The sequence below is a fragment of the Lynx canadensis genome, chromosome A2 (genome assembly GCF_007474595.2).
Source record: "Lynx canadensis isolate LIC74 chromosome A2, mLynCan4.pri.v2, whole genome shotgun sequence".
Taxonomy (NCBI): domain Eukaryota; kingdom Metazoa; phylum Chordata; class Mammalia; order Carnivora; family Felidae; genus Lynx; species Lynx canadensis.
In genome coordinates this window covers 11,761,174-12,042,390 of record NC_044304.2, presented here as the reverse complement: position 1 = coordinate 12,042,390, position 281,217 = coordinate 11,761,174, and the positions used below count along the sequence as shown (strand labels likewise).

The window sequence follows — 281,217 nt, the reverse complement described above, 5'->3', positions numbered from 1 at the left end:
TTCCACATCTTCCAAGTGGGGCTTAGGAGGGCATGGGGGAGGGGGGCGGTCTGGAGACTGTATGTGCCCGCTGTGTAGACAGAGCACTCACCCGCGGCGGCTCCCGCCATTGACGGTGGCTCATCGCGTGCAGGGGAGAGGTGAGACTTTCCAACCTTCTTTCTCTACCACCTTCCATTTCAACTCCACCTGTAAGACCAGGACCACGGCTTTGCGGAACCCCTCTGCCCACCCAAAGTCAGGAATCAAGTCTTCCCAGGCGGAGCAGGGGTTCCCCAGCGCGCCTGGCTGGCGGGCCTCTGAGCGCCTGCATTGGTTGTGGATGGAAGGTGTTGCCAAAGAGGGCCGAGGTCCGTGTCATCAGCGCCCTTTCACGCATGCACGAGGTGCTCAATAAATGCCCACTCGATCTTTTCAAATGAAGGTAAAACTTGTCCACAGCTGAGGGCGCCAATCTAGCATAGGCTCAGTGGATTTTGCTGATGTGACTGTCACCCAGATCAAGACTTGGGAACATCAGCGCCCCTGAAGGATCCCTCCGCTACTGAGGGGAACCGCACCCCAGACCTCTGTCGGCAGAGACGAGTTTTGCCCGCTGCCGACCCCACTGATGTGGAATCGCAGTTACACCCTGTTTCGAGTCTGGGTTCCGCGTCATGCCCGCTGGGGTCCCCCACGTTCTGCAGGCAACAGGTGCTTCTTTTTTGCCGGTGTGTAGTATTCCATTAAATCAATACAGCCCAGTTCCTTTCTCAATGACGCTTGGGTTGTTTTCCCTTTGGTGGGGGGGGGAGGGCATTATGAAAATGGGAGCACATTTCTTTTTGTGCGGACATATGGGTTTGTTTCTTCAGGCGTGGGATTGCTGGGTCACAGCCTTAGTAGACCCTGAGACACGGTTGAGACATTCCCTCTACATCTGATCTGGGGGACAGTTGTCCTCACTTTTCAAATTTCTCAGGTCCTGATCCCAAAGATCACCCTGGGGTGGAGGAGGGAGTGGTCGTCGTCGTCATCGTCTTCTTCTTCTTCTTCTTTTTTTTTTTTTAGTGTTTATTTATTTTTAAGAGAGCACACTCGTGATCGGGGGGAGGGGCAGAGAGAACAGGGGACACAGGATCCGAAGCGGGCTCTGCGCTGTCAGCACAGAGCCCGACGCGGGGCTCGAACTCATGAACCGTGCGATCACGGCCTGAGCCGACGTGGGACGCTCAGCCGGCTGAGCCCCCGCCAGGCGCCCCGGGAGCAGGTGCTCTTTAAGGAAAATACTGAAAAGGCTGATGGCGTGTCGGGCAGGCCGCGTGTTAGGTTCCAGCGCTGCCTGCTTCGTCTGGGTGCTGCTTTCCCGGGAGGAGCCGCCTCCCTTCTCTGCGCCTTGGTTGAGTTTGCTCTTGTGCAAACTAGCAAGGATGTCTGGGGCCGGGCGGAACCCCCAGGGAGGTTTAAGGGGACGCTGAGAAAAAGGGGCTAAAAAATCCCGGCTCCCCTCGGGCGTCCACCAGATGGGCCCGGGTCTCCGCAGCCCGCGGCCGGTGGCGATGGATGGAGTCGCTTCCACAGAGGATCCGTGGTGGTTGACGAGAACTCGGCCTTGCCAACGTTATTTCAAACATGCACTTGGCCTCCCAGCGGCCGTCCGCATTCCCCTTATCACTTTCGTGGAGGAGTCAGGGATCCCCGCCAGAGCCCCACTTTCCCTTCTCGGGTCTTCTGCTGCCAGGACGGCCTCCGCCCTCCGAGCCTCGGCAGCCGGAGGAGGCCGCTGGAGCTGTTTCCAGGGGCCGGTTGCATAAACCCGTGTTACGTAAGTCCCGAGTGGAATTTTGGAAAACTCCCTATTTTTTTTCCCCCCTGTCCAGAAGATTTTCCAGTGTCACCCAAACACCCAGCTGCGGTGGGGTTCGTGGGGGGGGGCGGGAGGGGGGAGCGGTTGTTTACATGTCTTGGTCAGAACAGTGTGTTTGAAAGCCAGGGTGAGATTTGTGTGAGTGCTTTCGATTGTGGAAAAACAAATGTGATTTGAGAAAAAAAAAAAAAAAAAAAGGAAGAGGAGAAAAAAATGTGATTTGAGAAAAAAAAAAAAAACCAAACAAAACAGAAAACCCACTGCTCATGGAGCTGGAACTTTGAGGCACAGCCCCGGCTGTATGATTTCTGACCACCTGAGGATGAAGGTTCTGGAATATTCTAGGAAGCTTCCTGCGCTCCCGGCAGGCCCACGGCGGCTCGTACCCCTCACCCTCCACCCCACGTCACTGGGGCCACTCTGGACCTGGCGGGAGAAGACAAACCGCTTTTTCTTTTCACGGGGCCATAGGCCTGCGTCCCCAGGCACTTAAAAATAGCCACACGTTTATTGCAGACCTGAGTCTAACAATCAGGTTTTTCTTAAGATGTAAAGCCTTTTCCACCAAAAGGGCAGTTTTTGAAAATACGTGTAGTAAGAGGGAGTTTGCCTTCCCCCCCCCCCGCCCCCCAGGAGTTCTGGAGTTTACCATGGCCAGACCAGTGTGAGCGGGGGGGGGGGGGGACGTGGGGGGGGCAGAGACGAATAACATGGATTGAAGATCTACTAGGTGCCAGGGCCCCCGTGGAGCCTCCTCGGTCCCTGGGACCCGCTTCACATTGAAGCAGGGGGGAATAGCACTGCTCACCCTCAGCGGAGCCAGGAGTTGGACTCACTTTGAAGGCTCTGTTCCTGACGCGGTCTCGTACGAGCCTCGGAGGGCCCTCGGACCTCCTCCCAAAAGCGAAGGCAGGTCGCTGGCACGTTTGTCCACCCTAATGTGTCTGCAGCCACCTTCACACGGGGGCTCAGGTCATCAAGAAGGTACAAAACCACTGTCCGAGAAAGGGGTTTTTTAAGAGAGCCACGGCCTGGAGCTTGGTCGGTTTGCTTCGGGCTCCCGAGCCTCAGTTTTGTTAGCGGGGGAATGGGTACGTGCCTGATGCGTGCTCCTGCGTCCCTCCCAACCTTCTGCCATATGCTGGTGCATCGGTGGCTGAGAAGGCTTTCGACACCTCCCTGGTCTGCCATATGACTTCGCGGGGCCCGAGGCACATTTGCTTCTGGGTTAGGTCTCTGCCTGGCTGTGACGAGCAACTGTCACAGAACGACCAGGTTTTGCCAGATTTAGCAAATAAAACCTAGGATGTTCAGTTACATTTGGACTTCAGTTACACTGCATTTTCTAGCATAAATATGTCCCCAATACGGCATCCCCTCTCCATTAAAAAAGAAAAAGTTAAAATCATTTCATGGATTTTCGTAGGCCTTCCCTATTTCATTTTTCTCTCCTGAGGTAAGAAAAATAGAAGTGTTTTTTAAAAATATTTATTTACTTATTATTTTTTTTTTATTTTATTTTTGGGACAGAGAGAGACAGAGCATGAACGGGGAAGGGGCAGAGAGAGAGGGAGACACAGAATCGGAAACAGGCTCCAGGCTCCGAGCCATCAGCCCAGAGCCCGACGCGGGGCTCGAACTCCCGGACCGCGAGATCGTGACCTGGCTGAAGTCGGACGCTTAACCGACTGCGCCACCCAGGCGCCCCTTTATTTACTTATTTTTGAGAGAGAGAGAGAGAGAACACAAGCAAGGGGGCGGGGCAGAGAGAGAGGGGGACACAGAATCCGAAGCAGGCTCCAGGCTCCGAGCTGTCAGCACAGAGCCCGACACAGGGCTCGAACCCACGAACTGTGAGATCGTGACCTGAGCCGAAGTCAGATGCCCAACCGACTGAGCCACCCAGACGCCCCAAAACAGAAGTCTTTTCTCTGCCCTAGGAGTTCTTTTTCCTCTTTTTCCTTATTTAAAAGACACTAAGACATTTCTGTGGACTCAGTGTACCAGGGCTCTGGGTCTCTTCTCTCTGATGCGTCAGTCGGGCCCTGGACAAGGCGGCCTTCCCTCATAGCCATGTCCTGGGCTGGACAGTGACAGGAGAGGTTTCTCTACGTGGCGGTGACCAACGTCTCCCAGGCTTCGTGCCTGTGCAGGGCCCGGGCCCGGGTTCTGGGAAAGATCGAGGGGAAAAGTTGCCTGTCGAGGCCGACCTGCCCCTCACAGAGATGCTTCCGGCCCTGGCGGGCTGCGTTTGAATACGAGGAAGCGTGAATCAGACCTCGGTGCCCCGGGAGGCAGGCCTCGGTGAAGTGTCTTTTCACGGGGCTACCCTGTACGCTCACCCTTTGCTCACTGGCCTTCCGGCGGCCTGGGGTTGGGGACAAATTTAGATCGTTTGTCATCTGACCGAAACAGACCTTCAAAGATTTCCCAGGGTCTCAACAAAGTCTTTGTCACCAGACCTCTCTCCAGGAACCCGCGGAGAACTGGAGACGTCTCAGATGTAAGTTCAGGTCCCAGTGGGGGTGCCCTGACTTGAGCCAGGAGGATTGGATGCTTGGGGCCCAAAATGCCCCCGGAGTTGCCTCCGATTTCTGCTTGGCTGTGATTCCGGGGATTTCTCTCTGGCTGTGAGAAGCAATTGTCACGAAGGCCGGCCACCAGACTTAGCAGACGAGATACAGGATGCCCGGTGGAATTCGGGTTTCAGATAAACAACATTTTTTTAAGTGCAAGTATATCCCAAATTTTGCGTGGAATGGGATATACTAAAAGATGATCTATTGTTTATCTGCGTCCTGGGTTTTATCTGGGAACCTCACACTGAGGCGATGACAGAAAACTTGGGGAGAGTAGGGGGACGGCAGAGCGGCCACTTTGCTTGAGGTCCCTGCTGGGCTTTTCCTGTGTCACCTCCTTAAATTGTCATTGTGGTCGATGCACCGATGAGGGAGCCCCGGGCTGAGAGAATTTGGCAAGTGTGAGGGCCTTTCCGGGCAGGCAGCTGCGAGGGTTCCACGCACAGCAGGTGGGTCCACAGGGGCACGGAGAATTCTGGCTTAATTCTGGCAGGGTCAAAAGGGGGGAGGATTCCTCGAAAGGGTAAAATGGAGAGTTATCATATGACACGGGTAGTCCACTCCTGGGGATCTTCCCCCGAGAAATGAAAACACGACACAGGTTCACAGCAACTCTGCTCACCATCGCCAAAAGGTGGAAACAACCCAAATGTCCGACAGCGGACGCGGGGATAAACACCATGTGGCCCACCCACCCGGTGGAATATTACTCAGTCGTAAAAAGGAATGGACCTCTGACATGCACTACGATGTGGATGAGTCTTGAAAATGTCGTGCTGAGTGAAAGCCAGACACGAGGCCACATAGTGTATGATCCCTTTTGTAAGAAATGTCCAGAGAGAGAGAGAGAGAGAGAGAGACAGAGTTGGGGCGGGGGGAGGGGCGGTGAGTGCTCATGGGGACGAGGTGTCCTCTGGGGTGATGGCAGTGTTCTGGAACTCGATCGAGGTGATGGTTACGTGACATTGTGAATGTCCTAAACGCCACTAGATTGCACACATGGTTAAAATGGAAGGGGCGCGTGGGTGGCTCAGTCAGTTAGGCGGCCGATGTCCGCTCAGGTCATGATCTCGAGGTCCGTGAGTTCGAGCCCCGCATCGGGCTCTGTGCTGATGGCTCAGAGCCTGAAGCCGCTTCGGATTCTGTGTCTCCCTTTCTCTCTGCCCCTCCCCCGCTCATGCTCTGTCTCTGTCTCTGAAAAATAAAGATTTAAAAAATAATAATAAAAAAATAAAATGGTTAACACGGTAAATGTCACGTTATGTATATTTTTCCACCGTTTAACAAAATCGGGCAGGGCACGTCTGGGAGCAAACCTTTTGTTACACAAGTGGGAGCTGAGGCCATGAGGTCAGGGAGCTTGCCCAGGGACTCAGCGTGGCCAGCTGGGATTCCAATGCCAGCCTGTGTGACCCCTGAGCCCAGGGGGTCCCTTCAGGGACATACCATCTATAGGCCAAAGGTTCTCAGGTCACAGCTGGGGGGTGGGCCCATGGGAGAGCCCCCAGGGGGCCAGCCCCTGCCTGGAGTGGGGGTACTGGGGAAGGATCGGGGTTAGGGCTGCTCCTCCGATGGCACTGCCCCCTCCGAGGCAGCCTCATGGGCTGTGACTCCCCACCCCCCGGCCGGGGGCCTGCCCGCCCCCCGCCAGACCCAGCATGCAGGACTAAGTGTTGATCACAAAAGAGCTTGAACCTCAATAATCAGGAGATACTTTAGTCAAGAGCCTAGCTCCTGGAGCCAGGCAAACACCCTTATTGGGCGGTGGGAGGGACTTCACCTCTCTGAGCCTCAGTTTCCCCTCTGGGCTTGCCCCCAACGTGGAGAAGCATTAGCAGGAGGGTCTGCTGCGCGAGGGTGGTTCCAAGTGGAGCCCAACCCTTCAGGAGCTCACCATCCCCCAGGACTTCTCGGTAAGAACGGGAATTCTCTTCCCAGAGGGGCCTGGGTATCCATTTGTTTAATTAAGAAAGTTGAACCACAGAGAGAAGTCAGCTTGCTCTGCTGATAAGTGGCACCCGGGGACGAGCACACACGGGGCGCTCTGGGGAGGTGATATGGGAACGATTGGTCCACCCGTCCGTCCGTGATGTTTCCTCCGATTAAAGAAAACGTGGTGGCAGAGCTGGTCGTCTCTGTTTTCGGAGGAGAGAGTGGTTCCCTGCTCAGGCAGAGCTGAGCAGAAATGTCCCGCGTCCCACGGACGGGGTGGTCAGAGTGAGCGAGAGCAGGGGAGAGCCCGAGAGCGAGAGAGTGAGAGGGCGAGAGAGAAAGATGGAAAGAAGGCGAGAGAGCCAGAGATGGAGAGAGAGCTAGAGAGAGACAGGCAGAGGCAGAGACACGGAGACAGACGGAGCGAGACCCCCCAATGGATGGATGGAATTTGGCCCTGGTGCTACTTTGGAATTGAAGCCCCTGGCGGGATGCCCCCATTGACAGATGAAGAAACTGAGGCCGGGAGTGGCGACCGGGCGCCTCCATTCACGGTGGCCCAGGCCGGAGGGCAGTGCCCCACGTGGAGCTCCCCGGCTGGCCCGCCACATCCCTCGGCCTGGCAGACGCCCCCCCCCCCCGCCCCCCTTCACCGCGCGCTCCCGGCCCATAACAAGTCCCCTTTGGCCAGTTAAAAATAGATGATGGAGGAAAACAGTAAGTCCTGAAAGGGGCCTCAGAGTGCCGGCCAGAGTCGGCACTAATTGTGGCAACACTCAGGGTACAAAGGCGCCGTTCAGGGGGACTGGCAGGTCTGGATCGGATTTCTGGAGAGCAAGCGTTTCTTTCATTTCCCCGAGCCCCGGCGGGGATCTGCACTAACGGCAGAGGAAAACATCCCCCTGGAACAGGATCTCTTTGGTGGGGGGGTGGCGGGGAAGGGGGGGGGGCCCAGCGCTCTGCTGAACAGCAGCACGTAAGGGAGTCCCCAGCGCACCCTGCACCCCCCACCCCCCCCGTGGGGAAGGAGTCGGGGAGCCTTGTCTCCCGCTCAAGCTGCACGAAAGCATTTGTGCAGAGCTGGCCTTCCTCCCTCCCTGAAATGTTTGGGGAAATTTACCAGTGATGCTCTCCAGACCTGGAGTTTTCCTTGCGGGAAGGGTTTCCACCACACCATCCATTTCTTTCATAGTATGGCTCTCCCGGTGATGATCTAGTTCTTGGGTGAGCTTCGGGAATTTGTACCTTTCAAGGAATTTGTGTCATCTGAGCCACTGAGTTGATTGGCATCGAATTGTTTATAATGTGCCCTTGTGATCCTCTAAAAAAACATTTTTTTTAATGTTTATTTCTTTTTGCGAGAGAGTGGGCACGTGAGCAGGGGAGGGGCAGAGGTGGGGGGGGGGGGGCGGGGGACAGAGGATCCGAAGCGGCCTCCACGCTAACAGCAGAGATGCTGATGCAGGGCTCGGACTCGTGAACCGTGAGATCATGACCTGAGCTGAAGTCGGACGCTCGACCGACTGAGCCACCCAGGCGCCCCGATTGTGATCGTTTTAATATGTGTAAGATCTGTCATGGGTCACTTCTTTCCTTCCTGATATTGGTCATTTGTGTCTTTTTTTTTTTAAGAGGCTTTATTTTATTTTATTTATTTAATAAGTGGGGGAGAGGGGCAGAGGGAGAGAGAGAAAGAGAAAGAGAATCTTGAGCCCCGACGAGGGGCTCGATCCCACGACCCTGGGATCGCCACCTGCGCTGAAATCAAGAGCTGGGCACGCAACTGACTGAGCCACCCGGGGGCTCCCATTTGTGGCTTATTTTTCTCATCGATGTGGCTCAGCCCAGAACGAGGACCCCCAAGCCCTGGCGTTGGGTTTGTCCTAAAGTTAAGGTAGCAGCGGGTTCCTAATCTCTTCACCGTTCTGATGGCAATGACAGCCCCTGCTGAGAAGGTGACCTTGCCCGGCTCAGAACATGGAAAATCTGCCCACTATGGGCAATGATCGTCTACCTCCCCAATGTGCCCTCCTGACTCTCGAAAGTTTAACTTGTAAGGATGGAACAGAGAAAGCACGAGCCTTCAAGGTAGGAAGAACTTGGTTCAAATCTCTGTGACTTTTCATCAGGGCTGGTATAGGGTGAGGCAGGCAAGGCATCATTTCCGGAGGTGTTATCTCCGCAGGCTCCGAAAAAAACTCCGGGGACAACCGGGCCCTGCAGTGTTGTGTCACCGTGCCAACACATGACGCCTATCCTCGAATTATGGGGGTGGGGGGGGCGGGGTAAGGGGGTGGTGGGGCGATACTAGAACGGATGTGCAGGTTAAATGAGATAATATATGGCTGATGATAAGTCACAGTGACGGCTCGGCCTCCTATAAAACACGCACCAGGGCTCTTCTGCGTGTTTAGCGTTGGCAACAACGTGGGAACTACTGTTAGTCCCATTTCGCAGATGAGGAGATGGGGATCCAGAGTTGAATGGCGGAGCCAGGATTCAAACCCTGGCCGTCGGGGCCCCCCCCAGCCTGTGTGAGCCGTGGACGTCACTGCCACACTCCGCCAGAATCACAGCTCAGCGGAGTTCCTGTCCCCTGATAGCGCCTGGGGGGTTGCATTCTCTGCTAGAAGAAAAGCGATTAAAACAGGAACACCCACGGTGTCCCGGACTCTGCCTAAGTTCTGGAAGCCAGCAGCGTCGGGACTCTGAGCTTGGCTGAGGTTTCCCCCAGCCCCAGGCTCGGGACGGGGGTTTGGCCCGCCTCGGGCCCCAAACCACCTGCTCGGCCCTGCGTCCAGCCGGCCTGCGCGCGAGTGAGGGAGAGAGGGGACCCTCCACTGTCTTTATATACCGGGGTTATTTTTAACCCGGCCTTCCAGAACATTACGGAGCTTCCTCTCTCCGACGCGCAGGAAGCCCTACTTGGCTGTGTTTCCTGCTAACACGCGGCCCCGAGATTGCTGAGAACAACAGGCCCAAGACTGCTCGGCTCCGGGGAAAAAACCTGGCCCCCTTTCAAAGCCCTGACAGAAAAGCCTTCAGAACCCTGCACACCCGCCAGCCCGAGCACGGCCCCCAGAGGGCTGGCAAATTGGCCAAGACTGTGCACAGGACTCCCAGGCTGGGGCCCCCCGACTCCATCGTCCTTCCCCCGCAAAAAAAAAAAAAAAAAAAAAAAAAAAAAAGGCATGTGCCCACCTGTACCCACCCCCCGCCCCCAGCTGGGTAGACAAATGCTTGCATTGGTGGATTTTTCTAGGCTTCTGTTGTTTTTTTTTTTTTTATTTTTATCCAAGTATTTTTATTGAGGTGAAATTCACATAACATAAAATTAGCCATTTTAAAGTGGAAACTTCAGTGGCATTTGGTAGGTTCACTGTGTTGTGCAACCACCACCTCTATCCTGTTCCAGAACATTTTCATGACTCTGGAAGGAAGCCCCGTCCCCGTGAGCTGTCACCGCCCCCCCACCTCCCCCCCCCCCGCCACCCGATCCGTCCTGCTCCCCCAGCCCCTGGCAGCCTCTGTGGATTGGTCTGTTCTCGATGTGTCCCACAAATGGGATAGTGCAGTAGGTGGCTTTTCGTGTCTCTCTTCTGTCTCTGCAAACGACTTTGTCGAGAGCCCCCCACCAGGAAGCACCAGTCAGGGCTCCACTCCTTTGTATGGTGAATAATATTCCACTGCACGGGTCCATCCCTTCTCCGTCTTCTCCATTCATCTGCTGATGGAGGAGGGACTTCGTGATTCAACATCACTTTAAGGCTGGGATTTGGAAGACCTTGTTTTTGTCAATGTCGCGTCATTTTCACCTTGGAAACGAGTCCCTCGGAGGCAGACTAATTCATGCTTGCTTGGGGGCACTTTGGCAGAAGGCACGGAGCAAAGGTGCCCTGAGACAGAGGCACCTCGACACCCATGTGCAGGCTTGACGTGCTCTTCTTCCCACGGTCTCCCGTGCGCCGTGACGGTTTCTGTCCGGGAGGGAGCGGGATGCGGGCGGGAACCCAGACGGGGTTCAAATCCGCCCTCCGTCATTTACCAGCCGTGGGGCACTGGGCAGAGACTTTGGTTTCGTTCCTTGTTTTGGTTGGCTTTGTTTGTTTTGGTTTTTAGGGTTTTTTTTTTATGCTTTTTAATTTATTTTGAGAGAGCGAGCAAGCACGTGCAAGCTGGGGAAAGACGGAGGGAGAGGGAGACTCTGAGCTCACTGCAGAGCCCAAAACCGGGCTCGATCTCACTACCTCGAGATCACAACCTGAGCTGGTATCCAGAGTTGGGCACTCAACCGACTGAGCCACCCGGGCGCACCTATTCTCTAAAGTCTATGGGGCGTGTGAATGGCGCAGTCGCTTAAAGTGTCCAAATTTGATTCAGGTCACCATCTCACGGTTCGTGGCTTCGAGCTCCACATCAGGCCCTGTGCTGACAGCTCAGAGCCTGGAGCCTCCTTCGGGTTCTGGGTCTCCCTCGCTCTCTGCCCCTCCCCCACTCACACCCTGTCTCTCAAAAAATAAATAAACATTAAAAATCTAGATAACCCACCCCTTGTGCTCTGACAGCCGCCAGTATCCAGAGGAACTTGGGGCACAGGAGGACCCTTCCTTATGCAGATGGAGAAACTGAGGCTTGGAGAGTCCACGTGACTTGCCCAAAGTCTATGGGTGCAAGACGAGTGGGTATGAGGCCCCCACCCCAGTCCCCACTGGAAGGGAGCTTCTCTCCCGGGGGGCGGGGGGACCCTCATAAGCAGCCCCTCCCTCTGTGCCTCCGGGCCTCTCTGCTCGGGCTGCTGAGAAGCCCTCAGAGAAGCTTCTGCCCCCTTGTTCCCTCTCTTTTGACGTCACCTCCTGGGGTCACCTGTTCCACTGTTTCCTTCTTTGTGGTTTTGTCTCAGATGGGACTTTGTCACCCCCGTCTGAAGACATTTCCCTGAGTCAGGTGATTCTGCGGCAATGTCTGGAGACGTTTTTGGTTGTTACAACTGAGGGTTGGCGGGGAGCTACTCGCATCGAGGGGGCAGAGACCAGGGATGCCACTCAGCACCTTGCGGTGCACAGGACGGTCCCCACCGCAGACGATGATGGAGCCCCCGGTGTCGGCAGTGACGGGGCGAGAAACCCTGCCCTAGCATGAGAGAGACCCTGTCTGCTGTCTGTTTCCATCTGTCTCTCTGTCCATCTATCATCTAGCATCCATGTACCCATCACAGAGAATGATCTGACCCCAAACATCAGCAATTCTGAGAAACGCCAGCCTGAATGCTCAGATGTCTGTGACAGAAGGAACAGCGGTCCTTCGTGGGCCCGGTCCTGCTTGCCTCCTACCCTGTGTGATCCTCCTGCAGCCCTGTGAGGGGGGACCCAGTGAGGAAACTGGGACCCAGGGGCCTCATGTGAGAAGTGGAGCTCAGACTTCATTCTGTGGGCAGTAGGGAGCCATGAGAGGTGTGAGAGAAGAGGAGGAAGCTGGTTGGGTCTGTGTGTTGGGGAGATGCCTCTAGGGCCTGGATCTGGACTTGAATGAGGCTGGGAGCCCAGAGAGAACCCCCATGGGAGAGCTGGAGGACCCCTGAGGGCCGGGGGCAGGGAAGAGGGGTAACCCAAGTGGGGTTGAGGAGAGGTATGGGAGAGAAAAAGGAGAGGGTCTCTCTGTAAAGGCAGCTGTGGGATGTGGCTGCAGAACGGAGGAAGGGGCCTGAGGACTGGCCTCACAGGACTCCTCCCGGGTCGGGATGGGAGGAAGGATGGCCATCTTCCAGCGGCTAACCTTTGCCTCTCCCACTTGTCACTGGATACACGTTCGTCAACACCTTCTCTAGGACAGGTACTGTTCAGTGGGGACACGGGGCTATTTTAAGTGAGGACCTGGCATGGGCGGGGGGTCCCAGACTGGGGGGACACAGAACTGGACACAGACACTCCCAGGCCTGTGGCGTCAGAGCTGGAAGGACCCCAGTGCTGGAGGTGCCCAGAGGGGAGGCAGGGGCTGTGTCTGGGGGCGGGGAGCGTGGCCACACCGCACAGTTAAATGATGTTCCGGTCCAGCCACACACGGGGGAAGGGCATCCCAGGCGGAGGGCACAGCACAGGCAAAGGCCCGGCATTGAGAACTTAGAAAATTTGGGAAATAGGAGGTATTCAGTGTGTCAGAGGGAAATCCAGGGAGGTGAGGCTGGGTTATAAAAGATCATAACGCGAGTTGGAAGAGATGCCTCGGGCAGTAGTGGGGATCAGATCCTCTCCCCGCCAGCTCCCGGCCCCAGAACCCCACAGACGGCATCAGCCTTGGGGCCTCATCTCAACAGGGACAAGGGGCCCTTGGCTCGGGGCTAGTTTAAAAGGTGCATCTAAAGGCGCCTGGGTGGCTCAGCCGGTTAAGCGTCCGACTTGATTTTGGCTCAGGTCGTGATCTCACGGTTGTGAGATCGAGTCCCGCGTCGGGCTCTGCGCTGACAGCTCAGAGTCTGTTTGAGATTCTCTCTCTCCTTCTGTCTCTGCCCCTCCCCACCCTCTTTCTCAAAATAGATAAATAAGCGTTTAAAAAAAATAAAAGGCACGCCTAAATTCTTATCCCATGTAGCTTCCAAGCCTACAGCCATTTCTGGTCCCCCGGGTTGGGGCCTGCCGCCCGGGACACCTCACCCTCTCGTAGCTAGCTCTGCCCGTCCACCTGCCCCCCTGCTTCCCCCGGCACTGAGCTCGGCCACCTGGCTTCACACTTCCCTGTGCCGGGCCCTGAGCCTTCGCCGGAGGCTACTGAAGCCCTCCAGCAAACCCTCGGGCTTTGGCTGCGTGCGGCCGGGGCCCCTGGAAAGACTCAACTCCATCGGGCCCACGCCTGAGGGGCCCTGAGTCTGGGAAGAAAAAACGCAACATGGACACCCAGCTGGGGAAGTCCGTGCAGGGCCAGGGGAGGGGAAACAGCAGCCCCCAAAATGCACTCTAACACGTGGAGCTGAGAAGGGGAGAGAGACGGGCGGTCAGTCCCTGCGGGGGAACAGCATGTGCGAAGACTGGGGCCCGCTCACGCAGGACCGGGCGGCTGTGCCTGGGGACTGAGAGCCTGGATGTGACTTGAAGGTGAAGGGGGGCGGCCCTTGGAAGGGTTGAGGCTGGGGAGTGGCTGAGCCACTCTCCAGCGGGGAGAGCCCAAGGGTCTGGCTGCTTTCCATGGGTCAGCTCCTGGGGCCCAGGGGACCGGCCAGCATCTTTTGGCTTCTCACTTCCATGGCCCCCTGGCCGTGTCTTATCAAAATGCACAGATTTTATTGCCAGCAGCCCCCCCACTCCATTTTTGTCCATGCCCCCTCACTCATCATCCCTTCTCTATCCCAGGAGCCTGGCACTCAGCCTGTTGGCATCTCCCTAGACCCCAGGCTCACTGAGGCCAGGGCACCTGTTGCCCTTCCCGGAACAGGTGCGCCCTCACCCGGTGTTGCCTTGTGGGTAAGTTTCCCTTGGCCCCTCTGTGTGGGCCGGCCCAGGGGTCTGCAAACTCTGGCCTGGGGGCCAAATCTGGCTTGCCGCCTGTCTGTGTACAGCCTGCGGGCTGAGAATGTTTGTTTCCTTTTTCTATTTTAACGGTGGTAAAATACACAGAACGAAATTTACCCTTGTAACAAGTTTTTCGGGGGAAGTGCCAAACTGGAATTCGGTCCCCATCGGACACCAACTCCGCGTCCCCTCCCCCAGCCCCTGGCGCCCACTGACTTACTTCCTGTCTCTATGAATCTGACTCCTCTGGGGACCTCATATTAGTGAGATCATAGAGCATTTTCTTTTTGTGACTGGCTTATTCACTCAGCATAATCTCCTCAATGTGCATCCACATTGTATCATGTGTCAGAATTTCCTTCCTTTTTGTGGCCGAATATAAGATCACACTGCATGGATGGAGCGCATTTGGCTCATTCCTTCACCCATCGACAGGCATTTGGGTTGTTTCTACCTTTGGCTATTGTGTTTTTTCTTTTTATAACAGCTTTATTGAGGAGCGATCCACATACTGTACAATTTCACCCACTTAGATTGTCCGGTTGGATGATTGTTGGGTCTATTCACAGAGCTCTACATCCAACACGCAACTGATTTCAGATCATTTTCATCACCCCCAAAAGGAGCCCCGCACCCCTCGGCTGTCACCCCCTGATAAGAATGGTGTTTACATTTTTTTTAAAGCTTATTTATTTATTTTGAGAGATAAAAGGCAGGAGGGGCAGAGAGAGAAGAGAGAGAGGCTCCCAAGCAGGCTCCCGCTGTCAGCGCAGAGCCCGATGCGGGGCTCGAACTCACGAACCGTGAGATCATGACCTGAGCCGAACACGAGAGTCGGATGCTTAACTGAATGAGCCACCCAGGTACCCCAGTTTTTTCATAGTTGAAAAATATTAAGAGGAATAGTCTTTTGGGACATGCGACGTATAATTTCTCCTCGTATCCCCAGCCGATCCTCTGTCTCGGCCTCTGTATCCCTCCGTGCCGAGGCCAGCCTCCTGCTTCCTCCCCTGCCAGATCATTTTGCCCCAGAGTGTGAACATCAACCGTGGCCGGTGCCAGGTGGGGCTTGCAAATATCCCTCAGGGGGCACGTTAGGACCTCAGCTCAGATGTCCCCCTCCGATGGTTCCCTTAGTCCAGGAATTCTCAACCTCAGCGCTGCTGACATCTGGGACTGGATCATTCTCTGGGTGCCAAACAGCATTCTTGGTCACCCCCCACCAGATGCCAGTGATCTGCACCCGCCCCCCTTCCAGGGGGAGGCGGGGGGGGGGGGTGACGGTATCCCCCTGGGAGTAAAACTGCCCCTGGGTGAGATTTGCTAGAACACTTCATTTTTCTAAAAGCAGTTTAACGTCCAATTTTATGAATATATCATTGCATATATTTCGTATATATATTGTTTCCCTGCCTCAGCTGCTTCCAGTGTTTCACCATTGTTAGGAATAATGTGAGACACATACCTGCGTGTAACACTGAATCACATTTTATTTTTTATTTTTTTAAAGTTAATTTATTTTTGAGAGAGAGAGAGAGAGAGAGAAACAGAGCGCGAGTCGGGAGAGGGGCAGAGGGAGACACAGAATCCGAAGCAGGTTCCAGGCTCCGAGCTGTCAACACAGAGCCCGACGCGGGGCTCGAACCCACGAACCGTGAGATCATGACCTGAGCTGAAGTCGGACGCTTAACCGACTGAGCCACCCAGGCACCCCCCAAATCATATTTTAAATCACAACGCCACCTACATGGCAGTCATCCGGATGCATGAGAGAGACAATATTTTTCTCCAGTAGGTTCTTGCCCCCCACCACCGCTGACATTTGGGGCTGGATCTCAAATGGCGGGGCCGTCCTGTACCCTGTAGGGGGCTGAGCAGTGTCCCTGGTCTCCACCACCATGTGCCAGGAGCACCCCCTGCCAGTGGTGATAACCCAAGACGCCTTGAGGCATCAGCCAGTATCCCCTGGAGGCAGAAGGGGAGACACCCACGGGCTGACTCTGGGATGGACTTTTTCCGCCCAGCGTCCCTCCTGCGAGGTGTGAGGTGCTCACCCCTTTAGCAGACGGGTAAACTGAGATTGCATGAGGGAAGCTAGTCATCTCTCTTCCCGCTCCCTTCCCACCAGGCTTTCTCTGCGCAGAAGGAATTACAGCCCTCAGAACCCAAAATAGCTCCTCTCTCTCCCTCCAAGGCCACCAAACACACTGGCCTGCGGTTGGTTCAGACTGCAAATCTGGGAAAGCGCCATGAGTATCTGATGGGGAGAGTCAACATGAGCCCCTGGATGGGGGAGGGGAGTGGCAGTGAACCCCTGGGCTGTCCCGCTGGATGAGCTCAGAAGGAGGTTCCTATAGACCTTTTGGCAAGAGCCTGGGATCCTGGGATCGCACTGGGTGCAGCCACTTGTAAGCATAGCTGACAGGTCTCCTTCTCCAGGGAGCCCTCCAAGAATGCATCCCACCCGTCCTCACCTGGCCCCCTTTGTGAACCTCCTCAGGGCTAGGGACGAGCTTGAGCCGTGCCTGGGTTCCGTTGGCTCCTTTTCAGCTGGCCAGACAAGACACCAGGGTGAGGAAGTCCCAAGGTGGGTAAGGAGGCTCACGTCAAACGGGGCTTTGCAACTTCTCTGCATGTGCAGCGAAGAGAAGGGATTTAAGGCTGTTGTCTCCGGCTCTGCCAGAATGTTCCCGTGCCCTGGGGAGTCTTTAAGACCGATGATTCCACCACCCGACCCAAGCGAGCACAAGTAACATCACCGGGCACGGGGCAAGCCAACCCCAGGGGCCACGCATGTGTCACTTCTGTGGGACCCACCCTGAGATGCACAGTCCGGACCCGGTTACAAGGAACCAACAGGCCAACCCCCCCCCGGCGGGGGGGCTGTTCTTGGAAACAACTGCCTCGACTCTCCAAAAATACGAGTGTCGCGAAAGACACGGGAAGGCTGGGACACCGCTCCCGAGGAAGGGAGACAGGAGAACGAAGGCAGCAGGTGAGTCTGGATGGGACCCTGAATGAGAAAAGAAAAGTTGCCATCCTGGTCTGTTTGGACAGCGGTAACAGAGTACGGGAGACAGGGTGGCTTGTGAACCAAAACTTACTTCTCACAGTTCAAGATCGAGGTGCTGGTAGACTTGGTGTTTGGTGGGAACCCTCTCCTTGGTTCACAGATGCCACCCCCTGCCGTGTCCTCACATGCCAGACGGGACAAGGGAGCGCTCTGGGGTCCCTCTGATAAGCGCCCCGATTCCCTTCATGGGGCTCCAATCCTCAGGACCCGATCACCCCCAAAGGCCCCACCTCTTCATACTATCTCACTGGGGCTGGGGTTGCAACATGTGAATTTTAGGGGGACACACACGTTCAAACCCTGGCAGGTATTACCGGGGAGGTTAGGGTTATGTGACAACCGTAGATGAGTCATTTTTCTTTTTTTTTTTTTTAATTTTTTTTTTTAACGTTTATTTATTTTTGAGGCAGAGAGAGACAGAGCATGAGCAGGGGAGGAGCAGAGAGAGAGGGAGACACAGAATCCGAAGCAGGCTCCAGGCTCCGAGTTGTCAGCACAGAGCCCGACGCGGGGCTCGAACTCACGGACTGTGAGATCATGACCTGAGCCAAAGTCGGATGCTTAACCGACTGAGCCACCCAGGTGCCCCAGATGAGTCATTTTTCAATGTGAAACTTGGGGAGCGTGACATTTGTCTGGGGGTTGTGTGGGAGAATCTCGTGGTTCTCAGGAGTCATGGAGAGTGATGTCTGCAGGGCACCTTCAAATGGCCCAAAAATGGTATTATATCGGGGCGCCTGGGCGGCTCCGTCAGGTTCGCGTCCGACTCTTGATCTCGGCTCAGGTCATGATCTCACAGTTTGTGGGTTCGAGTCCTGCGTCGGGCTCTGCGGTGACATCGTGGAGCCTGCTCGGGAATCTCTCTCTCTTCTTCTCTCTCTGACCCTCCCCTGCGCTCTCTCTCTCTTTCTCTCATTCTCAAAATAAATAAACATTTTTTAAAAGAATTAAAAATGGTATTATATTATATTATTATATTATATTATATTATATTATATTAGACTGAATATTCCTATCCTTGCACCCAAACTCATACGTTGAAGTCCTACCATCTCCCAGCACCTCAGAATGTGACTGTCTAGAGACTGGGCCTTGAATGAGGTGACTAAGGTAAAATCAGGCCGTAGAGTAGGCCCTCGTCTGATCTGACTGGTGTCCTTAGAAGAGAAAGGGGACACAGACACAGAAAGAGGACATCGGGGACGGGTGTGCCCTCAGAGGAAAGATGTGCAGAGCCCAGCAAGAGGGTGGCCGTCTGCCCACCAAGGAGACAGGACTCAGGAGAAACCAATCCTGCCAACGCCTTGACCTTCGACTTCCAGCCTGCAGAGAGGACACCTGGTCGGTAGGGGGGTGGTATTTTGCTGTGGTGGCCTGGCAGACGAATACGAATGTATGTTAATATATAAGCTATGTGAATACACCATTTCTATCCCTGGCATGTATATTTATTTATTTTTTTTATTTTTTTTTTAATTTTTTTTTCAACGTTTATTTGTTTTTGGGACAGAGAGAGACAGAGCATGAACGGGGGAGGGGCAGAGAGAGAGGGAGACACAGAATCGGAAACAGGCTCCAGGCTCCGAGCCATCAGCCCAGAGCCCGACGCGGGGCTCGAACTCACGGACCGCGAGATCGTGACCTGGCTGAAGTTGGACGCTTAACCGACTGCGCCACCCATGCGCCCCCCTGGCATGTATATTTATATAAAAATTGATATATTTATATTAATTGTGCGTTAATTGCATTTATAGTCATTGTATGTCCATGTTCATGGAAACATTGATATATTGATATTAACTGTCTATTAATTGTAATTGTATTGGGAGAGAGAGAGAGAGAGGTAACTTGTTAAGTCTGTGGGTCTGGATGCAGGATAGACAGATGTTCGTCGTATCATTCTGGAACCGTTTCTGTAGGTTGCACATTTTTTCAGAATAAAATGTTGCAGAACGGAGCCTTGGTTCCCCCTCGCACCCACAGCCCGGTTAAGCCGGATCTCTGGGTATGAGGTGGGCACTAGAACTTCTGAAAGCAGCACCCCAGCTTCAGAACGGGGGTTTGAGCTGACTGGAGGCATCCGTGGCTGAGGCGGGGGGGCCAGGGCGGACAGACCCCCTGTGGGGGGGAGGCAGGGGGAGGGTGTGGGGTGCAGGCCTGGGGCGGAGGGTCCCGGGACTGCCCCTTCTCCTCTGCCCCACTGGCCCCCTCACCCACCTCGGCAAAAGCTCAGGTGCATTTGGCCGGTCTCTGGAGCAGCCCTGATCTAAGAGCCGCGTTTGCGCCAGTTTGCGGGAATGGGCGGCGACAGGTCTGGTGGCCAAAAGCCGAGGTGCTGCATACGCCAGAGGAGAGGAACCCGCACCTCCCGCCGACACGTCTCCAAGCTGGCCAGCACCCATCTCCCCCCCCATCTTTGGACATTTCGTATAAATGCGACTATATAACACGAGGCCTTTTGTGTCTGGCTTCTTTTTTCTTAATGTTTGTTTATTTAAAAAAAAAAAATTTTTTTTAATGTTTATTTTTGAGACAGAGAGAGACAGAGCATGAACGGGGGAGGGTCAGAGAGAGAGGGAGACACAGAATCTGAAGCAGGCTCCAGGCTCTGAGCTGTTAGCACAGAGCCCGACGCGGGGCTCGAACTCACGGACCGTGAGATCATGACCTGAGCCGAAGTCGGACGCTTAACCGACTGAGCCACCCAGGCACCCCAATGTTTGTTTATTTTTCAGAGAGAGAGAGAGAGAGAGAGAGAATGAGCATGGAGGGGCAGAGAGAGAGAGAGGGAGAGAAGAGAATCCCAAGCAGGCTCTGCGGGGTCAGCACAGAGCCCAGCACGGGACCCGAACCCACAAACTGCGAGATCACGACCTGAGCGGAGATCAAGAGTCAGATGCCTAACCCAGCTGGAGCCACCCAGGCGCCCCTGGCTTCTTTTGATAATAGTAACAGTGTTGAGGTTCCCTTGGGTTGTAGCAGGCTTCCATCCCCCGCCCCCCCGCCCCCGTACGGCTGATCAAATACGTTATTTTCTAAAATCAGGGCTTCGCTTATAGAAATGCAAAAATGCTATATTTGGCGAACATCAAACAATGTTTGGTTTTATGTGTTTTTTTTTTTTATCCCCTCCACAAATAGCTCAAAATTGACTCAAGCTGCCAAACATCACACACGCCCGACGCGTAAGCCGCAAGCCCGTGGGTCTCCTGGGGAAGGGGTCCCCTGCGGGAATAACATTTTAATTAAAAAGTCTTACAATGACAGGCTCCAAATGTAAACTCCCAGGCAGCGGAGGCCCCGGCCTGGCAGGGCGCGGGCCATGCCTTGCATTCCAGGCTGGCCTCCTTGGAGCCCCGGCAGCCACAGAAGTCCCCGAGCCGAGCCAGGAATAGTTCTGCCTTTTATTTGGAAAGAGAATTACAGGGCGCATGGCCCAGCCCCGAGCTTGCCGCTTCGCAGCCGTATTTTTGAACACGCCCGTAACTGCACACTTGCTTTCGATCGTCCGCGCCAGGCTAAACGCTGCCAGCTGCCCAGACACTCAGCGCGCGGCTCTAAACACAGGTTCTTTGTCATTCCTGTCCTAAGATCCGTCCGGCTATTTCTGGGCAAAAACAGATTTAAAATCTCACTGACTTAGGAGTCCACGGCAGCTACCAAGGCCGCCCTCTCCCCTCCGCTCCCTGTTAAGTGGATCTCAGGCCTGCCTTGTCCATGGGGATTTTCTTAGCTGGAGGGGTTGTCTCTGCTTCCTCTGATTCTACCTCCTCCCCACGCCCCACCAAATCCCGAGGAGTCCGGGGCTCTGGGGTTGACAGACCCACCGGCCGGGACGCGAGGGTGATTCCTGGAAGGAGAACTGGGTGTTGCCACCGGGAGAAGCAGGATGCCTGGCGGGGGAAAGAACAGGATCACGTGGTCACAGTGGTGGAGCGAAGATTTGAACTCGGGTCCTAGGCAGGTGAAAGTTGCAATGATGGAACAGTACTGAGCCCTTGCTGAGGGGAAGTCTAAAACGGTACAGTCACTGAAGCTTGGCATTTCCTCAAAAATGTAAACATAGAATTACCATACGACCCAGCAATTAGACTCCCAGGAATATACGCTCCAAAATCAAAAACAGGTGTTCGAATAAAACTTGCACACGCACGTTCCCAGCAGCACTGATCACAAGCGCCAAACGGTGAAAAAGACCCAAATGTCCATCAAACGATGACGTGAGAAAAAACGTGGTCTGTCTACACCGTGGATCATTACTCAGCCATAAAAAGTCACGGGGCCCCCACACACGCTCCACCGTAGACGAACCTCAAAAACATCAGGCTGAGCTAAAGAAGCCAGACCCAAAGGGCCACCTGTTGTGGGGTCACGTCTGTACAAAACGTCCAGAACAGGCAAATCCTTAGACATAGAAAGTAGACGAGCGGTTGCCGGGGGCCGGGGGAGGGGAAATGGGGACGGGGTCTCCTTTGGGGTGATGAAACAGTTCTGGAATTAGGCAGAGGTGACGGTGGCATGACCTTGTGAATGTGCTAAAGGCCACTCCGTTGTTTACTTTAAAATAGTAGGTTTTATGTTACGTGAATTTCACCACAATAATAAAAAATAACAAGGCTCAGCCCTGCCCTTGGGTTCAAGGAAAGGAAGTGTCCAGGAGCAGGTGGGGGAGATAACGGCATGTCAGTAGCACCTGTGAGAAAAACTTCAGGGTTCCGTTGGGTTGATATGACTCAGCAGGGGGCGGGGGGGGGGGGGAGGGCGCTGGGATGCCGTGAGGCTCTGCCACATCAACAGAGGTATATGGTCCAGATAGAGGGAGGTGGGTTCTCTGGCCAAGGAGTTGGGCTCAAAAGCTGGGGAGGTGGGGCAAGGACACAGCAGGGGTCTGAGGATGGGCTCAGGAGGGCTGAGAAAATTTGAAAGCCGATCCCTTTAAAGGAGAAATCGTGCCCCGTGCACTTTCAAGGTGGGCGGACTGCATTCAAATCCCAGTTCTGCCACTTAGCAGCTGTGTGACCTTGGGCAAGCCATTTAACCTCCGAGTCTCGGGTTCCTCATCTGTAAAATGGGGATGCCAGTGGTACCTGTTTCACAGCTGGGAGAATTCAGCGCCTCGGGCATACACCACGCGGGCACGAATACCGTCTCAGGGAGGGAGCGAGTCCTGAGGCACCCAGATAATAAGCAGTAACTGAGGACAGTGGAGCTGTGACCGTAAGAGAGATCACGGCAAGACTGTGGGCTGAATGGGGGCGGGGACTCTTTTCTTGGCCGATGCCACCCGCCCCGTGCCCTGTGTGAATGTGTGGTGGCTGAATGGATACCCGGACGGGAATAAGCAGGAGTGATGTCACAGAGGAAGACGTTTGGGGCTGGGTTTTGATGGATGAGTAGGAGTTTTCTGTGTTGCTGGTGGAGCAGGCGAGAGGGCCATTCCAGGCACAGGGAACTGCATGTGGAAAGGCGTGGAGACGCGAGGTAGTGTGGCAGAGCAGTGAACAGCGAGCTGGTCTCGAGGGAGCCCGGGTCTCCGCCTCGGAGACCACTAGGCGCACAGTAGGTGGTCAGACGGCTTGTGAGGATCTGCCGGCCTTTGCCGGAAGGAGGCCGCCCACACTTGCTCTTTGCTTCCGAGTGGCCCCCAGGAATTAACAACATGTTCGAATCCAAAGAAGATATACAAATGGCCCAAGAGCACATCAGGGAAATGCAAATCAAAACCACCACGAGATACCAATTCACACCCATTAGAATAGCTGCTACCAAAACCCCAGAAAATAACAAGTGTGGGGGAGGATGTGGAGGCATTTGAACCCCGGCGCCCTGTTGGTGGAAATGTCAAAATGGCGCAGCCCCTGTGGGAAACAATATGGCTGTCCCTAAAAAGATTAAACATAGAATTAGCGTGTGGTCCAGCAACCCCACTTCTGGGTATATCTCTGAAAGAATTGAGAGCAGGGTCTCAAAGAGGCACTTGTACACCATGGCCACGGAGGCGTTATTCACGGTAGTCGAACAAAAGACGGAATGAACCCACCCGTCCAAGGACAGGTACACAAAGCGTGGCATCCGTATGATGGAATCACATTTGGTCTTTGTGTGTGTGTGTTTTTAACGTTTATTTATTATTGAGAGACAGACAGGGACAGAGCATGAGCAGGGGAGGGGCAGAGAGAGAGGGAGACCCAGAATCCGAAGCAGGCTCCAGGCTCTGAGCTGTCGGCACAGAGCCCGATGCGGGGCTCGAGCTCATGGACCGTGAGATCATGACCTGAGCCGAAGTCGGATGCTTAACCGACTGAGCCACCCAGGCTCCCCAGAATCATATTCGGTCTTAAAAAGGAAAGAAACTTTTTAAAAAATGTTTATTTATTTTTGAGAGGTGGGGGACAGCGTGTGAGCAGGGGAGGGGCAGAGAGAGAGGGAGACACAGAATCCGAAGCAGGCTCCAGACTCTGAGCCGTCAGCAGAGAGCCCGATGCGGGGCTCGAACTCACGGACCGCGAGATCATGACTGGGGCCGAAGCTGGACACTTAACCGAGGGAGGCACCCAGGCGCTCCAAAAAGGAAAGACATTCTGCCCCACGGTACAACACGGATGAACCTTGATGACATCAAATTGAGTGAAGTCAGCCAGCCTTAAAAGGACAAAGACAGCATGATTCCACTTATATGAGGCCCCTGGAGTGATCACCTTCACAGAGACAGGAAGTAGGATGTGGGGCGCCAGGGGCTGGGGGAGGGGGTGGGGAGTTCATGTTTAATGGGGACAGAGGCTGTTTTGCAAGATGAACCGGTTCTGGAGACAGAAGGTGGTGACACCAGCCACCCACCTATGGGAATGTGCTTCATGTCACCGGGCTGTGTGCTTAAAAATGGTTACGATGGAGTATTTTGTTACAAAAACTACCACCAGCTTTTTTTAAAAAACGTCCGCACGTTCCGAAGTGTGTCTGTATGGGGGTGGGAAGGGTTCCCGGCCCATCCATGTGTCTCTCTTGGGGAATCAGACCCTGCGGGTTCTGTTTTGGTCTAAGGAACTGTACATCTGCCCCTTTATTCCACGGGCGGATGCTGAGGCCTTCGGGCACCCGTAAAACTAAACTAAACGTATAAAACTAAAACGTGCTGACATTTGTCGAGTGCCTACCGGTGCCCAGCCCGTTCTCCCAGGAGGCCAGCCCTCCACGCGTGTTATAGAAGATCAAACAGGCTCAGAGAGGTGAAGCGACCCGCTCAAGGTCACACAGCAGGATATGGCTGCCGAGCTGGAACTAGAAGCCCTAACCCGCCCGACCCCAAACTTGAAGTCATGGGAGGCTGAGGCTCCCGCCCCGTACGTGTTTCAGGGGGGCTGTCCTCGTGACGGTTTAAAACCACGGGCAGCGTAGCATCTTCGATCTGACCAACGCACCACGGTCGGGGGAAACCGGGCGAAGGGCATTTGGAACCCTGTCATCGCTCAGCCGGTCTGGAAATGCAAAAATGTATTAACTCCCTGGAACGTGGTGGGGAAGGCGGAGAAAATGCTGGTGAAAATTGACGGCTAACTGGGGGTGTCCAGATGGGATCCTGGAACACCAGAGGGAGACCTGAAGAAATCCGAAGAAGGCCTGGAGTTTGGCGAACAGCGTTGTCCCCACGTGAATTCGTCTGCTTTGAAAGACACATGAGAAGTTGGTGCTCGGGGTGGCGGGGGGTTGGGAGGAAGTGGAGGGAAGGGGAGACCAGAACTCTCTGCACGGTCATTGCAACTTTTCCAAAATCATAATCTGGGGGATCTAAAAATGGTTTTCTTTTAAAACTTCCTTTTTATGAAATCGCTGCAGTTTGGGCCCAGACAGGGATGCGTCTGTTGGGGGGGCCTCTGCCTCCGGCCAGAGAGGACACAAGCCTTTTGTCAGCCTCGAGGGTCAGTGACGTTGGTCAAGACTGCCTCGGTTCACCGGGACTTGGGCCTGGGATCACCCTGGGGCCGAGTGGATTGGAGAGAGGAACGTGAGACAGATGAGATGGGGTCTGACCCCCTCAGAGACATGAGGGACAGTCGCCCAACCCCTTCCTCTCCTTTCCCCCCTCATTCAGGCCATTGGAACATTCTCGGCCTCCATAATGTCTCCTGACCCTGCTCCTTCCCTCCACTGTCGCCCTGCTCCAGCCTCCCTTGTAGAAGTTCCCAGACACCCTTCTGGCCAACCCACCCTCCCCTTGTCTCCTTCCCCCACTCTGTTCCAGCCACACAGGCCTCCCTGCCTCAGGGCCTTTGCACTGGCTGTTCCCTCTGCTCAGAACACCCTACCCCCAGGAAGCCACATGGCTCCTCTCCCCACCTCCTTGGGGTCTGTGGTCCAGCGTGACCCAGTAGGCAGCCGTCCCCATTCACCTGGAATAAAACAGCCCCCCTCACTGCTTCCTTCCCATGCTTCCTGCCTGTCTCCCCGCCAGGAGCACAGGAGATGCAGGTTATAGCTTTACTGCGATATGGTGCACGCGTAATAAACTGCACTTATATAGACTGTGCAAAGGATGTGTTTTCAGACAACCGGAGACCCACGATGGAATTCGTGGCCAGGTCATCCCTGCACATTTCCTGGGTCCCCTGTGACCCCTGCCCGCCCTGCCCCCAACACCCGCCTTCATCCCAGGCATCCACGGTCTGCTTTCTGTCTCCCTCCGTCTACGCTTTCTGGAATCTCACATAGATGGGATCACCCAGGAGGTGAGACCCTGTCTTCTTCCTCTTGGCATCGTACTCCTGGGCTCCCTCCGTGCTGTTGTGTGTCACAGCACTTCCTCCTCGCGGCTGACGCCTGTTCCGTGCGTGGGTGGACAGTGTGTTCCTCCCTCCACCAGTTGATGGACATAGGTGTTCTCCCCCGTCTCCGAGATTACGACTAAAGGCGCTACGAACATTCCAAAGACGTATCTTTTCATTTCTCTTGAGTAAATACCTGCGTGAAGAATGACTGGGTCAAATGGAACGTGTGTTGTTTAATCTTTTTTTTTTTTAATTTTTTAATGTTTATTTTTGAGAGAGAGAGAGAGAGAGAGAGAGAGACGGAGAGAGAGCGTGAGCGGGGGAGGGGGAGGGGCAGAGAGAGAGGGAGACACAGAATCTGAAACTGGCTCCAGGCTCTGAGCTGTCAGCACAGAGCCCGACGCGGGGCTCAAACTTGTGAACCATGAGATCATGATCTGAGCCACCCAGGGACCCCTAATTCTTTCTTTTTTTTTTTTTTAATGGAGGTGAAATTTGAGTGACAGAAACTTAACCGTCTTCAAGCGAACGTTTCAGGGCACTGAGTTCATCCACGTTGTTATGCAACCATCTCGCCCGTCTTGTGCCAGAACATTTCCATCACCCACAACGGTTCAGGGCTTCAAGCTGCCAGGCTGTTTTCCAAAGTGGTTGCACCCTCTCACATTCCCTCAGCAAGCTTTGAGAAAAGTTCTAGCTCCCCACCTCGCACTCTGTCTCTCTCTCTCTCTCAAAATAAATAAACACGGAAAAAAAGAGAAATATTTGTGAAATACGCGAGCGAATGAACGACCATGATCATTCCTGGGGCAGCCCAGGGCCTGGACTAAATCCAGTGAGGGTGAAGGGGGAGACGACCCCCTGAAGCATGGACACCCTGGGGCATCTGGGTCACAGTGGAGCTCCACGTGCTGGAGCTGGTCGGCAACACGTGTCCCGTTCACACAGGGGGAAACTGAGGCTCAGAGAGCACCTGGAGGCTGTAGCGTTAGCGAGGACCCTCCAAGGACCCCAGGGACGAGGACAGAAGGCCTGGCCTGCAGAAAAGCCAGGTAAGAGAGGTTGGCGTGGTGACAGGGACTGGGCTCAGATCCCAGCTCTGCCGCTGTCACTGTGTGGACCCAGGCAGGCCAGCCACCGTCCTGAGCTCCCTCTCCTCCTTCCGTGAAGGATTTATATACATGTATGTTTTAAATGTTTATTTATTTTTTGAGAGGGAGGGGCAGAGAGAGCAGGGGAGAGAGGATCTGAACTGGGCTCTGAGCTGTCAGCACAGAGCCCGATGTGGGGCTCGAACCCACGAAATGTGAGATCGTGACCTGAGCCGAAGTCGGATGCTCAACCGACAGCCACCCAGGCACCCCCACGACGGATTTACATTGAGGGTCTTGTGCGTGTGGGGGTCTCAGCGGTGACCTGAACACTCAGGCCCATCAAGCCAGATTCTAGGAGGTGAGACCAAGGAGGAGGGACAAGTCAGGTACCAACTGGGGTTTATTTATGTCTTTCTGGTTTTTTTAACCAGCAAATCTCCACCATCCCTCACTTCCACATATATAATATATAAATATATATTGCATGTTTACCTATATAAATATGTATAGGTCAATATGTATTTATGATATTTATATATTTGTAGTTTAAATACATGGGGCGCCTGGGTGGCTCCGTCGGTTAAGCATCCAACTTCAGCTCAGGTCATGATCTCGCGGTCTGTGAGTTTGAGCCCCGCGTCGGGCTCTGTGCTGACAGCTCAGAGCCTGAAGCCTGCTTCGGATTCTGTGTCTCCTTCTCTCTCTGCCCCTCCCCTGCTCACGCTCCGTCTCTCTCAAAAATAGGTAAACATTAAAAAAAATAGAAAATATATATTTGTAGTCAAATACAGATTTACATACTATGCGTCAATACTTTTATATAATTGCAGATATTATATACGAAGATACGCAGTCACTCCTCATTATTTGCAGATTCTGTTTTTGCGAATTCTCCCGCTCACTAGAATTTATTTGTGACCCCCTACATGGGTTCATGGACACACGCGGAGTGGCAAAAATTTGACTTGCTGACACGCACGTTCCCAGCTGAGGCGGACCTGGCGTGGCCTCCTCGTTCTATAGCTCTTGCGTTTTTCGTTGGTGACTTTGCTGTTTGAAAGGCCCCCACGTGTAGCTGTCAGGGGTCTGAAGTGTGAGGACGCGAGCTGCGCGGAGGAAATACGGTCAATGAACTTCATTCCGGCACGAGTCGTAGCGCTGTTGGCCGTGGGTTGTTAACGAATCAGCAGCACTGTATTCAACCAAGTGTCTTTTTTTTTTTAATGTTTATTTATTTATTTGGGGTGGGGGGAGAAGGACAGAGAGAGAGAGCAGGAGAGAGAGGCTCCCAAGCAGCCTCCCGCAGGCAGTGCAGAGCCCGAGGCAGGGCTCGATCTCACGATCGTGAGATCGTGACCCGAGCCCGGATCAAGAGTCGGACGCTTAACCCACTGAGCCACCCGCCGCAACAAGGCGCCTGTGAACAGAAACACACATAAAACAAGGTTGTCTGTGGTCCGGTTGATGAACACGTTGTGCCCAGAGGCTTGTAGGAAACTAACCCTGTATTTCCCGTGGGGTGGATGGTCCAGTATTCACGAATTCAGTGTTTCTGGTGAATAATGAGGATTGTGTGCACGTGTGCGTGTGCATATGTGATATACAGATACGAATGGTATCGTGTAAATGCATGTGAATCTAGTATATGCAAACATATGTGAATATATGATGCATGTGAATCATATACAGTATACACATATACTATATACAAATATATACCAACATTTTAGATTTATATTTGTATAATTAAGAACAAATATATATATATGTTTCTTTTTGCAATTGGTTTGTTTGAGTCCTTTTCGAACCCAGTGTAGCACTGAGTTGAAATATCTCTTACGTCTCTTTAACAGAAAGCTTCTCCTCTCTCCTTCTTTATTTCTCCTTGCTCTTTGTTTATGAGGGTCCCTTGTCCCTTGTCCTGCAGCTCCCTGCAGTCTGGATCCTGCCACTGGTGTCCCTGGCCCCGTGTTGGCCACCTCCCTGTGACACTCAGCTGTGTGCTCCCGTGGGCCTGGCCTCTGACGATCTCCGCCCGGAACCAGAACTTCGTCAGGAACTGCATCTGGGGCTGGACGGCCATCCCTCCAAAGCCTGGTTTCCCTCTGGGATTGGAATGGGGACAGTGAGGCAAGATCCCACCCGTGTTGGGTCAGCCCTGTCTTTATTTAGGATGGCCGTGCTCTGTTCGTGGTGGCTGTTTTCGCACCCGTTTTGATTTTCGAAAATGTTGCATCATGTGTTCCTTATCTTGAAGACAGAGTTTTCTGAAGCACCCCGGGCCCCCACTTCCCCTCTCTGGGCCCCTGAGTCTGTTCCTCATCTGCACAGGGGAATAGTGATGGCATCTCTTCTCGCTGCAGGGCTTGGGGAAGGCCGAGAGGAACCCACAGGCAAGAGTGTGTTTGACCCCCGCCCCCCTCAGGATGAGGTGGCTCTGGGGAGGGAAGTGGTTCAAGGGAGGATATTGAGAAAGAAAAGGGTCAATGGGGTCACTGGGGCATTGGTTGGGGGGCAGGGACAGAGGACTTGGGCACATCCCCGCCGCCCCTGGCCCCACTGCTGGGTCTGTAGCATGAAGCGACAGCCCCGTTCTTCTGCCTCCCTCTCTGCCTGCAGGCATCAGCCTTCCCCAAATGGGTGTCCTTGGTTCTCTGAGTTTCCTGAGCACCTACCATGTGTCAGGTTCCCCCCTCCCGCCCCCCTCCCCAGCACCCCGGGGACACAGCAGTAAACAAGATAGACCCAGTCCTGCTTCACGGAGCTGACGTTCCGGGGGGAGGGGGGTCTGATGATCCTCTTACAAGTCCTGGTAGAGACAGGGAATTGGGTAAACAGAAGCACTGAGAGAGGGGGGAGAGGTGGCCCTGTTAGTCCCTGGGGGGGACCTCTCCAGAGGCCCTCTCTGAGGAGGTGACGTTTGAGCTGAGACTTGAAGGAGGGGAGAATTGTGTGAGAATTGAGGAGATTGGCATTCTGGGCAGAAGTAACAGCACGTGCAAAGGTCCTGGAGTGGGACACGACTGGGCTCCCGAGGAGCCATGGGACTGCAGATTATGTGAGGCGGGTGGTGGGGGGACGTAGGGTGGGGAGGGGAGCAGGTGTTTGCCAGAAACTTCAGAGACCCAGGAGATCAGTTTGGAGGAAAACGTGCTAAACTCGCTTCCAGGCATCATTTCTCGGTGTCTTGCCTTTCTGGGGCCCGTTGGCCATACTGTGTCTCTGACACACCCTCCCCCGCCAGAAAAGGGCCAGCCTCCCTCTGAAGAGAGATCATCTCACAGATCATCATAATAGCGGTAATGATATCGCAAATGCACAAGCTGTGACCAGAGGCAGGATTTGAACCCAGGTTTTGTTTGCCAGCTCAGCCCTCACGCATGACTGTCCTCCAGGGCCCCGTCCCCAGCCCAGGCTCCCACGTTCCCTCGGCCCAGACAGAAGGGCATACCTGCACGCCTCCCCACCTTGGGGCAGTGCGTTGGGAAACAGATTTGTGTCCGTTGGCCTTGGAGCCAGCTAGAAATGCTTGGGGGTGGGGCAAGGGGGCCCCCAGGTTTCAGGCGGGGGTGTAGAAACCGTGGGAGAGCCCCAGGAACCCCCAACCCGGCTCCGGATAGGCACGGATATCCCGGAGGCCTTCTCAGAGATAGCGTCCAAACGGAGGCCTGTTCCCAAGCGGCCATATGGGGCAGGGACTTGCTAAGGGCCGTGTCCCAGGCCCCTGACTGGGGCTGTGCTTGGGCCCTGAGAGACCCCACGATTTTACATCCCTCCTTCTCCTTGCCGGTGATCTCTCTGGTCAGGCCCTGGCTCAGGAGAACGGTCCCTGGACAGCCAGGAACCGAGCTCCCGGTGATCGTGCACAGAGGCCCGGAGTGAAGGGTCTTTTTCCCCTTATGTTCCTTCTGGTTTGGGGACCACCCGTAGGCAGGCGGTGGTGGGCAATGCAGCTCCGGGCCACTGCGGGTCTCGGTGGGGGGTCCCCAGGGTCCTGCTACTCATAGTTGGCCTCTTGGAGGTGGGAGGTAGGACGATCCAACCTGACCCTTCTCCGAGCAGAGAGTTTCTTTGAGCTTTAAGGCTTACTCTGAAAACTCGCCTGAAGTTTTTACTCGACTCTCCGACATTTTCTTGCCAACTTGGCTGTGAAGTCACACGCCATGTTCCCCTTGAATTTGTGCACACAGTTTCGGTAGACTGGCTTCCTTAATCACGTGAAGAATAGACCCGGAGCCCCTGCTGGGTGTCAGGGACTGTGGGAGTCCTTTGCTTTACGGGATTCTCAGGCCGCTGGGAGACGAGTGGAAGATATCAGTAGGTAGACACAAAATAGAATTTCAGGTCCTGAGGGGCCCAGGAGAGGAATGAAGTAAGGTGAGGGGGAGAGAGGGTGCATCTGTGCATGAGGGTGGGGGGAGTCGGGGAGGGGAGAGAGGCCAGGGAGAACTGCGCACCCGGCAGGGGGCACAGCCAGTGCAAAGGCCCTGTGGCCGCATCCATTCTGGGTGGTTGGCGATCTTAGCCCCGTTGCTTAGGAGTAGGAACCGAGCAGCTCGGCTATCCTGGAGGACCCCCGGGGGGTCAGCGGCAATGCCGGCCCTGACTCTGGACCCCTCTTTCTAGAAAGAGGGTCTGAAACGGATACTCCCTCCCGATGTGTAGGGTCCTCCATAGGCAGCTCACCAGGAAGCAGGACAAGGGAATGCGGGTGGGTGAGGGAGGGCCAGGCCTTGCCAGGAGTGGAGGGGTGGTGGGGGGGAAGCCAGGTGCCTGTCGAGCAGACAGACAGACAGGCAGGCGGCAGCCCGTGGAGGAAGTGGCTTAGCAGGTAGACAGGTAGCAAATGTGCACGGAAACCCCAGGCTGGCCCAGTCTCGTGGGCGGGCAGGGGGCCCGGTGCCTGATGCCACATCTGAGGGGCAGCTCCTGGCACCTGTCCCGCCAGGAGGGGGAGGCGCCGCTGGGTCGGTTGGAGTTCCCGGCGGAGGCTCACCCGGTTCCGACTTGGGTGACGGGGAGGTTACTACCTCCCTCCTTCAGCACCTCTCCCTGAAACACCTCCTACCAGGAGGCTCAGGTTTGGAGCTCTGCCAGGAGGTGAGAGAGGCCTCCCGCGCTTTCCAGCTCTAAAGCGGAAGGGCCTCCTCTGTTTTCAGTTTTCTGAGATATAACGGCACGTAGCATCATTCACCCACTTAAAGCCTGAAGGCCACGGTTTTCGGTGTATCTGCAGGGCTGTGCCACCACCACCACGGGTCCGCTTCCGAGCATCTCAGGAAGCAGCCCCATGACTCTTAGCTCTCAGCCTCCCAATCCCCCCGCGCCCCCAGCCCTGGGCGCCCACGGCTCTACCTTCCATCCCCACGGGGTTCCCATTTCTCGATAGTACTGACGGGCCGGCCCCCTTCGGCTCATCCCTGCCTGGGCCTTGTCCCTTAATGCGCATCCCGAGACCTTGCACTTTTTCCTCACGGCACCCAGGCCGGGCCGGTGCTCCCACCATCCCCATTTCACAGATGGGAACCCCGAGGCTCAGAGTGCAAGCTGAGGTCCCTTTACGTGGCCAGGGCAGGACGGGGGATCCGACCCTCACCCTTGGTCCCCCCGCCTCGCCCTCCCCGGTTTAAACTGCAAAATCCCCACCGCCCCTGAGATGAGAGCCCCAGCTCTCTTGGAGGTCCTCACCTCCAAGACTTTGACCGTGGGGGTCCCTCTGCCCCCAGTGTCCTCCCCACCTTCTGTCACGAACCCTCACTCACTCCCCCCGAGACCCTTTCCAGTGTCCCTTCCTCCAGGAAGCCCCCCAGCGCAACCCTGCCTTCCCTCTCCCCAGCTCTGACCCCTTGGCTGTGAGACCAGGAGGCATCCGGCCGAAAATCTTAAACATAAGTCCCGTAAACAAGTCTTTGGGGACGTTAAAGGCTCTAATCGGGCCAGGATCACGATGAGGAGGCCTGATAACCTGGCTGTTTTGTGCCACCTACCCTATGATGACATGGGCCCGCTCTTCTGAGAAGCACACATACTTCGAGGCCCCAAAACCACCCTCACCCCTGCCGCTGATAGCAGATAACAGCCCCTGAGCTGTGGTTTTCACAGAGATCAAACTTGTGGTGCCAGATCGACCGAACAGAGCGAGATCAAAACGGTGTCTGGGCCCAGCCACGGTCAGGAATGGAAGGGCACGCGTGGGGTGCTCGGGGACACCGGGGTGAGGCAGGGCCCCCAGCCCTCGACGGTAGCGTTGGGTTGGTATCATGCATATGGGGGCTTTTTCCATCCACTCCACTGATGGGGTAACTGGTGCCCTGTTGGTCCTCATGCCCCATTTCCTGGGTCCGGCTTGGTCATTTGGGTCTCAAATGCCCTTTGCTTTAGAGATGGGGTTCAGGAGTAGTGGAATGAGCCCCCATCAGGCCTGAGACTGTCCGTGGGAAATGTGTGAGGCTGAGTGCTAACAGCTCAGTTTCCTCTGTCCCGCATGGTGGCCTCTTTTCTGTTACAAAGTCAAGTTTCTGTGAAAGGGCAGCACATGGGGGCCAGTTAAGTCTTCCTGGCTTCAGGCTTGAGGTTGGCAGTTGTTGGCTAAGGGCTCAGGTCCTGGAGAGGCCATCTGAGCTCAGTGCTGCCGGGGACAGCCTTGGTTCCTGAATGCACCCATGCTATTCCACACAGTTTCACACTGTTCCAGCTTCCTCAGGAAAGCTTGAATTCTCTGCACCCCGAGGCCTCCCAGGGCAGGTATGAAGGGTCTGAAGCTCCAAAGGCAGGGCTGGGCCTGCATAACAGCTGTACTGTCCCGGACCCTGTCCTGGGTATGTCCACAGGCATGTTTGGGATAAGATCCAAACTCCTTGCCGAGACCCACAAGGTGCTGTGGTCTGGGCCTGGCTACTCCGGAGAAGACTCCATCTTCTTCCACTCCCAACACTCCAGCCTCCCTCTTGTTCCACGAGCACACTAGGCACAGCCCTGCCTCAGGGCCTTTGCACTGGCTGTTCCCGCTGCTGAGAATGCTGTTCCATTGGCTCATTCCCTCACCTCCTGCAGGTCTGAGCTCCGACAAAGGAGGCCCTTCTGGCTAAAATGGCCCTTCTGGCTTTAGCCTTCCTGGCTCAAGTAACCCTCCGAGTTCCACCCACCTCCTTATCCTGATTCATTTTTCTGTAGCATTTTTCCATTTTACCTGATGTAATTTGCATGTTTGTACATCTACTGTTTCTCTCCCCAATATCAGGGATCCTGTCTGTCTTGCTCTGTCCCCAAGCTGGGCCACTGCAGCTGCAGAGGAAATAGTTGTGAACGGATGCATAAAGTCCAGCAGAGGTGTGGGGAGGGGAGGCAGCCGATGGGGTTGGGGGAGGCCAGCCGGGGGTCGCCGGAATCTCGTATTCTGACATTTTGTTTTTCTGCTCCCCCAGTGGGATTTTGGGTGTTGCTGTGTGTTCGTGTCCAGCTCACTCTTTAAAGTTTTTATTTTGGAATAATTCCAGGCTTCCAGAAAGGTCACACGGGCAGTACAGGGGGAGCACTGAGTGCTCCCTTCAACTTTCCCCGTCGGTGTCCCACATAAATCACGGTACCTTTGCCAAACCGAAGCAACGGATACTGGGGCATTTATGCTGCCAGTGAATGAAATGTCAGACTTTATTTGAACGTCACCAGCTTCTCTGCTGGTGTTCTTTTTCTGTTCCAAGATCCCGCATTGCATTCCATTGCTCAGCTGTTTTTAAAATACGGATTTCAGGGGCACCTGGGTGGCTCAACCGGTTAAGCGTCTGACTTCGGCTCAGGTCATGATCTCATGGCTTGTGAGTTCGAGCCCCGCATCGGGCTCTGCGCTGACAGCTCAGAGCCTGGAGCCTGCTTCGGATTCTGTGTCTCCCTCTCTCTCTGCCCCTCCCATGCTCATGCTCTTTCTCTGTCTCTCAATAATAAATAAACGTTAAAAAAAATTAAAAAAAAAAAAGGATTGATGGGGCGCCTGGGTGGCTGAGTCAGTTAAGCGTCCACCTTAAGCTCAGGTCACGATCTCACGGTTTGTAGGCTCGAGCTCTGCATCGGGCTTTCTGCTGTCAACGCAGAGCCCGCTTTGGATCCTCTGTCCCCCTCTCTCTCTGCCCCTCCCCCACATGCTCACGCATGCTCTCTCTCTTTCCCCCAAAAATAAACATTAATTTTTTTTTAGTGTTTATTTATTTTTGAGAGAGAGAGAGAGACAGACCGTGAGAAGGGTAAGGGCAGAGAGAGAGGGAGACACAGAATCCGAAGCAGGCTCCAGGCTCCAAGCTGTCAGCACAGAGCCCGACCCGGGGCTCGAACTCACAAACCGTGAGATCATGACCTGAGCCAAAGTCAGACGCTTAACCCACTGAGCCACCTGGCCGCCCCACACATTAATTGAAAAAAAAAAAAAAAAGGATGGATGGATGGATGGATAAACAACATGTGGTCTAGCTGCACAAGGGAATATTACTCAGCCATAAAAAGGAACAAAGGGCCGGTTCAAGCTACAATGTGGATGAACCTTGAAAACGTGGTGTTGAGCGAAAGAAGCCAGACACAAAAGGTCACAGGTTGTCTGATCTCATTGATATGAAAAGTCCAGAACAGGCAAATCCGTAGAGACAAGAGGTGGCTGCCAGGGGCTGGGGGAGGGGGAGAGGGGTGGGGAGAGACTGCTTTTGGGGACGGGGTCTTGGTTCAGGCTGGGTGTCCACCAGCCTTCCCCCCCACTACGCCCTGGTGGCCGCCTCCCAGGCTAAGGTTAGGTAAAGGGGGAAGTGGGGCCTTTCGAGGTCGCTGGGCCCCTGGATTTGCATTGGCCACTTTTACATAAAAATCTTTCCAAGCTGTGCCCAGCGGGCCCTGAAGCCGGCTGTGGGGTCAGGCTGTGCATGGGGGTCAGGCTTGCTAGAGGTTTCTGCAACACTGGGCCCAACCCGCTGGTTCCTGTTTTGGGGGAATGTTATCACCACTGGCTTCTTAGAAAGAGCCCGAGGCGGGGGAGCCTGCCAGCCCCCCGATGTCCTCATAGTTGGCTCTGCCCTCTTTTTCCCCGGAGTGGTCATCCCAAGGTCGGCGGGGATGGGAGGTGGGCCCGGAGGGGGGATGCCAGTGGCCATTTATGGAGCACTTCCTGTGTCCCTAGCTCTCTGCGTGCCATGGGTTATCCCCTGGGGCCCCCTAGAAGATGTGTCACCCCAGACTCGTCGTTTAGCTGAGGACACTGGGACCCCTGGAAGGGTGGTGGCCGGACTTTTGAGGCCAGGCTGGGCTCAGCCGCCGTGATGCTGAGCCCAGGCCGATAAAGCCTCCCCCCACCTTGAGATAAGACAGGACGCTGACCTACCACCATTTATTTAGGCAACAAATATTTACTGAGCACCTCCGGGTGCCAGGGTCCAGGCCGGGAGCCGGAAATTCGATGGGGAACCAGCCAAGGAGGTCTCACCCTCCTGATGATTGATGCCAGGGGACAGGCGGAGCCAAAGGAGCAAGGTGACTCCAGACAGCAGAGTGGGGGGGATGGCGGCGGGGTCCCAGAGCCGCAGTGAGGGGCCAGGTGGAGAGGGAGGCAGGGCTTGGTGGCAAGCGGGCCCCTGCTCTGCACGAGGAGGGTATCCCCTGACACAACGTCTCTGCCTCAAGGTTCTCTTTTCTGCTTCGGTTTAACCCCCCTAGGCCTGAATTTGCATCACTGGGACGTTTCTTTTTAAAACTCCCACCTCCCACCCTCTCTGCAGAATCTCTCTGGGTGCAGGTTAAGAGAGGCCACCACACGGGCCAAGCGGTTCCTCCTCAGCTTCAGGCTTCTCAGAAAAGCCGCCCCTGAGGTGCCCGGCTGTGAGATGCCCCGTGGGCTGGCCAGGCGCCCTCTGGCCCGCGAACTCACTGCCTGTTGAGCGCCCCCTGCAGGGGGGGAGATGGCCTCCCGGGCTCCCATTTCACAGAGGAGGACACTGAGGCCAGTGAGCTCAGATTGGGACTCAAACCCACGGTGCCTGGCTGCTCTCTGGGCACTTTCTACCCTCCAGCCGCATGGCGACAGGGGACCAGAAAGAAAGGGCCCCTGGGAGAGCCCGGGCAGGCTCCCGGACAAGTGGCCAAGCTGTTGGGCCTCAGTTTCCCCCTATGGCAAAGGGGCTGAGCACCCCTCACTTGCTCCTGTTTGTGGCCCTGATGGCCTTTACATGCGTCCACCCCATCAGCCTCCACTTAAATCTCTTGGTGGCATTGCCCTGGCCGCACAGTAATGTCCCCATGCTTGGCTGTGGCTTTTGAGGCTCTACATGGCCAGCCCTTGCCCTCCACCTGGGCCACGTGCGCCCTTACCGGGTCCCTAAGCACATCAGGCTGCCTCAGGACCCCAGGTCTTTGCACCTGCTATGACTGTCGCCTGGGATACCCTTCCCGCGTCCACCCATGCCGCACACCAATCTCCGGATTGCCTCCTCGCCAACCGGTCCCAGCCTGTCGCCAAACTGCCTTCTTCCCTTCCCTTCTCTTTAGCCGTTTTATCCAAAAGTGACATATGGACATAAAAGTGCCTAACCCCACTGGTACAGCTCGATCAATTTTCACAGCACAACACAACCCTGTAACCACCACCAAGTTCAAGAAACAGAACATTCCCAGCCTCACCCTCTCCCGACAAAGCTCCCTTTTGAACTGATGATTCGTGATTCCGTGAGGGGCCCTCCGCCTCTGACGTCGCGGCTCAATGAGCTGCTGGATTTATGGGTCGCATTAATAGAGGACGGACGCCAGAATGAGGGAGGTGATTTCCTTCCTCATTCTGGGCTGGTCAGAGCAGGCAGGAAGCTGCCCCTGCCAGTTTGAAAGGGGGTAGGCACGTGGCGGAGGGGTTCAGGGAAGACCATCAGCCACCGTGGTGCGCGTGTGTGTGCGTGTGTGTGTGCACTTCTGAGTGATGCCCGGGGAGAGGGGGTGTTTAATCTAGACAAGGACAGACCCAGGTCCCTGTCACCTGCTCCAGGTGGCTCCATGGCAGAGCAGGGTGGGGTCCGGGTCCACTCTGAGGGAGCCACCGACTCTCAGCAGACAGTCTCTGGGCTCCAGCGCAGGCTGCTTTGAACGGTAGTGAGCATCCTGTCAGGGGAGAGATGCGAGCCCAGTGCCCCCTTGGCCACGAGCTGAGCAGGAGCTCAGAGCCCAGGCTGACCAGGACAGGGTCGCTTTCCCTCCTGCTCCCCCACCAGGCCCCCCATCAGGAAGGCAGGCATGGAGCACTTAGAGGGCGTGGGGCCGCACCCGAGACCTTCCTGGGGGGCAGATGGAAACCCAGAACCGGACCGCGGCTTGCCCAGGTCCTCTGGCCAAAAGCAGCTTTCCAAGCGCAGGCCTGGCGTGGAGCTCGGGCTTTGGGTGGAGTTCAGGTCAGGTTATATCTGGCACGGCAGTTCCCTCTCGCTGGCTGCAGCTGCCCGGGGCGGGGACGGCTGGCCATGCTCCGCCACTCGCACTGGCTGCTGGCCCGCAGGTGCTGGGCCGGCCATTTACATAGCCACGCTTGGTCTCCCCCGCCTGGCTCGCTGGCCCGCCCCCCACCTCTCCCCAGGAAAAGGCTCAAGGTCTGAGAGCAGGAGCTGACTCTGAGCCCCACTGAGCTCTCTGAGTATTTTTATTTCACTTCTGCGTTTCACTTTTACTGTCCTGGGTGAAATGTGCGTGTCAGTCAGCCCCCCAGCCGTAGCAACTGGGCCTGGGATGGCCCCGTTCTGTGCCAGCCGGGGGTGGGGGTGGGAAGCAGCAGGTAGACGCGGGTTTGGATCCCAACCCTGCCACCGGTTGGCCTGGCAGCTGCACGTGCCCCACCTGAGCCTCCTGGGAGGTGCCCGGGGCGCAGGAGGAGACCCTAGGCCTGCACCCTGGTGCGGCCCTGCCTCCGGCCTGCTGTGTGGCCGCAGGCAAGTCTCTTCCCCTCTCTGGGCCTCATTTCTCTCCTCTGTAAAATGAAGTTAGCTGCAGCCACATCGTCCTCATGTTGTCTCTCTGATCTAGCGCTCTGCAGGGTCTGGATGGGTGCTTGTCCAGGGGCTTTTTTTGGGCCGGAGAAAGTGAGGGGAGGCCTGGGGGCGGGGAGGGGCGGGACCGGTTGTATGTCCTTGAATTTGAGAAGCTTGCGCTTGTGTAAGGATCTCAGTGTCAGGCCAGCTTACAATGCAGATTCTTGGGCCCTGCCAGGTCGGTGTCAGCAGGTGCCGAAGCAGGCCCAGAAGCGTCTGTGTGTCTTGGGACAGGACCCAGGGAAGGCGGTGAAGAGGGGAAACTGAGGCACGGAGAGGCGAAAGCGCTTGCCCAGGGTCGCTCGGCAAGCAAGTGGCTGCAGCAGGGTGGAACGGGGGGCTTTTAGGCCCGGGACGGTGGCATCTGTCCCGGCTGCTCTGGGCTCCAGGTGCCTGTGTCCCAGCAGCCGCACAAGTGACAGGGGCTGCCGAGGAACGTGAAGCCTCAGGCTTCCCCCCCGGGAACAGCCTGGAGCTGAGTCGGGGTTTATATAGTGGCTCCCAAAATATCTGGCTGCGGATAGGCCGAGGCCCGCGAGGGTGCGGCTGGCCAATGCCGTGGCTTCCTGTCCTGCCAAGATGTTTCCTGCCGATAGCTGGGCCCAGTGGCCTTATCTCTGACCCCAGGGCCACTGGGAGGACAGCCCCCCCAACACACACACAGGGGACAGGCTGTTCTGGCCCAAACAGGGGCTGCAGGGACCCAGGAGGAGGTCAGAGCAAGCAGCCCCTGGCAGGTGGTGAGTTACTCAGCCAAAACGCAAGCTTTGGGAAGGAGCACTGGACTTGGAGTCCAACTGCTCCGGAATTGAATCTGGGCCTAAAGGGCTGCGTGACCCTGGGGAGTTGGGCCCCTGTCAAAATTACTCTCATCCATCAAGTGGGGGTGGTGGTGTCTCCAGTTTCTTTTAACACTTCCACCCTGGGCCCCCCAGCCTAGCCCCTCAAGGATCCCCGGGTCTGAAGAAGACAGAGCTCGGCCCAGTGCCCCCCCCAGCCTCGCCACATCAAGGCTCGGCTGGAGGGAACCGGGTGTCCATCTGGGTTGACTCCCTGGAGGAGGTGGGGGAGGGGCGTCACAGCCGGGGTTTAAAGGATGTGTAGGAGCTCACAGGACAGAACTCGTGGAAGGGATGGCCAGGCTGAGGGAACAGTGCAAATGAGCAAATGCTTGCAAAGGGCCATGCTCCCCGTTTCACAGAGACTGAGATTCAGAGAGGAAATGATGCTGGGTTTCTGAAACCCCACTCTTTCTGCTCAAGACCTGAGCTCCTCGGCGGGGAGGAACACGTCCCCTCTCAGGGGGGACCCTGGGACCTCAGGAATTGTTTAGATTTCAAAATTGGTTTTATTGTGGCTTACAGTGGCCCACGTTAATAACTCAACATGCTTAACTTGGTGTGTGACACATTTTCTTGCCCGTCTCTGTCCTGCTGATTCACTGCCCCCACACTGCTTTATAAACCGATTTCCCGAAATTAAACGGTACTCTCTTCATTCACACTGATTCACCTCTGTCCCATCAGCAACGCTGTGGTGCTGGAAAGGTCCCCGAGGTCCTGATGGCAGGGGCTGGGGGTCTGACCGGAGCCACAGGGAGGCGAGGGGCTTTGCCCAGGTGCCGGCTGGGGTCCGTGAGCGGGTCTCTGGCCCTGCCTCTGTCTTGCCGTGTGGCTTCAGGGAGGTTATCCATACCCTTGCTGCCTCCAGAGAGGCCAAGGTGCCCCAAGGTGCCAGCACCCCAAGACCGTTCACCCCAGAAGACCCAGCCCCCACTCGCTCACCCCATCCTTCCCTCACTGGCTCCGGTTTGGGGCTTTTGTGCACAACGCAGGAAGGGTCAGCGGGGAAAAGAGGTGAGGGGGACTTTCGTTTGGGTCTCCTCTTTAATGTTTTTCAAGAGACGTGAGCAAAATGTCGACCTTTGTTCCATAAATCAGCGCTGCCTCCGTGGGCCCGAGCCGCTTGGTCTCCTGGTCGGAAGACGCAAAAACGTGTGTCCGAAGGACTGAAATACACAGCAGCCGAAACGTGGAAAGAGCCCAAGTGTCCACTGAATGGATACACAAAACGCGGTCCATCTGTACAATAGAATAGTACTCAGACAGAAAAAAGGACAAAGCCCTGACACGGGCTACGGCGTGCATGAACCTCGAAAACATCGTGGAGCTAAAAGAAACCAGAGGCAAAAGGCCACAGAGAGCGTGGTCCCGTTTATATGAAACGTCCAGAAGAGGCAAATCCTTGGACCAAGCCGACTGGTGGTGGCCAGGGGGCTGGGATGGGTGGGGGGGTGGGGTGATGGGGAGTGACTGCCTAACGGGCACAGCGTTTCCTTTTAGGATGATGGAAATGTTCCAGAACTAGATGTCAGTGGTGGCTGCACAACTTCGTGAAGGCACAAAATGCCGCTGCATTGTGTGCTTTAAAATGGCTCATTTCAGGGGGGTCCTGGGTGGCTCAGGTCACGATCTCGCCTTTGTGAGTTCCAGGCCCACATCGGGCTCTCTGCTGTCAGCACAGAGCCCGCTTCGGACCCTCTGTCTCCCTCTCTCTGCCCTCCCCCGTTCATGCTCTCTCTCTCTTTCAAAAATAAACAGTAAAAATAAGACAGGGGCGCCTGGGTGGCTCAGTTGGGTAAGCATCTGACTTCGGCACAGGTCATGATCTCGTGGTTCATGAGTCTGAGCCCCACGTCGGGCTCTGCGCGAACAGCTCGGAGGCTGGAGCCTGCTTTGGATTCTGTATCTCCCTCTCTCTCTCTCTGCCCCTCCCCTGCTCTCTCTCTCAAAAATAAATAAAACATTAAAATAAAAGAAAAATGGTTCATTTCATGCCTGCTGGGGCTCCTCCTGCAACGTCCCCCAAGTCCTCTCACAGAGGCTTCCCTGAGAGGCAAGGGCAGTGGTGAACCCATTTCCCAAATAATGGACTGAGGCTCAAATGCCCATGTCGCGCTCAGGTCCGGCTGGTTCCAGCACCACTGGCTTGGTGCCCTCCCGGCCCCCTGCCCTGGGTCTGGAACCCGCGGCTCCTCCCTTCCCAAGCGGTGGTGCGGTGGGGACTGCAGTGTAACCACATGGCTACACACACACACACACACACACCCTCACGTGGCCAGGCTCCTGCTGGGATGCATTGCCAGGTGCAACCTGTTTCTCTTGGAAGGGAGCAGAGTCAGGAGCGGCACGGGAAGTTCTCTCAGCGTCTGAACGCAGGCCGCGCGGGGGCCGGGCTGTGCAGGAACTGCCAAGGGCCTGGGGTGTCCAGGGCTTTGACCTGGAGAGGGAGCTCCCCGGCTGTGGGTCTGGGGGGTGGGGGGTGGGGGGGTGCTGGTCCCACTCCCGGCCGAGTGACCCTGGGCCTGTCTTCTGCTCTCTGACCTCAGGTTTCTGGGCTGTGAAATGGGCTGTGAAATGGGCCGTAGCTCTGAGGCATGAATGAAACGACCGAGGGGCTCAGCAGAGGGGAACCCCACCTTCCAGACCGAGGTGGGGACGGAGAGGGCTGTTTGCATCGTCGATGGGAAACACTGGTTTGAAAGCAAATAACCAACAGCAGGGCACTTCCTCAAAAATTAAAAATAGGATTGCAGCCGGTGGATGGGTGAACAAGATGTGGCACACACGTGCGATGGGACATGACGCAGCCTTCAAGAGGACGGGCGTTCTGACAGAGGGCGCCACGTGGAGGGATCCGGGGGCCGCGACCGGACAGATGCTGTGCGATGTCACGTGTTGGACGTCCCCGGAGTCATCGGAGTCACAGAGACCGCCGATGGTGGGCGCCAGGGGCGGGGGAGGGGACCGGGGGGGGGGGCTAGTGTTTAACAGGTACAGAGGTTCGGCTTGGGAGGATGAGCAGGTTCTAGAGATGGACGGTGGTGACGGCTGCACGACCACGTGCGTGCGCTTCGTGCCGCCGAACTGTGCGCTTAAAGATGGTGAATCGCATGTTGTGTGATTTGCCACAATTAGAAACAAACAAACCAACCAACAAAAAGGCAAACAGCCTGACGATCCTTCCCTGTTGGAGCTGCCGTGAGCTCAGCTGCGCTAAAGGATTTCCCCCAAGCCCCTGGCAAGCTCCAGCTCGACCTGCAGGACCTACTACTGATGCCTCTTCCTCCAGGCAGCCCTCGCTGATCTCCCGGGTAGGTCCCAGCTCTACCGCTGTTCCCCACCCCACCCCCCGCCCCGCCACCCAGCCCTTCATCTGGCCAACCCCTAAGCCCCTGGAGCTGGAGTGTCCAGGAGCGAGCCTAGGCTGGGGTGAGGGGTTGGGGAGTGGGGAGCCCCGCTTTGAGGGTGGGAGAGTAGACAGCAGCAAGGGAAGGGACGCTTAGGAGACCAAGACCCCCTCGCTCAAGAGGCACTGTTGACTCACCTGCCTGCACCTGCCGTGTGGCCCGAGGAGACCCCAGTGTGGGGACAGAGCGGGATATGCATTCAGGCCGCCAGGACCGGGCGGGGGCTGCAGGACCCAGAGGGCCACGTGACCGACAGCGACTCTTGAACCTGGCCCGGTCCCGAGTGGGGAGGAAGGGGCCCTGCGGGGAGAAGCGGGCAAGGCAGGAAAGATTGTCCTTTCAAAGGCCAGTTGTGAAAGCGAGCGTGTGTCTGTGCGTTGTGTTCGTGTCTGTTATGTTTGTGTCTGTGTGTCGTGGGCCTGTGCCGTACGTGCGCGTGTTTCTGTCCCCTTGTGTCCACGTGCGTATGTGGCAATTTTGAGGAACTGAATCCCCTGGTCGGATGTGTTTGCCACCCAGAGGGTGTGGGAGGCGCCTCCCTGCCCTACAGCCCCACTGTCCCCAGGCCTTCTGGGCTCTCGGCCACACCCCAACCCTGACCTCTTCTCTCTCTCACCCCCCGCCCCGGGCCCCCCAACTTCCCTCCTGCCTGAGCTCTCCTCTCCCATCAGCTGTCAGGGGAAGATGTGGAAACCTGAAACCCTCTGCGGCTCCCACCGCTGGCTCCAAGTCTCTCTGTCCCCTGTCCCAAGTCGCCGGCTCCACGGAGAGTTCTCTGAAACATCTTCTGGCCCCGTGCCAGGGCCGGGGCCTCCTTGTCCCCACCCAGCCCCCCATGTGCCACGAGCACAGAGATATCTGTCCCCCACACCCCACTGTCCCCCAGAGGAGGGGTTTTTCTGGCTATTTGCCTCCTTGCATTGAGAACAAGGCCTGGTACAGAGCAGGTGCTCAATAAATAGCTGAATGAATGGGGGTGGGGGAGGGGCTGGAGAGGGCAGAGGAGCGAACAGGGTGAGGCCTCTGCTGTGGGTCTGGGCCTGGTGGGGGGGACACATTCTGGGGAGTTGGTGAAACCCCATGAGCCGGGCACCTCATGGTCTAAGAAGCATCCCTTTGATGCGCTGGACTCAAGGGCAAGTGTCATCCGTGGGGTGGGGACCGCCAGGGGCTGGGCTCATCCAGTGCAGTGGCTTAGGCTGGGTGAGGTGTGGGGGGGGGGGGGAGGCGAGAAGCAGGCGGTGGGTGCAGAGGTGAGACTTAGGAGGCGGAGCGAGCAGGAACATCACCGCGGTCTTTCCTGGGATGCCGGACGACCTCAAGACCACCTGGCTTCAGGATCCGTCTGAGCGGTGGAGACAGAACCGTGGGGGCGGGAAACACCGGGGGAGAAGGTAGCCCAGAAGCCAAGGGCGGAGGGGGCAGCTCAACAAAGGGGGTGTGGCCAGCACCCCACTCGATCCGCCCCCCCCCCCGCCCCCCGGAGCCTGACTGTGGGTGGGCGGTCCAGACTGAAGTGGGGTTAGAACACGAGGGAACCACAGCACCCCCAGCCGGGCTGCAATGAAAACGTCCGGTAACACTAAGCGCTGGTGAGGATACGGAGCCCACGGAGGCAGAGTGCTCGAACCACCGCGGAAGGCTGTTAGTCCGTGTCTACCGAAGCCGAACCTAAATCTCCCCTCCCCTCGAACCCAGACATCCTACCCGCGGGTGTTTACCCACAAGAGAAGAAACACGCAGCAGCCACAAGACGCGCCAGGAGCAGGTTTTTCCTAATAGCTCTGGACTCCATCCCAGCGCGCGTCAGCCGGGGAGCCGGGCCGACAAGCTGCATCGGCCACACCGCGGAATAGTATGCAGCCGGGAAGAGGGGAGGACGTGGGTGACCCTTAAAGGAGCCGAGCAGAGGTAGATCCCCGGGGTTCTGTTTGCCTGAATTCGAGAACGGGTAGATGAAGCAAGGGCGCCAGCGAGAGCCCCGTGGTCCCCTCTGGGCGGCCGCATGAGGGAGCCTGCGGGGCAGGCCGGGGGCAGGGGAGCGGAGGGAGGGGTGTTATGTGTGCACCTGAACACACGGAGGTAAACGTGCATCAGGCTTCACACAAGATCTGCGTGTTTGGCACGTTTTGCCGCTTCGTTTTATCACGATCCAAAAGTGAATATACACGGGGCGCCTGGGCGGCTCAGTGGGTTAAGGGTCGGACTTCGGCTCAGGTCATGATCTCCCGGTTCCTGAGTTCGAGCCCCGCGTCGGGCTCTGTGCTGACGGCTCGGAGCCTGGGGCCTGCTTCGGCTTCCGTGTCCCCCGCCTCTGTCTGCCCCGCCCCGCTCACGTTCTGTCTCTCTCTCTCAACAATAAATAAACATTAAAAAAATTAAAAAAGAAAGCGTGTGGTGATGTGGATGCGAAGCCGCGTGTAGGGCTGGGGTCACTGTGAGGAGGGGCCGGCGCTCACACGGGGCGGAGCAGGGGCTGATGGGAGAGGCCGTTTGGCGCAGAGGAAAGGGCTCATCCAAAAGAACTTGCCAGAAATTTCCAGGCACAGTATGCCCAGTTTGGCCAGGTGCCATGGCCTTGTAGCCTTATAACAACAACAAACAGTGAAATCCCTCAAAAAATGAAACGTGAATTACCGTATTTATGGCCAGCAATTCCCCTCCCCAGTATAGACCCCAAAGAACCGAAGGCGGGGACTCAGACAGATACTTGCAACCCGTGTTCACAGCCACGCCAGTCACAGTCGCCAAAAGGTGGAAGGAACCCAAGTGCCCCTCAGTGGATGAGCTCGTAACACACGGTAGGACATTAGTCATAACGAGGAGTGAAACGAAACGTGCCACAGTGAGGATGAACATTTTGCACAGCGAAAGGAGTGAGTCACAAAGACACAAACACCATATAATTCCATTGACATGAGGTGTCCAGGAGAGGTAAATGGGCAGAGGCAGAAGGCAGATTGGCAGTTGCCAGGGGCCGGACGAGGGGGCGGGGAGCGGCTGCTCGTGGGGACAGGTTTCCTCTTGGGGTGATAGAACGTTCTGGAATTAGAGGGAGGTGGTGGTTGCATAATACTGTGAATGCCCTAAATGCCACAGATTTGCTCACTTGAAAATGGTTAACTCTATGTCATGTGAACTTCACCTCAGTTGAAAAGTGATGACGATTTGGTGGCCCCGTGCTCTTCGCGCCTTCTGGAAGGATCGTGGCCCCTAGAGAGGGCAACTGAATAGTTCCCGCTTGGTTGACAACAACCTAAAACTTCCTTCTTCACGAGACTTTTTCTGCTAATGAAATGGCCTGCAGCAGCCCCGACACAGACGTGGAACCAGGCCCAGAGAGGGTAAGGGGCCTGCTCAAGGTCACACAGTAAGGGAAGCTGGTCTGTGGGGCTCAGTTTTGGCCTGGGGACCCTGGGAAAGCCTGCGTGAGACACAGACCCAGTTCCCTGTTTGTTGAATAAGGAGCTGGAAGGGGTGGGTGAGGGGCACCCAGTCGGCCCTCCTCCAAGGCCCCTGTCCCCCACCCCCCAGAGGGCAGCCAGCACAGGCTGGGTGGGCACCACTGGGCATAGGGCACCTGCCTAGTCCTGGCCTGTCTTTGGGCCTCAGTTTCCCCTGTGTACAGTGGGGGCTGCAGGGCTGGGGCAGGCACTGGGCCACCTGCACCTCGGGTTCCCTGAGGTGGAGAGGGTCAGCTTGACCCCAGGCTGGCCCTGAGTTGATTCTTCTGGCCAGGACAGAACGGCCACTGAGGATCACAGGCACCACCCTGAGATCAGGGCCCCCAGTCACCTCCACCCCCATCTGCTGCTTCCCTAGCTTCTTCCACCGTGTCTGAGAAGGCACCACAGGGCCATCAGGGGGCATTCAGGACCTGTCACCTTTGTGACCTTTCCAAGCCTCAGTGTCCACATCTGTCACAGTCAGGCTGCAGTGAGGACCCCCAGGAGGAACAGCAGGGCTCCAGGGCACCCCTGTGTTCAGAGAGGGCCTGTCCTGCCCACCTTTCCAGGTGGCCCAAGTCCTGGGTTGATTTCTGACCTGTAGGTGCCCCCTTGTGGCGATGACTGGCAGAACCTGGGGTGCATCCACAGGTCCCCGTGCCAGCCCCACACTGCCCCGGAGCCTGGGGACGCAGCAGTGACTAACCAGACAGGGAACCCTGCCCTTGAGGGCCTTGTAAGGCAGATGGGGGACATAGGAAAATGTGGAACAAGGGACAGTTGCACGTAGGGACAAGCTGGAGTGGCAGCGGGGAGGTGACATTCGAGTTGAGCTGCAGCCAAGAGAAGGGTGCCCCAGGAGAGAGACACTGCAGGTACAAAGGCTCCGAGGGGAGACAAGCTTGGGGCAAAGAGGTGGGGGTGGCAGGAGCGGAGGGAAGGAGGGTGTGAGTGGAAGCCGTGGAGTTTTACTCTTGAGGGCACTGGGGAGCCATGGTGGGATTTTGAGCAGGGGAGAAACAGGATCTGAACTGCAACCTTTATTAAGAGCCATCCTAGGCCACCACAAAAACACCGATGATACCCATGTATTGAACAAGTCTCCATGCATGTACCACTGACCGGAAGAAATGAACCTGACAGATGCAGTTGAACCCGTGGTCTCTGGCTGTCCCTCTCCACCCCGCAGCGTACCGTGGTCAAGAATTTGGAGTTAGTCCTTCATTCATATGGTTTATACTTTATTACGTACTATGTTGGCCATAAACAATATGATTTGTGTGACTATAAACTCTGTATTAGTGGGACCACATCCTCCTGCGATCTGCTCATTTCGTGAATATTGTTTGCATTTGTAAACTATTAATAGTTTTATTTTTTAAGCTCTGAAGAACTGAGGTGTAACATGCCCACATGAAGTGTGTAAAGTGCACACGTGTTAAGTGTATGGCTCGGTGCATGTTACCTACACGCACACGAGCGTGTGCAACACGCAGATCAAAATGTAGGACCTTCCCATCATTCCAGAAGGTTCCCTCCAGTCCACAGCCTCCTGCCCCCGGCCGTAGGCGTCGCTCATGCCCGTGCTCCCTTCCGTGGTGGCGTGACGCTGGCTCTTGTGCCTTTTCATCGCTGTGTCCCATCCTGTTGAGTGGGGCAGCCACCGTTTGAATTTCCAGTTTGGGGCTATCGTGAGTCAGGCCGCTGTGAACACTCCATTGGTGAACTTTTGTGGACTCACGGGCTCACTTGTCTTGGGTCACTTGCCCAGGCATGGAACCATGCGGTCGCAGGCTGGGCGAATGTTCAGCTCTGGGAGGGGGGCGGGGAAGCCACTGAGCCCAGCTGTGGGATGTGGCCGGTCAGCACACCCAGCCCTGGCCGTTCACGGAGTGAGCAGAATATCCGCCTGGATGGACACAGTTGCTCGGCCCTCCTTCCCCTGGCTCCATGTGGGTTGTGTCCCGCTGTTCGCTCTAACAGGGCAGCTGGTCGTGAGTGGGCGCCTTCTCGAACACGTCTCTGTTTGTCCAGGGGCCTGTGATGGAACTCGGGCCAGCGTGGCAGGACAGCAAGGACATTATGACTTTCACGAGCCCCTAAGTGAGTTTCAGCATCTCCCAGTCGCACCTGTGAAATCCGGGGGACTTTGGGGTCCCCGTTCCTGGCCCTTCCTGCTTGTCCGCGAAAGCCTCCTTTCTGATGCTTGGCGGGAAATGGGATCATTTGGAGTGGGGAAGCTTCTCCCTTTTACTTCTGAGCTCGTTTCCGTTAGGGATGTCGGCCGTGTCTTAACATTTCTTTCTGGAACAAACGGATATGGTTTGGTGATGGGACAAGTTACACGGGTTGGGCGGCCCTCTGTGGAAGCCATCCTTGTCCCTGGAGTAGACCCTGCCTAGTCACCGCATATGATACTATCACGCGCTGCTCTATCCTGGTTGCTGACATTTTGTCGAGCGCTTTTGCTTTGTTGTGCGTTAAGTTTCGGCCCCGGTTTCTTTTCTCCCATCCTGAACTTGGTTTTGGCATTCAAGTGCTGGCTGCCTAAAAGAATGACGTGGGGGCTTTCCATCTTTTTTTGATTGTCTGGAATTGTTAACTGACATTAAAGTCATCTGGTTTTTCATGCATTAAATTTGGGGGGATTATAACATCATACTGTAAAGCACATAAAACACAAACATACAGTTCAACAAAATTATGGAGCAAACACCCACGTCACCACCGCCCGCTCAAGAAATGGAGTGTGGCCAGCGTCCCAGAGCCCCTGTGATTGCCTCTCTGTCCCCCGAGGTAGACCCACTTTGACTTCCTCTTCTCCTTCTCTAGATTTGCCCCTTGCGGTGGAAGGATCCCTGAAGAATATAGTTCAGCTGAGCTTGTTTTTGAAATTCATTCTAAAGCACTTACTCTGTAGGTGTTATTTTGTGTCTTTTTTTTTTTTTTAAGGTTTATTTTGAGAAAGAGAGAGCATGAGCGGGGCGGGGGGGAGGGATGGAGAGGCCCCACACTATCAGCTCAGAGCCCAACGAGAGGCTCAATCCCATGATCATGACCTTAACCAACCCTATTTTGCGTCTTAATTACTCTTAATGAAGTAGGTCTTAATGCCCAAACAGGCCATCCTATTTTATTCTCCTTCAAGATTCCTTATTATTCTTGGCTCTTTGACCTTCCATGGAAATTTTACAACTCACTTGTCAAGTTCCACATGCACCTGACTGGGATTTTGATTGTGAATGCATTTAACCTATAAATAGTTTTCAAGAGTCTATTGGTTTCCTAGTGCTGCTGTAACAAATGATCACAAACATAAAACAATACAGATTTATGAACAAGTCCTAGGGTCCAGAGCCTGAGATGGTCTCACCGGGCTAAATAAAGCCAAGGTGTCGGCAGGGCTGTGCTCCAGCTGGGGACTCCGGCGAGAATTCGTCTCACCCTCTCCCAGCTTCTGGAGGCCGCGTCCAGCCCGCATCCCTGGCTGATGACCCTTCGTCTACACACCGGGTCCCTCACACACCACCACTTTCTGCTTCTCCCTTTTCTATCCCCTTCTTCCACTGTTAAGGACCGTTGTGATTACATTGGACCCACCAGGTCGTTCAGGGTAACCTCCCCATTATGGTCAGCTGATCAGCAACCTTAATCCCATCTGCAATCTGAATCCCCCTTGTCATGCAATTTAACATACTCAGAAGTTCTGGGGGTTGGATTGTGCACATCTTGCGGGGGGTGGGGGGGGAGGGCATTTTCTGCCTACCAGAAGGAATATTGGCATCCTTGGTACTGAGACGTCCATTCAATGCCCATGGAGCACCTCTCTTTCCATTAGGCTTTCCCTAAACACCTCCATAAGGTTCCCCTAGGGGCCTTGTGTGTTTTTTGTTTGATTTAATCCCAGGCACTTCATTTTGGGTACTATTGTCAATAGTTTGTAGTTGGCTTAAGGGTTATTCTTTCTGATCATGAATGAATGCTTAATTTTATTAAACCCTTTGCCCATACCTGTTGAAGTGATCATATGTTTTCCTCCCTGACTTAAAAAAAAATTTTTTTTAACTAGGCTCCACGCTGGGTGCTCCAATGCAGGGCTCGAACTCATCAACTCTGGGATCAAGACCTGAGCTGACATCAAAAGATGTGCCACCCAGGCGCCCCAACTCCCTTATCTTTTTAAGGCAGTGGATCGGAGCAATGCGTTTTCCAGCATTAAATTTTGCATACCTAAGATTCAACCTTAGACACAAGGTTACATCCTTTTTATACGCCACCACTTCCCTCTGATTTTTCAAGAGAACGTGCGTGCTTGCATGTGGGTGTACGTGTGTGCATGGGCAAGTGGGGGGCGGCAAAAGGAGAGGGAGAATCTCTAGCAGGCTCTGTGCTCAGCGTGGGTTATAGGGCTTGATCCGCAACCCTGGGATCATGACTGGAGCTGGTATGAAAAGTTGGATGCTTAACTGACTGAGCCACCCAGACGCCCCCCTCCCTCAATTTTATTTAGGATTTTCACATCTATGGTCACCAGTGAGGCTAGTCTAGAATTTTCCTGTTTCATATTGTTTTGAGGAAATGCTGGTCTCATAAAACGAGTCAAGAAATGTTTTCTTCTGAGTTTGTTAAATTCCCTTTTCTCTCCCCTTGAGTGTTTGGTAGGACTTTTCCAAGAACGCCATCTGGGTCCGGAGTTCTGACTAGTTCTGTTTCCTTGCTAGCTTATAGGACTATTCAGACTTTCCCCCTCTTTTTGAGTCAGTTTTTTACCCTCTAGGAACTTGTCCAAGTTAGTTGACATTTTCAAGTGTGCTGGCACCAAGCTGCTCACAGCATCCTCCCCCCCCCCCCACCCGCCGTGGGGTTTTCGCGTGGCTTAGACAGGAGAGCCCCCCCTCCAGGAGGCTGAAGCCCCTGCAGGCGCATGGCCTGGGCAGCAGAAGGCGGCCTGCCTGCCTCAGGAGGCACCTCTCCTGCTGTAATCTCTCCATGTTTGAAAAGCTCTCTCTCCACGTTTGATGTCTTTCGAGGGATAGCGATTTGGGCCTTCTTTTCATCTTGATCAAATTTCCCAGCAGCTTCTGAATTCCATTCATCTATTAAAATAAGCAACTTGTGGTTCTGCTTTTTATCGAATGTTTGCTTTCTATTCCCCTCCTATTATTTCCTTCTTCCTGTGTTCTTAGGCTTATTTTCTTGTTCTTTTCCTGACTCAAGATGCATGCTTAGCCCAGCACTTTCCATCTTTCTTCTACATATACTATACCTAGTATTACACAGGCACATGCTCACAGTGGGAGGGCTTGCACATAACCTTGTCCCAAGCATTGCTGGGAACAGAGGCCCCACTCTACCCTGCAGATGACCTGTGACCCCCAGGGGCTCGAGAGGCTGCGGCTTGGCCTCCAGCAAGGGCAGTGATGGAAAATGCTCTGGACCCAGGGTCTTCTGGAAGGAGGCCATCGGGGCTTGCTGCGGATGTGGGTGTGGGCAGTGAGGGGCAAGGCATCAAGGGCACTTCTAAGGGCTCTGGTCTGAGCCCCACCAGCCCTCAAAGGGGGAGCTGGGCGATCTGGGGGAGGGATAGGGGTGCACAGCCCTTGCAGGCAACAGGGGGTGAGCCGGGCAAGGCCCAGCGGGGCAGCAGGGGGAGATGCAGGTGCCTGCCGCGGGAAGACAGGGCACTTCCTGCCCATGCGCCCACCACAATCCCCTCTGAGGACCGGGCATCAGTTTTCAAACTCCAGTGCACATATGAACCACAGGTGGAAACTGTTGAGAGGTCTCCTGGGCCTCGATCCCAGAGACTCTGCCTCGGCAGGTTGGTGGGGGGGGGGGGGGGTCTGTGAACGTGCATTTCTAGTGAGCTCAGAGAGGACCTTGATGTGAGTCCAGCACCTGCCCCTGGCCACCCAGGAGTCCGCAGCACGCTGCACCTGAGGGAAGGCAGGCAGTGTGTTTAAGTAATGGAATTTAATGTAATCGTGTGACACGGACACAGACAGGGTGGTGGTGCGGTGGGTGACCCAGCACAGACGGGGATGGCCCGTGCCCCCCGCCCTATGGGGCCGGCGGTCCCCCGGGGGACAAACACTGATGTGGCTGGGTGATGGCCTTGCACGGCACGGCTCACCCTGGGAAGGCACCTCCGCTGAAGCCGGGGGTCTAGGCCAGGAGCCCCGAGGAGCAGTCAGAAGCTGCAGCCACAGACCCGAGTGCCAGGTTCCGGCCGGACGTGGGAGGGCCACCCGGTGCTGGCGCTGCTGGGGGGGGGGGGGGGCGAGCCCGCCCGCGCTAAGTGCTGCCCAAGAGCGCTTCAGGACAAGGGGCGGGGGGTGCACACAGTGAGGTTCACGTAAACAACGATGGACGAACAAGACAAACTCTGGGGACACTTATAAACCTACGACGTTCAGCAGAACGGCAATAAAACAGCGGCCCTGCCGGCCCGGCCACATGCCGCGTGCGGCCAGCAGTCCGGCGGGCATTTCCCAATCTTTCTGGCGCCTGGGAGCTAAACAGCACAGAAGGCTGCATTTGATCTCTGGAGGGAAAGATTTCATTTCCTTCCCCTCAAACTGACTCAGGGGGCAGAGAGACAAGACTTCTCGAAGATGAGCCTCTTCTAGGAGAAGGGACCTCAGGGACGAGAGTGGCAACGGCAGAGCAGGTGTGCCTGGAGGAGGTGGGGCCCGGGAGGAGCCGGGAGGAGCCGGGAGGGTGGCCGGCAGCCAGGGGGGCGCCCCTCCTCCATCCCGCAGGCTCGGCAGGTGCTTCCTCCGGGTGCTTCCACCTGGAGCGCCAGCGCCGGCCGTGGGGCCCGTCACTGGGTCCGGAGCTGGTAATCTAGAAGCAGGGAAGGAGACGTTGGTTTTCTGCTCCGCACCTGGGGGCGGGGCCGCCCCCCTCCCCCACCACAACCCTGGGGCTGCTCTGTGTGCACCACCTGGGGCACAGGGGGGCGGCCACCAGGAAGCCTGTCTGCACCGCCCGTGGCGGGCTGCACGCACCTCCATTCTGAGTGATGTACCGGACCCACGGCAGAGCCTGGTAGCCGCTCTTCTCAATGATCTTCAGGTAGCGCACCTAGGGCACGGGCAGCAGGGCCTGAGTACGTGCGTGCTGCCCCTCGCCCCCACCCCGTCACTCCCTCGGGGCCAGGGAGGGGAGGGGAGGCTATGAGGAGGAGCAGGCAAGCACAGGCAGAGGTGTGGGGGGGGGGGAGGGGCATCTGTCTGGAGTGTGTGGACACCACGGGAGGGAGCGGTCACTGCCAGAAGGTGCGGGGAAGAGCCAGGCTGTGCCCTCTCAGACACGGCCCTCCAGCAGACTCCTGGAGAGGAGGCCCAGAGTTCACCTCCCCTCGCGGATTTGGAAAACAGGCCCTGTGGTGGCAGGTGCGCGAACACCGGAGGCTCAAACTCTAGTTCTGGGGGCGGAACGACTCTCTAATCTCAGGGCTGAAGTGCAGGGTGAGGTCTGTGTGGACAGGGGTGGGACCAGGCTGCCGAGGAGGGCGGCAGAGCCGGGGCAGCACGTCGGCGCCCTGGGAAGGCAGACCAGCACCGTTGTCCACGCTGGCTGCAGCAACCCGAGCTGGGATGGAGGCCTGGGCCTGTCCACGTGTGCTCTGGGGCCCTGCGGCCCTGGCCGCATGTACCTGGATGCCAGAGGTAGTGAAGTAGGGGATTTCAAACTTGACGCTGATCGGGGGCTTGCCCTCCTTGTCCTCCGCCTCCACGCTCGGAAGGCCAAAGTGGGCCCGCATCAGGTACTCCTTGCCACCCTGGGGGAGCAGACGAGGGAGAGACGGTCAGGCCAAGGCCCTGGCCCAGCTCAGCCAACAGCTGCTCCTGTAGGGCGCCAAGTTGCTGGCCCGGCCACGGAGCCCCTTCCTGCGTGGCCGCGGTCTCCCAGAGTCTCGGCTCCTCAGACACACTTACACTTAGCCCAGGCCTCTCGGACCGCCCTGCCAGCTGAGCCGGCCCGATCGCAGGCATGCTGCAGAAAATCGCCGAATTGTTAGGATCAAGAGAGTGGCACAGACTCTCAGGGAATGAAGACTAGTTGCTTCAAGGATGCCTAGACTGACAGGCCTCAGGCAGGGAAAGGAGGCAGGAGGTGTGGACCACCTGCTGAGGCCAGAGCCCGAGGGAACAGCCCCACCTGCCCCATGTCTGGGCGGCACGTGGAAGCAGAGGGGGAAGGTCAAGGTGAGGCATGGTGAACAGAGGGAGATGACAAAAGTGAAAGATGGAGGTTGGGGGCTGACTGATGGGTTGGACTCGGGTCCTGCTCCCAGAGATGGCCCCTGAATGACCGGAAGCCCAGGCCCGGACGGGAGTGAGGCATCTCAGCCCGGCCATCCAAGCGCCCGGGGTGTCGCACCTAGAGGAGTAGGGAGCAAAGAGAGCGCGGCCCTTATCGCGCCCAGGACACCAGGTGACCCCCACGGCTCTGGCGGGAGCGGCTGCTGAGCAGGGCTGCTTCTGGCCGGAGCAGGCAGGGGTGGTCCTGGAGCTTCTCGGGCAGAGCAGAGCGGAGCCCCGGCTCCCGGCCTGCGCTCGTGCTCCCCTCATGCTCCCCTCCTTGGGGCGGAGCCAGCGGCCAGTGTGTTCACCACCGCCAGGGCCAGGGCCACAGCAGGGACTCTGCCTGAGCCAGTGACATGTGCTGAGTAAAGACCATGGGACAATGAGGGGAGAATAATGCGGTCCCGCAGACAAAGCAGGCAGCTGAGGAACTAAAGCCGCTTCATCATCAGCCTGTGTATGAAACAGTAACCGGACCCCAAATCTGAGCCTTATAAAGACAAAAGGGTAAACGAAAGCACGAGGACAGGCCGAGGGGCAGCGGCGCGTCGGCTCGCCCGCCCCGTGTCCGTCACGTCGATGTCAGCGGGTGCAAGTCCCCCGAGAGCGAGAGAGACCTACAGGCCGGCTCACAGGCCAAAACACAACTCTGTGCCGCAAAAGCAGAGAAAGGCCACACGCGCAGGAAGACCCGGCGAAGGCGCACCAGCCAGAGGCAGACAAACGGCAGGGGAGAACGCAGGGCAGCAGTCACAGGTGCAAGGAGGACAGGCCATGGTCCCGGAGGCTGCGGTCCCGCGGTCCACAGGGAAGACACCATAGCTGCGAGTATCCACGCCACCAACTCACGCGGCAGCAGCTTGTGAAGCAGGCGCCACATGCGGCACAGAGGGAGCCGGAGGAAGGCCGAGCTGACGGGCAGACGCTACCTCGGCGTCACGCAGACCTCGTGGGCTCTCTCCCCGCCAGCAGAAGCCCTGCCTTCCTCCCAAGTGCACGCAGGGGATCTGCAAACTCTGACCTTCCATCGCATACAACAAACACTTCAAGAAATCCCAGAAACGGAAACGACAAGAATAACAGTCTGGCCTCAGTGCTCCAAATCTGTAGTGAGGAGAAAAGAAAACAGAAGGCCCTTCCCCGAGGAAATTTAAAAAGAACAACCCACTCTGTTTGATTACAGAATTTCTAGATGATCACATCAAATAGGACATGTCAGAATCTAAGCGTTATATAGCTAAGGCAGGGCTCGTAAGAATATTTATGGCTTAAATACTTGTGGCGATATACATTTTAAAACAAAATCATCAAATGAAACTATCCAACTTGAAAACTCAGAACAAGGATGGAGCCTGGGTGGCTCAGTTGCTTAAGCATCCAACTTCGGCTCCGGTCAAGATCTTGCAGTTGGTGGGTTCGAGCCCCGTGTCAGGCTCTGTGCTGACAGCTCGGAGCCTGGAGCCTGCTTGGATTCTGTGCCTCCCTCTCTCTCTCTGCCCCTCCCTGCTCATGCTCTGTCTCTCTCTCTCTAGAAGTTAATTAACATTAAAAATTTTTTTTAAAAAAGAAAGAAAACTTAGAACAAGGAAAGGATGAAGAAATTTAAACCGAAGACTTATAAAAGACTGGAAAACATTACAACAAAATTAAAAATCAAATCTGGGGGAAAAAAAAGAAAAGAGAGAAGCCACTAGGTAGCTTTATCAAGGAAGACAGAAGGCCCAAATAGACAAAATAAAAAATAACAAGGTAGGGGCGCCTGGGTGGCTCGGTCGGTTAAGCGTCCGACTTCGGCTCAGGTCATGATCTCACGGTCCGTGGGTTCGAGCCCCGCGTCGGGCTCTGTGCTGATAGCTCAGAGCCTGGAGCCTGTTTCAGATTCTGTGTCTCCCTCTCTCTCTGCTCCTCCCCTGTTCATGCTCTGTCTCTCTCTGTCTCAAAAATAAATAAATGTTAAAAAAAAATTAAAAAAAAAAACAATAACAAGGTAGAAGTAACCATCATAATGGGAAAAAAAAAAGAAAAAGAAAAAGAAAGACCACTTTCTCCAACTTGGCAGACAACTTAAAAACCTGCTTAGGTTGGCTGGCTTTTTGAAGGGAAACAATTTACCCAAACAGCCTGTAACAGAAATGGAAACTCTGAATGGCCCAATTTCCACAGAAGAGAGAAAGTAGTCGAGATCTGGAAGGTCACACAGCCAAATTCTATCAACCTCAAGACCAGACGACATCCAGGCTCCTCAAACTGCCCTGCGGCATGGAAATGGGGCATGGGGTAATTACGAAACAGGCAGAACAGAGAGCGCCCCCAAAAAAAGTCAGCCTCGGTTACGAACATCAGCGTGCAAAAGTTATGCACAGTGTTAACGCAGTTCAACGGTGCTTTAAAAAGGAAATATGCCTCGATCGGGTGGAGCTTACCGGAAGGCAGCCATGTTTCGAGATCCACCCGTTAACAGATCTGAACTGAGACACCAAAGGGGCGCCTGGATGAATTTGTTACCCATTTGTGCCGAAAACACAGGAAAGTAAGGGCTGGATCGAGTCCACGGCCCCACGTGGTGTCAGACTTGGGGGGAGGACGCCCAGCGCCTCCAGCTGGGGCCCAGACCAGAGGTCACTCTCCACCTCCACTTACGGGCCCTGGAGACAGCAGCCAAAGCAAGGAGACGCCGGAGCCATCAAATGCCCAACAACAGCAGAGAAGGGAAAACCATATCTGGTTGTAAATGATACGAAGGAGTATCTGAAGATGCACAGGAATTGAAAGAAAAACTACCATAAACCAAAAATACAGGAGGGAACTAGGGCGTAAAACTACCATACAAACATCAGCCACCTGCTGGAAGACACAATGGAAGAGAAGACCCCACTCACCAACACACTGACTTAAAAATCATCCTCACAAGAGGGGCGCCTGGGTGGCTCAGTCGGTGAAGCATCTGACTTTAGCTCAGGTCATGATCTCACGGCTTGTGAGTTCAAGCCCCACGTTGGGCTCTGTGCTGACAGCTCAGAGCCCGGAGCCTGCTTTGGGTTCTGTGTCTCCCTCTCTCTCTGCCCCTCCCCCTCTTGCACCGTCTCTCTTAAAAATAAACAAACAGGGGCGCCTGGGTGGCGCAGTCGGTTAAGCGTCCGACTTCAGCCAGGTCATGATCTCGCGGTCCGTGAGTTCGAGCCCCGCGTCGGGCTCTGGGCTGATGGCTCAGAGCCTGGAGCCTGTTTCCCATTCTGTGTCTCCCTCTCTCTCTGCCCCTCCCCCGTTCATGCTCTGTTTCTCTCTGTCCCAAAAATAAATAAACGTTGAAAAAAAAAAATTAAAAATAAACAAACATAAAACAAAAAATTTTTTAAAGCATCTTTATGAGAAATGTGTCAACTGGTCGTGAGCCCTGGAGGCTCCTGAGGGCAGGGGATGTTCTGTGGCTTTTATCTAGTTCCAGACACATGGATGTTTCCCCCCGAGGAAGTTCACTGACTCATTCACATTCCATTTGTGTACTTTTCTGCATGTTGTATTTCAATAAATGCACTTTTTTACACCTAGGGAAAGGCTATGTGAAGTATATAAGGTAAACATCCAAACATCCCCAAAAGCACAAAGGTGAGACTGACACAAAGGTCAGTCTCATAAAAGGACACAGGACAAAGTCCTCATAAAGGACAAAGCCTCATAGAAGTGTTCTGACTTTGGTATTTAGTACAAACAAACAGGTTCCAAAATTCATTAAGGAAAACTAAACAAGCAAGAATCACCAGGAAACAGACAAGAGATGGATATGGGGGGTTGGGGGGGGGGGGGGGGGGCCTGGCCTCATCAGATGTTAAAACATAGACTAAAGCCCTGAGTTAAAATGTGGCCTCGCTGCATGGACAGATAGACAACAGGACATTCAGAAAGAGACCTTATGCCATATGAAAATTTGATATTTGATAAACATGGCATTTCAAAACCACTGGGGGAAGGTAAGACTTTTTAGTAAATGATGTTAGAAAACTGGATAGCCATTTGGAAGAAGACAAAACTGGACCTATACCTCATCCCATTTACCAGACCTAGCTCTGAAAGGACGTAAAAGCCAAGGTTACAAAAAATGCCACTATACAGGTTCTAGAAGCAAATATGGGTGAATTCCTTTATATCTGGGAAAGGTGAGGCCTTTCAAAGTATGACTTACAGTCCAGACACCACAAAAAGAAAAGACTGAGAAATGTGACTACATTAAACAACAGTCATAAAGCAAAGAAGCAATTTTGAAAAAGTCACACAGCGGCTTCATTTTCTTGGTTTTGGCTCAGGTCATGATCCCACGGTTCGTGGGACTGAGCCCCCCCGGTGGGCTCCGTGCTGACTGCACAGCCTGCTTGGGATTCTCTCGCCCTCTCTGTGCCCCTCTGTCTCTCACAAACTAAATAAAAATTTTTTCAAAAAAGAAAACAGGTCACACAGCAAAAACCACCAGAAACAAAGCCAAAAGAGAACATCAAACTAGGGAAAACCTCCTGCAACTCGTATCAGAGAAAAAGCTTTGCTTAATCTTGCCCATATAAAAAGAGCTCTCAGAAACGAAGAAAATGACCAAACCTGACAGAGAAATGAAGGGGACAGCTGCCGTAATTTCCAGAGAAAGAAATGCAAACGGCCCCCAGGCCTAAGGAAAGGAGTCTCGTCTCGTTCATGACGAGAAAACGGCAACGGGCCGTAATCAGCACAGCACGGGGGTGCACACCCCCCTTCCCGGCTCTCCGGCTGCCACTGCTACAAACCCAGACTCAAGTGCTCAAAACCCTGACCACAAGCCAGGCATCTACGCCAGCACGAAGTGCTCTACGTTCCCGGAGCTCGTGCTGGAGTCCGAAACCCACGCTGCTCAGGCCTCGAGGCAGTCTGTTCCCCTCAAGGGAAGCGGAGTTCTGACCCGGAGTGCCAGAGGGAGGGCAGGAGGGAGGGAGAGAGGCAGGGGTGCTGCCCTGACGCTGGAGACGGTGCTGTTCGGACAAGCTGCCCGTGCCTGCTCCGGCTTTCCCTCCTCGCTTGGCCCACCCCTCGGCTCTCTGTCCGCGGGGATCCTGGCCCCGTGCCCCGCTTTGAGGCCGCTGCGTGCTGGGATGGGCACAGGGGGCAGGCGGGGCGTGGGAGGAAGTCGAGGGGCACCCCACTGAGAAGGGTGCTCACCGGGAAGGACTTGATGGACCACACGATCTCACTGTTCTCGGGGACCCACTTCACACTCCCCACTGTCGTCTTGAACTTGGGGGAGTCGGCGTCGTTGGGCACGGGGATGTGGATCTCCACGTTGTTGGCCGTTGACCGCCGCTTGAACTGGCTCTTGGCCTGGAGACGAGGCCGATGCAGCCAAGGTTGCAGAAGGCACAGGTGAGAAGGCCCGGCCCCGACCCGGCCTGCCCCAGCAAGGGCCCCACCCCCCTGGCCTGGCCCGGCCCCGGGGACCCCCATCAAGCTGACCCCGGTTCTCCAGGCTCAGCTCGTACCCTCCTGCCACCTGAGACCCTCCCTATAGCCTCCAGTCCCCTTGGCCTTCAGGGCTCCCCATTCTCCCCTCTGGGTCAGTGAGGCAGCACGGACCTCAGCCACAGGCCTGATCTCCCCGGACAGGGGTCATAGAGCCCCACGGTGTCCCTGCCCTGGTTAGGCCTGGTTAGGCCTGGATAGCCAGCCCTGAGCCGGCGAGGCTATCCACAGCCCCCTCTCTCACTGCCCTCGTCCCCAGGTTGGCGTTGTGTGCCGGGTGTGCACGCACCTTGATCATGTACTCGATGCGGCTGTGGGAATGCTTTTCGATCACGGACTCGATCCATATCAAGGGCTTGACCTGTTGGGGAAAGCGAACACAGCACTCACACCTTTCCCCCAGAGGGGACACTGAGGCCCGAGGCAAGGGACCATCTGCCAGGCGTGAGCCCAGCAAGACACTGCCCGGGGCTGCCGGACGAGTCCCAGCCAGGCCAGATGGACACGCACACAGAGGGGCCTCTGAAAATGCAGAACACGTCACCGGGGCTGCCTGCAGTGGGGGCAGTAGGGCCAAAGGGCTCCGGTCCCTCAAAAGGTTCAGAGCCCCGAGCTGTCAAACACCGGCTCTGCAGAGCCGGGCAGCCCGTAGGGAGCTGTTCGTGCCCTGGGTGTCAGCTCGGGGACAGGGACCGTTCCCACCCAGCAGGGAGGGGGCGGGAGCCTGTCTGGAGCCTCCCGCGGGCCGCCCTGGAGGAAAGCCTGCCCCGGTGGAGGGCGGGCGCACGCACGTGGGTGTTGAGGCGGTAGGACATGAGCTCGAACTCGCCATCTGGGGGGATGAAGGAGATGGTGCGGTCGTTCTCGAAGCGTGAGAGTCGCACACACTGGTGGAACTTCACATCCTCCAGCTCCACGGACTTGCTCTTGCCACCTGCGGGGAGGCGGGGTGAGGGCGGGACAGACCCTAGCCCCTCCGGGTCACTCCCTCGGCAACACTGTCAATCCCGGGGGCTCACCCCTGGCAGAGCAGAGCTGCCCCTCAAATCCGCGAGAGCGTCTGGGTCACGAATGCCAAGGGGCCCGGGTTCCTGGACGACCGCCCCCGTCCCTCCGCAGCCCCTTGGAAGCCCCGTCACATCCTGACCCCGGGCTCGGGCTGAGGGCAGGGCTGGCTGGCCTGGGTCACTCTGGCCCCCAGCAGCCAGTCCGTGGCTTAGCTGGCGCTCCTGCCCAGGGCGAGTCTGCTGAATGTATAACAGACCCGGCTGGAGACGCGGGGCGACGGCTCAGGGCTCCCGGTGTGCCCCGGCCGCATCGTCATCCCTTGTGTTCTGGGTTCCTGTCTTGGTTTTCCATCCCACAGAGGAGCTGTGCAGGTGGGGCCCAGCCAGGGACAGGAGCTGCCCTGACGGGCTGACACCCGAGGGGGCCTCACTGCTGATGTGATGGTGTGGCCACCCCTGCCACCGCTCCCATGGCTGGGGGTCCTGTGGTGGGCCAGGAGCCAGGTGTCCCATTTGTCAACACAGAGACTCGGCACGCTGGGTCCCTGAGATCACTCTGGCCCCCGCCCCACCACAGGGGGTGCTACATGCAGGCCATGTGGCAAGAGCCAGAGCCACTGTGTGTAGCCTTCAAACAGCCCAGACCCAGCACTCCAGGTGGGGGCAGGAGCTGGCACAGGACAGGAGAGAACAAGGCAAGGCCTGACCTTGAGCCCGCAGCTCCCTTCAAGATGGTGTAGGGCAGGGTCGTGGACCTGCGTGACCCTTCCCACACTTGACGTCTGAGGTGCTCGCCCGTGCACTCTGGCCCACAGGGTGACGAGGGGACTTGACTTTGGGATCTCTGCTCTTCTATGTTTTCTACGTCCAGTTATGGATTTACTAGTTTTCACAGTTGTCTTGTAAACAACCTGAACATGTTTCTAAAGCAAGTACTTGGGGTACACGCGTTGGCCCACGCAGCTGGGTATTCCCTCAGCTCAGCTGTGAGCTCAGCGCAGGCCCGCTCTGGCCACAGGGACGCAGTGGGGGTGGCAGGGGGTACTCACGGCCCGTGTTGTCGAAGAGAACCTTGTCGTTGAGGCCCAGGCGCAGCTCGGGCATGCCTGAGAGGAAGACCCGCATCTTGATGGAGCCCACAATCTCACTGCGCAGCACGTTGCCATTGGCACTGACCTGGGAGGCGGCGAGGCGGGCGTGAAGGGAGGCCCCCACTCACCAGCTTCATACCCTCCCGCCACCCAATTCTCGATGCCCTTCTCCCCATCCCGGCCTCCCTCCAGCCTCTGTGCCAGGGTCACAGAGGCCGACCCGTGGGCTCTGCCCTCTAGGCCTCAGGCCACAGCTGAGTGAGGACCCTACCAGTGCCTGCTCAACCACTAGGCTGGCCTTCCTCCAGGCAGGCCACACTTGCTTTTCTAGAGATCTCTGTTTCTCCAAGTGGGGCCTCAGGAGGCCACCTGCCCCATATCCGCTACTTCCTAAAGATGGAGCTTCCCGGGTCCTGACACCTCGCTGCTCCCCAGGGCTGCCCTGAGGTCCCATGACCATGGATCCACAGCACCAGATAAAGTCAGAGGAGTAACGGCTGAGCCCTTCCCCGTGCACTCCAACAGTCTGCATGGCGGAGTTATGCTTCGGGCAACCCTGTAGCTCACGAGCAGACCAGGAAGCATCTGAGATAGTGATTAGAAAGTCACAACAGGCCAGCAGGCAAACCCTGAGGCTGTCCTGAGGGAGCCAGGCTGCTGGAACACCTCTTCTCAGGCCCATTTTAGATACAGAACAGAGGCCACACAATGGCTGGCGGAGGCGCTGGGGCCACAGCTATGACGACCACCCCACATCACCACGTCCACACCCACAGGCAAGAACAAGGGCTGCAGATGCACAGGCCTTGGGGCCACGAGGGCCGCTCCTCAGAGGTGCCAGCCACACCCACGTGCCGGAAGGCCCCAGTTGCCTATTTCTAAAGAGAAGGAGGAAAATCTGTCCAGCCTTTAACTCAAGCATCTGGAAAGCACCACAGGCAAACATGAGAGCCCTTCCCCTCTGAAGGAGGTGGAAAACCGAGGCACCAAGGAAACGACAACCCGGGAAAGGCACAAAACAGGACAGAAGGCCCTGCAACGTCTGGTTCTGTCACCTCACTGCTCACTATACTCTGGTCACACTGGCCTCTCACTGTCCCCACTGCACACAGCGGCCACCTCTTCCTCCTCCGCCTCTTGTCAGCTCTGGCTGTCCACCTCTGTCCCCACTCTGGTGAGGGGGTGCGTCAGGCCACTCACTGCTGGGTCCAGCACGAAGACAGTGCCTGGGGGCAGAAGGTCCTCAGCAGGTACGTGCAAACGTAGGCCCTCGCTGGTGGGATGGGCTCTGGGCACCCCCCATGCTCCCAACTGTGACTGCCCCTAGATGTGGAGGGCCGTCCCCCCGCGTGGGGAGTAGGGACTACACAGCCCTCTGGAACTGAACAGGTGAGGTCACCAATGCTGGGAAGGCGGGCTCAGGAAGGGGAGAAGAACTGTGCAGGCCCAAGGCTCATCTCAGCCCTGCAGGCAGCAACCAGGATGGGTGGGTGCAGAAGGGATGTCTGCTGAGCTGCTCAAGTACACCGTTACACCCAGGTCACCGGAAACTGGACGCCGGTGTGGACTCAGCAGCCGGCTCTGCGATCAGACTCAGGAAGACGGTGTTCTAGCGCATCTGGGACACCTGCACCTGCCTCGTGCTGCCCCGTGTACGGAAGAACAGGGTCCTTCAGGCACAGCCACATGCTGGGTGCACTGTGGTCAGGACACCTATTGAACTGCCAGTGTTTTCATATAACCTATTTACAGGCTGTTCCCCCGGATCTGCTTTCATAGGCCAGCACACTCTAGTGCCAGATGGACCATGTTCTGGGCTCAATAAACAATTCAGACAAAGTCAGGAGGGGCATGTGGTTACTGAGGCCACTGTCTTGCTCCAAGACTTAAAAAGTAAAAAGGCAAATATGTTTATGCGCAGTCCACTGGGAGAATCTTTTTGGGGAAGCACCGTCAACAATCCCACACCGGAGGACCCACCGCTCCGGGAGGCCCGCCCAGGTAAGGATGCTGCCCCAAACACACATCTGAGGACGGACAAGCTGGCTCATTTCTGCACTGCCTGCGGCAGCTGGAAAGGGCACACCCTAGTGAGCCGCGTGATGGGACTGGTCTGATCAGTCATGATAATCTCCAAAGTGAACACAAGCAGGCTGCGGGTAACATGGGGTCGGCTTGTATGCCCTTCCCTGCCACTGGCTACAAGGACGACACACGGGCAGGGTCCATGGGCAATCATCAAAGACTGAAAGGCACAGTGGGTGGATCTGGGAAGAGCCACTGAAAGCGCGGCACCCAGGCCCCGTGGGAAAGTGCAGAGGAAACCTGGAAGTGGAAGTGAGCCCTGGGGATGCTGACTGAGCTGGCGGAAGCCTGTAGCTCTGGCTTCAGGGCCAGAAGGGGAACTCCTGCTGCTTAGAGGGCATTTGGAAATCCCCCGATTCCCCCCTTGTCTGTTCTCTCACCTCCAGGCCCCAGGCAACCTAGCTGTTGTTCCCAGAGGGTGGGGCAAGCCCAGGATTCAGGCCCACTGCAGGCAGGCAGGCAGGCCAGAGTGGGGATCTAGAGCCCCCAGTTGGTCACAGAACCCAAAAGGGAAGTCCTAAACAGCTGACAAATACCAGAAAGAGAGTAGAGAGTGAGGAGTCCAGGAAAGCAAACCCATGAAGTTATTTGTGTCTCCAGAGCACTCTAGAACTGGGCATGAGTAGCTAGGATCCTAATTAGCATGCCAAAGACTCTGAGAAACAAACCACCCAGTCCCAGACAGACCACCAGGCAGTGCATACTCCGGACAAACTCAAATAGCAAATGGCAGGAAGGCTTTGAAAACTGAACTGATACTTACGGCCCACAAATTGGGGGCTGCAACTTGTGGCCTGAACCTAACCAGGCCAACTGTCAGCTCGAACACAAATACGGACATTTTCTGTATAATCTAAATAAGACCTAGAATCTTATAATGTAACATTCAAAAAGGTCCAAGATACAATCTAAAAATACTCAGCATACAAAGAGCCAAGAAAATTTAACTCACACGGAAAATACAATCAACAGATGCCAATGCTGATGCAAATGTTGGAATTATCTGACAAAAGACTTTAAACAGTTATGTAAAAATTACAAACACCCTTGCAACAAATGTTAAAATAGAAAGTCTCAGTAAAGAAGCAGACTATAGGAAGAAGAATCAAATGGAAATTTTAGAACTAAGAGATGCAGTAACTGAAATACAAAACTTGCTGGATGGGCTCAACAAAAGGATGGAGATAAAACAGGAAAGGGTCAGTGAACTTGAAGACAGATCAGAAGGAAGCATCCAATCTAAACAACAAAGAGAAAAAAAAAAGATGGGATAAAAGAAACAGCACCTCAGGGGCCCTTGGGACACTGACTAAAGGTCTGATATTCATGTCACTGGGCAAACATATTTGAGAACATAATGGCTGCAAACATCCCAATTTTGGTAGGAGACATAACCAAAAGATGAACAAATCCCAAACAGTAGAAACCTAAAGATATCCATACCCAGACACAGCAAATCTATCTGCTGAAAACTAAAGACAAAGAAAAAATCTGGAAAGCATCCAGAGAAAAGCAATGTGTTACCTACAGGGAAATATGGATTCGAGTGACCGTGGATTTCTCACCAGGAAGCATGGAACCTGGAGGGAATGTCACAACATTTTCAAGGAGCCAAAGGACAACTGTCAACCCAGAACCTGTATCCAGTTGAAATATCCTTCAGAATGAAGCAGAAACGAAGACATTCTCAGATGGAGGAAAAGCAAAGTAGACCTGTTCTGAAAGAACAGCTAAGAGTAGCTTTTTAGGCAGAAGGGAAATGATACCGGAAGGAAACCTGGGAAAAGTCAGGAAATCGAGGGAGAGCCACAGAAGTGCCAAATGTCTGAGTTAAATGGGTTATTGTCTTGACTGCTTTAAAGCATGTTTGAGAACTGAGAGCAACAAATCTTACCACTGTCGGAGGTGGTTTCCAATGCATCTAGATTAATGTATAAAACAGCTCTAGCATTGAGGGGTAGGAAACTTTCTGGATTCCAAGTGAAGTGGTGAAATATTGATTCTAAGCAGGTAAGTATGCATTTTATAGCAACCACTAGATACAACTATATAAAGAGATATGGTAACAACCACCATAAAGAAATGAAATGGAATATTAAAAACATTCAAACAGACCATGGAAGGATAGGAAGAAAAAAAAAAAAACACAAAGGAATGAAAAACAGAGGCAACAAAAAGAAAACAATAAAATGGCAGACATTTTAATCTAACAAATTAACAGTTACAGTAAGTATAAATGCTCTAAACATATCAATTAAAAGACAAAGACTGCCAGAATGGATGTTAAAAAATGACCCAGTTTGAGCACTGGATGATGTATGGAAGTACTGAATCACTACACTGTATACTTGAAACTGACATTACCGTGTATATTAACTAGAATTTAAATAACTTAAAAAAAATAAAATAAAAGGATGGGGTACCTAGCTGGCTCAGTTAGTGGAGTGTGTGACTCTTGATCTTGGAGTTATGAGTTCAAGCCCCATGTTGGATGTAGAGATTACTTAAAAATAAAATCTTCAAAAAAATAAAAGGATTTAAAAAAAGAAGTAAAAGGATAGAAAAACACATAGTGTGTAAACACTGATGGAATAATCTCTGAAGTGACAATATTAATAGCAAAATAGACTTCAGAGCAAAAAAATTACCAGGGATAAAGAGGGACCTTATATAATGATAAAAGAAAGGGTCATTTCACCAAGGAAACATATGAATCCTAAATGTGCCTGTGCCTAACAGCATAGCTTCAAAATATGCTAAGACATAATCTGCAATTAACAGCTGGGGCTTTTAACGCTATCAATAATAGGTAGAACTAGTAGACAGAAAATGAGTAAGAAAAGCTAGAAGAAATAAATGTCACCAACCAACAGGATTTAATTGGCAATTACAGAACAGTCCACCCAACAAAAGCAAAATATGTATTTTTTTCAAGTGTACCTGGAACGTTTGGCAAGATAGATCACATTCTGGGTCACTAAAACAAACCTTAAATTTTAAAGAATGGGCATTATAAAAAGTATATTTATATATTTTAAAGTTTATTTATTTTGAGAGAGAGAATCCCAAGCAGGCTTCACATGGTCAGTATGGAGACCGATGTAAGGCTGGAACTCACGAACCATGAGATCATGATCTGAGCCGAAACCAAGAGTCAGACGCTTAACTGACTAAGTCACCTAGGCACCGCATAGAAAGTATATTCTTTTTTTTTTTTTTTTTTTTTTTTCAACGTTTATTTATTTTTGGGACAGAGAGAGACAGAGCATGAACGGGGGAGGGGCAGAGAGAGAGGGAGACACAGAATCGGAAACAGGCTCCAGGCTCTGAGCCATCAGCCCAGAGCCTGACGCGGGGCTCGAACTCCCGGACCGCGAGATCGTGACCTGGCTGAAGTCGGACGCTTAACCGACTGCGCCACCCAGGCGCCCCGAAAGTATATTCTTAAACAATAATGTAATTAAATTAAAAACAAAAAAACAATGACAATAAGGTAACAGAAAAATAAGTAAACATTTAAAAATTAACACACTTTCATTAAATAATCCATGAGTCAGGGTGCCTGGGTGGCTCAGTCAGTTAGGAGTTTGACTTCAGCTCAGGTCATGATCTCGCAGTTGGTGGGTTCAAGTCTCATGTCGGGCTCTGTGCTGACAGCTCAGAGCCTGAAGTCTGCTTCGGATTCTGTGTCTCCCTCTCTCTCTGCCCCTCCCCTGCTCATGCCCTCTCTCTCTCTCTCTCTCTCTCAAAAATAAACATTAAAATAAATAAATAAATAAATAAATAATCCATGAGTCAAAACTGAAGTCTCAAGGGAAATTTGAAAATATTTTGAAGATGAAAATCTAACATACCAATTATGGGTCGTAGCTAAAGCACTGCTTAGACATGTACGACATTAAATCTTTATATTAGAAAAGAAAGATTCCAAATCAGCATCTTCGCTTCCAACTTAAGAAACTAGAAAAAGAAGAGCAAAACAAACTCAAATCACAGAGAAAGAAAAACTAGAGCCAAGAACAGAAATCAATGAAATTGAAAATGGAAAATCAATGAAATCAAAAGCCAATTCTTGGTAAAAGCCAATTCATCACCAATAAAATAGATGAAACTCTCACAAGACTGACAAAGAAAAAAAATATGACATAAGTGACTGATATCAGGAATGAAAGAGGGGACATCAGCACCGACCCTGCAGACATTAAAAAGACAGTAAGGGAATACTACAGAGAACACTATACGCATAAACTCAATGACTCTGATGAAGTAGATCAGCTTCTTAAAAACAACAAACTGCCAAAACTCACCCAAGATGAAACAGAAGACCCGAAGAATCCTATAACTACTACAGGATTGAAATTTATAGTTAAAAATATTCTGGAACAGAAATCTCTAGGCTCAGATAGTTTCACAAGTGACTTCTACCAAGTAAATCTAAAATATACAATTTATGATACTTTCAAAAATATGAAATACTTAAGTATAACTCTAACATAACATATACATGGTAAAAATTACCAAACGTTTATGAATGAAATCAAAGATGACCTAACTAGGGGTGCCTGGGTGGCTCAGTCGGTTAAGTGTCCAATTTCGGCTCAGGTCATGATCTCACAGTTCATGAGTTTGAGGCCCACGTCGGGCTCTGTGCTGACAGCTCAGAGCCTAGAGCCTGTTTCAGATTCTGTGCCTCCCTCTCTCTCTGCCCCTTCCCCATTCAAGCTCTGTCTCTGTCTCTCAAAAATAAATAAATGTTAAAAAAAAAATAAAAAAGATGACCTAACTAGAGAGACATACAGCATTTGTGGGTTGTGAGACTTAATATACTAATGATACCAATTCTCTTCCACACTGATTATTTATTTAAAAAATTTTTTTAATGTTTATTTGTGGAAAAGAGGAGAGAGACAGTGCGAGCAGGGAGGGGCAGAGAGAGAGAGATACAGAATCGAAGCAGGCTCAGACTCCGAGCTGTCAACACAGGGCCTGAATCAGGGGTTGAACTCACGGACTGCGAGATCATGACCTGAGCTGAAGTCGGATGCTTAACCAACTGAGCCACTCAGGCACTCCCCACGCTGATTATTTAATAGTTATTTAATAAAATCCCAATCAAAATCCAGCAGGATTTTTTTTGTAGACACAGACAAGCTGATGCTAACATTTTAAACTTTTTAAAAATATATGTATTTATTTTGAGAGAGACAGAGCGTGCATGCGTACAAGCAGGAGAGGGGCAGAGAGAGAGGGAGAGAGAGAATCCCAAGCAGGCTCCAAGCCGTCAGTGCAGAGCCCCATGTGGGGCTCAATCCCACAACCATGAGATCATGACCTGGGCTAAAATTGAAAGTCAGACACTCAACTGACTGAGCCACCCAGATGCCTCCTGATGCTAATATTTTATGCAAAGGAACTAAATAGCTAAAACAATTTTGAAAAAAGAAAAACGCTGGAAGGATCTCATTACCTGCTTTTCAGACTTAATAAAGTTACAGTTGTCAAAGACAGTGCAGTGTTGGTGAATGAATAGATACTACAGATGAATGCAGACTCACACAAATACGGCCAGCTGATTTTTGACAAAAACACAGCGGCAGTTTAACGGAGAAAGGGGTAGTTTTTCAAAAAATGATGTTGGAACAATTGCAGAACACTGTTCTACATCCACACAATGGACACAAACCTCATAGCTTATATAAAACGTAACTCAAAGTTGGTCATGGACCTAAATGTAAAGCCAGAAAACTTTTAGAAGACAATTTAGGAGAAAACCTACATGACCCTGGGTTTGGCAGCGCGGCACCAAAAGCACACGCACAAAAAGATCGGTAATTAGATTTTCTCAAAATTAAAAACTTTTGTCCTGTGAAAGACACTGTACCAAAAGAATGAAAAGACAAGTGACGGCCTGGGAGAAAATACCTGCAAATCACGTATCTCACAAGAGACTTCTATCCAGGATACATAAAGAACTTTCAAAATGCAACAATCAGAAAAGAAACAACCCAATTTAAAAATGCTCAAAAGACATGAAAAGACACTTGTCCAAAGATGAAATACAGATGACAAAGCAGCACACAGAGATGCATTTAACATCATCAGCCATCGGGAAATTGCAAATTATACCTACAATAAGCTAGCACAATACATCTATTAAGATGCAGAAAATCAAAACAGTGCTCGAGGATATGGAACCACCAGAACTCTCATCCACCGCTGGTGAAAAGGCAAAAATGGAGCAGCCACTCTGGAAGACGGTCTGGCGGTTTCTTATAAAGTTAAATGTACGCTTAGCATGTGACTCAGCGATCCCACTCTGGGTATTCGCCCTCGAGAAAGAAAAACTTCCGTTTACACATAAACCTGCACACGAAATGTTTATAGCAACTCCACTCACAATAGCCCAACATTGGAAACAACCCAAAAGTCTTTCAAGAGGTGAATGGATAAACACAGTGTGGTTCCGAAAATAAAATAAATACAAATGGATATAAGAAGAAACAGGCGGGGCGCACCTGGGTGGCTCAGTTGGTTAAACGTCTGACATCGGCTCAGGTCATGATCCCGCGGTTTGTGAGTTCGAGCCCCGCGTCGGGCTCTGTGCTCACAGCTTGGAGCCTGGAGCCTGCTTTGGATTCTGTGTCTCCCCCTCTCTCTGCCCCTCCCCTGCTCACGCTCTGTGTCTCTCTGTCTCTCAATGATAAATAAACGTTAAAAAAAAGAAGAAGAAGAAGAAACAAGCTCTTGATAAACACAGCAACTTGGATAAGTCTCAAAGACATTATGCTTAGTGGAAGAAGCCAGACTGAAAAGGTCACATACTCTGGGATTCCACGCATATGACAACCTCAACAAGACAACACTAGAGGAGTCCCCCTTATCTGCAGGAAAGACGGTCCAAGACCCCCAGTGGATGCCTGGGAACCCTCATCACGTGCTATGTTTTCTCCTAAACGTATATACCTGTAATACAGGTTAATACGTAAGTTACACACAGTAAGAGAAGAGCAACAAAGATCAAATGGGACAGTTATAACCACAAACTGTAATACAAGGTACGTGACTGCGCTCGCTCGTGCTCTCTCTCTAATACCTGTACCCGCCATTCTTGTGACAGGTGAGACGAAAAACGCCTATGGGAGGAGATGAAGGTGAACAACACGGGCACTGGGATGTGGCGCTCTGATGCCAGTCAGGAGCAGGACCCCCGGGCCCAGGCCGCGCAGGCTGGCAGAGAGGCGGCATGGAGCATGGGGCCTACTGGCTAGCGACGCGCGACGCGACTGGAGCAGCGGCTGCCAGGGGGTGGAGAGGCGGCAGGAGAGAGGTTTTAGAGGTGACACGTATCCTGATTATGGCAAAGGGGAACAAGAATCTCTATGTGGGCTAAAACTAATAGAAAAAAAGGTCAATTTGACTTAGTGAGAACTTAAAAAATAAAACCAAAGGAAAAAGCAAACACGCACAAACAGAAAAGAAACCTAAGAAAACCAGCTGCAGGAGAGCCGCGACTGCTCTCGGTGCGACGGGAGGACCGTGTGCATTTGTGAATTTACAGCGTGAGGCCCAAAAGGACAGTGGATCGTGAGTGAGGCGGTCTTTCTGAATACGGATCCCTGCGCTTTCCAACCTCCCCCCTGCTTTATACAGCAACGCCCACAAGGCCCCTGCGTGGACCCCCAACAAGAACAGAAGCTAAGGAAGCCTGAACGAGCGCCAGCTGCACCGCGGCCTGACTGCTGCGGATCTGCCGTCACCCAGAAAGTAACGGCTTCCCAGGGCTCTGCTGCTGTTCAAAGTCTGCTTGTTCTCACGTCAATCGTGCAGAAGACAACATTTTTCCACCAGAGGAAAAGAAAGGAGAGGAAGCCCTACCAAGAGGTTGACGGACTCGATGACGTCCAAGAACACCTCGTTCTTCCGGTACTTGATGCCCTCAGACCGCCAGGACACTGCGTTGGTGACGGTGGCTGGGGGCCTTGGGGCCCCCGTCTCCAGCTTGTGGCCTTCCTGGGTGATGTACCTGTGGGACCAGGCCCAGAGTTGAGGAGCTCAGGCACGGACATTCCGAAAACAGCCCCTCCTGGTGGCAGGCTCCAGTTTCACCTGGGCCGTTTAACACAAGAATGTCAGGATTTCCAAAAAGCCCCAAAAAACTCAAGTGACCATGAGCACAGAGCGCTCACTTAGGCCGGAGTGGGGGAGGGGCAAGGAGCCGGCACGGGCGGGACCACAGGGAGTGTGCGCCAGGTGCCACGGCCACGTGCAGAGGGGACTGAGTCCCTGGAGGGGAGCTGGCGACCCCGACCCCCCCCCCCCCCCCGGGGAACAACGCACGAGATGCAGACGTGGGCCAGTTCTCTGAGTAACCCTTGCCCCGTGTAAATGGGGAGCGGCACCTCTGACGGAGAATGGAGAAAAGGGGAGCCGCTCCCACGGGGCTGGGTTCACAGAAAGTGCTCGATCCGTGTGCCCCGGTGTGAAGGCCAGGATGGCGAAGAAGGACGCGTTTCTCTCTCAGCCTCAGTTACGTGAGTGGAAACAAAGGCGGTCACTCCCTGATAACCAGGCATCCAGTGCACCGCCCTGAACAATGCTCACGTTGTACAGGGACGCGGAGCGGCCAAGAATCCAAAACCGCCCAACAGAAACCACAAAGGCAAGGAGACAGGGTGGCGGCACAGGGCACGAAGGCACGCTCGCTTCCCCCAGCCCCAAGCCTGGGTCCCCACCGCACCCACTCACTCCTGCAGGATCTTGCTGTCGGTGGTCTGGGGGTAGCCGAAGTCCATGAGCTCATCCAGCAGCTCGTAGATGATGACAAAGTTGTCACGGATGCTCTCCTCCTCCAGCTCCTTGAAGTACTCTGAAAACACCTGGGCGGGGGCGGCGGGGGGCTGAGACGCGGGAGGGGGACCGCCCGCACAAACCCACTTGTCCTTCATGCCCCAGGGCCCAGAACCAACAGCCCTCTTGCCCACAAGCTGCATCTACCCACGTTCCAGGCTTGGCGACATGCCACAGACACGACCTCAGACTCAGGGGCCGCGGCAGGACAGCGATGGCTGCCCGTGAGGCAAGTCGCGGGCTGCAGGCAGTGCGGGCGTCCTCCGGGGGCCTGGTCAGAAGCCCTGCATCTCCACTCCCGAGGGTCCCTCTCTCCTCTCCTCCCTGACAGTCACCCCCAGTCTGGCTAGGGCCCCATCTGAGCTTCTCTTCAATCCCTGCTGTGAACAGTCACCCTTTGCCTCTGAGCTACAAGTGACTCAGATGAGGGGCAAGAGCCACTGGAGACAGAACCAGTGGCTCCTCCGGACTCTTCCAAGCCCCCTGGGCCACGGACACATGTCCCCCAGTTCAACAGAAAATTAAGTCGACCGAACAAGGGAAGGGAGAAAAGTTTCGTTAGCACCCGCACCGAAGGAAAGTCACAGGAAATGCCAGACACGGCAGGAAGGAGAACGTTCTTCCCACCCTCTCGGACCTCCGGTGCCCCTCTTTACTCCTGCGACAGGGCCACCGCCCTGGCACAAAAGCCCACTCCTCAGCCTGCACTCAGGGCTTCCCAGGGGGACACATACTCTCCCGCCCCCATGTCTCCACGGCCCAGACAAGTCCCCCCGTGTTCAGCACCAGTGACTCCTGAGCTAGCTGCACGTGGTACCACCTGAGGGCTCACCGCAGGCCTCCCGGGTCCGATCCTCCACTTCCCTCAACCCCACGGCTCCTGCCCCAGCCCGGTCCCTCCATTTCTGCTCTGGAAGCCTGCAGCAACCTCCTCGCTGGCCTCCTTGTTGCCTTCAAGTTTTCCTCCACTTAGCAGCCACGGAGCCGATCTCAACTCCAATCAGGTCTCATCAGTCCCCCGCTTAAAGTCGCCCGCCATCTCTCGTCAGGAACAAAATCAAAACTCACTAAGTCCTGTTTGCCCCCAAACCTGCAGCCCAGCCCCACCCACACCTTGCTGATCACAGCCCCCCACGGGCCCCAGGCACACTGGCCAGCCCGATGCTCCCGACCGGACCACACGCACTGTGGCCCCAGGGCCTCTGCCTGTGCTGCTCTCGCACCTCCCCACCTCTGCGCAGAACTGGCTGCTCTGCCCTCCTCCCGGCTAGCCTACCTCCCTAAACTCGGCCTCTCAGCGGGCCACCCTCCACCCTCCCACAGCCAGCTGTGGGGCGTACCTGTCCCTCCTGAGGCCTGGGCGCACCGACCTGCCCTGAGCTCCACCTCCTGCTCACTTTCCTCCCCTCGTCAGGGCAGAGGGACACTAAGGCCATGGAGTCCCACACGCAGGGCAGCGGGAGCTCCCCTTCCCATTCCCTGGGGTTCCAGCCCCGGAACTCCCCAGGAGTGCCCCCGCCCTCGAGCACACATCAAAGCCAGGGCGACCCTCCCCGGGTCAACTCACCTGCACCACCTTATAAAGGAAGGAGAACACCAGCGACACACATGCGTTCTTCTTGGAGGTAGCAACCACTGCATGGCGGCCACGGTTAAGGAGAGTTCAGAGGCCCAGACTGCTGCCTCACAGACCCCGACTCACCCCGCGTCTCGGAAGGACCCCCACCCCCACCCCCACCCCCGGCTCAGAACCTCCCTCCACCCCGCCCCCAGCCATTCACCAGGCCTTCAGTGGGCTACTGGGTCGGAGCCAGGCCTGGGACAGGCGGTCGCCAGACGTGGTCCCAAACCCCAGGAAGCGCTCGATGACAGAGAGGCAGCAGGGGGCACCGAGAGCCCGCCCCAGCTGCTGGGGCGGGGTGGGGGCTGCCCCGAGGAGGTGATATCTGCGCTGAGAGCTCTAGCCCAGGGTGGGCAGGCAGCGTGCGGCTCATTCCGGGAGCAGAAGGCAGGACTGCGATGATTGGTCCTTCCCCAGAAGCCAACGGCTCGTGTGACCCCCAGCAGGCTCCAGAGGAGGCAGCCAGGGCCGACGCTGGGTCTGGCCCTTCCTGCAAGCCTTGGCCCCTAAAGCAAACCTTTTTAACGGAGCCCCATTTTCTCACTTGCTGGATGGGCGCCCGGCAGCAGAGTCGCTGAGGCAACGTGTGCGAAGTGCGTGGCACAGACGCCCCTCCGACGTCATCACGGGGCAGCATGTCCTGGACACTCCCTGCTCTTTCCCTCAAGGGCCTCGAGCCCCCCGGGGAGGCCGGTTCCTCCCCCGCAGGCACAGGGGCTGCGCCCTGGCCGTGGCCGTTCATGACACGCCTGGCCTGCCCGGCCCCAGGGCTGAGCTGGGAGCTGCAGGTGACAGGGACAGCAGGGGCCACGTCCACCTCACTTCCTGCCAGGAGCCGGGACCCACGTATCAGGTGCTGGGCCTCCAGCCCAGGTCGCATGCCTTCGGGTGCTAAGGAGGACCAGTGGGCACCGCAAGGCTGGGCCGGCCGGAGACCGTCACCGGACAGCAGAACTAGCGACAGGCCGGGGAGGCCGGGGGCGCTGGGGGCGCCGGGCAGCGGCACCCGGAGGGGTGAGCCACCGCTGTCTCCTCCCCGCTGCCCACACGTGGAGCCAGGGCCCAACTGGAAACTGGTCTGACGGCTCCCACTGGGCTCACACCCCCGCCCCACCCCCCACCCCCCGCACCTGGGCACCCCCCCGCCCAGACCCGGGCGCCTTCACCGTCGTCCAGCTTCCGGGTTCCAAGCCACCTGCGGTACTCTGAGTACTCTGCGAGCAGCCCCCCGGGCCTTCCAGAGAGGTGAGGGAGAAACAGAGGCGGGGCAGGAGCTGGACCTCAGGGACCCAGACAGGATGGTAGCAGGTCCTGCACCTCCACTGCAGTCTGACCGGGGCTTTCTGGCCCCCTCCCCCTCCCCACTCCCACTCCGGCTTCCCTGCAGCCTGGCCTCTGCTCAGCGGCCAGAAACCTTCAGAAAATGCAAATCTGATTTTGTGTCACCCCACCCCCCACCCCCTAAAACCCCCAGAAGGCTTCCCATCACATCTACGGTGACGTCCCTCGAGACCCCACAGCGTTGCTGACCACTTGGGCCTGCTCCCACCACATACCCCTTCCCGGTGTTCTCGCCACCCCTCCTGCAGCTTCCAGAATGAGCTCGTTCCTTCTGCAGAGCCTCTGCCCAGGTCTATCGCTCCTGGCGTCTGCCCACTGCTCTGGATGGTGGACACCTGGCCTTCCTGCAGGGCTCCTCTGGGTGTCACCTCCTCAGGGAAGCCTTCCTGGGTCCCCAGACTAGATGAGGTCCCCTGCCACACCCTCTCCTCGCCCAGCTCCCGTCACACTTGCCACCGTGTTCTCCGCTCATCTCTTCAGGCTGCAGGGAGCTCCGGGAGGGTGCGCCCGACGGCCCTTGCTGTGCCCGAGCCAGCCCCGGGCCAGGTGCCGGCCACTCTCGGTTGCCTGCGGGCCCACACACGCGCACACGCACACACCCACGCAGGAGGCCCCCGGGAGCTCCCCCGCAAAGGGATACGATACAGATTGTTGTGCTTGATCCACATGAAGCGGACTCCCCCGTGGGCCAGGATGGGCGACAGCATCCCTTCCTCCTCCTTCTCCATCAGGATGGGCATGAAGTGCTCCACCTCGGACATATCCACGTCGCCACGGTAGTTCCGGCAGATGAGCACCTAGGCGGGGGTGGGAGGTGAGGCTGCTTCCATCTGGAGGCCCACAGCCAGATGCGTGCGGTGGGGCGTGAGACGCACCAACCTCCCTTGCCGCAAGGACCCCACTCACACCCCTGGCCATCAGAGACTCCAGGCCGTGCTGACCTCTATCCCCCAGGGAATACCTCAAGGAGCGCATTTCCCAGAGTGAACTCCCCAGGGGCCAACTGGGTTCCTCGTGGGGGAAAGCAATACGAGGTCGCAGTCCAGAACTCAGTCAACTGGGAGATGCCAGGTGAAAACAACATCCTGTAGGTTCTCACTGCAGACCTTCTCAGAGCCTTTCCTACGCTAATGCACTCTGCTCTTCTGCCTGTGTCAGGGTACCCAATCAGGGGACACTGCTGAGTGTTCACATCCACTAAAAGCCACCTGTGGCCAAGACTCGCACACAAACGTTCGCTGCGGCTTTATTTTAAATAGACCCAGAGACTGGGGGCGCCTGGGTGGCTCGGTCAGTTGAGTGTCCAGCTCTTGATTTTGGCTCAAGTCATAATCTTATGGTTAGTGAGTTCGAGCCCCTCGTTGGGCTCTGTGCTGACAACGCTGAGCCTGCTTGGGATCTTCTCCGTCTCCCTCTCTCTCTGCCCCTTCCCAGCTCATGCACACGCACGCTCTCTCTCTCTCCAAATAATTAAATAAACTTTATAAATAGATAAACAGATCGATCGACAGATCCAGACTAGAGTGAGCACCAATGTCCTTCAACAGGCGACCAGAAACAAGAACTGTGTCCATCCTGGAACGCAACTCAGCCACAAGAAGGAAAGACCACTGACTCGAGCCACAGCATGAGGGTCTATCAAGACCCCTGGGCCAGGTGAGCCACCAGACAACAGACAGCAAGTCCCATATCCTGTCCCACATAAAACCCACTTACATAAAACCCTCACCGACGGTGACAGAAAACCGGTGGCTTTCTGGGAACGGGCTGGACACAAGGGGCGTGAGGAAGCTTTAGGGGGTGACAGGGTGTGTGCTTCTGGCTTCCTGGGTATATACAATGACCGAACGCACCACGCTGTGCGCTGGAATAAACGCAGCTGGGTACACGTCCATCACGCCTCCCTGAAGGAACAAGGAGGCAGCCTGAAGCTCCGCCAGGCTGAGCAAGGCTCCATCTGGAGACGCCGCCTACAGCTGCCACCGCTCTCGTGAGCTCACGTGGGCAGCAGCTGCAGGGCCCGGCTACGTGCGTGCGGAGATCGGCCTTGCTGAGCTGACCAAGCTGGGAGCTGCCTGCGTCACAACCTGGGCTTTTGTAAAATCCGTGGTCGTCATTGTTTCAAGCCAGGAGAGAAGGAGAGAATCAAAACGAGAACCTCCTTCCTGGCTTCTCTTTCGTGGTCCGTGCCCTCTTCCTGCTGAGGTTCACAAGGCCGCTTAGGGCCTCTTAGGCACCCAGTGGGACAGCCAGGCCCGGACTGAGGGACTCCCATGTCCCCTCTCCTGTGCTCCTTGCCCAGAATCTATACTGACCGGCCACGAGGTGGGGCCACTATTTTTACAGAGATGCCCAGTGATGCCTAAAACTCTGACACCAGCCGCCTGAGGTCACAGCCAGCAAAGCTGAGTCCAGATCCTAACCAGTTTTCACCCCCTGCACGGCCCCTTCTGCTCCCTAACACTGCTTTCCTGGGCTTCCCAAGGCCCCACCTTCCTTCTCAGGTATATGACTTTGGGGACTGCCACTGGCAGGGAGCCTCAAGGCCCCTAGTGCTCAAAGGAAAGAGGAAGCATTTGTTTTGCTTGCCTTCGTGTCCAGGGCTCTAGAGAGGTCCACTCACCCACCCAGCACACACCACGGGCCCCTCTGCCGCACACCATGCTGGGCCCAGGGACCAGAGGTGACCAAAACAAACAGGGTCTCTGAACTGGGACGCCAACTTAGGAGAAGCTGAGAGCCTCCCAAGGGTGTGACCTTCACACTGAGGCCTGAAGGGACAGGTACTACACAGGCAGAGGGACGGCGGTGGCTGAAGCCGCGGGACAGAACAGGGGTGCAGTCCAGGGGGAGACCTTGGAGCACTGGTCGGCGGGGCGTGAGGACGGTCTTGGAGCCTGGGCCGCAGGCCCCAGGTGAGAGAGCAGAGGACAGGTTGAAGGGAGACAGGCAATGCTGAGGTGACAAACCTCTATCCCCACGGCTGCTCTGTCCATCTCACCCCTCTGCCCCCACCCCAGCTCACTCCATTCCGGCCATCCTGGTCCCCCAGCTGCTCTCTGAGCCATCCACATCTACTCCTGCCTCGAGGCCTTTGCACTTGCAGTTCTCTCTGTCCAGGATGCCTGGGCCTCTTCTAATTTCTCAAGCCTCACCAAAGATGGCACCTCCTCCAAGAAGTCTTCCCTGCTTGCCCTGCCTGAAAGGTCATAACCTGTCCACTTTTCCTTCACTGCCCACTACACTGCTGCACTATAACCCCTATCCTCCTTTACGGTCTGTCCCTTCCACCAGAGTCTAATACTCCCTGAGAACAGTGACCACTTCCATCTCATTCACGGCTGTGTCCCAGAGCCCACAACAGAGCCTGAACCCAGTGGGTGCTCAGGAAATGTCCGTGGAGTGAACACGAAGGTGAGGAGAGGACGGAGGCCAGGATAATGCCCAGGTCTCCAACAGGACAGTCGCATGGATGGCGGTGTCGCTCAATGAGGTGGGAGAGAGCAGGTCTGCGGTGGAGAGAGAGCAGGTGAGAGAGAGCAGGTCTGGGGAGAGAGTTCAGGGCAAAGGCCAGGTTTGTGGCAGCTGTAGGACCTCCGAGGTGTCCCAGAGAACAATGCATCTCTAGAGCAGTCCTCTGGGATGCGGCACACATCGAGTCACTGGCACACTGGCGAGAATCAAAGCAGACCCGAAGAGAGGGGCAGTGTCAGGGGGCCGCCCAGGCCCGAGCAGGAGGGGCTGACATCCAAGGGGAGGGGCCAGGAGACTCGACAGAAATGGGCAAAACGAGAGAGAGCGGCAACTCAGAGGCCAATGGACACCCGCTGAGGAGTGTGGTTGTGATGTCAGAAACTGCAGAGAAACAAGAAAGATAAGGGCCAAGAAGCGTCCACGGACGGCCTTCTAGCAGCCAAATGTGGCCATGCTGGTTTCCTTGCGCTCAGAGGTTCCGGGCGGCTGGCAGACAGACATGTTGTCGTGAATTTCCTAATGTGCCTTACCTTATTTTTTGCTAAAAACGGTCCGCACAAAAGGTCGTTTCAAGACCTGAGGTCCAAGGGCATGGAGTAACAAATGGCACGATGGCTGCTGAGAGCGGGAGGCAAGCCCGCGGCTGCCCTGGGAGCTTCCCAAAAGGCAGGTCTGATCACGCTCCTCCAAGGCTTCAATCTCCTCCAGTGGCTCCTCCTTCCTGGGATCAGAGCAGTCCCCTCTGCTCCTCACGCCCATCTGGACATCCTCGACCACCCACGGCCACACCGGTGCCACCCTCCAGGCTCCAGCATTCCCCAGGGCTGCTGGCCCGCCAGCCCCAGCAGGCTGCCCCCGACTCTTCAGGCCTACTGCGGTGACTCCTTGTCCAGCTGACTGTCACCTGGTCCTATGGCACCTCCCTCCTCCAGGTGGCCTTCTGTAACTACTTCTGCAGCCAAAATCGAGGTTGGCAACCATATTACCTAGGGCCTTGTCCATGCCCTTGCAGCTACCTAGATCTGACCACCTGGATCCATCAGCTTCCATGCGTCTCCCCACCTCAAGGCCCTCGATGGGGTTAAGCAGGACTGTGGGCCATGGGGGGTAGTGAGCCTGTCTTAAGCGTCTGCTCAGAGAGCTCGCACAACAACACCATAAAAGCCTCGGGTGAGCAATGATGGAAACAAGGCGCAGAGAGAAGTTACTTTGCCTGGGGTTACACAGCTGAGCAGCAGAGGTGGGTTTTGAACTCAGCCATGAGTTTTGAACTCCACAGTCATGGTGAGATAGGCAGCACTGGGCTTGGTGGCATGCTAGGTGCTCGGGAAATGTTTGCTGAATGAGTGATCTGAGATAAGGCAGCCTCTGGGAACTCTGGGGACCCAGTGGCCAGGACGGGAGCAAGAACACGTGCCACAAGGGCTCTGGGAACGCTGCACCCACCCAGCCCCTGGTGTGCCCTGTGACTGATCCCTTGCCTGAGGCCTGAGGAAGGGAGCCCAGCACCAGGCCTCACTAGCTGTTGACTTTGGGTGGCATCCAGGGCAGGCAACCCACTCAAGGGACTCCTGGAAAGTTCTAGAGCCAGGGACTCCGGGAGGGGAGCAGGAAGGGATAGCCACTTCACCTCTTCACTCCCCACGGCTTCTGAGCTAACTCTTGCCTGCCCCACCAAGGCCTGACACCCACCCCTCTCTCTCTCGGTGATCCACGCGGGGCTTGGTTAACATTGTACTGTTCCTGTAACTCCCAGATACAAGAGCCCAATACTCACTTGCCTTCCAGACTGGACGGACCGGGGGAAAAAGCAGCAGCCCACTGTGAAAGGCTTGGAGATCCCTCCTCTAAGAGGTTTTCCCAGATTCCCCTGGGAATGGCACTTGGGTCCTAATTAAATTGCCCACCTCTTCCTTCAGGTCTCAGCCAGATTTCTCCCTCCTTCCCGGAAGCCCTCCCTGACCCCCAGCCCGGCACAGTGTCCTATTACATCCTCACTGCTTCATCACTGCACCCAACATTGATTTGTACTTTGTGAGATCAGTGTCCCTTTCTCCCACCAGACTGCGAGCTCCAGAAGGACAAGGACAACTCCGATTTTGCTCACCAAAAGCAGCCCAAGCCTAAACACCCTGTATGGCACTTGGCAGGTGCCTCCCAAATACCAGCCGACTCCTAGACCTGCCACTCTGTAACTGGTGTGACCTGGGGCAAGTTGCACACCTGTGTGCCTCAGTTTCTCCCTCTGTAAAATGACCCTCCCATCACCCACTTCACTCAACCCTCGTAACTCGGTGTCACACTGAACGTTAAGAAATTTTTACAGGGACTGGCAAAGAAAAGTCGAAGGATAAACAGGGGGCAGGGCTGGCCCGAGGGCACACTGTCCCCGACACGCCTCACCACCTTGGGCCAAGGGTCGCACGGCACCTGAGAGCCAGTCCTGGCTTCGAAGCCTGATGCGGGCCGCTCTCCCCGCCGCCTCGGGTTCCCGGATGCCCCCACGGAGGCTTGAGAACCCGGCCCATGGTGGGGGGGGGGGGGTCAGTGCAGCTGCGTTACCTACCAACAGGGCGGGGCTCGTGGATCGAAGCCCCCGCCTGGTACCCTAGCAACAGGGTGGGGGCCTCAGGTGAGGTCTACAGGCCTCCCTGCCTAAGACTAGGGTGGGTCCCATTGGCCGGTTACCAAGCAACAGGATGGGTCTCACCCCCCCACCCAGGGGCGAGGCCCCTCCGGTTGCCTGGCAACGGGGAGGGTGCGGAGCCATCTGTACCTTGCCCTTTAGGTCCAGCACGTAGACGGCGCTGGCGGACATGACGGCTGCGGGAAGCCTCGGCAACTGCCGAGGGCGGCGGCGACGGCGGGGACTGCCGGGCGTTGAGCAAGGCCGGGCGTGCCCCGCGACAGTTCGCCTCCACTTCCGGCCCGGGAAGCCGCGCGCGAACCGTTATGTCCGGCCGGGGAGGGGCTGCCAGGAAGGCGCAGGCGCGAGGCGGGTACGCGCAGGCGCGGTACGTCCGATGTGCCCTTATTTCCCGCTCCGGCCTCAAGCATCCCGGAAGTAAGGCCCAGAGGGGCGGGCCTGGGCGGCGCCAGGCGGGGCTGATTGAAACGAGGCCCTCTCTGGCTGCCAGGCTGGGAGACAAGCCAGGGCAGCTGGAAACCCCGCCCCGCCTTCGTTGGCCAAGTTAGGTGACATACCGTCGGTGGAACCCCACCTGGGGCCCAGCCCCATGAAACTCCTAGCCTGGTGGGGGAGTCTAGGAAACAAATACAGTTACTAACTGTAATATGCTTTATAGGGGGAGGGTAAGGTGGTTGTTACCTTGAAAAGAGGTCAAACAAACTCTGAATAGCAATCAAGTCTTACCAAGGGTCACGACCTGTCACCTGTCAGTGTCAACACTCATCAGAGCTTGTTTATTGCCTGGAATGATCTGAAAACCACGCCCCACCGAACCTAGGTGAAAAGCACATATTTCATTTCTGTAGTTAGTGACCGCAGTGGGTGATGCAAACTGTGACCCCTGATTAATCAATTGAGTATCTCATCACTTTTATGAACACTCAGGCTGTGGCAAAATGCCTGCATTTTGTCCTACGGAACCATCCATCACTTGCTCTGGGAATCCCAACCCTGCAGTATCAGAACCATTTACTCAGGCTGCCTGCCTGATTTTTAATCTTCCCTCCTATCTCCTTTGGGGTTTTGAAAGATGGCTTTTGCCAACATATCCTCTGCTTAGGATAAAGTGCAAGAAAATCCAGAGGAGAAAACTGGAATATTTAATGACTACTACGTAAATCCTGGGCTGGAAGCATTCTTGCACAAAATGGCCAGGAGGGGGTTTTGACAACTGTCTCGTAAAACACCCTAGCCTCATACTGCACCCAAAAAGAAAGACAAAAAGAAAAATCACCCAGGAGAAGTGACCCCTCTTATCATGGAGCATTTCCTTTCAGGCTTGCTCTGGGCATTTTGTTTAGATGTTTAAAATCAGTATTGTGGGGGACTGGGAGGAACAGACTGGACAAAAGCCTTCTGAAAAAACAAACTCTCAGGTACAAAGAGTACCATCACGGTAAACACACCCTACACCTAAGTTACGCGTAACCTCCTTTTTCCATACGTGGGGGAATTCAGGTCCTATCTGAATTTCATCCTTGGTATTTACATTTAATGTGTAAGCCAGATTTGACCTCTGCACCATCTCAAAAAAGATCATACCCATTGTGGTAGGTCAGGGTTTCTCAGACTTTCCTGCCCATTAGGATCGTCTGAGGAGCTCTGAAAATTCTCAGTGACTGAACCACCCCAGCCAGCATCAGTGGTTCTTAATGCTCCGGGAGAGTCTAACATCCAGAAGAGCTTGAGAAACTGTGCTAGACTAGCAGTGATGGCCCCCAATAAACCACATCTCCTGGTGTCCATGCCCAGAGTTCTCTCCCAGATTGGGTTTGGCAATGTGACTTGTGTTGGCCAAAGGAATAAACAACACAGAGAAAGGTTCTGGAGGATGAGATGCCACCTTGGACTTTCTGGCCCCAGGCAAGTCAACGTAGCTACACAAGTGAACCACACCACATGGCACAGAACCGTCCAAACGAGCAGTCAATACACAGAAGAGAAATCCTGCCATTTGAGGTCATTCAGCTTTAGACTGGGTAGGCAGGGAGGTGGAATATCTATATTCCACCATCCTGACACGTGCTTTTCACAGCACATCATGCTCACAAACCCCAACTGCTGGCTCAGGGATGGAAAAGGCCTCAAAGTGCCTTTCTGCGAGGCAATGGGGGAACCTACCCAAAACAGCCACTGCTAACGAGAGTCTATTACCTCTCGGGGGGGTGGGGGGCTATATACCACAGGTGAAAAAAACAGGTCATCTACTTTTTTCCAAAGCGAGGGTGAATGGTCATTTTGCAGCATGCACATTCTTTATGTGCAATAAATCCCAAAAGCAGCATTTCTAGTGATAGTCAAACCGCTTATAATTAAGACACTCAGACTTCTATTTAATAACTATTTTTTGCTTTATTCTCTTCACCATATGACAGCCCCAAACCCAACACGATTTTCTTATTCTTACACCTCCTATGTCAACAGAGACTTCCTCCCAATAGTATATGCAGTTTGATCCTCATCAGGTAGGAACACGTAGGTCCTCAAAAGAGATCACGGCTCTCCAGCACCAGGACGTGGGTCCTCCCCTTTGACTGTATTGTACTGTCTGTGCCAGGGCTCTGCCCAGGTCCTGCCACCCCTGAGATGTCCTTAGGCCAGAAATGCCAAGCAGGCTACAAGTTATGTGCCACTCTGAATAAACACAGGGGCTGCTTAGAGCCTAGGGTTGAGGGCAGTGAGGCAGGCAGTGTCCGGGTTCCATTACAAAGAATGCTGTGTTTGATCAGTGATGTCTGCCAGGGCCACACCCTCTAAACTCATCTGGAATGGGGGCACTAGGGGCAGAGGCTGTAAGTCCGCCAGGAGCTCAGACAGGGACAAAGCGTACATTTCATCCTTTCCTTTGGCAGTGGCTCTATTTCCAGGCTGTGTGGTCTTACACACCAGGGGGCTGAGGAGGCATCTGAAGGCCAAGAAAGTACAAGTGGCTTCCCTAGGCTCAGGAAGAAACAGTACAAGCCCCAAGCAGGAGGAAGCTCAGAAGGACAGCTCACGTAGGGCCTCACGGGGTCTGTAAGCTGCCGGCTGTGTTAGCATTACCTCCTGATCCCCTGGAGTCCGTTTTATCCAGAAAAGATGGCTGGCTGACTGTCAGAGTTAGATGCAGTTTGGGGGCAAAGACCCTTTTCTGTGACACACGGAAATAACCTCAATCTCTGGATAAACTTTTAAAAATCTCTAGTCCGAACTAAAAAAATTTGATCTTCTACTGAGAAACCAAAATAGAGTAAAAGGACAGTCTTACTTTAATTGAGTTCCAGAAAGAGGACACACTGCTTTGGAAAGCACTTGTCTCAGCAGAAGACGCAAGGGTGTGTGTAAAAGAATGTTCTTAGAAAACACCAAAGGCACCAAACAGAGCCCCAATTTCACCTTCCATTTCCCCTTGGTGCCACTCCATACCCTGGGTGGGGAGGCTACTTGGTCCAGCTGACTTTGGGAATGTCATAGTGCTCCGTGAGGGTGTCCAGGTGTCTGTTGAAATCCTGGGAAAGCCGAGGAGAAAACCCACATCAGCAGAGTCTCGGGCAGGGCACCAGGGTTGCGAGACACTGCCCACTCCCGCTTTTCCACATCCTGCCTCTCCTTGCTGAGCCCCCTCCCCTCAAAGCCACCCGGTCCTGAACCCTGGCCTCATCCTTACATGACCCGGGGAGGCGTCGCTTCTGTTGGGCAACCCCCCCCTGCCCAACACTCCAATGGCTTCCTCTGCCAGGCTCCTAACCTCTGGGCCCAGCCGGGACCCCACAGAGCCTGGGGTCTTTCCCCCTGGGCACGTGACTTACCTCCACTCTCTGCTTGTGGGTTTTGGATGCTTTCTTCAGGATCCTTTCCATTTGCTGGAGAGAGGAGAGACACGGAGGTTGAGTTCACACACTTGACACAGCCCAGGCCCGCGTGGGGTGGAAGACAGAAGCCCCCGCCAGCTTGGCTCTGGAATGGCTGGAGGTCTCGGGTGTACATCTCGCCCCTCCCTCACCTCTCCTCAGGTTGGTCTGACAGGGATGCCCGGCCACAGCATATCCCACCAGGAACCCAGGTCAGCTGCCCTTCGGTCAGTGTCAAGCAACGTACTGGCACTGACTCGAGTCGACTCCGCTGGGAGCTGTAGGTGTCCTTCCTGCAGCCCTGGGCAAGGGCAGTCTCTTGCAGGCATTCCCATTCCCATTTGGCAGGAAAAGAAAGTCTCGGATGGGGTTTGAAGAAGGGTGAAAAATGAGAAGCGTAGGGGCACCTGGGGGGCTCAGTCGGTTGAGCGTCCAACTCTCGATTTTGGCTCAGGTCATGATCTCACAGCTCATGAGAGGGAGCCTCATGTGGGGTTCTGAGCTGTCACTCGGAGCCAGCTTGAGATTCTCTCTCCCTCTCTCTCTCTGCCCCTCCCCTGCTTGCGTGTGCACACCCTCTCTCTCAAAAATAAAAAAATAAATAAACTTAAAAAAAAGAAAAATGGGGAAGATAAAGAGCCCAACACGTAATAGGAGCTCAAGGGAACAGATGCTGGTGACACAGTGCCAGGGGGGCTACAAGATCCAGAGCACCTTGACAATCAGGATTGCAGAATACGTATCGTGCCCCACCCCCCTTCCTAATCCCCAATGCTACCTAGGAAGAGTCTAGAGCATGCGATGCACGGCCGGACACACCCGGGGCCGCACCTGGCGCTACATGTACTGACCGGGTGACTGTGGCCGACTCTGGCAGTCCCCCTGTGAACCGTGCTGCCTGGTCGTGGTGCCCTAGTGCGGTTCTCCGTCACCATGACTCTGGGCTGGCCCTGTGACTCAGTTTACTTAACAGAACGCAGTGCCAGTGCTGGGCCAAAGCTGTAAGAGCCGGCCGCCTTTGCTTTGCGTCCTTGGAAGTCAACCACCACGCAGGAAGTCTGATGACCTTACTGGAAAGAAAGGACCCGGAAGATGAGACGACACGCGTGGAGGGAGGAGCAAGGAGGCGCCAGACACGTGATGGTGAGGCTAGCTATCTTGGCTGTTCCGGTCCCGCTGGGCCTCCAGCCCCAGCCGAGCCGAGTCAGCCCACAGGAGATGAACCCCGTCACCTACCACCTGGCTGCCCCTCCCTTTCCTTCCCTGCCTCTTCTTACCCTGTGAGCCCACGTGAGGGCTGTGCCTCCTCACGAGAGGCCGTGCTGACGTGGGCAGCTGACATCAGTGCCAGGCGCTCGGCGGGGCTCCGCCTTCCCTCTCCCCACTCCATGCACCAAGTTCACAGGGTGCCTTGTGGGCTGTCACCACCCCCACTTCCCAGAGAAAAGGGGGAGCAGCATGCACAATGGGTGATGGGGCTGGAGATGCCAAGCCCTACCCCTCCTTCAGCCTGGGACTTCCAAGAGCTGTCCAGCCTTCATGCCCGCTGTGCTCCACGGGACACTCGCCCACAAGGGATTCCGCGTTTCCCCCCTCCACCTGCCTCCGCCCACCCCTTCTCCCTTCTCTCCCCTGGTTCAAACCAGATCCACGGCAGCACTTCCGGTTTTCAACACCAGCACCAAAAACGTCCCCTTGACCTTCCACCACCTTCCAGCTATGTGCTTGTTTCCCTGGTCCTCTTGCTAGATCTTCCAAGAGTTATTTCTGCATCGTCTCCACCTTTGCCTTTCCCTACCCTCCCTTGGATCCCCTCTCATCAGCCTCTCTTCCTCCACATTCCAAATGCCACCGACTTCGGGCTCTCAGTAGTCACCCTACAAGACCTCTTGGCAGCAAATGACACTGTTGATCACTTTCTCCTGAAGACACTTTCTCCACTCAGCTCCTAAGGACACCCTCTCCCGGTTTTCCTCCTTCTCGTGAGGGATCCTTTACAACTTCAGATTCTAGACCTCTTCTTTGTCACTGTCTCTCCTCGGAGGATCTCATCCAGTCAGAGGGTCTCCTCACAGCAATTCCAGAACGTTCAGGAGAGGCCCAGACCTCTCCTCCAAACTGCAGATTCAGGTATCACACTGTCCACGAGAATTCTCCATTTGAATTTCTAACAGGCCCTCAAACATAACCTCTCTAAAACCAAGGTCTTGTTGCTCCGCTTTAGAAAGCTGCTTTAGGGGCGCCTGGGTGGCTCTGTCGGTTGAGCGTCCGACTTCGGCTCAGGTCATGATCTCACCGCTTGTGAATTCAAGCCCCGCGTCAGGCTCCGTGCTGACAGCTCAGAACCTGGAGCCTGCTTCGGATTCTGTGTCTCCCTCTCTCTCTGCCCCTAACCCACTTGCGTTCTGTCTCTGTCTCTCTCAGAAATAAATAAACATTAAAGTCTCTGTCTCTCTCAGAAATAAATAAACATTAAAAAAAATTAAAAAAAAGGAAGAAAGAAAGCTGCTTTAGAGCCTGCTGTCCTTCTTACTGCGGTAAATAGCACTTTCACTTACCCAGCAACTCCTACCAAAAATCGTGGTCATCCCTCATTCTTTCCCAGCCCACACCCAGTCCATCAACTAATCCTGCTGTTCTCGCTCCAAAATCCATCCCAAACCTTATAACTTCTATGGCTTCCAGTACTACTGTCCAACTCTGGGGCGTGCATATATATGTATATATATATGGCCTGATGGTTACCCCTCTCCCAAGAGGAGTAACACCCCAGCCTAACCTGTGACTATAACCTCAGGGAAGGAAATTAAGTGCATTCGCTTGTTAAACCCTCACCACAAACCCGTTAGGTAAGGACTTCAGCCCCACTTTACAGATGAAGAAAATGAGGTGTGGGAGGTTAACCGACCTGCCCAGAGCTACACCACCACCAAGAAGCGGTAGAGACACAATGGAACCCAGGTTGGTCTTGCCAAAGTCAGTGTGTCTCACCATTTTTTTTTTTTTTTCTTATGACTCAATTAGGCCTGAGAGTAAGGAGTTCACTCTTCCTGATGTTACTGGACCAAACACCCCAGACCAGGGTTAGGGTTTCTCAGCATGGACACTTGATATTTGGGGCCAGATCACTTTTTTTTGTTGCAGGGGATTCTATCTTGGTCACTGTAGGACACTGACCAGCATCCCTGGCCTCATCCCACTGGATGCCAGTGGCACTACCCCCACCCCTGCCAACACACCAAGTTTTATCAAACGAAAATGTCTTCGAACATTGCCAAATGTCTTAAGGGTGGAGGTGGGATACAAAATGGCACCCATTGAGAACCACCAACCTAGACTGATTATTCCCTTCCCCTAGATACCAGGCTGAGCTTATTTATCCTCTGCTAACATCTCCTACCCCCTACTGTCCAAATTTACTGTGTTTACTATTAAGCTAAGTGATTTACTGCAGTGCCTGGGTGGCTCAGTGGGTTGAGCTTCTGGCTCTTGGTTTCAGCTCAAGTCACAATCTCACAATTCTTGAGTTTGGGCCTCGCATCGGGCTCTGTGCTGACAGTGCAGAGCCTGCTTGGAATTTTCGCTCTCTTGCCCTTTCTCTGCTCCTCCCCCTTCTCTCTCTCTCAAAATAAATAAACTTTTTTTTTTAATGTTCATTTATTACTGAGAAACAGAGCGAGACAGAGCACGAGCAGGAGAGGGGCAGAGAGAGAGAAGGGGAGACACAGAACCGGAAGCAGGCTCCAGGCTCTGAGCTGTCAACACAGAGCCCGAGGTGGGGCTGGAACTCACAAACCGCGAGATCATGACCTGAGCTGAAGTCGGATGCCTAACCGACTGAGCCACCAGGCGCCCCTCAAAATAAATAAACTTTTAAAAAATATATAAAAGAATTAAAAAAAAAATAAACTGCCAAAAAAGTCATCAAAGTAACAGACTTCCTGGAAATTTAGAGCAGGAGGCATGACCATTTAATATCAACAGCTAACGTCAGTTGAACACTGACTTGGAACAAACCAAGTGCCAAATGCTTTACCTGCATGACTTCATTTAAAGTTCCCACACCTTTTAGGCGACAGCACTATCCTAACCCCTCCAGGTAAGTGAACTGAAGCAGAGAGAAAATGAGTTATTAACCCAGTGTCACTAGACAAATGAAAGGCTGCGCTGGAATCCAAATTCGGTCCCCAGCTCTGGCCTCCTTTCAACGCCAGCTCTAGCTTTCTCCTCTGCCATCCACTCTGGCCAGAGGTGCTTCCCGTCCCCGGAGCTCCCCCAGCGCGGACTCTTCCTCCTCCACGTAGCATCTTCTTCCCGGAATGAACGCCTCTCTGACCGCTTGCCACCCCTTCGAGCGTCCCGGGCTGACCCCAATTTCGAGTCGTCAGGCCCTGTCTCTGCATCCACCTCGGGAGACCCAGACCCGCTGCGCGGGGCATCCCCAGCTTCCCCATCCGCCTTACCCGCTTCTCTTGCATCTTCTCGAAGGCTGCCTGGGCCGGGGTTCGCTTGTCCAGGCCACGCCGCTTCTCCTCCTCGTTCTTTTTGCTCGTTCCCATTGCTTCCAGGAGTTTCGCTTTGTCTTTGTCCTTCTTTTTCTTTTTCCTGGGAGGGGAGAAGCGCGGGGGAGAGGAGGTAAGGGCGGATCGCGGGGCAAGAGCTCTGGAACTCTAGAAGACGGTTAAGGGGACAGAAGACAACCTTTCGCGGTACTCTTGGACACTCACCGCTTGGTGACGCCGAGCTCTGCGACGCCTTTCAGTTTCAGGGGCCCCTTTTGAACCTGCTCGTAGGCCGCCATGACACCGTCTGCGATTCCGTAGGTAAACTGCCACATTTCCTGTTTGAGAACGCTATTTCCTCCCGAACGCCCGCCTCACTTCGTCTTGATTGGCTGAGCTAGGAGGTGCGCGTGCGCTCTCGGCGTCTAGAGCTAGGCCACACTTTTCAGTTGTGGGTGGGGCCGGGAGGGTCTGGAGCGACCTCATCCTTTGCATCCGGTCTTCAGCCACACTTCCGGCTTTCAAGTCCGATTCCAGTTTTTCCGGCCTTGGGCCTCGTAGATCTGCAAAGCTGGTTGGACGGAACCCCGTTTCCTAAAATACAGTGGTCTCTTGATGGTTTTGCGTGCACTTGAGGTTCTGTTCCCTTTTATTGCTGTATTTTGAAAGTTTAATAGATAACCTAGTTTTGTAAACCTAATCAGTACTTACAAGTTTTTAAGTTTTTGGGCGATGGTAGCATTCTGTGAAATACATGTCAATGGCATTTGAAAAAAAAAATTAAATGTAGTCTATTGGGGCTCCTGGCTCAGTCGGTGGAGCATGCGACTTTTTTTTTTTTTTAAGTTTATTTATTTATTTTGAGAGAGAGTGCACGTGTGAACATGATTGGGGGAGGGACACAGAAGAGAGAGAGAGAAAGAGAATCCCAAGCAGGCTCTGTGCTGATAGCGAGGTTTGATCCCACCAACCCCCAGATGGTGACCTGAGCCAAAATCAAGAGTCAGATGCTTCACTGACTGAGCTACCCAGGCGCCCCTAGTATGCAACTCTTAATCCTAGGGTGGTGACTTAAAGCCCCACTTTAGGCGTGGAGCCTACTTTAAAAATACATACATACATACATACATACATACATACATACATACAAATAAAATGTATTCTATTGAGGTATCATTTATAATCAGTAAAATGCACTCATTTTAATTGTGCTCTTTGATGAATATCATCACATTTACACGCCTATGTAATCACCTCCACAATCAAGATCTAGAACACTCCATTCCTACAAAGTCCTTTCTTCTCCTTCCCAGTTAATCCCCCCCCCCATCGTTCTCCCCAGGCAACTCCAAGTCGGTTTTCTCTCACTATAGATTAGATTTATATTTTGTAAAAGCTTTATATACATGGAATTCTACTGTATACATTCTTTTGAGCTAGAGTTCTTTCTTTTTTTAATTAAAAAAATTTTTTGACATTTATTTTTGAGATACAGAGTCCTAGCGAGTGAGGGGAAGAAAGAGAGGGAGACTCAAAATCTGAAGCAGGCTCCAGGTTGTCAACAGAGAGCCCAGCGCAGGACTTGAACCCATGACCTGAACTATGAACTCATGACCTGAGCTGAAGTTGGACACCCAACTGACTCAGCCACCCAAGCGCCCCATGAGCTAGGGTCCTTTCAAGGAGCATAATGTGTTTGAGATTCTTCCTTTTGGGGGGTATAAAAGGTCCAGAACTTGATTTGGAAAGAACAGTCTCTTGTCTGCCTTAGCTGCGACCTACACACCTTTAAAAAACAAAACAAGGGGCGCCTGGGTGGCTCAGGGAAGCATCTGACTTCAGCTCAGGTCATCATCTCAGCCCACATTGTAACCACTTCAAGTTGTGCAACTCATTGGCATTAAATGCACTCACAATGTTGTGCATCTGTTTACTTGCATTTGATTGCAAAAGCTATGCAAACATTATTTGCAGAATATGTAATTAGAAAAGTACTGAGAAGCCCAGAGAAGACAGTAATCACTCCCATCCGGAAATAATGTCTGTTACTGTTTTGATTTCTCTATTTCCAGTCTCTTATTATCTGGAATGTTAAAAATAAAATGGGATTTTATTCTAAAGTCGCTTTATCGCTGACCTTTCCCCCATCAAAATGTTGTGACTGCTTTTGTATGTGGCGTCAAACACGGAGGGAAACAGAGAAGAAACTCCAAATGTCCCATAATCCTCTGCTGACATTAAACATCTATATGCATGCCCATGTCCCATGTGAGAAAAGCACACAGTACAGAAAAAGTTAAAAGAAGAAAGAAAGCAAAAAAGTAGAAACTTCTCTTCCCACCTCTTTCCAAAATGATTAACAATTTCATTTTTATATTTTTCAGCACAAAAGTCTGTATGCCCACATCTGTACATCTGCACAATGTCTTTTTATTTCTGTTTTCAGTTTGTCATCTAGCAAAATGTCTTGGAGCTCTTTGCAAGGCCCCAGACACCTCCACTCACCCTCGTCAAAGGCTGGGTGTCCTGCGGCTGAGTGAGGCCCCTCCCTAATCAAAGCCCATCTAACGTGCCCACAAATCTTAGCTCACTTTTGCAAGTGGCCTGAATCCGTAGCAGTGGAGTCACTGCGTTCAAGATTATGTAGATTTGTGCATTTTCATTTAGACTGCTACTGCCCAACTTGTGCCAAGGACTTTTGAGGGAGCATGGAGGAGGGAGAAGCAAGCGTTCCCCACCCCCTCGCCTCCGCCCCCATCAGGCCAAAGGAGGGCACGGTGCCTGACATTTCCAGTTCTGCCTGCAGGGGGCAGCAAGCGACTGCCCAATTCTCCAGCTGCAGGCATCTTTGGTGTTCCGGAATTGGATGAGGGCGTCCAGAAGGGGTAAGCTCGTTGGTGGGGCCATCCTTGACCGGATGAGCTCCCCAGGGAAGAATAGGACAGACTCAGCTGGGGAGGTCTGTTCTGCCCCAGGCAACCTAGGAGCTTTGAAGTTCCTCTCGGGCACTTCCAAGGCTGTGTGCCCTGCAGGAAGTGGCTTGATCTCTTTAACTTTCGCTTTCCTCTTTTATAAACTGGGGCTGCTGCTGCGCGGCGGCGGCAGCGGCTGATAACCACAGCTCATACTTTACGTGGATTTACATGGATCATCTCATTTGCTTCCACGGCCACCCTGTTACACAAACCATCCTGATTTTACAGGTTGGGAAACTGAGGCACAAACTGTAATCCAACCTATGCTGAGTGCTCCATCCTTGCGTTTGTCACCATAGCATGAGGCCATCCGCTGTAAGATGTGTCACTATTTTATAAACTTCGACGACAGCACTTCTCAACCTTTTTTTTTTTTCATTATCATCCCCTAAAGAGAATTTAGTTTAATTTAATTTAATTTAATGAGAGAAGTTAAATGCCAGTGAATAAGTTTTTGTCGGGGAGGACTGAGCTTTGGAGGGCCACGAGCCATCGAAATATCTAAGGTTCTTTCATCCCTTCCCCACCCCTCCCCCGGAACCAATTTTCACCACCTTAGGAGAGATATTGCCCCCATTGATAATTTATGTTCTAAGGAGTAATTGTTCCAAATAAACTATGATACGGTGCTTTTGCTCACTTAAAAAAACTCTTATTTTGTATCCATTTAAAGAGTCTTGAGGGGTACCTGGGTGGCTCAGTCAGTTAAGTGTCCTACTTCAGCTCAGGTCATAGTCTCGTGGCTCGTGGGTTCGAGCCCCGCATCAGGCTCTGTGCTGACAGCTTGGAGCCTGGAGCCTGCTTTGGATTCTGTGTCTCCCTCTGTCTCTGTCCCTCTCCCATTCTCTCTCTCTCAAAATAAATACACATTAAAAAAAAAATAAAGAGTCTTGAGATTTAAATACATAGAGATTTTTATTTTATACTACTCCTGTGTATATATACAAAGAAAATACAATAAATCAGTTAAGGTTTTCTAAAACATTTTCATGCACAGAGTATAACTCACTGAAATCACTGGAAAAATCAACTCTAAGTTGGTAATGTCTGTGCTTTATCACCCAACATCCCCCTATGTGCCATCAAGGACCCTGGTAAGGAGCATTTCTTTAAAAGACTCTTTGTTTCCAAAGAACAGATTATGGAAAGGGAAAACAGTTACCGAGGATGGAAAAACATGACAAACACCGCCTTGCCCCAAAGGATCAAGGTCAACATTGTCGATGATGTCTTGTAGCTATCAAGTAACTCCAGGTCTGATGTGATGAAGAGGTGACGAGGAGATCACCTCACCTCTGAGGTCTTTCCTGAACCCATAAATCCAGTCCATTCACGAGAAAATGCCAGACAAATCAAAAGGAAGGGCATTCTACAAAGTACCTGACTGGTACTCTTTAGGACTATCAATGTCATTAAGAAAAAAAAAAAAAGACCAAAAACCTAAAACCAGATAAAACAAAACAGACTGAAGATCACGAGCCTAAGGAGATATCATGACGACGTGTAACGTAGGATCCTGATACAAAAAAAAGAACATTATTGCAAGTATATATCCATGTTCATAGCAGCATTCTTCACAAACAGCCAACAGGTGGAAAGACCCCAAGTGTCCATCGACCGGATGAATGAATAAACAAAATGTGATCTATCCACACAATGGAACATTAGTTAGTCCTAACAAGGAAAGAAAATCTGACACCTGCTACAATGGATGAACCCTGAAGACATCACGCCGAGTGAAAGAAGCCAGACACAAAAGGACACATAGTGTATGATTCCATTTACATGACGTTTCTAGAACAGGCAAATTCTCAGAAACAGAAAGTGAGATGGTGGGTTCCAGGGACTGGGGGGAGGGGAGAATGGGGACTTGTTTAACGGGGACAGGCTTTCAGTTCTACAGCATGAAAAGTGTTCTGGAGACAGAGGGTAGTGACGGCTGCATAACAATGTGAATGTATTTCGTACCACTGAGTCGGGCGCTTAAAAATGGTCCAAATGGTCAATGTTATGCTATGTGTATTTTACCACAACAAAAGTTAAAAAAAAAAAACAACAGGGAAATAATACAGAGCGATCCCGTGTACCCTTTTCCAGTTTCCCTCGATGGTGACATCTTATAAAACCCTAGGGCAATGTCACAGCCAGGATATTGACACTGCTACAGGCAAGATACGAGCAGTCCATCATCATAAAGATCGGTCCTGATGCACTTGCGTATGGCCACACCCACCTCCCTCCACCCCATCCCTGCACCCCGGCAACCAGCAACCTGTTCTCATTTCTATAATTTAGTCATTTTAAGAATGCTATGGAAATGGAACCAGCCAGTATGTAACATTTTAGGATTGGCTTCCCCCCCCCCCCCACTGAGCATAACTCCCCAGAGATTCCTCCAAGTTGTCACATGTACCCCTTTCATTGCTCAGTAGTGTTCCATGGAATGGATGGACCAGTTTGTTTAACCATTCGCCTGTTGAAAGATTTATGGGCTGTTTCCTGTTTGGGGCTACTATGAGTAAAACGTCCGTTACAGGTTTTTGTGTGAACGTAAGTTTTCATTTCTCTGCGATTGCCCAAGAGTGCCAGTGCTGGGTCATATGGTAGTTACGTTTTTGTTTTTACTTTATTTTATTGTAGTAAGAGCACTTAACATGAGATTTTCGCAATTTTTTTTTTAAGTAGGTTTCACATCCAGCACGGAACCCAAGGAGGGGTCATGACCCTGAGATCAAGACCTGAGCTAAGATAAAGAGTCGGACACTTAACCGACTGACACTTAACCTTCCCCTCAGCTGCTGTAAACCACCATTATACTTTCTCCTCACATAAGTGGAATAAGTTTTACTCATAGTAGCCCCAAACAGGAAACAACCCAAAATCTTTCTGTGATTTGTCTTTCTGTGATTGGCTTAGTTCACTGAGCAAATGCACTCAGAGGCCATCCAAGTTGTTACATACTGCAGAGTTTCCTTCTTTATAAGGCTGAATAATATTCCATTGTACGTGCACACCGCATTTTCTTTCTCTTTTCATCCATCAACGGACATTTAGATTGTTTCTATATCTTGGCTATTGTGAATAATGCTGCAATGAACATGGGAGTGTTGTCTCTTTGAGATCCGGATTTGAATTCTTTTGGACGTATACTGGATCATATGATGGTTCTATTTTTAACATTTATTGATTTATTTATTTCGGAACCACAAGTGGAGGAGGGGGAGAGAGAGAGGGAAACAGAATCCCAAGCAGGCTCCTTGACGTCAGTGTGGAGCCTGATGTGGGGCTCGATCTCATGAACCGTGAGATCACGAGCTGAGCTGAAATCAAGAGTCAGACGCTCAACTAAGCCACCCAGGCACCCCTATGTTTTGTTTGAGAGAGAGAGAGAGAGAGCGAGCGAGCACATCCGCAAGTTGGGGAGAGGGGCAGAGGGAGAGAGAGAGAATCCTAAGCAGGCTCCATGCCCAGTATGAACTCATGAGCGTGAGATCATGACTTGAGCTGAAATCAAGAGCCAGATGCTCTAACAAACTGAGCCACCCAGGTGCCCCTAGGTTTACGTTTTTGAGACACCTCCATACTGTTTTCTATAGTGGAGGCACCATTTTGCATTCCCACACCCATGGTGCGCGGGGTTGATATTTCTCTACCTCTTCACTAACATTTATTACCTTTTGCTCTTTTTTGATAATAGCCATCCTGGCAGTGATATCTCATTGCCGTTTTGATCTGGTTATTGAAACGCAGGACTGGCGTTATGATTCTGAGTTCTACATCCCATATGGCAAGGGGGGGATTGTTGCATCTTATTTATCGTGATGAAGATGGAATTTATCCATACAAAGATAGAATTAATTTACTTATACCATGAGAAATGACTTCTTGGAAATGCAAAAAAGAAAAAAAAAATCCCATCATTGGAGCTGGGTGTCAGAGAGGCAGCCTGTTAGCTGTAATTAATGCTTGCTGAGCTCCTGCACAACACCAGCCTTCTCGCTCTCCTCCAACTGTGTCAAACTTACTCCAGCCTCAGGGTCTTTGCACTCGCTCTTCCCACCGCCAGCGACTCTCTTCCCACTCACTATCCCCTCACTACTCAAATATCACGTCACCAGGGGTGCTTTCCCTTCCCAATCTTTTTGGCCCAACCTCATCTCTCTATCCCTGCCCTGTTTTATTTTTCTTCCTGGAACTTAGCACTCCTGACTAATCATATATTTATTTGGTAGCTTGCCCACTGGAACGTGAGCTCTGGGAGAGCACGGCTTTTGTTCACCGATGTATTATCAGGACCTAGGACAGCACCTGAGACACAGTAGGTGCTCAACAACTAATTGCTGATGGAGGGGCCATATAACCAAATCACAGAGTGTCTGATGGGGTCAGGCATAGGAATCTGGACTTCAACCATGAGGCATGGGGAGCAAGGTCTTTACTAATTAGTTTTGTCATTGTCCTCATTTAAAAAAATGTATTTACATGCAAAAATCTCACCCTTTTTGGTGTACGTGTCTATGAGTTTTGACAAACAAATACAGTCATGTAACCAACACTACAATCAAGATACTAGAACTATTTCATCACCCCTGAGATTCACTTGTTCCCCCATCTGCAGCCCCTGGCAACCATTGATCTGTTTTCTGTTCCTATAGTTGTGTCCTTTTGAGTACATCATATAAATGGAATTATCCAGCAGGTAGCCTCTTGAATCTGGCATCTTTCAGATAGCATGATGCATTTGAGGTCCATTTATTTTGTGTATATCGACAGTTCATTCCTTTTTATGGCTGAGTCTATTGTATGGACGGGCCCCGGGTTTTTTTGTTTTTTTTTTTTTTTATCTATTTCCCAGGTGAAGAATATTTGTGTTGTTTCCAGTTTTGGGTAATTACGAACAGAGTTGCCATCACTCTTCATATACAAATATTTTTAGAAACAGATGTAATTCACATACCATAAAAAATCACCCTTCTAAGTGGGCAATTCAGTGGCATTTATTACAGTCACAGTGCTGTGCAACCATCACCACTATCTAATTCTAGAACATTTTTATCACCCCGGGAGGAAACTCCCCCCACCTTGAGCTGTCACTCCCCATCGCCCTCCCCTGGTCCCTGGCAACCGCTAATCTGCTCTCTGTCTCCATGGATTTGCCTGGTCCGAATGTTTCATACATGTGGAGTCACACATGACAGTGACCTTTTTGTGTCTGGCTTCTTTAACTTAGCACGATGTTTTCAAGGCTCATCCACATAGTAGCATGTGTCAGTGCTTCGTTCCTTTTTATGGCTGAGTAATATTCCACTGTATGAAGGAACCACAATTTCTTTATCCATTCATCTGCTCGTGCACATTTGGGTTGTTTCCATTTGGGGGCTGTTATGAACAATGCTGTGACGAACATTCACACACAAGTTTTTATGTGGACATATAGCTTCACTTCCCTCCACCTCAGAATGAAAATTGCTGGGTCACATGGTAACTCTGTGTTTAACTTCTTAAAGAATCGCTGAACTGTTTTCCAAAGCAGCTGCATCATTTCACACTCCCACCACCAGTGTGTGAGGGTTCCCGTAGCCCCACATCCTGGTCAGCACGTGCTATTGTCTGTCTTTTTCGTTACAGGCATCCTAGTGCATGTGAGTAGTATCTCACTGTGGTTTTAATTTGCATTTCCCCAATGACCAGTGATGTTCAGCATCTTTTCACATGCTTACTCTATATCTTCTTTGCCATTTGTATATCTTCTTTGAAGAGGTGTCTACCCAAATCCTTTACCTGTTTTGTTTTGTTTTAATAGACTTTATTTTTAGAGCAGTTTTAGGTTCACAATGAAATTGAGCAGAAGGTACAGGTATTTCCCATATACTCCTGGCCCCTGCACATTAACAGCCTCCCCACTGTGAACATCCCCCACCAGAGTGGTGCACTCATTACAAGCAATGAACTTACGGTGACACATCATATCATCCAAAGTGTACACGAGGCTTCACTCTTGGTGTTGTATATTCTATGGTTGTGGACAAATGTATAATGACATACATCCACCATTACAGTATCATACAGAGTTGATTCACTGCTGTAAAAATCCTCTGTGTTCCATCTATTACTACCCCCACCCCCAACCATCTTTGCCCATTTTTTGATCTGGGCTATTTGTCCTTTTACTGTAGACTTGTTAGAGTTCTTTATATATTGTGGTGACTAGTCCCTTATCAGATATATGATTTGCAAGTATTTTCTCCATGCTGCGGGCATGAACAGGTTTTTGTGTGCCCGCAGATTTTCATCTCCCTTGGGTAACTACTCAGGAGTGGGATTGCTGAATCACGGGGTAAGGGCATGTTTAATGTCTAAGAAAGCTCTCCATTTTCTGGAGTGGCTGTACCATTTTGCATCACCACCAGCAATTAATGACTTCTAGTTGTTCCACACCCTCGTCAACACTTGATATTGTCAGGTTTTTTTTTAAAAAAATCATCCTAAGGGGGTCTTTAAAGCCTTATCATAGTCCCATTCTACCAGGTGGCTTCACACACTGGGACAGAAGAGAGTTGATGACGCTAGGAAGAACTGTGATGGTCCAGGCCAGGGAGAGTGTGGGGGTGGGGTGGGGTTGGAGGGAGGAGATCCAAGAGCAGTTCAGGGAGGCTGGGCTGTGGAGCTAGAAAAGGCTGAGCAGGAGAAGAAAGTGGAGAGACAGGCGAGACCCAGAGCAAGAAGAGCATGGAGTACCAGGCGAAGGGCTTTTGACTGCCAGGTGTTCTGCCCAAGAGGATTCTGGGTCCCAATAAGGTTGGCAGCTGCTACATTGTATTTACCCGTTGAGGATGTGTGGTGATTACTAGCATACTAAGGGCTCTGACAAGTCCGGCAAAGAAAGAATTCTCTTTGGTATTATTTAACCAATTGTTTCTCAAACTTACACCTTGGATCACTCTTCTTGAGCCATAACATCATCATCATTATCATCTCCAAGCACATCTTGGGACCTCATTTAGCTTGCTCACCCAATTATGCTCCCAGTGCCTAAAACTGGCTTCTAACCAATGGTCAAAAGAAATTGTTTTGATTGCGTTAATGATATTAGATCTTCAGAATGACTCTATGAGTTAGGTACTGATACCTCTCCCCTCTTACAAACGAGGCTTAGAGAGGTCAGGTGACTTGTCCAAGGCCACACAACTAGTGGGTGGAGAGCTAGTATTTGAGCTGGGGTGTGCCCGCAGTCTTTCCATCAGGCTGCCTGTCTCTGGAAGGCGTCCCATGCCCCCAGCCTCACCCAGTGGGGGCAGACGTGCTCTGCTGCTCTGTGACCTCCCACACAGTCCTTCTCGTCCTGGTGGCCATGGACATACTCAGGCTGTTGCCCAGAGAGCTGGGCTGTAACTTGATCTCCCCCAGGCTGGGGGTGATGGGGCGGGTGGGCAGGTGACAGCCAGGGCAGGGAGATTTGCCCAGACGCTGATGTGCAGCAGCCTGGCAACCCGTGTGGCCCCGAGGAGACCAGGGGCTTCGGGAGCTTGTTCCAGAGCCCTGGCAGCGGCCTTCGCCATGGGCAACAAGCAGTCAGTCTTCACTCATGAGCAGCTGGAAGCATATCAGGTAGGGGTGATGCGCTGGGCCCTCGGCAGGTTTGGCAGCCTTGATTTCTTGGCCTGAGGAATGGGGACAGCATCATCTGTCTTGGGTGTGTGGTCGGCAAGGGTTCCTGGTACAGATCGGCGTGCAGAGAGGGGGTGCAGTGGGAGGGACAGGAAGGGGGCCCCCGAGGCAGGCTCTGGGCCAAGCCAATATCTCTCTCCGCAGGACTGCACCTTCTTCACAAGAAAGGAAATCATGAGGTCAGTCTGGGGGAAAGGGAGGAAGACCTGGAAATAACTTTCTATCCGTTGCTGGGTGATATTTGCAATTGGGCGGGATGGGGTGCTTTATGGTGGTTAAAGTGTGAAGGGAGGGATTGCAGCCGTGGTCCGTGGGTGGAGGCGGGGATGGGGAGGCTGAGAAGCCACATCTTGTCATACTGTCACGGCCTCTAGGCTGATAGGCTTGGGCTTTTCCCAAGGGTGATGGGGAGCCACGGAGGGTATGTGAGCAGGGGTGGGGGGCAGGGGCTGGTACGAATCAGCATGTCAAAAAGATGCTAGAAAGATGTCAGAAGGCGTGTTAGAAAGATCCCGCTGAGGCCAGGGTGAAGAGCCTGGCACTGGAGGTTGGGAACCTGGGGGCAGAGTCCAGAGTCGGCTCTGGGCTGTGAAGGTAAATCAATGTAAGGGTGTGTGTGTGTGGGGGGGGTGGCCTGAGGCTGCCGAGTTTCCCTGGCGTGAACGAGAGGGGTTGGTGGGTACCCCACATGACCGCTCAGCCCATGGAGCCATTGTCCAGAGGCCCCAACCCATGAACTCGGAGCGGTGAAACCCTAGCCGGCCGGGGTTCAGATACAGAGTGATCGGGGCCAAGGCCCCAATTGTGTGGGCACCAGATATCCATTATTGATGGGCACACCTTTCACCAGTGAGCCCCATTGTCTGGGTGAGGACAGCTCGCAGGGTCACCCTGGCCATCACGATCAGATTACCCATGGGGAAACTGAGGCTCGCACGGGGGCGGCCCACTCCAGCTCTGCAAGACGGGCAGAGCTGCAAGGGGTGTGAGGGCTGGCGTCTCGCCTGCCCTAAGCTTCTTGTTTGTCAGCAGAATAACTGGGGCTCAGAGGGGAAAGCGGAATGCTCGAGGCCATACAGAAACCCAAACCCGGGCTGTTCCCTGAGGGGGGACCAGACAGGGAACGGACGCTCCAGATACCCCCTCCTTGAGTTCCTAGCCATCATATGACCCAGGGGCTCCTGTCTCCCCCCTCGGAAACAAACCCTAGCAGCTTGGGGGCCCTCTGGCTCATCAAGGATGGTCTCCACAAGGCTGCTGCTCGTGGCGCCCCCAGTGGAGGCAGGGTGTCAGCAGGTGAGGACATTGGAGTGGAGAGCTGGCCTCACAATCCAGGCAGTGCGGGTGGCATTTGCAGTTTTGCAAAATGCCTTTCACGCATAAAAAAAAAAAAAAAAAAACAAAACCTGAATATTGGCCTTTTGTCTCGGCTCTGCCCCGTTTAGGAGACCCTCCCGTTATGGAGGGAGAGAAGCAAAATGTGAGGACGGGGGTCTTTAGAGGCAGAGTCTTGCCGACAATGTGATGGTGTCCAGAGATTCATAGACTCGCTCAGGTTCTCTGAATGCCTGATGCGCTGTCCCTCTTGCCATCCCCCTCTGCCTAGGAATGAGCCCCTACGCGTTCTTCAAAGCCCAGTGTCAGCGTCCCCACTCCAGTCTCCCCTAGCTCTGGGGCCCTCTCTCCACTGTGGCCCTGTCCCCAGCGGGTAGAAGTGCCTGTGTTCGGCTCTGTGTGCTTGAGGACTGGGCTCAGAGCGGATGACTCTTGGGGACCCAGGGTCCTCCAGTGGGTAGTGGGCGGGTGCACGAGTGAGACGGAAGGGACACGTCCTCCCCAGCCCCTCTCCCAGCCCTTGCCGATGTTTCCCTCCCCACACCAGGCTTTTCTATCGCTACCAGGACCTGGCTCCCCAGCTTGTCCCACTCGACTATACCAGCTGTCCTGATGTGAAGGTGCCCTACGAGCTTATCGGCAGCATGCCTGAGCTGAAGGTATGCCGAGGCCAGCGGGCAGGCGGGGGCCGCACTCCTACGAAGCGGATGCATTTTGCAGATGAAGAAACTGAGGTTCAGAGAGGTTAAGACACTTGGTCAGCGTCACACAGCTAGGATGTGAGAGAGACAGGATTCAGAACCTGGGCTGTCGGAACGATGAAATGAGATGAGGCAGGTAAAGGGTGTGGACGGGGCCTACAGCGTGGCGGGGACTCAGGGGATGTCCGTCCTGCTTTGCATAGAGGAGCCATTAAAAATGTAGGTTCTTCTCAGCTGGATGTTTGTCACATAGTTTGTGATGCTGAAGGGGACTCGTGGGGTGAGTGACTGAATAGAGAGGATCTTATCACAAGGGACAGAAACCTTATTCAAGAAAGACAAAATCTTGGGGCGCCTGGGTGGCTCCGTCGGTTAAACGTCCGACTTCGGCTCAGGTCATGATCTCGCGGTTCGTGAGTTCAAGCCCCGTGTCGGGCTCTGTGCTGACAGCTCAGAGCCTGGAGCCTGTTTCGGATTCTGTGTCTCCCTCTCTCTCTCTGACCCCTCCTTTGTTCATGCTCTGTCTCTCTCTGTCTCAAAAATAAATAAACGTTAAAAAAAAATTAAAGAATAAAGGACAAAATCTATTGGATCACGTGAGCAAAAACTCCAGGGGTAGAGCTGGCACCAGGTATGGCTGGAACCAGGGTCTCGACATGCTCAGGAATCTCCTTCCATCTCTCAGTGCCTCCCAGGAAGAGGCTTCAGTCTCAGGCAGCTTATCCTCTTGAGATAGTGAGGGAAGCCCCAGTGGTCGCAGATTTCCTCCCGTCAGCTCTGCAACCAACAGAAGGCAGGGACCTCCATCCCCGTCTTTCAGAAAACATCCCAGGGCAGCCTCTGATTGGCCAGCTTGGGTCACCCTGCCTACTCCAGAGCCAATCAGGGTCTCCTAGTGGATGGTGATCTCTGATTGGCCTCACTCGGGTCATGTGGCTGTGTCTGGAGCCGGAAGGGTGGTCAAGGCCACGCAGACCTCAGGGGCAGAGAGAAGAGTTGCCTGAAGTCCTCTCCTGGGTCCGTGAGAGGAAGGAAGTCTTGGTGGGGAGGTACTTGCAGGTTTCAGGAAGGTGGGTGCTGAGAGCGATTCCACCTGGGGCCCTGAGACCCTGGTCAGGGATGGCCACCCTGCTTCCTGTCCCCAGGACAACCCATTCCGCCAGAGGATTGCCCAGGTGTTCTCTGACGATGGGGACGGCCACATGACCTTGGACAACTTCCTGGACATGTTTTCCGTGATGAGCGAAATGGCTCCCCGTGACCTCAAAGCCTACTACGCTTTCAAAATTTATGGTGCGTGCAGGGCCCGGGGCTGGCGGAGCACGGGGGTGGGGAGTGGGAACAGACCAGGGCTCCAGCCGGGGGCTGTGCCTGCCGCCACAGGGCTTCGAGGCCGTGCGTGGCCCCGTCCTGCCCCACCTTGGTACCTGCTGACCTCACGCCCTTACTCCTTTCCAGCCACGCTGGCCTCACTTTTCCTCCAACACACCAAACTCGGTCTCCCTCTGGGCCTTTGCCTCTGCTGTTCCCTCTGCCTGGAACACCTTTCCCTTGACTCTTTCTTACCTTGAAGTCTAGGTCAAAAGCAGCCTCTGCCCCACATCCTATTTCTCTCTCAGCATGAAGCAGTGCTTCTTAACTTCTTGTTCATAATCTGTTCATTTCTCTTCTTTTTTTAAATTGTATGTATTTATTTGGAGAGAGAGAGAGAGAGAGAGAGGCAGTGGGAGAGGGGCAAAGAGTGAGGGGGAGGGAGAGTCCCAAGCCGACTCTGCACTGTCAGCGCAGAGCCCACTGTGGGGCTCAGTCTCACGAACCGTGAGATCGGGACCTGAGCCAAGATCAAGAATCGACCGCTTAACTCATGGAGCCACCAGGCGCCCCTGTGATCTGTTGTTCATTTCTTACTGACTTCTCTCTGATGAGACCCAAGGGCCGCAGCCGTAACTGTTTTCTTCCCCATCTGTCTCGCACGCCCGGCACATAGTAGGTGCTCAATTAAAGCTTGTTGGTTGGAGGGAAATTTATCACAGTGCCTAGAACATAGGAGGCACTCCCTCGATTCTTGTTGAGTGAATGAATGGCCTCCCAGCAGGTCCCTGCCCAATATTCTAAAGCAAGACTCCAGCAATTGCCCCAGGGTCCTGGGTTCCCTCCGCTGCCTCAGTTTCCTCCTCTGTAACGTGGGGACAAGAGGCCTGCCGCCAGATGAGCCCCCACCCTACATCCCCGTCCATCCTGCGGCACAGACTTCAACGATGACGGCTACATCTGTGCGTGGGACCTGGAGCAGACGGTGACCAAGCTGACGCGGGGGGAGCTGAGCGCCGAGGAGGTGAGCCTGGTGTGTGAGAAGGTGCTGGGCGAGGCCGATGGGGATCACGATGGGCGGCTCTCCCTGGAAGACTTCCAGAACATGATCCTGCGGGCACCCGACTTCCTCAGGTGAACTTCCTGGCGATTTCCACGTCTGAGAGGGGCTCTCACAGAACTAGAGCCCAGACCCCATTTGTGAAAGTTCCTCCATTCGTTCATCTGTCATCTTAGCATTCCCAGCCTCCCTGGCCTCAGTCCCTGCATCTTTAAAATGGGGATAATCGGGGACCCCTTGGGCACGCCCCGTGGGCGGACGCAGCTCTTTGGGCGAATGGAACATGGCTGGTCTTCAACCCTCACTTTTCTGAACATTTTGCAGTGGGCAGAGGGTACAACTGTGCTTGGCAGTCCTGGGTGGAATCAAAGCCCCCACCGGAGGGCTGAGAGCGAGTGAATACAGGGGACGGCCAGCCACCTGTTTTTGTACCTCCCGTGAGCTAAGAATGGCTTTTACATGTTTTCAATGGCGGGGGAAAGATTAAGGAATAGTAACACTGCGTGACGCATGACCTGGATAGGAAGTTCCAATTTCCGTGTCCATCGAGGGTGTTATTGGCACACAGCCACGCCTGAATGTGTACGTACCGTCTCTGGCCGCTTTCTAACTACGAGACCCAGCTGAGCCGTTGCGCAGAGCTGGAAATATCACCTATGTGGCTCTTGACAGAAGAAGTTGGCTGACCCCTGAGTCAGCGCACGGAAAGATTTTAGAGCCATGCCTGGAACACAGCAGGTGCTCAATGTGTGCTGTGGTTGCTGTTGCGGCTGTTATTATGGGCGGTGTCCTTACGTGCGCAGAGGGCCCCCTTCCTCTACCTGGAGAAGCGCGGTTGGTGTCTTAGCGGAGACGCGGATAATGGCAACTGAATGAGCCCTACCACGGACGGTACCCCTGTGTGACCGCGCCCTGTGCATTCGCCCCCTTAGCCCTCATTACAGCCCCATGCGGGAGGGATGGCTATTATCCCCATTTTACGGAGGGGTAAACTGAAGCCCAGGAAGGCACAGCCACTCACTCAGAGTCCCATAGCAAGTCTGGGGCGGAGCCGGGATGTAAACTGATCCAAAGAGATATGCTTTCAGCCCCTGTGGGAGCTGGGGGGGGGGTGGGGGTGGGGGGACACGGCCTGGGGTTTTTGAGAGGATCTGTCTCCCCCCTTCCATGGCTCCTTGCCTATCTCAGGGACCCCCGGCGGGAGAGTCTGGGGGAACGATGAGGGAGGGTAACCCTTCGCCCGATGATACTGACCCTATATCTCTTTGCACCCAGCACCTTCCACATCCGCATCTGAGGGCACCGTGGAGAAGCCGGGTCAGAGGAGGCCGGCGTGACCCGTCACTCCACTGTGGAATCCGGCCTCCCTGGGTTCTGGGAATAAACACATGGCACTGAGTCACATCTGCTTGGAGGATGTATTTTGCACCTTAAACCTGCCGGATGGGAGACAGGAAGCCTGAGATCTCACCTCTGCCCTCACTGTGTGGGCTCCCAGGTGTGGCTGCGCCCTCTGTGGGCCTCGATCTCCCCATTTACACAGGAAAGGGGCTGACTTCTAGCTCTCTGTCCGCTGTGAGGGCCGGAAGTGCCGGGTAGTCATGAGTCTCGGTGGACAGAGACCAGATGTGGAGGTCAGGTCCACGCGATCTCACCCCAGGGCTGCCCAACGTGGACCCCTTCTCCCAACCTCTCAAGTCCCCTCTCCCCCCACCCCCCGTCCTGGAGTTTCTCAAGGGGACCAAAGCTTTAACTCCTTGCCGATTAGAACTGCCAGAGGAGGCCTCGGGGAGGGGGGGGGGGCGGGCAGCAACGTCATTCACTGAGGCTGGCACCGTACTTTACAGTTTACGAGGCACCTGTCTCTCTGCCATTGCACTGGCTGCCTATGACATCCCAGCGGGGCTGACCGAGAAGCAGTCACCCTTCATTCAGGGAACAGAGTGATCTGCCCAAGGCCACACCTCAAGTTTTCTGCAAAGGCAGCCTTGAACCCAGGCCCACCTGTGCCCAGATCCCAGACATCTACGCTTTGCAGATTTGAGAAGCCCCACACTCACTCCACTTGTGGTCGCCCTGGGGCCCCATCGATAGCCCCAGTCAGTCCAAAGAGTGCTCATTCCTGCAATCGAGACTCGCCCCCAGGGACCTTCCACGTGCATCATTTCTAGACCCCACTCCCACTCTCCAACCTTCACCTACTAAGCACCTTCCGTGAGCCGAAGTCTCAGCTTTCTTGTGCATCCTGCTGGTTCATCCTGAGAACGAGGGACTGCTTGCGCCTCTCCCCATTTTCCAGATGAGCCCGCAGGCCCAGAGAGGTCTAGTGACTTGCCAGAGGTCACACAGCCCTGTGACCTGGGACTTCCTCCAGAGCTCGCCACCAACCACAACCCCGGGCTTGCTCTCCTCCTTTAAAGGAAAGAGGCTCGTAAGCTTCCCCTAGAGCCGATGTCGATGTCTGCACTGTGGGCCAAGCCCTCTGCAAGTCTCACCTCCTTCATCGGCAGGGAACCCCAGGAGGAAGGGGTGAGCAGCTCCATTTACAGGCGAGGACGTACTTGGAATTGAGCCACGCGCAGGGGACGTGGGGAAAGGGCGCCACCTGACCAGCTTTCCAATCCAGGCGCGGACACCCTGTAGCTGGGTGACCTTGGCCGCGCCTCTCCTCCTCTCGGACCCTTAGTCTCCTCTTTAAAGTGTGCAGCATGAGCCTACCTGCTGGGTCTGCTTGGGGGTGTAGAAGAAATCATGAACTTGGCACCTACTGTGCCCCTTGCTGTAACTGATAATTACTATTCGAGTAACCAGGTCACCCCACTGGCAACGGCAGGGCCGGACCCGAGCAATGTCTTTATTACATTTTTCAGGTTCCTGCGGGCTGGTGGGCAGACAACCAGGGTTCCGGTGTGAGCAGCCCCTGGCAGCAAGGGTCCCAGAGCCAGGGCAAAGCTCTAACAGTACCCAGGGGCAAAGGGTGGCGGCGTGAGGTACTCTTCAGGGAGCCAGTCCCTCTGGGCTTCTGCCAACCCTTCTGTCTCCGGTTTGGATGCTTTTGAGGACAGGGCCCTCATTACCACTCGGTGCCAACTCCTGACCCTCGGGGTCACCTTGCTCCCGCTGGCCAATCTTGAGGCCTTCCTGGAGGGGTCACCTCCGTCTCTCAGATCCTGGGACTGTGCGGGACTTGTGAGGGACGTGGCCGCAAAGTGGGCTGTGGAGACGTCGTCTTCCCAGTGTGTGTCACCTGGCCTGGCCCCTGAGCTGTGTGCCAGTGCTGGTGGCCCAGCATTCCAGAGCGATGACAAGTTCACAGGTGCCGAGTGGGGTTTCAGCTGCTGCTGGACCCTCTTGCCCATCTCGGGGAGCATCCTGAAGTTTCTCCAGAGTTTCTGGCAGGCCTCCTCAAGGGGGGCTTTCGGGGGGCAGGAGGAAGTGGCCTCCTCCTTGGGGTCTCTGCTTGTCTTTGCCGATGGCCTCCTTCCCTTTGGCCGATGGAGCAGGATGGGCCTTCCTGAGGTCTGAAACCAAGCGCAGGTGAGACCTGGGGCCATCCCGCCCGCCAAACCTCTGAATCTGCCCTGGAGGTTGGGACACGGGTCCCACTCAGGCATCTTGGGGCTGAGAAGGACCCCGGGTGAACCCAAGCCTGACCCCACCCCCCATCCCTCCCATCCCCATAACCAGCTTCACTATCCCCACCCCCCCTCCAGGGATTGGCAAACTTTTGTCATAAGGGGCCAGAGGGCAAACGTTTTCAGGTTCGTTGGTCATACGGCCTCTGTCTCATTCCCCAGCTCTGCTGTTGCGGAGCAAAGCGGCCAGGGATAGCACATCGACCAGAACATGTGCCCGTGCTCCAGGAAAACCGTATGGACGTGGAAATTTGGCTTTCGTCCGACTTTCACGAAGTAATATCGCATGAGATATTTTCTTCGAAAGCATGAAAGCCATGCTCAGCTCATGGGCCACTGGGACGCAGGGCCATACGGAAACTGGCCAGATGTGGTCCTCGGGCCCTAGTTTGCTGACCCCTGATCTACCCGGCTGTTCAGGCCAAAACCAGGTGACGTTTGTGGCAGATGGCCGACAATGCCGCATCCGTATCCCTCTGCCCTGGGCACGCAGGCGCCCCCAGCTCCGCTCCCAAATGCCAGCAGTGGGGACTCTGCTTGGGGTCATTCCTTGGCCACACCGGCAGGCCACAAGTGCCAGAGAATTAAACTCTCCCAGGAACAGCGCTTGACCAGTGGCTACTGGAAGCTGGAGGATCAATACCCCAGCTCCTCACCCCTAGGGTGGGATAACTGAAGTGCCCAGTTCCACGCAGGGTCCCAGACTTCCCCGGGAGACTGAGCCCTGGTTGCCTACAGGGGAACCTGTTCGCTAAGACGCCCTTCATTGGCTCCCCCGTGGTACTTCCTGGGATCACCTCCCAAACAATGGAGGGCCCAGGGACTCAAACCACGACAACGTCCAGCTTCTCCTCCCCCTCCCCCTCCCCCTCCCCCTCCAAGCCATCGGCAAGCTCCCTTCCAAAATGTCCCAAATATCTTCTTGTTCCACCCCTAGAGATCTTTTTCCGGTCCCTCCCACCTGGACAGTCCCTGCCTCCTTCCTGCCACCTCTACCATTGCCCCCAGGCACCCCCTTCTGCAGCTGGCAGCCACAGGCTCTCCCATGGCGGGTCCCCGTGCACACCTGGAATAGAAGAACCCCATGTCCTCACCCTGGCCCCGAGGTCCTGCGTGATTGTCTCCTCCTGATCCTGGCCCCTTACTTCCCGGTGACCTCCTCTGCACTCACCGCACTCTATCCGCACACTGGCTTTTGTTGTTCTTTTGTTTTCCAAACATACAGAGCCTCAGGACCTTTGCATGTGCTCTCTTCCCTGCCTGAAACACCCTCCCTGCATCTCTGTGTGTGGCTGACTCCTCCTTATCCTGCATGTCCCAGCCCTATGCCATGTCCTCTGGGAGGTCTTCCCTGACTGCTCCCTTCACGCTTTAGCCCCACACCCGCTGATGTTCATCGCACTGGCCTGTTTGATTTCCACTGCTGCTGGAACTTCCCTGCTGTGTGGGGGGTTAGGGGCTCCTGAGGGTCCAATCAGCCCTGAGGAGATGGGATTCGTTCATTTATTCATTCACCTACTCCACAGATTCATTAGTGGAGCACTTAGGCATATGCACGAGACAGGGTGGATAAGCTAGCCAGACAGATTCCCAGGTCTCTCAGAGCTCAGTCTGATAGGGAAGGCAGACAGGAAACATGAAAGCCAACAAATAAACAAGACGTTGTATATCGTGAGGAGTGCTCCGCAGTGCGTAAACAGGGTGATGGGATGGCGAATGCAGAGAGGATTACTTTCAGCCGGGAGCTGGGGAGGGAGACACTTGAGGAATTGAAGAAAGAAGCCGGGCATAGGAAATCTGGGGGCAGAGCGCACACAGCATGTGCAAAGGCCCTGGGGTGGGTGCCACCAACATGTGCAAAGGTCTTGGGGTGGGACCAGCACATGCAAAGGCCCCGAGGTTAGCTTGATGTGTCTGAACAGCAGAAGGGATAGCAGAGGGGCTGGAACTGGGCCGGGATTTTAGTTGCAGGGTCCTGCAAAATCACCGGAAGCTTCTTTAGTTGGAGCTATAGGATCTAATTGTCGCTCTAGAAAGTCTCCTCTGGTAGCTGTTGGCCACCGCTGCTCCAGCCCCTCCCGTGTGGGAGATGCCAGCTTTCTGTCACATACCTCCTCAGGTGCAACTGTGGAACAGGAGGAAGGGTTCTGATGTTTGCTGGGGCCATGGGTGGGGCTGGTGACTTCCTCAGTCAATGCATTGGAGTAAAGGAAGAGATCCTCATAATCCACGTTCTCTGGATCCTTCTGCGGGGCAGAGGGGACTTGCAGCTCCGCCCCAAGGAGGGGGACGCGGTGGTCCCGGACAAACTGGGGGTGGTGGGCTCAGGAGCTGCCTTGCCCACAGCCCTGGTCAGGAAGCATGCCCCTCCCACGCTGGCTTTTGAGGGCTACACCCCTCTACCCCCGCTATAAGCCTTATAGGGAAATACTCTTTTCCTATAGATCGGCCAAGGTTATACCCCTCGCCACCCGCACATGAGCCCTTGGAAAAATTAGCTTGGGGAGCTGGGGGGGGGGGGGTGCGGGCAGGGTACAGGCAGGAGGGGTGGGGCCGTGGGAGGACAGGGACCACGAGAGTGACAGAAACACAAGAGGCTGGATGGGATGAGTGGGAATGAATCTGGGGGCTTGGCCCCAGCAGGGGGCGGGGGGCGGCTATGACCCGGGGGGGGTCGCAACCCTCACCTGCCCACAGGGCTGTGTCAGCAGGTCCCCGTGTGGCCGCATAGGCCGCTGCTGGTGGAAGGTGACCAGGGCGTGCAGCGAGGCATGGACCCTCTCCTCCCCAGGGATCATGAAGCTCCCATCGTCCAACAGCTTCACCATGAAGTGGCGGCAGCAGCTTTGGGCTCTGGGGAGACACTGCTGGGGCTGGGAAATTCCGTTCCTCCTCCTTCCGTCCCCGTCTCCCAGCCCTCGAGCCGCCAGCACCAGCTGTTCAGGCTCCCATTAGCCTTCTGTGCTTTTCAGCCATGTGACACTCGGTAAGTGACTAACCGCACCATGCCTCAGTTTCCCCATCTATAACCTGGGGCTACCAAGGCTAACCTCCGGGGTTCTTACAAAAGTGGAATAAGCTACTGCAGACAAAAGCTTAGCTTGGTGCCTGGCGAGGGTCACATGATCAACGGAAATGATAATAATGAAAATTTGAGTCAGGCCCCAGGCTAAGGCTGTATGCCTGGCCCACAGCAGGTGCTGGATAAATGCTCTGTTAATGAATGGATGCACTTATTAACGGCCCACTATGTGCTTACTATATCATATTTAATTTTCGCATTGAGACTCTGAATTGATTTTAGCATTCCTATATTAGAGACGAGGACTTTGAGGGAGGCACAGATAGGTTGAGTAACTCGTCCTAGGTCACACAGCCAAGCCTTTGACTGTGTGACTCGGGCCCTAAGGTCTTCTCCCTGTGGGCCCAGCTCTGTTGTGGGGCCATTGGATTTTTTATTCCTCTGGCCTAGAATCCTTTTGAAAAGTAGTCTGTGCGGCTGAATCTTCTGAGATGCCAGATCAGCTTTTGAGGCCTTAAGGAGCTGGACTGCCCTGAGTTTCCCTAACACGTCCCTCTGGGTGGAGTCAGAGAGTTGCCAGGTAGATGGGGGTGGGGGTGGGGGCTGGTTAGGCGAGGGCAGTAGCCACTCTTGGGCTCCCAGCAGCCCCTGTTTTCAGACACACAGGCTCAGTTACCACCAAGCCCCCATATGCTGGTCACAGCCAGACCCGCAGCTGCTCATTGCAGCCAGAGTTGGCCAGAACTTTTCACCAGTTGCTCTCTGAGACATGGTGGCATGAAGCTTCCCCCTCCGAGGAAGCCCGGGAGCCCTCCTGCCCCCTCCCTCGTCCCTTGCCCAGGCCTTACTTGTAGGACAGCGTGTAGCCCACGTGGCTGTGACTGACCCTGATGAGAAAAGATCCCAGCGGCTGTGACTCCAGCAAACTCTCGGCATCCCTGGAAGAACACACACGGGAGGGAGACGACTGTGACCCAGCTGTCCCGCGTACTGGCCAGACTCCTGGTGCACCCGTCATCCCGGTACTGAACAAACCTAAAATCGTGTTTTCTTCTCAGCTGTTTCAGACCTTGGGACGTTCAGGGGCAGGGGTGTTCCCAGCTGTGGTGGGAGGCCTCTGATGACCTTGACCCCAGGACAGACTTGCTCCCATCCCCCACAGCCCCTGCCTGCCTTCCCAATGCCTAAAATACCCCCACGAAGGCATCTTTGGGTGGATCAAGGTGTCATAGGTGACAATGCCTGTTCTCCGACGCGTTGGAATTCAGACCCCAGCTCTGCTGCTCATCAGCCGTGTGGCACCTGACATCAGTCCCTTTCTGACCTTCAGCTTCCTCAAGGGGAAAGTAAAACCCTCACTCCCAGGACTGACGGGAGAGCAGATCAAATGTGTGGAACACGAGCGTGAGAACTGCTCACCAAATGCTATGATTACTACTCCTATTATCTGGGGATCACAGACAGGAAGGTGGCCTTCTACGGGACAAGCTGGGGAGCCTATGAACCCGAGCTAATCCTGACTACGGGTAGCTACTGAGCACTTGAAATGTGGCTGGTCCGAATCAAGATGTCCGTTCAGCCTGCGACACCAGATTTTGAGCACTTAGTACAAGATAAAGGAGGGCTTACTAAATTATCAATGAGTTCTGAGTACTCCTATTGAAATGATACTGGGTGGAATAAAAGATAGGATCAAAACGAATGCCACCTGTTTCTTTTTACTTCTTTTGCTCTAGCTACTAAAAGCTTTAAAATTACAACGTGTGGCTCACATTGTATCCCTACTGGCACACCCCAGACCTCAGAGACAATGCCTGCTTCGTCTTCTCGGTGGCTTTCACAATGTTCTCTCAATTTCCCGCACGCCAAGGGAGGCCATACGCAGTCTTTTCTCCGTTCATTTGGAACCAAGTGGGTGACTAATGAGGTGAGTTTGTTCATGGCCTCAGAACGCAGCCCAGTGTGGAAAGTCCAGAACTCTGTCCGGTGTGGACATGCTGCTCATGTCCCTGATGCATTGAGAGAGAGCAGCTGTTTGGGGGCCCTGTGTGAAGAAGGATTCTGAGGCTGCACCCTGCCAGCATTGCTTGGTGATGCCTGGCCTTGGGGGAGGGGTGCCTGGCAGTGCTGGGGTGGTGGGCACTTGTGGAGAGAAAGCTGAGGTCCAGAGATGGGAAGTAACTTGCCCTGGTCACCCAGTGAGTCCACAGAAGAGGCAGGGTTCAAGCGTCCAGGGCCTGAGGGCTCTTTTTTTTTACTCTCTTAACACCCGGAGCTGAGCTGAGCCCAGAATCCTGCAGAAAACCCACCCAGGCAAGGAGAGAGGGTGAAGGGCAGGGTAGAAGGTACGGGTGTGTCCTCACTCTCTCGAGATGGCACCATGGAACCATGCAGGGACCCCTCCTTGGGCCAGCTGGCCCACCTGCGTCTGCACGAACCAGTCCAGTCGTGGGGGCAATGGCGGGGGCAGCTTTCCGGCTTCGTTCATGGCTTCCTGGGGAGCAGTTACCTGGCAGCAGGAGAGAGAAGAGAGAGTCACGCCTGGTCCACCCCCCATACTTTGCTCTATTACAGTTCTTGGTGCCTCCTCCTTTGACAAGTCCTCTAGCTGGCCAGGGCAAGGGGCTTGTGTTTCTTTCTTTCTTCCTTTTAAAAAAAATTTTTTTTAAGTTTATTTATTTTTGACAGAGACAGAGAGAGACAGAGCATGAGCAGGGGAGGGGCAGACAGAGAGGGAGACACAGAATCCGAAGCAGGCTCCAGGCTCCGAGCTGTCAGCACAGAGCCCGACATGGGGCTCGAACCCACAGACTGTGAGATCATGACCCGAGCTGAAGTTGGATGCTCAACTGACTGAGCCACTCAGGCACCCCGAGTTCTTAACAGTTTTAAGCTCAAGGTAACACCGGACTTTGTGAGCCAATGACAGGGAGAAAAATAATAGTACCGATTTACAAAAGAGTATCAAATCAATGCAAAACCAGCAATGGGGTCAAGCCCTTCTGGATGGTCTGCTCATGACCCTTTATGCTCACCCTTAACCGTCTCCCTAACTTGGCCCACCCCTCCACTCTGGCCCTATCTAGTGTTTTAATATTTCAGAAGGTCGTTGTTACTATTTCCAGAGGGTGGGGACATATTGACTAACTCTGTCAATATTGACTTTCTTCCACCTGAAGACAGATGCTGAGACTGCCCTCCAAGGGGAGGCCCAAAGAATTCTGGGACAAGTAAAATTAAAGAGAACTATTAAGAAAACATTTAGGGGCGCCTGGGTGGCGCAGTTGGTTAAGCGTCCGACTTCAGCCAGGTCACGATCTCGCGGTCCGTGAGTTCGAGCCCCGCGTCGGGCTCTGGGCTGATGGCTCAGAGCCTGGAGCCTGTTTCCGATTCTGTGTCTCCCTCTCTCTCTGACCCTCCCCCGTTCATGCTCTGTCTCTCTCTGTCCCAAAAATAAATAAACGTTGAAAAAAAAAAAATTTAAAACATTTAATAGGGGTGCCTGGGTGGCTCAGTCGGTTAAGTGTCTGACTTCGGCTCATGGTTCGTGGATTGGAGCCCCGCATCAGGCTCTGTGCTGATGGCTCAGAGCCTGGAGCCTGCTTTGGGTTCTTTGTCTCCCTCTCTCTTTGCCCCTCCCCTGCTGTGCTCTGTTTCTCTCTGTCAAAAATAAATAAACATTAAAAAAAAAAAAAAAACAGAAGAAGAAAGCATTTAATAAAGCAGGTGACAAAGCAATTAAGAACCTGCAATCAGAGCCAGATAGCCTGGGCTCAAGCCCCAGCTCCCCAACTTAGCTGCTGTGTGACCTTGGGTAAGTCACTTAACACCTCTGTGCCTTTATTTTCATCTGTAGCTTGGGGACATGATATTTAGCTGGGAAAGTACAGGTGGTACAGAACTAAGCACTGGATGTATATAATAAATATTCGTGAATCCACTAATGGCTAGCATGGGGTTGTGTACATAGGTTTGTTCTTTGTTCTACCCGGGAGAACTCCTACATATCCTTTAAGACCCAGCAAAAATATCCCCTCCTCCAGGCAGCTTTCCTGTCTCTTCTCTTAGTCAAAGCCCTGGCGCCCTTCTCTGTCTCCCACTTTCTCCTCTGCTCCTACCTAAGCTTTGCCTCCTGGAGCTCAAGTGTCTGTGTTCAGTGGAAGCCTTGACAGTTGGCTTTTCTTTCTCTACCGCAAGTGCTTGACTTAAGCTTTGACTGCTAAGTCATCGGCTTTAACTGGATGAAGTCTATCTGGGATAAACACATTGCCAGCCACAGAACTAGATAAAGAGCCAGGATCCTCCCCGTCTCCCCTTCCCCCACCACGTCCCCACCACCAGGCTCCTTTATTTTAAAGATCCTGGTTGATTTAGGTAACTGGTCATTGGGTCGCTTTTTATTTTCCCTTCTTTTCTTTCTTTCTTTCTTTCTTTCTTTCTTTCTTTCTTTCTTTCTTTCTCTTTCTTTTCTTTCTTTCTCTTTTTCTTCTTTCTTTCTTTTCTTTCTTTCTTTCTTTTCTTTCTTTCTCTCTCTCTCTCTCTTCCCACGCTTTAAATTCTCTTATGTTTTAAATTCACCAATAGGGGGTGGGCCCCAGAAACCCTCGGCCCCCACCCTCGCCCCCAATACAAGCAGAGCTCCAGGCACATGTGTGCTGGCTTTCTGTCTACTGGTTACTCACCTGCTTATCTTGTACGCTCCGGGGCTGGCAAGCAATAGATTTTCTTTCTTCAGAGTTTCCAGAGGGTTCTTGCTGATGTGCAGCTTGTGGTCATGACCACAGGGGTCCATCCAGCTGTAATTGGTTTGGCAAGGGGAGATATGTGTGGTTAGCTCAGGAGGCCTAGGTGAGCGCCCCCAAGGCTGAGACTTGCACAAAGCATTGTGTCTGGCTCTGTCTCCCCCATATTAAGGGACTCTAGGGATGGGGCCCAGGGCTAGCTTCTTTCAGATTTTTCTGGGTCCCCAGCACTACCTGGCACTGGGCAGGGACAGCGAGGGGGCAGGGTGTTTGCTGAGGAATAACTGTCTAGGGCTGAATGAATCTGCACTAAGTTTCAAGCTCCTGACCCTGGCATTGCGGCTCCCCTATCTCCTTGCCCCCGTATTACAGCCCTAAGGACATCCTCGCTCTACTCAAAACTGACCAAGCTCTCTTCCCCTCCACACCTTCACCCATGCTGTTCCCCTGCCAGGAAAGCCCTTTTTCCAGCTCCATTGTTCAAAGGAAACTGAAAATTCCTCCCGCTTTTCTGGGCTCTGCCAGCCCTGTCCCTCCTTCTGGCCCCACCTGGGCCCCATGCTCTGTCTTCTAGAGGTCTGGGATGGGGCTGAGGCTCTTGGGGTCCCGGGCTCGCCCGGCAGGGGGCAGGCACAGAAGTGAGCACGTGGCCGGCTGAGGGATCCCCACCCGGGCACGTACCTGGGAGACCCCTGGGCAGCCGAGGCTCTTACTCTCGCTGTGCAGGGAGCCTGCAGGAACCTCGGTTTCGGTTCAGGGTCTGCACGTCAGCGGGGGTGGGGCTGCTGCCCCCAGGGCTGTTCCTGTTTCCTTAAGCAGGTGAGCCCCAGGGGCGGGACCAGGACAAACCTGGTCGCAAGTGCTGTCCGCAGTCCACAGAACTGCTGAGCTGCAGGTGGAGGGAGGTCCCTGCTCTGTGAAGGCCGTGACCAGCCTTTATTGAGCACCTACTGTGTGCCAGATCCTCGGGGGACAGAGAGGTGATCCCAAGAGGTGCAAGCCCCACCCTCCTGGCTTCCAGAATCTAGCGAGCAATGAAGAATAAGAAATTAAGTGCTAATGTCTCAGAGCAGACAGACTGCTGGAAGGGGGAACGGGAGTTGCAAGAACCTCAGAGGGGGCTTCGGTGATCGGGAGGAAGCGGCACTTAGGGACAGAGAGGAGTTCACTTGATTGAGGGGTGCAAAAAGAGAGGGCTCTAGGAGGCGGCTCTGAGGCAGCGTCAGGCCTGGACAGGCTGGGGCCACATTGTGCTGTCCTCTGTAATGAAACAAAGCACCGTCTCTAAAATGGTATTTTATGACCGTGTTGGCAGAGAGTCCAGTCATTTTTTTTTTCCTTCTGATTTTAAAACACCGCAACGGTCTGGGTTGCCCTACGCACAATGTGGGCCCTGCGTGGAGGAAATAGCGCTGAACGGGTCAGGCAGCCCCGGATGTGTGCTACAGCTCCTTCCCCGGCACATGGGCAAAACCACTTCCTTCTCCTTTTTCAGGCAGAAAGGGGCTGAGCTGGGGGCCTCTCCTTGGGCCCATCGCCCTGGTCCAGGGTCAGTGGCCTCCCCACCTCGTGCCCCAGGGGTGGGGGTGGGGGGGCACGCGCCTATCCTAGAGGCGCTGTCACTTTAAAAAGCCTGGCCATGGGGGTCTCATTTGCACGAAGTTCAGTCTCCAGAAACGTAGGGTGTCTCAGGCCACTTCTAGCCTGGCCAGCTGAGGCCCCACCACAGAAGGCTCCATTCTGATTACCTTGACCTGCTCGGGGCATGTGGTCTTACACACAGTAAAGGCCTCCCCTGAGCATGTCACAACAGAATCAACCCCCAGCCCTTGGTGACCACAGTCCTCAAAACCGTGAACGGGCAGGTGGCCCCTAGAGGGACTTCCAGGAAAGGACCAGCCAGCCACGAGATATGGGGCTGGGACTCCAAGGCCCCTTCCTCTCTTGTGCCACATTCTGGGCTTTTCACTCGAGGCCCCAGCTGGTGAGTAGGACTTCCATGGCCCCATGTGGGGTGGCTCTCTGGGTAGGGACCACAGTGCCTTCTCAGCCCTGGGGACATGCGGGGGTAGGACAGCCAGGCTCTGCCAACGCTGAGCTTTCTGTGTTTTCAACCGTTCTATTCGTCCCACAATGCTTTCATTCTATTTGTTAATTCATTCTCTCCACAAACGTTGGCTGAGCCCCAACTGTGGGCACCATGCTAGATGCTAAGGATGGAGAAGACAAGACAGGCACTGTCCCTGCCCTGCTGGAGCCCACAGTCCACGGGGAGACGGTTGTCGCGCAAGTCCACATGCAGGCCAGGCTTGCACAAGTGGGAACAGCAAGGGCAAAGGCCCTGTGGCAGGAAGAAACCGGGCACGCCCGCGGAACAGACAACAGTTGAGGTGTCCAAAGAGCGGACATAACCGGATGTCCCATCAATGGATGACTAGATTAAAAAACTGTGGTCCATCCTTTCAACGGATTATTATTCGGCCGTGCAAAGCAGTCTTCACACGTGCTACATGATGGATCTAGAAAACTATGCTGAGTGAAAGAAGCCAGACACAAAAGGCCACATCGCGTGCGATCCCGTTTATATGGAGTGTCCAGAACAGGCAAATCCAGAGACAGAAAGACTAATGGTTGCCAGAAGGCTGGAGGAGGGGGTCTGGGGAGTGACAGCTCATGGGGACCGAGTGAGGAGAATGTGTTAAAATGGACCGCAGGGATGGCGGTACATCGCTGTGAATACGCTGAAAGCCGCTTAATTGCACTTCGGTGGGTGGACGGTTCGGTGGGTGGATTAGATCTCAATAAAGCCGTTACTAAAAAAAAAAAGAAAAAAGTCGAGGAGTCATCTCTCCCTGTCTGCCACTGCATCAAAGCTCCTCTCTCAGCAAAAGGCCAGGTCTAAGGCAGGACGGAGGTTCCGGGACCCCAGCCTGACTCGGCGGGGGGGTGGGGGGGGAGGGGGGAGGGGGGCAACAGGTGCAGACATGGAGCATCATGGGGCAAATACAGCTCAGAGCCGTGAGCTATTTACGTGACTTGTGCCCCGTTAAGAGACGAGATGCGAAAAACAGAAGTGGGTTCTGCTCTTGGGGAGCAAAACAAATAGCGATGCTAATAATAACGATGATGAGCACGATGCTGACAGCAGCCGATCCCTCAGTGACATGTGTCTATCCCAGGCTGAGACGCGCCATCCAGAGAGAGAGGGAGAGTGAGAATCCCAAGCAGGCTCCGTGCCATCAGTGCAGAGCCTGATCTGGGGCTTGACCTCACAAACCGCGAGATGACGACCTGAGCCGAAATAAAGGATTGGGCAGTTTGCCGGATGAGCCACCCAGGCGCCCCCAGGCCTGTCTTTTAAATTAACGGGCATCCTGAGGACCCCGGACCCAACACCTGGCCACAGCTGCGTACCTGCAGGGAATGTGGGGACATAAAAATCCGTTAACGCTGATCTAGTCCAATCTATGATTTTACTGATGAAATTAAAACTAAGGAAAGAACTAAGATAAGCTGTAAAAAAAAAAAAAATCCGTTAACTTTAAAACGAGCTTTAATTTGTTTGTTTTCCTTAAGTGCATTTATCAATGTAAACAGAGCATGTTAAGAAATTTCAGGGGAGAGCAGACTATTGCTGGTATGTTGGTTTTAATTCCAAAAAGAAGAAACTACAACGCCAATGGCTTGGACTGACAGCAGCTTGGGGCGGGGCGGGGGGGCAGGGGTGGCGGAGAGTGGGGGGGGAAGGATAAGAAAAAATAAAGGCTCCCTGGTGACGCCTCTCCGACCTGGCTACCTGGTCCAATTGCACAGTCTCTACAGGAGGGCAGAGCTGTCACAACAGAACCTGGTGACGGCAGCTAAAAACCAACTCCGACTGCTATGCGGCCAGCCTGTCGCCTTGGGCCTCGGCCAGCGCCGAGCGCGGCCTCACGCTCTTGGCCACGTCCGGCCAGAGGTGCGCACGGGCTCCCAAGCACCTGGGTCTGCCACTGGAAATCAAAGACGGAATCACTTCATGGCACTACAGATCTGGAAAAATAAAAAATCTCTCAGCTAGAAAGAATGTCCAGTTTGGAGACAGCAGGAGGGAAGAGGACGCGGGGGGCGGGGGGCGGGGGGGCTGCCCGGGGGCCCAGAGGCAGACAGATGCCCCAATCACAGGTGGACCGTGTGCGGTTGGTTGCGTCTTCGGGGTCACGCGTGGCGTCCCCTCGGTGCTCAGGCGGGGAACGCCGAGAGAGGCCCACGGAGGGCTCCCCCCACGCTTCTTTCCTCAGGATTTCCGTAATTTGTGCTTCCCTTTGGTCTGGCTTGACAGTTAAGAAGAGAAAAGGGGGCGGGGGAAAGAGAATGGTTTTTGTCACTTGTCCAAAACTGACAGAAGAGGAGAAGGTAGGCGTCAGATGTGCTGGCTGGACGCTTTGTGGGCCCGGCACGCGTCGCCTCGCTCAGGGTGTGGGGGCCCAGCACTCCTGGAACCGTCGCTGGGCTCCGGGGCCCGGCTTCTGTGGTGGGGACGTGGACGGGCTTTCCGGTGGGGCTTCGGTTGTGCTGCAGGGAGGCCTGGAGACAGGGGCCCACCGTGCCGGCTGATGTTGGCGGCCACAGCTCCGCTCCAGCTTCCTCTCTGGTCACGTGGTGAGAGGGCCCGTTCCGCAGACCAGAAAAATAGCAAATCCTTAACTCATTCCATCTCCAAAGTTGAAAAAAGATCAGACAGTTACTAAAATCAACAATTTCTCAACTGTGTCTGGTGGCCACGGGCCCGGTGGCCGCGGCACGGCGGGGAGTGTTGGGGGGGGAGGGCCCCCGGCCGAGCGAGGGGCTCGCTCAGGACAGGCACAGTCAGCTCAGCTGAGCGAGGCTCAGAGTAAGGCAGTGCTCCTCACAGAAGAACACATCGGAAAAAGCTGCTTCTCTTCTGCTGGTCTGGGGTGATTTTGACTCCCTGGCTGCTCCCTTGGGGACTGTTGCCTTCCTGAAATCGCAAAGGGTTTTGCAAGGTCACGGCTGGGGATCAGCACTATGTCTCTTAACCAACCGGCCCACCGACCAACGAACCAACCACCCACCCGTCTGCCAGGATCCTCCCATTTGTCAAACCTCTGCCACCTTCCAACCATCCATTCATCCAACTGTCCCTTCCAACTCGCTTTTTACAAACCCCAGATCTGCTACGTTCCTCCCCTTTCCAACCACTCGTTGTCAGTCTTTCAGTCGCCTGCCCATCCCCCGTTCCATTCATCTCCTCGACAACTTTCCCACCATTTGTTGACGCATCTCATTCTCCTTTCCCTACTTCCGTCCCTCTATCCATCTATCCATCTGTGCTCAGCCCCTCCCGGCGAGGCAGCCCAGGGGCAGTGGAAAGACTGCCTCCTGGGATTGAGGGGAGGCTGGGCTCAAGGTTGCAACGCCACTCACACAGGACTCCCCGTAACCGTGTGCCAAGGCTCGGACCCACCTCTCCCCTTGTCCACCTTCTGCCCCGCAGCTGGTGGCATAAGCCGTAATCTCTGATCTCGTCTGCTCAGTCCATACTGACACCCATCCACCTCCCCCAGGTTTCTGAGGAGTGGCCTAAATCCGTCACTTGAAGCCTCTGCGAGCTGGCCCCTGCCTACCCTGGGAACTCAGACCCTGCTTTCTGCCATTCTACTGTTTGCGAGGTTTGGTCTCCTTTTGACTAGTTTCTTCTTGCCTTTGTGCTCTTAGGTAAAACCTGAAGTTTTATTCAGGCAACTACCAAACACTTATGTGGTGCTAGGCACTTTTGTGGGCGCTGGGCACGCAGGGGTGGACAGGACAAAAGGTCCTGCTGGGGGCAGACAAATCGCACAGGTAAACAAATGAGCGGTGAGTAATGAGACAAAACAGGTGAAGGGTGGAGAAGCGTTTCGATGGCGATGTCTGAGCGGAGACCTCTCGGAAGCGAGGCCAGGGATGGTCCAGGGGCCGTGGTCAGCGGAATAACTGCCCCCCAAGATGTCCACGCCCTCGTCCCTGGAACCTGCACAGACGTGGTGGCAGAGACTTTGCAGACGCGATTGAGGAGGGGTGGGGAGAGCGGCCTGGATCACCCAGGTGGGCCCCATCTAACCCTGTGACTCCATAAAAGCAGAGAAACTTTCCAGCCGTGGTCGAGGACGAGTGAGACTAAGGAAGCAGGAAGCAGGAAGCAGGGTCAGGGAGGTGCTGGGTGGCTGGCTGGGAAGATGGAGGAAGGGCTCACAAGGCAAGGAATGTGGTGGCTTCTAGAAGCTGGACAAGGCAAGGCGGCGGGTCCTCCCTGTGGGGAGGGCACCCCTGCTGACACCTTGGTCTCAGTCCAGTGAGACCCGTTTCAGACTTGTGACCTCCAGAACCGAACCGTCATGCTCGTGTGTCGTTGACGCTACTAAGCTTGTTCCGGGAATGCATTCCAGCAGCCTTAGGACACGGATGTGCGAGGGGGGCGCCCACTGGGCCACTCCTGCCAAGCCGGACCGCCACTCTCCCCGGTGGAGAGGAAAGTCTAAAGGAACGTGGGGCATGTGAGGAACAAAAAAAGGCCTGGAGTGGACGGCAGGGAAGCGGCAGGGAGACAAGGTGGAGAGGGTGGCAGCGGCCCGGACGGGTTGTGGGGACGCAGTGTGTGCTCAGCGGCGAGGAGCGCTGGGTTGAGCGGAGCGGGAGAGCACCAGCGGTCCGGGAGGAGGGTGCTGGCGGGGCCTGGCTTCCCCTGATGCTCTAGGAGGGGAGGCAGGGGTGGTCAGAACTGGCCGTCTGAGTACCACAGATACGAACTTGCAACTAGCACATAGACAGTTCTGGAGATCTGATGCACGGCACAGCGATTACAGTCAAAGTTGCTTAAGAGACCAGATCTGAATTGTTCTCAACGCAAAAGAGAAACGATAAGTACGCGAGTATGTGAGATAATAGAGGTATCAGCTCCCAACGTGTTAAAACCAATGTCCTGTAAGCCTCAAATTTACGCAACGTTCAACGTCAGTGGCATTTCGATTAAAAAGACAGATAGGAAGCCGCGGAGGCTGCAACTCTGCATGTGAACAAAGGTGACAGGGAATGAGAAGGCGTTTAACTGTGATTTACAGTTCAGCTCAGAAAAAGAGAGGTCGCAAGGAGTGTGGCTGCACATCCGTGTTTCACAGTCTGGGCCGTGGAAGGACACGGCACATTCTAGGGGCAGTCGACAGGCCGATGCCGAAAGCACAGGCTACGGAAAAAGTGAGTGTGATGCTTAGTGTCACCGCCAGGGGGCGAGTGTCAGAAGGATCCTCTAGAATCAAACTCGGGCTGAAGAGAAACAAAATTACAGGAACACTGCACGCCGTCGTCGGGGCCGTGCGTCTGCTTGCGTGGACACGGTCCTGTTTTGGCTAAAGGGCTGCCGCTAAATGGATCCCATCCCTTATGACTGAATTCGCAGCATCTCAGAATTCCGGAGGCATGTTTTCAGTCAGACATGACCTACCCGAGTGGCATTTTGTGTCATGTGCGCACTCGCGGGTGACCAGGCGTAACGCAAGCCAACGAATAGCTCACTTCACGCCCTTGAATCAGACAGCGAGGGGTGTCACCTGGCTGGGAAACAGGGGCCACTGGAATGGAGGGCTCCGGGCCAAGACTCCCAGCAGTGTTTAGGGGCTGAACACGCCCAACGTAAACTCGAGTGTGTAGATGTGACCAAAGAAAGTGGTAGTTGTAGAGAGTGGGGACCATGAAACAAAAAGGCCAGAAAACAGACAAAAGGGTGGATACGGAGGGATCCAGGTGGGACCTCTCAGAGGCCCCAGGGCCTTGGCACCCACCGAAGGCCACAGAACTGTCACAGCCAGCAGAACTTGGGGTGGACTCATCAAGACAGAAAGCTGGTGGCTGTCAGCCCTGCGGGGGGGGTGGGGGGGGCAGGGGGTGTCTTGTCACGGACTGGGGGGGTGGCGGACTGTGGCTCTGGGCCTGCCTGGGGCTTTTCTGCAGGAGGCTCTCTCTCCTCACACGTGCCATCTCCCAGGTAGGACGGCAAGGGCCGCGTGTCCCCTGCTGGCCCATGAACTTAGTAGGGAGCACCTGTCACGGAGCAGCTCCGGGCCCCAGAGCAGCGTGTCCTGTTGTGGATGCCCAAACCACTCCTGCTAACTCCTGCCCCTTTCCCAGAGATGCTCGACTGGGTCTAGCTGGGCCCCGAAGAGCAGGATCTGCCCGGGGAGGTGTCACAGCACTGAGGCCAAGGGTGGCTGGCTCCAACAGGACCCATGCAAGGATTCAGAAAGCACATACACTCACCAGTTTTTTGTCCATTTTTGCTTTGATGTCTCTGGCGAGAGTGAAAAATGCCTGTGGAATAAGGATGTTGTCAGGGCCGCGGGAGCAGGAAGCGGGTAGGGGCCTGCTGGTGCTGGGCCACTCCCGTGTAGGAGAAGTGGCAGGACAGTGGGGTGGGCAGGAGAGCAGCGTCAGGGTGGCTTCCCGGGTGGGGTCTCACCTGTCCAGCCCCATCTCCTGCCACCACTGGGCCACTCCTGCCAAGCTGGACCGCCACCTCCCCTGAGCCAATGACCTGGGACATGGGGTCACCCTTGACCGGACACAGAGGAAACTGAGGTTCAGAGGGGTCGAGTGACTTGTCTGAAGGCACCCAGTGCCTAACTGACAGAGCCAGAAGGATCCAGGAGGAGGGCCCAGTTTTCCACCCCCAACTCCTGTGCTCTGTCCACTTTTGTCCCCACCTCTGACGGTCAGGTCAGGGGCCAGGCAGAGAGAAAAACAAGCCATTCTTAGCCAAACACACTTCGCGTGGGGTCCCTGCCAGCAGGGAGGCCTGGGAGGGCCAGTGCCAGGTAAAGGTTTGCCTCCCCATGCTTGACGAGGCTCGAGCTGGCCCCTCTTGGTAGGGAGGCTGAGTCTCAACGAACGCCCACATGACGTGGAATATTCTGTTGTGAAGGCTGGTTTCGGTGCTAGGGAAGACCAAAGTGGTGGGCCTAAGGGTCTGGGGGACAGTGAAGGTCTCTCTGCGAGGGGCCACTTGGGCTGGGCCCTGAGGGGAAAGGGGGTGCAAGGAGGGTGTGGCACGGGTGGCCTGGGATGGAAAGTTGTGGGCAAGGCCCAAGCTGTGGGTGGCACACACCGCCTGGGGCTGGTGAGGGAGGGCCTCCTGTGCCAGGCGTGTTGGGAGCAACATGGAAGGTGCATTTTGGAAAGACCACTGGGGCAGTGGGATGGAGGTCGGCAGATCAGCTCCACGGAGAAGAGCGGGTGGCCCGGGCCAAAGCTCAGTCATCTGGGCTTGTTGACCGGGGCCTGTCTGTGAGGGTGGCAGGGCCGAGGGCACATACGTGGAGCTGGGCCTGGGCACCTGTCAGCTGGGACTCTCTGAGGCCGTTTCTCCATTGGTAAAACGGCGCCTGCTCCCCAGGGCTGCCCAAGAACCACTGAGGTAACAGCCTAGGTGCCCAGCCAGGGCCTGCACCTGCTGACGTCAGAACATGGCAAGTCCCTCAAGGGGCCTGGCACACTGCCTAGAAAGTGCCGCGCGGCCAGCCGGATGAGGGACCGACCTTAGGCAGCCCAGGGCCTGAGGTCGGTCCCTCTGGTAGAGCCTCCCTAGAGGGTGCAGCCTGTCCCTCAGCCCGGAGGGCCCAGGACTCACATTCTCCACGTTGATGTTGGCCTTCGCACTGGTCTCCATGAACTTGATTCCATAGTCCAGGGCGAGCTGTGTGGAAGGGAGATACACACGTGCATGTTAGCCACTAGGTACCCCTAAACCCCACAAACCCTGAGCCAGGAGCAGTGCAGTGGTGGGAGTTGGGGGGCGGTCTCAGGCCATGGATCTGACACCCTGGGCTGCTCCCTCAAGTCCCCAGTGGAGAGCAGGTGGTGAACATCCCTGGCAGGAGGGTGGAGGGGGCGTGGCTCAAACCACGGCTCTCTCTTCTGCTTCCTGTGGGTCCCACAGGTTCCAACCGGATGCCGTAAGGGAGCACACAGAGCACATCCCAGAAGCCGCTGCGTGTTCCAGTCTTTAGACGGAAGCCCAGTGGAAGGAGTGCCTTCCACTCTCCCTTTGTCCTGAGTCCCAGACCCCCTCAGTCTTGTACAAGCCAGGCTGGCCGGTTATCGTATGCTTGTAGAGACAGTGAGAGAGTCTCCCCCAAAGCCCACTCGGCGAGTGAGCAATCGGAGACCCTCTGGGGCAGAACAGGCCTCCATGCAGAGAACCCTAAAACCCTGAGGTCCCTGTGCCACGAGGTGCCAGGCCCACGCCCGTGGCCATGCCCACCTTCTCTCCCCGTTCCTTGGACACTTGTCTCTTGTCGTTCACGTCACACTTGTTCCCAAGTATCATCTTTTCGACATCTGCAGAAGCATGCTGAAGGGGCAGACGGATGGTGAGAGGTCAGAGGCCAACACAGTCTGTCCCCCAAAATCCACGTGGTGGGCCAAGACTGCTGACACACCCTTGTACAGGGGACGAGCTGAAGATCAGAGAGGCTGAGTGGCCTGTCCCACGTCACACAGCCAATACAAGAGCAGAGTCCAGGTTCTGGCTACTACTCTGACCGAGGACATGCTCTCTGGCTGCTGAGGACAGCTTCCCTACGGGCTGTGTCACCCAGGCCCCGAGGCCATCCCCGGGCTCCTGGCAGGGTCTGGCCTACAGAGGCAAGCGAGGCTGGGATATTTATCCCCGCTCGCCTCCCTCCCTCCCTGCCTCTTCTGCTGGAGGCCCCAGCTGCTCTCCCAGGACCTTCCGCCCCACTCCACCTTGCTCCGTTTGGACTCTGGAAGTGGGCAGCGCCTGGGGTGGCAATGGCCCCCCACTGCAGCCAGCCCTGGGGTGTCCCCATCCCCTGGCACCCCCCACAGCTGCCTCATGCTTGTAAAGGGCTCCTCCTCCAACCCTTTCTTGGGCTCCAGTGGAAGGTTCCACGCTTCCTGAAGGACGAGGGTATGGAAAGGGACCTCGTCGTGTAGCTCAGATCAGGTCTTGTGAAAACACTGCTCTGCTCCCGAACTTCCTGTTAACTGCAAGACCCTCTCGCCCACTGGCCACAAACACTGAGTTTCCACAAGGACCAATGGGAGTGGTTCCTTGTCCTCAGCCCAGGCACGGCCTCCGGCCAGCAGACCATCAGGTCTGACAGTGGGCCTGTCAGGATGGCGGCCTGGTGCCACTGCTCACAGATGTCAGCCGTGCCGTGACCTTTGGCCGTGGCTTTATGGATGGGTGAAGTCCTCTCGCTGCCCCTCAGACCCGAAGCCCCACCTGGTGAGTCACCGAGAGGCACAAGTGCTGTCGTCCAAGAAGGCTTTGGGGTGAGCCTGTCTGGGGAGCCAGAAGGCGGGGACGCCAGCTTTGGGACGGGGAGGCGGGGCTAACTGCCTTCTTTCCCCTCCTGGGTTCAAGGTCTGCTTTCCCAGCCAGCTGCAGTCGAAGAGCTGCTGGCTTGAACTCGGGTGGCTCAAACTAGCTCACACCCCGCTCTGCTGAAACTCAGAGAACAATCTGAAACGCCTGTCTGCCAAATGCAAGGGTCATGCCTATCCTGGAACCTCCCGTTTCTAGAAAGCACCAAATGCTCACAGTGATCAAGAGCTCAGGTATCTCTTCTCTCATGGCTGAGACATTGCCCAAACCTGACAGCCCCGGTGGGGAAATTAATGGGCTCTCAGGGCCACCCTATGATGACGTGAGGCCCATGTGTGGTCTCCAGGGTCAGCCACCTGGGTTCCGGTCCCCATTCCGGGTACATCCCTGGCCATGGAGCTCTTGGCAAGTGACTTCTAGGGGTCTCTGTGCCTCAGTGAGCTCATCTCTTATCCGAGGAGCTCTGGGGTGGGGACCGAGGTGGGGACACGCACGAAGTTCCTCTGCACGTGAGGGGCGCAAGCCTTACCTCCTCAATATTCCGAATCCAGTTCCGGATGTTGTCAAAGGATTTCTCGTTGGTGATGTCATAGACCAGCATGATGCCCTGGGCGGGAAGGGAGACAAACGTGTGCTCTGGACAAGCTGCGAGCTGAGGGGGAGGCCCCAGCAAGGTGGGGTGGCCGAGACCCCAGCAAGACACCCCTCCTGCCAACTCCCTCCACTCCACCCCTGGGGCCCTTCCTTCTGCTGGACTCTAGGACCGGCTCCTCCCTGGTCGCCCAGGCTCTAGTCCTGCCCACCCCGCCACCAAGGTGACCCTTCACCCTGCAGACCAGACCCCACCACACTCGTGCTTGCAGACGAGCCTCGCGGGCTCCCCAGCACCAGCAGGGCACATGTGCCCATGGCCTGGCAGCTCTCGGCGTCCCACCTGCCTCCCAGCCCCGTGTTCCATGGCCCCAGGGCCCACAGTGCTCCCCTTCACTCAGCCCGCCCTGCCTGAGTCTCCTCCGAGCACCTACTGCGCACCGTGTTCTATGGTAGGGTCTCGTTGAAGCCTCACAGCCCTCACAGGTGGGTCCAGCTGTCCCCACTCTGCAGACGAGGACCCAGAGGTGTGGGACGGCCAGGCCCGCCTCCCTTCCCATGAGAGAGTAAAGGGCGTAACTGGGGTCTGAACCCTGGATGGCCTGATCCTGACACTCTTGTGTGTTCCAATGACTCCACCCACGGGGCCAGCTTGAAGCGTGGGGCTGGGCGGCACTGAGGCCCCTGAGGGTCCGTTACCCACGTGTGAGCAGGTGGGAGACAGCGCAGGAGTCTCTAAAGAGCTGCAGAGTGAACCCACCTCCACCTGGGCCCGTGACCTTGCCGTCACTGCAAAGGACACGTGTCCCTGTTTGATACAGAGCAAACTGAGGCCCACAAAAGCACCCTTAAAGATTCAAGCCCAGGAAAGACTGACCCTGAACAAGTTGGTCACACCAGCTCCCATTAGGAACCTCCCTGGGCCCTCATCAGGACCAAGTAACGCCGAGGGCCACCTTCCAGGCACAGGGCCCCAGCTGTCCTGGGCCGGTCTGGCTTACTCCATGTGCTCAGGCCACCCCCTCCTGACGGCCCGGCCCTGCATCTGAGACTGCTGGTGCCGGCCAAGACGTCCCTGAGGCTGCCTGAGTCTGCAGAGTGAGAACGTGGGCTGTGGGCACTGGGTGGAGAGCGGCGAGGACGTGTGGTAAGACCTCAGGGACGGGACAGGAGAGCCCCTGCAATTCCGAAGCCCCACCGTGAACCCAAGGAGACACGCAGGGGCCTCGCAGCCTGCCACAACCGAGGCCCCAGCCAGGACCCCTCCGGAAGGCCATCTGGGGGCCCCCTTTGGGGAGACTGAACGGAGACCACCTGCAGGACAACCAGGAGCTTGTAGAGGCCGTGCTGTCGGCCACTCCCCAGCCAAGGCCAGCTCGAGTACGAGATCCCGGTGCACAGACTCCCTAGGTCGAGCACCATGGAGGCCTCTGGCCGTCGGGGCAAGAAACGCCACGAGGTCACGAGAACTTTCCTCCCTTTTATCCAGGGACTGGCCCCTCGGGTGGCCCAGGGCTCTGGCCACCACCAGCAAGTTGACACCCCATGCTCCAGATTCCAAGGTCCCAGATATTCACCAACCGAGGGGTGGGGGCGGCGGGTGGAGCTATCAGGAGAGAGAAGTGCCGAGAAAACACAGGATCACCCTATTCCAGGTCCTCCGTGGAAACTCTCCTCGGGGCCCCAAGTGACCATGTTCCCAGCCCCCACTGGGCACGGCTGCCCCTATCAGCTTGTAAGTTCCCAACGGGACAACGGACACCCAATGTCCTCAAATTTGGGACCCAAGAGTCGAGTACCATGCAGGGAGAGGGCGATGGCTGTGATGGGGGCAATGTTCTCTGAGCTATCCGGTAAGGTCACCCCTGGCCACACGTGGCTCTGCAGTGCCTACAAAGTGCGACCAAGGGGCTGGATTTCTTACTTGCGTCAATTTACACTCAAAGAGCCACATGTGGTCGCTGGCTTTATATATGGGTTCTATAAGGCTATATATATCCAATCTAGGACTGCAAGCCACCAACACCCTGGCTCAGGCCAGCGTCATCAAGGGCTGGCTGAGGATGTGGGCACTGGAGACAGCCAATCGGCACCAGCCCAGTCATTTCCCCTCTGCGTGAACTGAAGCAGGACATGGAACCGTGCTAGGCCTTAGGTCCCCTGTCAGTGAAACGTGGACAACCGTGGCACCCATGCTCCACTGTTAATGGCCAAGACCTGGGCCCAGCAGCTGGCACACGAAAGGCCTCAGAGAATGGGGGCGGTGGGGGGGCTATTTCAGCCCAGATGGGGAGGGGGCCTACCTGAGGCCACACAGCAGAAGCTCCCCCAGGACCCCGGTTCCCCGAGGCCCCTGCCCCACCAGAGCACAGCCAGGTGGGAAGAAAATTAGTAAATAAATTTTAATGAGGAGTGCTAAGGTTGCAATGCACACGACTGAGTTTCTGTTATGTTTCAAAAGCTGTGTGGGATACTCTCAATGCCTCCATTCATTTCTGCCGTCCACCAGTATTTCCTGAATACCCACCACATACCCAGCGTGGTCCCAGGCACGGGGCATATGGCAGTGACCGAGACGTGGCACTGCCCTCACAGAGCTTGTGGTCTTGCAGAGGAAACAGGCATGTATGCGGTCACATGATGGGGTGTGCACCGGGCGCCGGAAACGGGGAGATGGCCATCCGCCCTCGCGGCTGCCCGGAACGGAGTCCTGTTCTCTGTTCCACTTTCCAAGTAAGGAGATGCAGCTCAGAGGGTGACCCAGGGTGCTGAGCCAGGGGCCAGGGCTCTGCCTCCCGCTCCCAGACCCTGAGCGCTCCACTGTGTGCACACCTCACATGTGCTCGACCCACTCGGAGGGCAGGAACCCGGCCTATTCCGGGTCCTCCTCTGCATCTAGTTCAGGCCTGGCCTAGAGAAGGTGCTCCGTAAAAGTACCTGAGGGATGGGGAACGAGTCTTCCTGTGATAGCACCCTGCCTCTGGCCCGGGGGACCATACAACGGCCAACTGCCCAGAGCAAGCCAACTCCTGGATGATGTTCAAGTTTTCAGTAGCAAATTCCACAGAGACTGACACAGGCCACGTGAGCGCTCCTAAGTGTTGGGGCATGCTATCTCCAATTTCACTGACCTCACCTGGAAGAACCGGCTTCCTCTGTCTTCCCTCATTCCCAAAGAATTAACCGTCCTTAAACCCTGCATTGTCCCTGAAGCAGAAGAGGATGTATGTCGGGGTGGGGGCAGGGCACATAGCCTTTTCCTAAAACTAACCCGGGACCGAGGACCCCGGAGGAGCCCGCGCACGGACTCCCCAGAAGCAGCCGGGTTCGGGCATTCACGAGAGTGATGTTCACGTGGACTTTAAAAAAAGAAACGAAAACCAGTCCATACCATTGCGCCCCTGTAGTAGGCCGTTGTGATCGTCCGAAACCGTTCCTGACCAGCTGTGTCCCTAGAGGAGAAGAAGGGAGAGTGGTGACAGCAAACACGAATCGTCATCACTGTGGGAACAATGGGTACTCAGCCGGGATGGACGCGGGTCGTTTCCTAATTTACTGTCCGACTGTGGGACAGCACCTTTGTCCTCTACTCTTACAGAGGAGGAAACAGTGACTCAGGGGTGTCAAAGACCTGCCCCATAGGGCGTAAAGTCATTCCCTCCAATGACCCCTCTGCTGCACCTCTGTTTCCTGGGGATTCTTCCCAGAGTTTCCGGCTCACAGAAGAGCCGAGATCGGATGTCAGCTGTGAAAATCCAGGGCCATGCAGGCATGGAAGGGGCCGGTCACATGGCTGGAGGGGTGTACCTTCATGCTTGCTTGCTGTCTTGGCAGAAGCCAGGGAGCAAGTCTTCCCTCGTTGGTGCAGGGCGACACCTGGGTGAGACACATCGTGCCCAGCCCAGCTCCTGGCACAGGGGGCATTCAGTGCTCGGTGTAAAGATGGCCTAACTGATTGGTGGCGGGGCCAGGGCAAGCCCCATGTCTTTTGTCTCTGGATTCGGGGTTCCTTTCGTGACCCTGCGAGGGCTCTGCATGGCTGGGCTGCACGGAGGCCCCTCAATCTGGGGCTCGGCTGGCTTTCTGACACCAACGGCAGGTGACGTTAGTGGTTAGGAACAGTCATTTCTATCCTCCGCCACGGCCCTAGTCTAGAGAAGCGTTAAGAGAGTCACTGACCCCATCGAGACTGCTGAAAGCAGAAGTAGGAAGAGAGGAGAAGAGGAAAGTGAAACTTCTGCCAGCTGCCGCCGTGTCACCTTGGACTCCGGGCGCCGAGGCTGCTGGGGAGCCACGTGGTAAAGATGGAGATGCTTCTAGGGCTTGTAACTTATGAGGCAGCCAGAGACCAGAGACCAGAGACGGGCAGATTACCGGCTGACGAGGCGTCTGGCCTCATCCAGATTTCCACTCTGGAGTCAGATCAGAGGCGAACATCACGGGAGCCGAGGGGGCGCCCTGGGCAGGCAGAGCGATGCTCACGCTCTGAGACTCGGGGGAGGGAGACGGGCTGCGGGGAAGGTGGCTTCGTGGCCCCCCTCACGGCACTCCCTCCCACCACAGGTGCTCGCTAGGGCAGGGAGACTTCGCCACCCTCTCACATGTGACTTCTCTTTCATTTCGCTCAAGGCTCATGCTTCCCCGTGGGTGATGTGGTTGCAGGGCGGGGACTCCCCTTCCATCTGACCATCTGAGCTCAGCCTTCCTGGCACTTCCGAGGGGCTACAGACCCCAGTCAGCGACAGGGACTCACAACCTCTCCGATTTCATGTATCACGAGAAGTCAGCCCCAGGTAAGCGGAATAGAAAACGGGTCTTGCCGCTGGGCCTGGCCTCAGCTTATTTTTAGTTCTGGGATTTCAGGTCTGTGGGCTAAAGAAGTAAGGCCTGGGCTTCCCCGGGGGTGGGGGAGAAAAGAGGAAATGATGTCTGGCCTTCTTCAGCGAGCTGATAGGGTCAAAAGGAAACACTGGGCTGGGGCATGGCGTTGTCCCAAAGCCTTCACCACCGCCCAGGCACAGAGGGCACGCTCCAAGTCCAATGGAAGCAGGCCACTCGGAAGCCCAGGCCCAGCGGTGCCCACATCGAAATGCTGAGCTAACCCGGACTGGCAGCTATGTCCCCAGAAGGTGCTGACAGACTCCAGGCCCCGTAACCAGCAGAGCCCAGTCTCTGGGGTTTTGGAAGAAAGCCTGATGCGTATGGCTAGGCACAAAGAGGTGGAGGCCATGGTCACAGGGAGGGGGAAAGAGAGAGGCACCAAGGCTTCTGGCTCAAAGCACTCCCTGGGTGAAGGGGCGGAGGACGCCAACGCCTCTTACCATATCTGTAGCTTAATTCTCTTGCCATCGAGCTCTATGGTCCTAATTTTAAAGTCAATTCCTGAAAGAAAAGGAAAGAAAAGGCACATCACGGTCAGCCCACTGCCCAAGCTGCATCTGAGGCAGCCGCTGCCAACCTGTTACGGAGCACCTGCCTGGTACTGGGGCACCTGGGATCTCGGAAGCTCCCACAACAAGTCTGGAGGCGCCTGGAGAGAATTTTCTCCTCTCCTGGAAGGGGAAGCTGAGGCTCAGAGGGCAGACCGAGCTGCCAGGAGTGAAGCCCCAGGTGGCACAGGCTGGCGGGCAAACCCAGGTCCTTCAGGCGACAAAGCCTTGTTCTGTCCCCTCTGCCCACCAGGCAGCCTCTCGGAGTCGGCCTCCATGGAATCTTTCGAGGGCCAGAGCCCCACGCCTCCCGCCACCTAGCACCAGGCCCTCCCAAACACACAGGGCATGGAGCCCCAGGATGCCCCCCAATACTGCTCTCACAGACCTCCAGCCTTTGCACATGCCGTTCCTTCTCTGCGGGTGGTCCCTATGCCGCCCACCTGTCACCCTAACAAACTTCCTCCTTTCATTTTTTCAAGTTTATTTGCTTGCGAGAGAGAGAGAGAGAGAGAGAGAGAGAGAGAGAGAGCGCGAGAGCGAGCATGCGCGCGTGCATGGGGGAGGGGCAGAGAGAGAGGGAAAGAATCCCAAGCAGGCTCCACGCTGTCAGCACAGAGCCCAACGTGGGGCTCGATCCCACGAACCATGAGTTCGTGACCTGAGCCAAAAGCAAGAGTCGGACGCTCAACCTCTGAGCCTCCACCAGACCTGCTGGAAGGTCGCCTTCCAAGAAGCCTTCCTGACCCTGCCCTCCTCTCCCACTCATCGGCTGTAGTCCCCTTTCCCCAAGACCAGGGTGACTTCTCAGCCTCCTACCCCCTCAGTCCCCTCCCCAGCTTTCCTGACCACATTCAACCATGTCACGAAGCTAACCTCTGTTCCAAACCTGCCAGCGTGTCCACCAACGGATGGGCAGATAAACAAAACGTGGCCCATCCGTACCACCACCCGGCCGTGAAAAGGAATGAAGGCCTGACACACGCCGCGACAACCAAAAACACCTTCCAGATGCTTCCGCCACCCCCTCGGCCCCAGGATGAAGTGAGAACAGTTGAGCGTGTGCGCCAAGGTCCTGCCTCGCCTGGCCACCGCGCAGCAAACAGCTCCCATGACTGTTTCCTAAATATCCCGCGCACAGTCTGGACCCAGGGCTCTCGTGCTCGCTCTTCCCTCTCTTGGAACGTCGCTTCCTTCCATGACTTCCTGGCTCCCCCGGCCCTTCACTCAGGCCTCTGGTCAAGTCACCTCCCCAGGTGAGCCTTCCTGACCATCCTCACTCTCTCTCCCCTCGCTTCTTTTCCTTCTTCGGGTGCACACCCTTGACAGTGCATATTTGTGCATTTGCTCCACGGATCTTGGGGTGAAAGTTGCCCATGGAAAACAGCCCAACCCTGCCTTTACCTCTGCGAGTTTGTTCTACATCTTTGCCCTCAAAGCCTGGAGGCGGGAGCCTGGCTTGAGCCCTCAGAACTGATGACAGGATGTTAATTCCATCGCTGCCCACCTCAGGAGCTGTCCAGGGGACCACAGGGAATATCAGTCTGCACCTGCAATGTGCCCACTGGGACAGAAGCCCCAGGAGAGCAGGGACTCAGACGTCTTACTCATGGCTGTGTCTCCGGTAATTCAGCATGGCAGAGGCCAGCTATGTATCTGCTAGAAACTGATCACCGAGTCCCGCACACACACCTTGACTACAGGCCTTGTTACATTGGTTTCCCTCTGATTCATCCCAGTCATTTCTTCAGCCCCTGCAGCCGTGCTGGCACACAGCAGGCGTTGGGGAAAGATGGCAGGGCGAAAGAAATAAAAGCCACAGGGTGCCGTGTGGTTTACGGAGCACGTTCACATCTGCCATGTGTCTCCCTGAAGGTATGAGTGAATGGGGCCCCGAGGAAGCCGTGGGAGCTGAGCCAGGCTGTGAAGAACCAATTCTGAACTTGGCCGCCGGGCCAAGTTCACACCGCCAATGATCGATGCAGCTTTTGAGAACGGGCTCTGGCAAAACGAAAGCTGGGCAGGAAATGAACAGCCACTTAATCCCTGATCCATAAAGACAACCCAGAGGTGTACTCAGTGCCAGTAGAGAATCACCTTTACACATTCAGTTGCATTTCAGGACTAAGCGGCCCAGTGTTGTTCCTTCCTAAAACATCCCCTACCTCCTGTCCCAGGTCCACAGGGACACGTGAAATCAAGATGCCCTGTTTAATCGGCAAAGCCCCACAGCATCACTCTGTCCTAACCTCTTCCTGGGTTTCATTAACACACCAGATTTAATTAGGAAGTGTTAAATTTTACAAGGCTAAGAATTATGAGGCCATCACTTCAAGGTCAGGATGAATTAAATTTGCTCAGAAGACAGAGGCCTACTGGAAAACTACAAATATAATCAGAATACTGAGGTGGGAGGGAAGGATTCTGGGTTTAAGTGCCACCTGTACTTCCCCTAGACGACCTTGCCCAAGCCATGTCTTTGTCTGGAAGTGGAGGCCGGCCTCCTCGGAGCCCTAAAGAGCTAGACTGGGTTTCCTGGACAAGAATGAGAAACCAACAGAAAGATCCAATCTCCAAACTGATCTCACTAGTGCTTGTGCTGAACAGGAAGTTTCCGACGCTGGGACACTGAGGTCTGGGTGAGAGCAAGCCACAGCCTGCCAGGACGTAACATCACTTCCTGATTCATGGAGATGCAAACGCTATCCCAAAGTTGGACCCTGGAGTGGTGGAGGGGGAGGAATCAGAAACATCTGGGTCCAGGGATGAGATGCTGTCACGGAGACACAGAATCCGAAGCAGGCTCCAGGCCTCCGGCCACGATAACAACCTCTTATTCGTTGTACATTTACGATCCTCAACCATCCAGGGCACTGGTCAAGGCAGAGAGCATCACTCCTAAACTGAAGAAACAGGGCTCAGAGTCTAAGTGCTTGTTCAGGGTCGCCCAGCGGCTGGAAAGCTGGAATGACCATTTCCAGTCCAATTCTCTCAACTGTCAAGCGCAGCTCCTGGAGAGGGGCAGGAATGGAATGAGCAGCTCATGGTGGGGTTCAGGGAGATAAATAAGGTGATTGGGCTCGAGTTACACAGGGGGTAAAGCAAAGCCTGGTTCCTAGGCTTTCCCCATTCAGAATCAACTCCTGGGCTTGCTGACTATTCTGGAACAAGGCTGCATAGCTCACAGGCCACTCCATTTGATTGGTGTTACTTCCAGGTCAAACGTTTTCACATGGGCAATGGCTGTTTTTGTGACATGGGGACAAGTCAGCTCCACTTTTGTGGATATCAGAACTGAGAAGCAACAAGCCAATTCTGTTCAACCACAACGTGGGCTGGCTTTGTGGGAAAGGCTGTTCTGCAAAGTGACAACTGGTGTCCCGGGCCTCAAGATAGGGAAGTCAACACTGTCTGTGGCAGCGGCTGATTTTGGTTTCTCACTCAGGTTTTTATCTGGCATCTCCTTGGGGATGACAGGTCCCAGGGCAGGCAGCTGTCAGTCATCATTGCTATCACCTTCTAGTGGGATGGAAGGTCGGGCAGAGAAAGGCTCCAGACTCTTTCTTGCCATTCCTTCTAGAAGAAATTCACCCATGGGGGAAACAGGGTCAGGGAGAGGGGCTTAACCCCTGAACATTACAGAGGAAAGAGCAGGAGAGGGCTGGCTCTGGGATGGATCAGCCGTGCTTGCCCTGGGGTGAGTGCTCCCATCCGGTGGTCCAGTCTTGATTTTGGGCGTTAGACCCACACGGATTCAAATTCCATCCTTGCCACCTGCAGACTGTGTGACCTTGGGTGAGTCGCATGCCTCCCCGAGCCTCAAATTCCTCAGTGAGGCTCATAACAGCACCTAACACAAAGGACTGGAGGGGGTAATAATGCACATAATGGGGCTAGCGCACAGTACATGCTTAATAAGGTCAGATGTCAAAGGCCTCTTCCTACGGCCAACTCCCCAAGCCTGTTTCACTTCTGTAAGACGGCGACCCCAAAAGAACAGCTTCGAGGGCTGCTGTGTGGACAGCACGAGATGACCGGCGCCAAAACCCCAGCCCAAGACCTGTACTTCCTGACGAGCAAGCTGAGAGTTGGGGCCTCAGTCTCCCCATCTGTAAAATGGGCCCTTGGTTCCTATCCCCCTTCCCCATAGCCCGGGAACCCCCGAAAAGAGGTGGAAGCGGTTGCTCTTTTCCCCTCCGGTCCCCTCGACCCTCTCTAATCCCTGGATCCGTCCGGCCCAGCCGCTCCCTCAGCCCCAGCCCTTCAGGGGCGCGCCCGGCCCGGGCCTCCGGCGTCCCCGGCCGCTCCCCGGCCCCGCTACCTATGGTGGAGATGAAAGTTGAGTTGAACGCGTCCTCGGAGAAGCGGAACAGGACACAGGTCTTCCCCACCCCCGAGTCCCCGATCAGCAGCAGCTTGAACAGGTAATCGTAGGTCTTCGCCATATTACACTCTCTCCCCGACGGGAAGTGCGGCCAGCGCCTCGCCACTGGCCGCTGGTTCCGTCCATCAGCGCCGAGCCCGCCCCCTATTGGCTCCCGGCCCGCGGCGCGTCACCCAGGCCGACACCCTCCCCCGCGCCCCTCCCGTCGCGGGGAGACTTGGGGAAGGGGAGAGCAAGGCGCGGTGCCGGAAGCGGCCCGAGCGCGCCGGTCATTGGTCGGCGCTAGGGACAGGGCGGGCTGCAATTGGCCAGCCGTGAAGAGTCCAGGGGCTTCAAATGAAGACCAGGGGGGGCGGGGCACCGCGTGTCCCCGCCTTCTTCCCCGCCCCCGACTTGGGGGCAGCCACGCCCCCGGGTGGGAGTGGGAGGGCGGGGAACGTCGCCAACGGCTCCGCGCGCCCGCAGTGGGGCGCGTGCGCATGCGGCCCGGGAGACCGTTGGGTGCCGGCAGAGGGCGCACGCGCGGCGGGTTCTCCGGCTCCCGCCCTCACGGCCCGCGCAGCCTCCGTAGGCTCCGGGAAGAGCGCGGGAAGGGAGTGCGCGGGTGGCGGTGTCGTCTGGAGGGCGCTGCGTCCATCCAGGGGGAACCGAAGAGGAAAGGAGAGTGGGGACGCTCGTCATCGTCGAAGCGAGGCCTCTTCGGGACATCTTCCGGGGTCTCGGCGCCGGCCGGGGGGACGACTCCGCCGCCTGAGCGGCTTCACTGCCACCAGCCGTACCCGCGAGAACTCCTCGCGACGCGCCTTTGGACCTAATTAGGGACTGTCCAGACCACTGTCTGCCTGCAGTTCCCCCCCCCCCCCGACCCCCCGCCAAGCCTCAGCCGCCAGGGGAGCTAGGGTCGTGAGGATGCTAGGAACAGTCACAAGCGTTGTCCTTTGCCTGCCTGTTGTCGGCACGTACGAAAACGACACCGAAAGTCCTTAATCCCCACCCTAACCCACTGGGGTCAGTAGTCTGATTCTGCCTTTTTATGCTGAGCAAACCGAGGCCAGAGCTTAAGGGACCCTCCCGGGCTCCAGAGTGGGAAGGTGGCTTTGAGCTGGGACACGCCAGCCTTGGAGGCCTGAGATCCGGGTGGTGTCCTGCTTGTAAGAGGTGGGCGTTGGGAAGGCGTCTAGACTCACATAAGGCTCCTGCCCAAGCCGGCCCTGGCCGCCCTTCCTGCTTCCCTCTAGGGCCAGCCCCGCTGATCTGGCTGCTGGGGGGCGGCGGGGGGCGGGGGAGAGCTTCAAGCAGAGCCGCTTTGGCGTCTGTAACGTTGGGCGCTACCGACCACCTTCCTGGGACTTGGACCGTTCTACTGGCTGGTTTCTTCGGCCGCGATGCCTCCCTTCCCTGCATGCTGCTGCTCAGATCCCATGGCAGTCTTTGGGGTTTCCGCATGCCCCTTAGGAGTTCCTCGCGGTTCTAGGTCTGTTCCGCCCTCTGGGTGATCTCCTTCAATACTGTGGCTGGCTGAGATCTCCGCACAGGTGATTCTTGGAGGAATCCACATAGCCCGGCCATCCTTCTGTGTCCAGCTGCTTTGTGGACTTGGCAAAGGTACTTTGACAGGTCCACAACCGAACGTGTCAACTTCTACTCAGACTGGCGTGGCCTGAATTACCTTCCGAGTGAAACGGAAGCCCGCTCAGACACTTCTCTTTCACCCTCACATGTGGGTTCTAGTAGTTGTTGAATCTTGCTCTTCTCTGCACTGGTCTCCTGGATTATTCTCCAATCCAGATTTCACTCTGTGGTATGTTTGTTCTAAAACACTTATCCACTACCCGTTGGTGGTCGGTTGGGATCAAGTCATTGCCATCTGGCCTCAACCTACGTTATACCTAGGTATGCCCTAGGTTCCGCATACACTTCATGGGATTGGGAAGCTCCCTGAGACCTGAGATCAATTTAACAAACACTGAATACTTCTGTTGAATGCGAGACTCCAGATGGACTAGAATGGTATCTGGATTTTAGACTGCAGCCCCAGGGAGTGGGCAGGAGGGAGAGAAGGAACTTCAATCTAGTGATGGTAGGGCACCTAGAGAAGGGGAGGATACTTTATTCATTGACATTCCGCTTCTGCCATCGAAACAAGCTCACAGCGTCCGCCAAATGTTGAATATGAAGGAAATGTTTTTAATTGCACTTGGTGAGCAAAAAATTGTCTACACATACGAATGTGTGGCTTTCAATTCTCTTTGACTCCTTATCCCATCAGATCCTGAGACCAGTATCAAAGCAATTCTGGTAATGAAACTGCAGTCACCTTTGACACTCTCTTCTAGTTACCTGCCAGCCAGTCAGCTGTCTCAAGTTATCTTCCTCCAGATCACTTCCTTTTCATTCCCAGGCAAGCACTATCTGGGATTAACCGAAACCACTTCCTAACTGGCCACACCGCCTCTAGTCTACCCCCCCATTCTAGTCCTTCCTGAAAATGACTAAGTGGATTTTCCTAATGTGTTTCTTTGTTGATTAGTCTTCAGCGGCTCTCCACTCCTGACCAAATTAAGTTGGGGCTCTCATCACTATGGACCAGTTTGCCTTCCAACTTTCCTCCTTCCTTCCTTTATATACGCAACACACAGAAGCCTTAACGCAGGCAGGCCTTGTGCCTTCCTGACTCAAGCAACAGGGACCATTTTCCCTGCTCCTGTCTCATCTATTAAAATCCTAGTTATTCTTCACAGCCTGGCTTAGGCGGGACTGGGTATATAACAAAGGACAGGAGCTTATGAATTAATGAGGCCAAGTGCTCTCACCTGAATATAGAGGTAATAATCCTATCATGAAGTCACGGTATAAAGCAAACAATGTTTGTTAATCATCTTGGCACAGTAATCTTTCCATCCTACTAACGTTCGCTGAACCAGAATGCCTTACGTGTCCCCCCACCCCCAAACACATTCTAAAGTTCACACAAATGATAGTTTATGTAAAAATTTATTTGACCAAAATGTAGAAAAAGTGATACTATTACATATGATACAGTTGCAAGAATCTAAATGAAAGGTGTGCGTTTTATTTAATTGCACAATTTGCTAGTGTACCTTCTGGGTAGTGTGATGCTTAATAAATAGGAGTGAGGGGCAGAGAATTTGGATAAGCTAGAAGCAGGGTGATTTTGTCAGAATTGTAAACTTGAGTTGGCCCCCACACTGCTGGGGAATGTGGAATGTTTCAGCTCTGAGATGTTACCCCAGAAAGCAGAAAGACAACAAAGCCAAAATGCAGCTGTGCCTACAAAATGCTCCATATCCAGTTTAATCAGGAGTTTCTTGGTCTTTCATTAACTTGGTCCTGAAGAAGGAATTAAAGTCCTACATAAGTAAATCTTCAGTTTGCTATTCCCGGAAGTATACAGGAGAGGAAGCGAGGCCCATTGCTCTATCTGTACTTTGCTGTCAGAGAGGACCCTTCTGCCCAGTAGTTGTCAGCATTGCTCAATTATTGATGGCTCGCAGTCTTTTTGATAGGACTTCTCTGAATGAGACTGAATTCTGCCACATTCATTCCTGCTAAGCAGATGGTCTCAGATCAGAGCAGACAAGCATGGGTCATTATTGGAATAAGAGATCTGCTCCTCAGAGAACTTCAGAATGAAAGAAACCTGTAGAGGAACATAGGATCTATCCAGAAAATATCTGGGTAATTATTACGATAATTTCCCAAGCATTCTCATGCTACCTGCCCAGAGGATGTTTGTTCTGCATGGTGGTGTGTGGGAAAGAGCCAGGATGATAAGGTTGATCTATGGTTTATGACTTCCCACAAGGCAAGCCCTTTTCCCCCTCCTCCCTTTTTTTATGCTCTGGATGGAAAATCCCTACCCATTTTAATGGGATGGTCCCTGGCTACCTGTCGTGTGACCAACAGTGGCCCAGAAGGTTATGTATTCTGCGGCCTTTTAAGTTTACCTGTGACTAGAGTTGGTTTTTGAAAGTATAAGGTTGTCTATTCTCCCAGGAACCAAACGCCCTCAGTCTCTATAGGCGTATGCTCAGTATGAAATACCCTGCCTACCTTATGAATAAATGCAACTTAAAGATAAAAATAGAGCTGAAAAAGCTGGTGCCATTTGAAAAAAGGAAGGAATGAGATTTAACGGGGTGCTCAAAGCTTCTCTGATACAAAATATTTGGTCACGTACTCATAATTTGCTTGACATTTCCAGCAAAGCGAAGATTTCAATAGCAAAAGAAACTTCTTACAAGAGAAGAGAAAGACACAGAGCTCTGGAGTTTCTGTTGGAACAAGACTCTTCTGTTTTGGTTATATACAGTTAAGTTCGTTTAGTGTCTGATCCAGTGTCTGATGTAAGCCCACATTCTCTTCTTTGGCCTGGGCAAGTTTTTCTGGTGAGGATTAAGAGTGGGGGGAAAAATAAATTAATAAGCATCTAAAATTTTGTTAAGAGAAAAAAAAAAAAAGCTTCTAAAATCCCACACCATCGGAGTGAAAGTCATAGCGGAGAAAGTACTCCACATTTAATTATAGCAGAACACCATCTAATAACAGGGTTTGAGTATCAAATACGGGAGTCAGATACGGTTTTGAGATAAAACACAGAGTCTTCAACTACAGGCACACGACAAATAATTTTATAGTACAGGTCTATCCCAAATGTTGCATGAAATATACTTAGGCCAAAAAATTATTCATTGCCTATCTGAAATTCACATTTAACTGGGTGTCCTGTGTTTTAACTTGGTAAATCTGGCAGTCTGGAGTTAGAACACCTGGATGTAAGCCCCAGCCGTCCCTCTGAAATAAGGCATTTAATCTTGCTACATCTCCGTTTCCCCGTCTGTCAAGGATAACGACAACAATGTGTGGTGTGGGAATTATCATAAGGAGATAATAAATGAGACACCCTACAGAACTTCTGAAGTGCTACACAAACATCAGATCTGGGAAACAGGACATTTCTCCCCTAGTGCCAGTTTGGTGGCCTTTGGTAGGAAACTATAATCCTGAAACCCGTTTTCTCCTTTGGAGCTTCTGGGAACGGCCATTTAAATTCCAGGCATAATTGTGTTTTTGTGTCCGTGTGTCCACAGCGATGTAGTCAAACCCCAGAGAAATGCAGCATGACTAAAATCTAAGATTACGGGTGAATTATTAAATGACCGAGCTGATAAAATAAAAAATTTAAAAACTAAAACAGTGAGATGCCATTTAGAGCTATGCGTGACAGAGCTCAGGACAGAACCTGTTTGCAGTGAGTGATGGCTGATAAGAGGACTAGGCCAAGAATCATTAAAATACTGGAGGAAAGCAAAATGCCTCCTAAAAATGTGATAGGATCAGCTTGGACATTTTCAGAAAAAAAAAAAAAAAAAAAAAGGCTGCGAAGGTGGCAATCTTTCAACTACAACCGCTGGGCCTTTCATCCGATGAGGCCCTTAGAACCTCAAGTTGCTACGATCTGGGCGGATTCTGTCAGAAAGGAAGAGTGACCCGGGCCCGACGAATCTGGACGGACGGCGCCAGTTCGGCGTGAGCCAATGTCTCCATGGTCTCTCCTAATCTTTACCAACCAAGACATCGCTTTCGTTTTGCAGAAAAGTGAAGCGGCTCATTCAGGGTCCCACGGCTGAAATGGCAGGGCTGGGATTCACACCCAGGTCTCCCCACTACAGATGCTGACCTCAACTCACCACTTAGATTCCCTGGCATCTACTTTGTGGTAGGTGTCAGATAAAATAACAGGTAGTCGTAGATTTCTGTAGCCCTAATCTCTGTACATGAGGCTCCACCTAGTTGCTCAGTTAAGCTGAACGACTGGATAAGCAGGGCTGCAGTTATTTCAAAGGGTGGAGGATACCTAGGTCTGGAAAAGTCCCAGGAACAAATATACACAGAGAGAAAACAAAAAACACCCACACCCCTTCATAGGCTAATTTTCCCAGGGGCGTAAGTATGGCAGTGTGTGAGGGGAGTGGCTTATGCAAAAATTCAGAGGGGATGATAGGACACCAGGGAGAGGCTGGGAGTAGAAGGGTGTGGGTCGTTTAAGGGAGATGGACTTTGGAGGGGTGAATACAAAGAACCCACCTGAGTAAGAAATTACCGGCTGAGGAATAAGCTACAGTGACAAAAAAATCGATCTAACTGGAGATTTTCCTGCCACTCCCAGGTCCAAGGGGCAGTCTACAAGACTTGACACTAACATGTCAGTGTTTCTGGGATAATTTGGGGGTGGGTACAGGGAAGTGGATAAAAATATTTGAAATGTGCATTCTTATGGAAAAATGTATGAGCTTTTGGTCACTTTCAGTGTGACCTCTTAATACCCACAGGCTAATTTTTTTTTTTAATATACCCACAGGCTAACTTTATGAGTGCTCACCAAACCAAGGCAAGGTTCCCGGTTCTAGTTAAATCACGTATGAGGAGATGTTAGCATCTCAGGCAACTTTGTTTGGAACTCAGGAATGCATCCTTTCTCTTTGTCTGGCTTTCCAGCAGCCTCCACTCCCTTTCCCTGCTAATGGGATGCTCTTTAATTCCTTGTATAGTTGTCTTCTAAGGGCAGGGTATAGAGGTGAGGTTCCCTGGTGAACTTCCTCCCAGGACTGGGAGGGCTGGATAGATGTTCCGTGAACAATGAAGATATAGGGGACCCTAGACACCATTCTCAGAGAGTAACACAGAGAACACGTGTGAAAAGGTGGAATAAAGAGACCACAAAATGCCATTGCCGCTTTTTGAATCCGTAGATCAAAACCCGCTCAAGAGTAGCCTCTTTGTAGACACGAGCCTGCCAGCTTTTGCACATTCTGCTGACTCTATTAAGCTGCTTAAGAGGTCGGATGAGTCTCCATTCAAAAACAATTTCTATTTAAGGAAATACTGCTATCGGCACGCAGATATAGTTCGCTAGCAACGTATTTGAGAGCTCATGCCAAATTGGCGTTTGTTTTCGTATCGTCGGAAAAGAATCATGTGGGCATAACTTTCTTTTTGAAATGAGCTCTTCATTGGAACCACCCACTTTCTGTTGTAGCCACGGTCCAGGGCATCACAGCTACGGCTCAAAAGCGGCAAGGGAAGAACATGAAAATGAGAGGGCCTGGGCATGAGGAGGCCTGTCTTTATTTCAGTCACACAGTCACACAGTCACAGACACAGCAGAGGAAGGCTTGAAAGACCAAACCAGGAGGCAGACCACTGGAGCTTCGAGAAGCCCACGGGACTGTAGGCACCACAGTGAGAAGGCAAACTTCAGTATTGCTAGGACAGAGGGCGGCACCCCAGCTCCCTCTTAGAGAGAGGTCATGTCGTTGAGAGCATGGTCCAGTTCCTCGCTGATAGCTTTGTACTTGAGCTTCTGAGCATATAGCTCATCTAGAGGGCGGAGGTCCCCAGGGAGACAGTTCGGAAGAAGAGGTACAGGGGACAGAACGTGAGGGTCGGAGTGGAGTGCCACAGATGAACAATGACAGGAAGGAAACAAAAGTGAGAAAAGAAAGCATGAACTAAAAGAAAGCTGTGTCCTACGTCAAACACATGAGAAAACAAAAGATCAACGGAGAGGTTTCCAAGTGGTTTGGGGCCCTGCAGGGGATTAGCTATAATGAACCTTTGAAAGAATGGAGACTAGAAATGAACACAGCGTCTACCCCCAACCTCCCGCCCCAGGTTATTTCTGACTTTCAGTGATGTCACCCAGTCCAAAGGTTATATATACTTTGGAACGGGGGGGGGGGGGGGGGGGGGGTTTTCCCTTATATGGAAACCTCACCTCCCAAACCAAACACTGGACACACAGTCTGGGGAATAAGTTCTGTACCCTTTCTGGGTGGGACAGATGGTTTTAGGAGATGTTTGAATCCCAAGATTCTGGAATCTCCTGGTTATTTTATGAAGAATGCGGGACAGAATTTTGTTTTTTTTTTTAAGTTGGAACTCTTCAAGAAATTCTGGGATATGTGGGCACCAGACTTGCAGACTGGAGTCTTTATTCAGTCTCTACATTCTCTATGCTTCCATTTTCTCATACTGTGATAAACTCTTGAGCGCTCTGGGAGAGAGCTTCTGTAAAAATGTAAGGCATTTTAAAAATGCAAGGCGTCTCTCAGGAATGAGCAAATTGAAGGAAATTCTGAAGACTTTTAAAATCAGCCATATTTGGGCCTCCGTATTCACATGTGGAGCTAATTAAGCATGAGATCTTTTACTTCTTGAGAAGTGGCGACCCAAGTCTGAATTTGACTTGCACGGTCCTGTCCCGTGCTTCTGACCTCCTGCTGTGCCCTCACCCTGCACTTCACTTTCCTAAGAGGAACAAAGCCCAGCTCAGCCCCTCCACAGACTCCTCCCACTTGCCAGGAGATTGTCCTGCAGAGGGAGGCAGAAAAAATGCAATGACATGGCAGTGTCATACCTTCCAGGTCATCGATCGTCTTTTCCAGTTTTGCAACCGTTCTCTCTGCAAATTCAGCACGGGTCTCAGCCTGGAGGAAAAGAAAGGAGTCACTATGATGGCTTCGAGACCAGCCGCAAGAGAAACTCGAACTAACCGGGTACGGTCACGCTCACCTCTTTCAGTTTGTCGGACAAAAGTTTAATTTCTTCTTCGTATTTATCCTCCTTTTCAGAATACTGCGGGAGAAACCAAAGCGGTACTTTAAAAAAGGGGGGGACCAAAAAAGAAAGAAAGAAAGGAAACAGAAAAAAAAAAGAAAAGAATGTAGGTTCTCTGCTCCTCAGAGAAAAGTGTGTGCTTGAAGCACCACGAACACGCCTAGGAGGCCGAGTGGACACAGCAGCACCTTTCCGGGCAGAAGAGACGGGCACAAAACTGAGGAGCGCATCTGTAGGGGAGCCCTCTGGGATGGAACCTGCGCACTCTCCAGTCTCCCAGCCTCAGGCCTGAGATCGCCCCCTGCCCCAGCACGGAATGCTCCTTTCCCCGTCACTACATGTCAGAAATTATTTTTGTTTCGCCAGGTTCAACTCAGATCAGCAGTAGCTAACCTTTATAGCTGCTTGCTCCGTTGCCAGATATCCCCAATCCCATTTTACAGATGAGTAAGGAGTCATAGAGAGGTTAAGTAGTTTGTCTAGGGTCACATGGCTAGGAAGTGACCAAGCCATGACTGGAACCTGACTCTGGAATCTGAGCTCCTGGCAATCATCATGCTTTATAGCCCTTTGACACGTCACCTGCTTGTAACACATTTCCCAACTTTCCAAGGTCCCTCTGTTGGAGTCTTCAAGCACTGTATTACAGGGCCAGTCTCTTCAACTCAACTAGACTCTGAGCCCTTGAGGAGCAGAAGCCATATCATCGCTGTTACATCTATCCCCATGGCCCAGGACAGCATTTGGCACGCACACATAAGCTACATTTGCTCATCAGATATCTTAGTATCCATGTTAGTACTGATGACACGGCGCTAAACAAGACAGATATACTCCCGGTCCTTAAAACTTACAATCTGGCGAGGAAGGCATATCGTTAATTGAGTTAATTATGACCAACACGATGAACCACACGATAGGAAAAGAAGTAGGCGGGGCTATACAGCCAAGAAACCCCTAACCTAGATGTTCAGTGCAACTGGAGGGCCCTGGGGTGCGGGGGGCGGGGGGTAGGGTGAGGAAGAAATAAAGATGGGGAATTCACAGGGCAGGCCACGGAGGGGTGTGTTCATTGTTCCTGATGCGGTTCTCTCCGGTAATGACTGCTTTGGATACTATTTCAGCCTAAAAAGCCCAATTCCACCTCTCGTATCTGCTGCTTGACCTGTGAGAGTATATTTCTGGGGGATCCAGGGGAATCGTTTGAGAGTGAGGCTCTGCATTTATACAATTATGCTCAGCTCTCCCTAGGAAGTGCCTGACCAGGTACCAATCTCATATTCCATCTCCACCCTTGTAGAAGGTGGGGACGAAGATGGCACCAAGACCCCACCGAAGAAGGACTTCGGACATCTCTTTTTATGGAGATGTCCAGTCTAGCCACTGGACATCTCTTTTTATGGAGGGAAAAACCTTGTGGCTGGGCAGCAAAGCTACCGTTAGCAAACACAGGTCAGATCCCTGAGACCCTGGGCATGCTCCCGTGTTCCTTGGGGGGAAGAAAAGAAAGTCCAACAAATCACCAACTCAAGCCAGCCACCAACCTTCTCAGAGGCAGCCTCGAGTGATTTCAGATTGTTCGTGACGTTCTTGAGTTCTTCTTCCAGGTCACCACATTTTCTGTGCAGAGAGACAAAGGAATCTGGCGCCCTATCCACCCTCATAGCAGGCAATTCCCGTCAAGGTTTTCAAAAAGGAGGAATCCCCGCTGCCTAGGGCCCCCAGAAGGAATGCGGGGGAAAAATGTTAATGGCTTTTTCTGAGCCGGAGTGCCGTGCACTTATCAAAACCCTGTCGTGCCTGGCAAGGGCACAGCAGGCCGAGGAGTATTTGGAAGGTTTGTAAAGCACTCCTGGGCTCTCGCCAGGGGCGAGGCAACTGGGACTTGTGAAATCTGTGAATTATGAGGCTGACTCCAGAAGGTGCAACAATGCCATGGAGCACGGGAGGAGAGAGCAATCGGTTTGCACCCGACCCTCCGGGAGGCAGGCTCGAGAACGATCTGCCGGATTCCCCTCTCTCAGCGCGGCGGGATTCCTCACCCAAGACCAAGGGGAGACATTCTTGTTCCCCCCGAGCTTGCGTGACTGTGGTCAAGCTTCTCACCTTTCCTCCCCTAGGAATGTGTCCCAGCCAAACAATGACATCAGGAACAAGGCAGTGAAACACGACAGGGAAGCCTGCCTTTCAGAGGCAAATGTTCTCTTAAGAAGGCACAGCTTCCTGAGATCATCCTCTCTGGGAAAATAGGACTTCCCGGCCTCTCTGCTCCTGCCTGTCTCACTCCTATTTCCCAATACCTTTGTGGGAAGAGTCAACACGTAGGCAAGTGCTTCCCAGGGCAGTAAGAACAGACACCCTGTCAGCCATGGGGACGAGAAGCAGGGGCTGAGCTCTGAGTCCCAGATGCCCCTCCACTTGGCTTGAGCACTGGCCTTACCAAGTCGGAGTCAATTCCCAGTGCAACCAACTCCCTCCCGCTCTGTCCCTCTCAGTCCCGCTCTGCCACTCACAGTTCGGACACCTCTGCGCGCTCCTCTGCCCTCTCCAGCTCGCCCTCCAGGATGACCAATTTACGAGCCACCTGCGGACAGAAAGGACCAACTGGGACCCCAACAACCGCGTCTAGGAGGATGCCCCCCTCCCCGCTTGCAGACGGTGAGGCCCCTCCCCAGACCATCTGTGAAGACTCTGGCCCCGGAGGGAGGCAGACAGGAAGGGAAGCTGACCATGGAGGCCAGCAGGAGAGCAACAGAACTTTCAAGGTCCCCAGACCCACAGGATTCCCAACGTCAGTCAAACTGTGCCAAAGCACCCGGCTGCGGGACAAAACGTGATCTGACCAGTGGGTCTCCCTACCAAGTCAGACAAGTGCCACAGAGTTCCCCGGGACTTTCTGGCATTGCGGAAGATTGTCTCCTAGCCGAGTGGCCATCTCCGGAAGAACAGACGTGGACGCAGAAGGACAGCTGCCCCAACCAGGCGCCTCCTTCAGGCGGCCCCGGGGCTGTCCCGCTCACCTCCTCGTACTTGCGGTCGGCCTCCTCGGCAATGTGCTTGGCCTCTTTGAGCTGCATCTCCTGGATTTCCATCTTTTCCTCATCTTTCATGGCCCGGTTTTCTATCACCTTCATTCCTCTGCAAGGAGCAACCTTGTCATTACCGCCGCCCCCCCCCCCACCAGATTACCACCCTCGTATACCTCCAGACACCTGCTCATCCAAGCACCTCTCTGACACCCACCAAGAACCTGTGCTCCGCACAGAAGATTGCAGAGGTGTTCTTCACTTCACCTTGGCCTTCACCTTCACAACTGCCCCACGAGGCAGGAACCTCATCCCCCACTTTGCAGAGGAAGAAACGGAGCCACAGGGAGGCCAAGTAACCTGCTCAAGGCTGCGTAGCTAGTAAGTGGCAGAGCCGGGACTCGGGACTGGCTCCAGGGTCCCAGCTCCCATCCTCTACGGCCCCTCACCGACTAGTAACAAGAAGCGCGGACACGCCAACGGTTACCACAATGGGATGAGGGGTCTGGGCCAGCGCGGCTGTGGGAATGATGAGTTCTGCTGCACTGGGGGAGGAGGTGTGTATGCGTCCTGGGAGGCTTTCCAAAAGAGAACACAGGGGAACCCCAGGAGCGTTTCAAAAGCAGGAGTGAATGGAAGCCAGAAAGAGGAACGGGAAGACCAGGTAAGAGGCAGGTACCAACAAGGTGAGGGGTGAGGACGGCCCGATCGGAAGTGGATGCGTCCAATTTGGAAAGGACAGTGTCCCGGGGACAGCTGGAAATCTGCAACGCAGCTGGCTTACCAGGAAACGAGCTCACTCTGGCCGGCACTGCTCGGAGCGCACTAGGGCAGCTCAGATACCCCGAAAGAGGCCAACCCAGGACAACGTATTGATGCGCGTCATGCCTGCCCAGAGTGGAGGACCGTATACGTCTTGCTGTTTAATAAATACTTCCATTCGGGCTGTCGCTTCCATTCCTCAAAACGCCCTTCCCATCTGTACAGAGCCTTAACCTCCGTGGACGGGCAGACTTGGAAAACCTTTGCAGCTCTGGAGAGATCAAAGTGGCTTGCCCAACGATTAGTACGTGGCTGTGGAAGGACTGGAATCTAGACCCTCCAATTCCCACGTACAGAATTCTATCAAAACTAGCCATCTCCAACAAGGGGGTCACCAAAGGCCTCTGGTGACATGACACAAGTAGGTGGGTTTGGTCAACTCCTGGAAGGGAGACATCTGGCCAGGCTGGTCTGACCGTGAACGCGGGCAGCGGCTAACCCAGGCCCCAGGCACAGCCCCGAGCAACTTGTGGCCGGGCCCTTCACCCTTCCTGGCGGCCGCAGCGTAGCCTTCGCGAGGGTGCCCAAAGTTCCCGTCTGGGCAACCGGCAGAGTCAATTTCCAAGACTCCCCAAGTAGTTTCTAATCTCCGGTGTATGGGCCACAACAGCACCATCCGAAACGAATCCCCTGGAGGGGTTTATACCAGGAAACCACCGTGGACCGGCCAAACGAGAACCCTGCTGCGATCGTGTGGCAGATACAGAATGACCACTGGCCCGGCCCACACCATCACCGCACAAGGGACCCATTTTCCACCGCGCAGAGACGGCTGCTTCTGTGAATTACACAATCTGCCCTCAGTCCTCCAGAGCCCGCGCCGAGGCGTGCAGAGTTAGCCTGCTCCGGAGGAAAGAGCATCCCGCCAGAGCCCCGAATGCATCCCACAGAGGTGGTTTGCATGCGTCCCTGACGTACAGTTGTCACTGCCCAGCAGCCTGAAGCCTGCCTGGCGGCACGGTTAACCAGCATCCACGCACACGGCCCATTTCGAGGGTGGCCCGTCCCCCCCCCATCCCCCCCGGAACTTGATATCTGGAGGTGACCAGTGAGATGAGATGCATAGTGGCTTTCAGAGGACACACGAAGCGGCACTCTGCGCACCGGTCTCCGGTGACAGTCCTACGTGCAAGTCTTACATCTACCCATTTTTTAAATTTTCTCTAGCGGGAGTTTCCTTCACAACCACCAGGACGACAAACGCCCCTACGCAGCGTGGCAGTTGACAAGGCACTGCCGTGCATGGTCTGTGTGTGCACGCGCGTCCACACCACCCGCATTCGGTCTCACCCCGGCTCTGGGGTGTCAGCCCTGCGGCACAGTCCCCGCTTCCGAGAAGCCAATGCCGAAGCCGCCAGGCTGGAAGCATCCTCACCTCTCGCTCTCATCCGCGGCCTTTTCTGCCTCCTCCAGCTTCTGCAGGGCTGTGGCCAGTCGCTCCTGAGCCCTGTCCAGCTCCTCCTCAACAAGCTGGATGCGTCGATTGAGAGCGGCCACATCCCCTTCGGCCTGGGGAGATGAGAGGTGCAGCTGGGTTAAGAAGGAAAAGGCCAGACGGCACCAGGAGTCCCCAGTGCACACGGCACTCGTCCCTCGGTTACCACGCCTCCCCTGACAAAGCCCACCCGGGAGTGCAGGCGGTTAAGAGATTCACGCTCCCATCTGGAGATTTCTGTATGATCTTCCCTGAAAATGTTCGGGAATTTCCACCGCTCGGTGACAAAGGTGTGCATCCCAGGACGGGTCGGGCAGCCAAGTCAACACGGAAGAGAGAAGAGTATATACCACAGGAGGTGAGAAGACGGTGCTGGCCTCTCTGGGATACCTAGACAGTAAGGCCACCAGTGCCCTGGCTCCACCCTGTCCCATAAAAAGCTCCGGGGGGGGGGGGGCACCTGGATGGCTCAGTCCAGTAAGCAGCCGACTTCGGCTCAGGTCATGATCTCACGGTTCGTGAGTTAGAGCCCCACGTCTGGCTCCCTGCTGGTGGACTGAAGCCGGCTTGGGGCTCTCTCTCTCCCCTCTCTGCCCCTTCCATGCGTGCTCTTTCTCTCCAAATAAATAAATAAACTTTAAAAATAATACACAAATAAGTAAAATAAAAAGCTCTGCTCCCAGTCACCTCCACGGCAAGATAAATGCAAGAATATGGAAGCTTCAGTTAAATGTTGGCCACACAATGTGAAGGAGGAGGGCAGCAGGGTCCAAACACAACCTTGAACGAGGTCTGGCCCAGAGATGACGGGACAGACAGATGTTAAGGAAGGAAGGAAAGAAAAGTTGGTTACAGGCACGAGAGGGATGTCTGAACAGGGAAACTGGCTTTTCAAGTTATTTTCACCTACAAGGAAGGGAAAATGGTGGCATACATAAAAGCACAAACTCCAGGCTCAGAAAGTGCTAGGTCAGAATCCCCGTTCTGCCGATGCGTAGCCATGTGGCATCGGGCAGGTTGCTTCACTGCTCTGAACCACCCCCACCCTGGTCCCGGCACCATGAAGACCCATAACTGAAGGGTGTGGCAGTGACTCTACCCGGCATGTGGGAAGTCCCACAAAAGGACAGCTCTTACCGCCATGATTTCACCTCACTTAATCCTCTAGTGTTATAGGGCCACCTGGGTGGCTCAGCCGGTTAAGTGTCCGACTCTCGATCTCTGCTCAGGTCACGATCACACGGTTCGTGGGTTCGAGCCCCACGTTGGGCTCCGCGCTGTCAGTGAGAGCTTTGGGATTCTCTCTCTCCCTCTCTCTCTGCCCTTTCCTTACTCTCTCTCACTGTCTCTCTCAAAAGTAAATAACTTAAAAAAAAAAAAATCCTCCAGCATTTTACGGTGGGGAAACTGAGAGGTTCAGTTAGGTGAAATGATTCTGTTCAATGTCACAGAACTGGTGAGAAATGGCCTCACGAACCCCAGCCCCCCGCAAGATCTTCCCTTGTTAAACCCGAGTCCTCTGGGGCTTCGAGGCCAGCCACCCTCAGGAAGAAATACTAAAGAGCTGGTGAGATTTGACTCAACTGAGGGAAGACGTGTTAAGCTACACTGGCTTCTTCATATCAAGACAAATAATCTCTGAATGGGGAAAGCCATAAAAATCAGCAGGAAACCACTGCCTTCCCTCTGAATTTTTTAAAAATATTTTTCTATCAGTTTGTGCTAGATTTGGTTTTATTTGATTAGTAATTTTTTTAATGTTTGTTTATTTTTGAAGGAGAGACAGAGCGCAAGCAGGGGAGGGGCAGAGAGTGAGAGGGAGACAGAATCCGAAGCGGGCTCCAGGCTGGGAGCTGTCAGCACAGAGCCTGACGCGGGGCTCGAACCCACGAACTGAGAGATAGGGAACTGAGCTGAAGTTGGACGCTCAACCGACTGAGCCACCCAGGCTCCCCCCCACTGCCCCCTGAATTTATACAGCAAAAAAAAATGGAGTAAAAGAATGAGGCCAGAGATGCTGAAAAACACAGAGAATCAGGAAACTTTTCTCAGCTCCAGAGTCTTAGCAGCAGATGGAGAGAAAACTCCCACAGGTGTCTCTGATCGCAACTTCCTCTGTTAAACCACCGATGAACTATTTTAAGAAACTCACCCACCCCTTCCAATGAGTGGGTGCCTTTTATTCTTTCTGATGACATGATTCTTTAACTCCTTCAGCAACAGGGCAGGAATTGATTTTTTCCCCCCAACAGTTTTTTAGCACATTAGCAAAACCTCATCATCAGCACCACTACCTAATTCCAGAACATTCTCATCACCCCCCCCCAAAAGAAACCCCATCCCCGCCAGCAATCAAGGAATTGCTTTTTAACATCAAACAAAGGTGCCTGACTCATGAATTGTCTTCAAAAAAATAAAAGCGAGGCTTTCTTTACGTGGGGAGTTCTGAGTCCTGATAACCATGCTTTTGGCACACTTTCAACCGCCTGGAATTGAAAGAACGCTGGTACATAGGAGGATATACATCCATACATATATATGTATTTTTGAAAAACTGCTAGTCACTGCTAGTCATTTTGGGCTCCACCCCTTCCTGCAATCAAAGCTTCTACACTCTACAAAGGATTTCCCTTATAAGGTAAAAGAGGCTCGCTAGATACATGTGGCAAAGGAACAGGAAGATGTCGGTTAATCACACAAAAATCTAAACGAAACCAGCTGTCGGGAGGAGACCCAGAAGTCTGCCACACGCCGGCTCTTGGTTTTCTCCACAAGAGACTGAGAAAGGTTTTTTGTTGTGTGTTTTTGGGTTTCTCTTCCCTTCTCTGGGCTCAGTTCCTTTGCCCAGGAACTTTTCTTCAGACTTCCCCATCCTGACCAAGAGGCGCATGCTCTGAAAAGCAAACTTTTTAAGAAGTCCACAACTTTCCAAAAACATCTTTCCTCCCAACTGGACTGTCCTCCTCCTATGTCTTGGCTCGAGGCTGAGGGCCATTTTTAAGCAGAAGTAATCGTCCTCCAGCGAGATGACTTGGGATGAGATCAGAGGGAGGGTTATGCCGGTTCCTTGTGTGAAAGAGGCCAAACCAGCTACTGTTTGAGGCTTGCACCAGGTTTCTGAGGCCTCTTCACGCCAGAGCAACTTACAGGATTAAACACCTCCACTCAGGCCAACACTGAAGCCGCCTGGGGCTCGCCTCCAGCCTTGACAATACACATGACACCTTTTCCACTTCTGGGGTCCTCACCCTTCCTCTCAACACTCCAGCTTTCAGGGGCCCTGGGCCCTCTCCAACTTTTTTGCACACCTAAGTCCCTCTTCCCAGCAAAGCCTTATTCTAGAATAATGCTCAACTTCCATTTTGAAGCCTACCCCACCGAGCGGCGGCTTCCCTGTGATGCTCCCACAACAGAACACTGAACCCCTCGGGTAGGCTAACCAGCCCTGTTTGTACCCCTCACCTCCATCAGACTGTGGGCTCTTCTGAGGTTACAGGGAGGGGAAAAATAAGCCCAGGAACTGAGCACCTACTCGGCGCCGGGTGCTCTGCAGGGAGGTTGTACTCCTGGGACCCTCCCAGCTCTCCTAGGGGGTCGGTACTGTCCCCGCTGCTTTACAGATGGGGAGACGCGTTCCTAGCGGTTAAGTACTTGACGGCGTTAGAATCCAGATCTCTCCCCAGCCCCAGGAGTTGCCACCATCTGTCCTGCCCCGAGGGGCGGTCAGAGGAAGCCGAGAGGGCGAAGAGGGCGCCTCCTCGTTCTGCCCCATTATCTGTCTCCGGCCCCGCAGCGTGGAGCGAAGGCACACAAAACCGTCTGGGGTCCAGGGCCCCGAGCTAACATTCCTAGGATCCTTTGGGAAGGCGGGGTCCCGCGGCCGTCGCTCGGCGGCCGTTCCCGCAGGGACCAGCTGGGGAGGGAAAGGCCGGCGGCTCTGGGCTGAACTTCCGCCCCCCGCCAGGAGCCGACACGTCGTCGCCGCGCCCCTGGGAACAGCTGGGAAAGTTCAGCTGGAGCCGGGAAGCCGCGTAAGAAGGGAGAAAGTGCGACGGCCCCTCACCCCCCTCCCCCGAGTCCGTGTCGGCCAGTCCAACCCCAAACAATGGAAGCTCAATGTTTCCACTCTCACTTCCCGCTCCTAGGTCCAGTCGCCGGTCCCCCCACCCCACCCCCTACCCGGGACCCCGGCGCCAGCCCGGAGTCAGATGGCAGCGCGGCGCCCCCCCCCCCCCACATCCCCTCCCCACTCCGGGATCGCGCATCCTCCCCGGCCCCATCCCCCTATTACTCGCCGGGCCAGCCACGCCCGATCCGGAGGCTGCGCCCCCTCCCCCGCCCCAGGCCCGGGCCGGACGACCGCGGAGGAAGGGGGTCTCAGCAGGTCGCCCGGGGAGGGGGGGGGTGCGGGTCCACGATCCCGGAGCTGCCAGGCCGGAGGGCGCGAAGGCGGGCTGGTGCGGGGGAGGGGGGGAGGACCGGGGAGCGCGGGAAGCGGGCGGCGCGGGGAGAAGGGGAGAAAGGAGCGCGCGCTGGGCCGGGGGGCGCGGGGCGCGGGCTCTCACTTTCTCGCGCCGCTCGCGCTCGCCGTCCAGCTCCCGCTGCAGGCCCTGCGCGCGGTCCTCCGCCTCGTCCGCCTGCTGCTGCAGGGCCTGGATCTTGCGTTTCACCGCCTCCAGGGAGTTGAGGCCGGCCATGGCGCGGAGGCGCGGAGGCGCACGCAGCGGGCGGCGGGCAGCGGCGGGCGCTCGGCTCGGCTCCGGCTCCGGCGAAAGCTGCACCAGCCGCGCCCCGGCCCCCCGAGCCTTTGCCTGCGCCGGGGCCGCCCCCGCCTCTCCCCGCCCCCGGCCCGGCCGCCGTCGGGGCGATGAGGTCACCCGGCCCGGCCGCCGACGTCAGCACCGCTGGGGGAGGGCCTGACGTCGGCACCGCTGGCCACAGCTGCTGGAAAGTGCCCCTTTTCGGGACTTATTTGGAGAAAGCGCCGGGAGGCACCGCCTTCTCCTCCTCCTCCTCCTCCTCCTCCTCCTCCTCCTCCTCCTCCTCTTCCTCCTGGCGCTGCCCGCCCGCCAGCCCGTCCGGCCCCGGGGCTCCTGCCCGGCCCAGCCGCGGGCGTCCCCATTACTGCGCACGTACGTCGGAGGCTTTCTTCTCCGTCAGCTCCAGCTTCTCCTGTGCGTCCTTCAGGTTCTCGGAGTATTTGTCCAACTCATCCTCCGTCCCCTTCAGCTTCTTCTGGAGGTGTGTCAGCTCCTCTTCCACCTGGGGACAGATGGGGGGACGCGTCAGCCTGGGGGCCACGTGCCCGAGGCGCAGGGGCGCCCCCCACCCCCCATTCACAAGAGCCCTCTCTCTCCCTCTGAGCCTCAGTTGCCTCATCTGCAAAACAGAGATAACAACACTAGGCACCACTCTAATGCTACCTGATAATAGGATTTTTCACATTCTTCCCACCTCCTGGGACCAGCTGTGCTTATCTTTTGGGGCGGGGGGGGGGGGTCCCAGATGCTCTCGGAATCAATCACAGCTTTTGGGAAACAAGGCCTGAAACCATTTCCCAGGAATACACGTTCAGGTTTGCATCCCAGTTTCAGGGGTGCGGCCTGCTGGTGATCCCCGGTTAGGCAGAAATAGGACTCTCATACTCTGGGCCTGGACTGTCCCCCAAGCCCCAGCCTGTGCCCCCCCCCCCACCCAGTTCTGCCTCCTACACTGGCAGCCAGAAAAAATTTTAGAAAGTTTATGTTTGCCCTCCCCCTGCCTAGAACTACTGTGGCTCCCCATTGCCCAAGAGAGTGGTTCTCAGACTGTCTCACAAAATACTCTGAAAGATTGAAGGGCTCAGACTCGCTCCACTCTTGTACTTGGGGGTCCTGGCCAGAAGAGAGATGCCCCCACAAAGACCATTTTCTTCGAAGGCAGAAGTTAAACCTTTAAAATTATTGCACATCTGGCTTATGTTCATTTTAATTAAAATGTCCCCTACTTCCCCCCAATTTTCAGTTCTATTTGTTTACCTTGGAGACTTGCTGCTCTCTGGGCACTCCCAGTGTGAAAAGTTCGAGTCTGTGGGATACAAACCACAGACCCCCTCACCTCTCCCTCTCCATCGCCCTCCACCACACCAGTTAAGAGTCAGCTTTCTCCATCACCTCCAGGCTGTACCTCCCTCCCCTACCCCTAACTCTGGTCTGGGGTGGCCCGTCCAGCTTGTGCTTTGATCTGACATATGTCCCCGGTCCTGTCCATGCTCCCAGGGTGGGCGGGAGGCCCTCACTTCATCCTCCTGCTTCCTTTTCCCAGCAGGAAGCCCAGAGCGGTAGAATGACTTTCTCCAGAACACACAGCATAGGATTTGAATCCACTTCTGAACAGGCCCTTAGGCCAGGCCTGCTTTCCTGCATCCCTTTCTGACTTCCTTCTTTTCTCTAACTTCCCGAAGAAGGTATGTTAGAAACGCTGATGTGACTTCTAGGTCAAGCTCTGAATCTGATCTGGGTTACACACTCACCCCCGAGGTGATGTCTAAAATGTGCCAGATGCTTTGTGTGTGTGTGCGTGTGTGCGTGTGTGGGTGTGTGCCCGTGCAAATTTTTTTTTTAATGTTCATTTATTTATTTTGAGAGAGAGAGAGCGTGCGCGCAAGTGGGGGAGGGACAGAGAGGGAGAATGTCAAGCAGGCTCTGTGCTCCGATTCACAAACCGTGAGATCATGACCTGAGCGGATATCAACTGACTGAACTGCCTGGGGGCGGGGGGGGGCACCTGTGCAGATTCTTAAAAGGCCCCCTGTCCCGTCTTCAGGGCCACTGAGTGTCCTGCTGCTGAGCTAGGGAGTAGGGAGGGGAGTGGAAGGAAGGACCTTCAGGCAATAAGCCCAAAAGCCTGGCTCCAAATCCCAGCTCTATGATACCCTGTCCCCTTTTCTGACCTCAGTTTCCTCATCTGTAAAATGGAAGCCTTGATGTGGTGCTCTCTGAGTGCCCCAGTAGCTGCTGTGAAACTTTTGCCTTGACTGAGAAAATGAGCCAATTTCCTTAAAGACAGGTCAGCGTGACCCAGCGTCCACCTGACTTCCTTCTGGAAGGAGCTGTGGGGTGCAGCATTTCGTAGGTGCCACCTATGTGCCCAGCGGAGCGCTCTCTTAACATGAAAGAGTGAGAGCAAGTTCTGCAGCATTGGGTTCATCCAGGTGCTGAGATGGTTGAGTGTTTGACAACATTTTCCGGCAACATTTGGACAACAAGGGGCGGGGACTGGGGTAATGTGGGCAGGGCGCTATGAGGCATTTAGAATGTGCCAGGCACACTGAGGTGCCTGGGTGGCTCAGTCGGTTAAACATCGGACTCTTGATTTTGGCTCAGGTCATGATCTCACAGTTCAAGAGTTCGAACCCCACGTTGGGCTCTGTGCTGATGGTGCGGAGCCTGCTTGAGGTTCTCTCTCTCCCTTTCTTTCTGCCCCTCCCTCATGCATTCTCTCATAGAATGTGCCAGGCACACTACAAGTACTGTTTCACTAAAGCTCCATGTCACAGAAGGGTAAACTGAGTCCCAGAATGAGGAAGGGACTTGTCCCTGGGCCGTACAGATAGGGGCTGACTGATTCCACAGCTGCTTCGCTTGACTTGGAGGCTACCCATGCCCCCTGCCCAGTGCACCCTCTTCCTGCCTACCTTCCACATCCTGCCCCGATGCCCCCTCCCCTGAGCAGCCTGCCCTGCTGCCCTGGGCAGAGCCTTACCGCCCACCTTGGACCCTCCCAGCCCCTGTCCCTCCCTCTGGCCCACCCTGACTGTTGAGGCAGGGAGCGTCCCTCCATGTCTGGCTCTGTCTCTCCCAGCCTGGGCTCCCCTGGAGTTGCCTCGGGCTGAGGTCCCTCTGAGCCCCAGTATCACTCAGCATGGCACCGGGCCCAGGGCTCCCCGCGGAACCCCAGGGGAAATGCGCGGAATGAATCAATGACACAACCCCAAACCCTTCAGTGGTTGGAGCCAGGTATGAAAAATAAATAAGACTGACAAACCGGGTTTCTTTCCGTCTGTCTGGTTTCTGAGCACAGAGTGTGTGCTAGTGTATGCACCTTGCTGGGGGCGGGGGGCGGGGGGGGGGCGCGTGGCCTTGGCCTGGCTCTGGGAGGTCTCTGACAAGTCACTTCCTTCTCTGGGCCTCAGTTTCCCTGCCTGTAAAACAGCTGGGAGGGTCATGGACTGCACACCTTAGTCTGTGTAAATGGGGCCTTAGGGCAGGGCTGAGGCAGGATGTGGGGTCAAAGGCCACTTGTGGCGGATGTCACTGCCCTGGGAGGGGAGCGGGCAGGAAGCAGGGGGGGCTGGGCCTCCTGGTCCTGTTCCCACACTGGACAAACAGGGCCTAGAATTGGGATTTTGCTGCAGGGTCCCCAAGGGTCAGGCAGGCCCCACGGCCCACGCTCTTTGGCCTCCTGAAGCATAAGGCTCTCCAGGTAAGTTGAGTCCCTCATTGCCTCCTGCCTCTGTTCCCAGGCAGGACAGGCCATCCGCCCCATGGGAATGTGGCTTCTGCTTTGGGCCTCTGGAATCTTGGGTTCCATGCCTGGCCATCAGAAGGTAGCCTGTGCCCCATTTCACAGATAAGAACACTGAGGGTGCAGAGAGGGGCAGCAGTGTGTCCTGAGTCAAAGTGAGAAGAAGATCCAGCCTGGATTCAAGCACGAGCCCACCCCAGTGGGTGGCTTCGTGGAGAGACAAGAACAGAATAAAAATCCAGCTGAAGGTGAGAGAACCTGTCCCTGCTTTGGGGCCATACAGCTGGCTGAAGGCTCTGAGAAGCCTTTCCTTTTGAATTTGTGTCTGCCTGGGGAGATTATGCTGTATCAGTCACCCACACCTTAGTGAAAATTAGAGCCATAAACTCGCTTTTCTCTGAATCCCCAGCTAAGCATCTCATGGCAAGGGCTAAATGATGGATGGAAGCAGGCAGCTCAGGGCCAGCACAAGAGGGGCGGCTGTATCTGCCAGGGAGGGGAACCAGGAGGGAGGAAGGGAGTATGGCAGGGAGCGCTGGGGCGGGGCTGGCCTCTCCCAATGTGTCACAGACTCTTAGGGAAGCCCGGGGAGACCGGGGGATGGGGAGGCCCAAAGGGGAAGTAGGGTGGAGCAGGAAATAATCCTGCATTTATTGAGTGCTTACTCTGTGCGGGGCACCGGGACAAGGGCTCCACCTGCAGTCACCTCTCATCCTCCCATGGTCATGAGGGAAGCACCACGGTCACTTTCCTGTCTGAAATGTGGGGCCACTGAGGCACAGAAGGCCTTCCCTCCAGGGCGCCCCGTGATCGAGCTGTGAAACAGGGCCAGCCTAAGCTCACAGCCTGCCCTTTTCCCTGCCAAGCTGGCCTGGCATATAGGCTGGGCAGGGCTAGGAGTGTAGTGTCACTGTCCTGGGTGGCTCCCGGGACTTATCTGAGACCCTGATGCCCCTGAGGGCTGGACGGTTGACCCTGGGGCAGTGGATGAGCCCTGTGAGGGGCAGGGTGCTATGGAGGGAGCAGCACCCCCTTCCCTCCTCCCTCTGGCTGATCTGGCCGCCCAGACCCAGACAAATGACTTCTGCTCTGCCCCAAGCCCTGGCCTTGGGACTGCCCAGCCCAGACCCCTGCCCACTGGCCACATTAGCTCCCTGATGCACCCCTACTGCCAGAGCCTCCTGGAAAGCTCGTCTCTGGAGCTCTGAGTCCAAGGCCACTGCCTGTCACTGTCGCCCCACCTTTCCCTTCTGGGTTCACAGCAGCAACGTCAGGGGCACCTGAGATACACAGAGATGCATGGAGATTCTCAGCTTCACCCTCGAGTCTCCAACTAGCCCAGTCCCCAGACTCTCACCCGCTTCCCCCAGCAGCTGGACACAGCTGGCCCCACTATGCACCCACACTCGGCCACCCTTCCTGGGCAGTCACCAGTGTGGACCCACGGTCCACACATACCTGGGTATGCGCTGACACGGGGCCAGGGTCACCCACACTCACGCACAGCTCCACACCCTGACACACGCACATATACACACCGATAGAAACAATCACCCCAACATGCACACACACGCCAATACAAATAGAGTCACCTGAACACACACACGCTCTCCCCGACACACACACATTCCATTGCTGTCATGTCAACTTTGGCACAAGAGCACGGCCTCTCGCCCGCACACACAAGCCCACGGTGACACCACCACCAACACGCTGGCAGACTCACAAACACACCCTCACATACGGTGTCGGCCACACCCCCTCCTAGCACACACTTCCACGCTCACACCCTCGTCCCAACACACCTACGCGCACCAGCTTGCACACGCGTCCGGCGCAAAGACCCCTTCCTTGTGCTCGTGCTCACGCTCGCCCTCTCTCTGTCTCTCTGTCTCTGTCTCCGTCTGTCTCTTTCTCTCACTTTGCTCACACTGGCCCTGCTGGGGCCACCTCTCTCTCCCAGCTCAGGGACCCTGGAAAGACAGTGGTCCCCCTCGCTCCCAGCCAGAGCATCGCCCCTTGTCCCCCTCCTGACTCCGGGGACCAAGGCTTCTGAGAGTCCCCCCACCCCCACCCCCAACCCTGGCCCAGCACCTGGCCTCCAGGCTGGGAGCAGCCCAGAGACGGCAGTGGGCAGCCGGACGCGGCCCAGCCGTCGGGGCCTCACCTGCTTGCACTTCTCCTCGGCGGCCTTCTTGTCCGACTCGGCCTGCTCGGCGCGGTCGATGGCGTTCTCCTTGTCCAGCTTAAGCATCTGCATCTTCTTCTTGATGGCCTCCATGGCTGGGCGGCGGGTGCGGGCGCAGAGGACTCTGCGGGGTGGGGGCTGCGCTGCGGGTCGGGACTGAGCGGCCCGGCGGGGGCGAGGCCCTTATAGGCTCCGGGCGCACCGCCCCGCTGCCGGGCGAGTCCTGGAGGAGGCCCAAGCCCAGGCCGCCGGGCCGGCCGCCACTCGCCTGCTCAGGAGGACTTGGCCAGCTCACCAGCCTCCCCGCAGCCCTCGCCTTATTTGGGCCTAGGATTTTCTCAAAGGAAAAAAAAAAAAAAAAGAAAGAGCCCGACCCGTTTCCGTTTTTAACCTGCTGACACAGGTCCCTTGTGGGTGTGCGGGCACAGCATTGGCTCAGGAGGATCCTGGCGGCCTGGCCTGCCGGGCCGGCCTCACCTTCCCCATCTGTGCTTGGGGAGCATGGAAGAGGGCTTGTGCGTGGGTGCAGGGTAGGGGCCAGGTGGGGTGGGGCGGTGCCCATCCTCCCTTCTCCTCCCCTCTGGTCCAGCCTCCAGGTATGGGGTCAGGACTCCAACCCACCTCCCGCTCTGCCCCAGGGGCTCCCTGGGTCACCCCCGCTTTCTGGTGAGTCTCTGATGCATCATCTTCTCCCTCTGTCTCTTTCCCAATGAGTGTCTCTCTCTATCTCTGTGTCTGTCTCCCCATCTCTTTTGGTCTTGTTCTCTCAGACTCCCTCTGGATCTCTTTGTCTCTCTCTCTCTCTCTTTAGGGTTTCCCTGCCCTTCTTTCTATCTCTGCCTCCTCCTGTGTTTCTCTGTCAGCTCCTCTGCCCCTGTGGGCCGGCACCACCAGGGCAAGAGTGACCTGGGTCATCTCTTGGGAATTCTTGGAAGCCAAGGCAGGCCCAGACCAGGCCCTGATGCCCTCCCTGCTCCGTTCAGTACCACTGGAAAGGAGGTGGCCTTAGCTTCTCAGCTTGTCACTCAAGACTCCTGCCCTCTGCTCCCCAGCTGTCCCCAACACTGCTTCCCAGGAGGGCTGCCATTTCCCCACCTTCAGGCCTTGGCATGTGTGGGCATCCCCCCAACCCCCTGCCATGCTCGTCCCTTCTGTCCTCCAGCAATCTGGGGTAAGATTTCCTGCCTTCAGAAAGGTGTATTCATTCATTCATTCATTCATCCATTCATTCACATGATGAACACAGAGGGCCTTGCCCATGCTGAGCCCCAGCAGCATAAGCACAGAATATGGGGGCTATTATTATTATTGTTATTATTTGATCATCAGGTTGGAACTGTGAGCTGCTCCAAAGCATCATCTGTGGCTTCCTGAGTACCCGGCCTCCAGAAGATCAGAAAATCCTTGTTAATTAAAGTGAACAACTAACCCCCTATACATTCACACACTCCCTCCCACACACTTATACCCCCCTCCACACACACACACACACACACACACACACACACACATTCTTCTAGGACTAGAAAGCTTGTATTCATCCTTTAAAGTCCAGATCAGATGGCTCCTCCTCCAGAAAGCCCTCCTGGACTCCTAGACAGAGAGCCCCGGGGCCTCCAGCCCAGCATCAAAGCTTCTGTGTGGGATGAAGTAGAAGGAGTGAGGCTTCTGTGTTTCCTGCCCAAGACCACAGAAGGATGGGATAAAGGGAGACTGGGCAGTGGCCAGCACCACTGGGGAGCACGGGTGTCAGGCTCAGATATAGAGTCATTGCTTCCCTCTACCACCCCCCCCTTAAGCCAGCTTCCTTTTCTTTGTCATGTGGAGAACTCCCATCCCCCACCCCCCATCAGCATGGGGGCCCAAACGGTAGCAAACTGAACATTCTGGAAGCTTTCTCACGCCCCAAGGACACTGGGGAGAAGCCACTGGCTTCTCCCCATGTTCAGGAATCAAGGGGACTCTGCCCAGATCTCTCCTCAACTCCATTCTCCATCACTCTCCCTTATCTCACCCCTTCCCACATCCTGGTTGTGCAGACCCCCCTTCCTCTTATGATCTAAGCAAATCATCATAATTGCCTCTCTACAAATGTCAGTGATCAAAAGAGTGGAGTCTGGTGCCAGGAGCCATGCTGAGCATTGCACTCAGAGCACCTCACTTCAGCCTCCCCGAACTTTAAGAGGTGGAAAACTGTATTTATTTCCATTTACAGAGGAGGATGCTGAGGCTCTGAGTCGCCTCCCGAGGGTCACCCTGCTTGTGAATGGCAGAGCAGAAACCTGACCCAGCTCCCTCTAGAACAGAGCTGGAGAGAGGTCCTGAGACCCTCACCATGTCTCTCTGGGCCCCTTCTCCTGTCCTCTGATGGTCTCAGACTAAGTCATCAGAGGTCAGCTCCCTCCACTCCCTCCCCCTGCCCCACCCCTGCCTCCTGGGAGTCCCTGGGACCAGCCTCTCCACAGGTGGTGAGGCTAATTCCAGGCCTGACACCACCAGCTCAGGAAAGGGATCCCTCCCCCAGGAGCTGCGGGCTAGCTGGCTAGCTAGCTCGGTGGCCTTGTAGGGTAGACCCTTGTCACTGGAATGTCCTCTTGTTCAGGGAGCTCCCGGAGTGGAATCTGATGCTGGGGAGAGGAGAAGGAGGCTAGGAATGGCATTAAAGCTCTGCTCTGCCCCCTGCCCTGTAGCCTTGGGTCTTGTGCCCTGTCTGTGTACCTGCCCCAGGGACGCCCGAGGAGTGCTGACCAGGGCTGGAAGCGTCGGCCAGGGTTCCTGGGGGCCCTGGCCCAGCTGTCCAGGCTGTGGGGCATGAGGCGGGTGGAAACTACCATTTATCCCTCCGGAGGTGTGAACCCCCACCTCCCGACACTGGTTTCTGAGGATGGTGGTGAGCACAGAGGGACCCATCGCCACCCTGGCCACCTCACAGCCGTGACACTTGGGGGCATTTATTGAGGATCTACTACATGGCAGGCACTGTGTGGGCCTTGAAGACATGGTGGTGGACATGACTCAGCCCAGGGAGAGAGGTGACCAATAACTACAGTTAGGGAATTCTTCATAGTAGGCTAAACTGCCGTCTTAGGTTGGGCTCCCCGAGGAGACCCTGAGACAAGAATTCAAGGGCAAGTGATTTATTTGGGAGGCAACCCGAGGAGACATGGGTAGCAGGTGGGGAGGTGGGGCAGAGAAGGGAAGGAGGCCGTAAAAGGCCGCCTGGATGAAGCCAGTTACCTCTCTGGACAACTGAGGCGCAGTCCCACTGGGGGCCTCTGGGGGCGCAGCAGAGAACACGCTCCTCGGAGTTGTAGGGGCTGAGGGCGTGGTAGGCTGGGGTATTTATGCACCAATCCCCATCCTCCTTGGTTGAAGGATGCTTGTGTATATGGGGGGTGTTGATTGGCCAGCACTTCTGGCCTGCCCTTGCGTGGGGCACCCTTCCCTTCCCCAATCCACCACCCCATTCAGGTGCTGAAAGAAGGAAACCCTTTGTGCCAGGGGGAGCAGTGGGAGCCGAGGGCACCTGGGTAGGCACTGAGCATGTCGGTGAAATGTTAATTTTAACACTTAATGTTAATATGCAACGTGGGGACATGATCGGCCTTGGGTGGAAGTCGGGGAAGCCTTCCCGGAGGAGGTGACAATTGAAGTAGGTCTGAAAGAGGACCGAGGGTGGGGTGGGGTGGGGGGGGGGTAGAAACAGGTGTTGCATATATGAAGACCACAGGTGAGAGAGTCCTAGAGGAGGTGAGCATGCCTTGACTGTGGAGAGATGGGCAGAAAGAGTGTGGTAGGTGGGAAATGAGGACACTAGGGTCAGATGACAGAGGAGAGTATGGGGGGGGGGGGCCTCGATGTGTCTCCTGGAGTTTGAGGCACCAGAGAGACCAAGGGAGCCAGAGTGAACTTACTGTTGGTGGACAAGAGCAAAGATCTCCTCCTCTGACATCCTGTGAAGTCTTGCTGATTGAATAACATGACAACAATGGTCATCAAAGTGGCACTGGCTAAGGGTGATCCAGATTATCTTCTTGGTGGGTCACATGCTGCGTGTGTAGTATTTGTGTGAGGGGAGTTTCGCTGACCCTTCACCCAGACCCTTGTTCAGTAAGAACTTGGAGCCCCCCACCCCCGCACGCCCACAAGGGAAATGCTCACCAAGGTCACCCAGCTGGCATGTGCCAAAGCCAGGATTTGAACCTGAGTCTGTCTGATACCCTGGGACCTGAGATCACCACTGCTCCAGCCCCACTGCCGTGTTTACTAAGCCAGTGTGGGGTGGAGGAAGCAAAGGGCCCTGTGTCCTCCTAGAAATCTCGGAGACAGACTCTAGGGGAACTGTGTGGGTTACAGAGCTTGGCCACAAATGCCGAAAAGCAGGCATGACCACGAGCTCTGTGGCACCGTCATGATAATTAATGATAATTATAGTTAACACTGACATGGCTCCCAATCAGCTCATGCTCTTCTAAGTGCCTTGCATACATAAGCTCATATATTAATTTTCACCTAACCCTTTGAGATAGAGGCTATTACTATTTCCATCATATAGCAGGATAAACTGGAGCACAGAGAAGTCAAGTGACTTGCTCAAGGTGACACAGCTAAAAAGTAACAGAATCAGGATTTGAACCCAGGTGGTCTGACTCTAGAGTCTACTCATTGAACCACTGCACTGTACCTTGAGCAGACTTTTGTGCTTGACCTTCAGCCCCAATTACCCTTACAAACAGTAGCCACCACCCATTGGGTGTCAGTGCCACCACTACTGGGAAACAATCTTTGTGAGTGTTTGGCATTTCTGTACAACTTGCAAACAGTGGCATGGGCAAGGTTTTTTTGGTTGTCTTTTCAAGGATGTTTGTATAGCAAACAGCCATGGAAGGTAGTTTCTTCCTGCAGAGCAGAGAGCAGGTTTGTTTGCTGTCCCTATGATAACGATAATGCCTCCCTCTGAGATAAAGGTGGAGCAGGTTTGTGTGTAATCTACTAGAAAAGTCTGGGATTTCTCAGCGTAGAGCTCCCCGGCTGTGGTTCAAGCACATTTTGTGTCCATTACCTACCTGGGATCACCTGAATGGTCCCTGTGGGACTTGGGAAGAACTGGCACAAACAGGAAGTTCATGCCACCTGCACTGCAAGTAATAAAGTCTTTTGTCTCTGATCCTGGAGTCTCGTGTCTTCTGCCAGCATCCAAAACTGTATCAGGTTAAATTGTCAGCTTGCAGGGAGGGTGACAACCCAGACCCTTCATAGTTCTTGATACTTATTTGCTCTCTCTGATGCCACGTGTCACCAGGGTGTCTCTCATGGGATCCTGGATTTTATCCTCTCACCTTTGCTGTTGCCTTTCTGAGCTGGTGCAGAATGGAGTGGTGAAGAGTTAAAGCATGCAATCCTTTTAAGGTTTATCTCTCACCTTTGGTGCTCCTGATGTTTCAGGCCAGATCGTTCTGTGATGGTTCAAGGCCGTCCTGTGCAGTAGATGCCATGAGCACCCCACCCCCAGTCATGACAACCCCAAAATGTTTCCATACATTGCCAACTGTCCCCTGGGGGGGGGGCAAGCTAAATTGTTCTTGAGAATCACTCCTTCTCGGAAGGATCAACATCTTTCTACTCCCACATTTATATGGAGATGATTCCTGAAATGCCCTCAGTTTGAACACTGGCATATCAGAATTCCTGGGACTTTGAATGAATGGATTAATGATAAAAAGTAACAACATTGTGCACCCACCCATGTTCATAGCAGCATTAGTCACAATAGCCTACAGCTGGAAGCACCCCGTGTATCCACTGATGGATGAATGGATAAAGATAAATGTGTCATATCTATACAATGGATTACTCAACCTTCCACAGAAAGGAAATTCTGACACACACTGTAACATGGTTGAACCTTGACAATGTCATGCGGAGTGAAAGAAGCAAGTCACGAAAGCATAAATACTGTCTGATGCCACCTATAGGAGGTCCCTAGAGGAGTCAAATTTATAAGGACAGGAAGTAGGATGGTGGGTGCCAGGGGCTGGGGGAGGGGGATGGCGACTTAGTGTTTCAATGGGGACAGAGTTCCGGTTTTTCAAGATGATAAGAGTTGTGGGGATGGACGGTGGTGATGGTTGCACAACCACGAGAATGTACTTAATGCCACTGAAGTGAACACTGAAAAATGGTGAAGATGATAAATTTCATGTTAAGTGTTATGTGTATTTTACCATGGAATATGCAACATGGGGACTTGATTAGCCTTGGGTGGAAGTCAGGGAAGCCTTCCCCAAGGAGGTGGCATTGAAGTGAGGTCTAAAGGACGACTGAGAGGTGGGGTGGTAGAAACAGGTGTTGCATATATAAAGACCACAGGTGAGTGGTCTTTTATTTATTTATTTATTTTTTTAAATTTTTTTTTCAACGTTTATTTATTTTTTGGGGACACAGAGAGACAGAGCATGAACGGGGGAGGGGCAGAGAGAGAGGGAGACACAGAATCGGAAACAGGCTCCAGGCTCTGAGCCATCAGCCCAGAGCCTGACGTGGGGCTCGAACTCACGGACCGCGAGATCGTGACCTGCCTGAAGTCGGACGCCCAACCGACTGCGCCACCCAGGCGCCCCTATTTATTTTTTATTTGTTTTTATTTTTTAATTTAATTTTTAAAATTTAATTAATTAATTTTTTTTTTTGAGAAAGAGAGAGAAAACATGAGCAGGGGAGAAGGGGCAGAGGGAGAATCTCAAGCAGGCTCCACGCTCAGGGTGGAGCCCAACTTGGAGTTCAATCCCACGACACTGGGATCATGACCTGAGCTGAAATCAAGAGTCAGACGCTCAACCCACTGAGCCACCCAGGTGCCCCTTACCACATTTTTCAGAAGTAACAATTAATAGCATTTGTTGAACACTTACTATGTGCCAGGCACTGAGTGTTTTAGATGCAATGTCTCAGCATTTACAAACTTCAGTCATTCCTATATCACCTCTACCTTCCTGTGCATGTCTTACTTTGGGTTTCCCTAAAAGTAGACCCCAAAACAAGGATCTTGCCCGTCATGGATGCAACACCTTATCTTGTGTCACCCTGCTCACATTCCTGTGCTTTACGGGTTAATACCTTTATCTTACATAAGAGAAAACTCAGGCTGGCCCAAGGCTACGTGGGAAGGAAAAGGCTGGCTTCCATTCTCCCCTCCTCTATAACATGGAAATGTGACCTTGTAGTTGCAGTATCTTTTCCAGTCTGCCTTGTGGTTAAGCCACATTGGTGGCTAAATCCTCACTGCTGAGATGTGAATGTAAGTTATGTGTGTGCCCTCTGGGCTAAAGCCTGAGGACAGAAGACCTCCCTCCCTCGTGCTCTTTGGCCCCTTGTTTGCAAGCTGGAATTTGGACATGCCTATGACCCAGCTTGCAAACAACCCCAGTGTCTTAGGGATGGATGGAAATTGGTACCTAAAACGGCTGCATGAAGAGAGAGCTTCCTGCCGACCCGGGACTCAGAGAAAAATCAGCTTCTGTCTTGGTTGAAATACTGCATTTTGGGATTCTCTCTTTTTGCTGGAGCTTTAGACTTTTGTCCTAACAAATAGAGTAGCCGGTCCTGGAAGTGGGGTGCTGCCATGGAAGTAGGTGGCATTAGCTTAGTGGCTGGGTTGTGAGGACATGGTACCCCAGGCTAGAGCTGGGCATCCTCTTCAGGTCACGGCCAAGGTGAAACTATAATCGTTGAGAACTTGGAAGATCGTTCAAGCGGTTACAAAGCCTGCATCTCTATATGGAGGGATTAGAAGGAGCAAGAACAGGGTCACCTGGGTGGCTCAGTCGGTTAAGCATCCGACTTCGGCTCGGGTCATGATCTCACAGTCCGTGAGTTCAAGCCCCGCATCGGGCTCTGTGCTGACAGCTCGAAGCCTGGAGCCTGCTTCGGATTCTGTGTCTCCCTCCCCCTCTGCCCCTAACCCACTCGCATTCTGTCTCTGTCTCTCTCAAAAATAAATAAACATTAAAACAATTTAAAAAAGAAGGAGCAAGAATATCATTGTGAATTGGTTGCTCCTTGCTGAGTTTTGCAAAGCATTACAAGAAAGATGTGGACTCAGGGGACAAGAGTTGGTGCATAGAGATAGAAAAGTCCACAGATGAGAGTCCTCAAAGGGTTGGAGAAACCCCATGATCCTGATTTTGGAACCCGTGGTTAAGCAGGGCATTGCCGTCTGCAGGGTAAGAGGCATCCATTTCAAAAAATGTCCATTTTATTTTGTTTTATCTTATTTTTGAGATAGAGAGAGAGAGTGAGAGCATGAGCAGGGGAGAGAGGGAGAGGGATGGGGGGAGAGAGAAAGAGAGAGAGAGAGAGAGAGAGAGAGAGAGAGAGAGAGAATTTTAAGCAGGCTCCATGCCCAGTGCAGAGCCAGACTCGGGGCTCGATCCCACGACCCTGCGATCATGAGCTGAAATCAAGAGTTGGATGCTCAACCGACTGAGCTACCCAAGTACCCCAAGGTGTCCATTTTTTTCAAAAATGTGTTTCAATCCAATTTTATTTACCCAAACAGGTGGTGAGCCAGATTTGGCCCATAGGCTATAGTTCGCTGACTCTTGTCCTGACTCAGATTGTTTTGTTTGTTTGCTTACTTGTTTGTTTTTAGTTTCAGGTGTACAACCTAATGATTCGATATTTGTATATATTGTGAAAGACCACGGTTCCTCTGGTTAACGTCCGTCACCACACATGGTTATACTCTCCTTTCTTCTTGTGAAGAGAAATTTTAAGATCCACTCCTTAGCGACTTTCATATATGGTAGAGTATCATTAACCACAGTCACCAGGCTGGACATTGCACTCGATGACTTATTTATTTTATAACTGGAAGTGTGTACCTTTTGACCACCTGTACCCATTTTCCCTATCACTCACCCTTCAGCCTCTGGCAACCATCCATCAGTTCTCTGCATCTAGGAATTTTTTTTCTTTTTTTTTGTTTGTTTTGTTTTAGGTTCCTCATATAAGTGAGACCAAACAGTATTTGTCTTTCTGTGACTTATTGCAATTAGCACAATGCCCTGGAGTCATCCATCTTGGCGCAAACGGCAGGTTTTCCTTTTTTTTTTTTTTTTTAAGAGGTGGGGAGAGGTAGAGGGGGAGAGAGAATCTCAAGCAGGCTCCACACTCAGCGCAGAGCCTGACACGGGGCTCGATCCCACAACCCTGGGATTATGACCTGAGCCAAAATCAAGAGTCAGACGCTTAACCAACTGAGCCACCCAGGCTGCCCCGGGGTAGAATTTCCTTCTTTTTCATGACCAAATAAGTCACCCATCTTGAATAAACATGACGCAGTTACTAATGGACCCACCAGATAAAGAATTAGGGAACCCTCAGCATGAAGTTCCCCTTTTAGAAACCTCTGGATAATCTAAATAATGGACCGTTTGAGTGACCCCACTTTCCCCTTCCAACTCCCTAATTCTTGTTCTTATGCTTTAAATTAGCCAATACAGGGGCACCTGGGTGGCTCAGTCGGTTAAGCATCCGACTTCGGCTTGTCTCAGGTCATGATCTCACGGTTCGTGGGTTCGAGCCCCACCTCGGGCTCTGTGCTGACAGCTTGGAGCCTGGAGCCTGCTTTGGATTCTGTGTCTCCCTCTTGCTCTGCCCCTCCCCCACTCACACTCTGTCTCTGTCTCTCAAAGATAAATAAATGTTAAAAAAAAATTTCTAAATTAGCCAATAGAGAGTGAGCCCCCCAAACCCAAAGCACCTCATCCATGGACCCTAGTAAACGCAGAGCCTGAAGTCTATGTTCTCTGTTTCCCTATAACCTTGCTGCGTGGCCCCCAGGTGTGCTGTGTACCCTCCAGAAATATGCAGAAGAGTCTTATTTGTTTCAAAATTCCTCAATAGTTGTTGCTGAGGTGTACCCTGTAATGGTAGCAAGAACCATGAGGGCTGTTCCACCACAACACTGACTCCTGTCGAGGGGGAAATGTCTGTGGCCACCCTCACAAATAGCAGAGGCTCAGGTGAGTGCCTTAGGCGTTCCCAGCCAGAGCATCACCAACAGTGGGCTGAGACCAGCACACAGGTCTGCCAAGACCTTTGTTTTCAAATGACCTCAAGTAGCCACCGTTAATGTGCTAGAGAGACGTGAGCACATCAAGGAATGCAAACATTCTGTCTGGGAAAGAACTTTGGGCGTGGTTACTGACTCAAAGCAAATAGCCTACTAAGAGTTCTGGAGAGTTCCTTTGAAATCAAGGGCCCCCGCCTGTGCCTTTTGGCATTAATTTGCATCAGAGGAATCAAAATCTATGACAGCTGCAGAGCTCCTCAGAAGGGTATCTCCTTGATCTCAGTTGATCTCAGCTCAGGTCACGATCTCATGGTTCGTGAGATCAAGCCCCGAGTTGGGCTCTGCACTGACAGCGTGGAGCCTGCCTGAGATTCTCTCTCTCTCTCTCTCTCTCTCTCTCTCTCTCTCTCTCAAAATAAATAAACATTAAAAAATGTTATGGGTTGCCTCATGTCTCCTCCCCAAATTCATATCTTAAAAATAGGATTGTTGCAGATATAATAGTTAAGATGATGTCATTCTGGAGTAGGGTGGGTTCCTACTCCAAGAGAACTGGTGTCTTTATACAAAGGGGGTGTTTGGAGACAGCCATGCACACCAGGAGGATGCCATGTAATGACGAAGGCATGATCTACAAGTTAAGGGACACCAAAGATGGCCAGCAAAGCACCAGCTTCTCCCCAGCTAGAAGAGAGGCTCGGGACAGATTTTCCCTCACAGCCTCAGCAGGAGCCAATCTGCCAACACCTTGATTTTGGACTTCAGGCCTCCAGAACGGTGGGAGAACGAATTTCTGTGTAAGCCGCCTCGTTTGTGGTTGTTTGGTTGGTTGGTTTTGGTCTTTTTATTTGTTTGTTTGTTTTTACAGAATCCCCAGGAAACTAATACAGCCCATAAGCTGTTCATCCTGACCACTATAGAAACTGGTACCAGAAGTGAGATGTTGCCATCCCACAAATGAAGAACCAGTTGAATGAGCTGCGTGGTCCGGTGGTTAAGGACACAAATTTTGCAGCCTGGGAAAGCTGGTAACCCTTGTTATGCCAAAGAACCTCGTCCAGAAATACTGCCATGGGTGACAACCTGACAGGTAGATCATATGTCTCCTGAGCCTGTGTTTGCAGAAGTGATTGGAAAGAGCTAGAATGTCACTGTGAGTTGGCTGCTGCTTGCCGCTTGCAGCAAGGCATCACAAGACAGAGATGATCTTGGAGGAGGATTGGCCACGTTTCAAAGTCAGAAACATCACAAGGTTAGAAGAGCCAACAGCTTCCTGTCCCTTCAAAACAGTGTAAATAAGGATCTTGCCTCCCACCTAAGGCTATTGTTTCGGGTGACCATTAACGGGGAGTGACAAAAGTGTAGGTAGTTCAAGGAAGCAAATATTGCAAATTAAATAAACACAAGAGCTCTGGCTAGAAAAGCCCATCGGATCTGGTGCCTAGCAATGGAACTCACTGGAAACAACAAGACCAGATGTCTACCCTAAGCTTTTTGAAGGAACTAAGTTGTTAAAGAAACAAAGAGTGCAGTCTGCAAAATCTTATAACTCTTGAGCCTTTGTAATTGGGTCTTTTTATTATAGTTGCTTAACCTGAATCTTAACCAAAGTGGGGCTTGTGTTCTGGTCTCTCTCATCAGCAGAGCACTTCCTTTTTTTAGGCACTTCCTTTTTTGAAAATTTTTATTTGAGAGAGAGAGAGAGAGTGAGCTCAGGGGAGAGGGGCAGAGGGAGAGAGAGACAGAAGATCTGAAGCAGGCTCTGTGCTGACAGTAGAGAGCCTGATGTGGGGCTCAAACTCATGAACTGTGCAATCATGACCAAAGCCGAAGTCAGATGCTTAACCAACTGAGCTACCCAGGCACCCTGAGAGACAGAGAGAGAGAGAGAGAGAGAGAGAGAGAGAGAGAGAATTTAAGCAGACTCCACAGTCAACGCGGAGCTGGATGCGAGGCTCGATTCCACAACCCTGGGATCATGACCTGAACCGAAATCAAGAGTCGGACACTCAATGGGCTGAGCCACCCAGATGCCCCAGAGAGAACTCTCTTTTAGCTGTGATGTGTTCTTCAGGCTGCAGTGTGAGTACCACATGGTCAGGGGTTTTGTTTGTTCCCTGCTGGACCCTCAGCCCTTCAAAGAGTGTCTGCAATGTAATAGATGTCCAATAAATAGCTGTTGGAAGGATGACGTAATAAACAGAGAACCAAGAGTGAAGTGAAAGAAATATCTCAGATTGGAACTATACAGGGCAATTTAGTACAGATGGGCCCCGGATTTGGACACTGAAACATCACAATGTTATGGTCACTGAATAAACACTGGCTTCCTACCGATGAGGGCCCCCAAGGCGCCCTTCCTGTCACTGTTGCATAGGCTGTACATGAAGGGGTTCAGCATGGGAGTAACCATCACGTACATCACTGCAGCGGCCGTGTCCTTCTGGGCCGTGTGGGAGGACGTAGGGCTGAAATAAACCCCGATGAGTGTCCCGTAGGACAGGGACACCACAGAGAGGTGAGGGCCACAGGTGGAGAAAGCCTTCTGCTTGCCTCTCATGGATGGGATCCTCAGCACGGAGGCAAAAATGCATGTGTAGGAGACCAAGATACCCACAAAGGGGGTGATGATGGGTAGGGTGCCCCCGGTGTACAACATTGCATTATTGAGAAAGGTGTCAGAGCAGGCCAGCTTCAGCAGAGGGCTGAGGTCACAAAAGAGATGGGGAACCCAGTTGTGGGTGCAGAACAAGAGGCGAGTCAGTAATACTGTGTGGGTCAGGGCGTTCCTGAAGGCTGCAGTCCAGGATGCAGCCACCAGGAGGCCACAGAGGTGTGGCATCACAGACACAGCGTAGTGCAGAGGGTGACAGATGGCCGCATAGCGGTCATAGGCCATGGCCATCAGAAGGAAGCTATTGATGCCAGCAAACCAGATAAAGAAGAAGATCTGGGTCAGGCAGCCTGCGTTAAGGAATCCCTTTGTGTCCTGACACGAGGTTGGCCAGCATCTTGGGAATGGTGGTGGAGGTGAAGCAAATGTCCACAAAGGCCAGCTTAGCCAGGAAGAAGTACGTGGGCGTGTGGAGTTGGGAGTCGGTGGCGATGGACAGGACGATGAACAGGTTCCCCAGTCCCGTGACCAGGGACATGCTCAGGAAGAGTATGAGGAGCAGCTGCTGTTGCTTGCGGTTCCCTGAGAGGCCCAGGAGCAGGAACTCAGAGACCCCGGTGGGAGTTGCCCCTTCCACCGCCATCTTGGAGCAATCAGAAAGGAAACCCAGGACTTGTCCAGGGTCCTGACTCGGCCAGCCCTTGCACCGCGCCCTGGATCTCATGCCCTCTCGCTAGTTCCAGGCGTTCATCCATTCTTTCCATGCTCTCCCGCAACAGGACCCCCGCCCACCCACCTGCTTTGCTGAATGATTTCCATCAGTGAATACGCCGTTCATTCTCCATCATCCACCTGCAGATGGGTGGACTGCTGCCGAGCACCGGGCCCATTTCTCACCCTCATCCCCTTCACCTCTATGCCCCAGGGCTTCATCTGGGTACAGTCACGAGCTCAGCCTTCACATGTGGGGATGTGGGCATTAACATTCCCTGGAGTGACTTATAGCCGGCAAAGGACAGGGCTTTTTGGGCGACTCCCCTGGCTTCATCACTCCTGAGTGAAGCAGTGCTGAGGTGTGCTTTCTCTGGGATCCCTAGAAACATCACCCTTCAGCTGCCCCGAAGTGGGAATCTGCTCATCCATGCCTCCCTTTCCCAAACGTTCATTGGCTCTCCTGGGACTACCTCCTAACGAAACTATTTGCACTCAAGTCCTTGACTCAGAACCTGCTGTGGGGAGAGTCCAAAGGAAGACTCAAGGATTCCAGAATTCCTTCCATCTTTGAGAGAATCCCTTCTTTGTCCCAAATAGCTCTCCAGCTACTGCCCCCTTTCTCTGCTTCCCTGGACCACCATACTTTTCAAAAACATTGCCTGTTCTTACACGTCAAGAGGAGCCATGACCCCCCACCACCCTTCCAAGACAGCCAGCATGTTCCGGCACAAGTGTCCATTGATAAAATCCGGAAATGTTTGGCACAGGCTAGAGCATACGCTTATAGTCCTTCCAAAGAATAGTAAAATTAATCAACAATACATATCATAACATAAACTCAATACTTCAATTCATTGCTGTTGAAGGTTGCAATGAGCTCTGATACATTGGCAACATCTGAGAAATATTTGCCAAACCTTTTGCCAATTTGGCTATTGTCACTGTGAGCGGCGTGGTCATGTGCTCATGAAATGCTCTGCACTGTAGGAGAGGTACCAGTGTGTCAGTATCCTCAAATCCGAGGTGGGCTTTGGTCTTAGGTAAGATTTACTTCGGCGTTTACCATTTGTGCATTGTAACTTTTGCGTAAGTGATTAAGTGTGCAATGCTTGGAAAATGATCAAATCAAGTTTATAATAAAACATTAAAAAGAAAAGATCCAGGGGCCGCCTGGGTGGCTCAGTAGGTTAAGCATCCGGCATTGGCTCAGGTCATGGACTCGCAGTTCATGGGTTCAAGCCCCTTGTCAGGCTCTGTGCTGACAACTCAGAGCCTGGAGCCTTCTTGGGATTCTGCGTCTCCCTCTCTCTCTGCTTGTCCCCCACTCGTACTCTGCCTCTCTCTCTCAAGAATAAATACGCATTTAAGAAAATTTTTTTTAATTTTTTTTCAACGTTTTTTATTTATTTTTGGGACAGAGAGAGACAGAGCATGAACGGGGGAGGGGCAGAGAGAGAGGGAGACACAGAATCGGAAACAGGCTCCAGGCTCCGAGCCATCAGCACAGAGCCTGACGCGGGGCTCGAACTCACGGAGCGCGAGATCGTGACCTGGCTGAAGTCGGACGCTTAACCGACTGCGCCACCCAGGCGCCCCAAGAAAATTTTTAAAAAAGGATTCAGGATGAAAAGGCAACAAGGTTTCAATAAGCTTTTTCATGTTCCTAGTAAATATGAACAGTACTCTGAATTTGTGGGAGAGGAGAGGAGGAATGCTATTCACTGTGAATTGTAACCCTGCGACATCTGATGATAGCAGAAGTCAGAGCATCCTGAAACAGTTTTGCTTCGATGTAAGACTCACTGTAAAATATGACAACTAATTTATATTTTTGGCAAATAATTATTTAGCAATAAAAATATAGATAGTTTATAGGAAGTAACAGGTGAAAGAGGTATTAGATCCAAATACTGCTCACAAGCTGTTCACTCAAGTTTATTCATTTTGGAAAGACAGAGACAGAGCGTGAGTGAGGGAGGAGCAGAGAAAGGGAGACACAGAATCCGAAGCAGGCTCCAAGCTCTGAGCTGTCAGCACAGAGCCCAATGTGGGGCTTGAACTCACGAACTGTGAGATCATGACCTGAGCTGAAATCAGACGCCCAACCGACTGAGCCACCCAGGCATCCCCTAAAAAATTTTTTTTAATGTTTATTCATTTTTGAGAGGGAGAGACAGAGTGCAAATAGGAGAGAGGCAGAGAGAGAGAGAGGGAGACACAGAATCGGAAGCAGGCTCTGGGCTTTGAGCTGTCAGCACAGAGCCCGATGCGGGGCTTGAACTCATGAACCATGGGATCATGACCTGAGCCAAAGTCAGACGCTTAACTGACTGAGCCACCCTGGTGCCCCAAAAGTAATATGACTTTTTAAAATACTCTGATGTATGGTTAAAAGTAACTGAGACTTTTCAGAAACAAAATAATTAATAAAACCTCAAAAACTATAATACCCATATGGGCATGACAGTACCATTCAGACCTATGGATCTGTGCGTGGCGAAACCCATTTACTGAAAAGAAAAAACAACTTTGTGAAAAATTACCTCAAGTAACTAAAACCTCAACCATGATCAGTGTCACTAGAATTGTTTCTGTAATTTATTTTAAAAGTGAAATTCAAGACCTTGAAAGTAGTTTTAGGTTTGTGGTTGATCGCACGAGGCTGTGTGATTTATTTCAGAACAACATTTGAACGAAATCTGACATAAGTAAAAAATAGAGTCAAATTTATTGGATCTGAAAAGGTGGTCACATGATGCTTGTGACAGTTTGGTGGTGTTTTAGAAATGTCATCTCCACGAAAAATATGCATGTGAAGACTTTCTGCGAGTTTGTACAGATATAATGTAAGTCCAGAGTTTTGGGCAAAGTGTGCAAAACATTCTGGATGTTTTAATTTGGTATCATTCAAGTCTTTTTGTTTAGTTGTTGCTGAATGAGTCAAAAAAGATATAACTAAAATGGAATACTTTAAATATTTCTCTTAGAACTTTACATATGCCACCACGCATCCAGGAAATGCAGAGAATAAACCAATGTATCTGAAGAACTGGAGACGGAAATAGTGAAAATTGGAGGCGTATTTGGACACAAATGGACAATCTGAGAGGAGCCAAAGCTGCAAAGAACAGACTGGAAATCAGGTCAGGTCTTGTAAATCCTTTTCTCAGTAAAATTGTGGGAAAGGAGTCAGCCTTTAGAAAATAAAGGTGTGTGTTTTTTGGTTTGTTTTTAGTTAAGATTTGGCTTTAATAAATACATTTCTAAGAGGGACATCAATACTCTGATTTTACAAAAAAAGGTTTGGTTGGGTTATTAAAGCTGATGGTAATTTGATGCATAAAAAGAACTGAACACATAAAAATAATTGAAAAAAAAAAAACCACCGAGACGGAAGTGAAAGATATTACAAGAATGAAGAAATGTACGATGCTATCTGAAAACCAACAAAATAAACATCAATCCCCAGGTGCGGGGAGTGGGAGACTATTTGGAGGTCCATGACTAGATTTTATGAAAATGAATTTGTTGTTTGATGACACGAGTAAAAGCAAATCCATTTATGGAATCCTAAGAGTTGATCAAAGTGTATCCGCGAAGCTCTGTGGAACAAATGTTAATGCAATCAAGCTCTTCAAATAAATAGGACAATTAAACCATTGCTAGAGCTTAATCACGTGAAGAGGTATTGAATATATAAAAATCTCAGACAGGATTACAAGAACTAGGACTTGGCTTTCAATTTGAAGTGTTTGTTCAGTAGAAGGTGAGAAAGGACTCAGCACCTTGAACATTGGTACTGATGTTAAGAGAAAATCTTGACTTTTTGAAGCTACAAGTGACCTAATGACAATCACCTTGAACCGTACCTCCTTCCATCTTTCCCTTCTCATTTATGATCTCACCTCCTACTCTCCACTGCACTCATTTCTGGTATCATTGATGTTCCCGGAACAAGCCAGACATGCTTCTGCCTCAGGGCCTTTGCACTTTCTGTTCCCTCTGCTTAAACATTCTTTTTCCTCAGATATCCACATGGCTCTGTTTTCCACTTCTGGCCCCTAAAATAACATCTTCGTTAAGCAGGCAGGAGGAGCTTTTACAGAAGTAAACTAAATCTTGTCCTTTGTGTAGCATTCCATTCCCCCTCCCCATAATATGTAGAGTACAATTCCGAATCCTGGTGCAACCACTATGGAAAACTATATGGAGGTTCCTCAAAAAATTAAAAAGGAAATGAAAACAGAATAGCTGAGAGCTATCTGCAATCCCAAGTTCATTGCTGCATTATTCACAATAGCCAAGATATGGAAAACAACCCAAGAATCTGTCAGTGGATGGTCAAGAAAATGTGGTATATGGGGTGCCTGGGTGGCTCAATAGGTTAAGCATCTGACTGTTGATCTGGGCTCAGGTCATGATCTCTCGGTTCATGGGATCGAGCCCCAAGCCCTGCACTGATACCTTGGAGCCTGCTTGGGCTTCTCTCTCTCTCTCCCTCTCTCCCTGCCTCTCCCCAACTCACGCTCTTGTGCTCTCTTTCAAAATAAATAAATAAACATTTTATTATTTATTTATTTATTTATTTATTTATTTATTTATTTGAATATATGAACTTTATTGTCAAATTGGTTTCCATACAACACTCAGTGCTCATCCCAAAAGGTGCCCTCCTCAATACCCATCACCCACCCTCCCCTCCCTCCCACCTCCCATCAACCCTCAGTTTGTTCTCAGTTTTTTTTTTTTTTAATTTTTTTTTTTCAACGTTTATTTATTTTTGGGACAGAGAGAGACAGAGCATGAACGGGGGAGGGGCAGAGAGAGAGGGAGACACAGAATCGGAAACAGGCTCCAGGCTCTGAGCCATCAGCCCAGAGCCCGACGCGGGGCTCGAACTCACGGACCGCGAGATCGTGACCTGGCTGAAGTCGGACGCTTAACCGACTGCGCCACCCAGGCGCCCCTGTTCTCAGTTTTTAACAGTCTCTTATGCTTTGGCTCTCTCCCACTCTAACCTCTTTCTTTTTTTTTCCTTCCCCTCCCCCATGGGTTTCTGTTAAGTTTCTCAAGATCCACATAAGAGTGAAACCATATGGTATCTGTCTTTCTCTGTATGGCTAATAAATAAACATTTTAAAAAAGAAGAAGCTTGTATGATTTCACTCATATGTGGAGTTAAAGAAACAAAACAGATGAACATAGATGAAGTGAAGGAAAAATAAGATGAAAACAGAGAGGGAGGCAAACCATACGAGACTCTTAAATACAGAGGACAAACTGAGGGTTGCTGGAGGGGAAGTGGGTGGGGGGTGGGCTAAATGGGTGATGGGCATTGAGGAGGACACTTGTTGGGATGAGCACTGGGTGTTATATGTAAGTGATGAATCATGAAATCCTACTTCTGAAACCAATGGTACACTATATGTTACCTTTCTTGGATTTAAATAAAATTTAAAAAAATAAAGAAAAGGGGCACCTGGGTGGTTCGGTCATTTGAGCATCCAACTCTTGGTTTCGGCTCAGGTCATGATCTCACAGTTTGTGGGTTCAAGCCCCACATTGGGCTCTGTGCTGACAGCTCAGAGCCTGCTTGGGATTCTCTCTCTCCCTTGCTCTCTGCCCCTCCCCCACTTGCACTGTCTCTGCCTCTCTCAAAATAAATAAATAAAGTGAAATAAAATAAAATAAAATAAAATAAAATAAAGAAGAATGTTGCTTAGGTAAAGTTTAAAAACACACAAAATGATTCTATGGATTGTTCATGGATATGTCCCTTGTAGTAAAGGTGCAAAATGTGTATGGGAGTGATCAACACTAGCTGTAGATGTTGGGTGTGTCAGAGAGAGGGGTAGGGAGGGCAGCGACATGGGCATATGGGAATGGTGGGGGGGGATGTACATGGATGTTTTACTTCTTAATCTGAAGGATGAATACAAACTATGTTTCAGCCTGAAGTATGATCTATGCAATATCACACACACACACACACACACACACACACACACACACACACGCACACACATACCGGTCCCCACATACCTTCAAGGAACTCACCAGGAGAGATGGGTGGGTAAGTAAATGATGGATTCCACCTCACTCTCAGGTCAAGGTCACTGTGTCCCTTGAGCTCCCATCCCAAGGCTCCAGACACATCTCTTGGGTGCCCCACCTTTGCTGAACTTGCCCTGGCTCCCACAGACCCTGTGTCAAGCCCAGCTCAGCATCTACCCCCAATCCTTTTCTACCTCTGTGCCCGGGCTTAGCGCTGGCCTCACTGACCCCCCCCCCCAGGCACCTGGGTCAGAGATGCGGGTGGTAGCCTGGTCTCCTTCCGCCCCACTCACTGCATCCTGAAGGTTCTACCTGAGCTTCCTCTCTTCTTCCTCTCCTCCCAGTACCCTACTAGGTTCCTGTCTTGTCATTCTTCAACTTCAACGCTGCTCCTTCTCTGGGCTCTTTGGTTCCAGATTTCCTCTTCTGGATGAGCCTCCATAATGGCCACCACCACGGTGAAATGACATGCCCCTCCCTTGCTTAGAACCCTGCACTGGCTCCCCATTGCCCTGCTGCTAACAGTTAACCTTTCTTACATGCCTCCTGTGCATATGCCACGGCAAGGAGTTCGACATGCTTCGTCTTACTTTACCCTCTAAGATGGGCACTCTTACCTCCATTTCTAGGATCAGGAAGCTTGGAAAGGACAATCAACCACCCACCTTGCAGTTTCTTTTGCTCCAAACCTCCTCAAGCTCTCCGGTGAGGACCTCTTAGCACAGGACACTTCCTATTTTATTTTGTTTTCATTATACAGACAAATAACTGAAGCCCAGAGAGGCAAAGTCACTCCCCTGAGGCACACAGCAAGCCTGGCTGGAGACTGCACAGTCCCCTGCTTGTGGTTGACTCTGTCTGCCTCCCTTTCTCCCCACTCACCTACGGAAGGTGTCACCTCTAGCCACAGAGATGTGTCTCCAAAGGTGAGCCAGCTTTTGCTGGGAGAGCGTTGTGGGCCACACATGATGTAGAGGCAAGTCTTTGGCCTCACAAGAGGGAGCTCAAGGACCTGACAGAGTCAGATTTATCCCTCCATCCCATTCCTCGAGCCCAGTGCCCCTTGTCTTGCTGGGGCACGTGCTAACTGTCCGCTCCACACTCTGTCCTACTGGCCTGTCTCTTTGGGGAGGAGGGCGACTGCAGCTTGCTCTGGGCCTTTCCCTCTACTCCTGAGCTGCAGATGGCAGGGGGCTCTGGGCCTCTTCGGGGGACCTTCCCTGTGGGGCCTGAGCCCAGCAGACTCCCCCCACCGCCCCCTCAGCTCTGCCTGGAGCTGCCTCACCTCTGGGCTATGTCCGTGGCTTCTCTTTGCTGGAAGCAACAGCCTACTGACATTTATTTCTTAATTAAGGTGAAATTCACATGACAGAATTAGCCATTCAGAAGCGACCACTTCAATGGCATGTAGCATATTCACAATGTGCGACCACCACCTCTATCTAGTTCCAGAACACTTTTATCTCCCCAGAAGGACACGCTGTCCCCCATCTGTACTCACTGACCGTCCCTCTCCCCCAGACCCTGGCAAGCACCAATCGCTTTCCGTCCCTGTGGATTTGCTCATTTTATATGAATGGAATGATGCATGTGGGCTTTCGTGTCTGGCTTCTTTCATTCAGCACGACAGCTTCTAGGCTCATCCACATTGTAGTGTATGTCAGTGCCTCATTCCTTTTCACGGCCGAGTAATATTCCGTCATATGAATGAGCCACATTTTGTTTATCCATTCACCATGGACATTTGGGGTATTTCCGCCTTTTGGCTATTGTGCATAGGGCCACTGTGAACATCTATGTACTGATATCTCTTCGGGTCTCTGCATTCAGTTCTTTTGGGTACATCCCTACGTGCAGAATTGTTGAGTCATGTGGCAATTCTGTGTTCAACTTTTTTTGGGGAACTCTGCCAAACTGTTTTCCACAGTGGCTCTCCCACTTTATGTTCCCCCCAGCAACGTATATGAGTTCCATCTTCTCCACATCCTCACCAACACTTGTTATTGTCCATCTTTTTTACTATAGCTGCTAAGGGGTGTGAAGTGTTTTCTCGTTGTGGTTTTGACTTGCATTTCCTTTCATGAATGATACAGTTGTGCATCTTTTCATGTTCCAAATACTTCGGAGCTTGCATAGCTACTGGTAAAATCTATTTGGGCACATACCCCTGCTACATGTATATTTATTTAAAAACAAAGTACTATTGTGAGCATTATAAAACACTCCTCCCAAATTGAAGTTAAAAAGAGGGTCACCTGGGTGGCTCGGTTGGTTAAGCATCCAACTTCGGCTCAGGTCATGATCTCACAGCTTGTGAGTTCGAGTCGTGCATCGGGCTCTGTGCTAACAGCTCAGAGCCTGGAGCCTGCTTTGGATTCTGTGTCTCCCTCTCTCTCTGCCCCTCCCCCGCTCATGCTCTCTCTCTCTCTCTCTCTCTCTCTCTCTCTCAAAAACAAACAAACAAACATTAAAAAAACTTAAAAAAAAAAGAAAAAAAGAGAAGCTCTGAGGATGACATAAACTCTTGGTCACTTCCGATCACCCTGATTAACCCTGACAATGGTTAATGCTTCAAGGTACCTTGGGACCAAGTTCATGGCTAAGGTTGTGGATAGAAACCCTTATCACAAGGGCTTTTTGACAACTGAAAAATATTAGACTCTTTCCAATCACAACTAATTTCTTTGCCACTGCCTTTCCCTGTCACAATGGGGCTGGCACAGAGTTTATTTTAGGGGTAGAAATGATGCCACCAGCATTTTCTGGTTGACACTGTCCCAATGTGCTGTCTTTCATGACAGGGGTTCATTTTTGATGATGGGTTGATATAAAAATGGTTAATACAACCCGTAAATCGATTCATCCTGGCGCACAGAAATCGCACTAATGCCCCTTAAAATAGGCTGAGAGCTAGAGTCAATCTAGTGAAACAGAAAATGTTAGCAAAGTACACTTCCCTGTTACTTTTTAAGCCCTTTTTATTTGGAAATAATTTTAGACTCACATAAAAGTCGCAAACATAGATGAAGTGATTCCGTGTATCTTTCACTCAGCTTTCCCCAACAGAAACATTCTTATAATTATATAATTATATATGAAAAGTGTATTAAAGTTATAATTATATATTGTATAACATATATGTATATATAATTATAGATTTATATTCTGTATATTTAATAGTATATAATTATGGTACAATTATAAAAACCAGGACATTGACAGTGGCACAATACTATGAACTAAATACCTTTTTTTGGAATGCATCACTTTTTATACGCCCTCAATTGCTTTGAAACGCTTTATGAAATTTTGTCAGTTGCGTGGAGTCATGCCATCACCACCACAGTCAGGGCACAGAACCGTTTCATCACCCCAAAGAAACTCCCCCATGCCTCCCCTTTGCAGTCAATATACTCCCCCCTTCCCTAACCCTTGGCAACCATTATCTGGTCACTATAACCCCCATAATCCTAACATTTCAAGAAAGTTGTAAATAATATCAGGCAGTATGTGACCTACTCAGCATCCAGGTTGAGAGCCATCCAGGTTGTCACTTGTATCAATAGTCTGCTCCTTTTCACTGCTGAGTAGTATTCCATTGCATGGATGGACCACTGGACAGTTAGGCTGTTTCCAGCTTTTGGTTTTTGCAGATAAAATTGCTATGAATATTCGTGTACAGAAGTCTTCCTTTCTCAAGGGTTTTTACCCAGGAGTGAGATTGTTGGATGATGTGGTAAGTGTAAATTTAACTTTATAAGAAACGGTCAGATCCTTTTCCAGAATGGGCATTCTATTTTGCATTCCCAGCAGAAATGTGTGAAAGTCCTGGTTGTTGGTACTTGGTATTGTCAGAGTTTTTATTTTAGCCATTCTGATAGCTGTGTTCTGATGTCATTCTTGGCTTTAATTTGCATTTCCCTGATGGCTAGTGCTGTTGAACGTCTCTTCATGTCTTTGTCATCTGTATATCCTCTTTGGTGAAGTGTTCGTGTGTGCAAGTCTTCTGTCCTTTCTCTAAGTACTGTTATTTTAATTTTTAAATGTTTATTTATTTTTGAAGGAGAGAGAGACAGAGCATGAACGGGGGAGGGGCAGAGAGAGAGGGAGGCACAGAATCCGAAGCAGGCTCCAGGCTCTGAGCTGTCAGCACAGAGCCCGACGCGGGGCTTGAACTCATGGACCACAAGATCATGACCTGAGCCAAAGCTGGACACCCAACCAACTGAGCCACCCAGGCACCTCTCTGATTACTGTTATTTGAAAAGTTTTTGGAAGAGAAAATGAATGTACTTGAAAGTTATTCTGTTTTCTCCTTACATGCAGGGCCATTATACAGCAGAACTCCCCAGTGTGGAGGGTGTGTGTGTGTGTGTGTGTGTGTGTGGGTGTGGGTGTGTGAACCATTCTCATTGCTGTCTGTGTGAATGGCGCCCCCATGAGGTTAGTGCAGTGCACACACCCCACTCCATTGTTCCTGCCAGTCCTGTCTGTTTCTCACTGGAGCATCTTGCCTGCCCCAGGTTGACAACAGCGGGCACTGATCTATTCTCTTGTGGTGGGATGTTGTCCCTCACCTGCTTGGGAATAGGATTCCTTACAACCTAGCTCCAGTGGACCTTGCCAGTCTCCTCTACAGCCAAGTCCTATCTCCACTCTATCCTAAAATCATGCTTTCTCAAGCCCCAGGGCCTTTGCACATGTGGGAAAGCCACCATCTCTACAGACTAATGATTCTTTATACTATGTTCTCCATGCCAAGTTCAAGCCTCATTTCTAGGACATTTTTCCTTCACTGTTGATCAACCCCCAGGACCCTCACTCTGACCCATCCCTAAACATTTGTGCTGGTTGGGGGGGGGGGGTGGTCTGTGTCTCCAGACTGGAACTTCTCAAGGGCAAAGTCTGGAACTGAGCTTTCTCTGCCACACCAACAGTATTCAGCACAAGACTGAGCAAAGAGAGCCAGCAGAAGAGTGGTCTGTTGTTGAAATAAAAGCATGGGTTTATTTTTTTTTAAGTTTATTTATTGAGAGAGAGAGAGAGAGAGAGAGAGAGAGAATCCCAAGCAGGCTCCATGCTGTCAGAGCAGAGTCCAACATGGGGTTGGATTCCAGAACCATGAGATCAAGACCTGAGCTGAAATCAAGAGTCAGACCCTTAACCGACTGAATCACCCAGGTGTCCCTAAGTATGAGTTTGAAGAAGATTTTGACAGCTAATATTCAGAGTTTTGCAAGGAAATCATAAGAATTTTGAGTTGGGTGGGAAGAGCCTACAAGAACAGCTTTATCATTTTCATGCACCTGTTTGGACCTTCCTGACGGCCTTCCTTCACTCACTCATTCATTCATTCGATTGTTATTGAGCACCTGTGTGTGCCAAACCCTGGGCCAAGGGAGGAAAGACAGCATCTTTGTCCCTCGTCCAGTTCCCATTTGAATGGAGAAGGCAGGCAGAAACCCAATAATTGCACAAATAATAAATATATGGTTACAACGTGACAGGGGCTATAAACCATGTGATGCTAAGAGCAAAGGTAATGGGGGCCTGAGTTGGGGTCAGAGAAGGCTTCCCTGAGGAGGTGGCCTTGAACTGAGATGGGAAGAATGAAAGTGAGTGGAGTTGGCCGAAGTAGAGAGGGAAATGTGATTCAGGCCAAAGGAACAGCAGGTGTGAAGGCAGGAGGCAGGACATCCCCAGGGCACCTGCACTCTCAAAGATCCCGTTCTGCCTCATAACACACATCTTAGCAAGCCACTTGCAGTAAATGCATTTCTTCCTCTGTTAAAAAAAAATCGTAGGGGTGCCTGGGTGACTCAGTTAAGTGTCTGACTCTTGATTTGGGCTCAGGTCATGATCTCACAGTTTGTGGGTTCGAGCCTCACCTCTGGCTCTGTGTTGGCAGCACGGAGCCTGCTTGGGATTCTCTCTCCCCGTCTTGTGCTCTCTCTCTCTCAAAAATAAATAAATGAACTTAAATAAAAAGTAGAAAAGATTGTTATACTTTTGCTTTTGAAATTATTTAGGGGCCATGAAAATTATTGCACCACCTGCTTGCTGTGCTTCTACAGGGATTCTTGCAAACAGAGAACATCTAACCCACAGGTAACTTTCCAAATGTAACCACTTTTTGGGGGAATGCTACCGTTCACAATGAAAGGTGTTGACATCATGCTAGTGGAAGAAGACATTTCCTCCAAGCGTTTATTGATTTTGATTGTGCAGCCTTGCTTTTATGTTTTCAAACGTCAGAGTGTGTAGTTTTTAGTTTTTTCTTCCAGGTTTGAACATTTTCAGACTCCCAGAAAAATATCCTGGCGTGTCGGCATACTGGCGCCCCCCAGCGCCCATACTGGGAAACGCACCCTGCAAGGATGCAGGGTCTTGGCCGGCCTGGGGCTGTGAAAAGTCAACCTGCAACCCAGCTCGCCCTACCCGCTGTCATAGTTGTCCCCGCCCCGTGAAACCCAAATTGCAACTAGAAGGAAGTGTCTCCACAGCACAAGATTCCTATTACGCCTCTCTGTCTTTGCAAAGGAAGTTCCCTCTCTATTCTTTTACTTATTTTTTTTATTTCCAAACTAGATTGAGGTATCATCGCTACACAGAAAACGGCACATATTTATGTATTTATTATTATTACTTTTAATGTTTATTTTTGAAAGAGAGAGACAGAGCATGACAGGGGAGGGGCAGAGAGAGGGAGGGAGACACAGAATCCGAAGCAGGCTCTAGGCTTTGAGCTGTCAGCGCAGAGCCAGATGCGGGGCTGGAACCCATGAACTGTGAGATCATGACCTGAACCAAAGTGGGAAGCTTAACCAACCGAGCCACCTAGGCGCCCCCAAAGGGCACACATTTAGAGTGTGCAATTTGATAACTTCTGATGGGTGTGTACATGCATGCTTTTAAAATTATAATGATTTATAATACTAATTTTAAATATATAAAATACAAATAACATAAAATTAAAATAAATTCAAATTGATGAAATAATTGTGAGAATATTACAAAGAATTCTTCCAAGTCCTTCTGCTACTTTGACCAATTGTTAACCTTTTTTTCCCCACATTTGTGTTATAGTTCCATCTCTGTATATATACATTTTTTTTTCTGAACCACTTGAGGGTTTTTCTGAACCACTTGCAGACATAATGCCCCTCTACCCCTACTTTATGTGAATTTCCTAAGAAGAAGGGTATTCTCTTATGTGACCCCAGAAAATTTATGAAATTCAAGAAATTCATCACAGACACATTTTATTATCTAATAGCTAGTCCGGATTCCAATGTCTCCAATTGTCCCCACATGGCTGCAATCTATAGTGGTTTTCTTCTGTGATCCAAGATCCAGAAGGTACAAGCAGGATCAGGTGCATGTAGAACCAGTCCAGGGTCAAGCATCCATTTCTAGTTATTATAGTTCTTTTGACTCCTTTCATAAAGACCAGCCTCTCAGCTTTTCTTGCTCTTTCATAACATCAAACATGCAAAACTATACTTGATTTTTTATTATAAATTTTCCTACAGGGTAAAAAGATTGAGAGAGTTTTATAATGAATTCTTTATTTATTTTTAATTTTTTAAATGTTTCTTTATTTTTGACAGAGAGACAGAGAGGCAGAGTATGAGCAGGGCAGGGGTGGAGAGAGAGGGAGACACACAACCCAAAGCAGGTCCAGGCTCCGAGCTGTCAGCACAGAGCCCGACGCGGGGCTTGAACTCACAAACCGCGAGATCATGACCTGAGCTGAAGTCGAATGCTTAACCGACTGAGCCACCCAGGCTCCCCGATAACAATGAATTCTGATATGCCTGCCACCCTGGTTCAGAGGTTCTCAAAGTTTCGACATTGACACATTTGAAGAAAACAGGTGGATTTTTTTTAAGTTTATTTATTTACACTGAGAGAGAGAGGCCAAGAGAGGAGAGAGAGAATCCCAAGCAGGTTCTACACTGTCAGGGCAGAGCCCAACATGGGGCTTGAGCCTGTCAACCAGGCTGTATCCCACCAACTGTGAGATCACAGCCTGAGCGAAACCGACTGAGCCACCCAGGCACCCTCTGGTGGATTTTAATGTGGAATGTCTCTCAGTGTGGGTTTATCGGACATTTGGTCATGATTAGATTCAAGGTTATAGTTTGGCAGGAACCACAGACGTGTTGCATCCTCCCTGGTTCATGGTTTCAGGAAGCACGCAATGCTATTTCTTTCTCCTTCTATGGGCACCTGGAGATCTCATGTGCGGATGTTTCTGGGGAGACCAAGGGAAGGAGTGTCCTGAGGAAGAGCCAGCAAAGGCTGCTTGGGCAAGTGCTTCTGTGGGCAGAGGGTGTGAGGGGCTGCTACGTACGGGGGCCAGAGAGGATGCGGTGCTTCCCAGGGTGTGAGGAGGGACGTATTCTGGTTCAGTGCTCACATTTTCCTCTCTGTTTCTCTGAGTCAGTGCTTCTCACTTTCCAGCTTGCTTCCAATGAATTTCTGCCACTAGGAGTGTCTCATCAAGGCCCAGAAGGTTAGAGGAAAGTCAGATCAGAGGGAGACAGGTGGCTGTCATAATGCCGGAAGCTCTCCTGGTAGCATCAGCAGGTGGCTGAGGCTCTGGCAGCCACGGTGGCAGAACTCCTTCGGTTGAGGAGGAAGAAACCCTCTCTGGTCCCCATGAGCCCCTCTGCTTGCCCCCTGTCTCTCTCCCCTTCCCGGTGGGTCTGTAACAGCCTCCACTTCCTCATTCATTCATCAAACCCTTATTGAGCATCTCATTTGGGGGTACTCCTAAACCTATGACCAGACACTCAGATGACCAGTGCAAGATCCCACCCTTACCCACAGCAGAGACATAAAGAAACAATATCACAGACAGGGGAACCCAGACGCCACATGAAAAAACACAAGGATGATCAACCTCATCAGTAATGGGGGCGGGAAGCCACTATGAGATGCTGTGTCACACTCATTACCCAAGGTGGATGAAAAAGTCTGGCAACAACAAGGTTTTTTCAGGCTTTGGGACAAAGAAACCCTTATCCACTGCTGGGGGGAGAGCAAATGGACAAGATCACTTTGGAGAATAACGTGACAGTATCTGGAAAGGCTGAGAATGCACTATTCTATGATTAGTAATTCTTAGCTTTATACCCTACAGAGATATAGGACATAGAGATGTGTCCTGTGGGAAGCGTGGGGTATATGTTTCCATGTGAGCACGAGAGGTTGTGATCAGGAATGTACGTCAGCAAGGGGCACCTGGGTGGCTCAGTCCGTTAAGCATCCAACTTGGGTTCAGGCCATGATCTCGAGGTTTGTCAGTTTGAGCCCTGCATCGGGCTCTGTGCTGACAGCTCAGAGCCTGGAGCCTGTTTTGGATTCTGTGTCTCCCTCTCTCTCTGCCCCACCCCCACTCATGTTCTGTCTCTCAAAAATAAATACAAATGTTAAAAACAAAGGAATATATGTTAGCAAAATGTGGTATATCCATGCAATGGAGTACTACACAGCCCTAAAAAGGAAGGATGTTCTGACCCAGGCTGCAACATGGATGAAACTTGAGGACATCATGCTGAGTGAAGTAAGCCAGTCACAAAAGGACAAATACAGGTCGATTCCACTTCTGTGAGCTCCCTAGAGGAGTCACAGTCACAGAGGCAGGAAGTAGATGGGGCGAGCCAGGGGCTGGGGGAGGGGATGGGGAGTCAGTGTTTCACGGGGACAGAGTTGCAGTTTTATAAGATGAAAAGTGTTCCGGAGACGGATGGTGGGGAGGGCTGTGCAGTGGTGTGAACGTACTTAGTGCCACTGAACTGGACACTTAAAAATGCTTACGACGGTAAATTTTACATCATGTGCATTTTAGCCACAAGAAAAAATTTGGAAAGCAAACCATTGGCAACACTTCTCATAATGGTGGAAGATTAGAAAATAGCTAGATGACCCTCAGCGGAAAGATGGAGAAATCCATGAGGGGGTATTCCCACAGTAGAATACTGTCACCCCGGAAGCAAATGATCCAGAGCCACGTGTGCTGACTGATATAAATCTTAAAAACATGGTTCTAAGCAAAACACAGCAAGCTTCAGAAGGATGTGTAGAGTGACCGTATTTATATGAAGATTGTAAAACCCGTAGGAGCATGACAAAGGCCATATTTAGAACTGTGGTTACCTTGGAGGAGGGAAACGATGGGACAGGGGAAGGGACTCACGAGGTCTCAATTGCATCTGTGACACCCCCCTGTGAGGAGGGTTAATGTTTGTTTATTGTAAACTATACTTTAAATGTTTTTCCTTTTGATTTTTATTACCATTTTTTTTGACGTGTGCCTTACGAGTGATGAATGGCATACATGTGGCCTGTGAAACCGGCCACAAGAAAGATATTGAACATTTTTTTGAATGCCTGAAATCCAAATGCTTCTTTTTTTGTTTCTCTCTGTGCGTGTGTATGTCTCTGTTTCTCTCTGTCTCTGTCTCTCACTGTCTCTGTGTCTCTGCATTTCTGTTTTGGTCTAAGTCTCTGTGTGTGTCTGTGTCTGTTCCTTTCCCTGTCTCTCTCTGTGCCTCTGTTTCTGTCTGTCTTTCTCTCTCTCTCTCTCTCTCTCTGTGCCTCTGTGTCTCTGTCTCTCTGTCTCTGTTTCTGTGTCTGTGTCGCTCTCTGTCTCTGTCTGACTGTCTGTCTCTCTCACACACATTTGACGAGGTTCTTGGTTCCTGTCTTCCATTCTCAAAGAAGAAAGTGGGAACAGGAACAAGTTGACTGGGCCCACTGGCCCGTATCTGGGTTCTGACCACAATGCTCGGGCTGATGTCGCCCTCCTGGGCATCCACTGGTGGACATCCTCCAGGACTTCCCAGCCTCCCTGACATTCCTTGAACCCCCAAACCAGAGCCTGGGCGTTGTCACCCCTATCTGTGCTGCCTCACCTCCATGGCCAATAGGTCACCACCCCCTGCTTCTGTTACCTCCTAAAATATCCCTCCTTCCTGTCCCCTACTCTCCTCTCCAGCACCCTGCCTCTCATCTCTCTCCTGGACAACCATTCTATGCCCTCACTGGTCGCTCTATTATCTCCCCTTTCTCTCTTGTCCCCTGGACAATCCCCAAAGTAACCTTGTAACCACGTCCAAACTCCTTGCACAAGCCCATAAATCAAGAGGCATGATGTTGGGATAGGAAAGTGACTTTGTTTGGGGTAGGGAGCCAACGATGGCTGGCTCTGTCCCAAAGAGCCATCTCCCTGGGCATGAAATTTGAGCTTCCTTTGTGTTAGCAAAAGGGGGAAACAGGAGGAAGTTGGAGTCAAAAAGTGACCGACATCCCAGGAAGGTCGTGAAACTTCTTGGTTCTTGGTCAGCTGATCCTTGCATACAGAAATCTGTTCACATCGTTCCTGAAAATCTTGAACTTAGCACAGTCATTTCTGTACATCCTTTCTCATCTCAAGTGAGGTAGGTTTCAGGTTAAAAAAAGCAGTTTTTGCAAATCTCAGCTCTAAGCAAAATTCCTTTGATGGTTAACATGTCTCCCCGCAGGGCTCATCAGAAGTTTCTAAGCTACGGATCATAGCAGCAAGGAAAATAGGAGCAATATGGAGTCAGACGTGTTAAGTTTCGTGCCTCCCTGCCAGCAACCCTGCAATGGCTCTTCCTACCAAGAGGTCACCTGTACTGAGGGTTCACTATGTGAGTGATTCTGTGTATCTGATTCTCCAAGGTAGTTACGACTACTCCCATTCCCTAGCAGACTTTGAGGTGCAAGGAGGTCAGATGACTCAGGTCTACTTGCTTCCAAAGCCCATTCGTATAAAACATCCCAGCCCAGGGGTTAGCACGGCTTACACACATGAAGACTTTCTAGTCCCATTCGTACAATATGAAGACTAACTAGTCAAGACTCAGAGAGGCAAAGTCACCTGTCCAAGGTCACATAGCGGGTCTGGCTATCTCCAGAACTCTTGCTCTTTCTTTCTGCTCCCACGTGTTCTACCTCCCTTCCCACTCACCTGGCACGTGAGCTATGATGTCAGGCACTAAGCCCACGGTGGTCCATACACTTCTGTCTTCTGGATCTGAAGGTATCTGGTAAGTGGTGAGTTGGGTTGCGTGGAGAATGGGGTCTGGGGCTTTGAGTGATGGGGAGGTAGGTCTGTGGTCCCCCAGGAAGGAGTTTCAGTGCTCATAGCCCATTGCCTTGGGGTGAGCCCCTGAGTGCCTTGTTAGGGATCCAGAAGCCAAATAATTGTCTGTATAGAACCACCACTAGATGTGGCCTCTTGGGGAAAGTGAGTAACTCTCATCATTCCTTTCCTTTTCCTTTTCCTCCACTTCTGTAGAGGCCCTGATCTCTGAGACATTTTTCATGGAGAGAACTTTCTTCCAGGGCTCTGGAAGTGGCAGAACTTCCCTGGCACCCTTGCGTCCTGTGACAAACCCAAGGTGCTCTTCTCCTGCTCAAAATCCTACCATGGCTCCCATCCTTAAGCAGGACCTCCACACTTCTTTTTTTCACACAGCTTTTTATAGGAAAAAAGCATGTAAGCATATATTCATGCTTATTTATAAATAGATACATCTGCTACAGATAGAATATACAGTATTTTATGAACCACATCCTGTAAATGCTAACTTACAAAAAGCAAGAAGAAAATGAACCCTATTTAAGTAGATTTATAATTACAGCAGCTTCATATTATTCTTAGCTTACACGTCCAGGCACATATAATGGTTAATATTAATGCTTACACATGTGTATATAAGACAGTCTTCTCGATACTTTCACATTTTTTGCCGGGAGGCTGACTTCTCTTCCTGCTATTGCATTTATCAATTGCTTTACAACACATAACCCCCAAAGTTAGTGGATTTGAACAGCAACATCAGTAAGAACATTTATTTTGCTTATGAATATCTTTGTTTTGTTTTCTTTTGTTTTTAGATTGAATCTCTCCCCCCCAGCTTTATTGAATTATAATTCAGTATATATTTAGGGCATACAATGTGATGATTTGATATGTGTATACATGGTGAAACGATGACCACAATCGAGTTAACACATCAATAATCTCTTGCAGTTACCAAAGTGCTTTGTGTGATGAGAACACTTAAGACCCACTCTCTTAGCAAATTTCAAGTGTATGATACAGAAGGATTAACTATAGTAGCCACGCTGTGCATTAGATCCTCAGAACTTGTTCATCTTATAACTGAAAGTTTGTACCTTTTGACCAACACCTCCCCATTTCTCTCCCTTCCAATCCTGGCAACCACCATTCTGCTCTGTTTCTATAAGTTTGATTTTTTTTTCCCCCTCCCAGATGCTGCAGATAAGTGAAATTATGCGGTATTTGTCTTTCTCTGCCTGGCTTATTTCACTTAGCATAATGTCCTCCAGGTTCGTCTACGTTGTCACGAACGGCATTATTTCCCTCTTATCTATATCGATAAATCTCCATCTGTATATCACATTCCTTTATCCATTTATCTGATGATGGACACTTAGGTTGTTTCTGTATCTTAGCTATTGTGAAAAATGCTGCAATGAACTTCAACATCCAGATATCTTTTTGAAATACAAGACAATATCTCTGAGGAACATGAATGCAAAAGTCCTCAACAAAATATTAGCAAAGCAAATTCAATAGCACGTTAAAAGAATCATACGTCATGGGGCGCCTGGGTGGCTCAGTTGGTTAGGCGACCAACTTCGGCCCAGGTCATGATCTCATGGTTTGTGAGTTTGAGCCCCGTGTCGGGCTCTGTGCTGACAGCTCAGAGCCTGGAGCCTGCTTCCAATTCTGTGTCTCCCTCTCTCTGCACCTCCCCTACTCATCCTCTATCTCTCTCTGTCTCTCAAAAAATAAATAAATGTTAAAAAAATTAAAAAAAAGAATCATACATCATGATCAAATGAGATTTATCTCAGAAATGTAAGGAAGGTTCAACATATACAGTAAGTAAATGTGATATGGAACACTAACAGAATGAAAGGTAAAAATCATATGATCATATCATTAGATGCAGAAGAAGCATCTGACGATACTCAACATCCTTTTGTGATAAAAACTTTCAACAAATTGGATATAGAAGGAATGAACCTCAACATAATAAAGGCCACATATGACAAGCTTATAGCTAACATCATACTCAACAGTGAAAGGTTGAAATCTTTTTCTCTAAGATCAAGAACAAGACAAGGATGCCCACTCTCACCTTTCCTATTCAATATAGTACTAGAAGTCCTAGCCAAAGCAATTAGGCAAGAAAAAAAAAAAAACAAAGGGCATCCAATTGGAAAGGAAGAAGTAAAACTGTGTTTGTTTGCTTATGGATTTTAATTTGAGACAGGCTTGGCAAGGCCAGTTCACCACTTCCATTGGAAGGCTGAGGGTGGGAATCATTGAACACAGTGTATTCTGGATGTCGGCTGGACTTCGGCTGGGACTGGCTTGCAACACCTCTGGGTGGTGCCTCCATGTTACACCTTGGCTTCCTTGCAACATGCAGCTGGGTTCCAAGAGTGAGCATCCCAACAGGACCAGGTGGAAACTGTATGACCTTTAATGATTCAGCTTTGGAAGTTGCATAGGGCTAATTTGACATAGTCACAGTGCCCTTCCCCCCCCCCCAGATTTAAGGGGAGGGTATTTACACCCCACTTTTTGATGGAAGAGTATCAACATCACATTGTAAGAACAGTATGTGGGGTGGCAGATATTAGTATGGTCATCCTTGGAAAATGCAATCTGCCGATGTCACTGATTACGGTATTTTCCTCTCACATTTTACCCAGTGAAGGGTCCTAGCCTCAGTCACTTTCATAGGTATTGTGCTTGCGTTGTTAAAATTAATTTTTTTCTGCAGATTATTTTCAAGGAACGTTCTTTAAGTCACTTGTCTGTTACATGGAGGGTGGTTTAGGGAAATTTGGATAACTCAAGCCATTCATGCACTTTACCAAGTATGCAACCCTTCTATAAGACAAATTAAGAACAATATACATTAAAAATATATTTATCTGTGAAAATATGTGTATTTTTCTCTGTGAAAAAGAGGAGGAGTGCCTGAGTGCCTCAGTTGGTTAAGCGTCCGACTCTTGATCTCAGCTCAGGTCATGATCTCACAGTTTGTGAGATTGAGCCCCACGTCGGGCTTGTGCTGACAGCATAGAGCCTATTTGGGATTCTTTCTCCCCTCTCTCTCTGTCTCTCAAAATAAATAAATAAACTTTAAGAAAAAAGAAGAGGAGGAAACGATCTCTTGAGGAAAAAGGGTATTTCTCTCTTGAAATCATTTTGTTACCATGAGTATATTGCTTATTTAACCCTTAGCTGGATACTTTGAGCATCAGTGGACTTTCCCATTAAGTTAAAAAGCAAAAATATAATGACTTCCACTGGATTTTTTTTAACCCAAGAATGAGTCTTTATTACCAAAGTATTTTTTTTGTTTTTTTTTAAACTTATCTTGAAATAGTTATAGATGCATGAGAAGTTTCAAAAATAGTACATAGAATTCTGCAAACCTTCCACTCAGGTTCACCTGGTAGTTACATTGTATATAAGTATGTAGTGCAAAATCAAAACCAAGGAATTCACATTAGTACAATGTATCTATATAGTTGTATGCAATTTAATCACAGGTGTGGATAAAATTGTCATTTTGAGGGTGTCATAGAAATGGAATCACACAATGTGTAACCTTTTGTGATTGGCTTTTTGCACTCAGTGTAATGCCCTGGAAATCTGACCAAGTTGTTGTCTGTATCATGACATTTTATTCCTTTTTTTTTTTTTTTATTACTGGGCATGTCATGGGCTGAATTGTGCTTCTCACTCCAAATTCGTATGTTGGGGTACTAATCCTTAGTAACTTAGAATATGACTTCATTTGGAGATAAGGTCTTTACAGAGATTAGTAACTTTAAAATGACCTCTGAGGGTGGGCCTTAATCCCATATGACTGATGTCCTTATAAGAAGAGGACAGTTGGACACAAAGATAGACACAGAGAAAAGATGATGTGAAGACATAAGAAGACACCTCTGGCCTCCAGAGCTGTGAGAAAATACATTTTTGTTGTTTAAACCACCCAGTCGGTGGTACTTTGTTCAGTTAGCCCGAGATAACTAATACGGAGGGTAGAATACTATTGTAGGGTTTCCTGGTGTTTGTTCAAGCATTCACGTGTCGAAGGATATTTGGGTCATTTCCAGTTTTTCACTATTACAAATGATAGCTGCTGTGAATATTTGTGTACAGGTTTGTGTGTGTGTGTGTGTGGGGGGGGGCTGTATTGTCACTTTTATAAATTCCGAAGTCAACAATTAGTGAAATTGATATAACATTTCACTCAACAGTCATTTCTTTAAACACTTATTGATTTCAACTTTGTGGTTTTACTTTTGTGCTTTGGAGCAAAACTCTGCTTTTCTCTTTTTTTTTAAATTTTGTTTTCATTCCTAGGTCCCAATTATGTTCAGAAGCTCCTGGGATGCTGCAGACTGCCAGTGGGCAATGCCAGGTTTGAAGCTTGAGGAAAGAAATAAAGGCCTCATTAGACCCTTAAGTTATGTGAAATATGCCTCTGGGAAATCTTGGGAATGATCCACCTGATTTTGAAACACTAGCGTCCCCTAGCGCTTGGTTTGGGTTACACATCATGGAAGAGGGTTTCACCGTGAATGGGGATGAGGAAGGAATTCCTCCATAACATCTATATTTATATCTTCTTGATGAATCGACCCTTTTCTCATTATGATGTATCCTTGTTTTAAATATATAATTTATTGTCAAGTTAGCTAACATACAGTGTATACGGTGTGCTCTTGGCTTCAGGAGTAGATTCCCATGATTCATCACTTACATATAACACCCAGTGCTCATCCCAACAAGTGTCCTCCTCAATGCCCATCACCCATTTAGCCCACCCCCCATCCACCTCCCTTCCAGCAACCCTCAGTTTGTCCTCTGTATTTAAGAGTCTCTTATGGTTTGCCTCCCTCTTTGTAACTGTATGTGTTTTTTTCTTTCCCTTCCCCCATGCTCTTCTATTAAGTTTCTCAATGTCCACATATGAGTGAAATCATACGATATCTGTCTTTCTCTGACTGACTTATTTCATTTAGCATAATACCCTCCAGTTCCATCCACATTGTTGGAAATGGCAGTATTTCGTTCTTTTTCATCACTGAGTCGTACTCCATTGTATATATAAACCACATGTTCTTTATCCATTCATCCATCGATGGACATTTGGGCTATTTCCATAATTTGGCTATTGTTGAAAGCGCTGCTATAAACATTGGGGTACATGTGCCCCTGAAATGTCCTTCTTTATCTCTGGTAATTCTCCTTGCTTTCAAGTCTGTTTTTTTCCTGATATTGATATAGACACTCCACCTTTCTTATGATTAATATTTTCATAATTTGCTTTCCATACTTTTATAAGAGATACATAGCCAAGGAAACTTGAACGGCCAATAAACTTAGGAAAAGATTCTCACTCTCACTAGAAATCAAGGAGATTGAAAGTACACCAACGAAGACATAGAATTTTCCTCCAAGAAATTGGCAAAATTTTGAAGTTTTATCATTCAAAATGTTGTTGACATAGTTGGGGAAATGACCAGTCTCCTGTGTGGGTGGCAATCTTTGCATGGTAATTTGGCAATATCTATTAAAAAAATGTATGTACTTTATGATGAAGCCACTCATCTCTTAGAGATAACAGCTGGGTGTGATGAGATTGAGAGGAAGTGAGAGATTCAGTTCTTCTGACAAGGTCAGTGGTGTAGGTAAAGGCAGAGGAAGAGCCCGACCCAGGCCTGGCATCATTTTCCCCACTGAACTTGCTTAAAGCCTCTCATGCTAATGTTCATGAAAGTCTAAGAAATAAAACTAGTCAGCCTCACAGAACTTTACTCTTTTCTATATTACCTTTGTTGTATCGAGTACAATGAAATATTTCTTAAAATTGTTTTAGTGTTTGGTTATTTTTGAGGGAGAGAGAGACAGAGTGCGAGCAGGGGAGGAGCACAGAGAGAGGGAGACACAGAATCCGAAGCAGGCTCCAGGCTCCAAGCTGTCAGCACAAAGCCCGACGTGGGGTTCGAACTCACGAACCGTGAGATCATGACCTGAGCCAAAGTCAGACACTTAACTGACTGAGCCACCCAAGCGTCTCTACAATGGAATATTTCTTTAAAAGTATCTCAAATTTGGGGAGAAATATACACACATCCCGTCTGTTTTTTGTAACTTCAGGGAAGCTTTACTGGGTCTGGGAAGAGCGGGGGTAGAAATTAAAGAGAAGAGCAATAGAGAAGACTCAAGATCCTGGCCAGCTTATTCTCGCTGGTTTGTAAAACTGCACAAAACATGCCCTCCCCGCCCCACTCACCTGCCCAGTCCTGAAAGCAGCAAAACCATTATAGGGGACTTCCACTCATGTCTCCTGACCTTCATTTCACCTATGACCTCAGAGTGATCAGCCCAAAGATGACTGTGGCCAGTAGGAGACAAGAGAATTCTCACCAGAAAGCTGTATTTCCTTGCCTTGATTTTTACAATTTCCTTTCTAGTCTTCAGGAGCCATTTGCCAGTTGGAAGCACTGTGATATGTTGAACATAGACTTGGGCAGCCTGGGTTAGAATCCCAGCTCCCTAAATATGGAGAACAAACTGAGGGTTGCTGGAAGGGTTGTTGGTGGGGGGATGGGCTAAATGGGCCAGGGGCATTAAGCAAAGCACTTGTTGGGATGAGCACTGGGTGTTATACATAGGGGATGAATCCCTGGAAACTACTCCTGAAATCATTGCACTATATGCCAACTAACTTGGATGTAAATTTAAAAAAGAATCCTAGCAACTTCCTAGCTGGGTTATTTTGGGTATGTTACTTAAACTCCCCATGTTTCAGTTTCTTTATCTATACATAAGACAATAATAGTATGGACTCAGAGGGTTGTTGAGGGTATATGCTGTGACAATAGAAACCCTGTTGGCTTTATAAATAAAAGTTTATCACCCACATAAATTCCAGTATAGGTCATCTCTAATACCATACTATACTACTCTGATACTATACTGTAGTCAAATTGTGATAGTATATTGCAATATTGTGTACTACAAATAGTATAGTATTCTACAGGTATCATCCCTGATACCTATGTTGACTGGTCCAAGAGAGCTCTGAAAATGGAACTTGGGCTTAAATGTGGGCTTGATGACATAGTTCAAATACTTAAAAGCCCTCACTCAATAACTCCTTTCCTCGACACACACAATACCTCCACACACATAGATTGACACCCATCATTCAAAATGCTTAGGATAACGTGTCAACTCAGCCTTGGTATGTATAACAGCTCTGATTCTTAACCCAAAGATACATTAGGTAAATATCTCTGAAAAGACAAAGAGTAGGGATGTATCATTCTTCTGCAAATCCTTAATTGAGTAATCTTAACTCTTGTAGTCAATGGTGATGACAACAAAAGTTTAAAAATGGCAGCATCCAATCTTAGAAGGCCTGGGCATTCAGATAAGAGTGGTCTTCACCATCTTACAATTGCTTCATAATAATTGAGATAGTAAATATAACACATGCTTGGACTGTCCAACCAGGGTCATCGTGAGTGACAGTCTTCCATTTCAGTGAAACCTAAAAATATGACTCAAACAAAGATACCACTGAGAACCAACATGGCTTACTCGGATTTCAGAGATGGGATCCCAGACCCATCACTCACTCTGCAGGAATGTATAAGAATAGGGTGTAAGCCAGAACAATAACAGGTGACCAAAATATCCACAAGCTGTTGGGTTAACATTATTTCAGTAAAATTTCCTTCTGTTTAACACTGAAAAAAAACCAAAACAACCAAACAACTCCTTCTCTTATTTAAGCGATTGGGTTCACAGTTTTTGTTTTCTGTAAACCCCCAAGAGAAAAAGCAACTCTTGGAGGAGAAAGGGAGTTGGATATAGTATACCTTGCACCACATGAATTGTAAATGAAGGATAGGCCTCAGCTGTAAGGGAGGGTCCCAGAAACAACCCAGAATCCTCCATGAGGTCATCTCTTTGACATAAAGCCAGCTCTGCCAAGAACCTTGACCAAAGCCATTTGAACCTCTCTGTTTCTCAGGCTATAGATGAGGGGGTTGAGCGTGGGGGTGACAAGGCTATAGAAGAGGGAGACCACATTGTCCTGCTGTGGGCTGTGGTAGGTGCCTGGAACCATGTACATGAACATGGCTGCCCCATAAAAGAGCCCCACAACAGTGATGTGAGAGGAACAGGTGGTGAAGGCCTTGTGTCGGGTCTCTGCTGAGTGCATGCAGAGAACGGCCCTCAACACATGGCTGTAGGAGGTGGTGATGAGTGACAGGGGCAGAAGCAAGATCAGCACTCCTGAGATGGACAGCGACAACTCATAAGCAGAGGTGTCTGCACAAGAGAGCTTCAGCAGAGCCGGTAGCTCACAGAAGAAGTGATCCACAGTGTGTGAGGCACAGTAGGGGAAGTGCAGGGTGATGGAGGTCTGGATGGAGGCCACGAGCACACCTGACAACCAGGAGGTGCCCACCACGAGCAGGCAGACCTGACGTCTCATGAGTACAGGATAATGCAGGGGGTGGCACACGGCAACATAGCGGTCGTAAGACATGAGGGATAGCAGGACACCCTCAGAGACACCCATCAGCATCAGGAAGAACATCTGAGCTGCACAACCCCCAAAGGAGATGGAACCCTCTCCCTGCAGGAAGTTGGCTGCCATCTTGGGGATGGTGACCAGTAGAAAGCCAACATCCAATAAGGAGAGTTGACTGAGCAGGAAGTACATGGGCGTGTGGAGCCTGGAGTCTGTGTGGATCAGGAAGAGCAGGATGGCATTTCCCAGAAGGCCCATAGTGAATATGACAGCCACCAGGGAGAATAGGACCAGATGTGGCCCCGAGTGGCTCAAGAGCCCCATGAGAGTGAAGTCTGAGGTCACTGACTGATTTGAGTCCCCCATCCTCCAGGAGGCATCACCCATCTGCAGGAAGAAGGGGATATTTGGAAGGAGTCTCAGTGGGTAGTAGTTTTGTATTGCATGCCAAATAGAATTGTTTGGTAAGGGTTGCTCTGGAGTCTCAAGAAGGATGAAGAGCACAGTCTCAGTAAGAAAAAAATAATTGATTCATTATATATGCTTTGGTCAGGAGGTAGGGAATAGCAAAGTCTTGCCTTTACCCTCCAGGCAAGCCCTATCCACCTGTACTTGCAGTAAACTCTCTATCTCCAAGCTAAGGAGTCCAAGTCAATCCCAGTGCCATATTGGAATATGCCCATCCCAGATGTCCTGGAGCCAAAGCAGAGGTTGTATTCCAAAGAGATTAGATATCAACTAGGGAGACTTTGCCAAAGATAATAGGAGATGATGAGGCTGGAGAAGAAATGTAGTGTGTTTGGATTGGCATATAGTTAAGAGAATATACTCTGGGCTAGAGCAAGATTCAAATGCCAACTCAGCTGTGTCCCAGCTTTGTGACTTTGGACAAGTTATTTAACCTTTCTGGGAGTCAGTTTCCCCATCCGCCTATGGAGATAAATAACACCTCTTCGTAAGAGTAGCTCTGAGTGTCAAATGAGATAGTGAATTAAAGAGCTCAGCACAATGACAACCATGTGGTAATTTCTTGATTTAAGTTCACAACTATTACTCATATTGTAAAGGAAATGTAAACATTAAAAAAATTCAGCTATAGTCAGGTAATGTATGCCTGGTACTTAGCTCAATGTCTGGGATATAGTAGTACTGTTCAATAAATATTTGCTCTTTTTGTTGATGTTATTCAACATTATAATTCTTGTCCAGTTGCATGGCAAAAACTGATCAAGTTTATTCTCAGTCATGCTCTCTTGAAATGACAATTTCCCTGTCCTTACCCTAAGTCAGTGGTTCTCAACCAGAGGTAATTTAGCCCTCTTTCCTGTCCAGAGGACATTGGCAATGTCTGGAGATATTTCTGATTGCCATGACAGAGTGCTAATGGATCTAGTGGGTAGAGGTTAGAGATGCTACTGAATATCCTATAAGGCACAGGATGGCCCCCACCACAAAGAATTGTTTGGTCCCAAATTTCAATGATGCCAAGGTCGAGAAACCCTTCAACTGATATCCATCAACTCTTCTCTGACCTGGAGCTGAGCTTCTGGGAGATCTCTTGAGTCCATTGTCTTGGTCATCCAACAGGGATGAGCTTCATGTCCCATGCATGCCTAGAGATTAATCTGTGAAGTTGAATTTCCAGATACATTTTAAAGGAAATATTAATAAGACTAGTCCCAACTGAAATCCTTGGAGAACTGCACTGTTTCCATGACTCTGTATAGAGAAGGGTTTATTCTTTTAATCATTATTCCTTGGGGCAAATTCATAGCCAAATAGTCCCTCTGGACCTTGTCAAAGGATTTGCAAGTGGACAGTGTACTTAGCTCTTCTCATTTCACCCATATCTCCCCCTCAACCCATACACCAAAGGGAAGAAAAGGAAGCTAATTCCTTTTAAGCATTTACTATGCATCAGACACCCTGCTAAGGTCAGAGAAAGGCTGATGGGTTTCAGTTGAGGGTTTCTCAACATTGACACTAGTGACATTTTGGGCCAGATCATTTTAGGTATGTTACAGGCATTTTTTAAATTTAATCTTGCTGGTAGGTATTATCATCTGCCTTGCATAGGTGAAGGAGCAGGGATTCAAAGAAGGGCAATAGCTGAGTATATTAGGTTGAATAATGTTTCTCTCAAATTCATGTCTCCTTGGAACCTCGGAATGTGTCCCTATTTGGAAAGAGGGTCTTTGCAGATGTAACTGTTAAGCATCTTGAGCCTAAATCATCCTGGATTCAGGGAGTCCTCTAAGAGCGGGCACAGGGAAGGTGGATGTGTGGAGATGGAAGCAGAGATTGGACTGCCCCAGATAAAAGACAAGGAGCATCAAAGGTTGCCAGAGATACCAGAATCTAGAAAAGAGCCGTGGGACAGGTTCCCCCTCAGAACCCCCAGAAGGGGGGCACCTGGGTGGCTTGGTCGGTTGGGCGGCCGACTTCGGCTCAGGTCATGACCTTGCGGTCCGTGAGTTTGAGCCCCGCGTTGGGCTCTGGGCTGACAGCTCAGAGCCTGGAGCCTGTTTCGGATTCTGTGTCTCCCTCTCCCTCTGCCCCTCCCCTGTTCATGCTCTGCCTCTCTCTTTGTCTCAAAGATAAATACACGTTAAAAAAAATTAAAAAAAAAACAACCCCCAGAAGGAATCAATCCTGTCAACACCTTGAGTTCGGACATCTGGTCTCCAGAACTGTGAGAGAACACATGTCTTGTTTTAGACCACCCAGTTTGTGACCCCCACACACTCATACACCAATCCAAGGTCACCCAGCAAACAAGTGGTAGAATCAACTTTTAAACAACAGCTGGTGCGATTCCAGGGTTCCTATGTTTTTTCTTCACATCCTACTTTCTAACAAAAAATAATGGATTGTTCAGGTCCTGCTTCTCTAGGTAAACCCTTGGCTTTCCTGCTCCAGTCATGCTATGTTCTTCTCTTCTGCTGGAGAATTATCTACCTGTGTGGCCTGGGGCAGGAGCCAGGACCTCACCAGCTGTGGGTCCATGGTCTTGGATACTCTTGCCCTGGAGCTCTCTCTCCCACTCACTCACCTGGCTTTGGCACAGTGGTCCTTTCAGCAGATTGGTCAACAGTCCCCTACTCTTCACCTTGAGAAACCATGCAGATCAACTCTGGTTTACCTCCAAGAAGTGTCAATTGGTCTGGAGCGTGATGTGAACTCAGTACCATTTGCCCTGGTACCTTGGATCCTCTACCTCTGAAGACTACATGATTATCTCCCCAATGTCTTACCCGGTAAAGGCTCCCTTCCTTCCTTCACCCTCAACACTGTTTCCCTGACCTCACTTTCCCTTCCAGAATTTCCAAGTGGTCTCTTTGCTAATGCTACGTCCACAGAGCAGCACACTCTCCCATTGCTGGCTTTTGGAAGCTCCTGTAAGCAGCTTCTCCAACAGGACTGTGAGCCCCTCTAGCATGGTTTGTTTGCCTTGGGCTTTGTGCACATTCTTCCTTCAGGACAGGATGCTTCCTTCCACTCAACCCACCTTCCCCAGCCAGGCAGCAGGAAGCACGGGACAGGAACCAATCTTGGCTTTGGGTGTGTTGTCTCCTTGTTCTAAGTCAGCCAGCTCCCTCATATCTTAGGATCAAGAGTCTCTCCAACTCCAGTCTTTTTTTTTTTTTTTTTTTTTTTTTAAGTAAGCTCTATACCCAGTGTGGGGCTTGAACTCACAACCCTGAGATCAAGAGTTGCATGCTCTACCTACTGAGCCAGCCAGGCACCTCTCCAACCAGTTTTTTGAGCTGACTTTTAAACTCCTTCCTTCTTACCTTTTCCTCATTATTGTTTGCATTTCAGACCTGATGCCCTTTGCTGAAATGAAAAGTGAGAGAAGAGGCCCTGGAGTTAGTGGACTCCCTGTTGCCAGTAAAACCTTCACACCGTCTCCCGCTTATGAGGAAGCGTGGCTGAGCCCTCCCTCCATCAGACAGAGGGCAGCTTCTATGAAAGTTCATGTGTGGACATTAAAATAGACACCCCACCCCCACATCCCAGGGTCTGGCACTTTCAGGCTCTTGGTGGCATCATGGTAAGATGCTCACCTGTGAGCCGGGGAAGATGAAGAGGCAAATACAATCCCTGTCCCTGCAAATGCCTGCATACACTCAAATTCTGCACCATCATAAAAATGAATATAAAACTACAAACTTCTGAGGCTCTTTCTTGCCCTCAATATCTCCTCTGTAACCATGCCTACTCTCCAGAAACCTCCTCAAGCAGTGGGGTTCCAGGCTCTCACTTCTACTTGCCAGGGTCTGAAAGACCCCCCTCTAGGCCCTCACAAATATTTCACTTCTTATACTGGGATGCTTTCTTGATAAAACCTCCCCAGAATCCAGCATTAAATTAATCGTTTGATTAATTAATCTTGCCTTGGTCTACGGGGTGACTGACAAAATTGTCTGAGGATAGAGGCCCTGGGGGACTGTGTTGCATCAGAAAGCTTCTTTTTTATCTCCTTTTGTCAGAGAGAGAGAGAAAATTAATAGCCATGGGAGCTAGAGCCCTTGAGACTGAAATTATGCCAGGAGATACATTTGCCCAACCCTCCATTCCAGGAAGGTGGGAAGCACTGTGGGAGATAACTGAACTCTCCAAAGAATCTAAAGGCCAACAATAGTGTCTGATAATTCAGAAGTCTTTATGTGTCCCCTTGTGAGAGAAGGGGATGTGGGAATCCCCCCTCCCCCCGCCTTTTTTAAAGCATGGATACACATGAACATGAACACACACAAAATTAACATTTCTGATTTTTAGAGAATTTTTTTGAGCGAAATAATGAAGCTGTGATGTTAGAAGAATAACCAGGAAATAGCCCCCACTTATTCTACCTATTCTAGAGTAATTCCCGTCTCTCTGAGGGCACTCACAGAATGCATATTTGCATTGCAGTCAAAGAGGGCAGGAGCTGTTACCGAGTGATCAATCATAGTCTGTAAGTCAGAAAATGAATGTGAGGACACTGCCCAGGCCAACAGCGCACCCTCACCCCCACTCCCCTTCAACCCCCCACTCCCACCTCCTTCCACCCCCCACCCCACTCCCTCCTGCCTCCAATAATTCAAGAGAGGAGGGTTTGTTTGGAAGAGAAGGGGGGATTTATTTTGGGTGCTGACAGCTGGGGCAGGTGGCAACCTCTGTGCCCACAAGAAGGAGACCTAGATTTTTTTTTTAACATTTATTTACTTTTGAGAGAGAGACAGAGCACAAGTGGGGGAGGGGCAGAGAGAGAGGGAGACACAGAATCTGAAGCAGGCTCCAGGCTCTGAGCTGTCAGCACACAGCCTGACGCCGCTCAAACTCACGAACGGTGAGATCATGACCTGAGCTAAAGTCAGATGCTTAATCGACTGAGCCACCCAGGCGCCCCAGGAGTCCTAGATTTTTATAAGGAGAGGTTGAGGGGTTGGTTTGCTGCAGGAAAGCAGGCAGAGAGCAGACAGAGAGCACGTGATCAGGGTGTGGAGGGGGATGGGGCTGGGTCTGTGTTCAGCACGGGATCTGAGGATCTCAGGCAGGAAAGGGGACGCGTGGGGTGTGGGCTTTTCTGGTCTGGCAGTTGGAATGTTCCGGTCATTGCAAAACACCTTCCTCAATGCCTAGACAAAGTGCGATAAGAAATAAGCATAATGGGTTTTAGTGTGTGAGGTAAGCCGTCTTGTCTCTTTCTGGTTTTAACTTGGTTGAGCAAGAGGGCCCCATAACCGGAGGTAGGTATGCATGGTCTGGAATCTGTTGAGTGTTTCTTGGACAGCATATATGATGACTTTGGAGAAATATTTGATTAATATTAAATACAAATGTATGAATATAAACTTAAAATGTACTTATAAATACTTTATACATATAAAATAAATATATGAATATTTATAAATAGTAACATAACGTTTATATAAGTTATGCAATTTGTATATAGATAAAGGAGGTAGTTGGGGGTTTATGGGCTTTTTTGGATTGGTTGATGTGCATATGAAACATATGCTCCCAGATGAGTTGTTTGCTATCTTTAGAAATTGTCTAGTCTCTCCAGGATCAGCAAGACCCCAGCTGTCAACACATCAGAAAATAAAAAGTCACAACTAATACAAAATACCAATGCAAATCCAGTAACTGCTGACTGTTTACTAAAAGGTGATGCGTGTCAACTGTGGTTTTAGCTCCTTGTAAATAGAGCTGAACACTTACATCTTTGTAACCAATTACAGGCTACCGGCAGGCATTCTGGGCCTTTTCTTTGTTCAATAGTAAACTGAGCTAATTCTGTATTTAGGAATTGGCATGTTCTTTGGGTTTTGATTTTTGTTTCTCCAACACTTCCAAGTTCCCAGACAGTGAATCCAGGTATAGGAAGGCTCTGTCCTTATCCTTGACCTTCCTTGAATAATTTCTCTCCAGGACGGTGGAAACAGAATTTATGGGAATCGTTTAGAAGGCAGCATTGCTCAATACCAGACATAAAAATGTTCTGACTTTGTGGTTACATAGGAGCCAACTGTGTTGTGTATGAGTAAGACAATGTTGTTGTGCTGACCTCAGAAAATACCGTTCTGATAGATGGATCTCCAAACTGAAAAAGCCATCTTTTTTTTTTTTTTTTTTTACGCTTAATCACAAAAAGCAAGAGGACTATAAAAGTCCCTCATTCCATTAGCAACCATATAGCAGTTTAACTTTGCAAAGTATTTTTGTATCCCTTTTTACAACATTTTTAAACCTTCATTATGAAACATAATGCATATACACAAGATGTATAAACAAACACGCACAGTGGATGGTTATATGATAAATGTTCCCACATTTACAACCCAAGTGCAGTAAAAGGTGCTCTCGCCAGACCCAGAAGCCCCCACATGTTTCTCTCTCATCACATGGGTTAGTTCTCCAGACTTACCCAGTATCCTGAATTTCTGATAATCATGTACTGACTTTCTTTACAGTTTTCTACCCATGTATATATACACCCCTAAACAATATAGTTTAGTTTTGCCATTAAAAAAAAAATAACTCTTAGGGGCACCTGGGTGTCTCAGTCGGTTGGGCCTCCGACTTCAGCTCAGGTCATGATCTCGCTGTCCGTGAGTTCGAGCCCCACATCAGGCTCTGTGCTGACGGGTCAGAGCCTGGAACCTGCTTTGGATTCTGTGTCTCCCTCTCTCTCTGCCCCTCCCCTACTCATACTCTGTCTCTTTCTCTCTCTCAAAAAATAAATAAAAACATTAAAAATAAAAAAACCCAACTCTATTGATGTATAGTTTACTTAAAATGACCTCATCTTAAGATATATACATATATATACATGTATGTATAAGTTAGGGTTAGGGGCAGAGGGAGAGAGAGAGAATCCCAAGTAGGCTTTGCACTGACAGTGCTTGATCTCACGACTCTGGGATCATGACCTGAGCAGAGATCAAGAGTCGGATGCTAAATCCACTGAGCCACCCAGGTGCCCCCTTAAGTTATATATTTTGATGAGTTTGGCACAGAACCTTCACCACAATCAAGATATAGAATATTTCCATATTTCCAGACAACTATATTCTATTTTCTGTTGTTATAGGTAGCTCTGTATAGATGAGACCTACAGTAAGCTAGTATTTTTGGTCTGGCTTCATTCAACATGCTTGCTTGTATGTGTGTGTGTGTATGTATGTATGTACATACTTTAGAGAGAGAGTGTGTGTGAGCAGGGGAGAAGGGCAGAAGGAGAGAGAGAGAATCTGAAGCAGGCTTCATGCTCAGCATGGAAGGTTGTGGATCCTACAACCCTGGGATCATGACCTGAGCCGAAATCAAGAGTCAGATACTCAACCAACTGAGCCACCCAGGTGCCCCTCAACATGCTTTTAAGAATCATTCATGGGGGCACCTGGGTGGCTCAGTCGGCTAAGCGGCCGACTTCGGCTCAGGTCATGATCTCGTGGTCCGTGAGTTCGAGCCCCGCATTGGGCTCTGTGCTGACAGCTCAGAGCCTGGGGCCTGTTTCAGATTCTGTGTCTCCTTCTCTCTGACCCTCCCCCATTCATGCTCTCTCTCTGTCTCAAAAATAAATAAAAACATAAAAAAAAAAAAGAATCATTCATGTTGTTGCATGGGTCAGGAATTCACCCCTTTTACATCGCTCAGGGGTGTTCCATTGTGCGGATATTATGATTTGCTTTTCCATTCACAAATTGATGACATTTCAGTTATTTCAGCCTTGAGGCTATTAAAAGTAAAACTGCTAAGAATATTAGTGTTTCACATTTTTGAACTTTTTCTCCACAAATTTCAAATTGAAAAAATGTATTTATTTTTTTAACGTTTATTCATTTTTGAGAGACAGAGTGCGAGCAGAGGAGGGACAGAGTGCGAGCAGAGGAGGGACAGAGAGAGAGGGAGACTCAGAACTTAAAGCAGGGTCCAGGCTCTGAGCTGTCAGCATAGAGCTCAACACGGGGCTCGTACCCACAAACCATGAGATCATGACCTGAGCTGAAGTCAGACGCTTAACCAACTGAGCCACCCAGGCGCCCCATCAAATTGAAAACATTTAGATCTACAGAAAGGTTGTAGGAATAGCCCAACGAACCTGTGTGCCCTTCGTCTAGCTTCACCACTTATCAACTCTGTGATATATTTACTTTACAGAGCTATCTATCTATCCGTTTATCTATCTATCCGTCCATGTGTCTATCTATCTATCTATCCATCTATTTATCTATCATCTATCATCTACCTACCTCACATATACTCTTCATTGCTCTTCCATTTGAGAGTGGGTTGCACAAATTGTTTTTGAATAATTGCTTTAGTTTCTGAAGAGATAATTTATGTAATCTTGTGTGGGTTTTTTTTTTTTCCATCAGAATAAAATATGAAAGACTCATCCAAGCTGCTGTATACAGCTCTTGTTGGCTCATCTTCATTGATTTATGTTTTCTGGTTTTCCATCATATGGATATACTGCAACTTATTCTTCTATTCTATTTGATTATTCTCAATTTTTGCCATTACAAAATATTGTGATGAGCATTCTTGAACACACCTCCCCGTGCAAATAAGCACACAGCTGTGTTGGATATACACCTACAAGTGCAACTCCAAGGATATGTGTGTTCTCAGCTTTGACGTCTGTGCTCAACTGTTTTCTAGAATTACTGCACCATTTTTAAAAGAATTTTTTAAATGTTTATTCATCTTTGAGAGACAGAGAGAGAGACAGAGCATGAGCGGGGAAGGGGCAGAGAGAGGGAGACAAAGAATCTGAAGCAGGCTCCAGGCTCCAAGCTGTCAGCACAGAGCCCCACGCGGGGCTTGAACTCACGAACTGTGAGATCATGACCTAAGCTGAAATTGGACACTCAACCGACTGAGCCACCCAGGCGCCCTGAATTACTGCACCAATTTACACTCACGCCAGCAGTGTAGGAATGTTCCAGTCGCTCCGTATCTCCAGCAACACTTCCTGACGGACTTAAAGATTTGCCCCAATCTGATATGCATGTAATAATATTCCCTTGTCATTTGGCTTGTGTTTTTCCCGATTACCAATAAATGTGAGCACTTTTTCCTATTTAAAAAGTTATCAGGATTGCCTAGAAGCATGAGGAAACTCTCTGACATATACCACTATGGTCATAATTGTGTGAAATACGCATGCATGTGGCTAAAGATTACAATGCAATATGCAAAATAGGTGGTATGTTAGTTTCCTGGGGCTTTTGTAACAAAGTACAGCACGCCGAGGGGCTCAAACAACAGAAGCTTATTGTCTCACAGTTTGGGAGGATAAAAGTTCCAGATCAAGGCATCAGCAGGTTGGTTCTTTCTGGGGGGGGCGGGGGTGTAAGGGAAGGATCTGTTGCTAGCATCTCTCCTGGCTTTTGTAGCATGCTGGCCATCTGCAGTGTTCCTTGCCTTGTAGAAGCATCACCTTGACCTCTGCCTTTATCCTCACATGGTATTCTCCTTGTGGACTAGTTCCTGTGTTTTATAAGGACACCTGCCAAGTTGGATGAGGGGGCCCACCCTACTACCCTTCATATGATTTCCTCTTAACTGATTACATCTGCAATGACCCTATTTCCAAATAAAGTCCCATTCTGAGGTCTCGGAGGTTAGGGCTCTAACACATAAATTTTGGGGGGTGGGTAGAGGGTTACCATTCAACTCATAATAGATGGCTAGGCAACTTTTCTTTCCTTTCTTTCAAGTGCATAATGCTGATGTTGGTAACACAGCAGAGAATGATGGGGAAAACTGCTTGGTGTCAGAAAGGACTGATTTACATCCCAGCTGTGCTTTTTATTAGCCTTGAGTTTTCACCACGCCAAGCTTTTCATCTATCCTGTGTTGAACAGTCGCTATCTTGGACAGTTTTTTGTGAAAATGAAATGGGATAGAATGTATAAAGAAAGGGCATTTTGGGGCATCTGGGTGGCTCAGTCGGTTGGGCATCTGACTTTGGCTCAGGTCATGATCTCGTGGTTCATGAGTTCGAGGACCACATTGGGCTCTGTGCTGACAGCTCAGAGCTTGAAGCCTGCTTCAGATTCTGTGTCTCCCTCTCTCTCTGACCCTCCCTGGCTCATGCTCTGTCTCTCTCTCTCTCTCTCAAAAATAAATAAACTAAAAAAAAAAAAAGAAAGGGCATTTCATCGTATTTGACAAACAGGGCAGTCAGTAAATACCAACTCCTTCTCCCTTTGTCATTGCATTATATTCAACATTTTACAACTTTAAAATAATAAATAGTTAAGCAGCTAGCTAACTAGAGGAATACATGAAGGAATGCATGAATGAATGAATGGTGCTGGGAAGTGACACCCGCCTCAGTAGCCAAGAAAAGAGTCACACAAGTGATTTCCTAAGGCCGAATGTCCACCACTTACTGTGCAAACCTGGGATGACTGTTTACACGAAGCTGTTAGAAGCAGAGAGGGGTGACGGTATGAGTATAGGGATTTGGATCCAGTTCTGGGTTGTTTTGTGTCTTAACCACCTTGGGCGGAGATCAAGTTTGCAGGGGAAGCTCGGTGCCCACTGCCTCTGCCCCAGGTGTCCGGGTCCCTTCCCCCATCAGATTACTTGATCACAGGCCATCTAGAGATCTTGGGGCCCCACACTGAGCCAGGAAGGAAGACAAATGTGGGAGGGTTGGGGACGAGGGGGTTTCCTTCTAAGGGCTGGGTAGAGTCACCCGACAGCCTACAGGGCAGGGGCATCTCAGAACTGAGTGAATTGTAGCCATGGCTGAAGCCAGGAACTTCCCAAACCCCAATGAGATTACCGCATTGAGAGCCAAACTCCCCCCGCAGCCGGCGAACACTGGTGAGTCAGGGAGCTGGGACCAGGGGCCCTTTTCCATGTCAGGAAGAGCTGGGTGCTGGGTTGCCCTGATTCCCTCACAGGTTGGAGGAAGGGAATATCAGGTTTGAGTCTTCCTGAGGCCCTTTTCAGCCCATCCGCCGTCACCGCCGTGACTTCTTATACTAGAGAGATGGCCTTCTTTTTCCAGCCCTTTCTAAGTCCTCCCGTCTGGTAGGTAGTGAACCCAGAATACCCCGGGGGATACGGCAGTTTCCTGAAGACTGTTTGAGGCATCTCAGGGGGTGAGAGAGTGTATATCCTTGGGGAGAGGGAGGCTTACCTGGTTTCCCCCAGGTCGATGGGGACAGACGTCCAAGGATAAGACCTGGAGATATCTCTGCCTGGCTGTGTCCCTGATCCTGCTTCTCATGCTCATTATCCTCTGTGTGGTTCTGCCCAAAGGTAAGGCATCTGGGTCAATGGGGACAGGGTGACCACAGGGAAGCAAGCACCTTGGCTCCTAACCTGCAAAGGCAGGTCTGCAGGGCTGGTGCAGGGGTGGCCGGTCTGTGTCCCTAGTGGGATCATAATGGCAACAGAATGGAGCTCACTCCCTCACCAGTCTAACAGGCTGGGGGGCCTGCATGGGCCCAAGTCAGTCTGAGTTGTTGGTGAGTGTCTTCCCAAAGCTCATCCCCCAACTGGACTCGAACTCCAGCCTCCCTGCTAAAAAGTATACACCTGAACAAAGGTCCTGTCTTGCCGCTTACTAGCTGGATGCTTTAGACAAGGACCTTTACCTCTCTGGGCCTCAGTTTCCTCATCTGAAAAATGGGTGGGGCATTCCAGAGCCCCAGAATGCCTTGCTCTGGGAACGGGAGAAAGTCTTGGCCCCTTGGGGTTTGGGGAACATGGAGAGACCCCAGGAAGGTTCTGGGGTCCAGAACACCTACTTGCGCCTCTCCCCAGTCTTGAAGAGGACACAGCAGGTGCAGAAGGAAGTCATTCAACTGAATGAAAAAGGTGAGTGGGGTTCAACACGGTCGGCCTCCTGCCTCTCCACCACATCTCCTCTCTCTGCCAAGACCTTGACCAGCCCTTTCTTTTTGGGCCTCTCAGTGATGCAGGGACTGGGGCATGCCAGGCACGACCTGGACTTCATTCGGGGTGAAATGTTCCGGCAAATGAAGGCTGTACTGGCAGGCAATGGTAAGGAGTGGGGGAGGGGAGGTGAAGAGGGAGGGGTGCCCCGATACAGCACCTGTAACAGTGGTGGGGCTTCTGGCAAGTGGCTCTCAGAGGGGCACCCCGATGCCAATGGCTCCTCAGATCTTTTCAGAAAGTTCAAGTGACATGATCAGATCATACTTAGAGTGGAGGGCTCCCAGGAAAACAAGACTTTTGAGACAGCCAGATCTGGTCTAGGCTCGTGGTTGTGCATGACCTTGGGCAGCCCATTTAAACCACTCTGAGCTTCAGTTTCCTCAGCTGTAAAGTTGGGGGGGGGGAAATTAACACTATCTTCTTTAAGACAGACTGTCAGGATCGGAAGCCTCCACTCTCAAAAACCACACTAGTGTGTTACAAAATGTGGTCAGTCCTTAGCCACACGACACGTTAGAAGTACCTGGAGAACTTGCTACAGTGTAGATTTCTGGGCCCCAAGCAAACAACACTACTGGATCGAATGCTGCTGGAGGGAGTGTTCTTGGTGCTACATACTTTTTATATAACTTTTGTGTGAGTGGATGAGATGCGGTATACCTACATTTAGTTCTTATTATTCAAGTAGCTATGTTTTATGTGGTCCCTGCAAATGATGGATTGGCGAATACTGAATCATTGCGGAAATAACAGCATTAGTTTTACTTGACCCCCTGGTCATAACATTTTGTCAACTGGTCAATACATAACCTTGTTTTTGTGTGTTTCTGTATAAATGTAAAGTTTATTTTTATTTTTTTATTAAAATATTTTTTAATGTTTATTTATTTTTGAGAGGGACAGAGAGACAGAGAGCGAGTGGGTGAGGGGCAGAGAGAGAGAGAGAGAGAGAGAGAGGGAGACACAGAATCTGAAGCAGGCTCCAGGCTCCGAGCTGCCAGCACAGAGCCTGACAGGGGGCTCCAACTATGAGATCATGACCTGAGCCGAAGTCAGACACTTAACCGACTGAGCCACCCAGGCGCCCCTAAAGTTTATTTATTTTGAGAAAGAGAGAGAGGAAGAGAGAGAATCCCAAGCAGGCTCTGTGCTTTTAACACTGAGTCTGACCTGTGGCTCGATCCCAAGAACTATGAGATCATGGCCTGAGTCAAAATCAAGAGACGGATGCTTAACCGACCGAGCCACCAGGCTCACCTGTTTGTTTATTTATTTATTTATTTATTTATTTATTTATTTTTAACGTTTATTTATTTATTTATTTTAAAAAAATTTTTTTTCAACGTTTATTTATTTTTGGGACAGAGAGAGAGACAGAGCATGAACGGGGGAGGGGCAGAGAGAGAGGGAGACACAGAATCGGAAAGAGGCTCCAGGCTCTGAGCCATCAGCCCAGAGCCCGACGCGGGGCTCGAACTCCCGGACCGCGGGATCGTGACCTGGCTGAAGTTGGACGCTTAACCGACTGCGCCACCCAGGCGCCCCAACGTTTATTTATTTTTGAGACAGAGAGAGACAGAGCATGAACGGGGGAGGGGTAGAGAGAGAGGGAGACACAGAATCCGAAACAGGCTCCAGGCTCTGAGCTGTCAGCACAGAGCCTGATGCGGGGCTTGAACTCACAGACCGCGAGATTGTGACCTGAGCCGAAGTCGGACGCTCAACCAACTGAGCCACCCAGGTGCCCCTAGGCTCACCTGTTTACATATATTTAATAGATATTGTTTCACTAACATTGAACTCATAGCCAACAGCACTATAACTCATGCCTGAAGGAAGCTTACCTAATGCGCATGCATTTTCTCTGTAAGGCACGTTGCAGCCTTCTTGCGCATGTAGGAACACTGACAGTGCTTTAGCACGACTCTTGAGGGCCTTTGTAAACAGCAAAATCGCCTACAGAAGGCATAAAAACATGAAGCGCGTGACACGAAATGGCCCACCAAAGGCGCACTTGCTTATGGTATGAGAAAAGAAACAGCAAGGCAGAACTTGCCTTATTCTGTCTGACTCCAGCTTTTTGCCGCTCTGTGCAGGTCTGTGAGTGACAAGGAAAACCTCACAAGTATTGATTTGGGGGTTACGAATCAATGTTAACAAGTAGGTGAATTTGCAAATATGGAGCCTGCAAATAACAAAGATCCACTGTGTGTGTGTGTGTGTGTGTGTGTGTGCATTCACTAACTGGATATAGATGGATGCAGTGAGAATTCTCTGTATCACTCCTGAGCCCTCACTGCCGAGTTCCCACCTAACCCCCAGGAACCACTGTAATTATATTGTATAGTTATATATGTTTTTCTTCAGAGCACAGTTTCTTCAACTGTGCACCATTGATGTTTGGGGCGGAATCATTCTTCCAGGGGGGGGGAAACTGTCCTGTGTAATGTAGCATCCCTGGCCTTGACCCACCTGATGGGATAACCTGCTGTCAGTTATGACAACCAAAAAAGGTCTCCAGGTGTTGGCCATTGTCCCCTGGGGAAAGAATCACTTCTGGCTGAAGACCACTGCTCTAGAGTTTCTTTAAGCAAATGAGGAATGTCAAAACCTGTGTGCCTCTATTTTACACTAAAGTAGGATATTATTCACACTGTTCCTTGAGTCCCTTTTCCCCATCTCATAGGCTATCTATAGCATTTTCCTATTTCCATCTGATGAGGTTCAATAGTGGGGGGGTGCCATCTTACCAGGTAGTGAGCTTCCAACTGTTGGGTGTGTTCAAGTGGAGACCATTGGGAATGTGACCAGGGGGTGATGGGGGACACACCCCTTCACCGGGTGGGAAACTGGATATGCCAGTTTGGCTAATGGCTCCATTCTCACAGAATCCTCATGTGAGCCTTGCCCCCTGGACTGGAAGGTCTTTCAGGGCTCCTGCTACTTTTTCTCCCTGGACAACCTCACCTGGACCCAGGCTAATGACTCTTGTGCCCAGAAGCAAGCTCACCTGGTTATCATCAACAGCCGAGCAGAACAGGTGGGAAACGGAAGGTAGAATCTTAGCAGGTTGGGAGAGGGATTATAAAAGAATTTGGGGGTTCATATTTCTGTCCCCTTTGGGGTCTAGCACAATACTCCTAGTGTGGTCTTCAAGACCTGCTTCATCTTGCTTCAACCCAAGCTCACTGCTGTGACATGTGGGGAATGGACCCTGTGCACTGAGGTCCTGCCTCCAAGCTCTGATTCATGTAGGTCCCTCGGTTTGCAGTTCCCTTACTCTTGCTATCTGTGTGGAGAACTCCTACTCACCTGTCAAAACCCCAATACAAACATCCCTTCTCCATATTCTCTCATGACATCATCAGAGACCTTCACCACAGAACTTCACACTGCATCAGGGTTGTAAGTGTGGGGCTGGATCTAAATAATATCCGGCTCTCCTGGTCCAGAAACAAGGCTTGGCCCGAAGAAACGCATCAAGAGTGTCTTTTGAGCTGGGTTTCCAGCCAGAGATATTCCTACAGCCTAAGATCAAACCTTGCTCTGATATGCATTGACCTTAAAAAACAGTCACAACCAATATTTGTCCACTGCTTCTTTCTAGGTGCACATACCTCACACAGTCTATTCTTTTGATCTTGAGAATATGCTATGAAGTGGAGATTCTGTTCTTTCCATTATACAGATGAAGAAACCAAGGGGTGGATTAAATGAGGCCATACGATATGCACATAGTAGGTCTGGAGTTCGCATCAGGATAGAAAGTGCTGTGCGTGGCTGCCTCTGTCTGCTTGCCCACCCCAAATCCCTTCTACACCTTAGCCCTCCTCGGGTCCCTGGACACTCCAACCTCTGTCCTTTCAGCTCTGATGGAATTTTACCTCGCACTGTGCCTTCTCCCATCTAGGACTTCCTGACATCAACTGAGCAGGTGACATCCTGGGTAGGCCTCTTCAAAGGGGGCCAGAAAGGAAACCTCAGGTGGATGGATGGCTCAACCCCCACCTACACGTGAGTCTCCCTGTCTGTGATGCAGATGTCTCTAACCACCCAAGACAGTCTTCCCCTAAGAGACTGGCAGGGCTTTTAAAGAGCGATTTTATGACCACTCCGGATGTTCCCCTGTCATTCATTCACTATTTACCTGAAGCAACTCCCAAAACACAAGCCCTTTCTATCATAGCAGCTATCGTTATTTTATTACTTGGGAATGGTGTTCCCATTTAAAATGCTTGAGAAACGGTAGATTCAATGCCAAACTGGTCCTGTGTTGCAGGACTTCTCAGAGCCTTGGATGTGCCTATTCAGGAGTATAATAATGTAGCCTTTGCCAACTGTATGAGTTTCCTGTAGTCGCTGTAGCAAAGAGCCACAAACTGGGAGGTGAAAACAACAGAAACTTATTCTCTCACAGTTATGGAGGCCAGAGTCCCAAAACAATATGTCAGCAGGACTACACTCCCTCCAATGCCTGTAGGGGAGGATCTTTTCCTGCCTCTTCCAGCTTCTGGTGGCTCCAGTTGTTCCTTGGCTCATGGGCCCATCGCTCCAATCTCTGCCTCTGTGGTCACATACCCTTCTCCTCTCCCCTGTGTCTTCTCTCTTCCGTCCCTGATAAGGACACTTATAGTTGGATTGAGGCTCACTCAGTCAATCCAGGATGATCCCCTCTCAGCATCCTTCACTTAAGTTAATCTGCAAAGACTCCTTTCCCAAGTAAGGTCGCACTCACAGATATCTGGGGTTAGGATGTGGGCATATCTTTTCAATGGGGACAACACCGAACCCACTATACCTTCCTGGCAGTTACCTGCCTTCTCACACTCTTTGCTTTTGGACATTTCCATCTGCCAGCATCATCCTTCCCTGTCTGGCAAACTGCTCTGGATGGGTCCAGGCCCAGGGTATAATTAATCACCTTGGCAAACTCATCTGCCACCTGAGCACCTACCATATACCTTACATGCACTGGTAATCACATCCTCAGAATGTGCTCCCATTTTGCAAAAGAGGAAAACAGAGGCTCGGATATTAAGACTGTTGCCCTGGTCACATAGATGACAGGTGGCAGAGCTAGAAGTTGGACAGGGTGAATCTGGCTTCAAGGTGAATGGACCTCAGAGAAGGGGAGAGGGTCAGCGCGATGAGGGAGTCAGAGAAAGTGGCCCCAGAACTTGGAGACTCCCAGCTCCCCTGAAGACTGTTTCCTGTTGCTACTCCCATTTGAGCTCAGTCTCTCCACTTGGAAAAAAAAAATGGGAAGGGGTTGACCAGATGACTACTGTAAGATGGGCTCAATAAATGATTCCCATTTGGGGCCTCAAGAACCTTAGGGCCAGATCCTCACTCATAGAGAGCAGGGTAGGGGGCTCAGGCACTGGCCCATCTACTCAGGAATTTGTGGGCATCTCTTGACAGTAACTGGGAGTCCAAGAAGCTACATGATAATGGAACTGCCCCCGCCTGCATGATGATACACAACCATGGATACTGGAGCAACTTCTCTTGTGAATCAGGGAGATTTGCTTTCATTTGTGAGAGGCGACAGAACTGCTAACCAAGCCCTTATACTGCACTTCCTGGGACTGACGCAGAACCCTTGATATACAGCCTCAAGCCCTATCCCTGCCTTCTCTGGGGTCTGAGTTCACAGAGGCAACAATAGAGGACATTTCTCCAAAGCCTAGTGTCCTTTTCTTGGCATTGGGCTTGCTCACCCTTTATTTCCTTTCCCGATTTCTGCTGAGTGGAATGTTCCAGAAGCAGTCCTGGGCCCATCCCTGCAGGAGAATGATAATTCTTAACTTCCATTAAATCCAGGCTTGGCCACGATCTTGCTTGAGCCAATGAAATGTGATGGGAATTGACATGTGCCACGTTAAGCAGGAATCTTAAGAGCCTTGTGTGGTTCTTCCATCTTCATTTTGCCCTTGTCAGAAGACCACCTCTTCCTAGAAAGGACAGCTCCTTCAAATATGGTCCTGCAGTGAAGAAGACCCCCTTCAGGCAGAGCTTCTGCTGACCCATAAGCATGACCAAGAAGTGAATTTTTTTGTGGTTATTGGCCACTAAGATTTTGAGGTCACCAGTTGTTACCGCAGCATACTGAACTTATGCTGACTGATACAGGGGACAAAGTTCCATTTCATAAAACCCCAAGATCTAGGGCTTTCTTTTAACACAAAAAGCCTAAAGCTTGTGGATACGGGGTGATTGGGTCCCTCACATTCATTCAACATTACCATTACCTCAGCCAGCCTCTCCATCTTCCTCTTCAGCATCTCCCTCCAGGCCAGTCTCCTCTCTGGTTCCCAGTGAGATTGTTCTAAGACATCTCCAAAGCCCCTTCACCATCTGGCCACTTCCCTTTCTTCACGCCCTTCACACCTCCATGTGTTTGCTCTTGTAGTTTTCTTTGCCTGGAATGCTCCCTGCCCCTGGCTTCCTGTGGGACATTTCCTCATCCTTCACTGGGCCCAAATCAACTGGTACCATCTGCATGGGCTACTCAAGAGCCTGACTCTTGCTTTCCTATCAGAGACCTTTATTAACGTTGTGATTATGATTTACGTTGTACAATGCAGTGGATTCTTAACCCATTAAAAAAAATCCTTCAATCCCTTAACTGTGTCTTGCCATTTCTGTTAATTCCAAAACCTAGGTCAGTTTCCTCCACATTTGTAAGCCTGGATTCTTGAGACCAAGATCTGTGAGAAAGTGCAGGCATCAGGCATTAGGATTAGGCATGGCCATTCCCTGCACCTGGCCCAGGCTCTCTTCCTTATACGTGTGTCACTCATGGCTAGATAGTCATGGCACAAGAAAGTTAAGATCTGTCAGAACAATTGTTCTCCAACAAGTTTCATTTTGAATTGGCCAAAATAGCAATTTGGTCTGGTCCCTGCCATCTCTTTCATCAGAATCTGAAACTGTATGGGGATGAGATACATGCCTGTATCCCTGTTGCAGAGAAGAGAAAAATAAAATGTGATTCTCTTCCAGGACCATGGAGGTGAGTGGTCAGAAACTAGGAGTGGCCTCTTGTTCTTCAGAAAGTGTAGCTGAAGTTCAGCTATTAGAAAAATGCAGTCGCCAGGTTGACCAGATATCTCACAATGATTTGGCGAAGGGGACCAAATCATGTGCTCTCTCTGGATGCATTTTGCAACTGATTCATTCAGTAAAAACTCACAAGTACCTATAATATGCCAGAGACAGTGATTAAGAACCAGGGTGGACACACCTGTCACCAGGTTGCCTTGATGGGGCTTTGTAGTTTATGGCAGAGGGGGAGCTGATAGAACAGGGGTAGAGAGCAAGACGGAGTCACTCATGTCAAGCAGTAACTTATGTCAAGCAGGGACACACACAGCCAAAGACATACACCGAAATCAGCACAAGCTGATGGCATCCAGAACTGGTAACCTGCAGAGCCAAAAGAGGTCTGCTGAGGCCCAAGACTGATTCAGCTCTTTTTCAAAAGGGAGTATCCGGGGCGTCTGGGTGGCTCAGTCAGTTAAGCGTCCGACTTCGGCTCAGGTCATGATCTCGCAGTCTGTGAGTTCGGGCCCTGCATCGGGCTCTGTGCTGAAGCTCAGAGCCTGGAGCCTGCTTCGGATTCTGTGTCTCCCTCTCTCTCTCTGCCCCTTCCCTGCTCATGCTCTGTCTCTCTCTGTCTCAGAAATAAACATAAAAAAAAAAAAAGAAATACTCTAGGTATTTCTTAAAAAAAAAGGGGGGGGGGAGTATCTTTGCAGCAAACTGTCAGACTCTCCAGACGCTGCCCCTTTCACATCTAACCACATTGAAAAGGCGACTGCCCACAAAAGGTCTGCCCGATGTTCAGAGATCATCCTCCAGCACTTGAACATAATAACATAACATGTGCAGGGAGCTGACCCAGACCAGACTGAAGCCTCATTCCAGCTGTGCGCTCACGGACTGACCTCGCATTTGCTTTGTTAACTTCTTACCCCTTGCGGTGCCTTGTTAGTTGTGTGACTTTGTCTTGTGCTTTGCTTTGTGTGACGTGAGTGAAGCCAAGTTAAACACGTAGTAAAATGTCACTGAGTTTGGAACCCTGAGCCTGCTTTACAATTACGTTAACCTTGCCGTATGGCTGAACAAAACGGACCCTGTGGGGACACACACAACATGTGTATGTGCCCCCATAGAGTGCTCGCGACTGGAGGTCTGAACAAGCAACAGTGGGACCTGATCCTCACTGGGGAAGGATCCAAATCCAGGAAAATAATTTCATCGCAGCCCACCCTGACTCTGAGAGAACATCCGTTTATTTGTTGACTCCGATGCTACAGCCAACCCAAGAAAGTAGCATTTTGCTCGTGTGGACTCTTTAACTCATATTTGCATAAACTAGTTTCTCCCCCTGAGAAGGTAAGCACCAGAAGGAACCGCATCTTTCTTGCTCTGTGTTTGAATTTCTAGAGCCTGGAACGCAGAAATCTCTCAATAACGTTTGGTGAATGAATGGATGGATAAGTTCCAAAGGCATGGGGTAAGGTAGGCAAACAGTGAGCTGGCTCCGTTCCTTCTGGCCACAGTCCTACAGGGCTCCCCTGAGTGACAAAATAATAACATGTGCTAAGTGCCAGACAGTTTATACATTAGGCAGATGCTATTACTATTAGCTTCCCCGTCTTCAGACAGAGAATCGGAGAGGTGAGGTCATTCCCAGGATTTCCACCTGAGTCTGTCTGATGTGAGTCAGTGCCCTGAGGCACAAGGGCTACCAAAGTTATCACACACAAGATCTGTCCTTGCCTATTAATCTGTGTTTAAGAACCTGAAGAGAACTGAACAGTTCCCACTAGTGGCCAGCTAGTCTTTGTTGAAAGAAGTAAACGACAAGCCCCAGGAATTCGCTGGAAGCCATGTCTTGGGGTAGCAGGCGATTAGAAGCATTGTCTCAACCCACCACCCCCAGCCTCATCCCATGCGTTTAGAGCTCATCAGCCAAGGCCCCTGGGCACACTTCCTGGAGGACGCAGAGAGGTGAACAGAGTTAGGCTCATCAGGAGTCGGTCGATGGCATTAAAGAACACGCTAGGCCCCCTTCCCTGCACAGCCTGCCAAACCCCCTGGCATACCAATCCCTGGAAGCCAAGATGGGGCTCATTACTGAAAGAGTCACAGGACTTCAAGTGACAGCTGGGGACTCATTAAAAGTTGGCTCACAATTCCCCACCCTCCACTTCATTTGTGGAAATTAAAGAGTTCCCTGGGGATCAGCCACAGACCTGCAGGCAGATGAGATCTGATGCACAGCCCAGGGCCAAGGTGGAGACAGGGCCAGGGACTCACCCCCCTCTGGAGAACTGGTCCCCAGATAGTTTTCCGACTTTGACTCAGGCCCAAACCTGGCCATTTGGTTAACATCAAGAGACAGAAGTGGCAACTGAGGTGACATTCTCTTCCCCCAAGCCACAGGATTCCCAGAGCTGCAAACAGCCGAATGCTACAACATGCACACTGGGGCTCCGGGCAGCAGAACCCAAGCGTGCAAAGCACCTGCTGCCGAGCGTGGCTGCTGTGATCGCTCCGCGCTGCTGACTACGCGGGTGGGGGTGTCCAGAGCTCCGAGGGCGGCTGACAATTCTACTTCTGCAGCAGGCTCCCTGCAGTTATGGGTATTACCTGGCCAACACCGCCCCTCCTTCCCCACTACACTGGCAGCCCTGAGAGGGCAGGACCAATATGAACTTGCTTAGCATTGTGTCCCCCCAGCCGGGCACCTAATAGGTGTTCAATAAAACTGGCTGAGAGAACAAACTAGCCTCTCACTACAACCCTATGGGAAGTCCGTGTGCTGCAAGGTCCCCCTGAGGTGTGAATGGCTATTCCCCAATTTATCTGAAATTCACTGACATCACAGCCACTCTCCCTCTTGTAAACTGTGTGTCGTCTAATGCCTGTTGGGGTTATGGGGTAACGCACTCTGCAATCTGATCCCCACCTGCCATTTTAGGCCATTTTGAGCCACTCACCCCTCTTGCTGCCCAAGACTCTGTCATGTCGGCCTTACCCTGTTCCTTGGATGGACAATCATCTTTTTGCCTCAGGTCCTTTGGACATGCTGCTCCTTCGGCCTGGTGTACCCTTTCCTCTCACTCTGCCCCTGGAACAAATGTCGCAGCTGAAATGTCACTTTATCCATGAACCCGCCCCCCTATGCCCACCTGTACCCTCCCTACTCTCTGTGGATTGGTATTTGGGCTCCTACAGCCAACCTCCTTCCTTCCCTCAAACTCCTCACCCTCTCGTCTACATTCAGTTATCCATCATCCACCCTCGCCCTTCTACTGTAATGTTCACAGGAGCAGGTATGTCAGTCACGGTGGGCTCCCTGGCGAAGGGCTCAGGCATTGCATACGCAGCTGTTGGACACATGCTGGCTGGGGCTGGACTTTCTCTGAGCTGGAGATAAGAGTTACCTCGTGCACAGTCTTTGGGTACCGAGGCCGGACATGCTTATCAAACTAAGCAGCTGGTGTGCCCTGTTCCGACTTTACCCAGTTATCAAAGAGCAGATCAAGCATGAGGCTTCCTCCCCCCATGCACCGTGAGGGGATGAGGGGGGACTTCTTAAGCAAGACGATGACCAAGGATTTGAAGACTTCTTCAGCTTGACTTAACTGGGCAATCCGCAGTGGGAGTTTTGTCCTATAAACACTCACGGTGTCCCTGGTTTGTGCTACAGATGGAAAGTGACTGGACCCGAGCTCCACCTCTAAGAGCAACTGGACAGGAGGGGGAGACAAGCGAGCGCTGAGGTCATTCAAATCTGGGAGATAAATGCCATGAAGATACAACCGACTCCCAGGACGCCACAGCCCCCCGACCTCCCCGAGAGCCATCGAGGTACAAAGAGCCAGGAAGGAAAGCCACTGACGGTGAACTCACCACCAACACTAGAGGGCGCCGTCCTGTACTTGTGTCTGGGCTCAGGTGGAAGACACAGGGGCGCGGTGCGGTGGAGGGAAGCAGGTGCAGGGCGCTACTCTTGGGGACAGGCTGGGTCTGAGCCACCTCTCCGTCTGCAGCTGTGAGCAAAGGCTCTGGCGCCAGCAAGGGCTGATGGTCGTCTGGGCGACAGAGCCACTTGAACAGTGCTCGTCGGTCACCCCTGGTCAGACCCGGTGGCGAGACCCAGAAATGCACGGGCCTGTCCTGGAGAACGGCTGAGCAGAGCTGCAAGGCTGTGGCTCAAAGCGACTTTGGTTATTGGCCGTTTATCTCCAGTGGCCACACACTCACTGCCGGGCACACAGCAGGTGCGCAGGAAATACCTGTGAGACAAACGAAAGCAGGGTGCCCATCGTTCAAGAAAACATTTGAAATGGGCGCTGAGCGGGGAGAGGGGCTCATGTCGACCAAGCACCTACTGGGTGCCAAGCTCTGCACACATGGTGTCTCTTATCCTCATTCAGCCCCATTTCACAGAAGAGCAGGTGAGGCCCAGAGAGGCCACAGCGCCCTCTCCAGGCAGGGCTGCAAGCTGCAGCTGAACTGAGACCTTGGTCACTCCTCCTGGGGCTTGGTATTGACTCCCGTGTGCGATGTTAGCCTGGTATCCTGACCTCTCTGGCCATCCAGAAGCAGCAATAAAAGAGATTTCTCCTTCGTCCTGAGCTCATTTCTTGGTTGACCGTGTGTTTCTCTGATGCCTTTCCCGATTTGAGTTGTGCCAGAAAATCCCCCAGATTCCCCCCACATTCTGGCTCTTCTGCTGTCCCAGTGGGATAGAGCTTAGAGGAGAGTGTTGGCTGGACCTCAGTCCAGGCTGGCACCTCCTTCCAGCCCACTCTCTCCTCCTGGGCCCTAGAGGGGTGGTCCTGCGGTGCCTCCAAGTCCCTTCACATTTTGGCTCCAGTCTGACTCCCCAGCCTCCTCTGAGCTCGTTCTGGACACTTCTCCATGCCTTGGCTCTGCTGGTTCCTCTGCCTGCCGTTCCGTCCCTGGCACCGTGTGCGGGAGACTTTTCATCCTTCAGAGTTCAGCTCAGGTGGCACGTCCCTCCTTTGCCGCCTGCACTGTGGGGTCTCACAGCACTCACTGCATGCTTCCTTCACTGTTTTCTTTAATGCATTTTTATTGAACATTTACTATGTGCAGGACTCATTTTTGATGTTGGGAACACAACATGGAACCAGTGAGGCACTGTCCCTGCCCTCATGATGTCACAGTGTCATGGGAGACAGCGACCCATAACCAGGTAAGGACAACACTGTATGATAGGGGATCTCCGGGGAAGTGAGGAGTCAGAGAGGCACCAGACCCAGCCAGGAGTGGGGTAATCACGAAAGGCTTCCTGGAGGAGGTGGCAGGTGATCTGAGACCAGTTAGTTGAGGCAGATGGGAGGGAGGCATGAGGGATGTGGTGGGACCTGGGGTGAGAGTCTGGTACATTCAAGAAATTGAAAATGCTCCCATCTCATTTTAGCTTAGAGATGCAAAGTGGGTGTTGGAAGAGAGAGAGGGGGCTGAGAGGAAACTGGAGGGACTAGCAAGGAGCAGACTTTTGGCTGCAGGGAGGCATCTGGGACTAGGGAGCCATGGATGGTTCTAAACAAGGGGAAGGATGGAATCTGGTTTGTTTAGCAGGATCCCTCTGGTGTTGTGTGGGAAGCAGGTGCAGAGGTCAGAGCCAAAGCAGAGAACAGAAGCAGGGGGGATGCTGTAGTGGGTTTAAATAGTGTCACTCAGAAATGTGTGTTCTTGGTACCTGGGTGGCTCAGTCGGTTAAGCGTCTGACTCTTGATATCCACTGAGGTCATGTCTCCCGGTCATGAGATAAAGTCGGGCTCTGCGCTGACAGCATGGGGCCTGCTTGGGGTTCTCTATTTCTCCCTCTCTCTCTGCCCCTCCCCTGTTTACATGCGCACTCTCTCTCTCTCTCTGTCTCAAAATAAAGAAATCAACTTTAAAAAAAAAAAAAACAGGAAAAACCCAACAACAGTATTGAAAAAAAAGAAGAAGAAATGCAGGTCTGCTTGGAACCTCAGAATTGTGACTTTGTTTGGAAATAGGGTCTTTACAGATGTAAATAGATAAGGATCTCGAGATGAAATCCTGGGTAGTGGTCCCCGATATGGCTGGTGTCTAATGACTGGTGTCCTTACAAGGAGAGGAGAAGATATACAGACGTGAGAAGTTCATGGGAAGACACAGGCAGAGATTGGAGTGACACAGTCAAGGTGCGGTGACCACCAGAAGCCGGGAGAGAGGCGTAGGCCTGACCCTCCCTCAGAGCTTCCAGAAGGGGGTCCCCCTGCCCAAGCCTGGCCTCCAGAACTGTGAGGCAGCACACCGCTGTTGTTTTGAGCCACCCAGTTTGTGGCCATTTGTCTCCCCGGCCCCAAGAAACGAATACACGGGCTGGTGCCGTGTTCCAGGTTACACGTGCCCGCCCCAGGTGGGCGTGTCGGAAGTGACAACACGGATCCAGGAGGAGAGTGGAGGCTGAGCTGCGTTGCGGCCCGAGAGCGAGGCCAGCCCGGCTGCGGGTGGCTGGGGCGGCCTGGCACGGGCTCCTCCCTCCTCAGTCCTTCAGCCTGGGGCAGCCTGGGCCCAGAGCAGGGCCATGCTGTGGAGAGCCCATCTCTGGCCCGGTGCCTCTGCCTCTGCAGAGGCCGGACGTCAGCCCCTCCTCTGGACCACTGCCAGCGTCTGGGACACTGGGCTTCCTCACCAAAGTGGGCACCAGCCTGCTCTGGGAGGCATCCTCTCTGGGAGGCCCCGGGGTGCCTGTTGGTGGGGTGTGGATGGAGCTCGGGCACTGGGAATGGAGTGTCCACACTCCACACTCCCTAAGAAGGAAGGGGAGGGGCATCACCTCCTTTTGTGTTCCCTGCCCTGTCCCCTTAGAGGTCGTCTTCGTACCTCCTTGTCCCCACCTAACCCTCCTCTGCGGGGTTTCAGAACAGCCCAGCTCCCAACTGGGCACAGAGGGCCTCAGGGAAGGTTTGGAGGCCACATGTACCCCTGTGGGCTAATCTCAGGGAAGCCTCTGGCTGTCTCCCTGAGGCCCCCTCCTGACTCTGGGGCCCTGAGGGTGCCCTCCCCCCGCCCCCCCCCAACCCCAGCACAGGTCTCCTCTGGGATGCCTTTGGAGAAGAGCTTAAAAATTGCAGGAGCAGCCTCCCGCCCTGCCTACCTCACTTTGGGGCTCCTGGTGTTGAGCATCAGTGGGGAGACCCAGGGCTCCCTCTGCTACCCCCTCAGAGCGCTCCCGCGGCCGCCAACGGAGGGTGTGCCCCTGGGTGTCTCCCCGGAGGAGGTGATGCAAGCCCGGGTTGTGGGGAAGGACTGTGGGTAATCAGAGTGTTGGGGTGGATCTCGGGACCCAGAGCCTAGCCGAAGTCCGAGGCAAACAGGATCTGAGCTGAGGCCTCTGATTCCCGAATTGTTGACCCAGGCTGGCCACGTACACACAGAGCACGCATATCCGATGCGCATCCTGGCTGTGGCGGTAGATCTTAGGGTGAAGGTTGTCAGGGACACAGGCGTCAGTCACCGTCTTCCGGCTTCTACTGTGAGAGCGTCTGTCTGTGTGTGCCTGCAGGCTTGCCTATAGCCGCGACTCCACGGGTGCGTGAGTCCTTCCCCAGGCAGGGTCTCTGATCTGTGTAACTGCCCGGGTCTGATCGCAGCAGGTACATGTGGGCCCCCTGTGTGCATATCTGGTGTGAGAGCTCACAGCCGCTGTGCGGGTTGGGAGGGGACGGGAGGTGGAGTACAGGTACATGGAGATGGGGGGACACACCCACCCACGTGTAGGTGTTGGTGAGACACGGGGGCACCGGGGTCCCCGTCCGTAGGAACAGGAGGCCCCCCACTCACCCCTGAGCAGAGCGGCCCTGAGGGCCTCCCCTTCTGCTCTCACACACACCTGGGCAGAGGCTCAGGGTCTTCTGCCAGAAGGAACAGGAAAGCATAAGGGGGGTGGTGGGTCCTTCCTCCTTCTGCTCCTGACTGGCCCTGGGCACTCAGACCCTCCCTCTCCCTCTCTGGGGACAGGCTGGGCTGTGAACCAGGGGAGCGACAGCGCAGAATTAGAAGGGGGCCAAGGAAGGCCCACTTGGCTTTCTTTTATTATTATTAATTATTATTATTTTAGAGAGAGAGAGTGCATGCACAAGTAGGGGAGAGGGGCAGAGGGAGAGAGAATCTTTTTTTCAATGTTTATTTATTTATTTTGGGGGGGGCAGAGAGAGAGAGAGAGAGGGTCCCAAGCAGGCTCCACACTCAGCGCAGAGCTTGACCCAGGACTCCATCCCACAACCCTGGGATCACAACCTGAGCCAAAATCAGGAGTCTGACACTCAACCAGCTGAGCCACCGGGCACCCCAGTCCCATTTTGCTTTCTAAAACAATGGGGCAAAAATCACATAATATAGAGTTAGCAATTATAAAGGTGGCTTTTTTTTAAGTTTATTTATTTATTTTGAGAGAGACAGAGACAACACAAGTGGGGGAGGGGCAGAGAGAGAGGCTGGGAGAGAGAGAATCCCAAGCAGGCTCTGTGCCCTCAGTGTGGAGCCCAGTGTGGGGCTCGAGCTCACGAACCGCAAGATCATCACCTGAGCCGAAATCTAGAGTCTGACGCTCAACTGACTGAGCCACCCAGGTGCCTCCATCCTTGCCGTTTAAACTTTCACAATGCCATGACATGCGCACCTCTATTTGGTTCCATACATGTCACCAGCACAAAGGGAGATCTACAAGCCATTAACAGTCACCCTCCGCTTATCCTGCTCCCATCCCCCCCGCACCGCAACCACTGGTCTGCTTTCCGTCTTGATGCATTTATCTCCTTTGGATATTTCTAATAAACGAAATCCTACAACGTGCGGTCTTTGTGGCTAGCCTCTTTCGCTCAGCATAATGTCTTTGAGGTTCAACCGTGTCGTAGCATGGACCACGTGTTGTGCTTTTGGTATCCTTTTACATGGGCATGCCACTTTTCATTTATCCACTCATCTGTTGATCCATCCTGCGATTAAAAAAAAAAATGTTGCGTTTTTGCATCAAGCCTGTTGGAGGCAGAAAGGAAAGCAGAGAGACAGAGAGGGGACACCAGATGGAGCAGGTGTTTGGAAGGAAAGCTACCTTCACGGGGAGCTGGGCCAGATGTGAGTCTGTTGTCACTTGGGGAAGGATGTGGGAGAACCTGTAGCTGGGAGCCTTGCTTGCTCCAGGAAGCAGGAGGTTGGGGATAGTGGCGTGGCTAGGACTCAAGGAGGGGCGGGTATTCAGAGAATGGCATCGCGAAATGATCAGCGATACAGCAGGGGTCAGAGAATGCGACTCTGGTGATGCCAGTCAGGCCATGTCCTTGTGAGGGACTCATGCAAGTCAGGCCGCACAACAACCACAGTAGCTAAGAACCGAATGTGCATCCCTTCACCTACGTGCCATGGCAGCCGTGTGGAATAAGCATTATTATTCCATGTTCCAGGTGAGCTAGTAAGGGATTCTGCTGAGATTTAACCAGAGCCTACGTCCTCTCCATGATACGCAGGAGACGAGACTTCTAGCTGAGCTGGCTGTTAGGGAGTAGCTCGCTCTTAAAATCAGGAAGGATTTGGAGTCACAAGTTGGGGAGAACACGGAGTGACCTGCATGCTCAAAGACAGAAAGTCCTGGTGGTTGTGCATGGGGTCAATAATGGTAATAGCAGTAGTCATAATAATTGTCAGTATTATTTTTTACTGAGTTCTTACCACGCACCAGGACCAGCGCTAAGCACTTGAGGCCCAGGATCTTCCGTGAACCCCGTGCAGCTCAGAGGAGCGCTGACCGTCCTCACGAGCAGCCTGTGGCCGAGGGACCGGCCATGGCCTGTGGGGTGAGGGGGTACCTCCTCGGGGAAGTCCTCCCAGGCTGGGCTCAGCACACACCCGTAGCTCCCGCCCACCTGGCCGCCCTCGCTCTCTCCCCACCCAGGGATGGCCGCCACGCTGGGCCGAAACCACAGCTCCGTGTCTGAATTCATCCTCGTGGGCTTCTCCACCTTCCCAAGGCATCTCCTGCCCGCCTTCTTCCTGCTGTTCCTGCTCATGTACCTGTTCACGCTGCTGGGGAACCTGCTCATCATGGCCACAGTCTGGAGCGAGCGCAGCCTGCACACGCCCATGTACCTCTTCCTGTGCGCCCTGTCCACCTCCGAGATCCTCTACACCTTGGCCATCACCCCGCGCCTGCTGGCCGACCTGCTCTCCACCCGCCGCACCATCACCTGGGCGGCCTGTGCCAGCCAGATGTTTTTCTCCTTCACGTTCGGCTTCACCCACTCCTTCCTGCTCACCGTCATGGGCTACGACCGCTACGTGGCAATCTGCCACCCCCTGCGCTACAATGTGCTCATGAGCCCCCGCGGCTGCGCCTGCCTGGTGGCCTGGTCCTGGGTAGGTGGCTCGGTCACGGGGCTGGTGGTGACCACGGCCGTTTTCCACCTCACCTTCTGTGGACCCAATGAGATCCACCATTTTTTATGTCATGTGCCCCCTCTCTTGAAGCTGGCCTGTGGAACTGATGTACCAGTAGTGGCCAAGGGCGTGGGGCTGGTGTGCATCATGGCCCTGCTGGGCTGCTGTCTCCTCATCCTCCTCTCCTATGCCTTCATCGTGGCCACCATCTTGAGGATCCCCTCAGCTGAGGGCCGGCACAAGGCCTTCTCCACCTGTGCGTCCCACCTCACTGTGGTCATTGTGCACTACGGCTTTGCCTCTGTCATCTACCTCAAGCCCAAGGGCCCCCAGTCTCTGGAAAGAGACACCCTGATGGCCATCACCTACACGGTCCTCACCCCCTTCCTCAGCCCCATCATCTTCAGTCTCAGGAACAAGGAGCTAAAGACTGCCATGACCAAGACCTTCCTCAGAAAACTCCATCCCTCCAGCATCTAAGTGGCCAGTGTGGAGGCAGTTTTTGAAGAAGGGGAAGGATGACCATACCCTCATCTGTACAGTGGGCTTAATAATGCCAACCTAGTAAGAATGGTATAGATTTGTGTGATGACACCCATGGCATAGCAGGTACTAATGTGAACTTTTCCGCTTCTTCCTCCCTTGGTTTGTGTCTTGGATATTAATTTTATTTTATAATTAAACAGCATTACTGAGATATAGTCCATGTGCCGTATAATTCATCTATTTAAAGTACTCGATTCAGTTGGTTTTAGTATATTCACAGTTATGCGATCCTCACCACGATCAATTAGAAACATTTTTTTTGTCACCCAAAAGAGAAACTCATTCCCATTCAGTCACTCCCCATTTCCTCCCCAACCCCCTTAACCCCCAGCCCTAGAAAACCACTTTTTTTTTCAAAAAAATATGTATTTTTAAAATTTTTAATTGCAGTAGAGTTGCCACACAGTGTTACCTTGGTTTCAATTATACAACATATGCTCAGCCAACTGTATACATCTGTCATCACACAATGCTGTTACAACACCGTTGACACATTCCCTATGTTGTACCTTTCATCCCCAGGACTCACTCATCTACTTTGCCTGTTCTGGACATTTCCTACAAATGGAAGTATATGTTAGGGGATGTTTTTGACTGAGTTCTTTCACTTGGCATAATGTCAAGTTTCTTCCATGTTGTAGAACGTATCAGAACCTCATTCCTTTTTATAAAAAAAATTTTAATGTTTATTTTTGAGAGAGACAGACAGAGTACGAGTTGGGGAGGGGCAGAGAGAGAGGGAGACACAGAATCTGAAGCAGGCTCTGGGCTCTGAGCTGTCAGCACAGAACTCCATTCAGGGCTTGAACTCACTAACCATGAGATTGTGACCTGAGCCGAAGTCATATGCTTACTGACTGAGCCACCCAGGAGCCCCATCTTTTTTTTTATATTTATTTATTTTTTTGACAGAGAAAGATAGAGAGACAGAGAGAGAGAGAGAGAGAGAAAGACAGAGGGCGAGTGGGGGAAGGGCAGAGAGAGAGGGAGACACAGAATCTGAAGGAGGCTCCAGGCTCTGAGCCATCAGCACAGAGCCCAACGTGGGGCTCAAAGTCATGGACTTGGAGATCATGACCTGAGCTGAAGTCCGACCCTTAACCAACTGAGCCACCCAGGCGCCCCAGAACCTCATTCCTCTATTGCCAGACACTATTCCATTGTGTGGACATACTGGACTTCATGTGTCTGTTCATCGCTTGGTGAACATCTCAGGGTTTCTATTTTTGCTATTTTGAATATTGCCACTATGAATGTTTGAGTACAAGGTTTTTGCTTGAATATATAGTTTCGTACTATTGCGTATATACCAAGGAGTGGGTTTTCTGGATGCAATGGTACCTCTATGTTTAATTATGAAGAATGTTCCAGACTCTTTTCCAAAGTGGCTGCACCATTCTGTATCCTCACCAGCAGTGCAGAAGGGTTCAAATGTCTCCACATCTTTGCCAGCACTGGTTATTATCTGTCTTGTTTATCGTAGCTATCTCTGTGCTGTGAAGTTTCTCTCTTGGTGGTTCTGACTTGCATTTCCCTAATGAGTAATCACGTTGTGCATCTCATCACATGCTTGGTGCCCATTTCTGTGTGTTCTTGGAGAAATGCCCTTGATACTTCACCCAGTTTTAAAATCAGGTTGTTTGTCTCTTTGTTAAGTTGTGGCTAATTGTTTAGAGTTTCTGGTTACAAGGCCCTTAGCAGATCTGTGAGTTTCTTTTTTTTTTTTTTTTTTTTTTTTAAATTTTTTTTTCAACGTTTATTTATTTTTGGGACAGAGAGAGACAGAGCATGAACGGGGGAGGGGCAGAGAGAGAGGGAGACACAGAATCGGAAACAGGCTCCAGGCTCTGAGCCATCAGCACAGAGCCCGACGCGGGGCTCGAACTCACGGACCGCGAGATCGTGACCTGGCTGAAGTCGGACGCTTAACCGACTGCGCCACCCAGGCGCCCCTTTTTTTTTTTTTTTTTTTTTTTTTTTTTTTTTTTTTTTTTTTTTGATCTGTGAGTTTCAAATATTGTCTCGCATTCTGACTTGTCTTTTCACGAACCTGTTGGTATTCTTTGCAGGACAGAAGATTTTTATTCTTTTTTTTTTTTTTTATGAAATTTATTGACAAATTGGTTTCCATACAACACCCAGTGCTCATCCCAAAAGGTGCCCTCCTCAATACCCATCACCCACCCTCCCCTCCCTCCCACCCCCCATCAACCCTCAGTTTGTTCTCAGTTTTTAACAGTCTTTTATGCTTTGGCTCTCTCCCACTCTAACCTCTTTTTTTTTTTTTTCCTTCCCCTCCCCCATGGGTTCCCGTTAAGTTTCTCAGGATCCACATAAGAGTGAAACCATATGGTATCTGTCTTTCTCTGTATGGCTTATTTCTTATTTTTTTTTTTAATTTTTTTTTTCAACGTTTATTTATTTTTGGGACAGAGAGAGACAGAGCATGAACGGGCGAGGGGCAGAGAGAGAGGGAGACACAGAATCAGAAACAGGCTCCAGGCTCTGAGCCATCAGCCCAGAGCCCGACGCGGGGCTCGAACTCACGGACCGCGAGATCGTGACCTGGCTGAAGTCGGACGCTTAACCGACTGCGCCACCCAGGCGCCCCTGTATGGCTTATTTCACTTAGCATTACACTCTCCAGTTCCATCCACGTTGCTACAAAGGGCCATATTTCATTTTTTCTCATTGCCACATAGTACTCCATTGTGTATATATACCACAATTTCTTTATCCATTCATCAGTTGATGGACATTTAGGCTCTTTCCATAATTTGGCTATTGTTGAGAGTGCTGCTATGAACATTGGGGTACAAGTGCCCCTATGCATCAGTACTCCTGTATCCCTTGGATAAATTCCTAGCAGTGCTATTGCTGGGTCATAGGGTAGGTCTATTTTTAATTTTCTGAGGAACCTCCACACTGCTTTCCAGAGCGGCTGCACCAATTTGCATTCCCACCAACAGTGCAAGAGGGTTCCCGTTTCTCCACATCCTCTCCAGCATCTATAGTCTCCTGATTTGTTCATTTTGGCCACTCTGACTGGCGTGAGGTGATACCTGAGTGTGGTTTTGATTTGTATTTCCCTGATAAGGAGCGACGCTGAACATCTTTTCATGTGCCTGTTGGCCATCTGGATGTCTTTAGAGAAGTGTCTATTCATGTTTTCTGCCCATTTCTTCACTGGGTTATTTGTTTTTCGGGTGTGGAGTTTGGTGAGCTCTTTATAGATTTTAGATACTAGCCCTTTGTCCGATATGTCATTTGCAAATATCTTTTCCCATTCCATTGGTTGCCTTTTAGTTTTGTTGGTTGTTTCCTTTGCTGTGCAGAAGCTTTTTATCTTCATAAGGTCCCAGTAATTCACTTTTGCTTTTAATTCCCTTGCCTTTGGGGATGTGTCGAGTAAGAGATTGCTACGGCTGAGGTCAGAGAGATCTTTTCCTGCTTTCTCCTCTAAGGTTTTGATGGTTTCCTGTCTCACATTTAGGTCCTTTATCCATTTTGAGTTTATTTTTGTAAATGGTGTGAGAAAGTGGTCTAGTTTCAACCTTCTGCATGTTGCTGTCCAGTTCTCCCAGCACCATTTGTTAAAGAGGCTGTCTTTTTTCCATTGGATGTTCTTTCCTGCTTTGTCAAAGATGAGTTGGCCATACGTTTGTGGGTCTAGTTCTGGGGTTTCTATTCTATTCCATTGGTCTGTGTGTCTGTTTTTGTGCCAATACCATGCTGTCTTGATGATGACAGCTTTGTAGTAGAGGCTAAAGTCTGGGATTGTGATGCCTCCTGCTTTGGTCTTCTTCAAAATTCCTTTGGCTATTCGGGGCCTTTTGTGGTTCCATATGAATTTTAGGATTGCTTGTTCTAATTTCGAGAAGAATGCTGGTGCAATTTTGATTGGGATTGCATTGAATGTGTAGATAGCTTTGGGTAGTATTGACATTTTGACAATATTTATTTTTCCAATCCATGAGCAGGGAATGTCTTTCCATTTCTTTAAGTCTTCTTCAATTACCTTCATAAGCTTTCTATAGTTTTCAGCATACAGATCCTTTACATCTTTGGTTAGATTTATTCCTAGGTATTTTATGCTTCTTGGTGCAATTGTGAATGGGATCAGTTTCTTTATTTGTCTTTCTGTTGCTTCATTGTTAGTGTATAAGAATGCAACTGATTTCTGGACATTGATTTTGTATCCTGCAACTTTGCTGAATTCATGTATCAGTTCTAGCAGACTTTTGGTGGAGTCTATCGGATTTTCCATGTATAATATCATGTCATCTGCAAAAAGCGAAAGCTTGACTTCATCTTTGCCAATTTTGATGCCTTTGATTTCCTTTTGTTGTCTGATTGCTGATGCTAGAACTTCCAGCACTATGTTAAACAACAGCGGTGAGAGTGGGCATCCCTGTCGTGTTCCTGATCTCAGGGAAAAAGCTCTCAGTTTTTCCCCGTTGAGGATGATGTGAGCTGTGGGCTTTTCATAAATGGCTTTTATGATCTTTAAGTATGTTCCTTCTATCCCGACTTTCTCAAGGGTTTTTATTAAGAAAGGGTGCTGGATTTTGTCAAAGGCCTTTTCTGCATCGATTGACAGGATCATATGGTTCTTCTCTTTTTTTTTGTTAATGTGATGTATCACGTTGATTGATTTGCGAATGTTGAACCAGCCCTGCATCCCAGGAATGAATCCCACTTGATCGTGGTGAATAATTCTTTTTATATGCTGTTGAATTCGATTTGCTAGTATCTTATTGAGAATTTTTGCATCCATATTCATCAGGGATATTGGCCTGTAGTTCTCTTTTTTTACTGGGTCTCTGTCTGGTTTAGGAATCAAAGTAATACTGGCTTCATAGAATGAGTCTGGAAGTTTTCCTTCCCTTTCTATTTCTTGGAATAGCTTGAGAAGGATAGGTATTATCTCTGCTTTAAATGTCTGGTAGAACTCCCCTGGGAAGCCATCTGGTCCTGGACTCTTATTTGTTGGGAGATTTTTGATAACCGATTCAATTTCTTCGCTGGTTATGGGTCTGTTCAAGCTTTCTATTTCCTCCTGATTGAGTTTTGGAAGAGTGTGGGTGTTCAGGAATGTGTCCATTTCTTCCAGGTTGTCCAATTTGTTGGCATATAATTTTTCATAGTATTCCCTGAAGAAGATTTTTATTCTGATGACATCCAATCTATGCATTTTCTTTTGTTGCTTACGCTTTTGGTGTCATGTCTACGAAACTATTGCTTAGTCCAAGGTCACGGAGATTCACAGCTATGTTGTCCTCTAAGAACATTATAATTTCAGTTCTTACATTTAAGTCTTTGGTCCACATGGAGTTAATTTTTGAACATAATGTGAAGTAGGGGTGAATGTTAGTTTTGGCTGGGTTCATCTCCTTGAAAATGACCATGTCTGTGAACTTTCATCGGTTCTCCATACCTGTGGTTATATAAGGATGTGGGGAAAGGGAAGTCACCCCACGCATATGTGTGGGATTGAATTAGCAAACAGTAGCATTATTTCTGGCTCTTGGGCTGCTGTCACTGATGCTGGTCTAGCAATGGTAACAGTTAGTCATAGTCACTATATGAATATATACTATGTGTTGAGCATTATGCTATATTCATTACTTTTGTATTTTTTTAATGTTTTTTTTTTTTTGAGAGAGAGCATGTCTGTGAGTGGGAGAGGGGCAGAGAGGGCAGGGGGACAGAGGATCCAAAGTTGGCTCTGTGCTGACAGCAGAGAGCTTTTTTCAGGGCTTGAACTCACAAAACCTTGAAAATCATGACCTGAGCCGAAAGTTGGACGCTTAACCGACTGAACCACCCTAATGCCCTTATATTGAGTACTTTTAAGATAGCATTTCTTTACTCCTAAAAACCTGAAAATGGGGGGGGGGAGGAAGGCAATTTGTGCCAACAAACAATGTCTTGTTATTTATAATTTCCTGCTGCCTTTGAAGTCCTAGGAATAAACTTATTTCTGAATGGAGCACTAGGTGTGAAGATGCAGGGCAAGAGGGGGCAGGGGAGGGGAATGGAGGGGAGAGACAGAGAGAGAGAGAGAGAGAGAGAGAGGTTTCTTTCTGTACATTAGCAGTGGAACAGAGAGAGGAAGCCAGGCAAGGCAAGGAAAGCAGCGGTGGCTTCACCTGATGGGGCTGTGGGCTCCGCTGGGTGGGGAAACGAGTGGGAGAGAGGAGAAGACCCTATTGTTGGTAGTGATGGTATCTTTGGGGAAAGGGACAGCCGATGGCTCAGAGCCTGGACGCGAACGTGGTGCAGAGAACACAGGTGTTAGGTTTTAGACAGTTTCCACGTGACATAGACTATAAGGCTTCTTCCTTACCTGCCCACGAATGTGTGGCATTGTCATGACCTTGCTGAGCTGCACTGGTCTGCTGAATGCACCTTGGTCAGATCTGACTTCAAAGTGGACCCAGGAGGAACCAGGCTTGCTGCCTTGGGAGTCTATTGTTCTTCCCCCTGGGTCACCCTGATGTGGAGCGGAGCAAACAAACGCGAGGGGGCATCACCACGCAACAGGTAGAATTCCCTCTAACGAGCTGCCTGTTTGCTACAGGCAAGGAAACCAAGGAAGAGAGAAAATACGTAGATGGTATTTCCAACGTGCCACTGACACTCTCTCTGATCTACCCACTCTTACTCAGGGAGCTTCAAAAATCAGCACAGCAGTACCTATCTCTCTGGTTCCCATTTCCTGAAATGAATCTTCTCTCGCATTTTACTTTCTATCTGCATTTTGAACATTTTGTTTTCCTTTCACGCAGAGTACCCATTTCTCCCTAATTACCCAACTTTTACTGGTGCAATGTCTAGTTGGCTTGGTAACTTGCCAAAGGTTAGCGGCATGTGATCTCGCTGACAGCTCACCCCCCTTTATATTGATTCCGTTGGAATTTTCCACTACAGTGGACTGGGAAATGCGTGAGGAGGAATTCAGACATGGAACTGTGGTGTAGCCCCAGCATGACGGCAGTCCCTCTGGGAAAGGAGGGAAGAAAGCTCAGTGGACATCACTCAGGGTCTCCATGGAGCCCAGCCTGGAAGGACTTCCTCGAGGGGCTCCCTCAACCCCCCAGGCCATGGCCAGTCCCTTGGCCACATGCTGTTCATGATAATGGTTTGTGCTTCACAGAGCTGCTTGGGGTTTATGTAAGATCATGCCCCTCAAGTGCTTAGTAAACGGGTCCTGGTGCATAGTAAGAATTCAAAATAATAATAATTATTCTTATGACTACTATTTAAAATCCAAGTGGAAGGAGCTCAGGGTCTCTGTGCAGACACACCTGGGTTGAGTCCCACTTCAGAGCTTGTTAGTACCTGTAGTCATTTTTCTAAGTAGGAATGGAAAAATAAAGAAAAAACCCAAGTCTAGTCTTTTGTTAAAAAAAATTATGCTAGGATCTTTAAAAAGTTGAATTGGGGGGTGCCTGGGTGACTCACTCGGTTAAGCATTCGACTTCGGCTCAGGTCATGATCTTGCAGTTCATGAGTTCAAGCCCCATGTTGGGCTTTGTGCTGACAGCTCAGAGCCAGGAGCCTGTTTCAGATTCTGTGTCTCCCTCTCTCTCTGCCCCTCCCCCCGATCATGTTCTATCTCTGTCTCTCAAAAATAAATAAACGTTAAAAATTTTTTTTTAAGTTGAATTGGAACAATCTGGTGTTGGTTGACGTTCCATTTTTTGAAAGGATATTGTAAATCTTACAATCACTATGTCCTGTATGCTACATCAACTCTGAGCTGTGTGCAAGCTTAGTAAGTATTGTGTGGTGGCTTTCCACTTTTTATACAAAACTCTACCATGTTATCCACATGAGTTAAATAAATTTGTGTAGTTTTTAAATTTTTTTTTTAACGTTTATTTATTTTTGAGACAGAGAGAGACAGAGCATGAACAGGGGAGGGTCAGAGAGAGGGAGACACAGAATCTGAAACAGGCTCCAGGCTCTGAGCTGTCAGCCCAGAGCCCGATGCGGGGCTCGAACTCACGGACCGCAAGATCATGACCTGAGCCAAAGTCGGCCGCTTAACCGACTGAGCCACCCAGGCGCCCCAAATTTGTGTAGTTTTTAAAACAGTGCTCCTAGGAGTGCCTGGGTGGCTCAGTCAGTTAAGTGTCTGACTCTTGATTTTTGGCTCAGGTCATGACATCAGAGTTTGTGAATTTGAGCCCCACATCAGCTCTGTGCTGACAGTGTGGAGGCTGCTTGGGATTCTCTCTCTTTCCCTCTCTTTCTGCACCTCCCACCTTGCTCTCTCTCTCTCTCTTTGAAAATAAATAAATAAACTTAAAAAAAGAACAGTACTTCCCCAAAACTCCAAACCAATGTTGGGTTCGTTCCTTATTTCTTCCTGTAATAAACATCTTCATATGAATCAATAATATAATGTAATATGATATTATATGTTATGTTGCATTACATTTTTAAAAATTATTATTGTGCAATATATTATATAACATTATATAAAATACATAACAGATAATGTATTATATATAATATCACATTAATATATAATCATATATATTATAAAAATATATACTGTGTTTTTATTATATGATATATTACTGATTACATATTATCATTGCATTTATAAAATTAAATTATATTACATTTTATATGTAACATAAGTATATGCATTGCATATGAAAAATACTATAATTTATTAATATTAAAAGCATGTAATAATAATATACAATTATAAAATTTAATTATATTACATTTTATACATAACATAAGTATATATATTATGTATGAAAAATACTATGATTTATTAATATTAAAAGTGTGTAATAATATAAAAATAATAAAATAATAATAATATATAAAATACATATTAAATTATTTAATATATTATTACATCAAATATATTTTTATTTTTTATATTATCATGTCATGTAATTATGTTAATTATATTTATATATGGAAATATAATATATATTATACAATATATGAAATATATACTATATTATATATTATGTTAATATAGGCCATATTAATATAGTATATTATATATTGTGTTGACATTTGCCATATAATATTGTATATTATATATATTATATACAATATCACAGTATAAAATATGTATAGTTCAATACATATTGTATTTTATAATACTATAATCTATAATGTATTGTAATCGCACTAGAACATTAGTTACTCACAAGATTGAGTTTTCCAGGCAGTTAACATACATTTATTAAGAACCTACTGTGTGCCAAGCATGGCGGAGCTGTGATGGTGTCCAGACAGAGTCCCTGCCCCCAGGAGCTTGCATCCTAGTGGGGAGGTTAACTGGGGAAAGGAGAACCGATGTGTGCTGTCCTGTATGGCAATCCTGCTAAGTACAAATAACTCATACAAGCTACCCTGCAGTGCACACACAAGGTCTCTGCACCACGTGCCAGTGCTAAGAGCATCAAGAGCCAAGGGTTTACCCTCCCCCCAGCAAACTTAGCAAAATCCCGCACACTCTGTGGAAATAAATGACCCTTGTACACAGGAACAGTCGTAGCCACACACAAAGCTGGGCTCCCCCTGCACCCGCCTGCCCCAGGCCCAGAGGTCTGCAAGCACTGGGCACAATGAGGTGTGTGAGCAGGCCTGTGTCCTTCGGGGGATCCGGGGAGGGATGTGTCTCCTGCTTTCCCAGCTTCGAGGGCACCACGCATCCCCTGGCTCGTGGTTCCTGCCTCAGCTACTCCAATTCCTCCTTCCGGTGTCACATCCCCTACTGCTCCCTGTCTCTGGCCCCTCCTGCCCCCTTGTATAAGGACACTTGCAATTATAGCAGCCCATCTGGGTGATGAGGGCAATCCCCCTGTCTCAGATCTTAACTGCATCTCATCTGCACACTCTCTCTTGCTGGGTCAGGGAACACAGCCATGGGCTCTGGAGAAGCACATCTTAGGAATGGTGGGGGTATCCGTCAGTAACACCGATAATGAGCAAAATAATGAATGGAACCCCAAAACTGCCACAGCCGGTTTTGCCAAGCTCTCGTTGTCAGTGTTCATGAGAAAAAGTGTCTCATGAACTCCTCTGGAGTCCGTGTTTCCCTCTGGCTGTGTGAAAGGGGTGTGTGCTTAGGGTTGCACCTGCCCTCCTTCCCTGAAAGGGGTCTCTTCCTTCTAATGACAGCTTTCTTCTCTAGGTCATGACCTCACTTCTCTCTGTAGACACCTGAGAGAGGCGGGTTCCTGATCACCAACTGCACACACATGTACATTGTGGCCTGGGACAAATTATCCATCAGATTTGCATTTTCTGCATTTCAAAAACATGAATAGGCATAGATGTGAGTCATATCTAAATGTGGAGAAAGAATAATTTGAGAGTCTGAAGAATGAATGCATCAGAAACCCTTCACACAACGTTGGGCAAACAGCAGGCACTCATATGTGACAACCCTCCTTAGGTTTATTATTATGAAGCATCCTCTGCCTGCAGCTCAAATATCTGGCTACAGTTTAAGAATTTACACCAACAGAAGACCCCCTTGTGGATCCTCAGACATATGATTTCCCAAACCCCAGCATGGGAGTCAGACAGACCTAAAGTTGCATGTAACCCCTTCCTTCACATGTTGTGTGACCTTCACCAACATTTCTCATCTGCCTAAAGGGGTACCCACACCCTTGACCTCTCTTTGTGCCATCTTGATATAGCACTGTGCCCTCCAACACATCCCGCAGATAGATTCAAGTAAATATGGGAATGAGAAATCTATGTTTTATTGAAAGTAATTGGGGAAAAATGGAAAAGGATTTCCATAAGATGCCAGATAGCAACACCCTTTTGACATTCTGTGTGTTCTTATCCAAGCACTGAACCCTCTCCTCCCCTCTCTCTCTTCCTCTCCCTTCCTCCCTTCCTCTGTCTCTTCCTCTTTCCCTTCACTTCACATTCTGACATCCTTCACTCAACACAGATCAAGGTAGAAAATATCCCTTAGACTCTATCCCTTACAAAGGCAGAAGCAATTATACACAGTCAACCAGCTTCTTGGAGAGAAATAGTTTATTTACTTTTTGTACATTTTTATATTAAGGGGTATATAAAACACTGGACCCAGTGTCTGAAAGAAAAGCCCCCATTCTGGTGGCATTTTTTATTATGCTTATTTTTATTTATCCTTATGGTAGAGAAAGGAAAGTCTTCCCCTGATCCTCCATTCAAGAAAAACCATGGGCATCAGTGCCCGACACATCCATGTGAATCTCCCTCAAAACCATAGCTAGATAGCACTTTCTTAAACAGAATGGGATGGAGTTCATCACATGGGGTCTTAAACAAGAGATCATCATTGTTAGAACCTATGCAAGAAAGGTGCAAACAGCTTGGAAAAAGCAAATACGCAGCAGGTATCCAACACCTATTGACGCATCCAACAATACACACTCAGTATTTTCTTACATTGAATCCCTACATCAGTCTTATGGAGATGGACCTTATCATCCCCAGCCCTACTGTCATTTTCCCCACCACCAACTGGCCATCAGGAGCTTAGGGGATTGAATTTTCTCTGGAAGCTTTTCTTTATGGCGTTCTTGAGCTCCTTATTTCTGAGGCTGAAAATGATCGGACTGAGAAAGGGGGTGAAGACTATATAGGTGGTGGCCATTAGGGTGTTACTGTCCATAGAATGGGGGCCCTTGGGCTTGAGGTAGATAATGGAGGCAAAACTGTAGTGCACAATGACCACCGTGAGGTGGGACACACACGTGGAGAAGGTCTTGTGCCTGCCCTCAGCAGAAGGGATCTGCAATATGGCAGCCACGATGAAGACATAGGAGAGGACGATGAGGAATAAACAGCCCATCAGAGCTGAGACACACACCAGGATCACAGCCAAGGTGACGGAGGCTGTTTCTTTCCCACAGGCCAATTTCAAGAGGGAAAACACATGGCATAGAAAATGGTGGATCACATTAGACCCACAGAAGGTGAGGTGAAAAACTATCAGGGTCGACATCATCCCTATGACTGAGCCACCGACCCAGGACCAGGACACAAGGCGGGCACAGCCACGGGGGCTCATGAGCACATGGTAGCGCAGGGGGTGGCAGATGGCCACGTAGCGGTCGTAGCCCATGATCATGAGCAGGAAGGAGTGGGTGAAGCCGAATGTGAAGGAGAAAAACATCTGGCTGGCACAGGCCGCCCAAGTGATGGTGTGGTGGGTGGAGAGCATGTCAACCAACATGCGAGGGGTGATGGCAACGGTGAACAGAATCTCGGAGGTGGACAGGGCGCACAGGAAGAGGTACATGGGCGTGTGCAGGCTGCGCTCGCTCCAGACTGTGGCCATGATGAGCAGGTTCCCCAGCAGCGTGAACAGGTACATGAGCAGGTACAGCAGGAAGAAAGCGGGCAGGAGATGCCTTGGGAAGTTAGAGAATCCCACGAGGATGAACTCAGTCACCATGCTATAGTTCTGACCAGCCATGGGTGCTACATCTGGTGAGATCAGAAGGGGAATGAAGGTGACCAGCATGACAATCATGAGTCTATACAACAATATACCCTGGGGAGAGTACAGACGCAGTATGTTAGGATTGGGAAAGTGACCCGGATACTCACTGGTTCTGCTGTTCTTTAGCATGGAACTGAAAGTCATGAGCGGTGCTATAAATAAGAACAAGAAAGAAGGTATGTACGGATGGGAAGGAAAGAGACATGCTCCTTCACCCAGAAAAAGTAAAGAATGAAGACATAAGGTACCACAGCAATAGAGAGCACAGTCTGCAGAAGACAAGATCGGCTCGCAACACTCAGTATTTCTCACAGAATTACTCCAGCAGTAATCATTCAAAGTATAAGCTTTAAGCAAAACTAAGATAACATTCCCAACGGTGACACAAACTGTAAAGACACGGCTCGCCAACATTGTGGTCTGGTGATTTCTTAACACTCAAGAAAATGTGAGACTCTGATGGGTTCCTGTTTGGGTGCAGTACAACTCTCCGTTCTCACCATATTAGAAGTTAACACTGAGATTGTCTGAAAATATGTAGTATGGATACATTCATGGGACACCTGAAGGCTCAGTCAGTTAATGGTCTGACCCTTGATTTCTGCCCAGGTCATGATCTCACAGTCGTGAGATCAAGCCCCATGTTGGCATCAATACTGAGCATTGAGTCTGCTTACGATATCCTGTCTCTCTCTCTACCCACTCCCCACTTGCACATGTTCTCTCTCTTCTCCCTAGAAAAAAAGAAGGAAGGAAGGAAGGAAAGAGGGAAGGAAGAAGGAAGGGCGGTAGGGAGGGAAGGTGGGAGAGAGGAAAGAAAGAAAGGTCAACCTGTTCAAACTGTAATATAAGTCAAACTGTCAATATAAGTAACATGTTTTTAAGAAAGTAAGTACATTTACAAAATTAACATTTAGTGAGAAGAGTGGCTTTAAAAAATATTTTATTTATTTATTTATTTTTTAAACGTTTATTTATTTTTGGGACAGAGAGAGAGACAGAGCATGAACAGGGGAGGGGCAGAGAGAGAGGGAGACACGGAATCAGAAACAGGCTCCAGGCTCTGAGCCATCAGCCCAGAGCCCGACGCGGGGCTTGAACTCCCGGACCGCGAGATCGTGACCTGGCTGAAGTCGGACGCCCAACTGACTGCGCCACCCAGGCGCCCCAAAAAACATTTTAACAAATTTGGATTGGAGACCAATTGATGCTCATTCTGCTTCTTCATTCAGCCTGTGGCAACATGTTGTTTTAGTCGAGCATATGATGAAAATACATCCTCACCTTCATTGGAAAAGTAAGCACCTGATGGTCCCCCAGAAAGTGTCTCCGGGACCCCAGGGTCCTCATATCACACTTTGACAACTTCTGTTATACGATATCTAGGAACTAATCAAACACAAGCAATACCTCCAGATTCAGAAATGTTAACCATTAGTAAAAATGTCGATGGCTATCTGAATACACGAAGGACAATCCACTCTCTCGGGTGGATGAGCGAATATGGTAATGATTACATCGTCAGTATACCTGAATGTTCGGCTACAGTGAATCAAACGTACATTTGATAAAAGTTTCCTTAAGTTCCTTCTGGAAAATAAAGTCAGTGCAAAACCATACCAGTCTTCCAAAAAAATGGGTTAACCAGGAGAGAAATGCCCTGGCAGGTGTGGAGACCCATGATAGACCTCATACACATCGTTGTCATTTTCAAGTGTGACTCTGGAGCAGCCACAGACACCGATCAAGTCGGCTACATACCTCAGAAAGTACCCCAGCGTGATTCAAAACTTGATACAGGTGGGAGCCCAAATCCAAGAGAAAAGATGGATGGTTTAGGAGTCCGTGGTGGGAAAACTGGCCCTTTTATGAAGCAAAGCAAATCTGAATTTCTGCCTAAGGTCATACACACAGGTGGAATCCAGGTGGATTCAAGACTTAAATATGAAACACAATGCCCTGAAGGTAATAGGAGAAGGTGTCGGAAAATACTTCTGTTGATGTAAGAGTGGAGAAGGACTTCTTAAACAAACTTCAGAAGCACAAACATGAGGTGGTTTTGAAAGACATGAAAACATCAGCACGATGGGTTTCTATTCAACAAGATATCCTGGATCCAGTCAATGGGAGATGGAAAGGTGAGAAAACTCATTTTCATCGTACAAAAAAGGACTGGGGAATATGATCTAGAATTAACAAGAGACCGTTACGTGTACAAGAAGCAGAAAGCTTGATACAGAAATGAGCAAGGGATAAAACAGAATTTAGCAAAGGTATGAGGAGATAGCTCACAGAGGGTGTAGTAAGAGCCAATAGAAACATGCTAATAAAAAAGAGAGAGAGGGACAGAGAGACAAAGGAAGGGAAACACAATGGAAATTCAGCGTATATCTATTCAGTGTCCCAAGTTAGAAAGTCCCTGGTGTTGATCAATTTTGGGGAGAATGCAACCCTCATGCACGGCCTGTGAGAGCGCAGAATAGTGGAAATGAGGAGTGCACGTGCTCTGTGCCCCAGCACATGTGCTCCTGAACATCTATCGCGATTGCTCAAAGGCATTTACAGGGGAGCATGTCAGAGGGTGTTTCTGTAGCATTGCTTTTACTGGGGAACTGGAAAGCCTGCTTGTCCATTCTTTGGAAGGGGGCAGGACCCGTGGGCTGGATGCAAACCCTGCAGCCCCAGCCAGGAGTTCGGTGCACACACACCAGCATAAATGAACCCGTAAAATGTGTTGAATGAATGAAGCAAAAAGCAGACGAATGCTCCAGCATAATAACATTTCGGCATATTAAAAATAGAGCAGATGACACTATTCTGTAGGATGCTGTAATGGTGGATACATGCCATTATACATCAGAACGTGCAACACAGACAGTGAACCCTAATGTATCCTCCACCTATACCCCTCACTGCTCTGGGCTACTCCTCTGTTCCCACTCCACTCTGACTTCCAGAGACAATTGTCTGAAATATACCCAAGGTGTGCAGACATCAGAGCCAGGGTTCAAGCCCCGGTTTTTGCTGTGTGTATCTGAGAAAGAACTTTCCAGTTTGGAGCCTCCTCTCCCCAACTGAAATATGGGAGTAGGCAGAGAACTATCTTTAGAAGAACCATGAAGATTCATTGAAAGGGCTCTATGTTTACCTAATATGGGTGGTTATCCCTGACGCTGATGTCTTCTCTGTTCTCCAAACTGCTTTCCTGTCATCAGTCTGTACCAGATGCACCAGTTGGTCCCATTCCAAACTCATAGTTTCTGACCTCAGTGGGGTCTTTAGGACCTCTGGTAAATTGGCAACACAGTTTGACAAGTGGCTGGTTCAACCTCTGCCTCCTCGCCTGGCCCCTGCCACACCCTACAGTCTGCCTTCCCACCTGCCACTTGGTGGAGTGGCTGCAGTTCGCTGGGCTGGGCTCCCCCATCTCCTCCGACAGGTGCAGGAGAGAGTTCGTCTACTTTGGTCTCACAGAGGTTGGCTCGCCCACAGGTGCTGAGCTCATGTCACACACCTGCATCCAGGAGTAAATCCAGCTCAACCTCTCTGCCTCCCCTCAAGGATCACCTCCAGGTTAGCAAAGGCCACCTTCAGCCAACCCAGGATACAACGGCCAAGGCAAGATACACACCTGACACAAGGTTTCTGAACCTCAGTATGTGTGGGATTTGGGACCAGGATCATTCTCTGGGGTGGTGGCTGTCCTGTGCATTATATAACATTTAACAGGATCTCTGGTCTCAACCCATCAGATGTCAGTAGCATCCCCACCAATCATGAGTCATGACAATAAAAAAATGTCTCCAGACATGCCCACATGTCTCCTGTGGGGCAGAACTACCCTGGGCTAAGGACCACTGACCTAGAAGCTACAAAAGGCACTAGGCTGGGTAAATAACCCAGGACCCATAACAGGTACCTGAGAAGACTTTCAGCAGCTGTCCAAGGGTAAGAGCCTGTCTTACCACCCTTCTTCCAGGACCTGTCCCCATCCCTTGTCTGGACCTTGCTCCAAAAAAGTGTCCCACTATTGCCACCTACCCTGTCCCTCCTGGTCTCCCTCTTCCAGGAAGCAGCCAGCAGGGCTCCTTATTCTGTCAGCAGCACACAAGGGCAGATGTAGGGCCAGACTTCTGGGCTCCTGGAACTGATTCTCTGTGCTTTATCCCTGCTGTAGCTTCCCAGCACGCTGCTCCCCAGGGCTCCCCAGGATGCCAACTGGGAAGGGCTGCCCTCAGGGTCTGGAGCGGCCAAGAGAATCATCAGAGGGCCTCTGGGGATCTGCAGCCTCTACTCCTCTATTTAGCCTCTATTTAGCAGTGTAAATGCCAAATCATAGGGAGTACCTATGTTTATCTTGAATAGATTCTGCCAAACGGTTTTCCAAAGTGATTATACCAACAGGTACGTCTTAAGCCCAAGAAACATGGTCAGATTCCTGTTTGTAGGGAGCCCCTCTGGCTGCTGTGAGGGAAGCAGGCTGCTGAGGGCCGGCGGGGTGGGCAGACACAGAAAGAGATGGGCAGAAGTACACGTGGGCATCCTGGACTCCCCAACACAACCAAGACTCCCTGCTGTCTCTGTCTGCCCTAAGCCCCAGTCCCTGCTGAGGACTAGGAGCTCCCAGTCTTGGGGGAAACAGGGCTGGAGTAGATGCCCTCAATCCCTTAGGGTCAAGGAAGAGTCAGAGGGGAGGAAGGAGCTGGTGCAGCCCACAGTGGGAATCCAGAGCTCTGCTCTGGGGTCAGGGCAGCTGGAGGGTGTCCCAGAATAAGGGTAATTTAGAGCTGGGTCTTGGGGACTGATTTCCTTTGGTCAATAGAAGTTTTCAGTGTCTCCTGGTCACACTGGATAGCCTCACCTCCCCCCACTGGTCAAGTTCTACCCTATTCCTGTTGTCCTGGTGATCCGAGCCAGAACATCTTCATTAGTACGTGCATCCTTGGGCTATAATAACACATTTGGTCTTTGTCCACTTCATGACACACAGCTCCTAAAGCCCTTGTCTCAGGAGTGATGATACTGGATTTTGCATGCTAAGGAGATGCGTGGTGGTTGGGGGCTCCTGGATAGTCTAGGAAGGAGGCTGCTCCCCTGAACGGCCAAGGTGAGATCAGAGAGCTGGGACTTCCAGGTGGGGAGAGGGGCTATGGATTGATATTCAATCTCCAAGGACCAATGATTTAATCAATCATGTCTGTGTAACAAAACCTCCACAAAAACTCCCTAAGCAATGGGAATCAGAGACCTTCCCATTTGTCAACACGTGGAGGTGCTAGGAGGGTGGTGTGTCCGGAGAGGGCATGGAAGGTCCTCGGTCCTTCCTCCACACCTTGCCTGATGCACCTGTTTCACCTGGCTGTTCCTGACTTGTGTCTTTTATAGTAAACTGGGAAGAGTAAGTGTTGCATTTTCCTGATTTCTGTGAGTCATTCCAGCAAAGTATCCAAAATGAAAGGGGGGAATTTAGAAACCCCAACTGTGAAGTCCCACCAGACAAAAGTGCAGCTACCCTGAACACTGAAAACTTGTCACTGGCATCTCCAGGTAGTTCGTGTCAGAAGTGAACTGAATTATGGGACTGCAAGTTGGTGTCTGGGAAGCTGAAGAATTGTTCATTGTTGTGGGAAGAACTCAACCATTCGGTCTTAGGTGTTAGGCGTAGAAACAGCTCACTTCCTGTGTCCCTCTGTCCAATCAGCAACACAGTCCATTCTGCCTCTGAAATCAACCTCCAGTCTGCCATTCAACCCAGTCCAGGATGCCCACGCGCACCTCTGCCCATCTCTTCCTGCGTCTTCCCACCCTGCTGGCCCTCAGCAGCCTGCTTCCCTCACAGCAGCCAGAGGGGCTCCCTACAAACAGGAATCTGACCATGGTGCATGGGCTTAAAATGTACCTCTTGGTATAATTACTTTGGAAAGCCATTTGGTAGAATCTATTCAAGCTGAACATAGGTATCCCCTATGACTCAGCATTTACACTGCTAGCTTCAGACCCAACACAACATGTAAGTATTAATCCACGAAGGAACATGTAGTAGACGTCATAGGACCCCCAAGTGGAAACATCTGTGAATATATTTACATAATAGAATACCATACAGGTCTTTTCTGTATGTATTTTAAACGTATTTAGAGTACCCCCATTGTCCTTGGAACAAACTCCTTAAGTGGATGCCATGGTCTTGCATGATCTTGCCCTACCCACCTGTCTGCCTTCACAATCCAGAATCCCCCTAGCCACCTCCAACTCTCCAGGGTGCACTGGACAGCCATCGGCCCCAAATGCACCATGCCTCTGTCACCCTGAGCCTTTGCTCTTGCTGGAAGCCCGTCTTCCACCTGTTGTGTCATCTGAATCATACCTACTCTCCTTTCGGGTCTCAATGTAGCCACCACGTATCGCCCAAGTCTCTAAATTGCAGGCTGGGCTTCTGACCCACACTTGACTTCTGCAGATCCCTAGGGTGCCCTCATTACACCTCTGATCACTCTGTGCAGTCATCTTTCATTATATGACAGCTTCCTTCAGTAGACCATGAATAGGAGAGAGCAGAGACCTAGTCCTGGGTCAATGCTGGATCCTAGCACCTATAAGATTTCCATGTAAAATAAGCCTTGAATGACATTTTTAAAAATTTTTATTTATTTATTTATTTTGATAAGGAGAGTGTGTGAGCAGGGGAGGGGCAGAAAGGCAGAGAGAGAGAATCTCAAGCAGGCTCTGAGCTGTCAGCCACGGTGCCTGATGTGGGACTCCATCTCATGAACCATGAGATCATGACCTGAACCTAAACCAAGTCAGATGCTTAACTGACTGAGCCACCTTGAGTAGCATTTCTTGATTATATACACACACACACACACACACACACACACACACACACATGTATATATATGTCTTTATATATATATGTCTTTATATATATAAATTAATATATACGTATATGTGTGTGTGTGTGTATATATATATATATATATATATATATATATATATGAGGGCCTAGTGCCATGAACACATAGGGCACTCTTTTCTGCTCATCATCATGGGCTATGATCACCACCTGGCCACCCGCCATCCCATGTGCTACAATGTGCACATGAGTCCCTGTGGCTGTGCCCATCTTGTGTCTTGTTTCTGGACTGGTGGCCTCTGGAATAAGGAACTCAAGAACACCATAAGGAGGAACTTCCAAAGAAAATTCATTTCCCTAACCTCCTGACAACCAGTTTGGTGGTGAAGAAATATGACAGAAGGGCTGGGGATAATAACATCTGTCTCTATTGGACTGTTGTAAGGATTCATTATATGAAAATACACACATCCATAGCTGTTGGACGCATGCTGGGTATTTGTTTTTCCCCAATTTGTTTGCCTCCCTCTTGCATAGATTCTAGTGGTCATGATCTCTTGTTCTTGACCCTGTGTGATGAACTCCATCCCATCAGTTCTATCTCAGAGTGTGTTATCTTCTTATGGGCAGGTGGGGGGCATCACATGGATGTGTCTGGGCACTGGTGCACATGGTTCTTCTTGACTGGACAAGGAAGGGAAGACTTTCCCCTCATCCATCAGGTGGTTAAACAAAAGTAGGAACAATAATAAGTGCCACCAACATTGGGCCTTGTCTTATCAAGCACTGTATCCAGTGTTTGATAGTATTGTTTTTTTTTAATTATAAGAAATGCACAAAAGAAAACAAATCATTTGTTTTCAAGATGATGGTTCCTATTTATTATTCCTCACTGCCTTGAAGTAATAGACCCTAATGGTGATTTTCTATGCTAAGCTGGTTCAGAAGGTGAAGGGGGGAGGGAGAGAGAGAGCGAGAGACAGAGAGACAGAGACAGACAGACTAGTGGGATCTGAACAGGAAGTTGGATAAAGTGCACACAGGGCAAAATCTGGGAAAGGCATAAAGAATGAGAAGGAGGTTGGTAACAGGCACTTTTCATAAGAGGAAGGGAAAGGGAAGGGAGAGTGAGAGAGGAAGAGAGGGGGAGAGGAATAGGGAGGAAAAGAGAGAGAAAGGGGAGGGGGAGCAGTGCTTAGATAAGAACATAAGGCATGTTAAAAGGGTTTTGCTTTCTGACAGGTTATGGAAAGTCTTTTCCCTTTTTCCCTACATTACTTTCCATAAACATCAATTTCTCATTCCTGAGTTTGGAAGAATCTATTTGGGGGATTTGTTGTAGGCACAGTGCTATCTCAAGATGCACAAAGAGAGGTCAAGGGTATGGGTACCACCCTTTATGCAGATGAGAACAGTTGGTGGAGGTCACACAACATGTGAAGGAAAGGGTCACATGGAGATTGAGGTCTGTCTGACTCCCATGCTGGGGATTGGGAAACCATAGGTCTGAGGATCCAGGAAGGGGGCTTTCTGTGGATCTAAACTACTACTCAAAGGTGAGGCCAGATGTTTGAGTTGGAGGCAGAAGATGTGATATAATGTTAAACCCACAGCTACCAGTCACCTCGTGAGCATACAAGACTCTCCTCGGTGGTCAATAAACAAGGACAACACAGGAGAGCAAATATTTGCTTGGTTATATCATAGAGAGGCTTATGTTGATGTGGACCCTCAGGCTCGGATCACCAGGATGACAGGGATAGGGTCGAACTTGACCATGAGGCGAGGTGGGGCAATCCAGTGTGTCCAGGAGACAGTGAACACTTCTACTGACAAGGAGAAATCGCTCCCTATGACCCAGCTCTAAATTACCCTCATTGTGGGAAGCCCTCCAGCTGCCTTGGCCCCAGGGCAGAGCCCTGGATTCCCACTCTGGGCTGCTCCAGCTCCTTCCTCCCCTCTGACTGCCCTGACCCTAAGGGGTTGAAGGCATTTACTCCAGTCCTGTCTCCCCCAAGACTGGGAGCTCTTAGTCCTCAGTAGGGACTGGGGCTCTCTGGGCACCAGAGACAGCAGGGAGTCTTGGTTGTGTTGGGGAGTTGGAGGAAGGAGTAGAGGTTGCAGGTCCCCAGAGGCCCTCTGATGATCCTCTTGGCCTCTCCAGACCCTGAGGACAGCCTTCGAGATTGGTGTCCCAAGGAGGCCCTGGGGAGCAGCAGGATGGGAAGTTGCAGCAGGGATAAAGCACACAGCATCAGTTCCAGGAGCCCAGAGGTCTGGCCCCGCACCTGCCTCTGTGTGCTGCTGACAGAATAACCCAAGAGAGCGTCTTCTGTCCTCCCCTGCTGGCTGCTTCCTGGAAGAGGCAGCCCAGCACGAGGGGACTAGGAGGGACAGGGTAGGTGGCAATATTTAGGCAGTTGTGGGGAGCAAGCCCCGGTTGGGGGTGGGAACAGGACTGGGGAGAAAGGTGGTAAGACAGGCTCTTAGCCTTGGGAGCTGATGGGACTTTTCTCGGGTTGCCCCTGCTGGGTCCTGGGTTCCTCACTCAGCCTAGTGACCTTTGCAGCTTCTAGGTCACTATTGTTGATTGGGACTGATTCTGTCCCCCTGAAATATTTGCACATGCCCGGAGGCCCTTTTGTTGTCACAGCTCATGGGGAGGGAGGGATGCTACAGGCATCTGGAGGGCTGAGGCCAGAGATGCTGCTAAACGTTGTACAATCTGGTAGTAGTGTGGGGCGTTTGTTCCACTGGTGAACCAATCAGGACACGTTATAGTAACTCCGCCCACATTTACACTAGGGCTCACTGTCTGTGTTGCAGCCTGTGGGTTTGGAGCAGCGGATGGTGGCATGTATACAGCGTTCCAGCATCCCACAGAATAGTGTCAGGTGCTCTGTTTTTAATGCGCCCAAATGCAATTATGCTGGAGAGTTGAGCTGCCTTTTGCCTCATTCACTCGGTGTCATTTTACGGCTTCATTTATGCTGCTGTGTGTGCATGGAACTCCTGGCTGGGGCTCCAGGGTTTGCATCCGGCCCGTGGGACCTGCCCCCTTCCCAGTTCCGGTTCCCAAGCAGGCTTGTCCATTCCCGCACTACAAGCGGGACTTCATCCCACAGGCTCCGTCCAGGTAGGTGTGCGCCATGGAGATAGAGGTTCAGGTGCACATGAAGGTTGCACTTCTCCATTCTCGGTTCTCACCCGCAGGCCGCGGGATTGCTCCGTCCCCGTATAGCTGTGGGCACTGGGCACTTCCTAATCTGGGGAAATGAATAGGTGTACAGGGAAATCTCAGGGTTGTTTTCCCCTTCCCTTTCCTTGTCTTAAACCATCTGTTCAAAACTGAGGGCTGATGGGGTGTGGGAGGGAGGGGATGGTGGGTGGTGGGTATTGAAGAGGGCATCTTTTGGGATGAGCATTGGGTGTTGTATGGTAACCAATTTGACAATAAATTTCATATATTAAAAAAATAAAAATAAAAATTTCTGCGAAAAAAAAAAACATCTGTTCACGTGCCTGTGTAACCCCTTCTGTAAGTTCTCTGCTCATGTCCTGGACTCGTTTCTGTATGGAGTCTCTACTTCTTAATGTGAGTCGTTTCTTATTTACTCTAGACAGTATTCCCTGGTCAATTTTAGTCAATGCATCAGCTCCTTTCCCAAATTTCCATCTGCCTGTTCATGTATCCTGGATATCCTTTGTTGAACAAAATCCTTGGGGAAGTTTTTATGTCTATTTTTTTCCCAAGGAGTTAACATTTATGTACTAAGAATGGAATTTGGGGTACCTGAGTGCCTCAGTTGGGTCAGTGTCGAACTTCAGCTCAGGTCATGGTCTCACAGTTCGTGAGTTTGAGCCCTATATTGGGCTCCTGCTGTCAGCACAGAGACTGCTTCTGTCAGCCCAGAGCCCAACATGGGGCTCAAACTCACAAACCGCGAGATCATGACCTGAGCCGCAGTCAGAAGCATAACCGACTGAGCCACCCAGGTGCCCCAGTCCATCCATGTTTTGTAAATGGCAAGATTTCAGTCGTTTTTATGGTTGAGCAATATTCCATTGTACATATGAACCACATCTTCTTTATCAAGCAATTGGACTGCTTCTATAATTTGGATACTGTAGGTAATGCTGCTATTAACATTGGGGTGCCTATTTCCATTTTAACTGGTATTTTAATGTTCTTTGGGTAAATACCTAGTAGTGAAAATGCTGGATATAGGGTAGATCTATTTTTAACTTTTTGAGGAATGTCCACACTGTTTTCCAGAGAGCTACCCAGTTTGCATTCCCAGCAAAGGGCAAGAGGGTTGCCTTTTCTCCACTTCACCTTAACATTTGTGTTTGAGATTTGGTTGAGAAATCCTTCTTCACTCTTACATAGCAAAGTTATTCTCATGAATCCTTCTCCTATTAATGTTATATTTCATTTTATGTGTGAAATCCATCTAGATTGCATGGGGCCTTAGGCAAGAATTCAGATTTACACTGCTTCCTAAAATGACCAGTTTTCCCACCACAAATCAGTAAACCATCCTTCCCTTTTTTCATTTGGTTTGTGCTCCCAGTTTTGAATCATGCAGGGATATTTTCTTAGGTATCCAATCTGGGCATCACACACATCACCTGTCTGCCCCAGGGTCTCACTTTAAAAAATGATGCTGTATCAATAGAAGAATGGATAGCTGTGGGGCACCTGGGTGGCTCAGTCGGTTAAGCATCTGGCTTCGGCTCAGGTCATGATTTCATGGTTTGTGAGTTTGAGCCCTGCCCTGTGTGACAGCTCAGAACCTAGAGCCTGCTACAGACTCTGTGTCTTCCTCTCTCTCTCTGCCCCTCCCCTGCTTGCACTCTGTCTCTCAAAAATAAATAAACATAAAAAAAGAAGAAGAATGGCTAGTTGGAAAAAATAAAATAAAATAACAAATGATTCTGATTTGGTAGTGAGTCTCAACGCCATGAGGGACATCTCTCTGTCTCTCTTGTGTGCTTTGTTTTTAGGAGACCTGTACAGTTTTTCACTGACTTTATTTTTCAGAAGTAGGCTTATGATAGTTCTTAAATTTAACTTCTCTAATTGTAAATGCAGCTGCACTGAGCATAATTTGGGGAGGAACTGACATAACTGCTATATTAGCTCATCCCATCTAAGAGTACACATGGATTTATAGCTTTCCATGTAGCCAGACCATCTTCTACATATCTATCCGTGGTTACAGTTTCTGTCCTTGGAAGTATTGCATGTGTTTGGTTAATTTCTAGATAGTAAAAAAAATTTTTTTGATGTTTATTTTTGAGAGAGACAGAGTGTGAGTGAGGGAGGGGCAGAGAGAGAGGGAGACACAGAATCTGAAACAGGCTCCAGGCTCTGAGCTGCCAGCACAGAGCCCAACATGGGGCTTGAACTCACGAGCCGTGAGATCATGACCTGAGCTGAAGTCGGACGTTTAACCAACTGAGCCACCCGGGCCCCCCAGGAGAGAGAGTCCTAAGTCGGCTCCACGCTCAGCACAGAGCCCAACATGGGGCTCGAACCCACGAACTGTGAGATCATGACCTGAGCTGAAGTCGGACGTTTAACCAACTGAGCCACCCGGGCCCCCCAGGAGAGAGAGTCCTAAGTCGGCTCCACGCTCAGCACAGAGCCCAACATGGGGCTCGAACCCACGAACTGTGAGATCATGACCTGAGCTGAAGTCGGACGCTCAACCGACTGAGCCACCCAGGCGCCCGGGTTGATTATTGCACTTTTAAATGGGTTAAGAATTCAATATTTTCAAAGAATCTCAGTTTAAATTACTAATATAGTAAGAATGGAGAGTTCTAACTCACTCAAGCAAAAGCTTTCAAGGGGACTCAATAGTTTTTTTTTAACATAAAGAAATACTGCAACCAAATGGGGGCACCTGGGTGGCTCAGTTGGCTAAGGGTCTGACTTTGGCTCAGGTCGCGATCTCATGGTTTGGTTCCTGAGTTCAAGCCTCACATCTGGCTCTATGCTGTCAGCACAGAGCCCACTGTGGATCCTCTGTCTCCCTCTCTCTCTCTCTGCCCCTTCCCCCTGGGCACACTCTCTCTTTCAAAAATAAATGAAACTTAAAAAAAGAAAAGAAATACTGCAACCAACATGTTTGACAACTGTCTCCTTATAGTTTGTGTCACTATTGGGAATGTTACCTTGCTTTTTCCTTGAATTCTGTCTTTCACATGATTACTATGAGTGCAATTCTATGGGAGATGCTATGAGTTTGGGAAGTTGATCTGTCTTCCACAGCATGTGTTCTGTCTTTGCTCAAAGATTTTCTGCCTTCATTCTTGCACCTTTCTAGGTAGATGATCACGTCTCTTTGCTTCCAATCCTGGTATTCCTTCTTTCTTTAACAATCCTCAAGCACCTCTCCTGGCTTTCAGTCTCCTGCTAATGAACAGCCGAGACAGTGAGTAACCTTGGCTTGTTTCTGATTCTAAAATAGTCTATTTAGGGGTGCCCGGGTGGCTCAGTTAGTTAAGCGTCCAACTTCAGCTTAGGTCATGATCTCACAGTTCCGTGAGTTCCAGCCCTGTGTCAGGCTCTGTGCTGACAGCTCAGAGCCTGGAGCCTGCTTCGGATTCTGTGTCTCCATCTCTCTCTCTCTCTCTGCCCCTTCCCTGCTCGCACTCTGTCTCTCTCTATCTTTCAAAAAATGAATAAACGTTAAAAATTTTTATAAAATAATGCATCTATCTGTCTCCCACTTCTTGTACTATTTCCTAGTTTGTAGCATGTATTCTTAGTTAACTAAGAAAGTCTCAGTTGATTTGATGTTGACAAAACTGTAAAAAAATCTTCAAGATATATAAACATATCATCATTATGCTGTGTATTAAAATAATATAATGTATGTCAGTTATAAATCAATTTTAAAAACCATATAGGAATTGAACTTTAGCAATCCAGGATAGCTTTCTAGATTGATATAATTATATGACATTTCCTTTTTAACTTATTCATGCGACTAACTATATGATAGGTTTATTCTGAATCATCCTTGTCATTCATGGGATAAATTACGCACCCTCATTCCCTTTCTGATCTCACCAGATGCAGTACCCCTGCCTGGTCGAAACTATAGCATGGTGACTGAGTTCATCCTCGTGGGATTCTCTAACTTCCCACGGCATCTCCTGCCCGCTTTCTTCCTGCTGTACCTGCTCATGTACCTGTTCACGCTGCTGGGGAACCTGCTCATCATGGCCACAGTCTGGAGCGAGCGCAGCCTGCACACGCCCATGTACCTCTTCCTGTGCGCCCTGTCCACCTCCGAGATTCTGTTCACCGTTGCGATCACCCCTCGCATGCTGGTTGACATGCTCTCCACCCATCGCACCATCACCTGGACGGCCTGTGCCAGCCAGATGTTCTTCTCCTTCACGTTCGGCTTCACCCACTCCTTCCTGCTCATGATCATGGGCTACGACCGCTACGTGGCAATCTGCCACCCCCTGCGCTACAATGTGCTCATGAGCCCCCGCGGCTGTGCCCGCCTCGTGTCCTGGTCCTGGGCTGGTGGCTCGATCATGGGGATGATGGTGACCCTGATAGTTTTTCACCTCACCTTCTGTGGGTCTAATGTGATCCACCATTTTGCCTGTCACGTGCTTTCCCTTCTAAAGTTGGCCTGTGGGAAGGAGACATCCTCCGTCACCTTGGGTGTGATCCTGGTGTGTGTCTCAGCTCTGATGGGCTGTTTATTCCTCATCGTCCTTTCCTATGTCTTCATCGTGGCCGCCATATTGCGGATCCCCTCTGCTGAGGGCAGGCACAAGACCTTCTCCACATGTGTGTCCCACCTCACGGTGGTCATTGTGCACTACGGCTTTGCCTCCATTATCTACCTCAAGCCCAAGGGCCCCCATTCTATGGACAGTAACACCCTGATGGCCACCACCTATATAGTCTTCACCCCCTTTCTCAGTCCGATCATTTTCAGCCTCAGGAATAAGGAGCTCAAGAATGCCATAAAGAAAAGCTTCCAGAGAAAATTCAGTCCCTTAAGCTCCTGACACTGGAGGAGACATGATGGTGAGGAAATATGACAGAAGGGCTGAAAATAATAACATTGTCTCCATAGGACTATTGTAGGGATTCAATATATGTAAATACTGAAAAGATATTGTTGGATGCACCCATAGGTGTTAGATACCTGCTAGGTATTTGTTTTTCCTCAATTTGTGTGCTCCCCTCTTGCATAGGCTCTAGGGATCATGATCTCTTGTTTAAGACCCCATGTGATCAACTCTATCCCATTACTTCTGTCTAAGAATGTGTTATCTACCTATGGGCCAGTGGGGGGCATCACATGGATGTATCTGGGCACTGATGCCAATGGTTCTTGAATGGACAAGCAAAGGAGGATTTTCCCGTCTTCCTCTATAAGGATAAACAACAATAAGCATAATAATAAATGCCACCATCATCAGGACTTTTCCTATCAGGGTCTGTGCCCAGTGTTGTATAAGCATATATTTTAATTATGCCAAGTACACAAAAGAAAATACATTATTTTCGTCCAAGAAGATGACTGAATGTGTATAGTTCCTTCTGTGTTTTGAGGGGATAGACTTGAAGGAGATTTTCTGTTGAGCTGAGTCGAGTGAAGGATGTCAGAAGGCAAAGTGGAGAAAGAGAGAGACAGGAAAAGGAGAGAGGGTTCAGTGCTTGAGTAACGACATATACAATGTTTAAAGGGTGTGGCTGACATCTTAAGGAGATCCTTTTACCTTTTCCCCCATATGCTTTCAGTAAAACATCAATTTGTCACTACTATGTTTGCTTGCAGCTATCTGGAGGATGTGTTGGATGGCACAGTGCTATCTCAAGATGGCACAAAGAAAGGTCAAGGGTGTGGGTACCTCCTTTATGCTGATGACAAATGTTGGTGGGGGTCACACAACATGTGAGTGAAGGGGTCACATGCAACTTTAGGTATGTCTGACTCCCATGCTGGGGTTGGGAAACCATGTCTGAAGCTCCAGGAGGGGGCCTTCCATTGGTGTAAATTCTTACTTAAACTGTGGTCAGATATTTGAGCTGCAGTCAGAAGATGTTTTACAATACTAATCTAAGGATGGCTGCCACATATGAGTACCTGTCACTTGCTAAATGCTGTGGGAAGGGTTTCCTATGCATTCACTCTTCTAAGTCTCAAAATAAATTATCCTTTCTCCACATTTAGATATGACCCACATCTATCACTAATCACATTTTTGAAATGTGGAAAATGCAAATCTGTCCCAGGCCACAGCACCATGGAGGCAGGGAGCAGGAATCGATTACAATGTGCATGTGTGTGCAGTTGGTGATCAGGAACCCGCCTCTCTCAGGTGTCTACAGAGAGAAGTGAGGTCATGACTAGGAGGAGAAGGCTGTCATTAGAAGGAAGAGACCCCTTTCAGGGAAGGAGGGCAGGTGCAGCCCTAGGCACACACCCCTTTCACACAGCCAGAGGGAAACACAGACTCCAGAGGAGTTTATGAGACACTTTGTCTCATGAACACTGACAACGAGAGCTTGGCAAAACCAGCTATGGCAGTTTTGGGGTTCCATTCATTAGTTTGCTCATTATCGGTGTTACTGATGGATGCCCCCACCATTCCTAAGATGTGCTTCTCCAGAGCCTGTGGCTGCGTTCCCTGACCCAGCAAGAGGGAGTGTGCAGATGAGATGCAGTTAAGATCTGAGACAGGGGGATTACCCTCATCACCCAGATGGGCTGCTATAATTGCAAGTGTCCTTATACAAGGGGGCAGGAGGGGCCAGAGACAGGGAGCAGTAGGGGATGTGACACCGGAAGGAGGAATTGGAGTAGCTGAGGCAGGAACCACGAGCCAGGGGATGCGTGGTGCCCTCGAAGCTGGGAAAGCAGGAGACACATCCCTCCCTGGATCCCCCGAAGGATGCAGCCCTGCTCACACCTGGACTCACACCTGGTGACCCCGATTCGATTCTGGCCTCCAGCATAGAAGAGGATAGATGTGTGTGGAGTCAGGGCACGAGATTTATATGCTTTGTTACAGCAGCCCCAGGAACTGACTCGTGAAATGGCATCCTGACGTTAAATGTTATTGGGTTTCACTTTACAATTAGTTTCAAGCCAGATTCTTAGGCCATTCTTCTTTGTGGAGAAGACCTGGGGTGTTGAGATGGCTCTCGAGAAGTGCTGAGTGTCCTTGGAATTCAGTCAACAAAGGTGAAGGAGTCCCGGTAGCCCAGCTGCAGGGTTTGCTCATTGGGGTGTGTTTTGAGGACTCACCTGACCGTGTAGCTGCAGGGGCCCCAGCACAGGGGCTGGGGTGCGGTGTGCCCTCAACCAACACTATCGGAGCAGGAGGTGGAGGACAGCAGGAACGGTCTCCGTGCTCGACGTGGACCGTGTGACTCAGGAGGGATGCTCACCCTCCTGTGTGATGGGGCCCCTGAGTTAGAGTAAAGACACAGCATCACGCACATCCTCAGAGAGACGCTGAGTTGCAGGGGCTGAACTGGGGGAAATGCTTACCCACAGGACAAACCACCAGGGATCCTGAGGTCTGGGTCTCATCTCTTTAGATGGAAAAGGGACATTTTTACAAGGCCTCTTTTTCTTTTAAGGTTTTTGTGTTAGTCAGGGTTCCTCAGAAAAGCAGAACCACTAGAATGAATGTGTATATACCCGTGTGAACATATATACGTAAGTGTATATAACATATATGTAATAATGTTACAGTATGTTTAAATTCATCTTTTTACTGCTTTTTGCTATTTTCTTTTCAGTGACTAATCTCAAAGCACAAATAACATTTTTTCCTTGGTACTCTAACAAGTAGTCTTGTGGCTGAAGACTAAGTGGTTCCAACTACTAAGCTAATGAAATGCAACATGTATAATTTAGTTTACAAAGTATAATACTTCAAATTTTTATACTAATTTTTAAAGAATACAAACTAAGGTCTTTTTTTATTTAAATTTTTAAAAATATTTTTATTTATTTTTGAAGGAGAGAGAGAGACAGAGCATGAGCAGGGGAGGAACCGAGAGAGAGGGAGACACAGAATTTGAAGCAGGCTCCAGGCTCTAAGCTGTCAGCACAGAGCCTGATGCGGGGCTCGAACTCACTAACTGTGAGATCATGACCTGAGCTGAAGTCGGATGCTTAACTGACTGAGCCACCCAGGCGCCCCCAAACTAAGGTCCTTAAAATACACACCCAGGGGCGCCTGGGTGGCGCAGTCGGTTAAGCGTCCGACTTCAGCCAGGTCACGATCTCGCGGTCCGTGAGTTCGAGCCCCGCGTCGGGCTCTGGGCTGATGGCTCGGAGCTTGGAGCCTGTTTCCGATTCTGTGTCTCCCTCTCTCTCTGCCCCTCCCCCGTTCATGCTCTGTCTCTCTCTGTCCCAAAAATAAATAAACGTTGAAAAAAAAAAAAAACACACCCAGAAGAGAAAAGTGGCTATGCAAACCAGTACCAAAATAAAAAGTAGATTATTTTCTACAACAGCCCATGGACTTACCCCTGCTCTCAGCCTTGGGGACAGAAGCCAGAACTGGAGATGGCAGGGGGATCTGCATGTGGCCATAGCAAGTGAGGATGATCACAACGACCCCAGCGACGTGCTCCCCACCTGCTCCTTGTGTGACCCTCCATCCACTCGTCAGTTCCTTAACCTGTGCCACAAAGCACTTCAAAATTCAGGTGAGAGGCGCCTGGTGGCTCAGTCAATTAAGCATCACGTCTCAATGTAGAGACTAACCAAAAAAGGGAGCCCACTTGCACTGTCGGTGGCAATGCAAACTGGTGCAACCACTCTGGAGAGTAGTATGGATGCTCCTCCAAAATTGAAAAATACAACTACCCTACAACCCAGCAACTGCACTATTACCCAAAGGACACAGAAATACAAATTTGAAGGGGTACGTGCAGCCCAATGTTTATAGCAGCAGTATTAACAATAGTCAAATGATGGAGAGAGCCCCAATGTCCATCAACTGATGAATGAATAAAGATGTGGAAGATTGCTCATACACAATGGAATATTACTCAGCCATCCAAAAGAATGAAATCTTGCCATTTGCAACAATGTTGATAGAGCTAGAGTGTATTATGCTAAGTGAAATAAGTCAATGAGAGAAAGACAAATATCGTATGATTTCACTCATATGTGGAATTTAGAAAACAAAACAGGGGTGCCTGGGTGGCTTAGTCAGTTGGTCATCCGACTTCAGATCAGGTCATGATCTCACACTTTATGAGTTTGAGCCCTGGATCAGGCTCCGTCCTGACAGTGCAGAGCCTGGAGCCTTCTTTGGATTCCGTGTCTTCCTCTCTCTCTCTGCCCCTCCCCCACTCACGCTCTGTCTCTCTCTGTCTAAAAAATAAATAAAGATTAAAAAAATTTTTTAAAGAAACAAAACAGATGAACACATAGGAAGGGAGGGAAGAGAAGGGGGAGAAACAAACCATAAGAGACTGTTAATGATAGAGAACAGACTGAAGGCTGATGGAAGGAGGTGGGTGGGAGATGGATAGACGGGTGAATGGGCACTAGCAGGGCACTTGTGATAAGCACTGGATGTTGTATGCAAGTGATGAATCACTGAGTTCTACTCCTGAAACCAATATCGCACTGCATATTAATAACTAAAAATTAAATTTAAAAAAAAGAAAAGCTTCCAGAGAAAACTCAGTCCCTTAAGCTACTGTTGGCCAGTTTAGTGATGAAGGAATATGGTAGAAGGCCTGAGGACAATAACATCTATCTCCACAGGAATGTTGTAGAGTTTCAGTCTATGAAAATACACATATTCGTAGATGTTGGATGCATGCTGGGTATTTGTTTTTCCCCAATTTTTTACACCCCTCTTGCATGGGATCTAGTGGCCATGATCTCTTGTTCTTGACCCCATGTGATGAACTCCTTCCCATTACTCTGTCTAAGGATGTGTTGTCTCTCTATGGACCAGTGGGGAGCATCACATGGATGTGTCTGGACAATAACGCACAAGGTCTTCTTGAATGTTCATGCAAGGGAAGATTTTCCTCTCCTCCAACATAAGGATAAAGAAAGTTAAGCAGAGTAATAATATCTGACCCCAGAATTGACCCTTTTCATATCAAGCTATTCATCCAGTGGTTTATAGTATTGTCTTTTAGAGTATGACAAATGCACGAAAAAATTAAACTATTAGTCTCTAAGAAGATGATTTATTGTTTACAATTCCTCACTACCTTGGAAGGGATAGACCTTAAGGGAGGATTTCTGCATAATATAGGGTTCAGGGATGCCTGAGTGGCTCAGTTGGTTAGGCATCCGACTTCAGTTCAGGTCATGGTCTCACTGCTTGTGAATTCGAACTCCGTGTCGGGCTCTGTGCTGACAGCTCAGAGCCTGGAGCCTGCTTCAGATTCTGTCTCCATCACTCTGCCCCTCCCCTGGTCATTCTCTCTCTCTCTCTCTCTCAAATATGAAAATAAAACTTAAAAAGAATTTAAAAAAATAGGGTTCAGAGGGTGAAGCAGAGAGGGGAAGGGAGAGACACCGGAAGAGAGAGAGAGAGAAAGATAAGTAGTGGGATAGGAGTCCTGAAAATGATCTGAACAAGAAGTTGGATAAAAGTGCATATGGGGCAAAATCTGGAAAAGGCATGAAAATGAGAAGGAAGTTGGTAACAGCACAATTTTCACATGAGGAAGGGAAAGGGAAGGGAGAGCGAGAGAGAAGGAGAAGGGGAGAGGAATAGGGAGGAAAAGAGAGAGAGAAAGGGGAGGGGGATCAGTGCTTGGATAAGAACATAAAGCATGTTAAAAGGGTGTTGCTTTGCACTCTCAACAATAGCTAAATTATGGAAAGAGCCTAAATGTCCATCAACTGATGAATGGATAAAGAAATTGTAGTTTATATACACAATGGAATACTACGTGGCAATGAGAAAGAATGAAATATGGCATTTTGTAGCAACATAGATGGAACTGGAGAGTGTTATGCTACGTGAAATAAGTCATACAGAGAAGGACAGATTCCATATGTTTTCACTCTTATGTGGATCCTGAGAAACTTAACAGAAGACCATGGGGGAGAAGGGAAAAAAAAGTTAGAAAGGGAGGGAGCCAAATCATAAGAGACTCTAAAAAACTGAGAATGAACTGAGGGTCGATGGGAAGGTGGGAGGGAGAGGAGGGTGGGTGAGGGGCATTGAGGAGGGCACCTGTTGGGATGAGCACTGGGTGTTGTATGGAAACCAATTTGACAATAAATTTCATTAAAAAAAGAACATAATCACAGATATGTCTTTATATAACAGGTTAGTTTGCATATGTACATTTCTGTGCTGTTAGCTGAAAAGCCACCAAATAAATGATAACACACTAGCAAAAAAAAAAAAAAAAAAAAAGGGTGTTGCTTTCTGACAGGTTATGGAAAGTCTTTTCCCTTTTTCCCCACATTACTTTCCATAAACATCAATTTCTCATTCCTGAGTTTGGAAGAAATCTATTTGGGGGATTTGTTGCAGGCACAGTGCTATCTCAAGATGCACAAAGAGAGGTCAAGGGTATGGGTACCACCCTTTATGCAGATGAGAACAGTTGGTGGAGGTCACACAACATGTGAAGGAAAGGGTCACATGGAGATTGAGGTCTGTCTGACTCCCATGCTGGGGATTGGGAAACCATAGGTCTGAGGATCCAGGAAGGGGGCTTTCTGTGGATCTAAACTACTACTCAAAGGTGAGGCCAGATGTTTGAGTTGGAGGCAGAAGATGTGATATAATGTTAAACCCACAGCTACCAGTCACCTCGTGAGCATACAAAACTCTCCTCGGTGGTCAATAAACAAGGACAACACAGGAGAGCAAATATTTGCTTGGTTATATCATAGAGAGGCTTATGTTGACGTGACCCTCAGGCTCGGATCACCAGGACAACAGGGATAGGGTCGAACTTGACCATGAGGCGAGGTGGGGAAATCCAGTGTGTCCAGGAGACAGTGAGCACTTCTACTGACAAGGAGAAATCGCTCCCTATGACCCAGCTCTAAATTACCCTCATTGTGGGAAGCCCTCCAGCTGCCTTGACCCCAGGGCAGAGCCCTGGATTCCCACTCTGGGCTGCTCCAGCTCCTTCCTCCCCTCTGACTGCCCTGACCCTAAGGGGTTGAAGGCATTTACTCCAGTCCTGTCTCCCCCAAGACTGGGAGCTACTAGTTCTCAGCAGGGACTGGGACTCTCTGGGCAGAGACAGCAGGGAGTTGTGTTGGAGAGTTGGAGGAAGGAGTAGAGGCTGCAGGTCCCAGAGGCCCTCTGATGATCCTTCTGACCTCTCCAGACCCTGAGGACAGCACTCCAGATTGGTGTTCCAGGGATGCTCTAGGGAGCAGCGTGCTGGGAAGCTGCAGCAGGGATAAAGCACACAGCATCAGTTCCAGGAGCCCAGAGGTCTGGCCCCACACCTGCCCCTGTGTGCTGCTGATAGAATAACACAGGAGAGCGTCTTCTTCCCTGCCCTGCTGGCTACTTCCTGGAAGAGGCAGCCCAGCACAAGGGGGTCCAGGAGGGACAGGGTAGGTGGCAATATTCAAACAGTTGTCGGGAGCAAGACCCAGACAGGGTATGGGAGCAGGGCCTGGTAGACGGGTCATAAAACAGGCTCTTACCCTTGCCTGTGGTCTTCTCAGGTGCTGTTATGGGTCCTGGGTTCTTACCCAGCCCAGGGCCCTAGAAGCTTCTAGGCCAGTGGTCCTCAGCCCAGGGTAGTTGGGCGCCACAGGAGACATGTGGGCATGTCTGGAGACATTTTTGATTGTTGTGACTCATGATTGGTGGGGATGCTACTGACATCTGATGGGTTGAGACCAGAGATCCTGTTAAACATTATATAATGCACAGGACAGCCACCACCCCAGAGAATGATCTGACACCAAATCCCACATGTACTGAGGTTCAGAAACCTTGCGTCAGGTATGTATCTTGCCTTGGCCGTTGTGTCCTGAGTTGCCTGAAGGTGGCCTTTGCTAACCTGGAGGTGATTCTTGAGGGGAGGCAGAGAGGTTGAGCTGGATTCACTCCTGGTTCAGGTGTGTGACATGAGCTCAGCACCTGTGGGTGAGCCAACCTCTGTGAGACCAAAGTAGACGAACTCTCTCCTGCACCTGTCGGAGGAGATGGGGGAGCCCAGCCCGGCGAACTGCAGCCACTCCAAGTGGCAGGTGGGAAGGCAGACTGTAGGGTGAGGCAGTGGCCAGGCGAGGAGGCAGAGGTTGGACCAGCCACTTGTCAAACTGTGTTGCCAATTTACCAGAGGTCCTAAAGACCCCATTGAGGTCAGAAACTATGAGTTTGGAATGGGACCAACTGGTGCATCTGGTACAGACTGATGACAGGAAAGCAGTTTGGAGAACAGAGAAGACATCAGCGTCAGGGATAACCACCCATATTAGGTAAACATAGAGCCCTTTCAGTGAATCTTCATGGTTCTTCTAAAGATAGTTCTCTGCCTACTCCCATATTTCAGTTGGGGAGAGGAGGCTCCAAACTGGAAAGTTCTTTCTCAGATACACACAGCAAAAACCGGGGCTTGAACCCTGGCTCTGATGTCTGCACACCTTGGGTATATTTCAGACAATTGTCTCTGGAAGTCAGAGTGGAGTGGGAACAGAGGAATAGCCCAGAGCAGTGAGGGGTATAGGTGGAGGATACATTAGGGTTCACTGTCTGTGTTGCACGTTCTGATGTATAATGGCATGTATCCACCATTACAGCATCCTACAGAATAGTGTCATCTGCTCTATTTTTAATATGCCGAAATGTTATTATGCTGGAGCATTCGTCTGCTTTTTGCTTCATTCATTCAACACATTTTACGGGTTCATTTATGCTGGTGTGTGTGCACCGAACTCCTGGCTGGGGCTGCAGGGTTTGCATCCAGCCCACGGGTCCTGCCCCCTTCCAAAGAATGGACAAGCAGGCTTTCCAGTTCCCCAGTAAAAGCAATGCTACAGAAACACCCTCTGACATGCTCCCCTGTAAATGCCTTTGAGCAATCGCGATAGATGTTCAGGAGCACATGTGCTGGGGCACAGAGTGCGTGCACTCCTCATTTCCACTATTCTGCGCTCTCACAGGCTGTACATGAGGGTTGTGTTCTCTTGAAAACTGATCAACACCGGGGAGTTTCTAACTTGGGGCATTGAGTAGATATACACTGAATTTCCATTGTGTTTCCCTTCCTTTGTCTCTCTGTCCCTCTCTCTCTTTTTTCTTATTAGTATGTTTTTATTGGCTCTTACTACACCGTCTGTGAGCTATCTCCTCATACCTTTGCTAAATTCTGTTTTATCCCTTGCTCATTTCTGTATCAAGTTTTCTGCTCTTGTACACGTAATCGGTCTCTTGTTAAATCTAGATTATATTCCCTGGTCCTTTTTTGTACAATGAAAATGAGTTTTCTCACCTTTCCATCTCCCATTGACTGGATCCAGGATATCTTGTTGAATAGAAACCCATCGTGCTGATGTTTTCATGTCTTTCAAAACCACCTCATGTTTGTGCTTCTGAAGTTTGTTTAAGAAGTCCTTCTCCACTCTTACATCAACAGAAGTATTTTCTGACACCTTCTCCTATTACCTTCAGGGCATTGTGTTTCATATTTAAGTCTTGAATCCACCTGGATTCCACCTGTGTGTATGACCTTAGGCAGAAATTCAGATTTGCTTTGCTTCATAAAAGGGCCAGTTTTCCCACCACGGACTCCTAAACCATCCATCTTTTCTCTTGGATTTGGGCTCCCACCTGTATCAAGTTTTGAATCACGCTGGGGTACTTTCTGAGGTATGTAGCTGACTTGATCGGTGTCTGTGGCTGCTCCAGAGTCACACTTGAAAATGACAACGATGTGTATGAGGTCTATCATGGGTCTCCACACCTGCCAGGGCATTTCTCTCCTGGTTAACCCATTTTTTTGGAAGACTGGTATGGTTTTGCACTGACTTTATTTTCCAGAAGGAACTTAAGGAAACTTTTATCAAATGTACGTTTGATTCACTGTAGCCGAACATTCAGGTATACTGACGATGTAATCATTACCATATTCGCTCATCCACCCGAGAGAGTGGATTGTCCTTCGTGTATTCAGATAGCCATCGACATTTTTACTAATGGTTAACATTTCTGAATCTGGAGGTATTGCTTGTGTTTGATTAGTTCCTAGATATCGTATAACAGAAGTTGTCAAAGTGTGATATGAGGACCCTGGGGTCCCGGAGACACTTTCTGGGGGACCATCAGGTGCTTACTTTTCCAATGAAGGTGAGGATGTATTTTCATCATATGCTCGACTAAAACAACATGTTGCCACAGGCTGAATGAAGAAGCAGAATGAGCATCAGTTGGTCTCCAATCCAAATTTGTTAAAATGTTTTTTAAAGCCACTCTTCTCACTAAATGTTAATTTTGTAAATGTACTTACTTTCTTAAAAACATGTTACTTATATTGACAGTTTGACTTATATTACAGTTTGAACAGGTTGAGCTTTCTTTCTTTCCTCTCTCCCACCTTCCCTCCCTACCGCCCTTCCTTCTTCCTTCCCTCTTTCCTTCCTTCCTTCCTTCTTTTTTTCTAGGGAGAAGAGAGAGAACATGTGCAAGTGGGGAGTGGGTAGAGAGAGAGACAGGATATCGTAAGCAGACTCAATGCTCAGTTTTGATGCCAACATGGAGCTTGATCTCACGACTGTGAGATCATGACCTGGGCAGAAATCAAGGGTCAGACCATTAACCGACTGAGCCTTCAGGTGTCCCATGAATGTATCCATACTACATATTTTCAGACAATCTCAGTGTTAACTTCTAATATGGTGAGAACGGAGAGTTGTACTGCACCCAAACAGGAACCCATCAGAGTCTCACATTTTCTTGAGTGTTAAGAAATCACCAGACCACAATGTTGGCGAGTCGTGTCTTTACAGTTTGTGTCACCGTTGGGAATGTTATCTTAGTTTTGCTTAAAGCTTATACTTTGAATGATTACTGCTGGAGTAATTCTGTGAGAAATACTGAGTGTTGCGAGCCGATCTTGTCTTCTGCAGACTGTGCTCTCTATTGCTGTGGTACCTTATGTCTTCATTCTTTACTTTTTCTGGGTGAAGGAGCATGTCTCTTTCCTTCCCATCCGTACATACCTTCTTTCTTGTTCTTATTTATAGCACCGCTCATGACTTTCAGTTCCGTGCTAAAGAACAGCAGAACCGGTGAGTATCCGGGTCACTTTCCCAATCCTAACATACTGCGTCTGTAGTCTCCCCATTTCATATATTGTTGTATAGACTCATGATTGTCATGCTGGTCACCTTCATTCCCCTTCTGATCTCACCAGATGTAGCACCCATGGCTGGTCAGAACTATAGCATGGTGACTGAGTTCATCCTCGTGGGATTCTCTAACTTCCCAAGGCATCTTCTGCCCACCTTCTTCTTGCTGTACCTGCTCATGTACCTGTTCACGCTGCTGGGGAACCTGCTCATCATGGCCACAGTCTGGAGTGAGCGCAGCCTGCACACGCCCATGTACCTCTTCCTGTGCGCCCTGTCCACCTCTGAGATTCTGTTCACTGTTGCTGTCACCCCTCGCATGCTGGTTGACATGCTCTCCACCCACCGCACCATCACTTGGACGGCCTGTGCCAGCCAGATGTTTTTCTCCTTCACATTCGGCTTCACCCACTCCTTCCTGCTCATGATCATGGGCTACGACCGCTACGTGGCCATCTGCCACCCCCTGCGCTACAATGTGCTCATGAGCCCCCGTGGCTGTGCCCGCCTTGTGTCCTTGTCCTGGGCTGGTGGCTCAGTCATGGGAATGATGTTGACCCTGATAGTTTTTCACCTCACCTTCTGTGGGTCTAATGTGATCCACCATTTTGTCTGCCACGTGCTTTCCCTTCTAAAGTTGGCCTGTGGGAAGGAGACATCCTCTGTCACCTTGGCTGTGATCCTGGTGTGTGTCTCAGCTCTGATGGGCTGTTTATTCCTCATCGTCCTTTCCTATGTCTTCATCGTGGCCGCCATATTGCGGATCCCCTCTGCTGAGGGCAGGCACAAGACCTTCTCCACATGTGTGTCCCACCTCACGGTGGTCATTGTGCACTACGGCTTTGCCTCCATTATCTACCTCAAGCCCAAGGGCCCCCATTCTATGGACAGTAACACCCTGATGGCCACCACCTATACAGTCTTCACCCCCTTTCTCAGCCCGATCATTTTCAGCCTCAGGAATAAGGAGCTCAAGAACGCCATAAAGAAAAGCTTCCAGAGAAAATTCAGTCCCTTAAGCTCCTGAAGGCCAGTTGGTGGTGAGGAAATATGATAGCATGCCTGGGGATAACGAGGTCTGTCTCCATAGAGCTTTTGTAAGGATTCATGTATGTGAAAAGACACACATTGATAGATTATGGATACCTGCTGGGTATTTGTTTTTCTCCAATTTGTTTGACCCTGTCTTCCATAGTCTGTAGTGATCATCACCTCTTGCTCTTGACCCCATGTGATGAACTCCTTCCTATATTCTGTCTATGTTGTGTTCTCTACCTTTGGGCTAGTGGGGAGCATCACATGGATGTGTCTGGGCACTGATGCCCATGGTTCTTATTGAATGCACATGCAAGAAAGGAATTTCTCCTTCACCAACATAAGGATAAACAAAAATAGGAAAAACTAGTGCTGCCAGAATTGGGGCTTTTCTAAGCAGGAACTGTGTCCAGTATTGTATATATTATCTTTTAATTATAACAAATGCACAAAATAACATTAACTATTTGTTTCTAAGGGAATGGTTGAACGTTAATGATTCTTCACTGTCTTTGGAAGGAATAGATCCTAAGGAGGTTACTATGTTGATCTGAGTAGAGTGAAGAATATCAGAGTCCGAAGTGAAGTGAGAGAGGGAGGGAGGGGTAGAGAGTGGGTGGAGGAAAGGGTTCAGTGTTTGGGTAATAACGTAAAGTGTGTTTACAGGAAGTTGCTTTCTGACAGCTTATGGAAAGTCTTCTTCCTTTTTCCCCACATTACTTTCCATAAACATCATGTTCTCATTGCTGTGGTTACTTGAATCTATCTGGGGTATTTGTTGGAAGGCATAGTGCTATCTGAAGATAGAACAAAGAGAGGTCAAGGGTGTAGGTACCCCTTTATGCAGAAAAGAATTGTTGGTAGAAGTCACACAACACGTGAAGGAAGGGGTCACATGCAACTTTAGGTCTGTCTGACTCCCATGCTGGGGTTGGGAAACCATATGTCTGAGCATCTGGGGGAGGGGGGGCTTCCATTGGTGTAAATTCTTAGTTAAATTGTGGTCAGATATTTGAGTTGCAGTCAGAAGATGTTTTACAATACTAATCTAAGGATGGTTGCCACATATGAGTACCTGTCACTTGCTAAATGCTGTGGGAAGGGTTTCCTATGCATTCACTTTTCTAAGCCTCAAAATAAATTATCCTTTCTCCACATTTAGATATGACCCACATCTATCACTAATCACATTTTTGAAATGCAGAAAATGCAAATGTGATAGGTAATTTGTCCCAGGCCACAGTGCCATGAAGGCAGGGAGCAGGAATCGATTACAATGTGCATGTGTGTGCAGTTGGTGATCAGGAACCCTCCTCTCTCAGGTGTCCACAGAGAGAAGTGAGGTCATGACTGGGAGGAGAAAGCTGTCATTAGAAGGAAGAGACCCCTTTCAGGGAAGGAGGGCAGGTGGAGCCCTAGGCACAGACCCCTTTCACACCGCCAGAGGGAAACACGGACTACAGAGGAGTTTATGAGACACTTTGTCTCATGAACACTGACAACAAGAGCTTGGCAAAACCGGCTATGGCAATTTTGGGGTTCCATTCATCATTTACTCATTATCGGTGTTACTGACAGATGCCCCCACAACCCCCACACACAGGATGTGCTTCTCCAGAGCCTGTGGCTGCGTTCCCTGACCCAGCAAGAGGGAGTGTGCAGATGAGATGCAGTTAAGATCTGAGACAGGGGGATTACCCTCATCACCCAGATGGGCTGCTATAATTGCAAGTGTCCTTATACAAGGGGGCAGGAGGGACCAGAGACAGGGAGCAGTAGGGGATGTGACACCGGAAGGAGGAATTGGAGTAGCTGAGGCAGGAACCACGAGCCAGGAGATGCGTGGTGCCCTCGAAGCTGGGAAAGCAGGAGACACATCCCTCCCCGGATCCCCCGAAGGATGCAGCCCTGCTCACACCTGGACTCACACCTGGTGACCCTGATTCGGCTTCTGGCCTCCAGCATAGAAGAGGATAGATGTGTGTGGAGTCAGGTCACAAGATTTATATGCTTTGTTACAGCAGCCCCAGGAACTGACTCGTGAAATGGCATCTTGACATCAAATGTTATTGGGTTTCACTTTACAATTAGTTTCAAGCCAGATTCTCAGGCCATTCTTCTTTGTGGAGAAGACCTGGGGCGTTGAGATGGCTCTTGAGAAGTGCTGAGTGTCCTTGGAATTCAGTCAACAAAGGTGAAGGAGTCCCAGTAGCCCAGCTGCAGGGTTTGCTCATTGGGATGTGTTTTGAGGACTCACCTGACTGTGTAGCTGCAGGGGCCCCAGCACAGGGCCTGGGGTGCGGTGTGCCCTCAACCAACACTATCGGAGCAGAAGCTGGAGGACAGCACGAACGGTCTCCGTGCTCGACATGGACCGTGTGACTCAGGAGGGATGCTCACCCTCCTGTGTATTGGGGACCCTGCGTTATAATTTTAATTACTGGTGTTTTAAGACTTAATTCTGTCACATTATTTAATGTATACACTATGTATTCTATATACATTCATGTACATACATGTATATATATACAAAAGTTAATATATACTTATATATGTTTATTTATCCTGTACAAATACACACAAACACACATATGCTCGTATTCACTACACCAACACAAAATGAAAGAAAAAGAGAAAAACATCAAACACTGTCAGGTCATAAAGGAAATACAGGTACATTCCCAAGTACCAATACCCAAAGCCCCAAATATCTGATCATTTGGCAATACTACTGGACTTTAATAAGAAAAGGACCCCTCAAAATTCCCATGTATTTAGAATGTAAATATTGGGTGAACCATTTGACAATGCCAAAGTAACATATTAGTCATTAATCATCTGGCTAAAAGGGACATTAAGAGATACTTAGAAGTGAATGATAATGCAAACTTGAAATAACAACTACATGAAATGGATTGTGTCCTGGAATAGAAAAAGGATATTAGTGGAGAGTCAAAAGAATTCTAGTAAGAGCTGTTGTTTGCTATACAGTGTTATATACCAGCTTTCGTGCCCTGGGTCTCATCATTGTCCTGGTTCTGGAAGATCCCGGCATTCAAAGGGGTTGTTGGGGGGAGGATGAGAGTTTTCTGTATGCTTTTTGCAGCTTTCTCATAAGTTTAAAATTAGTTAATAATAAAACATTACAGGGCGCCTGGGTGGCGCAGTCGGTTAAGCGTCCGACTTCAGCCAGGTCACGATCTCGCGGTCCGCGAGTTCGAGCCCCGCGTCAGGCTCTGGGCGGATGGCTCGGAGCCTGGAGCCTGTTTCCGATTCTGTGTCTCCCTCTCTCTCTGCCCCTCCCCCGTTCATACTCTGTCTCTCTCTGTCCCAAAAATAAATAAAAAAACGTTGAAAAAAAAAAAAAATTTTTAAAAAAACATTACAAAATAAGGTATCATTCAAAGTTGCACAAAACCTGACAACAGTCTAGGAATTACTTTAAACAAGTACACACAGGAGCTTCATGGAGAACTATGAGACCTGTAACAGACAGGAAACATGACAGATGACCTAACAAAATGGATGAAAGCAAAAGACAATATCAGAAAGATGTTCATTCTTCCCCAAATTTAACCTATACATTCAATGTAATGCCCTCAAAAACATCCAGTTGGACTCTTGAGAAAGAGCATAAACGTATTGCAAAATGTTTATCAAAAATAAGGACCCATGAATAACTGAGTCCATCTGGAAATGAAGAATGACAGGAGGTGGGGGGAGACTCACTCTGTAGACACGCGACAGCATCTTGGAAACAAAGCAGTGTGGGATCAGTGCAAGGACAGACAGTGACCAGTGGTTCCAAAATCAGAGTTCGGAGACAGAGCCATTCATGTATGGTTAAGGTCACACCACAAATCATTTGGAAAAAAAGGTGAATTGTTTAGGGGATGCTGTTGAGGAAAGTACCTCTCTCTACAAACAAAAACCAAAACTAGACTCCCAATACCCCACCAAAAAGAGAATCAAGATAGATTGAAAACATAGTTGTGAAAGATAAAAACATAGCTAATGACAGCAAGTGTGATAGGATCTTTGTGCTCCAAGAACAGGAAACACGTTCCTTAAAAAGAAAAAAGAGTACAAACCTTCAGTAAAAAAGATCAATTCTTTTACATCGAAATTCTGAATCCTTTTAACAAAGAGCATCATGGATAAAGGTTACAGATGACAGAGAACAGAGAGCTACTTGCTGTATAAGTTCCTGAGCTCTGCCGCTCAACCTACAAGCTAGAGTTAACAAGACCATAGTGCACAATTAAACACTTGTTAAGAACATAGACGCCAATATTGTATTCTCATCATCAAACTCGCTAAGAGACGAGATCTTATTTATCCCCAACACTAAAACAGACATGATGATCACGTGACCTGATAGACATGCTAGCTATTAGTGCAATGGCGGTCGCATTATAATGAATAAACGTACCAACTCAACTCACTGTACACCTTAAATTCACACAAGTTTATTTGTCAACTAGATTTCAATAAAAAAGAACTTGTTAAGAGGGTAGATGTCCTTTAAAGTTACTAACACACACACACACACACACACAGAAGGGGACATGAGGAATCTTTGGAGGCGGTACATAACATTTATTACCTTGATTGTGCGGATGGTATCACAATTGTAGGCGTATGTCCAAAGTCATCAAAATGTACACGTTAAATATACGCAGCTCTTTGATATTATGTATACCTCGATCAAGCTGAAAAGAACCCATTGACAAGAGAGTAATATCTAGAATCCACAGTGAGAAAAAAGAGAAATGAGGAAACCAATGAGGAAAAGGACAGGCATCATGATAGAAAGTGGGCAACAGGGGAGCACAGGTGATCTGCAGCTGAGGAAACGCACTAGGCCAGCAGCAAACAAGGACATGAGCGGCTCACTAGCAAGGAGAGGAATTCGGTTTACCACAGCAACACTCAGGACACCTGGGTGGCTCAGTAGGGTAAGCGTCCTTGTCTTGGTTTCAGCTCAGGTCGTGATTTCATGGTCCGTGAGTTCGAGCCCCGCATTGGGCTCTGCTCTGATGGTGTGGAGCCTGTTTGGGATTTTCTGCCCCTCCCCTGCTCATGCTCGCTCTCTCTGTCTGTCTGTCTCTCTCTCAATAAATGAAAAAACATTAAAAAGTAATAAAACAGCAGCAACCTGTGAACACAGTGGGTACAGGCTCCCCATCCGCTTGCTAGAAATCTGGATCCACCCTGTGTTGGCCCAGATGTGAGATGAGTAGACTGAAGACGTCCTCACTTGGTGGTTCACGGCCAGATTAAGGGGACACTTACCCAAGGTCCCGCAAACCCTTCTAGATCTCCATCTGAAACTCAGCTCAGTGAGGGGACGTGGTCAAGCCATTCATGGCAGCCTTGTCTGTGATGGCAGACAGTCAGGGGCAGTCAGAGACACCCCCACCCTCACCTGGGGGCAGGGCCAAGTAACATGGGGTGGGCGTGAGCCACGAAGCTCTACACGGCATATAGAAAAAACAAACCTGACAGCCACAGAGCACAGGGGATGGCTCTGAAGCCGCAGCTCTGGTGAAAAATTGGAAAAGAGGTACACACAGGTATGTGTATTTGTATCTGCATCACTGACACATGCATCTCGATGATACATACTAATATATCCATGATACACAATCTGTCATTTACATATATCACTGAGATTTGATGACAAGGCTTCAAATACTTACCTTGGGGCAGGGCTCACCCCCATATCACAGCACTGCTTCTGCCCCCTCACCCAGCCCCCAGAAGGTTGTCCCCAAGTGTTATCTCAGAGCCAAGTCAGCCAATGCTTGGAGGACCCAGGACCCCACCTGGAAAGTGGACGATTGGGCTGGGTGTCAGGATGGGGTCTCTCTCTCATGCAGGAAAGAAGCATTTGGGGGCAGCAGGGGCCTGGGGTGGCCCAGCAATCCCGGGGCACCAGACTCAGCTCCTCCTGGACCTCATCTCTCAGCCACCATCTCTGGCCCCTACTGCCGGCCTCTGTGTGCCGTGGTCTAGCCCTGGCTCTGGCCTCACGCCCCGTCTGCTGGTGCACTGTGCCCGCTGACCTCCCCTCTCAACTCCACCCTCCTCTGGCTGCCAGACTCCAGCTCCTGACACAGACACACCTTGTGGAGTCATGCCAACCCGGGGTCCAGGGCAATCTCTGCTCTGCAGGCGAGTGCCCCCTCCCCACCTCCTATCCCCACCCCCTTGGGGAGCCCACCCCTTCCTCTCTCTCACAATGTCTGCCTTGGATGCCCTGGTTGCTGCTGCACTGGGGCCAGAAGTGAGCGGGGCAAGAGTGTTACCTCTGAGGGCGCCCTCCCCTGAGGCAGATCCCAGGGACCTGGCCCCAGAGCACTGGAAGCCGGATGTGAACTCCTCCATGTCCAAAGAAGGTCGCTGAGGCCCTGGGAATGCCCTTCCTTTCTCTCTCTCTTCCTCCCTCCCTCCCTCCCTCCCTCCCACTCCCTCTCTTCTTCCTCTCTAGTCATTCCTCCCTTCTCTCATCCTCTCTACTTCCTTCATCCATTCATCACATCCACTCTGATCTCTAGCTAAGGGACCCCTCTGAATCTCGGGACCTGAAAATAACACTGATGTAACCTGGCACTAAAAAGCCCTCAGTGTGGGGACAGGAAGAGCTGGATGCAGACATATCACATTTTATAAAATGGAACAACACAATTATGACATACTATAATATATAATATACTGTGGTTGCACCAGAACAATATTTATTCAGTAAGTTGAGTGTCGTAGTCAAATAACAAATATTTAATAAACTTCTAGTATGTGCCAAATGGGCTTTTCCTTTTGATACTGATTTCAAAGATTTTTGTTCGGTTTTAAAAATCAGTGCCTCAAAGGAAAGGCATTATAATTTGTGAACTAAATTATACATCTTGCATTTAATTAGCTTAGTAGCTGAAAGACTACTGTTCCAGGGAAAACGTCATATATGTGATGAGATGGTACATTAAAAAAAATAGCAAGAAGTTATTCAAAGCATGAATTTAAAACATACACTAACATTATTACATGTTACATGGGTTATATATGTTATATACACCTATGTACATATACACATCTCTTTGTATACACATCCATCCTAGTGGTTCTGTTTCTCTGGGGATTCCTGAATAATACAAAAAAAAAAAAAAACCTTAAAAAAGAAAAACGGGCCTGGTAAAAGTGTCACCTTTCTGTCTAAAGAGATGAGTTTGAGATCTACCAATCAATTCCTGGTGGTTTCCCCTTCGTGTAAGTACTTAATCTGTCTTTTCACCCCCTGCAACTCAGCTGATTTTGTAATGAAACCCCAAAACATTTCATGTCAGGA

At 51.1% G+C, this 281,217-nt stretch overlaps 12 protein-coding genes, 1 long non-coding RNA gene and 1 pseudogene across 23 annotated transcripts; 6 read left to right on the top strand and 8 right to left on the bottom strand.

Annotated features, from left to right (window-relative positions):
• Window positions 1-52,466: 52,466 nt before the first annotated feature.
• Window positions 52,467-82,693, bottom strand: AP1M1 (adaptor related protein complex 1 subunit mu 1). Of its 2 annotated transcripts, XM_030303417.1 has the most exons (13): window positions 82,542-82,556; window positions 80,296-80,486; window positions 76,932-77,088; window positions 74,897-74,964; window positions 73,228-73,358; window positions 72,358-72,505; window positions 62,356-62,482; window positions 61,091-61,233; window positions 60,589-60,660; window positions 60,003-60,161; window positions 54,173-54,298; window positions 53,523-53,598; window positions 52,467-53,358 (listed from the first exon to the last, which is right to left on the bottom strand). In XM_030303417.1, exons 3-13 carry the CDS (start codon window positions 77,050-77,052, stop codon window positions 53,336-53,338), a joined length of 1,194 nt encoding a protein of 397 aa, XP_030159277.1. In that variant the 5' UTR covers window positions 77,053-77,088; window positions 80,296-80,486; window positions 82,542-82,556; the 3' UTR covers window positions 52,467-53,335. The 2 variants fall into 2 exon arrangements, with proteins under 2 accessions (XP_030159277.1, XP_030159269.1); XM_030303409.1 differs by lacking the exon at window positions 80,296-80,486 and having other exon boundaries at window positions 82,542-82,693.
• A 2,093-nt stretch (window positions 82,694-84,786) lies between these two features.
• Window positions 84,787-91,121, bottom strand: FAM32A (family with sequence similarity 32 member A). Its single transcript, XM_030303390.1, has 4 exons — window positions 91,012-91,121; window positions 90,748-90,889; window positions 86,243-86,296; window positions 84,787-85,942 (listed from the first exon to the last, which is right to left on the bottom strand). The coding sequence occupies exons 1-4, from the start codon at window positions 91,119-91,121 to the stop codon at window positions 85,874-85,876; spliced, it is 375 nt and encodes a 124-aa protein (XP_030159250.1). The 3' UTR covers window positions 84,787-85,873.
• Window positions 91,122-101,183: 10,062 nt separating this feature from the next.
• On the top strand, window positions 101,184-107,234 carry CIB3 (calcium and integrin binding family member 3). 4 transcript variants are annotated; one of them, XM_030303363.1, is made up of 7 exons: window positions 101,184-101,369; window positions 101,574-101,608; window positions 103,312-103,423; window positions 104,611-104,758; window positions 105,715-105,800; window positions 106,161-106,273; window positions 107,112-107,170. In XM_030303363.1, exons 1-6 carry the CDS (start codon window positions 101,232-101,234, stop codon window positions 106,233-106,235), a joined length of 594 nt encoding a protein of 197 aa, XP_030159223.1. In that variant the 5' UTR covers window positions 101,184-101,231; the 3' UTR covers window positions 106,236-106,273; window positions 107,112-107,170. The 4 variants fall into 4 exon arrangements, with proteins under 4 accessions (XP_030159223.1, XP_030159215.1, XP_030159209.1 ...); XM_030303355.1 differs by lacking the exon at window positions 106,161-106,273 and having other exon boundaries at window positions 107,112-107,234; XM_030303349.1 differs by lacking the exon at window positions 106,161-106,273 and having other exon boundaries at window positions 105,715-105,910; window positions 107,112-107,229.
• Window positions 107,235-108,640: 1,406 nt separating this feature from the next.
• Window positions 108,641-118,529, bottom strand: HSH2D (hematopoietic SH2 domain containing). 2 transcript variants are annotated; one of them, XM_030303286.2, is made up of 7 exons: window positions 117,917-118,529; window positions 117,176-117,289; window positions 114,857-115,002; window positions 113,342-113,431; window positions 112,159-112,324; window positions 111,583-111,717; window positions 108,641-109,357 (listed from the first exon to the last, which is right to left on the bottom strand). In XM_030303286.2, exons 3-7 carry the CDS (start codon window positions 114,979-114,981, stop codon window positions 108,791-108,793), a joined length of 1,083 nt encoding a protein of 360 aa, XP_030159146.1. In that variant the 5' UTR covers window positions 114,982-115,002; window positions 117,176-117,289; window positions 117,917-118,529; the 3' UTR covers window positions 108,641-108,790. The 2 variants fall into 2 exon arrangements, with proteins under 2 accessions (XP_030159146.1, XP_030159156.1); XM_030303296.2 differs by lacking the exon at window positions 117,917-118,529 and adding an exon at window positions 117,470-117,893.
• A 2,241-nt stretch (window positions 118,530-120,770) lies between these two features.
• RAB8A (RAB8A, member RAS oncogene family) lies at window positions 120,771-139,115 on the bottom strand. The gene is made up of 8 exons (XM_030303379.1): window positions 138,957-139,115; window positions 134,528-134,588; window positions 132,598-132,658; window positions 129,145-129,222; window positions 127,527-127,616; window positions 126,894-126,959; window positions 125,528-125,578; window positions 120,771-122,216 (listed from the first exon to the last, which is right to left on the bottom strand). Exons 1-8 carry the CDS (start codon window positions 139,078-139,080, stop codon window positions 122,124-122,126), a joined length of 624 nt encoding a protein of 207 aa, XP_030159239.1. The 5' UTR covers window positions 139,081-139,115; the 3' UTR covers window positions 120,771-122,123.
• LOC115505680 lies at window positions 127,179-137,651 on the top strand. The gene is made up of 3 exons (XR_003966087.1): window positions 127,179-127,189; window positions 136,552-136,558; window positions 137,445-137,651. It is a non-coding gene; the product is annotated as an uncharacterized LOC115505680 (long non-coding RNA).
• A 2,879-nt stretch (window positions 139,116-141,994) lies between the features above and the next one.
• On the bottom strand, window positions 141,995-163,832 carry TPM4 (tropomyosin 4). 4 transcript variants are annotated; one of them, XM_030303310.1, is made up of 9 exons: window positions 163,615-163,818; window positions 158,079-158,204; window positions 152,883-153,016; window positions 150,680-150,797; window positions 150,173-150,243; window positions 149,204-149,279; window positions 147,615-147,677; window positions 147,460-147,529; window positions 141,995-143,425 (listed from the first exon to the last, which is right to left on the bottom strand). In XM_030303310.1, exons 1-9 carry the CDS (start codon window positions 163,726-163,728, stop codon window positions 143,343-143,345), a joined length of 855 nt encoding a protein of 284 aa, XP_030159170.1. In that variant the 5' UTR covers window positions 163,729-163,818; the 3' UTR covers window positions 141,995-143,342. The 4 variants fall into 4 exon arrangements, with proteins under 4 accessions (XP_030159170.1, XP_030159189.1, XP_030159179.1 ...); XM_030303319.1 differs by lacking the exon at window positions 141,995-143,425 and adding an exon at window positions 143,790-146,420 and having other exon boundaries at window positions 163,615-163,832; XM_030303329.1 differs by lacking the exons at window positions 158,079-158,204; window positions 163,615-163,818 and adding an exon at window positions 157,508-157,720.
• A 12,186-nt stretch (window positions 163,833-176,018) lies between these two features.
• On the bottom strand, window positions 176,019-176,967 carry LOC115527930 (annotated as a pseudogene).
• Window positions 176,968-203,164: 26,197 nt separating this feature from the next.
• LOC115499889 (olfactory receptor 2Z1-like) lies at window positions 203,165-204,109 on the bottom strand. The gene has a single exon (XM_030294130.1). It carries the CDS (start codon window positions 204,107-204,109, stop codon window positions 203,165-203,167), a length of 945 nt encoding a protein of 314 aa, XP_030149990.1.
• A 10,215-nt stretch (window positions 204,110-214,324) lies between these two features.
• CLEC4O (C-type lectin domain family 4 member O) lies at window positions 214,325-228,507 on the top strand. 3 transcript variants are annotated; one of them, XR_004343010.1, is made up of 8 exons: window positions 214,325-215,077; window positions 215,411-215,518; window positions 216,026-216,079; window positions 216,176-216,265; window positions 219,049-219,200; window positions 220,071-220,174; window positions 226,884-227,044; window positions 228,299-228,507. XR_004343010.1 is itself a non-coding variant. In XM_030303266.1 (7 exons), exons 1-7 carry the CDS (start codon window positions 214,996-214,998, stop codon window positions 226,915-226,917), a joined length of 624 nt encoding a protein of 207 aa, XP_030159126.1. In that variant the 5' UTR covers window positions 214,325-214,995; the 3' UTR covers window positions 226,918-227,643. The 3 variants fall into 3 exon arrangements, 2 of the variants coding, with proteins under 2 accessions (XP_030159126.1, XP_030159119.1); XM_030303266.1 differs by lacking the exon at window positions 228,299-228,507 and having other exon boundaries at window positions 226,884-227,643; XM_030303259.1 differs by lacking the exons at window positions 226,884-227,044; window positions 228,299-228,507 and adding an exon at window positions 221,582-222,788.
• Window positions 228,508-233,134: 4,627 nt separating this feature from the next.
• LOC115505587 (olfactory receptor 10H1-like) lies at window positions 233,135-234,295 on the top strand. The gene has a single exon (XM_032592513.1). The coding sequence runs from the start codon at window positions 233,135-233,137 to the stop codon at window positions 234,092-234,094; it is 960 nt and encodes a 319-aa protein (XP_032448404.1). The 3' UTR covers window positions 234,095-234,295.
• An 11,386-nt stretch (window positions 234,296-245,681) lies between these two features.
• Window positions 245,682-246,930, bottom strand: LOC115499882 (olfactory receptor 10H3-like). Its single transcript, XM_032592512.1, has 2 exons — window positions 246,767-246,930; window positions 245,682-246,643 (listed from the first exon to the last, which is right to left on the bottom strand). Exons 1-2 carry the CDS (start codon window positions 246,801-246,803, stop codon window positions 245,682-245,684), a joined length of 999 nt encoding a protein of 332 aa, XP_032448403.1. The 5' UTR covers window positions 246,804-246,930.
• A 9,734-nt stretch (window positions 246,931-256,664) lies between these two features.
• On the top strand, window positions 256,665-261,564 carry LOC115527922 (olfactory receptor 10H3-like). Its single transcript, XM_030335694.1, has 2 exons — window positions 256,665-256,758; window positions 260,603-261,564. Exons 1-2 carry the CDS (start codon window positions 256,665-256,667, stop codon window positions 261,562-261,564), a joined length of 1,056 nt encoding a protein of 351 aa, XP_030191554.1.
• A 10,997-nt stretch (window positions 261,565-272,561) lies between these two features.
• Window positions 272,562-274,066, top strand: LOC115499869 (olfactory receptor 10H3-like). The gene is made up of 2 exons (XM_032592511.1): window positions 272,562-272,636; window positions 272,733-274,066. Exon 2 carries the CDS (start codon window positions 272,857-272,859, stop codon window positions 273,862-273,864), a length of 1,008 nt encoding a protein of 335 aa, XP_032448402.1. The 5' UTR covers window positions 272,562-272,636; window positions 272,733-272,856; the 3' UTR covers window positions 273,865-274,066.
• Window positions 274,067-281,217: the final 7,151 nt, after the last annotated feature.

Excerpts from the sequence above, each read along its gene's own strand:
- CIB3 (XM_030303349.1), top strand. The coding sequence starts at position 101,232 with ATGTGCAGCAGCCTGGCAACCCGTGTGGCCCCGAGGAGACCAGGGGCT. Across the intron at positions 101,370-101,573 it reads AGCAGCTGGAAGCATATCAG|GACTGCACCTTCTTCACAAG; the intron begins GTAGGGGTGATG and ends CTCTCTCCGCAG. Across the intron at positions 104,759-105,714 it reads CTACGCTTTCAAAATTTATG|ACTTCAACGATGACGGCTAC; the intron begins GTGCGTGCAGGG and ends CCTGCGGCACAG.
- LOC115527922 (XM_030335694.1), top strand. The coding sequence starts at position 256,665 with ATGGAGATAGAGGTTCAGGTGCACATGAAGGTTGCACTTCTCCATTCT. Across the intron at positions 256,759-260,602 it reads TGCTCCGTCCCCGTATAGCT|ATGCAGTACCCCTGCCTGGT; the intron begins GTGGGCACTGGG and ends TGATCTCACCAG.
- LOC115505587 (XM_032592513.1), top strand. The coding sequence starts at position 233,135 with ATGGCCGCCACGCTGGGCCGAAACCACAGCTCCGTGTCTGAATTCATC.
- LOC115499882 (XM_032592512.1), bottom strand. The coding sequence starts at position 246,803 with ATGACTTTCAGTTCCATGCTAAAGAACAGCAGAACCA. Across the intron at positions 246,644-246,766 it reads GCTAAAGAACAGCAGAACCA|ATGTAGCACCCATGGCTGGT; the intron begins GTGAGTATCCGG and ends TGATCTCACCAG.
- LOC115499889 (XM_030294130.1), bottom strand. The coding sequence starts at position 204,109 with ATGGGGGACTCAAATCAGTCAGTGACCTCAGACTTCACTCTCATGGGG.
- RAB8A (XM_030303379.1), bottom strand. The coding sequence starts at position 139,080 with ATGGCGAAGACCTACGATTACCTGTTCAAGCTGCTGCTGATCGGGGAC. Across the intron at positions 129,223-132,597 it reads CCTACTACAGGGGCGCAATG|GGCATCATGCTGGTCTATGA; the intron begins GTATGGACTGGT and ends CTTCCCGCCCAG. Across the intron at positions 125,579-126,893 it reads CCAACATCAACGTGGAGAAT|GCATTTTTCACTCTCGCCAG; the intron begins GTGAGTCCTGGG and ends CTTATTCCACAG.
- LOC115499869 (XM_032592511.1), top strand. The coding sequence starts at position 272,857 with ATGATTGTCATGCTGGTCACCTTCATTCCCCTTCTGATCTCACCAGAT.
- AP1M1 (XM_030303409.1), bottom strand. The coding sequence starts at position 82,583 with ATGTCCGCCAGCGCCGTCTACGTGCTGGACCTAAAGGGCAAG. Across the intron at positions 73,359-74,896 it reads TCCTTTATAAGGTGGTGCAG|GTGTTTTCAGAGTACTTCAA; the intron begins GTGAGTTGACCC and ends GCCCCCGCCCAG. Across the intron at positions 54,299-60,002 it reads GGTCCATCAAGTCCTTCCCG|GGTGGCAAGGAGTACCTGAT; the intron begins GTGAGCACCCTT and ends CTGCTCCCCCAG.
- HSH2D (XM_030303286.2), bottom strand. The coding sequence starts at position 114,981 with ATGAACGAAGCCGGAAAGCTGCCCCCGCCATTGCCCCCACGACTGGAC. Across the intron at positions 113,432-114,856 it reads CATGGTGCCATCTCGAGAGA|GGATGCCGAGAGTTTGCTGG; the intron begins GTGAGGACACAC and ends GTGTTCTTCCAG. Across the intron at positions 109,358-111,582 it reads CCACAGTTGCACCTGAGGAG|ACCTCAGGAAGGCCCATCCT; the intron begins GTATGTGACAGA and ends GCTTGGTTTCAG.
- FAM32A (XM_030303390.1), bottom strand. The coding sequence starts at position 91,121 with ATGTGGCAGTTTACCTACGGAATCGCAGACGGTGTCATGGCGGCCTAC. Across the intron at positions 90,890-91,011 it reads GAGCTCGGCGTCACCAAGCG|GAAAAAGAAAAAGAAGGACA; the intron begins GTGAGTGTCCAA and ends CTCCCCTCCCAG. Across the intron at positions 85,943-86,242 it reads CCCACAAGCAGAGAGTGGAG|GATTTCAACAGACACCTGGA; the intron begins GTAAGTCACGTG and ends CGGCTTTCCCAG.
- CLEC4O (XM_030303259.1), top strand. The coding sequence starts at position 214,996 with ATGGCTGAAGCCAGGAACTTCCCAAACCCCAATGAGATTACCGCATTG. Across the intron at positions 215,078-215,410 it reads CCCGCAGCCGGCGAACACTG|GTCGATGGGGACAGACGTCC; the intron begins GTGAGTCAGGGA and ends GGTTTCCCCCAG. Across the intron at positions 216,266-219,048 it reads GGCTGTACTGGCAGGCAATG|AATCCTCATGTGAGCCTTGC; the intron begins GTAAGGAGTGGG and ends CCATTCTCACAG.
- TPM4 (XM_030303319.1), bottom strand. The coding sequence starts at position 163,728 with ATGGAGGCCATCAAGAAGAAGATGCAGATGCTTAAGCTGGACAAGGAG. Across the intron at positions 149,280-150,172 it reads CGCGCAGAGGTGTCCGAACT|AAAATGTGGTGACCTGGAAG; the intron begins GTGAGTGGCAGA and ends CTCTCTGCACAG. Across the intron at positions 146,421-147,459 it reads GACGATCGATGACCTGGAAG|ATGAGCTATATGCTCAGAAG; the intron begins GTATGACACTGC and ends TCCGCCCTCTAG.